General features: G+C 44.3%; 3 protein-coding genes across 11 annotated transcripts; 2 read left to right on the top strand and 1 right to left on the bottom strand.

Moving 5' to 3' along the window:
- The first annotated feature begins 24,098 nt into the window (after positions 1–24,098).
- LOC109900629 (5-hydroxytryptamine receptor 1B) lies at positions 24,099–28,389 on the top strand. The gene has a single exon (XM_020496332.2). The coding sequence runs from the start codon at positions 24,562–24,564 to the stop codon at positions 25,723–25,725; it is 1,164 nt and encodes a 387-aa protein (XP_020351921.1). The 5' UTR covers positions 24,099–24,561; the 3' UTR covers positions 25,726–28,389.
- Positions 28,390–93,123: 64,734 nt separating this feature from the next.
- On the top strand, positions 93,124–133,559 carry LOC109900627 (interphotoreceptor matrix proteoglycan 1). Of its 5 annotated transcripts, XR_004211883.1 has the most exons (18): positions 99,840–100,861; positions 105,648–105,890; positions 108,241–108,407; positions 108,944–108,978; positions 111,419–111,468; positions 111,619–111,731; positions 113,954–114,103; positions 115,278–115,336; positions 116,142–116,162; positions 116,984–117,162; positions 117,243–117,304; positions 117,399–118,905; positions 119,607–120,589; positions 127,600–127,819; positions 129,313–129,523; positions 131,817–131,899; positions 132,528–132,624; positions 132,717–133,044. XR_004211883.1 is itself a non-coding variant. In XM_031837016.1 (17 exons), exons 2-16 carry the CDS (start codon positions 105,713–105,715, stop codon positions 131,857–131,859), a joined length of 3,978 nt encoding a protein of 1,325 aa, XP_031692876.1. In that variant the 5' UTR covers positions 93,124–93,169; positions 105,648–105,712; the 3' UTR covers positions 131,860–131,899; positions 132,528–133,044. The 5 variants fall into 5 exon arrangements, 3 of the variants coding, with proteins under 3 accessions (XP_031692876.1, XP_031692874.1, XP_031692875.1); XM_031837016.1 differs by lacking the exon at positions 99,840–100,861 and adding an exon at positions 93,124–93,169 and having other exon boundaries at positions 132,528–133,044; XM_031837014.1 differs by having other exon boundaries at positions 132,528–133,044.
- LOC109900628 (unconventional myosin-VI) lies at positions 133,197–287,504 on the bottom strand. Of its 5 annotated transcripts, none has more exons than XM_031837018.1 (36): positions 287,365–287,504; positions 250,764–250,884; positions 227,547–227,616; positions 227,188–227,261; positions 226,341–226,470; positions 223,881–223,986; positions 221,738–221,793; positions 221,549–221,646; positions 221,059–221,223; positions 219,244–219,324; positions 208,204–208,384; positions 205,740–205,884; positions 193,953–194,110; positions 191,881–191,972; positions 191,147–191,219; positions 188,362–188,489; positions 188,095–188,190; positions 187,616–187,786; positions 183,326–183,364; positions 172,053–172,146; positions 166,328–166,458; positions 166,105–166,182; positions 164,649–164,778; positions 163,811–163,901; positions 163,348–163,498; positions 160,493–160,701; positions 158,820–158,898; positions 152,728–152,888; positions 152,542–152,583; positions 152,058–152,096; positions 150,846–150,884; positions 148,988–149,094; positions 144,016–144,156; positions 143,062–143,088; positions 135,764–135,982; positions 133,197–135,622 (listed from the first exon to the last, which is right to left on the bottom strand). In XM_031837018.1, exons 2-36 carry the CDS (start codon positions 250,878–250,880, stop codon positions 135,423–135,425), a joined length of 3,918 nt encoding a protein of 1,305 aa, XP_031692878.1. In that variant the 5' UTR covers positions 250,881–250,884; positions 287,365–287,504; the 3' UTR covers positions 133,197–135,422. The 5 variants fall into 5 exon arrangements, with proteins under 5 accessions (XP_031692878.1, XP_031692877.1, XP_031692880.1 ...); XM_031837017.1 differs by having other exon boundaries at positions 287,369–287,504; XM_031837020.1 differs by lacking the exon at positions 150,846–150,884 and having other exon boundaries at positions 287,369–287,504.
- Positions 287,505–288,358: the final 854 nt, after the last annotated feature.

The following is a 288,358-nucleotide window of genomic DNA, read 5'->3' as shown; positions in this document are numbered from 1 at the left end:
CTGTACAATGTGCTCTAGCCAGCAATATGACTGGATCTGGGGTAATTTCCCAGGGGGGGTTAATTTGAATGAATCAACTTTAAATTAAATGAGGGGTAAAAATAGAAAATCACACAGCACTGGTGGATCCCACTACTTCCACGCCCACAATCGCAAATGACATCAACAAGCCCCAGTAGCAGCAGCAGCTATTACGCTAATTACAGGATGGAGCTGGAAATCATTTCAACAACTCCTACGGTATCTGCGATGACTCCATCTCCAAAAAGAATTCCCAGCAGCAGTGACACTCCTCCGGCATACAGCGTATTCTAGCGTCACCTAGAATCTACTGTAACAGGACATAACTATGAGGCCCCCTCCATCTCCCCTCTCCCTCTCCAAAAAAGAATACTCAGTAGTGACACTCCTACTGCATACAGCGTATTCTAGCGCCACCTAGAATCTACTGTAACAGGACAGAACTATGAGGCCCCCTCCATCTCCCCTCCTCCCTCTCCAAAAAAGAATACTCAGTAGTGACACTCCTGCTGAAACAACATAAAGCCTACTCTAACATTATCGCTATGTGGCCACTAGAACGGCCTTATAACAGACTGGCACAAAACTATCTGGCATATGTGCACAGTGAGGTCAAGGAAGATGTTTGCATCGTAACGGTGCAGCAACAAAACTGTTAGCAATGACTAAAACCATTACCCTTCCTCAGCCAATCAAACAAACTGTGAGCTTTTGGTCCTCAGCTCATGGTCCTCCTGGAGTCAGAAGTTTTTTTGACTCAATGAAGGAATGTAGTCAGAAATGCTGATGAATGTCTTGCTCGAGCTATGTATGCAACTGGTTCACCTCTGATGCTCACAGGCAATGTGTATTGGAAGAGATATCTGAATGTTCTGAATGTTCTTCGCCCAGCATACACCCCTCCAACCAGACATACTTTATCTTCTAATTTGCTGGATGCAGAGTTCAGAGTTTGAGTGAAGGTCAAGCAAATCATAGAGAAAGCAGACTGTTTTGAAATCAACTCTGATGGGTGGTCAAATGTTCGTGGGCAAGGAATAATTAACTACATCATCTCCACCCCTCAACCAGCGTTCTACAAGGGCACAGACACAAGGGACAACAGACACACCGATCTCTACATTGCAGATGATCTGAAGGCAGTCATCAATGACCTTGGACCACAGAAGGTATCTGCACTGGTAACAGACAATGCTGCGAACATAAAAGCTGCTTGGTCTAAAGTGGAGGAATGCTCATGCATTGAATCTGCTCCTCATGCATTGATTCTGCTCCTCAAGGACATCATGGCACTGAAACAATGGATACACTCTACAAGAGAGCCAAGGAAATGATTAGGTATGTGAAGGGTCATCAAGTTATAGCAGCAATCTACCTCACCAAAGAAAGTGAGAAGAATAAGAGCACCACATTGAAGCTGCCCAGCAACACCCGTCGGGGTGGTGTTGTCATCATGTTTGACAATCTCCTGGAGGGGAAGGAGTCTCTCCAAGAAATGGCCATTTCACAGTCTGCCGATATGGACAGCCACATCAAGAGGATTCTCCTGGATGATGTATTTTGGAAGAGAGTGGTAAGCAGCCTGAAACTCCTGAAACCTATAGCAGTAGCCATTGCGCGGATTGAGGGAGACAATACCATCCTGTCTGATGTTCAGACTCTGCTCCCAGATGTAAGAGAAGACATCCGTACTGCCCTGCCCACTTCACTGTTGCTACAAGCAGAGGAAACTGCAGTTCTGAAACACATCAAAAAGCGTGACTTCTGCCTGAAGCCCATACACACCACAGCGTACATGTTGGTCCCTAACTGTAGTATGCTGGCAAGAGCATCCTGTCTGGTGCAGAAATCAACTAGGCCTATGGTGCATTCACTACCATGTCTTGCCACCTTGGCCTGGATGAGGGCAAGGTTCTTGGCAGTCTGGCGAAGTACACTTCCAAGCAAGGGCTTTGGGATGGAGATGCAATATGGCAGTCGTACCAACATATCACATCAGCCACCTGGTGGAAGGGACTTTGTGGATCTGAGGCTCTTTCCCGTGTTGCCTCCATCATCCTCCAAATCCCACCAACATCAGCCGCCTCAGAGCGCAACTGGTCCTTGTTTGGGAACACACACCAAAGCATGCAACAAGCTGACCAATACAAGGGTTGAAAGATTGGTTTCCACCTGGGAAAATTTTTGGCTTTTTGAGCCTGACAACGAGCCATCCTCAACATGGTTGGAAAGTGATAGTGAAGATGAGGCCTCAGAGTCTGATGTTCAAGAGGTGGACATTGAGGAGGTCCAGGGAGAAGACACGGAAGCCTGAGATGGAAGCCTAGACTATCATTGTATGTTGAAAACATTTTTGGGAGATGCGATGGATCATTGGGGATAATTCACTATTCCCTTTATTTTGTTGTTCAGTGAAATCATCCCATGTGAAGAGTCAACTCATTTAACTAAAGTTCAAAACGTAACTAAATAGTTTTTTTGTGTATTTCTATTGGAAGGATTTAATCATTTGCAATTATGTCTACTTATGATAAGGTAAAAGGTATATGCTTCTGTCTCCATATGATATGGTAAATATATCCAATATATCCAAAAACATCTACATTTAAATGGTATTAGTTTTTTCCAACTGCTTACACACAAAATCTTTTCATGTCACACGATTTTTGAAACCTCTCACTCAAAGTTCTAAACTACACACCAAGTATCCAAAACCATAAGCTATTTCTCAGCCTTTGACTCAGTTGGCAATTGCATAAAACACTTTTTTCAAAACACTACACACAATTCTCTACCGAAAACACAAAAATCTAACAGGAAGTGACTTGCTTTCCTTTTCCAAACACAACCAATAAAAATGCTACACTTATTTACCAGGTCACACACACACTCCTCACATGTGCAAACACTAAATAGCTTAACTGATCACTAACCAATCACTGCTTTACTGTAGTATAGGCCTATAAATAGGTCAAAGGTCAGATGACCTGTTCTGAACAATGGATGCCAACAATGGACAGAGAGCAAGAGGAGTATGAGGGAGAGGAAGAGGACTAGGGCAAAGAAGAGAAGGAAGGAGAGCCATCTCTGATGAGATTAGGGCAAAACTTGTTGATCATGTGATCAACCACGGTTTGACCATGAGAGAGGCTGGACTGAGAGTCCAGCCCAATTTGAGTCAATTTACAGTGGCGTCCATAATTCGAACCTTCAGAAATGAGAACAGGTATGCAACTATCTAATGACTATTTTAGCATTACAGTAATGTACTGTAAAATACGTATGACTGCATAGTGTTGCATAAACATTTGTAACTCTAAGCCATCCATTTACTGCACTGCATTGAATGAATGAGGTTGGTTATCATGCTGTACTACATGTTTTTGTACATTGTTTACAGTTCCTATGCTGAACACATACTGTGTTTGAATTCTGTACAGAGTGGAAAGGCAAAGACATCATGGAGGATGAGGACGCTTGTTTACAGATGTACAAGAGACTGCAATTATAAATATGGTCTATGTGGGGACATAGAGGTTGCCTCTGTCCAAGCTTGGATACGCCATGCCAGGAGATACTTCCCTCAATGTTTGGCAAGAGAAAAGGTATCCTGTGATGTGGACAAGGTATTGTGGCCAGACTCAGGCCGCAGAAGAGATGAAGCGTAGCTTAGCACTGGTGATTCCCCCTCCCTACCAATTCCTGGACTGACCCCCCGGGACCCCACACACACAAATTGTGTTCTGTACTGTTTTCTAAAGAATACACTTTTGGTTTACATATGTTTATGGTTTTGTTGTATGCTACTGTATACAGCAGTAATGTTTGGCCTAATAAATATTTTCTGTTTCTACATTGCATTGGTGTTTACAGTGTACTTGTTACCCCTCTCAGCAGATTACTTTCACTGTAGAACATTGTATTGAAATGTAGATATAAGCCTATGAAAGACCAAAGAGCTTTAGATTTAGAACAACAGTGTTTACATGGTATATCCAAAAATATACTATTATGAAAGCAGTGTTTGCCATTTGATACAAATGCTTCATTCTGACATGTGTTTATGGCATTTTGAATGCAGTGTTACATTTTGAAGGAGGCATTTTGCATTTTGTGTGTGCGGTTTTGGGAATTGTGTGTAGAGTTTTGAAAACTTGTGTAAGCAGTTGGAAAAAACTGTAATCTTCATTTAGAAAGGGACAACACGCCCTTCACAACTAAACTGTGACAGCCTTTATTCAAGCCTGTTGACACTAAGGTGATTGTCTGTCCCCTCAGAAGCTAATAAGTATTGGTAATGCCAGTCAACGCATGAGTCATTACACACAGCGGGTGGGGTGCTGTTTAAAATGCCAGGCCTGTTCCCCCATTTCATATCTCATATCACACTTGTTCTCCATGCACTTCACTTCCTCCTACAATATCACCAGTCTGGGAGGAGTTATACATTGCCGTTACGTTAAAATAGAAAAATGTATTATCTTATAAACGTACATGAAGAATGAATATCAGAAGCACTCTACCAACCTCACCATTCTCCCCTCAATATCCCAGTGGGACAAATTATGGCTGTCTATAAACTGTGTGTGGATCATTAGATTTTAGTGTCATGGGTCAAAGCAAAGGCCATTTCATCAGTTATAGCTCCGGTGGGCTTTGAATGAAGGTTAACAGCTGGCGATATAAGCACCTATAAACTTCAATGCCACTTGATGACCTTCATTTCTTTCCGAGGGTCATGAATTTATCGATCTCAGGTCAACTTGACATTACATTTAGTCATGCGAAGATCTTACACATTGAGATTAAAATGAGAACAATATAGGTATACAGTTTTAGAATTAAGAAATAAGGCACGAGGGGGTGCGGTATATAACAAGGCTAACTACACCGCTCGCGTCACGTGCGCAAGAGTTGCAAAATAAATGTAGAAATCTACGTTATTCAGTTAATGCGCGCGCCAATGAGCATCTGCGTTGCACTGCAAGTCCTGCCTCTCCCATCTCCTCATTGGTTTATAGAAGCCAAATTGCTAGAGATGGCGCCGACAGAGATGGCCGCCTCACTTCGCGTTCTCAGGAAAATATGCAGTATTTTGTTTGTATTATTTCTTACATTGTTTACCCCAGGAAATCTTAAGTTTTATTACATAGAGCCGGGAGGAACTATTGGATATAAGAGCGTCAACTTACCAACATTATGACCAGGAATACGACTTTCCCGAAGCGGATCCTCTGTTTGGTCCACCACCCAGGACAATGGATTGGATCCCAGCCGGCGACCCAAAACGGCGCCGCAGGAGGGGCAGAAGAAGTGGTCTTCTGGTCAGGCTCCGTAGACGGGCACATCGCGCACCGCTCCCGAGTTCACTACTCGCCAATCTCCAGTCTCTTGACAACAAGATAGACGAAATCCGGGCAAGGGTTGCCTTCCCGAGATACAGAGATTGTAACGTTCTTTGTTTCATGGAAACGTGGCTCACTCGAGACACGCTATTGGAGTCGGTACAGCCACCTGGTATCTTCACGCATCGCACCGACAGAAACAAACATCTCTCTGGTAAGAAGGGCGGGGGGGGGGGGTATGCCTTATGAGCTACGAGACGTGGTGTGATCATAACAACATATAGGAACTCAAGTCCCTTTGCTCACCTGACCTAGAATTCCTTACAACCAAAGAATTCTCTTCGATTACAATCACAGCTGTATAAACCCCCTCCTCCCCCAAGTGCATTGGTGATGTTGTACCCACAGCAACTATAAAACCTTCCCCAACCAGAAACCGTGGATTGATGGCAGCATTCATGCAAAACTGAAAGCGCGAACCACTGCTTTTAATCAGGGCAAGGCGAACGGAAACATGACTGAATACAAACAGTGTAGCTATTCCCTCCGCAAGGCAATCAAACAAGCTAAGCGTCAGTATAGAGACAAAGTAGATTCGCAATTCAATGGCTCAGACACGAGAGGTATGTGGCAGGGTCTACAGTCAATCACGGACTACAAAAAGAAAACTAGCCCGTCGCGGGCCACAATGTCCTGCTCCCAGACAAACTAAACAACTTATTTGCTTGCTTTGAGGACAATATAGTGACAACGACACAGCCCACTACCAAAACCTAAGCGGCTCTCCTTCACCGCAGCCAACGTGAGTAAAGCATTTAGACGTGTTAACCCTCGCAAGGTTGCCGGCCCAGACGGCATCCCTAGCCGTGTCCTCAGAGCATGCGCAGACCAACTGGCTTGTGTGTTTACGGACATATTCAATCAATCCTTATCCTAGTCTGCTGTTCCCACATGACTCAAGAGGGCCACCATTGTTCCAGTTCCCAAGAACTGGGTCTCGACTCCGCCTTGTGCAACTGGGTCCTGGACTTCCTGACTGGCCGCCCCCAGGTGGTGAGGATAGGAAACAACATCTCCACCCCGCTGATCCTCAACACTGGGGCCCCACAAGGGTGCGTTCTCAGCCCTCTCCTGTACTCCAATGACTGCATAGCCATGCATGCCTCCAACTCAATCATCAAGTTTGCAGACGACACTACAGTGGTAGGCTTGATTACCAACAACGACAAGACGGCCTACAGGGAGGTGGTGAGGCCCTCGGAGTGTGGTGTCAGGTTAAAACCTCACACTCAAGTCAACAAAACAAAGGAGCTGATCGTGGACTTCAGGAAACAGCAGAGGGAGCACCCCCCTATCCACATCGACAAGACAGTAGTGGAGAAGGTGGAAAGTTCCTCGGCGTACACATCACGGACAAACTGAAATGGTCCACCCACACAGACAGCGTGGTGAAGAAGGAGCAACAGTGCCTCTTCAATCTCAGGAGGCTGAAGAAATTCGGCTTGTCACCAAAAACACTCAAACTTTTACAGATGCACAATCGAGAGCATCCTGTCAGGCTGTATCACCGCTCCGCCCACAACCGTAAGGCTCTCCAGAGGGTAGTGAGGTATGCACAGCGCATCACCGGGTGGTAACTACCTGCCCTCCTGGACACCTACACCACCCGATGTCACAGGAAGGCCAAAAAGATCATCAAGGACAACAATCACCCGAGCCACTACCTGTTCACCCCGCTATCATCCAGAAGGCAAGGTCAGTTCAGGTGCATCAAAGCTGGGACGGAGAGACTGAAAAACAGCTTCTAATCTCAAGGCCAACAGACTGTTAAACAGCCATCACTAACATCGAGTCAGTATGTTGGCAGCAGCCACTCAATCTCTAGCCACTTTAATAATTAAGAATTTGATGTAATAAATGTATCACTAGTCACTTTAAACTATGCCACTTTATATAATGTTTACATACCCTACACTACTCATCTCATATGTATATAATGTACTCTATACCATCTACTGCATCTTGCCTATGCCGTTCGGCCATCGCTCATCCATATTTATTTTTATGTACATATTCTTATTCATTCCTTTCCATTCCTTTTGTGTGTATAAGGTAGTTGTTGTGAAATAGTTAGATATTACTGCATGGTCGGAACTAGAAGCACAAGCATTTCGCTACACTCACATTAACATCCGCTAACCATGTGTATGTGACAAATAAATGTTTATTTGAGCAGGTACCCACGTGCTATCTCCTCATTGGTTATACCCACAAGGGTGACTGAAAGACTAACGAGGTCAGTGGCAGTAATGCACCTAATTTATGAAAGTTGCCAATCGCATTATAAAGTCAAGAGAAGAAAAAGCCTGGAAGGAGGAGAGATGACTAGAAACGATTCGGTTGACCGTTTAATGTGTGGATTAATTGTCGGAGTAGAGGACCTTGTGCATTTCAGGTAAAATAACAACTCAATGTTAATATCCCAGGACAAATTAGCTAGCAACAGCAAGCTAGCTAAATAGGACAAATTAGCTAGCAAGTGCCAGCTAAATTGCTATACATGTTTAATGCTTATCGACCTGTCCCCAAATTAATATAATTGGTTCAGAGTTTGTTTTGATATTTTAACCTGCGTGTCGTGATCGCGTTTGGTTTGGGGGGACAAAATACATTTATGCACGATGGCGCACGCGCGCAGCCGGTTTGGGTTCCGTGTAAGGGCTGTTCTTAGGCACGACGCAAAGCGAAGTGCATGGACACAGACCTTAGCCGTGGTATATTGGCCATGTATCACAAACCCCAGAGGTGCCTTATTGCTATTATAAACTGGTTACCAACGTAATTAGAGCAGTAAAAATACATGTTTTGTCATACGCGTGGTATACGGTCTGATATACCACGGCTGTCAGCCAATCAGCAGTCAGGGCTCGAACCACCCAGTTTATAATGTAAGAATGATGCATTTCAAACACCTACACACATATCACACTATAAAAGTTATTCTCATGAATTCACTACGATAAGCTGTGCACTATGTTCTCTTACCCTGTTGAGCTGGTCATTGCATAATAGCATCTCAGTGAGCTCTTTCAGGGCATCTTCCATGTGTGCCACAAACTTCAGGGAGTGCTGTCTGTGGGAGAGCCAGTGGTCCACTGCCTGAGCTGCCACTAGGGACACCGCAGGAGCAGTGAGTGAGGGGGCAGGGTCCTGGCATCCCTACTAGCTGCCACCACACAGGACAGCAGCTGGCACACTGAGTCTTCCACCACCAACCTGTCCCCATCTCCATCCCTGTCCAGGCTGAGCCCTCCAGCCTCTGCTCCCATCACCTCCACCTCCCACCTCTCCCATCCTGTTCAGCCAACATAGGCATTGGAGGAACTGCATACAGAGCAGCATGGCCTTTCCCCGAGGGCCTAACTCACACAGACTGGAGAATGGTATCTGGGGAGCCATGGTGGTGACAGGTGGGAAGGCTGCCTGGGCACTGGGTGGTTCTGCAGAGTCTTGAGTGGGTTGCAGTGTCTGTTTTTTCTGTCCCACAGCCAGAGTCCATGTCTGAGTTGAGCTGATATTTCAACGAGTCTGGGCCCACAAGGTCCTGAGAGAGCCCATGAAACCATCGCCTGCAGGTTGCACCAAGACAGACAGACATGAGCTTATTAGGATCACCATTCACATCTCATTGTCAGCCTCATTATATTCTGTGACACTGAATGAAGCATTGTATCTAAAACATTGCTGTTTTCACCCAATTAGCTATGTTATTAAACCTCATTCAATCATGTCTCTCTCACCTTTATAGCAATCCACTGTCACCTTGTGTAATTTCATATAGCCGCATTCTTAAATGTGTTTTGCACATCAAAGGACGATGGGCCTTGTTTCCAAAGCAACCTTGTGTGTCCATAACCTCATTAATGAGCTAGATGCATTAGCAACAATGCCCTTCAGTTCAATAATACACCCGGCTAATAGATAGACTCTGAAAACAGCAGCTTGTCCACTCCTCACATAGACATTGTAATCCAATTACCATCCATGCCAGACATGCAGAGCAGTCCTTTACTAACTGACAATGAGCTACATTTAATGAGCATGAATTAGGCTGTTCATCAATTGAACAAAATAATAAACTGGAGGGAGGCTATTTACCGTGGCAGTACAAAGCTGTAGAGCCACTGTGGCTCTGGGCATCTCCAGCAGCTCTAAAGTACAATGGGCCTACTGTATTGTATATGTGATTGACCAATCTTGGTGACCCATTTTTAAATATTCTGAGGTGTACTATGAGTCACACTTGGGGGAGAGGGGGTTAGCTAGCAGGGGGAGGGGATGGATGAAAGAGACCCACCAGCACCTGCTCCACTGGTGTTCTTCGGCTTTGAAAGCATCTGGGTGAGTAGGAGCTCTTGTCGCAGTCTAAGCATTTCCTCCTGGTTGCCCTGGGCAAAGATTTTCATAACCAAACCAAGATAGACCACGGTCTGTCGTTTCCAATGGGAACAAATGAGCCATAGTGGGCAGAGCACGCAAGGAGGGGGGCTGAGCGAAGCACGATCAAGCTAGATCCTGTTGGTGCGTTCTAGCATCATCTGCATATTTACGTTAGGGAACGCCTACCCTGTGAAATGTGCAATACCTACATTTAGCCTTTGCACCCCTTCTAAACAACTTTTTCAAAAGGGTAAAGTGTACAAACATCAATCCACTCTGTTCATAACAGATTCTAGTTTTGGGAACAGAAAACTGTATTGAGATCAAATGTTTAATCTATGAGAAAATGTGCAGAATGTTGGCCAATATCTATCTCGTTCCAATCTCCTTACTGCTCGCCAGTGGGCTTTCTCAATTAAATTCAATAGACTTCATTGACATGGCAAGTTAAATTACTTACATTATCAAAGTATACATATAACAAAAATGGTGGGGCCAACAGCAATAATAATAGTAGTAAACGCCAAGCGAATGCTTCACATTTATACATCCAGTGAAATATCAGTCTCATTGTTCTATACGTGCCCTGGGCTTTGGTTTTCCAGGCCTCATCCTGATCAAATGTTCTGCGTGCTGTCGACCACTTCTCCTGGAAGATTTACTCTTTATTAGGACAACAGCTTCTGCGTGTTGAGCTTTCCGATCACCCCATTCCGCAATGTCTATGCCTGAAAGCAACCGAAAACAATTATCTTGTCAAAGTAGCTATGTTATGTTGTTCTGTTACCTAGCTAGCTATCTCCTAATCATGTTCACTACTAGACACGTCCCCCTACACTAACTAGCTCAATTAGCCTGGGCCCCAGAGGGGGGACGAGATTATTAGCCATCTTTGACGAAAAAGCTAGCAACTGTTAGCACAAGGTTTGCAAGAAGCCGGCTACTAGCCCAGCAATGTCTCGAAATATTGCTGCACAACCCTGGAAATTGTAAATAAACCTTGGTTAAAACAAACAAACGAGTCATGCTACAAACTACCACTAGCTAACCAAACGTTAGCTTGCTCACCATCGGTAACGTTAGCAGGAGGACTTTACTCCATTTTGTGATCCATCAAGCCGAGTTCATCACCCGATGAGGTGGAATACCGCAACGGTCATTTTAGCTAGCTAACGTTAACCATGTCATGCTGAAAATATCAGATATTGACACCTGGACTGTCGGTTTGTATAGGAGCACATTAGCTGGCTAGATAGTTCATTGGTAGTTGGTTAGCCTCTCGCGCATGATGATCGCAGTCAATCGTTTCAGAGCGTGCACACATGTTATTGATCTTAACTGCAATCGTTTTCACTACTGAACATATCCACTACTTCAAAAATATTTATTTTAGCTGTTCATGCCATAATTTGGACTTGGTATTTTACCAAATAGAGCTATCTTCTATATACCACCCCTACCTTGTCACAACACAACTGATTGGTTTAAACACATTAAGAAGGAAAGAAATTCCACAAATGAACTTTTGAAAAGGCACACCTGTTAATTGAAATGAATTTCAGGTGACTACCTCATGAAGCTGGTGGAGAGAATGCCAAGAGTGTGTAAATATGTCATCCAGGTAAAGGGGGGCTACTTTGAAGAATCTCAAATATAACAAATATTTTGGTTACTACATGATTCCATATGTGTTATTGCATAGTTGGGATGTCTTCTGTATTATTCTACAATGTAGAAAATAGTCAAATAAAGAAAAACCCTTGAATGACTAGGTGTTTCCAAACTTTTGACTGGTACTTGTATATATACAAAAGTATGTGGACACGCCTTAAAATTAGTGGATTAGTTTATTTCAGCCACACCGGTTGCTGACAGGTGTATAAAATCGAGCACACAACTATCTCCATAGACAAACATTGGCAGTACAATGGCCTTAGTGAAGAGCTCAGTGACTTTTAACATATCACCGTCATAGGATGCCACCTTTCCAAGTCAGTTCGTCAAATTTCTGCAGCGGTAAACTGTAAGCGCTTTTTATTGTGAAGTGGAAACGCATAGGAGCAACAACAGCTCAGCCACGAAGTGGTAGGACCCACAAGCTGACAGAATGGGACTGCCGAGTGCTGAAGCACACAGCAAGTAAAACTCGTTGCAACACTCCCTATCGAGTTCCAAACTTCCTCTGGAAGCAACGTCAGCACAATAACTGTTAGTCTGGAGCTTCATGAAATGGGTTTTCATGGCCGAGCAGCCGCACACAACCCTAAGATGCGCAATGCCAAGCGTTGGTTGGAGTGGTGTAAAGCTTGCCGCCATTGGACTCTGGAGCAGTGGAAACACATTCTCTGGAACGATGAATCACGCTTCACCATCTGGCAGTCCAACGGACATATCTGGGTTTGGTGGATGCCAGGAAAATGCATAGTGCCAACGGTAAAGTTTGTTGGAGGAGGAATAAGGGTCTGGGGCTGTTTTTCATTGTTCGGCCTAGGCCCCTTAGTTCCAGTGAAGGGAAATCTTAATGCTACACTATACAATGACATTATAGACGTTTGGGGAAAGGCCCTTTCCTGTTTCAGTATGACAATGCCCCTGTGCACAAAGCGAGGAACAAACAGAAATGGTATGTCGAGATCGGAGTGGAAGAACTTGACTGGCCTGCACAGAGCCCTGACCTCAATCCCATCAAACACCTTTGGGATGAATTAGAACATCATCTGCGAGCCAGGCCTAACTGCCCAACAGTGCCCGGCCTCACTAATGCTCTTGTGGCTGAATGGAAGCATGTACCGCAGCAATGTTCCAACATCTAGTGGAAAGCCTTCCCAGAAGAGTGGAGGCTGTTATAGCAACAAAGTGGGGACCAATTCCAAATTAATGTTGCATATGTCTTATAGTCCTTCTCATCACTTATTATTATTATTATTATGATTACAAATATAAGATTATCATTCCCACAATGGTGCTTGTTTAGTAAAGTTAGATCAAAGCTGAATCAATGTCTTGCAAGATCACATAACAGTTCATTAGTATTTTATAGAGCAGAACCGAATAGCATAGCAGGCCTATAACATTACTGTTACACCAAAAACACCACATTTTTTATGAGATTTTAGGATGGTTAGCTGAAGCTGAATAGTCAAAAAATATATATAATAAGCCAAAACTCCACTATGCAGGATATATGCTTTGATTAAAACAAAATACAAGAAAGGCTAATATCATCTGCTCTAACTCGCTAACGAAACAGTAATTCAACAAGATCGAAATGCATAGGCTATTCCCATGACACTGATTGAGATCAATCAAATTATTGGCATGCAGATGCAGTTTCACCGGTAAAACGTGAAGAATTATCATTCCCGATGGACATTGATGATGGCCTATTTTGAAATGAGGTATGCCTAACTTGGTGTCAGAGGGTATTAAAATAGAACATGTTCTTGAGACAATATGTGTGGGCATAGGCAGACGTTACATTTGGAGGATACATTTTATGCACATTTTATAACAGGAATATCCAACTCTGTTCATGGAGAGCTACCATTCTGTAGGTTTTGCATTCCAATCCTAATCTAGCGCACCTGATTCCGATAATTATCTGGTTTATAAGATGAATTGGGTTAGTTACAACTGTGGAGTGAAACCCTGCAGGATGGTAACACTCCAGGAACAGGGTTGATGGGCTCTTCAATAGGCTACATCTGTTGGTACACATTTTTGCCGCTACCTCATATAAAAAAAGAACACTACACTGCAAGTGAGATCTGCGGTAGGTCTGTAGCCTTGGTGTCATGTGCTGCTTGTGGTCCCGCTGGCTTCATCCATCTGAGCAGAAGCCAAAATAAAACTGTCCCGTTCTCATTATGAACAGGGTAAATAAAGGATCTTGAATGACGGCACCATGGACCACTCCCCTGTTCACTCCGAGACTTAGTGCCACTATTTTGATCTGCGCTGACCATGTTTTAACATTCTCCATTTACAGCGCATTCGGAAAGTATTCAGACCCCTTGACTTTTTCCACATTTTGTTACGTTACAGACTTATTCTAAAATGTATTCTATTGTTTTTCCCCCTTCATCAATCTATAAACAATACCCCATAATCACAAAGCAAAAACAGGTTTTTAGAAATGTTTGCTAATTTATTACATATAAAAAACAGAAATATGACATTTACATAAGTATTCAGACCCTTGACTGAGTACTTTGTTGAAGCACCTTTGGCAGTGATTACAGCCTTGAGTTTTCTTGAATATGACACTACAAGCTCGGCACACCTGTATTTGGGGATTTAAAAAAAATATATATTTAACCTTTATTTAACCAGGTAGGCTAGTTGAGAACAAGTTCTCATTTGCAACTGCGACCTGGCCAAGATAAAGCATAGCAGTGTGAACAGACAACACAGAGTTACACATGGAGTAAACAATTAACAAGTCAATAACACAGTAGAAAAAAAAGGGGAGTCTATATACATTGTGTGCAAAAGGCATGAGGAGGTAGGCGAATAATTACAATTTTGCAGATTAACACTGGAGTGATAAATGATCAGATGGTCATGTACAGGTAAAGATATTGGTGTGCAAAAGAGCAGAAAAGTAAATAAATAAAAACAGTATGGGGATGAGGAAGGTAAAAATGGGTGGGCTATTTACCGATAGACTATGTACAGCTGCAGCGATCGGTTAGCTGCTCAGATAGCAGATGTTTGAAGTTGGTGAGGGAGATAAAAGTCTCCAACTTCAGCGATTTTTGAAATTCGTTCCAGTCACAGGCAGCAGAGAACTGGAACGAAAGGCGGCCAAATGAGGTGTTGGCTTTAGGGATGATCAGTGAGATACACCTGCTGGAGCGCGTGCTACGGATGGGTGTTGCCATCGTGACCAGTGAACTGAGATAAGGCGGAGCTTTACCTAGCATGGACTTGTAGATGACCTGGAGCCAGTGGGTCTGGCGACGAATATGTAGCGAGGGCCAGCCGACTAGAGCATACAAGTCGCAGTGGTGGGTGGTATAAGGTGCTTTAGTGACAAAACGGATGGCACTGTGATAAACTGCATCCAGTTTGCTGAGTAGAGTGTTGGAAGCAATTTTGTAGATGACATCGCCGAAGTCGAGGATCGGTAGGATAGTCAGTTTTACTAGGGTAAGTTTGGCGGCGTGAGTGAAGGAGGCTTTGTTGCGGAATAGAAAGCCGACTCTTGACTTGATTTTCGATTGGATGAGTCTGGAAGGAGAGTTAACAGTCTAGCCAGACACCTCAAATCAAATCAAATCAAATCAAATGTTATTTGTCACATACACATGGTTAGCAGATGTTAATGCGAGTGTAGCGAAATGCTTGTGCTTCTAGTTCCGACAATGCAGTAATAACGAACAAGTAATCTAACTAACAATTCCAAAAAAACTACTGTCTTATACACAGTGTAAGGGGATAAAGAATATGTACATAAGGATATATGAATGAGTGATGGTACAGAGCAGCATAGGCAAGATACAGTAGATGATATCGAGTACAGTATATACATATGAGATGAGTATGTAAACAAAGTGGCATAGTTAAAGTGGCTAGTGATACATGTATTACATAAGGATGCAGTCGATGATATAGAGTACAGTATATACGTATGCATATGAGATGAATAATGTAACATTATAGTATATAAGGTAGCATTGTTTAAAGTGGCTAGTGATATATTTACATCATTTCCCATCAATTCCCATTATTAAAGTGGCTGGAGTTGAGTCAGTGTCATTGACAGTGTGTTGGCAGCAGCCACTCAATGTTAGTGGTGGCTGTTTAACAGTCTGATGGCCTTGAGATAGAAGCTGTCGATCCCAGCTTTGATGCACCTGTACTGACCTCGCCTTCTGGATGATAGCGGGGTGAACAGGCAGTGGCTCGCTCGGGTGGTTGATGTCCTTGATGATCTTTATGGCCTTCCTGTAGCATCGGATGGTGTAGGTGTCCTGGAGGGCAGGTAGTTTGCCCCCGGTGATGCGTTGTGCAGACCTCACTACCCTCTGGAGAGCCTTACGGTTGAGGGCGGTGCAGTTGCCATACCAGGCGGTGATACAGCCCGCCAGGATGCTCTCGATTGTGCATCTGTAGAAGTTTGTGAGTGCTTTTGGTGACAAGTCGAATTTCTTCAGCCTCCTGAGGTTGAAGAGGCGCTGCTGCGCCTTCTTCACGATGCTGTCTGTGTGAGTGGACCAATTCAGTTTGTCTGTGATGTGTATGCCGAGGAACTTAAAACTTGCTACCCTCTCCACTACTGTTCCATCGATGTGGATAGGGGGGTGTTCCCTCTGCCGTTTCCTGAAGTTCACAATCATCTCCTTAGTTTTGTTGACGTTGAGTGTGAGGTTATTTTCCTGACACCACACTCCGAGGGCCCTCACCTCCTCCCTGTAGGCCGTCTCGTCGTTGCCCCATCCACCGCTGTCCCCTGGACACTGATCACTTGGCTACATAGCTGATGCATGCTGGACTGTCCATTAATCACGGTACTCCATTCTGCTTGTTTATGTTTTATCTGTCGGCCCCAGCCTCACTCAGTCTCTGTGTGTAGTTAATCCGACCTTCCCTGCCTAGTCAACGCCATTTTACCTGCTGTTGTTGTGCTAGCTGATTAGCTGTTGTTGTCTCACCTACTGTTTTAGCTACTGTTTTAGCTAGCTCTCCCAATTCAACACCTGTGATTACTGTATGCCTCGCTGTATGTCTCTCTCAAATGTCAACATGCCTTGTATACTGTTGTTCAGGTTAGTTATCATTGTTTTAGTTTACAATGGAGCCCCTAGTTCCACCCTTCATACCCCTGATACCTCCTTTGTCCCACCTCCCACACATGTGGTGACCTCACCCATTACAACCAGCATGTCCAGTGATACAACCTCTCTCATCATCACCCAGTGCCTGGGCTTACCTCCGCTGTACCCGCACCCCACCATACCCCTGTCTACGCATTATGCCCTGAATATATTCTACCATGCCCAGAAATCTGCTCCCTTTATTCTCTGTCCCCAACGCTCTAGGCGACCAGTTTTGATAGCCTTTAGCCGCACCCTCATTCTACTCCTCCTCTGTTCCGCGGGTGATGTGGAGGTAAACCCAGGCCCTGCATGTCCCCAGGCACCCTCATTTGTTGACTTCTGTAATCGAAAAAGCCTTGGTTTCATGCATGTCAACATCAGAAGCCTCCTCCCTAAGTTTGTTTTACTCATTGCTTTAGCAAACTCTGCTAACCCTGATGTCCTTGGCGTGTCTGAATCCTGGCTCAGGAAGGCCACCAAAAATTTGGAGATTTCCATACCCAACTATAACATTTTCCGTCAAGATAGAACTGCCAAAGGGGGAGGAGTTGCAGTCTACTGCAGAGATAGCCTGCAAAGTCATACTTTCCAGGTCCATACCCAAACAGTTCGAACTACTAATTTTGAAAATTACTCTCTCCAGAAATAAGTCTCTCACTGTTGCCACCTGCTACCGACCCCCCTCAGCTCCCAGCTGTGCCCTGGACACCATTTGTGAATTGATCGCCCCCCATCTAGCTTCAGAGTTTGTTCTGTTAGGTGACCTAAACTGGGATATGCTTAACACATCTAAGCTAGATGCCCTCAATCTCACACAAATCATCAAGGAACCCACCAGGTACAACCCTAAATCTGTAAACAAGGGCACCCTCATAGACGTCATCCTGACCAACTGGCCCTCCAAATACACCTCCGCTGTCTTCAACCAGGATCTCAGCGATCACTGCCTCATTGCCTGTATCCGCTATGGAGCCACAGTCAAACGACCACCCCTCATCACTGTCAAACGCTCCCTAAAACACTTCTGTGAGCAGGCCTTTCTAATCGACCTGGCCCGGGTATCCTGGAAGGACATTGACCTCATCCCGTCAGTTGAGGATGCCTGGTCATTCTTTAAAAGTAACTTCCTCACCATTTTAGATAAGCATGCTCCGTTCAAAAAATGCAGAACTAAGAACAGATATAGCCCTTGGTTCACTCCAGACCTGACTGCCCTCGACCAGCACAAAAACATCCTGTGGCGGACTGCAATAGCATCGAATAGTCCCCGCGATATGCAACTGTTCAGGGAAGTCAGGAACCAATACACGCACGTCCGTCAGGAAAGCTAAGGCCAGCTTCTTCAGGCAGAAATTTGCATCCTGTAGCTCCAACTCCAAAAAGTTCTGGGACACTGTGAAGTCCATGGAGAACAAGACAACCTCCTCCCAGCTGCCCACTGCACTGAGGCTAGGTAACACGGTCACCACCGATAAATCCATGATTATCGAAAACTTCAACAAGCATTTCTCAACGGCTGGCCATGCCTTCCCGCCTGGCTACTCCAACCTCGGCCAACAGCTCCGCCCCCCCCGCAGCTACTCGCCCAAGCCTCTCCAGGTTCTCCTTTACCCAAATCCAGATAGCAGATGTTCTGAAAGAGCTGCAAAACCTGGACCCGTACAAATCAGCTGGGCTTGACAAACTGGACCCTCTATTTCTCAAACTATCCGCTGCCATTGTCGCAACCCCTATTACCAGCCTGTTCAACCTCTCTTTCATATCGTCTGAGATCCCCAAGGATTGGAAAGCTGCCGCAGTCATCCCCCTCTTCAAAGGGGGAGACACCCTGGACCCAAACTGTTACAGACCTATATCCATCCTGCCCTGCCTATCTAAGGTCTTCGAAAGCCAAGTCAACAAACAGGTCACTGAACATCTCGAATCCCACCGTACCTTCTCCGCTGTGCAATCTGGTTTCCGAGCCGGTCACGGGTGCACCTCAGCCACGCTCAAGGTACTAAACGATATCATAACCGCCATCGATAAAAGACAGTACTGTGCAGCCGTCTTCATCGACCTTGCCAAGGCTTTCGACTCTGTCAATCACCATATTCTTATCGGCAGACTCAGTAGCCTCGGTTTTTCAGATGACTGCCTTGCCTGGTTCACCAATTACTTTGCAGACAGAGTTCAGTGTGTCAAATCGGAGGGCATGCTGTCCGGTCCTCTGGCAGTCTCTATGGGGGTGCCACAGGGTTCAATCCTCGGGCCGACTCTTTTCTCTGTATATATCAATGATGTTGCTCTTGCTGCGGGCGATTCCCTGATCCACCTCTACGCAGACGACACCATTCTATATACTTTCGGCCCGTCCTTGCACACTGTGCTATCTAACCTCCAAACGAGCTTCAATGCCATACAACACTCCTTCCGTGGCCTCCAACTGCTCTTAAATGCTAGTAAAACCAAATGCATGCTTTTCAACCGTTCGCTGCCTGCACCCGCACGCCTGACCAGCATCACCACCCTGGATGGTTCCGACCTTGAATATGTGGACATCTATAATGTCCACATCTATAAGTACCTAGGTAGACTGGCTAGTATTATCCAGGTAAAAAAAAACTGTCTGGCTGTGCAGAAGGTAAAAGGTAAAAGCCGCTAGCAGTGGCTAACAATGACTAAATAGCTTGTAGCTAGTTAGCTGGTTAGCTTCTGGAGGTTCTTGAGTGTGTTATAAAAATTTAAAATAATAGCGATTCTGTATCACATTGGGTGAGGCAGGTTACCGGAAGGTATAAACGAATTAAAAATCGAAAAGAGATTGAAAGTAAATATGGGTCCAGTGAGTGGTTGGGACGTGGCGATTCAGACGGTTAGCAGGCCTGTGCTAACAAGCTAACAGTTAGTAGGCCGGGGCTAAACAAGGTAGCAGTTAGCGGACCGAGGCTAAACAAGCTAGCAGTTCGCAGGCCGAATTAGCAAGCAAGGAGATAGCAAGGGCTAGAAAGTTAGCCTTTGGGGGACGTCGCGATGGGGTGAGTCTGTTTATGCCTCTTCATGCGGTGACATCGATAGGCTGGTCGTGGGTCCGGATATTGTAGCCCAGGTGTATGCTTCGGTGGTAGCACAGGAGCTCAGGGTGGAAACGCTAGCCAGGAGTAATCATCCGGGGTTGCTGTTAGCTAGTTAGCTTGTTGTGAAGATCCAGCTGAAAATGATCCGTTTGCGGTGGGAATCCGGGGATAAAAAAATTATAGGTCCGTTATGCTCTGGTTAGAGTCGCGTTGTTCGAACTGGCGAGAGCTTTCCGAGCTAAAGGTTAGCTGATGACCGGTTAGCTGAAGACCGCTAGCAATGGTTTGCTGATAGCTGGTAGTTAGCTGGCTAGCTTCAGTTGAGGGGGGTTCCGGATCCGAAGTAAATATAAATACTTTAGGAAAAAAAAGCAGATCCGCGCTACATTGGGTGAGGCGGGTTACGTGAGAGTATTTAGAAGTTGAGATTTAGCAAAATGTTTTAAAAGATATGCGAAGAAAAATATGTAAAAAAACGATATATACAAGGGACACGACACGACAAGACGTCTGACTGCTACGCCATCTTGGATTCTCCCATTCTTCTCTGCAGATTCTCTCAAGCTCTGTCAGGTCTCTCCATTTTCAGGTCTCTACAGAGATGTTCGATTGGGTTCAAGTCTAGGCTCTGGCTGGGCCGCTCAAGGACATTCAGAAACTTGTCCCGAAGCCACTCCTGCGTTGTCTTCGCTGTGTGCTTAGGATTGTTGTCCTGTTGGAAGGTGAACCTTCACCCCAGTCTGAGATCCTGAGTGTTCTGGAGCAGGTTTTCAACAAGGATCTCGCTGTACTTTGCTCTGTTCATATTTCCCTAGATTCTGACTAGTCACCCAGTCCCTGCCTCTGAAAAACATTCCCACTGCATGATGCTGCCACCACCATGCTTCACTATAGGGATAGTGCCAGGTTTTCTCCAGATGTGAAGCTTGGCATTCAGGCCAAATAGTTCAATCTTGATTTCATCTGACCAGAGAATCTAGTTTCTCAGGGTTCGAGTTCTTTAGGTGCCTTTTGGCAAACTCCAAATGGGCTGTCATGTGCCTTTTACTGAGGAGGGGCTTCCGTCTGGCCACTCTACCATAAAGGCCTGATTGGTGGCGTGCTGCAGAGATGGTTGTCCTTCTGGAAGGTTCTCCCATCTCCACAGAGGAGCTCTGTCAGAATCACCATCGGGTTTTTGGTCACCTCCCTGACCAAGGCCCTTCTCCCACGATTGCTCAGTTTGGCCTGGTGGCCAGCTCTAGGAAAGTGTTGGTGGTTCCAAACTCTTTTCATTTAAGAATTATGGAGGCCACTGTGTTCTTGGGGACCTTCAATGCTGCAGAATGTTTTTGGTACCCTTCCCCAGATCTGTGCCTTGACACAATCCAGTCTCGGAGCTCTACGGACAATTCCTTTGATGTCATGGCTTGGTTTTTGCTCTGACCTGCATTGTTAACCGTGAGGCGTGTACCTTTCCACATAAGGTCCAATCAATTGAATTTACCACAGGTGGACTCCAATCAAGTTGTAGAAATGTCTCAAGGATGATCAATGGAAACAGGATGCACCTGAGCTCAATGTTGAGTCTCATTAGCAAAGGGTCTGAATACTCATGTGAATAAGGTATTTCTGTTTTGAATTTTTAATAACTTTGCAAAAATGTATAAAAAACAGTTTTCACTTCATTATTATGGGGTATTGTGTGTAGATCGCTGAGGATTTGGTTAATTTAATCCATTTTTGAATAAGGCTGTAATGTAACAAAATGTGGAAAAAGTCAAGCGGTCTGAATAGTTTCCGAATGCACTGTATATACATTTTGTCATAGCCTACACTTGGATTAGCCTACACTGTAATTCATTAAACTGCACTGGGTTATTTTACTGCACCAGCATTGCAATCCAATGCATGCACGATTTCTGCAATAAACCGAGATATATTTGGGCGCTGTACATTTTTGGGGTCTGTGCTACAGAAAGCTATATCGGTCTTCTAATACAGGACTAGTAAAGGCTCAGTGCACTACTTTTGTGAAATGTTGTTTTTTAATAAATAAAAAAATCTGATTTTCAAGGGGTGCTGCACCACCCTGAGAACTCCTTCTTCCCCCTGCTATCCTCAAGGCCATCTCTTGACTCACAGTGACAAAGGTGTGACAAAGGAAAGCAGCAAGGACGCTGTCACTATCATACCAGCCATGATGGAACAAGACCTTGGCCAGCGTCAGATAGACCTACAGTCAAAAACCTTAACATATTAAACAACTGATCAAAGAAGGCCTTCTCAGTTACAACAGAGAGTGGGGAGAAGTTGTGTCCCAGTCATAAAATGTATTAAGAGTCTAAATTGAGCTGATTAAAGAAACGCATTGATTTGACAACATGAATTAACCCATGATATTCAGGATTCTCTTCATAAAGAAACGATTTTCAGAACGGTCGTGTTTCTAGCATCCAATCTACGTTCAATAAATAGGCTAGTTATGATAAACATCCTCCATTGATGACATTTAATAGGTTTACACATGATTATGCCTATTAATTCCATATGTGAAGATGCTAGTGATAATCTACTAGGTCAATCCCCACTCGGCACACAGACGTTCAATGTCCACTTCTGATTTATATTTGGTTGAGTTGTCAACTAATGTGAATTCAATGTGAAATCAACAAACAATTTCACCATGTCATTAGATTTAGGTTAAAGGTTGTGTGAAAAAATGCAAAATTCCCTTAATTTTATGACTTTTTGCATATCCAATCAGTTTTCCACATTGATTCAACTTCATCATGTTGCGTTATTTTGTTGAAATTATGTGGAAACGTTGATTCAACCAGTTTTTGCCCAATGGGTCATGATTAGAATTTAAACTTGCCTCCCTGATGCTGATGCAAATTCCACAAGATTGCAGAAAGTGTGTCTTTCAATGGAAATCCAATAAGAAACTGCTTGACCTCATTTCTCTCACAAACAGATTATGATGATTATTATCTATTCTCTAAAGCTTGACTCTGTGCAACACCTGGGTGGGGAAATAGAATGAACACCAAATCAAATTTGATTGAAAATGACTGCCTAATAAAGATTCATAATGCCCCACCTAAAATTGAAGTTTAAGAAGAGTGAAGGTAGAAAATGGAGCTAGACATAAAATCTCCACATGATAGGCTATAGAGACTTATTGGCTTCAACTTCTTTACTCGAAAGGGAACCAAAAATGTTTCAATATGCAGTCCACAATTGATTTCCTCTATTATAGAGTGACTTGAGGGATTGTGAGGATGTAACTAATTTGAATGTTAAGAGATTGGCTTCCCTTTATATTTGCACCAACATATTAATAATTTACAAAAAGTTAATCACGAAGTTCACAAAACCCATCTCAGTCTCAACTCTCAATTTTCAACATGTGGAGATAAAAAAAAGACAGGCTATATATGCCATACAAAAATACAGGCTATATATGCCATACAAAAATACAGGCTATATATGCCATACAAAAATACAGGCTATATATGCCATACAAAAATACAGGCTATATATGCCATACAAAAAGACAGGCTATATATGCCATACAAAAAGACAGGCTATATATGCCATACAAAAAGACAGGCAGACACGTGATTGATTTTGTTCTTTACCATCTGCTCAAGAAAAAATCGGCTAGCAGCTGAATCTAATTGATCATCCCTGGGCTATGCCATTGTGGTTTTAGATTGATTCAGCATATACATAGGCCTGCACCTACAGCATGAACTTTGGAGCCCTGCAGGTCTGACTGGAGCACTGTAATAATTTGTCCAGTGGCTCCCTAAAGGCCTAAAGCAGTAGGCTATAGTGCAGAGAGGTTGCCACATTGTCATTAATTTATACAGCCTGCAACGTCTGTATGTTTGATTTCTTGAGAGAACAGAGCACAACCAGTATTCTATAATCTAAATACACTATAATAATATCACCAACAACATGATAAGCAGAATAATCACAAGTCGTGACTTGACTTTTGTTAATAAACGAATGACATAAGAAACGTTAAAGAGGAGCTGGCTGTGGACTCCCGGAGTGGAGCTATCCAAGGTTCTCAGTTTTCTGGCGTTGCACTGTTATCCCAATGTTATGTGGCCGAGTGCATTGTAAATGTAAGTTTTATTTTTGAAGATGTTAGTTAGGCCTATTGCAGATATCCTACCATAACAATATATGCATGTCATATAGTTTTCCTTGCTATGATACTAAACCCAAGGGCATTAAGACCTGGAGGATGAAACCACTTGATCAGCCTGGAGAGAGAGAGAGAGAGATAGAGGGGGAGAGGGGGGGGGGGGGGGGGGGTGCAATCGATGATATCTGTAGGGTTCTGACAGCGCGTGCGTTCTCTATAAAACCAAGTGTGAAGCCTCGCCCGAGCCCAACTTCTGAAGCGCAGCAGATCCAACACAGTGCCTTGGAGAGCAGATGAACAGACTCAAAGAACAACGAATAAAGATCACAAACTAATATAGATCATTATCTTTCCTTTTGATTAATGATACTGTGATACATAATTCGTTTAATTGTTGAATTGTGCAAACTAACGACAATCAGTATTGGATATAATGGAACTGCTCTTCTCATATTTACATTTAATTGAAAAGCTGAATATACAACCAACAATAAAGTAAATAAATGGGAAGTCAAGACAATAAGGATATTTCAAGAAGAAGGGTTCACATTTTCTTCCTGTGGTTGTTGGATAATCAACGTGCCACTGATGGACACCGATGGGGATTGAGCTGCGTTTAACCAGGAAAAGATGAAAAGAAATGCAACGTTTACGTTGGTTAAGCAGTCCTAGTGCTCCCTTTTTGAAGGGTTTTCTTCAACGCTCGATGACATCTGTCAAAAAAGTGTCGAGGAATGGAGCGCGCCAGTCAGTTGAAGCCAATGTCTTTTATTTATGGAGAGTTCTGGAATATGTCAACCAATGATACCAATGTCAATTTAACGACACGAGGAGAGGAGGAGAAGGATAGTTTGACTTTTCAAGCTGGTTTAGCAGTTACATTATCCCTAATAACTTTTGCAACAACATTATCAAATGCATTTGTTATTGCTACTATTTATCAATCCAGAAAACTGCACACGCCTGCAAACTTACTGATAGCATCGCTCGCCCTGACAGACCTTCTGGTGTCCGTATTGGTGATGCCAATCAGCGCGCTATACACGGTGAGTCAAACATGGACTTTGGGCCAAGTTATGTGCGACATATGGTTGTCTTCAGACATAACGTGTTGTACCGCATCCATTCTTCATCTGTGTATAATTGCGCTGGACCGTTACTGGGCAATAACAGACGCGGTTGAGTACACCAAGAAGCGCACATCAGCGCGCGCCGCGGGGATGATCGCCACTGCCTGGGTGATTGCCATCTCTATCTCACTACCGCCCTTCTTCTGGCGTCAGGTGAAAGCGGAGGAAGTTACCACTTGCAATGTGAACACTGATCACATTTTCTACACAATTTATTCCACTTTTGGAGCCTTCTATATTCCCACGCTGTTACTCATAGCCCTTTACGGTAGGATCTACGTGGAAGCCCGAAAGAGGATCTTGAAACAGTCGTCTAATAATAAACCGGGGAAAAGACTCACCTCTGCCCATTTGATAACAAACTCGCCAGGTACAAACTCTGTGGCATCAACAGTCTCTCTAAATTACGGGACGAACGAAGCCTCTTCTTGTGAAGCTAATAGCTCACATGCCAATGTGAACTATGTGAAAGTCACTGTATCCGACGCCCTCCTGGAGAAGAAGAGGATCTCAGCTGCCAGGGAAAGAAAGGCGACTAAAACTTTAGGGATCATTCTCGGAGCTTACATCATATGCTGGCTACCGTTTTTCATTTACACCTTAGTGGTTTCAGTCTGTGCGTCATGTTTCTATCCAGAATTATTTGACATATTTACTTGGTTGGGTTACCTTAACTCTTTAATAAACCCAATCATATACACCATGTCCAATGAGGATTTCAAAAAGGCTTTCCACAAACTAATACGCTTCAGATATTGCAGGTCCTGAAAATAGGCTACCAGACATAAAAGGCTGCCAATACCACTACATTTTGTTCAGCTATGTCAAACTGCACCTCGCCAATAATTGCAAAATGTTAACTCTCCGTCATCATCAACCTGTAAACATGTGCAGTATTGTATCTTGCATGCTTTCGAAACGCCTAGCAAAATTATTATTTTAATTACATTATATCTTTCATAGTCATACAGTACATGGCCTGCAGGCTTATTCTGTAAACTTGATTATTTAGCAAAACCAGAATGTATTGATCTATCACTGCTAGCGACATTATTATAATAATTATATTATAGCCTACTTCACAGGCATGCAGTACATGGCCTGCAGTCATATTCTGGAAACGTGATTATTTTGCAAAACAAGAATGTATTGATATGTCACTGCCATTATTGAACAATCTATAAAGAAATCATAGGCTATAATCTCTGCTGCCTTCATTATGATTGGCAGTCATGAGATTACAACCCACCCTATACAATTCGTATTCCAACCTAAATCAACATTTTGATAAGGACTTTTCCCATTATATCAAAGGTTAATATTAAGGAGTATGTGTTGGAAATCGGTAGACTTTGTAGTGGGACCAGCAAGGCTTGATTTAACGTTTAATATTTAAACATGCATGGAAAGCCTGCTGTGTGACCAACGCTGTATGACACATAGAGTTACTGTAGGCTAACTGGTATGAGGAAATTATAAGCACAAGATTCTGAGATTCTGCCCCCCCCTAGACAAAAAATATAGAGTTTGTCCCAATAAGATATCCTTTCTTCTGAAGTGTACACTTGTTCACTACCTCCCACAACTCTAAAATCATTGGACTGTTGGAGGCATGGGCTAGTCGGATTCAATCATTCCAGCATATTTCTTATACCAGTACTTTCCTTTCTTATACCCAGGAATTTCCCAGCATACTTTGAGAGGAAGGAGATCAAATTGGGACACAGTCTACAGAGATCTTTTCTGTTCCATTTCTTATATGTTTTCTATTGGTTCGACTCCTTAATGAGATCAGTATGAAGTTTATGATAAAAGAACATCCCTAATTTCATCTCATAGTCAATGTAAATAATCGTTACTCTATTACTTTATTGTGGGTAATGTTGTTTACTTCAGACTGGACTATAAGCTGACCTCTTGTTGTTAAACAAGCCTCAATCAATGTATTTATATATGTATGCATTGTAATATATATGTATGTATGTATGTGTGTACGTATGTGTGTAAATGTATTTATTTATGTCATTTTCATTATATTTTGCTATGGAGCTGCTTAAATTGCCTGCGGGTGTTCACTCTGCCACCTGATTATGGGCATTAGCCTACAGAATACTGTTGGTAGAATTATACAAATCAAACTCAAATATGACAGACAACTAACACATTTCTTCACCTACAGTACCATTACTCATATTGATCATGTTTCACAGATGTCTCAGCATGCTTGCCCTTTATATTCCACGCAAGACTGCATGTGTTAAGTGCAAGATCAAATAGCAGAATTAACAGAGATAATAAGCTGTTAAAAAGCCATTCAAATTTGATTGGTAAATTTAACTTTTTGAGGAATCCAACCACTGTAAACTACAGAGATGCAATCGTAACAGCCAAGAAGATAAACGACTCAAAACAGCTACACACAGAGATACCATCTTGATCGACAGTACTTGCTCTATAATGGCAAACTATGTTCATGAGGTACTACTGTATACTATTGCAGTATTCATGTAATGGAAATTCTATACCGAACAAAAGTATAAATGCAACATGCAACAATTTCCACGATTTGACTGACTTACAGTTCATATAAGGACATCAGTCAATTGAAATACATTAATTAGGCCCTATTCTATGTAAATCACATAACTGGGCAGGGGCGCAGGCATGGATGGGCCTGGGTGGGCATAGGCCCACCCACTTGGGAGCCAGGCCCACTCACTGGGGAGCCAGGCCCAGCTAATCAGAATTAGTTTTTCGCCACAAAAGGGCTTTATTACAGACAGAAATACTCCGTGGTACTGGCGTGGTTACACACGGTCTGCAGTTGTGAGACCGGTTGAACGGATTGCCAAATTCTCTAAAATGACGTTGGAGCTGGTTTATGATAGAGAAATTAACATTCTGTTCTCTGGCTACAGCTCTGGTGGACATTTTTACAGTCAGCATGCCAATTGCACGCACCATCAAAACTTGAGACATCTGTGGCATTGTGTTGTGTGATAAAACTGCACATTTTAGAGTGGCCTTTTATTGACCCCAGCACAAGGTGCAGCGGTGTAATGATCATGTTGTTTAATCAGCGTCTTAATATGCCACACCTGTCAGGTGGATGGATTATCTTGGCAAAGGAGAAATGCTCACTAACAGGGATGTAAACAAATGTGTGCATAACATGTTAGAGAAATAAGCTTTTTGTGCGTATGGAACATTTCTGGGATCTTTTATTTCAGATTATGAAACATGGGACCAACACTTTACATGTTGCGTTTTTATTTTTGTTCATTATATTTCATCCAAATTAGCTACTGCTGTACAGTAAAACTTATCTGCTCATAAGGAATGCACAGCTTTTGCCTTGATCCTGTGGGTAAAGGTCTATCCCAGTGGAATACAAATCACTGCTGCTGTTGTGAAATACAATAAATAAAAAGATAAATGGAATCTAAGGGTACGGCCATTTTCCTTGGAGAAAACAAGATGGTAGAAGGGTAATAATGAGTTCGCACTTCAAACAGATGGAAGTGCAATTAAAAAGCTAACATTATTAGACAACAGAAGGTTATAATTCAGAACAGACTGTGTTACAAATTGTGATTCGGGTCAATTGCTATATTCCAGCCAAAAGGTTGTAGAGGTGTGATATTGTTAAATCATGATGTGGAAATAGTTAAAACATTTGTTTGTTGTATCATTTTCTCATCATTGTGGAGAGGAGATAAAGCCATGCTCTGAATGAAAATACATTTGAAGGGCTAGTAGAGTGTGTTATGGCATATGTCAGGTGTGAACATTGAACAGGAATTTTGTCAGAATGCTACTGAGTTAATAATCGAACACGACTTTAAAGACCATTTGAATTATTGAACATCACTGTGGAAAATGCTTCCGAGAGCAAGAGAAATGTAATGAGGCTCATTATCAGTGGTGCTTTTAAAGTATTTCCATTTCTCATTCCTTCGAGGCACTTCTCAGTGTTGCAAATCTTACTTAGTATAGGCTATTATTATTTCATGTGAAATTCAGAGACCGGATGTGTGGATGATGGTGTGGCTTATTGTTTTGGCAGAAGACGCCCACTGTGTATGCAAGAATTAACAGATGCTGTGGGCACCTTCTAAATGTACCCATTTAGAATCACACTGGGATTATAGAGGCAGGGTGTCTTTTGTACTTCAGATTCAGTTGACTCGTACTGTGCTATCATGTGAAAAATGTGCATGGGTGGCAGGTAGCCTACCGGTTAAGAGTGTTGGCCAATAATTGAAAGGTCATTGGTTTGAATCCCAGAGCCGAATCCCATGAGTAAGGCACTTAACCCTAATTGCTCCAGTATTGCAGTCAATAATGGCTGATCCTTGGCCGTGAGATATGATATCCAAAAAACAAATTTCCAATTCACATGCATATAATACACACTTCTAGGACAAATGTAAGCACAGACCTAATTATTATTATGAAGGAGGGATGGACTTGTGACATAATTTTTAGATCTATAAAATAAGCAGATAATCAATTTCAGGCTCCTAATGAATCAAGGCCTGATTCCCAGCCCAAAGGCTAGAGTCCAGTGGACTAACTGACTGACTGATTGACTGGCTGGCTGACTGGCTGACTCATAATAACTGACGGAGTGATTTGCTATCTGACTCACTGACTGATGACTGACCAATGGACTGACTGAATGATGACTGACTGAACAATTAACTGACTGACTGACTGACTGACTAATTGGCTGACTGACTGACTGGTTGTCTGACTGCTGTTTAATCATTCCTGTATTACATGACACCTTCGCCTGCAGTCCCCACACTCAGAATCCTATTTTCTGCCTTTGTACTGAGCTCTATGCTCTCTCCTAAGCGATGCGTGCTGGCAGTGATCTAACCTGAATACTATACCGCCTGTGTTGTCCAAAGCTTCTATTTTAGCTGTTGGTCTGTAAATAAGCTGTTATTATGCATGCACAGTATCTACAAAATCCCACTTGGCCTGCTCATGGGAGCGTATGTTATAGAGACATCATTATAGACATCACTTTATAACCCCCCCCCCCCCAAAAGACTCACATACATACATACACAGTGGAGGCTCCACAGAGGAGGAAGGGGTGGACCATCCTCCTCAGTGAATTAGATAAAACTACACAAAATATATTCACTTAATTGACCACCAAATAATTGATGAAAACACACTGTTTTGCAATAAAGGTCAGTAGCCTTAGTAGCCTCTAGCTTCTGTCCTCCTCTGGGTACATTGACTTCAATCCAAAACTAGGAGGCTCATGGTTCTCACCCCCTTCAATAGACTTACACAGTAATTATGACAACTTCTGGAGGACATCCGCCAACCTATCAGAGCTCCTGAACTGACATGTTGTGCACCCAATCAAAGGACCAGAGAATTAATCTAGTACTGAAAGCATAAGCCACACCTAGCTAGGACTGCAGTGCATACAATGTGGTGAGTAGTTGACTCAAAGAGAGGGAAAGACAATAGTTGAAAAGTTTTGAACAAATTCATTTGTTCAAAATTAAGGAGAAGAGAGAGAGAGAGAGAGAGCTAGCTGTATTTGACTGTATTTAAAACATTTAAAAACGTTCACTTCGCTAACAAATGCAACTAGCTAGTTTAGCTTACTCAAACACCTGGCTCAAACAGAGAGGGTTAGCTAGCTGGCTATGACTATCCAACAATGGAACTCTTCCAAGTCAAGTTAAGCTTTTGGATTTATAAATGTATTGCCACCGGGCCTGCCGGTGTAACTGCTAAGTTGCTTTCTGACTGTACACAGTCTGCATGATTGTAGCGCGTCTATTACGCTTTAGTTCTAGTAGTTCTAGTTGTCTATGATATGACAACGATGTAGGCTGTGTGTTGCGATTAGCGGTCATGATATGAAGGTTTGGCTTGAAAAGGTTTTTCACCTGCTCACAGACAGCTGATGTGTTGTGCACTGAATTCCACAAGCGAAGGGAAAAGGTGAGAGGAGGAGAGCGCTTATATAGTTGCAAAAGGAATATTATATACTATGAGCAAAGTGATCATACTGTTTTTATGTGGCTGCTATGAAAGTGAACTGTTTGCGTGTGATCAGGGGTGTATTCATTCCACCGAATCTGTTGAAAAAACGTTTCATAAACGGAAGCAAACAGAACGAAACGAGAATAAACATACCTGAATTTGTCCAATAGAAACTCTCATTTGCAACTGTTGGACTAATGATTACACCCTAGATCAGCTAGATGCAGGCAACAGCGTGCAAGGCAGTATTGAATGTGTCGCTGTCTGCCACCTTGATTACTCAAAATTCTCTTGGCCTGTGCACCTACGTTGTACACTTCCATTCATAGGCTAGGTTGTAGCGACCTCATGATGGGTACAGGGAAAATTTGAATATCACTTAGTAGCATAAACCTACCGATGTTACATTGAGCTGGATTTGATACCAGCAACCCTCCAGTTGCCAGAGCATTTCCAGACAGATTTTTCCCTTCAGATCTGGGATTCGAACTGGCAACCCTCCAGTTGCTGGCTCCCCTCTCTAAACACTAGGCTACCTGCTGACCCATAGCTTGTATCTCATATAATTTATAAGTCAGAGGGGAAAAGGGAAGCTCAGCATTTATATTTATTTTTACTTCTGTCATGTGAATTTAGAGTAGCTAAGCTATTCCTCCTTTGAGGATAATTACAAAGCAAAAGAAACACATTTTAATGTTTCCCATGGTGGCGTGTAATGAGAAAATGTATTGAGATATTGAAGGTTTCTGATCTAAAGTTGATATCAACAGGGTGAGATGAATCGAGACGAATTGCTGGTTGCATACTGTATTTGATCTGAAGTTGATATGAAGAGGGTGAAATTAGTTGCTGCTCCAGATTCGAACCCTGCCAGGAAGCTATCAGTCTCTGCCTTTAGTGCCTACTGACCCTGCATTGCCTGCAAATGACTCAGTTCAGCGAGCTGTGATAGGGGTGAATGGTTGCTTGAGGGGTGTAGTTTCCAGCTCTGTAGCTCGCTGATTGAATGGTAGGGAGACTGCCTCCACATCAAACAAACAACCCAGCTAGGCCGAAATAATTTTGGAGAGCTCACCGATTCAAATCGCCTTTTAGTCACTGCCAAGATAGAGAGAGACACTGACAAAAAACAGAACATGTCCAACTGAGAAAACTCACAAACTTTCAGTGAGACTTTTCAGATTGAAGTAACTTTGATGTTGAGGATCATCTACAGTAGGATCCATCGAGTGAGGGAAATAGGCCTGCTGCTATCTAAACTGCCCTGTTTGTCAAGAACAAATAAATGACAGACACACTGCAACAGACACACTGACTAAGTGACTGATGAAACTTGCATGCCACAGTAGATTAAGATGTGAAAATGGCTTGATGTACTGTAGCTACTTTACGTGTGTTAACACGTCCCACTCCATAATATCCTCCACAATTACATAACTCCTCCATTCATCTGTCACAGCAGATTATTTTGTAAGAAATGGACCAGTAATCTCAGTGGTGTTATGATTTATCTAGCCCACATGCCGAGCCTCTTCTGCTGCAGTGACAGCTACGAGCTAGCCGTCAAACCAAGTTAATGACTCCAGTCACAAGAGCCCATCTATCATGTGTGATGAGCTCTGTCTCTTCAGCTCCGCTGTCATCCAGCACTCAGTGGCTGTAGGAGATCTTCTTTATCCTTTCCCCTCCTGCCTAGTGGCATTGGGATGCTCGGGTCAGCAGAGTCATGCTAACTCCACTTAGACTAGTGGTCACCAACCTTTGCTGAGTCAAGATCACTTTGAGCCAAAATGCAAGCAGAGATCTACCGCTCAGATCTTTTAAAAACATTACTTAAAAAACATAAGCCTATGCAACATTAAAACTTCTTATGGCTGCAGGGGAAGTATTGAGTAGCTTGGATGAAAGGTGCCCAGAGGTGCCCAGAGTAAACTGCCTGCTCCTCAGTCCCAGTTGCTAATATATGCATAGTATTATTGGTATTGGATAGAAAACACTCTGAAGTTTCTAAAACTGTTTGAATTATATATGTGAGTATAACAGAACTCACATGGCAGACAAAAACCTGAGAAGAAATCCAAACAGGAAGTGGGAAATCTGAGGTTGGTCGATTTTCAAACCAGCCCCTATTGAATACACAGTGGAATATTGGCTATGTTGCACTTTCTAAGGCTTCCACTAGATGTCAACCATCTTTAGAAACATTTTGAGGATTCTACTGTGAAGGGGGGCTGAATGAGAGGGGAATGAGTCAGAGGTCTGCCAGCAGTCACATGCTGGTCACGCATTTCACATGAGAGGAAGCTCTCGCTCCTTTGCTTTTCTGAAGACAAAGGAATTCTCCGGTTGGAAAATTATTGAAGGTTTATGTTTAAAACATCCTAAAGATTGATTCCATACATCGTTTGACATGTGTCTACGGACAGTAACGGAACTCTTTGACATTTCGTCTGCAACTAGGGAACGCGCTTCATGACTTTGGATTTGTTAACCAAACGTGCTAACAAAAGTAGCTCTTTGGACATAAATGATGGACATTATCGAACAAATCAAACATTTAATGTAGAACTGGGATTCCTGGGAGTGCATTCTGATGAAGATCATCAAAGGTAAGTGAATATTTATAATGTTATTTCTGATTTCTGTTGACTCCAACATGGCGGATATCTCTATTTGTTTTCTGAGCACCGTTCTCAGATTATTGCATGGTTTGCTTTTTCCGTAAAGCTTTTTTGAAATCTGACACAGCGGTTGCATTAAGGAGAAGTGTATCTATATTTCCATGTCTAACAATTGTATTTTCATCGACATTTATAATGAGTATTTCTGTAAAATGATGTGGCTCTCTGCAATATCACTGGATGTTTTTGGAACTAGTGAACATAACTCGCCAATGTATACTGAGATTTTTTTATATAAATATGCACTTGATCGAACAAAACATACATGTATTGTGTAACATGAAGTCCTATGAGTGTCATCTGATTAAGATCATCAAAGGTTAGTGAATCATTTTATCTCTACTTGTGCTTTTTGTGACTCCTCTCTTTGGCTGGAAAAATTGCTGAATTTTTCTGTGATTTGGCGGTGACCTAACATAATCATTTGTGGTGCTTTCACTGTAAAGCCTATTTGAAATCGGACACTGTGGTGGGATTAACAACAAGATTACCTTTACAATGGTATAAAATACATGTATATTTGAGGAATTTTAATTATGAGATTTCTGTTGTTTGAATTTGGTGCTCTGCACTTTCACTGGCTGTTGTCATATCAATCCCATTAACGGGATTGCAGCCCTAAGAAGTTTTAACCATTGAAAAACAGTGCTGTAGCAATGAGGTTTCTGAAGTAGGCTATAGGCAAAATACATTATCACTGTATATTGGCTATCCTTGAACTGCCTTGCCAATGTTGTTATTCTCAGAACATTTTTAAATCATATTTAAAAAATATATAGGTTCAGTGCCATGCATCCCGTTTGCAAAAAGGCACTAAAGTAATACTGTAATACACTTTGTCTTGAATACAAAGTGTTTGGAGCAAATCCATTTCAACACATTACTGAGTACCACTCTCAATATTTTCAAGCATAGTGGTGGCTACATCATGTTATGGGTATGTTTGTCATCATTAAGTTCTAAAGGATAAAAAATAAACGGAATGGAGCTAAGCACAGGCAAAATCCTAGTAGAAAACCTGCTTCAGTCTGCTTTCCACCAGATACTGCGAGATGAATTCACCTTTCAGTAGGACAATAACTTAAAACACAAGGCCAAATCTACACTGGAGTTTCTTACCAAGAAGACAGTGAATGTTCCTGAGTGGCCTGGTTACAGAAAAATCTATGGCAAGACTTGAAAATGGTTGTCTAGCAATGATCAACAACCAATTTGAAAGAGTTTGAAGAATTTTAAAAATAATAATGGGCAAATGTTACACAATCCAAGTGTGGAAATCTTTGGAGACTTACCCAGAAATACAGCTGTGATCACTGCCAAAAGTGCTTCTACAAAGTATTGACTCAGGGGTGTGAATACTTATGTCAATGTAATTTTCAATAAATTAGCAAACATTTCTAAAAACATGTTTTGACTTTGTGATTATGGGGTATTGTGCATATATTTTGAATTCAGGCTGTAACACAACAAAATGAGGAATAGGTCAAGGGGTATGAATAAGTTCTGAAGGCACTGTATATAATCACACTGGTAATAGATCATTTGATTTATTACTTGTGAGGCACAGCTGAGTGAGCATAATCATTAGCTTTTTTTACTGGACTGATGGCCTGCATCTGATGGTCAGTCTGAGGGGAGGGAGCAGCTGTGAGGTTGCCTCTCAACCTGACTCACGTCCATTAGCTCTACCTCCCTCCACTGAGAAAAGGGGACACAGACTTCCAGCTGAGGGAGAAACTCAAGTCGCCCTGCATTATTTCTGACTCATGCACCAATTCATGTTGTTACTCCTAGGACCAGAGAAAGTGAAATATTCCTTGATATTAAAAAAGACACGGTGAGCAGCAACATGTGAAGACGCGTTTTCTTTGTGCTCCTCTCCAGGGCGAACAATTGACTATTAATATTTCACAACACAATTAGAAATCAAATACAATTCACAAATCTGGCAATTTTTTCCTGACATTTTTGTTATTTTCATCGTAAAATGTCGAAACAACAACGGTCATGAGTCACAAAAGAGCAGGCCTTTATTAAAGCCTTAGGCTCACCGGATACTGACACGGACTCTGACCCCCTCGACCTAGCCAAGGAAATGGTGGCTATCATTAAGTCTGAACAGACCGTGCCAGCTAAGGTGGAGTCACTATCCACTGACCTACCTGCACAAATAGCCACTCTTGTCAACACAAAGACTGCGTTATAGAAGACCTGGCGAAACAGGAAACCCGTCTGAATAGCCTGGAGGGAGCCACAAATACTTACTCCGACAAAGTGGTGTCACTGGAATAGCAAGTCACCCCGCTATCATCAGATGTCGTCAAACTTATTAGTAAGGTCGAGGACCTTAAGAACAGGCAGCGCTGGGGGAACGGTCACATTTTTGGCATGAGGGAGGGACTCTAGACGATAGATTTCGGCCTACCCTGTTCATAGTTAAACTGCTACAGAAAATCCTAGGCCCCGATTACGCCCCTACCCTTGACCATGCGCACAGAAGCTTACAGTCCGCACCGAAGAATGGGAAGCGGCCCAGACCCATTGTAGTCAAATTCCACTACCTTCAGGAGAAAGATAATGTCTTCCGTAAGGTATCACGAGAAGCTACCATCACCCACGATGGCCAGAAGAGTCACATTTACCCGGGCTACATGGCGGGAGTCATGAAGAAGACGTCAACCTTCAACGAGGTGAGGGGGCTCCTACATCGCTGCCGAGACACCAAGTTCGGCATTCTCTACCCAGCAGTGCTGAAGATAAGACATTCGTGGACCCAACCAGGGTCAAAGAATAAGTGGTCGCACACCTACAGTACATCCACAGGAGGACAGGCGGTATACGACTAACTAGCCATTGTAGGCCTGTACTCTGCCCCTGACCCTACACTAGCCATTCTACCGCGACTAAGAACCAACTAGTGAACCCCTCTCTTGATTAGAAACGTGCCTACACTCTGCTGACAAAAAGGACAATTATTCTTCAAGCAACTTAATGTTATGAACAATGATGGTATGTATAGGAGCAGAACATACACCTCCTTTTTTTATATATATGTTTTATTATCCTTCAAATATGCATATTGCATAAGATACATTGGAGAACTGAGGTGGTTCCCTCCAGAATCCCTTCCCTAGGTGTAAACTTGAACATGTTCACCCTGGATAGGGCTCTACTGAGGTTCAGTTTAACATGGTAGTATCTTGCTCTGGTCTAGGAGAGGTAGATGCAACATTCCAACAGGGGTAAGGCCAGCATAGGGGTCCAAGGTTTTCTGGGTATTTCATTTTTTTTAGCTGTTTTTTGGTTTTCCTATTATTTTATTATTCTGACCTTTCAGCACACCATGTGATTGTACTAACATTTATTTCTAATTACTATGACTATGCCTAATTTACATACTCAATGCCCCACTTGCTTTATCAGCTAGAACTTAAAAGATTCTTAAGATTCGGTGTCCCGCTAGCGGGACAACTTCCGGTGAAACTGGATGGCGCGCAATTCAAATAAATAATCATAAATATGATGGATTTTAAACATTTATGTACATAAGTGTATTATATCGGCTGAAAGCTTAAATTCTTGTTAATCTAACTGCACTGTCTGATTTACAGTGGCTATTACAGCGAAAACATGCCATGCAATTGTTTGAGGACGGCGCCCCACATCAAAATTGTTTTCCACCGGCACAGGTTTCATACATTCACATATAATAAGGAAATATTCACTTACTTTTTGAAAATCTTCCTCTGATTTGTCATCCAAAGGGTCCCAGCTATAACATGTAGTGTCGTTTTGTTAGATAAAATCCTTCTTTATATCCCAAAAAAGTCTGTTTAGTTGGGGCCATCGATTTGAGTAATCCACTCGTTCAACTTGCAGAGAAATGAATCCGAAAATCTACCCCTAAACTTTGTTTCAACAAGTCAAAATACGTTTCTATTTACTCCTCAGTTACCCTAAAATGTAATCAAATTATAATATTTATATTGGAAAGATGTATGTTCAATAGGAAACTGATTTTAGCAGGTGCGTAATGTCTTCATGACGCGCGCAAACCCGAATTTCCAAGACTGTGTCCTTCTACTAAAACTGATATTTCTTATTTGTTTTTGAAGTTACAAGCCTGAAACCTTGAACATAGACTGCTGACACCCTGTGGAAACCATAGGAATTGTATCCAGGGAGCTAATTTTCAATATGACCTTTCTCTTGCATTTCTAAGAGGATGGTTGGTCTCTCTCCTAAAAAAAATCTGTTTGGTTTTTCTTTGGATTTTCTCCTACTATATCGATTGTGTTATATTCTCCTACATTATTTTAACATTTCTACAAACTTCAAAGTTTTTTCTTTCCAATGGTACCAATTATATGCATATCCTGGCTTCAGGGCCTGAGCTACAGGCAGTTTACTTTGGGCACATCATTCAGACAGGAAGTGGAGAAAAAAGGGGCCTATCCCTATTACTTTAAAGGAATTAACCATGTAGTTAAGCGTAGCCGACTGTATGCTCATCTTAAGTCTTTAAGTCTGGACATTGTTTTTCTCCAAAAGACCCATCTCCTGTCCAGCGACCATGATAAACTAAAGAGAGGATGGGTCAACCAAATATTTTACTCCAACTTTGTTACTAAGGCCAGAGGGGCAGCCATCATTATCAGAAAAGGCACCCCGTTTGTCTCCTCCAAAGTAATTTCAGATACTAATGGCAGATATGTTATATTGATGGTGAAATTGTTTAGGACACAGGTTGTTCTGGCTAACCTCTATGGTTCTAATTGGGATGACACAATTTTTTTCTCTCACCTCAATGCAACACTTCCTGACCTCAACTCTCATCATTTAATATTGGGCAGAGATTTCAATCGTGTATTACTTCCAAGTCTAGTCAGATCCAGACTGAAGCCCAACAATGTAATTTCAAAGTCAGGTGCAGTAATCAACTAATTTCTAGAATCATATAATTTGTTTGATCCATGGAGGAGGAGGAATCCCACTGCTAAACAGTACTCCTTTTTTTATCCAGTATCCACCGCTCATACTCTAGGATTTACTTTTTCCTGCTGGACAATATAATTCTTCCTTTTGTAACTTATAGCCAATATCACAGCATCATTATCTCAGACTATAGCCCTGTCCAGCTAGATATCCGCTTTCCGGACAGTACTGTGTCACAACACATGTGGCGACTTGACCCACTACTATTATCCTGTAGTGCCTTTAAAAAATACATATCATCTCTCATTGATGTCTTTTTACAGATCAACTGCACCCCTGATGTGTCTCACTCTACTGTGTGGGAGTCGCTAAAAGCATATCTAAGGTGCCAAAATATTTCATACACAGCGCATGACAACAAACAACAGTGAACTGAACGCTTATTGGAGCTATCTCAACTCATTCTAGAAGTGGACAACAGATATGCCTCTTCTCCAACTCCTGAACTCTACAAAGAGAGACTGCTACACCAATCGGAATTTGACTAGCTTTCTACTAAACAAACGGAGCAGCTTCTGTTTAAGTCGAGGCAGATATTTTATGAACACGGAGAGAAAGCTGGCAAGTTGTTATTTCATCAGCTTCGGCAATCAGCTGTGTCATGACGTTGGCCTGGGGGTAGATTTATGACAGTCATAAATACCTCTTCACCCCTTTTTCCTCTCCCCTTTCCTCTTTCCTTTCCTCTGATGTGACATTTGAAAACTCATTGGTTAACATAGAGATTCTGGGAACATCAGAAGGTGGGGGGAAATTAACTATATTCTGGTAATCCGACCAATTGAACATATGCGGTGGTACTTGATGAATATGATGTCAGTTCGGTTGTCATCTGAGACATTCTCATCAATGACAGGATGACATAAACTCTACAGTGGAAAGTCTGCACATTGTAGTTATCGGATTCACATGGAATTGTTGTTCAATTTAAATGTTTGAATATGAAATTAATGGTAAAGAGATTAAATTTAATTTTAGCTTACAAATGAGAGATTTGGGTTTTCATAAGGTTAGGGCTCTGCTCCATCAGTGGCCTGCCCCTGTGAAGAGACATGGGTTATAAAACTTATGAAACACATGCTTCTCGCTCCACTATATAAAGCCTTGACGAAAATGTAACCTCCTGTTCCAAGTACGTGAGGTCTGCAGCATCTGCGTTAAAGGGCAAATAACTATCTGTTCCGAGGATGTTAGGATGACGATCCGATATCTGAATGGTTCAGATGTCAACTACAGAACAAAGCCAACCTCAGCGTGAGCTTTGGTTGCAAATGGTATGTACTTTGAACTCTTGTTCACTACAGAAGTGATACCTCCTAGCCGTTGAGTTAGCAACAGCAGCTGCAAACGTGGGCTAGGAAAGAACAGACAGAGTATCCCGTCTACCAAACAACGACGTACAACATATCCAATTTACCAACAGAAACATTCTTCAAAGGACACAGCCTTTCATCTACCACCAACCTTCCGAAGCGCAACTCAGAGTAAATATTTATTGCATTTTCCTTTTCCAAATGGGCAGTAATTTAGAATGCATAAGATACTGTATTTATGATATAGACATCGCTTCTCCCTTTGTTCCTCAGTCTTCCCGCTCTTTCACTCAAACCAATCCCCCTTTTATTTGTGTAACCTGCTGTCATATCTGTTCCGCCCGCCAGGAACGTTTTCCTTTATGATGTAATTTGTAATCAAGGTATGATTCTTTCGGTGTATATGTAATTCTGTGTGAAGTTAGGTATTTAGTAAATAAATAATTAAACCCAATTTTGTATTGCTGATTCAACTTCGTGAAGATAACCAAGAATTTACAACTTTCAGATGAGACTGAAATAAGGTGATGATTAATATTGACTGCTATTGATGTAAAATATTACTAGGTCCGGCATAGCCAAAGAGACGACAGCTGTTAGCAGCACCATACCTGAAATCTGTGTAACAGCTGATTTAACTTCTACCAATTCAAAGAAATCAACAATCAATTTAAGCAATTCTACTCTGCTCTTTACTTGTCAAAGGCTCTTCCTGACACATCTCATATGCATGCATTTCTAGACAATCTGGAACAAATGTCTCAATTCGGATGAACAAACTAACATGGATGCCTCAATAAGTGATGAGGAAGTTATTCTGGCAATCCAGTCCATGCAGAGTGGTAAAGGTCCTGGGCCTGATGGCTTCCCTATTGAATTTTATAAAGCATTCTCCTCCAAACTATCCCCTATCCTTAGATCAATGTACAATGAAATCTTTTCTAATTAGAAACTGCCCCAGACACTTACCCAGGCGACTATTTCGGTTTTGCTTAAAAAGGACAATAATCCCCAAGACTGTGGCTCATACCGCTCTATAAGCTTCTTGTGCTCTGATTATAAAATTGTCACTAAGTGATGCCTAATATAATTAACTCAAATCAAATCAAATTGTATTTGTCACATGCGCCGAATACAACAGGTGTAGGTAGACCTAGACTTACTTGCAAGCCATTAACCAACAATGCAGTTTTAAGAAAAATACCTAAATAACAAATAAAAGTAGCAAATGATTAAAGAGCAGCAGTAATATAAGGTTATATACAGGGGGTACTGGTACAGAGTCAATGTGCGGGGGCACCGGTTAGTTGAGGTAATTAACTCTGATTTATCTCAAGTAGGCAATCTTTCTATAATATGAGCAGGTTATTTAATGTTCTCTATTCTGCCCACTCGACTTAACAGCCAGAGGTCGTCATCTCTCTTGATGCTGAGAAGGCTTCCGACCGGGTTGAGTGAGAATATCTATTTACAGTACTAGAGAGATTTTGGTTTGGCCCATCATTCCTTTCCTGGATTAAGATTTTTTACTCATCCCCAGGGCCTTCTGTTCGCACCAACAATGTTACCTCCAGCTACTTCCCTCTCCATAGAGGGGCCAGGCAGACTTGTTGTTTATCCCCTTTCCAAATGAATATGGCTATTGAACCTCTTGCTATTGCCCTGCGGGCGGAGGAGAGGATTCAGGGAATACTAAGGGGCGACATAACTCACAAAGTGTCCTTGTATGCAGACAATCTTCTTTTACACATCTCTAACTCTGTGGAGTATATACCCTATCTCTTGGACATGCTACAAGGTTTTGGGACATTCTCTGGTTATAAGTTAAACCTAACAAAAAGTGTGCTGCTCCCCATGAATCAGTTAGCAGAAGGTATTGGGTATGCCAATTTCCCATTTAAGGTGGAGCATCAGGTCTTTACATAATTGAGGATAAAGGTCACACGCTCATTTAAGGCTTTCTTTAAACATAACTTCAAAACAGTCCTGAAGAGCACTAAGCAGGATTTCATAAGGTGGTCGTCTCTTCCCATTTCATTAGCAGGCCGCATTAACTCTGTTAAGATAACTGTACTACCTAGGTTTTTGTACTTATTCCAAATGATTCAAAGTCGATGCTCAAACAACTGGAGAACTGCTTTCCAACTTCATTTGGAATAAGTCAAATCCACGAATGAGAAAGGTACAGTACCAGTCAAAAGTTTGGACACACCTAGTCATACAATGGTTTTTCTTTATTTTTACTATTTTCTACATATGGCATCATGTAGTAATCAAAAAGTACCCAAATGAAACGTCCTATTTCTCAGGCCCAGAATCTAGAATATGCATATAATTGTCAAATTATGATAGAAAACACTCTAAAGTTTCCAAAACTGTCAAAATATTGTCTGTGAGTATAACAGAACTGATAATGCAGGCGAAAACCTGAGGAAAATCCACCAGGAAGTGCTGTTTGTCCTGAAACCTCCCTGTTCCATTGCATGCCATCCCTCCATTTAAAGGGATATTAACCAGATTCATTTCTCTATGGCTTCCATATGGTGTGAACAGTCTTTAGACATAGTTTCATGTTTTTATTCTGAAAAATGAGCGAGAACTATGACATCGCGCGTCAGTGGATTGCTGGGTGCCAGCAGAGTTTTGCATGCGCAACAGCTTCGAGCAGACATTTTCTCTCTCTCTCCTATTGAAAAAGCTACAGTCCGGTTGAAATATTATTGATTATTTATTATAAAAACAACCTACGGATTGATTATAAAAAACGTTTGACATGTTTCTACGAACTTTACGGATTTCATGATTTCATGAAAATTAAATATTTTTTGTAAATTAATTTGAGTTTGGCGCTCTGCAATTTAGCGGATGTTGACGAAAATGATCCCGCTAACGGGATGGGTGCGCCAAGAAGTTAAACAAATCTAAATATATTTTATATTTGAGACTCTTCAAAGTAGCTAGCCTTTGCCTTTGATCACAACTTTGCACACTCTTGCATTCTCTCAACAGCTTCATGAAGTAGTCACCTGGAATGCATTTCAATTAACAGGTGTTCCTTGTTAAAAGTTCATTTGTGGAATTTCTTTCCTTCTTAATGCGTTTGAGCCAATCAGTTGTGTTGTGACATGGTAGGGCTGTTATACAAAAGATAGCCCTATTTGGTAAAAGTCCATATCAAATAAGCAAAGAAAAATGACATTACATCATTACTTTAAGACATGAAGGTCAGTCAATCTGGAACATTTCAAGAACTTTGAACATTTCTTCAAGTGCAGTTGCAAAAACCACCAAGCACTACGATGAAACTGGCTTTCATGAAGACCGCCACAGGAAAGGAAGACCCAGAGTTACCTCTGCTGCAGAGGATAAGGTCATTAGAGTTACCAGACTCCAGAAATTGCAGTCCAAATAAATGCTTCACAGAGTTCAAGTAACAGACACATCTCAACATCAACCGTTCAGAGGAGACTACATGAATCAGGTGTTTGTGGTCAAATTGCTTCAAAGAAACCACTACTAAAGCACACCAATAATAATAAGAGACTTCCTTGGGCCAAGGAACATGAGCAATGGACATTAGACTGGTGGAAATATGTCCTTTGGTCTGATGAGTCCAAATTTGAGATTTTTGATTACAACCGCCGTGTCTTTGTGAGACGCAGAGTAGGTGAACAGATGATTTCCGCATGTGTGGTTCCCACCGTGAAGCATGGAGGAGGTGTGATGGTGTGGGGGTGCTTTGCTGGTGACACTATCAGTGATTTATTTAGAATTCAAGGCACACTTAACCAGCATGGCTACCACAGCATTCTGCAGCAATACGCCATCCCATCTGGTTTGCGCTTAGTGGGTCTATAATTTGTTTTTCAACAGGACAATGACCGAAAACACCTCCAGGCACATCAACTGACCTCACCCCAATTGATATGGTTTGGGATGAGTTGGACCACAGAGTGAAGGAAAAGCAGTCAAAAAGTGCTCAGCATATGTGGGAACTCCTTCAAGACTGTTAGAAAAGCATTCCAGGTGAAGCTGGTTGAGAGAATGCTAAGCGTGTGCAAAGCTGTCATCAAGGCAAAGGATGGCTACTTTGAAGAATCTTAAATATAAAATATATTTAGATTTGTTTAACACTTTTTTGGTTACTACATGATTCCATATGTGTTATTTCATAGTATTGATGTCTTCACTATTATTCTGCAATGTAGAAAATAGTCAAAATAAAGAAAAACCCATGAATGAATAGGTGTGTCCAAACTTTTGACCTGTACTGTCTATCTAGAGAGATCTAAGCTCGCTGGCGGGCTGGGCCTTCCCCATTTTTTACACTACTACTGGTCAACAAATATTTCTAAATGTCTTTATTGGGTTTCTGCATTTGAAAACAAGGATGGTCCAGCCTGGGCCATCATGGAGTTACAGTCAAGCCATCCTACTTCTCCTGTCTCGCTTCTGTGCTCCCCACTGCCCATGAACCTTGGCACCCATGTTTTGAATCCCTATTGTCAACAACTCCCTTAAAATCTGGTCCCAATTCTGAAATCACTTTAGCCTTAAACAAGCAAGCAGCTTCTCTCCATGAACATTTAATCATCTCTACCCAGCGTCGCAGATTGACACAACATTCCAGTTCTGGCATAGGAACGGTCTGGTGTTTTTTTGTGACCAATTTGTTGATAACACATTCGTCTCATTCTATACTCTGAGGGTTCACCATGATATTACCAATACCCACTTTTTTTAGGTACCTGCAAACTCGCAGCTTTATTAAAAAACATTTCCCTTAATTTCCACTCGAGCCCGCTAAGTGTCCTGTTGAGAGGTTCTTAGATCTTAACCCACATCTGAAGCATACAATCTTCAGATTATACAATATATGTCACGCCTAGAGTGTTGGACTAGTAACCAAAATGTTGCAAGTTTGAATCCCCTAGCTGACAAGGTACAAATCTGTCCTTCTGCATTTGAACAAGGCAGTTAACCAACTGTTCCTAGGCTGTCATTGAAAATAAGAATTTGTTCTTAACTGACTTGCCTAGTTAAATTTTAGGTAAAAAACATGTTTTTATCTTGTCACAATCTCCAGATTATACAATATAATACGGAATATTAATCCTGTCACACCCTGATCTGTTTCACCTGTCCTTGTTATTGTCTCCACCCCCTCCAGGTGTCGCTTGTTATCCCTAGTATATTTATCCCTGTGTTTCCTTTCTCTCTGTGCCAGTTTGTCTTGTATGTCCAAGCCTACCTGTGGTTTTTTCCCATTTTCCTGCTTTGCCTTTTCTCCTTTTTCTAGTTCTCCCGGTTTTGACCCTTGCCTGTTCTGGACTCTGTACCTGCCTGCCTGACCATTCTGCCTGCCCTGACCTTGAGCCTGCCTGACACTCTGTACCTCCTGAACTCTAACCTTATGGTTATGACCTTTTGCATGTCCATGACCATGCTCTTGCCTATTCCCTTTGGATTTATTAAACATCTTAAACTCCAACCATCTGCCTCCTGTGTCTGCATTTGGGTCTCGCCTAGTGTCATGATAAATCCGCCTTCCTTAGCAAATACAAAATCTGCATGCGAGCAAGACATGGGTGGCCAGCTACCCGAGGACATATGGCAACATAGTATTGCTCGTATACACACCTCATCATTTTGCATAAGGCATGGGCTAATTCAGTTCAAAGCTTTGCACCGTCTCCATTACTCAAATGGAGACAAATTGGCAAAAATATATCCAAATGTTGACCCCAAGTGTTTGAGATGCCACCAGAGTCCAACGACTGTGGGACACACATTTTGGTCATGCCAATCTTTGAATGGCTTCTCATATGTTTAATACAACTATTAGCCCCAACCCGTTCACTAACATTTTGTTGTACTTCCCCTAGATTAGAACGTTACCATGCATCAGGCGAATGCGATAGCATTTACCTCGCTGCTAGCTCACCGCCTTGTCCTCTTTCACCGGAAGTCTGCAAAGCCGCCTTCCTTTGTGCAGTGGGTTAAGGAGGTGATGTCATCTCTGCTTCAGGAGAAGGTTAGGTACCCTGTGCATGGGTCCCGACAAAAGTTCAACTTAACCTGGTCCCCATTCATACAATATGTGGAGAGCCTGTCTTTTACTTAGTGTAACTTGTATATTTTGGTAAGCATTCATGTTTGTTCTAGTGGCCATATATTGTGCTGATAAGACTCAACTATAATTATGATACCGACTTTTATTTAATTTAACTTTTTCCATTGTTTTTGTTTCTATTACTGTTTGTTTTTGTCCTATTTAATTTACTTTTTTAAATGTACTTTTTTGATATCCTTCTATGATGCCTTGGTTTGTGGGTGGCAGGGAGGGAGGGATTGGATGGGAGGGATGGGTGGGTGGATGGATAGGGGTTTGGGTTGTACTGTTTTGCTGTTCTCATATCTGAAAATCTATAAAGTAAAAAAAAAAAGAACAAAAGACACAAGCCACTAATAATAACAACGCAAGCTTATCGGATCACTTTGCTTTAGTCATTCATTTCAGCTGCAGCACTGGTTGTAGTGTGAGTGGAAGTAAGGAGAACACAAATTTTATGGCTTATAAATGTGTTGAACAAAGTGTTGACAGTGCTGAATAACAACTTAGGCCTAAACATGACACTGTGGACACTATGTTAACAACCCTCCAGGCAAGCTTCAATGCCATACAACTCTCTTTCCGTGGCCTCCAATTGCTCTTAAATACAAGTAAAACTAAATGCATGCTCTTCAACCAATCGCTGCCTGCACCTGCCTGCCTGTCCAACATCACTACTCTGGACGGCTCTGACTTAGAATACGTGGACAACTACAAATACCTAGGTGTCTGGTTAGACTGTAAACTCTCCTTCCAGACCCACATCAAACATCTCCAATCCAAAGTTAAATCTAGAATTGGCTTCCTATTTCGCAACAAAGCATCCTTCACTCATGCTGCCAAACATACCCTTGTAAAACTGACCATCCTACCAATCCTCGACTTCGGCGATGTCATTTACAAAATAGACTCCAATACCCTACTCAACAAATTGGATGCAGTGCAATCCATTTTGTCACCAAAGCCCCATATACTACCCACCACAGCGAACTGTGGCTGGCCCTCGCTTCATACTCGTCGCCAAACCCACTGGCTCCATGTCATCTACAAGACCCTGCTAGGTAAAGTCCCCCCTTATCTCAGCTCGCTGGTCACCATAGCATCACCCACCTGTAGCACGCGCTCCAGCAGGTATATCTCTCTACTCACCCCCAAAACCAATTCTTTCTTTGGCCGCCTCTCCTTCCAGTTCTCTGCTGCCAATGACTGGAACGAACTACAAAAATCTCTGAAACTGGAAACACTTATCTCCCTCACTAGCTTTAAGCACCAACTGTCAGAGCAGCTCACAGATTACTGCACCTGTACATAGCCCACCTATAATTTAGCCCAAACAACTACCTCTTTCCCTACTGTATTTATTTTATTTATTTATTTTGCTCCTTTGCACCCCATTATTTTTATTTCTACTTTGCACATTCTTCCACTGCAAATCTACCATTCCAGTGTTGCTATATTGTATTTACTTTGCCACCATGGCCTTTTTTTTGCCTTTACCTCCCTTATCTCACCTCATTTGCTCACATCGTATATAGACTTGTTTATACTGTATTATTGTCTGTATGTTTGTTTTACTCCATGTGTAACTCTGTGCTGTTGTATGTGTCGAACTGCTTTGCTTTATCTTGGCCAGGTCACAATTGTAAATGAGAACTTGTTCTCAACTTGCCTACCTGGTTAAATAAAGGTGAAATAAAAATAAATAAATAAAAATGACCTTTCTCATAAAAACAGCAGCTCTTTGCTCTATTCATTGAGTCTCTCTCTAGTCATGGTTTTAAAAGTTTAGAAATGTCACAGTATTTTGCTTTGCTTTTGAGGCTCTTTTTTACAGTCTATGGCTTGAGGAAACTGTGCAGACATGGTGATATGAGCTATTTTATTGGCTAGCAGTTATAGGTGCATTTGATTTGCTCTCTGAGCCTGCAGGGTAGGTGGAGTTCTACCTTCAGTAACATGAAATGGGAAGAAAATGGGAACACTTTGTCTTCCTAGCGCTAGGGCTGCTGAATCAAGTGCACCTACCTCTAACAGCTCTAAACAAATTAAAATAATAGGAACGCAATGCTTTATTGTTGGGTTTTTTGAGATGGGCAGCCAGCTAAGCATACTTGGGTTTTTTACAGAAATTTTTGGTGATCAACCAGTAGATCACGATTGCCCGGTTGGTGACCACTAACATAGATCATCAGCTCCACTCTGCTATAGTAGGTTAGCCTATATCAACATCCATAGCAACACACCACCTCAACAGTCTATTTATTTACACAACATGTTTGTTTACCATACAGCAGCGTTTCCCCCCCAACACATCAAAAGTTTATTTGCAGCTCTACATAGACAACCATAAGAACCAGGGAAATAACCATCTGACAGAGCAACAACACCTGCCCACTCTGCCGCTCCATCTTGGGCTCTGACTCACCACACAGGTGCACTGCTGGCTCACAGCACACAGAAGCTCTCCTCTCACCACTCAAGTGTTTCTCTGACACTGCTGCGCTGTATTGTGGACTGGGCTATTTTCTGCCACAGCACAAACAATAGTGTTCTGATGAAGCCAGGGAGGGGGCGCCTGAAGGGAGGTGGACGAGGAGGGGATGAGGTAGAGAGAGTGTGTTGGGCTGGCAGGATGCTGAGTGGATTTCTCTCCTCAGATCCCCACGCCTGCTTTGTCTTAGAAGGGCCCCCGGGTTGTACTGAGACCCTGGCCAGCAGCGTCGTGTTGATCCATCTGGCAAACAGCCCAAAGCCCCTTATATATCTGGCTCCACCACTCAGCATTCTGTGTGTGTGTGTCCTAAATTGCACCCTATTCCTTATTACAGTGTACTTCTTTTGACCAAACCCTGGTCAAAAGAAGTGCACTGTAATAGAAATCAGGGTTCCATTTGGAACACAGACTCTCTCTGTCCCACACTGCCTCTCTGATGCATGGATCAGCTAGAAGTGGCTGCCAACTCCCCACATTCCCATCCGGCCAAAACCCCCATAATTTCTCACAATTTATGAGGACTGTTTAAAAGTACTGATGGGAGTGCTGTAATGCCATTAAAGGGATGAATCCCCAGATGTAAAAGGCTTAATGGAGCCTGTTCTGTTATAGAGTTGACAAAAGGAAAAAAAGCCGGTTCGGGCCGAGTGTACAAGCAAGGCCAATGTGATGGTTTATTTACATCCTGCAGCATATTATTTCATGCTTATTCCCAGATATGCCAGGCAGAAGTGTAGAGTAGCTGGCTAGATGGTACCATGATATAGGGACATGGGTTGCATCCCAATAGTACCCTATTCTGTATACCATGCACTACTTTGGACCCAAGGCCTATGGGGCCTGGTCAGGACTCTATAGGCCTAGTGAAAAGGAGTATATTATATTGGGAAAAGAGTGCCATTTGGGACACAGACATTGCCCTTGGGTGATCATAGAGTTCATGACCTCTATTTAAGTCTTATGTGCATAGCCTGAGTCTGACTTAAATGTGACAGGCCTCAATGACGAGGAACTCAATCTCTACTGAATACATTAGGCCTTGGTTCAACTGGAAACTAAAACCCATTTGCCTATATGTTCATATTGCTCAATGCAACAACACACACAAGAGAACATAACCCATAACAGTATCCAAAATGATTGTCACGGTCGTCGTACGGAGGAGATGTGAATACATACTTTTTAATGAAGACGAAGAACCCTTAACAAACTATACAAAAACAACAAACGTGACGCTAAATAATACTAATGCAGGCACATAGACATAGACAATAACCCACGAAATACCCAAAGAAGATGGCTGCCTAAATATGGTTCCCAATTAGAGACAACGATAAACAGCTGCATCTAATTGAGAACCAATCTAGGCAACCATAGACATACATAAACACCTAGATAGTAAACGACCCCATAAACCTACAAAACCCCTAGACAGTACAACAAAACACATACATCACCCATGTTACACCCTGACCTAACCAAAACAATAAAGAAAACAAAGAATACTAAGGTCAGGGCGTGACATTGATAGAGTTAGCATTACTTATACCATGGCATGGCTTGAAGGACTTTCCAGAGCGTGCATTATTTAAGCGGGTGTTTGGAGGATATATTGGCACGGGTGTTGTTAGGCCCGAGATGAAGTTGAGGACCGGCAAACCGTGCTAATATATCCTCCAAACACCAGCTTCGAGGGCATGATCACTTTTATACAACGGGTTACCAACATATTCAAATAATGATTGACATATTTTCATTTAAAATGTTATTTTGATGAATTTATTCAATCTATTAAATCCCTCCACAAGATATAATCCCAACACAAATCTAGGGGTTGCTACTCAAGCCGGCTGGTAGTTCGTTCTATCGGTTCGGTTGCTAGAGACACGACCCAGTTGTTCAGTCTTTTTGTTCTGTATATCGACGTGATCCAGTCATTTGTTCTAAATGTTCCATTGCCATACTAGCTGGCAACGTTCTTATCCCTTGCTTGCTAGTTAGCCAACTACAGCTAATTTACAGTCATTTACTTGGATACACCCATAACAATGTGGTGCGATTTTGCCTCTTGGTATAGAAAATGTGCTCACTCGTCAGGACACTGTTGTTCAGAGGAGCAAGCCAACAACACAGCCAACACAATCTCTTCAAACTGAAGCTGGAAAGACTGCACGTCTTTTAGTTTTACCTAGCTGCACTTCGTTTTGTTTGACCTTTTTTCAATTTACATTTCTTTGTATATATCCATAACAATTATGCCAGCTGATTCATGATTTTGACTCCTGACAGTTCATTACTATGGGACAGCTGGAGTATTGAAACAATGTTGCAAATGTCGGAAAGACAGACAGCAAGGTTTATACAAATCTCCGCTGTTGAAAACTAAATATGTGTCACACTTTGACCATTATTTGAGCTGTTTGTTTCTATGTTTTGTTTGGTCAGGGTGTGATATGAGTGGGCATTCTATGTTGCATGTCTAGTTAGTCTGTTTCTATGTGTTTTGGCCTGATATGGTTCTCAATCAGTGGCAGGTGTTTGTCCTTGTCTCTGATTGGGAACCATATTTAGGTAGCCTGTTTTGTATTGTGGTTTGTGGGTTATTGTCTACGTGATGTTGCATGTTTGCACAGAGTATTGATAACGGTCCCGGTCGTCTTATTATTTTGTATAGTTTGTTCAGTGTACTTCGTGTTTTTCGTCATCCATTAAAATATGCATTCACACCACGCTGCGCTTTGGTCTACTCCATATGACGATCATGACAGACTAACCCACCAACCATGGACCAAGCAGTGTGGTAATGGCCAGCAGCAGCAGCAGCAAACACAAGACTCCTGGACTTGGGAGGAGATTATGGACGGTAAAGGACCCTGGGCACCACCAGTGGAATATCGCCGTCCCAAGGCAGAGCTGGAGGCAGCGAAGCCAGAGAGGCGCTGGTATGAGGAGGCAGCACGGCAGCGCGGCTGGAGGCCCGAGAGTCAGCCCCAAACATTTCTTGTGTGGGGCACACTGGGAGTGTGGCGAAGTCAGGTAGGAGACCTGCGCCAACTCCCCGTGCTTACCGGAGAGCGAGAGTGACCGGGCAGGCCCCATGTTATGCGGTGGAGCGCACAGTCTCCCCAGTGCGTGTGCATAGCCCGGTGCGGTACATTCCAGCTCCTCGTATAGGCCGGGCTAGAGTGGGCATCAAGCCAGGTGCCATGAAGCCGGCTTTACGCATCTGGTCTCCAGTGCGTCTCCTCGGGCCGGCGTACATGGTACCAGCCTTAGGCATGGTGTCCCCGGTTCGCCAGCACAGCCCAGTGCGGGCTATTCCACCTCGCCGCACTGGCCTGGCTACCGGGAGCATTCAACCAGGTAAGGTTGGGCAGGCTAGGTGCTCAAGAGCTCCAGTGCGCCTGCACGGTCCGTTCTATCCAGTGCCACCTCCACGCACCAGCCTTCCGGTGGCAGTCCCCCGCACCAGGCTGTCTCTCCGTCTCATCCCTACAGGTGCTCCCACCTGTCCAGCGCTGCCAGAGCCTTCCTCCTGCCCAGCGCTGCTAGAGCCCCCCGTCTGTCCTGAGCCGCCAGAGCCCCCCGTCTGTCCTGAGCCGCCAGAGCCGCCCGTCTGTCCTGAGCCGCCAGAGCCGCCCGTCTGTCCTGAGCCGCCAGAGCCGCCCGTCTGTCCTGAGCCGCCAGAGCCGCCCGTCTGTCCTGAGCCGCCAGAGCCGCCCGCCTGTCCTTGAAGAGGGAAATGACTATGGTGGAGTGGGGTCCACGTCCCGCGCCAGAGCCACCACCGCGGCCAGATGCCCACCCAGACCCTCCCCTATAGGTTTAGGTTTTGTGGCCGGAGTCCGCACCTTAGGGGGGGTACTGTCACACTCGGATCATTATTTGAGTTGTTTGTGTTTATGTTTTGTTTGGTCAGGGTGTGATATGAGTGGGCATTCTATGTTGCATGTCTAGTTAGTCTGTTTCTATGTGTTTTGGCCTGCCAATCAGTGGCAGGTATTTGTCGTTGTCTCTGATTGGGAACCATATTTAGGTAGCCTGTTTTGTATTGTGGTTCGTGGGTTATTGTCTACGTGATGTTGCATGTTTGCACAGAGTATTGATAGCGGTCACGTTCGTCTTATTATTTTGTATAGTTTGTTCAGTGTGCTTCATTAAAATATGCATTCACACCACGCTGCGCTTTGGTCTCCCCTTTACGACGATCGTGACACTATGACTTTGTTGTTGTAGTCCTGTGTTATTATGCAATTATTAATGTCCATGTTTAGTTAATTAAATCGGAACTCATCAATTGTGATCATGGTCACAGCTCTTGCCAGTGGCGAATTTAGCATGTAAATCTTGGTTTGGAAAAGTGCACACTTTTTTTATATGCCTGCCAGCAAAGCCACTACAACACACTAAACAATACATTCATTGCACTATAAAGGTGACAAACAGTGCCCACAAACTGTTAGGGCCTACATAAAGCTGTCCCTACAGCACCGCTTTCTTTTCAGAACCATGGAGGGAATCCTTACCACCGCTACACCTGGCTATCAGCGAAGCCTTGCCTGGCAGCAAAACAGTTAATTTAGCCTCATTTACTGGCTTTTTAAAAACATAGCTGATGTGGCTGACTTGCTTCAACAAATGTGGTTTCTACTGACAATTGAGATGTACAAAGTCTGGCATAAGGGAAAGACGAGCACATAAGAAGCAATCCAAAATTTTGATTAAGACATTAATGACCGAGCTAGGACGGACCTAGTTGATATAACTATTTGTTCAGCACTTTTAACATGTACAGCGACAGAATTCAGAACATGGGCTGTTTTTACAGTATTCTTCCTGGTCAAAAAGTCAGAACCGTAGGATAAATAAAGGGGGCCTATAAGCAGACAATGAAAGCGCTTACAATGTTCAATGATTACATTTCTCTAAAACAGGTTATAGGATACATGTGCACCCTCAAGTCAGAACAGTAGGCTAAGTTATGAGGGGGAAAGGGACCAAAAGTATTCATTCACAGAAGTATTCAGACCCTTTGCTATGAGACCCTTTGCTATTGATCCTCCTTGAGATGTTTCTCCAACTTGATTGGAGTCCACCTGTGGTAAATTCAATTGATTGGACATGATTTGGAAAGGCACACACCTGTCTATATAAGGTCCCACAGCTGACAGTGCATGCCAGAGCAAAAACCAAGCCATGAGGTCGAAGGAATTGTCCACATATCTCTGAGACAGTATTGTTGCTAGCTAAGATTTTGAAAGTATCATGTTGACATGATCAGTCCAATCAAAGCTACGGTAGATATAACCTGATTTGACAGTATGGGGTATTGAATGTAGATTGAGGGAAAAAACAATTTAGTCAATTTTAGAATATGGCTGTAACATAACAACATTTTGGAGCTACCTTACTCAATAAAGCAAAAAATAGACCATGTTTGTATGAGGCTTCATTACCCAATTTTTTATTTTTTTTACATTGTTTGCAAACTGATATGTGACACGTATTAATACCAAAATAACATGCCAAACAGGTACAAAAAAATGAAAAATGTTTTTATCTTTGTAAATATTTTTTTAGCTAAACAGGTTGCCACTGGCTCTATCGTAAATGTATCATTCGCCACATTTAACGTCAGTTTAATTGTGGACTTTTCCCTGAAATTAAATGTTGGCGTGTGCAGTAGCAGTGGTGGAAAAAGTACCCAAATGTCATACTTGAGTAAAAGTATAGATACCTTTGATAGAAAGTTACTCAAGTAAAAGTGAAAGTGACCCAGTAAAATACTACTTGAGTAAAAGTCTAAAAGTGTTTGGTTCTAAATATACTTAAGCATCAAAAGTAAAAGTGTAAGTATAAATCATTTCAAATTTCTTATATTAATCAAAGCAGGCGGCACCATTTTCTTGTTTTAAAAATGTACGGATAGCCAGGGGCATGCTCCAACACTCAAACAATGAATTGTGATTAGTGAGTCCGCCAGAACAGAGGCAGTAGGGATGACCATGGATTATCTTCATAAGTGTGTGAAATTGAATATTTTCCTGTCCTGCTAAGCATTGAAAATGTAATGAGGGCCTCCCGGGTGGCACAGTAGATATGGGCGCTGTACTACCAGAGACTCTGGGTTCGCGCCCAGGCTCGCGACCGGAAGGTCCGTGGGGCAACGCACAATTGGCCTAGCGTTGTCCAGGTTAGGGAGGGGTTGGCCGGTAAGGATATCTTTGTCTCATCGCGCACCAGCGACTCCTGTGGCGGGCCAGTCGCAGTGCGTGCTAACCAAGGTTGCCAGGTGCAAGGTGTTTCCTCTGACACATTGGTGCGGCTGGCTTCCGGGTTGGATGCGAACTGTGTTAAGAAGCAGTGCGGCTTGGTTGGGTTGTGTATCGGAGGACGCGTGACTTTCAACCTTCGTCTCTCCCGAGCCCATACGGGAGTTGTAGCGATGAGACAAGATAGTAGCTACTAACAATTGGATACCACAAAATTGGGGAGAAAAAGGGGGTACATTTAATTTTTTTTAAATAAATTGTACTTTTGGGTGTCAAGGAAAATGTAGGGAGTAAAAAGTACATTATTTTTGTTAGGAATGTAGTGAAGTAAAAGTAAAAGCATTCAAAAATATGAATAAAAAGTACAGATACCCCAAAAAATGCCTTAACTGGTACTTTAAAATATTTCAACATAAGTTCTTTACGCACCTGGCGATAAGGGGCTATAGGCTACCTACATATACAGTTGAAGTCAGAAGTTTACATACACCTTAGCCAAATACATTTAAACTAAGTTTCTCACAATTCCTGACATTTAATCAGAGCAAAAATAACCTGCTTTAGGTCAGTTAGGATCAACACTTTATTTTAAGAACATGAAATGTCAGAATAATAGTAGAGAGAATTATTTCTTTCTTTCAGCTTTTATTTCTTTCATCACACTCCCAGTGGGTCAGAAGTTTACATACACTCAATTAGTATTTGGTAGCATTGCCTTTAAATTGTTTAGCCTTCCACAAGCTTCCCACAATAAATTGGGGGAATTTTGGCCCATTCTTCTTACAGAGCTGGTGTAACTGAGTCAGGTTTGTAGGCCTCCTTGCTCGCACATGCTTTTTCAGTTCTGCCCGAAAATTTTCTATTGAATTGAGGTCAGGGCTTTGTGACGGCCACTCCAATACCTTGACAAGTATGCTTGGGGTCATTGTCCATTTGGAAGACCCATTTGCGACCAAGCTTTAACTTCCTGACTGATGTCTTGAGATGTTGCTTCAATAAATCCACATAATTTTCCTACCTCATGATGCCATCTATTTTGTGAAGTGCACCAGTCTCTCCTGCAGCAAAGCTCCCCCAGAACATGATGCTGCCAAACCCCGTGCTTCACGGTTGGGATGGTGTTCTTCAGCTTGCAAGCCTCCCAATTTTTCCTCCAAACATAACGATGGTCATTATGGCCAAACAATTATATTTTTGTTTCATCAGACCAGAGGACATTTATCCAAAAAGTACGATCTTTGTACGAACCGTAGTCTGGCTTTTTTATGGCGGTTTTGGAGCAGTGGCTTCTTCCTTGCTAAGCAGCATTTCAGGTTATGTCGATATAATACTTGTTTTACTGTGGATATAGATACTTTTGTACATATTTCCTCCAGCATCTTCACAAGGTCCTTTGCTGTTGTTCTGGGATTGATTTGCACTTTTCGCACCAAAGTATGTTCATCTCTAGGAGACAGAACGCGTCTCCTTCCTGAGCAGTATGACGGCTGCGTGGTCCCATGGTGTTCATACTTGCGTTCTATTGTTTGTACAGATGAACTTGGTACCTCCAGGAAATTGGAAATTGCGCCCAAGGATGAACCAGACTTGTGGAGGTCTACAATTTGTTTTCTGAGGTCTTGGCTGATTTCTTTTGATTTTCCCATGATGTCAAGCAAAGAGGCACTGAGTTTGCAGGTAGGCCTTGAAATACCTCCACAGGTACACCTCAAATTGACTCAAATTATGTCAATTAGCCTATCAGAAGCTTCTAATGCCATGACATCATTTGCTGGAATTTTCCAAGCTGTTTAAAGGCACAGTCAACTTAGTGTATGTGAACTTCTGACCCACTGGAATTGTGATACAGTGAATTATAAGTGAAATAATCTGTCTTTAAAGAATTGTTGGAAAATGACTTGTGTCATGCACAAAGTAGATGTCCTAACCGACTTGCCAATACTATAGTTTGTTAACAAGAAATTTGTGGAGTGGTTGAAAAACGAGTTTTAATGACTCCAACTTAAGTGTATGTAAACTTCCGACTGTAGCTCAGCAAACCATGGCAAAGTTGAATTGCAATTATAAACCCAGATTTTATTCAGTAGCCTATACCTATTGAAATAACAAGTCAATCTTGCAAATAGGCCATTTATAACGATTTGTGGTCTTAAGATCTGGCACATAATAATGGCAAAATTCTTTGAAGTGTTTCTTGCACAGAGATTTCGAGATCCTCTGTCCAACTTTCATCACTCAAACTCTCCTGTAAGATTTATCTATAGTTATGCACATGCACAAGGGGGATTTATTTACAATTATAAACTGGGTGGTTGAGCCCTGAATGCTGATGGGTTGAAATCCATGATATATCAGACGTGTACCACAGGAATGACAAAAACAATAGCAATAAGGCACCCCAGAAGTTTGTGGTATATGATCAATATACCACGGCTAAGGGCTATGTCCTAAGAACAGCCCTTAGCCGTGATATATTGGCCATATAACACACCTCTTCAAGCCGTATTGCTTAATCATAGCAGTCAAAACCACTTAAGGATCGGATCCTTTTTTTCAATTTTCACCTAAAATGACATACCCAAATCTAACTGCCTGTAGCTCAGGACCTGAAGCAAGGATATGCATATTCTTGATACCATTTGAAAGGAAACACTTTGAAGTTTGTGGAAATGTGAAATTCATGTAGGAGAATATAACAAATTAGATCGAGCATTAGCTAATACAAAGAAAAAAACAGGTAGGTCTTTTTTCGTTCCATCATCTTTAAAATGCAAGAGAAAGGACATTATCTGACTTAGGATTCTAGGCGCAATTTAAATGTTGGCTGCTAGATGGCAGCAGTGTATCTGCAACGTTTTAGACTGATACAATGAACCATTGCATATCTGTTCAAAATGTTGTATCAAGACTGCCCAAATGTGCCCAATTGGTTTCTTAATACATTTTCAAGTGCATAATTGTGCACTCTCCTCATGGTATTATTTCACTGTAATAGCTACTGTAAATTGGACAGTGCAGTTAGATTAACAAGAATTTAAGCTTTCTGCCCATATCAGATATGTCTATGTCCTGGTAAATCTTCTTGTTACTTACAATGTCATGCTAATCACATTAGTGCACATTAGCTCAACCATCCTTAGGGTGGGACACCGATATGTAGAGATCCATAAGACAATATCCATTGATGGAAAATTATCTGGAGAGTTTAATAAGGGCGATTTATGTTTTCTCTTGTGACAGATTCTTAAACTTAAAATAATTAATATTTTGATGGAAAAACAAATTTAGCTTCTTAGACCATGTCATAAAAAATGACATCGATAATTCCTCCTCAATTTTCTCAATAACGTTATGAAAAAAGGTTTTATTGGATAAATGTGGCAACTCCTCTCCGCTAAATGTTTTTAGTAGAGTGGATGTTAAACACATTTCTACCTGCAAATGAACACATTTATAGCGGTAAATGTGCTATATTATAGCCATGGTATAAAAGGGACAATCAACATGGGGCTCTATGCGTTCTCCGGAAAATAATGCAACTCGGTGGAAGGTCAGTTCCACTCCACTTGCATGTCGCGGAACACACCTTCCAAGTTGTTCATTATTTTCCAGAGAATGCATAGCCCCTCATTGATTATCCTTTACATAAGATCAACAAAGGCTGACAGTATGGAGAGGTAATACACTTTGAAACACAAGTTTCATAACAACATGAAATCAAATCAAATCAAATTGTATTGGTCACATACACATATTTAGCAGATGTTATTGCAGGTGTAGCGAAATGCTTGTCGCAAAGTTGCTGGGGAGCTAGAAGCAGAGCTGCCATGTCTGTCGGCACCACCTTACTAAACAATACAAGTAATACTTGTATTGAATTGAGCAGTGGCATGGAATACAATTTTACCTGCCAAATCATGTGTCAGTTTTAACAGGTTGTGATTAAGTCTAATCTAATGTATTCTCTTCACACTTTTCAAAAGAGTGTTTAGTTTTATTATGACTGCTTTCAACCTGTTTGCTGAAACTGTGTCCATACAGTACTGAGCAAGACTCAAGGTCACATTGTATCATAGAGTACTGTACACACTCAAAGATGAATATTACAAAACTATCTCATTTGAATTACCAGACACTTTCTCGATCTGAAATATCATCTCATTCTGTCTGGAAAGTAGCTGAATTTGGCCTTTGCTATTATGCTGCCCATGGTGAAATTCAAACGTGCTTCCCTGACCTCAACATTTGATGGAGCTTAAATAACTGTGACAGATGTTCAGTCTTGACATTTACTCAGACAACGACTGAAAATAATATGAGAATACAAAAAAGTTAAAGAATGTTCCTACATGGGCCATTTCTCTCATGTACAGTACATCTCTGTATCCACATTATATGATTGTCTCTCCATTTTGTAGTCTTTCCACTTTAAAGATCATAGTTGCACATCTACATAGGGACTTTGAACGGGATTAACCGCTTGCCTTGAGCTAAAAGTATTTGTGAAATGTTCTTTCCAATCATCTCACCAAGCTGTTATACACTCCTAGAAAAAAGGTGCTATCTAGAACCTAAAAGTGTTTTCCAACTGCATCTATAGGAGAACACTTTGAATGACCATTTTTAGTTCCAGGTAGAACCCTTTTGGTTGCAGGTAGAACCCTTGTGGGTTGCATGTATAACCCTTTCCACAGAGGGTTCTACCTGGAACCAAAAAGGGTTCTCCTATGAGGACTGCCAATGAACCCTATTGGGACACTTTTTTTCTAAGCGTGTATGTAGGGAGGGAGATTTTTTTTGAGATGTACAGTAATAATTTTCTTACTTTGAGAAATGAATGTCTCATGGATGGTTCATGAATGCTCCGGAGTGGCAACAGCCCAGTATTTCACAGCTGTTGGCTTGGAATAAAGATTGGATCCATCGACCTAAATGGCACTGTATTCCCTTTGAAGTGCACTATTTAGGAATAGGGTGCCATTTGGGATGCACACAGTGTGTTCTGGCTGCTTTCTTCCTTATCTATTCTACTGCTTCACTCAGGAGGACTGTTGGCTTTGATTGTGCTGTGCTAGAGATTCTGGACATGAATGTCAAGATACAGCAGGAAGCATCTTGTTGAGACCATGTGGTGAAGCAGATTTTCCCCAGACATATTTGTACAGTATACAGTCAGGTCTAAAATTATTGACACCCTTGATAAAGATGTGCAAAAAAGACTGTATTACATAAATAATACAAATACTGACCTATATTGTATGCTCCAAAAAATAGGGACATTATATACTTTTATAAAAATACCATCGCTCCGTGAAAGGGATTTTGTTTAAAAAGTAACAAACAAATTCAAAAAGATAGGTGTCAAAATTATTGGCACCCCTGTTTCAATACTCTGGCAGACTCCCTTTGCAAGGAGAACGGCACTGGAGAACACATTGGGAGGGATCTTAGACCATTCCTCCATCCAGAATATTTCCAGACCCTTGATATCCTTCGGTCTGTGCTTATAGACTGCCCTCTTCAATTAAACCACAGGCTTTCAAAGGGGTTCAAGTCCGGAGACTGAGATGGCCATTGTAAAATGTTGATTTTGTGGTTAATTAACATTTTGGGGGAATTTTGATATGTGCTTGGGGTTATTATCTTGCTAGAAGATCCACTTGCGGCCAAGTTTCAGCTTCCTGACAGAGGCAACCTGGTCTTTGGCTAAAATGTTCATGATGCCGTTGACCTTAACAATGGCCCCAGGACCAGTGGAAGCAAAACAGCCCCATAACATCATCAAAGAAGTAATTTTTTGCACATGCATCCTTCTTTTTTTTTTTCATTTCTTTTTTTTTCACCTTTATTTAACCAGGTAGGCTAGTTGAGAACAAGTTCTCATTTGCAACTGCGACCTGGCCAAGATAAAGCATAGCAGTGTGAGCATACAACAAAGAGTTACACATGGAGTAAACAATTAACAAGTCAATAACACAGTAGAAAACAAAGGGGGGGTCTATATACAATGTGTGCAAAAGGCATGAGGAGGTAGGCAAATAATTACAATTTTGCAGATTAACACTGGAGTGATAAATGATCAGATGGTCATGTACAGGTAGAGATATTGGTGTGCAGAAGAGCAGAAAAGTAAATAAATAAAAACAGTATGGGGATGAGGTAGGTGAAAAGGGTGGGCTATTTACCAATAGACTATGTACAGCTGCAGCGATCGGTTAGCTGCTCAGATAGCTGATGTTTGAAGTTGGTGAGGGAGATAAAAGTCTCCAACTTCAGCGATTTTTGCAATTCGTTCCAGTCACAGGCAGCAGAGTACTGGAACAAAAGGCGGCCAAATGAGGTGTTGGCTTTAGGGATGATCAGTGAGATACACCTGCTGGAGCGCGTGCTACGGATGGGTGTTGCCATCGTGACCAGTGAGCTGAGATAAGGCGGAGCTTTACCTAGCATAGACTTGTAGATGACCTGGAGCCAGTGGGTCTGGCGACGAATATGTAGCGAGGGCCAGCCGACTAGAGCATACAAGTCGCAGTGGTGGGTGGTATAAGGTGCTTTAGTGACAAAACGGATGGCACTGTGATAGACTGCATCCAGTTTGCTGAGTAGAGTGTTGGAAGCCATTTTGTAGATGACATCGCCGAAGTCGAGGATCGGTAGGATAGTCAGTTTTACTAGGGTAAGCTTGGCGGCTTGAGTGAAGGAGGCTTTGTTGCGGAATAGAAAGCCGACTCTTGATTTGATTTTCGATTGGAGATGTTTGATATGAGTCTGGAAGGAGAGTTTGCAGTCTAGCCAGACACCTAGGTACTTATAGACGTCCACATATTCTAGGTCGGAACCATCCAGGGTGGTGATGCTAGTCGGGCATGCAGGTGCAGGCAGCGACCGGTTGAAAAGCATGCATTTGGTTTTACTAGCGTTTAAGAGCAGTTGGAGGCCACGGAAGGAGTGTTGTATGGCATTGAAGCTTGTTTGGAGGTTAGATAGCACAGTGTCCAAAGACTGGTGTGCATGGCCAAAGAGCTCTATTTTCATTTCATTGGACCATAGCACGGTTCCAATCCAAATGCCAATGCTGTTTAGCGTTTGTTGGTTTCTCTCTTCCAAATAGCCTACTGGCACGGAGATGGCATTTAATTGTAGATTTTGAGACTTGGTGACCTGAAGATGTGACCAAGTTTTGTAATTCTCCAACTTTGGCCCTTTAATTTTTTTTGCCTCCTGAACCATCTTCCTCACTGTGCGTGGGGACAAGATATACTTGCGTCCAATACCAGGAAAGTTTTCCACTGTTCCATTGGTTTTAAACATCTTAATTGATGCCCTAATAGTGGTTAATGGTATATTTCATTTTTAAGCAATTTTTTGGGTTCCTATTGTCTGATTTATGAAGGTCAACCACCATTGGTCTCTTTTCTTTTTGAGCTCTTTGCCTTTTCCCATGGTGAAGGATGACAACGGGATTTTACATGCCTGTTACTTCATTTTTATACTTAATTGAACACCATTTCCACCACCATACTAGGGTGGCTAATGCGTTGTGTACAGCGTTCAGCTAATCAGGTTGCACTAGTCTGTTGTTTCGCCCTGCTGTAGGGGTCTGGCTTTAGAACAATTGTTTTACTATAAAATTATATAATTAGACAATTTTTTGTGTGCATACAATATAGCTCAGTATTAAATTTGTTTTATTTCATATTGCTCATTTTTATCAAGGGTACCAATAATTTTGGACCTGACAGTATTTTATCAAATACTTGCTCAATCATACACGTACAGAGAATTGTTGTGCAAAAGACAAAGCGTTTATAATCATCTTACTTTTAATGCTATTTATACCTGTTGTTTAACATGAGCACTGTATCTCCCCACATGAATTACTTTTCTTTGACGGATCACAGTTTGACATGAATTAGTTTTAGTACCCCTATTATAGATTAATGCATAGTGTTCTGTGATATAGCCTAGAAGGCACATTTTGACTCATGAAGGAGGCTCTTAAGAATAAATTAAAAAACATTGCCTCTTGTTGGCTCTCACAATGTAGGCTAAATGGTCTGATGAGCCTTTTGAGACCATCAGACCAGCATAGGAGAAAAGGATAATTAAACATTCAGTTGGCTCATCACGTCTCAGAAATATGTGTTTATGCTATGGGGACTCGTGAATTGACAACATAATTATAAGTGTTTTCATGTGGAGAAGCATCAATGATCCATTAACGTGAAGTCACAAGTCACGACTGCCTAATGACAAACAACCAGTATGTTAATTACTCTCTCTGCGGATGGCTAAGTGGAAAGATTAAACAACTTTTAAATGATACAGTGCCTTCAGAAAGTATTCACACCCCTTTACTATTTACACATTTTGTTGTGTTACAGTCTGAATTTAAAATTGATTAAATTGAGATTTTGTGTAACTGGTTTACAAAATATCCCATAATGTCAAAAGTGGATTTTTTGTTTATATTTAAAACATTTACAAAGGCTGAAATGTCTTGAGTCAATATAATTATTCAAAATTTTTGTTATGGCAAGTCTAAATAAGTTCAGGAGTAAAAATGTGCTTAACAAGTCACAATAAGTTGCATGGACTCACTCTGTGTGCAATAATAGTGTGTAACATGATTTTTGAATGACTACCTCATCTATGTACCACAAATATACAATTATCTGTAAGGTCCCTCAGTCGAGCAGTGAATTTTGAAGACAGATTCAACCACAAAGACCAGGGAGGTTTTCCAATGCCTCGTAAAGAAGGCCATCTAAGGTAGGTAAAAAAAGTAGACATTGAATATCCCTTTGATCATGGTGAAGTTATTAATTACACTTTACATGGTGTATCAATACACCATGTCACTACAAAGATACAGGCGTCCTTCCTAACTTAGTTGCCGGATAGGAAGGAAACCTCTCAATGATTTCACCATGAGGCCAATGGTGACTTTAAAAACAGTTACAGAGATCAATGACTGTCATAGGAGAAAACTGAGGATGGATCAACAACATTGTAGTTACTCCACATTACTAACCTAAATGTCAGAGTGAAAAGAAGGAGTCTGTACAGAATAAAAACATTCTAAAACATGCATCCTGCTTACAACAAGGCACTAAAAACTGCACAAAATGTGGCAAAGAGATGAACATTATGTCCTGAATACAAAAGGTTATGTTTCGGGCAAATCCAACACAATACATTACCGAGTAACACTCTACGTATTTTCAAGCATGATTGTGGCTGAATCATGTCATGGGTATGTTTGTCATCAGCAAAGACTAGGAAGTTTTCTAAGGATAAAAAGCACTGGCAAAATCCTAGAGGAAAATCCGGTTCAGTTTGCTTTGCAACAGATACTGGGAGACAAATTCACCTTTAAGCAGGACTATATGTCACAATCGTCGTATGAATAATTGGACCAAGGCGCAGCGTGAGTAGAGTTCCACATTTTAATGATAGTGAGACTTCCAAAACAACAAACACATAACAATCGTGAAATACGTAGCACACATAGGCACTCACACAAAACAATATCCCACATCGGAGGTGGGAAAAAGGACACACTAAGTATGATCCCCAATTAGAGGTAACGATCATCAGCTGCCTCCAATTGGGAACCATACACACACACCAACATAGAAATATAATACCTAGAAACGTCCCTAGTCACGCCCTGACCTAAAACACCATAGAGAACCCCGAGGGCTTTCTATGGTCAGGGCGTGATACTATAACCTAAAACACAAGTTGATTACCAAGACTGCTGGTGATTCTCTGATCCACCTCTACGCAGACGACACCATTCTGTATACTTCTGGCCCTTCTTTGGACACTGTGTTAACAAACCTTCAGACGAGCTTCAATGCCATACAATACTCTTTCTATCGCCTCCAACTGCTCTTAATTGCAAGTAAAACTAAATGTATGCTCTTCAACCGATTGCTGCCCGCAACCGCCAGCCCGTCTAGCATCACTACACTGGATGGTTCTAACTTAGAATATGTGGACAACTACAAATACCTAGATGTCTGGTTAGACTGTAAACTCTCCTTTCAGACTCACATTAAGCATCTCCAATCCAAAATGAATTATCAACAAACCATCCTTCACTCATGCCGCCAAACATACCATTGTAAAACTGATTAACCTACCGATCCTTGACTTTGGCGATTTCATTTACAAAATTTACAAACCTGGTCAAGAACTACAGGAAACATATGATCTCTGTAATTGCAAACACAGGTTTCTGTACCAAATATTAAGTTCTGCTTTTCTGATGTATCAAATACTTATGTCATGCAATAAAATGCAAATTAATTACTTAAAAATCATACAATGTGATTTTCTGGATTTTTGTTTTAGATTCCGTCTCTCACGGTTGAAGTGTACCTATGATAAAGATTACAGACCTCTACATACTTTGTAAGTGGGAAAACCTGAAAAATCGGCAGTGTATCAAATACTTGTTCTCCCCACTGTATGTAAATGACATGTTTTCACTTTGTCATTATGGGGTATTTTTTCTAGATGGGTGAGATTTTTATTTTATTTAATGCAATTTGAATTCAGGCTGTAACACAGAAAAATGTGGAATAAGTCAAGGGGTAAAAATACTGTACTTTCTGAAGGCACTGTAAATAGATAGCTAATTCATTTTAATCGAGACTGGTATTTGAAGAAAAAACATTCCCTATTTTGCTGGGTGGATGTAAGACAGGGCAGTACCCTACTGCCAGAAACAGCCATAGGAATTAGTTACCTCTAACATACTAACTTTGAAGTGGAAATCTGCAGTCGCTTCATCCATTTGGACTTATTAATTAATTAAATGTACCCATTGATTCATGAAGAATATAGCTTATGAGCTTAGTTCAACTGTCGTACCCCAATCAAACCCAAAATATAAGCTTGTTTCAATCCAACGTTTGTAAACAAAGTAAATGTAAACTAACACTATATATCCTCAAAACATAGTTCAAACTATTCCTACCTCCATTATTATGTCTATGAATTTGAGAGTGGTTACATTTCTCCAGCCCTATCCCTCAGCTTTTTACAGAAACCGGGGTGGGGAGACGATTTGTTATTGTTTCAACTGCCGATTGCCGCTTTAATGAGCACTCGGGTTTTTATGGGACTTCATGGATATTTATGCTTTCTAATAGTTTCTTTCAAATGGTCTTTTTTGCCTACAGCCAATAACTAAGGATATTATTGCTTTTATAGTTTAGTTGTCAATGTATAGGCTATAGCATACCAGCTCCCACAGACTCCAAAACAATCTCTACACAATATTATAGTTGTAGGGAAGCCTGATGAAGATAATTTAGAGTTGTGAGTGCAATTATTTTCTTTATAATAAAATATATATATGTTGTCTAAAAAAATCTATTTCCCTTGAGGCTGTAGATATACCATGTAAGCTTTCACAGACTCCAAAACTATCTGTACACAAAGTAAACAATTTACAGTTGTGAATGCTACACTATATTTGTTAAAAATGTATTATTTGTCTGAAAACATACACACAAGCATTCAAATACTAGGGTTCATTATTTGTTTTTATAAACTTGTAGTTACATGTTTGATACATTTAGCCACATGATAATGTTGTTCATCTCTCTGTGTCATCCATATTGCCTATTAATCTGTTAGCCTATCTGTCTATGTATGTGTGGTCGTCCTGAGCATGACTCAATGACGTACTGTACATGTACATTGTGCCCTAGTCACACTGGCCTGCTGGGTGATGTACGTGACATGGTTTTGTGTGAAAATGGCTTGGCCTCATTTTAATCAGCCTCTGCTGCTTGTGGTCCTATATGGCTCAGTTGATGGAGCAGGGTTATGGGTTTAATTCCGGCGGCCACCCATATGTAAAATGTATGCACGCATGACTGTAAGTTGCTTTGGATAATAGCATCTTCTAAATAGCATACATTATTATATAATGTGTCAAAGAGCTACAAGTGCACTGCTTCTGACCAGGGTCCATATAGCTCTGTTCAAAAGTAGTGAACTATATGGGGAATAGGGTGCAAATTGGGATGCAGACACGGTCTTTCTTCCACAAGTGTCTCAGCTGATATCCTGCTATGGCTACTGTCCACTGCAGTCTAGAGGAGACTGTGATGAATAGAGCAGCCAGGCCATGTATCATTGTTTAGCCTGTGCCTGTGTTTTAATGAGCAATGACATGCTCTACAACTCCACATAAAAGCTCTTCAACTACTGGCTAATGGTGTGCTGTGTTCGACTGAGGCCTCTGACACAGGCTGGAATTGGTTTGTTATTGTGCTGACTTGCTCTGTCATTGTCAGATGCCTATGTATTACTGCAGGACAGTTGTGGACGGCTTATGTTCAGGGGACAGTAAACCAATATGTTCAGGGGACAGTTGAAACAATATGTTCAGGGGACAGTAAACCAATATGTTCAGGGGACAGTAAACCAATATGTTCAGGGGACAGTAAACCAATATGTTCAGGGGACAGTAAACCAATATGTTCAGGGGACAGTTGAAACAATATGTTCAGGGGACAGTAAACCAATATTTTCAGGGGACAGTAAACCAATATGTTCAGGGGACAGTTGAAACAATATGTTCAGGGGACAGTAAACCAACATGTTCAGGGGACAGTAAACCAATATGTTCAGGGGACAATAAACCAATATGTTCAGGGGACAGTAAACAAATATGTTCAGGGGACAGTTGAAACAATATGTTCAGGGGACAGTAAACCAATATTTTCAGGGGACAGTAAACCAATATGTTCAGGGGACAGTTGAAACAATATGTTCAGGGGACAGTAAACCAATATATTCAGGGGACAGTTGAAACAATATGTTCAGGGGACAGTTGAAACAATATGTTCAGGGGACAGTAAACCAATATGTTCAGGGGACAGTAAACCAATATGTTCAGGGGACAGTAAACCAATATGTTCAGGGGACAGTTGAAACAATATGTTCAGGGGACAGTAAACCAATATGTATCCTAATTTTGTAATTTGGATGAAGTATCCCTTCAAATGTCTAAAGAGCTAATTTACAACAAAAAAATGTTTTACAGTTTCCATTATTCATCATCATTATATTAAGAAAAGAAAAAACACTCATGCCAAAAATATCAAAAACTCTGCTGCCCTGTATATGTTTAACATTGAACCCTCTCTTAGTCCTTGCCCTTGGGTGAAACAGAGCTGAAGCTTTATTCGCATAGGTGGAACAGTGGTTCGATGTTACTGTGTTAAGGTCAAAAGAGCAGGAGCAGTCTTCTATATTTCATTGCTATTGACAGATTTGTGTCTATTTATTTTTATTTAAGAGCACTCTTATTACAGTGTTTAATATGAATTGACATAATAATTCTTAATATTTTTGAGAAATGTCAAATTAGATTCCTGTCAGTATTATTTTGGCAAAGTGGGTAGGGTTATATCCTGACCCGGTTGGCCCTGTCCGTGGGTATCGTCGGACAGGGCCAACCCTGTCTCAGTCTCCAGTTTCTATGCTGCAATAGTCTATGTGCCGGGGGGCTACGGTCAGTCTTTCATATCTGTTGTAATTCTCCTGTTCTATCTGATGTCCTGTGTGAATTTATATGCTCCCTCTAATTCTCTCTCTCTCTCCCGCTCTCCCTCCCCTCCCAGAGGACCTGAGCCCTAGGATCATGCCTCAGGACTACCTGGCCTGATGACTCCTGGCTGTCCCCAGTCCACCTGGTCGTGCTGCTGCTCCAGTTTCAGCTGTTCTGCCTGCGGCTAGGGAACCCTGACCTGTTCACCGGACGTACTACCTTGTCCCAGACCTGCTGTTTTCGACTCTCTCGCATCTGCTGTCTCGGCCTCTGAATGCTCGGATATAAAAAGCCAACTGACATTTACTGCTGAGGTACTGACCTGTTACGCCCTCCACAACCATTGATTATTATTTCACCCTGCTGGTCATCTATGAACATTTGAAAATCTTGATCTACAATCTAGCCTCAAATGGCCATGTACCTTTATAATCTCCACCCGGCACAGCCAGAAGAGGACTGGCCACCCATCAGAGCCTGGTTCCTCTCTAGGTTTCTTCCTAGGTTCCTACCTTTCTAGGGAGTTTTTCCTAGCCACCGTGCTACTACATCTGCATTGCTTGCTGTTTGGGGTTTTAGGCTGGGTTTCTGTGTAGCACTTTGTGACATCTGCCGATGTAAAAAGGGCTTTATAAATATATTTGATTGATTGACTGACATTTGCAAAGGGAAGGGGCCTGACTACATATTTAGTTTTTTCTGATCAGTGTTCTACATCTACAACATTAAGACATTGAGCTATGGCTATATAAACTAATCTGTCTTTCAATGTAATACGAGTACAGAAGCAACCCACCATGTCATCTTTAGTTGTGTGTTTTGCTAAATATGATTTATGACTGTGAAATCCTTTTTGAATACCAAATATTGAAATCATAGCATTCAAATTCCTCATATTGGAGGTGAAAGGCAAGTGTTTGATTGAAACTGATACATTGGGGTTATGAGACAAGACCATAGATTGGATCTAACAAATAGACTAACCAATGCTCTCTCATGACATCAATGGGTTCCTACCTTGATGATTCTGCATGTCCTCTGGCTTTTTCACAAGGTCACCAATCTCACAATGTCTCTTCAAGTTATTCTGTTTCTGTTTAATGCTAATTATGTTAGCTTCATTCAGCTGAAACTGAATCATTCATAACCCCAAATGCAGTATGTCTTCAAATGGTGAGGGATAATGTAGCCCTTTCCTGCAGTCAAATGACCTAGTGGCCTCATGGGTGGAATGCTATTAATATTTTTCATAATTTCATAATTATTAAACATTATTTAAAAAATCTGCAGAAAATCTGGTGTTTCAATGTCTAATGGTTTTGTTGTATTTGAGTCTGTGATGTATGTAAAGTGTAATATTGGAATGCAAACTCTTAATGGAATACATTTCAACTCTATATCTGACATGGTACAAGTGTATACTTTTGTTTCAAAGTAAATGTGTTTAAGAGTACCAAGAAACACTCTGTGTGACCCTGATTTAGCCCACTGCAGTAAAAGGTTAACTGCATTAAATGCTCCTTGTCTGAGCTGTACAATCTCATCAGTGCTCATTATGATAGTGAAATCAAATCAAATCAAATTTTATGTGCCGAATACAACAGGTGTAGTAGACCTTACCGTGAAATGCTTACTTACAAGCCCTTAACCAACAATAAAGTTTTAAGAAAATACCTAAAAAAAGGAAGAGATAAAAGGAACAAATAATTCAAATAAAATAACAATAACAAGGCTATATACAGGGGGTACCGGTACAGAGTCAATGTGTGGGGGCACCGGTGTTGAGGTAATATGTACATGTAGGTGGGAGTTATTATAGTGACTATGCATAGATGATAACAACAGAGAGTAGCAGCAGCGCAGAAGAGGGAGGGGGGGGGGCAATGCAAATAGGCTGGGTAGCCATTTGATTAGATGTTCAGGAGTCTTATGGCTTGGGGGTAGAAACTGTTTAGAAGCCTCTTGGAACTAGACTTGGCGCTCTGGTACTGCTTGCCATGCGGTAGCAGAGAGAACAGTCTATGACTAGGGTGGCTGGAGTCTTTGACAATTTTCCGGGCCTTCCTCTGACACCGCCTGGTATAGAGGTCCTGGATGGCAGGAAGCTTGGCCCCAGTGATGTACTGGGCCGTACGCACTACCCTCTATAGTGCCTTGCAGTCGGAGGCCGAGCAGTTGCTATACCAGGCAGTGAGGAAACCCGTCAGGATGATCTCGATGGAGCAGCTATAAAGCCTTTCGAGGATCTGAAGACCCATGTCAAATCTTTTCAGTCTCCTGATGGGAAATAGGTTTTGTCGTGCCCTCTTCACGACTGTCTTGGTGTGCTTGGACCATGTTAGTTTGTTGGGGATGTGGACGCCAAGGAACTTGAAGCTCTCAACCTGCTCCACTACAGCCCCATCGATGAGAATGGGGCGTGCTCCGTCCTCCTTTTCTTGTAGTCCACAATCATCTCCTTTGTCTTGAACACGTTGAGGGAGAGGTTGTTGTCCTTGCACCACATGGTCAGGTCTCTGACCTCTTCCCTATAGGCTGTCTTGTCATTGTCAGTGATCAGGCCTACCACTGTTGTGTCATCGGCAAACTTAATGATGGTGTTTGAGCCATGACCAGCCTTTTAAAGCACGTGATTGCTACAGGTCGGTAGTCATTTAGGCAGGTAACCTTAGTGTTCTTGGGCAGAAGGACTATGGTGGTCAGCTTGAAACAAGTTGGTATTACAGACTCAGACAGGGAGAGGTTGAAAATGTCAGTGAAGACACTTTCCAGTTGGTCAGCGCATGCTCGGAGTACACGTCCTGGTAATCCGTCTGGTCCTGCAGCCTTGTGAATGTTGACCTGTTTAAAGGTCTTACTCACATCACCTGCAGAGAGCGTGATCACACAGTCGTCCGGAACAGCTGATGCTCTCATGCATGTTTCAGTGTTACTTGCCTCAAAGCGAGCATAGATGTTATTTAGCTCGTCTGGTAGGCTCGTGTCACTGGGCAGCTCTCGGCTGTGCTTCCCTTTGTAGTCTGTAATAGTTTGCAAGCCCTGACACATCTAACGAGTGTCGGAGCCGGTGTAGTACGATTCGATCTTAGTCCTGTATTGACGCTTTGGCTGTTTGATGGTTCGTCGGAGGGAATAGCGGGATTTCTTATAAGCTTCCGGGTTAGAGTCCCACTGCTTGAAAGCAGCAGCTCTACCCTTTAGCTCAGTGCGAATGTTGCCTGTAATCCATGGCTTCTGGTTGGTGTTTGTACTTACAGTCACTGTGGGGACGTCGTCATTGATGCACATATTGATGAAGCCAGTGACTGTGATGTACTCATCAATGCGATCATAGAACATATTCCAGTCTGTGCTAGCAAAACAGTTATGCAGTTTAGCATCTGCTTCATCTGATCACTTTTTTTATGGACCGTGTCACTGGTGCTTCCTGTTAAAATTTTTGCTTGTAAGCAGGAATCAGGAGGACAGAATTAGGGTAAAATTTGCCAAACGGAGGGCGAGGGAGAGCTTTGTATGTCTCTGTGTGTGGAGTTTTTATCCCTCTGGTTGCACATTTAACATGCTGATATGAGGTAAAACTGATTTAAGTTTCCCTGCATTAAAGTCCCCGGCCACTAGGAGCTCCGCCTCTGGATGTGCGTTTTCCTGTTTGCTTATGGTGGTATACAGCTCATTGAGTGCAGACTTAGTGAAATCTTAGATTATTAAATAAATGTATCAATATTTCAGATCGGTCCTTCTCCTCTGGCATACAGATAGATGAAGTAGGGATACCAAACACCCATTAGTACTGCAAAATGAGTTCTTGCATCTCTGACTGACAGTGAAAGTCAAACTTGACGAGGCCCAAAGAATACGAAAGTCCACTTTGATCATGGCTTATTTTTGAGAGCTCCCATTTGGTAAATTAGATTATTATCCTTGAAATGTCTCAATGTGATCATCAGATTGATTTCTTTATCTTATTTCTGACTTGATGTTGTTGTTTAGGCCTACGCCAGGTGCTCACTGAAAACAGCTTTGTTGCCACGGGTGATGTTTGTTCAGTGATACTTCTGCCTTACCTCCTTTAACCTTAGATTATACATGTGTTTTATGGGCTAGTAACCAAGTCAATAAGTGTATGCAGCCACTTTTATAAACATGGAAATAATGCAATGCTTGAAAATAATTTGGTTTGCAAAACAATACGTTCCTACAGCGATTTCTATCATATTTTTGAAGTTTGAGCTGCAGTTTTCTACATCATTCACCTCTGAAATGTGCTGGTTATGCATGACAATGACCTGTGTAACTGCTTCATGGCATGAACATCTAGCGGATTTCCCAGGATGACTAGCTTTAGGTACGGAAAACCTCTGGCTTTCCAGAAGATTCTAAGATAAAATAACAGGAAACAAAAATGCGTTGGGTTGGTTGTTTGGTTATCAACATGCTCCTTTTCCATCAATAAGGTGCTGTGGCAGGACTAAAAAAACTAAACAAGGAGAAAGTCCGACAATTAGGAAGAGGACTTGAGGTGCCTGTGCCCTCCTCAGCAGACAGACTGACGAAACAGTCTCACCACCACTAGTACAATGCAGTGGTTTTATGATTGGCAGTCTGGACAGTCTGGGATGACTGTCTACACCCTTGGCCAATGTTGTGATGAGTTGGAAAGGACAAAAAGAGTTTACCTGGCAGAGACTTCAACAAAGAGGTCAGAAAATACTGAGAGGGATTTTGAAAATAAATGTGAGTTAATCTATTTTGTTGGAGAACGCACAGCTGATTGTATGTGAAAGCAATTTGCAAGAGAAACATAGTGGTGGGGGCTTAAAGTGTTTTGTTTATAGCCTACTACTTTGCGATTGGTGTGTTGAAAAGACTGGAACGGTTGACTGCAGCCCTTGATCTGCAGACATGTCCTGAACAGCCAAGTAGTAGTCTGGCCTTTGAGATCGTTCTGTATGGTTAGTTTGTCCTCTAACACTTTTTAAAGTTGTGCAATAGGCTAGTTGTGGGCCAGCAATTTTTTTGGTGATGTGAAAGGCCTAAAGGATCCCATTGATTTACATTTTAGTCATCTAGCAGACACTTATCCAGAGCAATTTACAGGAGTAATTAGGATTAAGTGCCTTGCTCAAGGGTACATTGGCAGATTTTTCACCAGTAGGTGGCTCGGGGATTCAAACCAGTAAATTTTCAGTTGCTGGTTCAACGCTTTTAACTGTCAGGCTACCTGCCACAATATGAAGTGTACCCTCTCTTTTCCCTGTCATAATTTAAAACATCATCTCACTGTATTATTTTATTGCATCCCTACTAGAGAGGCTGCTACACCGTCTCCTCTCTATAGTTGCCAAACAAAGTTTCAAGCACTGTCTCACTTTAAAAGTTGAGAGTTTTGGATGAAGGGTTTTGGGCCGCATTGAGTAGTATAGGTCACAGAAGATACAAACAATACAGATACTAAATGCCATGCAGAATACATTAGGATTTATTTTCTGGCGGGGGAAAAGAAAAGAAAGGAAACAAAGCTTTGATCTCACCTCACTCCAAATCCAGAGAGCTTCCAGAATTGGCGGCCGTCCAGTTACCAAGGACACTACAAAGCCTTATGACTTATCGCATAATGGAATTTATTCAAATGTCTACCACTGACAACAATCTGAAGAATCTGCACTGTTGACTTCTGCACTCCATTTAATAACCAAATCATTTACTACAGTGAAATATGTTGTGTTTATGCTGTGCACAGACAGAGAGGCGAAGGCACAACTACCGCATGTAAAACCATTTGATCATGATTGCCATAGGACTTTCATAGTACTTTAGGAATAGTTTGAACTCACTAAAGAGTGGACAAAAAGGCAGGTGCTTGGGCAAAGACCAGAATAAAGTACAGATGAAGGATCTTAATTTGATCACTCTTTTGTTGCTTCAAATTTTCTCACACAGCAGGAAATACAAACTTGTAGTGTATTTGAATCTTCAAGGTGCAATATGCAGAAATTCCTCCACAATTTCCTGGTTGCTAAAATTCTAATTGCTAGCCTAATTTCAGATGATGTGACAAAACAAGCAGTTTAGAGAATCATTGTACCATCTAAACCGCTATGAAATATATTTTCAATAACCAAAAATATTGTATTTTCAGCTGTTTGAAGCCAGTTTTCCAAACCCGAAAGTAAAAGGCGCAAAAACAAAACTTAAGAACAGGAAGCATAGAAATAGTGCACATAGAACAGATCTACAGCTTCTTAGACTTGCTTTCAATGAGATTTTTTACATATTTCAGCTTTTAAAAGGCTTCTAAAGTTTGTAATTTCCACTTAGAAAATTATAACTCGATTTGCCCTAACAAAAAATGCATCAACCCTCACAAAAATATCCATTATTTATAATCCACATACAGTAGCAATACACATTTCCTGTTGCTGTGCAATTATTTTCCGTCTGTAACAAACTCACTCAAATTAAGATCCTAGGCCAGTTTTGGGGTTAGTGTGTAGGGGTTAGGGTTACCCCTATAGTACACAGGAGGCTGCTGAGGGGAGGACAGCTCATAATAATGTCTAGAACGGAGCAAATGGAATAGCATCAAACACATTGAAACCATGTGTTTGATATATTTAATACCATTCCACTTATTCCGTTCCAGCCATTTCCACATGCCCGTCCTCCCCCATTAATGTGCCACCAACCTCCTGTGCTATATTAGCCTTCTTTTCAGAACCCAGTGGAGCAGCGATTACTCTCCTCGACAGCTTAAAAGTGCTAGAGATGGATCATGGAGACCAGCAGCAGTCCCATCCCTCTCCCCCATGATCATAGCAGTCACTGGTGTAGTTATTTATGCTTGGAGAGCTGCTCCGATTGTGCTGCAGTAAGAGACACAGCCAATCTCAGGTTGAGTCCCAAATGGCACCCTATTCCCTTTTTGTGAAAAAGTAGTGGACTGCACTATAGAGAATAGGGTGCCATTTGGGACACAGGCTCAGTGTCCTCCTTACAACATTATCACCTGCACTTGGTAGATTCCTCCAAGCCTCTCTGGCACTGTCTTGTCTTGTGCCTTTACTTTAACACACAGAGGGTATACTGTAGTACTGTAAGGGTGTAATGTGTATAAATGGGATGTAGGCTAACAACATGACAAATAAGACAAGACAGCTTTGACTCTGAGGGACGATTTCCCGGATACAGGTTAAGCAAAATCCTGGACTAAAACCCTATTTCAATTAAAAGTGTCCATTGAGCATCCTTTTAAGACCAGGACTAGGCATAATATGTGTCCGGAAAACTGAACCTGAGAATTATGAATGTATTTTTTAAATGCTGGAACCTATGGATACTACACCTTTCACTCAAAGATAAATCCCAAACCAGTGATATGGCAAACAAAGTTTTACAGTGTTCCTCTCTCTCTTTCAAACATTTTATTTGAGATTTTCCATACAGATAAAACCAACAATAAAAGCAATCAACATATACAAAATACATACACAAAATGACTGAGACAAAACAAAAAAACACAGCAATATCCAGGTATAGGTGAATTAGAAAATGTCACTGTATTCAACAGTTCTCTATTTTTGTTATTCCATGATAAATAAATAAAGCGTATTTAAATGTCATATAATCATTTGTTGATGTATATATCCCTTTTCCACCCCTCTCCCTATTCCCCGCACAAACAAATTATTATAAGTATCGAATTCCAATGGTACAAACAGCAACACCCAGTTGCTTGGTGGGTTATGGATTGGCAATCCCCTTCAACAAAATATTCTGATACTCTTCTCCTATAAACTGAACTACAGGGCTCCAGATATGGAAAACCTCCTGAAGTTTCCCCTGGAGGAATGGAGTAAATGCAATGGTATCAAACACATGTTTTGGAAACCATTCCATTCACTCCATTCCAGCCATTATTATGAGCCGTCCTCCACTGGTCTAGACCCAGAATGCAGAAACAAACTGGAATCTCACTCCAGTACTTTACTTGGTCAGTAATGACAGTCTGACTCAGCTTTTGAGTTTACAAGTCTCTGTCTCAAGGTCTATTCGATCTATTGACCTTCATAACTTCAGAATGGCAGCAAGTTTTTATCAGAAGTTGGACTATATGTGAGTGTAACAGATGTGAATTGGCTAGCTAGTTAGCGGTGGTGCGCGCTAATAGCGTTTCAATCGGTGACCGAGACCTTGAAGTAGTTGTGGCGTAGTTGTGGCGTTTGTGGCGAGATGGTTAACGATGCTTCGAGGGTGGCTGTTGTCTATGTGTGCAGAGGGTCCCTGGTTCGGGGCGAGGAGAGGGACGGAAGCTATACGGTTACATGGCAAACATATACAAATAATTTCAGGGTTTTGAATATACATACATGTTTATCTTGAAAAGAAATGACCCTATTAAATAGTCATGTGTGCTGGTGCACTACTTCATTGACTTCTGAGAGTGTTGGGGTAACAGTGGTCTATTAGTATTTCAGACATACCGTAGCTAGCAGCATCAAGTCACATTTGCGCTTTTGTAACCGGACTTTAAATTATGCAGCACTGTTCTTTGGAAGTTGAAATAGCTGCTATAGCAACATTATATTATGAGGAATCCAATAGGGAAACAGCTGTGAAAGCAAACAAGGTTCACAGACAATGCCATTCAAACGTGTTAACCCTCACAAGCCTGCTGGCCCAGATGACATCCCTTGTCTCTCCCTCAGAGTATGTGCAGACCAGCTAGCTGATGTGTTTTCGTACATTTTCAATCACCACGTCACCTCTCCAATTCGTCTACCTCCCTGACAGATCCACGGATGACCCAATCTCCATTGTACTACACACTGCCCTTACCCAGGGCTGCTGAGGTCCCCCGAGTGGTGCAGCAGTCTAAGGCACTGCATCTCAATGCAAGAAGTGTCACTACAGTCCCTGGTTCAAATCCAGTCTGTATCACATCCGGCTGTGATTTGGAGTCCCATAAGGCGGCACACAATTGTCCCAGGTTTGGCTGGGTTAGACTGCCATTGTAAATAATGGCAGTCTGACTTTACTGACTTGCCTGGTTAAATAAATAAAATACACACCTGCACAAAAGGAATGCATATGTGAGGATGCTGTTCAATGACTACAGCTCCTCCTTCAATATCATAGTGCCCTCTAAGCTCACCACAAAGCTCAAGGCCCTGGGACTGAACTCCTCCCTATGCAACTGGGTCCTGGATTTCCTGACGGGCTGCCTCCAGGTTGTGAAGGTAGGAAATATCCCCTCCTTCACACTGATCCTCAACACGTGGGGCCCGTACGGGTGCCTCCTCAATCCCCTCCTGTATTCCCATGACTGCGTGGCCTCACACAGTTCCAACTCCATCATTAAGTTCGGCCTAGAGAGAGGAGGTAGGCACTCTTGACGGCGTGGTGCCAGGTAAACAACCCGTCCCCCTACATCAGGAAAACAAAGGAGCTAATTGTGGGCTTCAGGAGGAACCAGGCTGGGCATGCCCCCATCTTCCTCAACAGGGACGCCGGGGAGATGGTCAAAAACGTACAATTCCTTGGTGTACACATCTCAGAGGAGCTGAAGTGGTCAAACCACACAGACACTGTGGTGAAGAAGGCACGACAGCGACTCTTCAACTTCAGGATGCTGAAAAAGCGTGGCCTGTCCCCGAGGGCCCTCAAAGTTTTCTACAGGAGCACAATCGAGAGCATACTGTCAGGCTGCATCACAGCTTGGTACGGCAACTACACCGCCGCTGACCGTAAGGTGCTACAGAGGGTGGTACGCTCAGCCGAACGCACCATTGGGCGCACACTGCCTGCCCTCCAGGACACTGTCACATTCTGACCTTAGTTCTTTTATTATGTCTTTGTTTTAGTATGGTCAAGGGCGTGAGTTGGGTGGGTTGTCTATGTTCCTTTTTCTATGTTTTGGGATTTCTGTGTTTAGCCTGGTATGGTTCTCAATCAGAGGCAGCTGTTTATCGTTGTCCCTGATTGAGAACCATATTTAGGTAGCCTGGTTTCACTTTTGAGTTGTGGGTGATTATTTTCCGTGTTAGTGTTTGTTACCACACAGGACCGTTTTGTTTGTTTCACTTTGTTATTTTGTATTTTTGTAGTGTTCAGTTTGTCTTATTAAAATGGACACTTACCACACTGCAAATTGGGCCGATCTCTCTTACTCCTCACCAGAAGAAAACAACGAACGTTACAGAATCTCCCACCACCAAAGGACCAAGCAGCGTGGTAATGGGCAGCAGCAGCAGCAGAGATCTCAGGACTCCTGGACATGGGAGGAGATCCTGGACGGCAAAGGACCCTGGGCACAGGCTGGAGAATATCGCCGCCCCAAGGCTGAGCTGGAGGCAGCGAAAGCTGAAAGGCGGCGGTATGAGGAGGCAGCACGGCAGCGCGGCTGGAAGCCCGAGAGGCAGCCTCAAAAATGTATTGAGTGGGGCACACGGGGAGTGTGGCGAAGTCAGGTAGGAGACCTGCGCCAACTCCCCGTGCTTACCGTGGAGAGAGAGGGACCGGGCAGGCACCGTGTTATGCCATGAGGCGCACGGTGTCCCCGGTGCGCAGGCATAGCCCGGTGCGATACATAGCAGCGCCTTGTATCGGCCGGGCTAGAGTGGGCATCGAGCCAGGTGCCATGAAGCCGGCTCAGGGCATCTTGTCTCCAGTGCGTCTCCTCGGGCCGGGGTACATGGCACCAGCCCTACGCATGGTGTCCCCGGTTCGCCAGCACAGCCCAGTGCGGGCTATTCCACCTCGCCGCACTGGCCTGGCTACGGGGAGCATTCAACCAGGTAAGGTTGGGCAGGCTCGGTGCTTCACGGTCCGGTCTATCCGGTGCCACCTCCACGCACCAGCCCTCCGGTGGCAGCTCCCCGCACCAGGCTGTCTCTCCATCTCCTTCCTACAGGTGCTCCTGCCTGTCCAGTGCTACCAGAGTCTTCCTCCTGCCCAGCGCTGTTAGAGTATACCGTCTATCCTGAGCTGCCAGAGTCTCCGGTCTGTCCAGAGCTGCCAGAGCCGTCTGTCAGCCAGGAGCTGCCAGAGTCGCCAGTCAGTCAGGAGCTGCCAGAGCCGTCCGTCAGCCAGGAGCTGCCAGAATCGCCTGTCACGCCAGCGCTGCCAGATTCGCCCTTCACTCCGGAGCTGCCGGAGTCTCCCGCCTGTCCGGTGCTGCCGGAATCCCTCGCCTGTCCGGTGCTTTCGGAATCTCCAGTCCATTCGGGACCAGTGGCCTGGGTCCCCAGTCCGAGGTCGCGGCGAGTGTCACCGCGTTATAGAGGCCACGGAGGCGGGTAAAGAGGTGGAGAAGGACTATGGTGGAGTGGGGTCCACGTTCCGCGCCAGAGCCGCCACCGCGGACAGACACCCACCCAGACCCTCCCCTATAGGTTTAGGTTTTGTGGCCAGAGTCCGCACCTTTGGGGGGGAGGGACGGTTTAGTTTGTTTCACTTTGTTATTTTGTATTTTTGTCGTGTTCAGTTTGTCTTACTAAAATGGACACTTACCACACTGCAAATTGTTCTGATCTCTCTTACTCCTCATCAGAGGAAGACGACGAACGTTACAGACACCTACAACACCAGGTGATCAGGGATCTCAGACACCCAAGCCACACTTCCATCACTGAGATGCATCCCATACACTTTTCTTGACCTGCACTGTTGGAGCTTAAGAACTGCACTGTACCCTGCAATTACATATGTGACCCTGTGCACTAATAAACTCTAAACTATACTTATTTTCTGAGTAAAGGGGTTATCATCCATATTCCCATATAACCCTTCCTTTCCCCACCAGTCTATAATGAAACTGGCATTGAATAAATTGACAGAGGACACATTTATTTTGACTCATCCCATTCAGTTTCTTCCCAGAAATGAGGCGCCAACGGTTTGCAACTCTTGACACTGCGCTGATCTTTTGATAATTCACTTTATTGAAGATAATTTTAGATGTTTTTTGGCACCTCTGTTCAGAGAAATAAAACTTGCCCCAAAAATTGTTATTATTCTCAACTTAGCTATCTTTGGCATTGATAATGGAAAACTGAAGTGGAGTGAGATTAGACACAGTGTTGTGATTTTCCCCTTCATTTTCACATTTTCTACATTGCCACTCTTTATGGCTCAACCCTAGCTAGCTGTTTACACTATAATTGTGCTAATTAATACATCTATCAATCAAATCACCCAATTTCCATATCCATTAGAATACTGACACACTTCAATTCTAGCATATTGCTCTAATATCTGCTATGATAGCTGTGGCTCAGTCACTCACTTCACATACTGCAGCAGTGTAATCATTATGAGGACCGACCATCTCCCAGTGTATGTATTCAGGCTGGCCTGTGTGTGTCTCTGACTCTGAGTAGCAATATTGACAGGGACATAGGCCAGTGCTCCCATCCTGCAGACAGACAATGTTGAGCTGATCTGGGTCACATAGGACTGTACTCACATCTGTCAGCATGACTGTGAAAGACGGCGTGCAACCACCTCCGCCCACCATGTTGACTAGAAACCACCCAGAAGAACTCATTCACACACATACAATTCTGTGTTTTGGAAAAACTTTGGAAAAAATACTTACATCCGTCAAGAACTTGGAGAGACTCCTTGTACTCGTGCACTGAACATTCTCGGCAGTATGCCTAACTTCTTAAATCAATCTAATTCCAGAGACTCTGACCTAGTATGACCTTTTGATGTTGAGTCAGTAAAATATCCCATCATAAGGTCAGCTGTTCGAAGGATCAGGATCAGGTCTTTCATGGTAAGTTAAGTCTAAGTTACAGCCTATTACACAAGTATTCAGACCCACAGGCAATACTGTACATGGACACATCAATCCCTGTTGTGTCATTAGGAAGGACATTGTATGCTCAATTCAATTACTTTGATTAGCATGTCTTATTTGCTATTGGTGTAATTAGTATGTCCGTATTCATTTATGTCGAAGTGATTTTTTGCATTTAACCCATTGATAAAGACAAGACTTCTAAGGATGTGTATAAAATGTCAGATGATTTGCATTGGGTTTGTTGAAATGTGTTTATCCATATTCACCCCTCTATGGAATACAGTCATCTCCTCGGCCCAGCACTCTGTATTCAAGTACATGCAATGAAGTATTTTAGGCAGAATGGGAAACAGTGTGTGGGAATTACTCATTCTTAAAAAAACTTCAGCGCTAGACACTATTTGGGTTGTTCTTCCAATCTCCCTACATAATTATGAGAGGTGCACCATAGCGCTATTTTTTGTATTTTCAAGCCGGGAGAGTTCAACCAGTGTCATTGGTTGATTGAGCCTGCTGTCTGATCTAAAAATGAATTGAGTCATGTTTTGCAGCAATTATTGCAGCATTTGTGTTTCGCCGATTCCACGATCACACTAGCAGCGAGTAGATATGGTTGTCCTTGTTCAATATAGCCATTGGACTTGTCTCAACGATGTTCCTGTCTGCCACGGCATTGCAAGATATCTTGGTTTACTAATTTTCCCTGGCTTTGTACAGCCTGACGGGAGCCCTACTTCCTTGTTCCAACACTTGAACGCAGGCTTTTCAAAACGGGGTACTAGTTTCTACAGGTTCACAGGGAGCTATATTACCCTGCACTGTCTGTCTGAGATGGCTAGAGAAATAATTACAATGGCTGCTTCTGATGATTCCTCTTTCCAAGAAGAGCTTAGGCAATGGCAGCTGGTCTGGCAGAACTTCATAAGCTCCATGACAGCAACTCAGTGAAGTCTTTTCCTGTTCCCAGTCAGATGATGTTGAGCTTGAGCTAGTTCCCGGCTGAAAACTTTCTTCCAATGGGTCTACAGGATCTGCACTACTAAAGCTAGTGTCAAGGTCAGCAGCAGGAGTAGTCTGTAGGACACACAGGGGTCAGTGATTAGCCAACATCTTACTACTCTGTCCCCATCGATACACACTCAAACAAGGTACTTTACACCTTGTTTGAGTGTGTATCGATTGTGTCAATAGACCATGTTGACTAACCTTCACACACACAATACCCACCCCCAACAGACACCAGTCAGTCATCCACACCATCCCCTCCTTACTAAGAACTTCAAGCTTTGCATAAACAATCAACTAAGCCTCCATAATTCAGAGAAGTACAGTAGAAGTTGTAGCCTACTTATAAACACACCAACATTTTTTTTCTCCTTTATTTAACCAGGTAGGCTAGTTGAGAACAAGTTCTCATTTGCAACTGCGACCTGGCCAAGATAAAGCAAAGCAGTTCGACACATAAAACAACACAGAGTTACACATGGAATAAACAAACATACAATCAATAATACAGTAGAAAGTCTATATACAGTGAGTGCAAATGAGGTAAGATAAGGCAACAAAACACGGATGATGTTTATACCTAGCTCCAGCATATGTATTTTTTCTCATCCTGGATTCATTGAACGATTTAGCAAATGTGACTGATACTAGTTCCTGGTGCTGAGTTTGGTGTTGATGCCGCTGCAGATGTTGATGGGATCAGACTTTGTAAATACAATGCATAGGCCAGTCATGTTAGCCTCTGCAGTAGTTAGTTAATGTAGCTAGCTAACAGTTTGATACGGTCAGGTAGGCTGTAGCTAACGTAACCCAAGGTAGCTAAAGTTAGCTTGTAAAGTTACAAATCAAATCACCAGATAGCAGCTGGCTAATTACATTGATTTCCTTTTGAATGTCTAGCCAGTGTATTATGAAAGTTAACTAGCTAGATTTTGGTTTAGATAAACAAATGTAGTTTTCTAGCTAGTTAGCTAGCTAAGTAAGTTACATTACATCTGCCCGCCTTCTTAGTAAGGTAACTGATGAAAAGTTACAACAGCAGCCTGTGCTTTCTTGTAGTTTGCACATCCAGGTACTGAGTTGTCCACGCAAAAAAAAAAAAATATTCGCAAGATGATGTTCTATAAACGACTGGATGGTCCAGTGAGTAACATTAGCTACCTGTTGACACCCATTCTCAAACGGATTGACTTCAACAAGGGTGGTACCAAGCCCTGAATTCGCTATGAATTGTGGAAATTGTGGTTTGCTTACACCAACGAAATGTAGATGTCCCATTTCTACCAGCGAGATGCAGAAATGCTCCTATTTGCGAAATCGGGGAAATTATTGATTATTATGACACATATTATATGTTAATAACATATTAGTGGACATATACAGTGAAAGAGCAGCGGTGAAATTTCCCTTTAAGTAGCAGTACTAACTCGCTAATGGACCTATGGGTGGGCCTTGCAAATACTGTCCTGTGCAGAACACGGTGTCTGTAGTACAGAACATTTCTCCTAACATTTTTAGGACAGAATTGTGCTGCACAGGTGGCTTGCCTAAATGTTTCTGGATTAAGATGAGAGAACTTGGGTCCTCAGAGTGAGGTGCTCTTGTGCTGAAGAACTTCAAAAGGTAAAGAAATGAGAGTGATTTCTAATGAAATGGTTGTGGTCTGGTTCGTTGATTCAGGCCAGGCTTTAGCACCTCTGACATACCCACAGCGCCTTCAGTGCGTTATCAAACAGAATATGTCATCCTCCACATCATTAAACGCATTCCATGTTTCCTCCAATCCTCATCTTTTCTTCCGACAGAATAAATACAATTATCCAAATAAAATCAAAATGCCAAATTGAGCCTCCACAATACCATATATTTTACGTTGTATTTTGAGGCTAAGTTGTTGTTGAGGAGAGGTGGTTTTGACGGAGCCCAGGAGGGTGCCTGTCTGGATGCTTCGATCAATAACAGCAGGGCCTGGAGACAGATTAAGGATGCTGGAATAGTTTACACTCAGTTACCATTGTCAATCATCATGAAGCAGTTTTAATACCTAGACTGAAACTTATGCTTAAATACTTTAAATGTATATGTCAAATGTGGTCAAAACGTTTTGTTGTATACTGTATCAATCTGTAAAATTCATATTCTTATATATGTATTATACTAAGTAACCATACTATAGGCTATGTCAAATCAGTTGCATCTCTTAAACACAGTCATTATCTGTCTGTCCAGTTGCAGTGGCATCTCCCAAACACAGTCATTATCTGTCTGTCCAGTTGCAGTGGCATCTCTTAAACACAGTCATTATCTGTCTGTCCAGTTGCAGTGGCATCTCTTAAACACAGTCATTATCTGTCTGTCCAGTTGCAGTGGCATCTCTTAAACACAGTCATTATCTGTCTGTCCAGTTGCAGTGGCATCTCTTAAACACAGTCATTATCTGTCTGTCCAGTTGCAGTGGCATCTCCCAAACACAGGCATTATCTGTCTGTCCAGTTGCAGTGGCATCTCTTAAACACAGTCATTATCTGTCTGTCCAGTTGCAGTGGCATCTCCCAAACACAGGCATTATCTGTCTGTCCAGTTGCAGTGGCATCTCTTAAACACAGTCATTATCTGTCTGTCCAGTTGCAGTGGCATCTCCCAAACACAGGCATTATCTGTCTGTCCAGTTGCATCTCTTAAACACAGTCATTATCTGTCTGTCCAGTTGCAGTGGCATCTCCCAAACACAGTCATTATCTGTCTGTCCAGTTGCAGTGGTATTTCCCTCTGTAATATATAGATGTACTTAGGATGAACCATATCTTGCTGACAGTGCTAGACAAATGGCCTTCGTTTCTCCTGTCCATAGTGTTAATTTCTAATGATAAACTGCCTGAGGTCATGCACAATATAAACTGCAGCATTGCTGCGTTGACACACAATATATCTGATCTGAAGCATTTCATCAACCCAGGTGAAGGGAGAGGTACAGCACAGACAGCCAGGGGACATCTGGTTTCTCTCCATGGTGTTTCTGCTGTGAGAAATATAGCAGCTCGTTGATGTGTGATGTGCGATGTGTCATCAGGTGTGGACAATGACACTCATACCCCTCAAACCCATTAAATACTCTAATGCCAGCCGTTACTGTGACATACTGTGAAAACACATGATGAAACAGTGTGAGTGACAGGGCTGAATGGGAAGATACCAAGAGTTTCATTTTGCCATCTGCATTTGCATAGAAACAGTATGCAATCATGAATCACTTATTGTAGCTTTGCCCCTATTCACTATTACAGTATATAACACAAACTATATATACCATTGCCTCTACAGCCGGGGTGATCTTCTCAGTGTTAAGCGATTTCCACTAGATAGCAAAGCCACAAAGTCAAAATTGTCTATATCGCAAAAATTGTCTATATTGTAAAAATGTGTTGTTGTTGCTTTTTGGTCTTAATTTAAGGTTAGGGTTATGCATAAGGTTAGCAGTGTGGTTAAGGTTAGGGTTTAAGTTTAAAATCACATTTTAAGAAGATAAATTGTAGAAATGTGGGGTTTAGGACTTTGTGGCTGTGGTAACTAGCGACGACCGCGCTAAAATGAGTAAGAGTAAGTCTTCAGAAAGTCAGTGGGTCCATTATAACAGGGTAGTGAGAGAGAAGCTAACAGCACTACTAGAGAAAGTTTACATTTTTTGGGGGACAGAGGTGGTAGGATGTTCTGACTGAAATCATTTGGGTGAATATGAGCATTGTGTTTCCTCTTGAAGTATAGTCATTTTATAAAAATCATACTGAAAAAAAAATATGAGGCCTTCAGAAATACACTATATGACACCCCTTCAAATGAGTGGACCTGTTGCTGACTGGCGAATAAAATTAATCACACCGCCATGCAATCTCCATAGACAAACGTTGTCAGTAGTATGGCCTTAATGAAGAGCTCAGTGACTTTCAACGTGGCACAGTCATAGGATGCCACCTTTCCAACAAGTCAGCTCATCAAATTTTTGCCCTGCCCCGGTCAACTGTAAGGGATGTTATTATGAAGTGGAAACGTATAGCAACAACGGCTCAGCCATGAAGTTGTAGGCCACACAAGCTCACAGAATAGACCACAGAATGATGAAACATTCCAGACTAATTTCAAACATCTCCAACCCCAAATCCAATCTAGAATCGGCTTCTTATTTCGCAACTAAGACTCCTTCACTCACGCCACCAAACTTACCCTAGTAAAACTGACTATCCTACCGATATTCGACTTCGGCGATGTCATCTACAAAATAGCTTCCAATACTCTACTCAAATTGGATGCAGTCTATCACAGTGCCATCCGTTTTGTTACCAAAGCGCCTTATACCACCCACCATTGCGATCTGTATGCTCTAGTCGGCTGGCCCTCGCTACATATTCGTTGCCAGACCCACTGGCTCCAGGTCATCTACAAGTCTATGCTAGGTAAAGCTCTGCCTTATCTCAGCTCACTGGTCACGATAACAACACCCACCCGTAGCACTCTCTCTAGCAGGTATATCTCACTGGTCATCCCCAAAGCCAACACCTAATTTGGCCGCCTTTTCTTCCAGTTCTCTGCTGCCAGTGACTGGAACGAATTGCAAAAATCGCTGAAGCTGGAGACTTACATTTCCCTCACTAACTTTAAACATCAGCTATCTGAACAGCTAACCGATCGCTGCAGCTGTACATAGTCCATCTGTAAATAGCCCACCCAATCTACCTACCTCATCCCCATATTGTTTTTATTGACTTTGCTGCTCTTTTGCACACCAGTATCACTACTTACACACCATCATCTGATCATCATCTGCCCATCTATCACTCCATCTGCTAAATTGTAATTACTTTGCTACTATGGCCTATTTATTGCCATACCTCCTCATGCCATTTGCACACACTGTATATAGACTTTTTTGTTCTATTGTGTTGACTGTACGCTTGTTTATTCCATGTAACTCTGTGTTGTTGTTTCTGTCGCACTGCTTTGCTTTATCTTGGCCAGGTCGCAGTTGTAAATGACAACTTGTTCTCAACTGATCCTACCTGGTTAAATAAAGGTGTTCTCAACTAGCCTACCTGGTTAAATAAAGGTGTTCTCAACTAGCCTACCTGGTTAAATAAAGGTGTTCTCAACTAGCCTACCTGGTTAAATAAAGGTGTTCTCAACTAGCCTACCTGGTTAAATAAAGGGGTTCTCAACTAGCCTACCTGGTTAAATAAAGGTGTTCTCAACTAGCCTACCTGGTTAAATAAAGGTGTTCTCAACTAGCCTACCTGGTTAAATAAAGGTGAAATAAAAAATATAAAAAATAAACGTAGTGCGTAAAAATCATCTGTCCTCGGTTGCAATACTTACTACCGAGTTCCAAACTGCTTCTGCACAAGAGGCAGCACAATAACTGTTCGTTGGGAGCTTCATGAAATGGGTTTCCATGGCCGAGCAGCTGCACACAAGCCTAAGATTCACTGTGCACAATGCCAAGCGTCGGCTGGAGTGGTCTGAAGCTTGTCACTAGCAGTCTGACGGACGAATCTGGGTTTGGCGGATGCCAGGAGAACGCTATACTGAATACATAATGCCAACTGTAACGTTTGGTGGAGGATCTGACTTATGCTCGTGGCTGAATGAAAGCAAGTCAATGTTCCAACATCTAGTGGAAAGCCTTCCCAGAAGAGTGGAGGCTGTTAAAGCAACAAAGGGGGGACCAACTCCATATGAATGCCCATGATTTTGGAATGAGATGTTCGACGAGCAGGCTCCTTTTGGCCATGTACTGTACCTCTTCGCCGGGATGGTAATGAGTAAATTTACACACACACACACACACACACACACACACACACACACACACACACACACACACACACACACACACACACACACTCTGGCATGCTGAGATGTTCAAAGGATAGCCTAAGTTTTGGAACAAGATTATAGATACTAAGTTTGTCAGATCTGTGTCTGCAAAACCCACAGGCATTGCCATTTTTTTAATTTAACCTTTATTTAACTAGGCAAGCCAGTTAGGAACAAATTCTTATTTTGAATGATTACCTACCAGGGAACAGTGGGTTAACTGCCTTGTTCAGGGGCAGAATAACAGATGTGTAACTTGTCAGCTCAGGGATTCGATTCAACAACCTTTCGGTTATGGGCCCAACGCTCTAACCACTAGGCTACCTGCCGCCCCAGAGGTCAATAGTCCCGAGGCAGTACTGAAAGTGCCTTGAGAGGATTAACACAAGTTCAATTTGGTTTGTTCAAGTTCAACTTGAACCAATAGAACACCACAGACCATACCCGAATGATTTGCTCCCCTGTCCTTCAAGGGCAAGAGGAGTATTTCCTCTGAGCTGAAGTACCTGATGTTGGATTTGCAATGTAAACGTAATGTTACAGCAAACTTAAATTCTGTTACAGAGGCTGCTTTAAAATTATATGCAAGAGCTCCTCCAGGAGATTAGAGCAACACCCTTCAGCATACTGTAACACAGGGTTTCCCCAAATCCTGTGACCCAACTGCTTACACACAAAATCTTTTCATATCACACGATTTTTGAAACCTCTCACTCAAAGTGCAAAACTACACACCAAATATCCCAAAACATAAGCTATTTCTCAGCCTTTGACTCAGTTGTCAATTGCATAAAACACTTTTTTCAAAACACTACACACAATTCTCTACCGAAAACACAAAAATCTAACAGGAAGTGACTTGCTTTCCTTTTCCAAACACAACCAATCAAAATGCTACACTTATTCACCAGGTCACACACACACTCCTCACATGTGCAAACACTAATATCTTAACTGATCACTAACCAATCACTGCTTTACTGTAGTATAGGCCTATAAATAGGTCAAAGGTCAGATTACCTGTTTTGAACAATGGATGCCAACAATGGACAGAGAACAAGAGGAGGAGGAGGGAGAGGAAGAGGAAGAAGAGGGCAAAGAAGAGAAGGAAGGAGAGCCATCTCTGATGAGATTAGGGCAACACTTGTTGATCATGTGATCACCCTGAGATTTAGAGTCCAGCCCAATTTGAGTCGATTTAAAGTGGTGTCCATAATTCGAACCTTCAGAAATGAGAACAGGTATGCAACTATCTGTTGACTATTTTAGCATTACAGTAATGTACTGTAAAATACATATGACTGCATAGTATTGAATAAACATTTGTAACTCTAAGCCATCCATTTACTGCACTGCATTGAATGAATTAAGTTGGTTATCATGCTATACTACCTTTTTTTGTACATTGTTTACAGTTCCTATGCTGAACACATACTGTGTTGGAATTCTGTACAGAGTGGAAAGGCAAAGACATCATGGAGGATGAGGACGCTTGTTTACAGATGTACAAGAGACTGCAATTATAAATATTGTTTTGGCCAACAATGCAATTAGGATTCAAGCGATAAGAGAGCATATCTTGAATAATGACACCATATTTAACAACATCAATGCTGTAAGCCTGTCGACCATACAACGCATCCTCCAACGGCACAGAGTGATGATGAAACAACTTTACAAGGTGCCATTTGAGAGAAACTCTGACAGAGTCAAGAATATGCGACATGACTTTGTAGAGGTATGTATGCAACACTACTTCCAGTACTTCAGACATACCATATTTACTCATCTGTTTATCCTTTTGTATGTTACAGAGAGTATTGGAGCTGGGTGCCCATGTAATTTGCCATTAATTTATTTAGGTGGATGAGGTTGGCTTCAACCTCACCAAAACCAGGCGCAGCGGAAGAAATGTAATAGGACAGAGGGCAATTACCAATGTCCCTGGACAGCGTGGGGGTAATATGACTATGTGTGCTGCCACCACTCAAAACGGGGTCCTCCATCACAATGCCACACTGGGTTCGTACAACACCGGCCATATGCTCACTTTTCTGGATGTAATTTACACAATGCTTGTCCCTGATCCAGATCAGGAGCCTGCTAGATTTGTGGTTTTATGGGACAATGTTAGTTTTCACCGGGCTGTTCTGGTCCAAAACTGGTTTGCCACCCATCCAAAATTTGTAGTTTTGTACCTACCCCAATATTCACCTTTTCTAAATCCCATAGAGGAATTCTTCTCAGCCTGGCGCTGGAAAGTGTATGATCGCCAACCCTATGCCCGCATGCTGCTTCTCCAGACAATGGAGGACGCATGTGGGGACATAGAGGTTGCCTCTGTCCAAGGTTGGATACGCCATGCTAGGAGATACTTTCCTTGATGTTTGGCAAGAGAAAACATATCTTGTGATGTGGACGAAGTATTGTGGCCAGACCCAGGCCGGAGAAGAGATTCCCGGACTGCCCCCTCGGGACCCCACACACACAATTGTGTTCTTTACTGTATTCTAAAGAATATACTTTTGGTTTACATATGTTTATGGTTTTGTTGTATGCTACTGTATACAACAGTAATGTTTGGCCTAATAAATATTATCTGTTTCTACATTGCATTGGTGTTTACAGTGTACTTGTTACCCCTCTCAGCAGATTACTTTCACTGTAGAACATTGTATTGAAATGTAGATATAAGCCTATGAAAGACCAAAGAGCTTTAGATTTAGAACAACAGTGTTTACATGGTATATCCAAAAATATACTATTATGAAAGCAGTGTTTGCCATTTGATGCAAATGCTTCATTCTGACATGTGTTTATGGCATTTTGAATGCAGTGTTACATTTTGAAGGAGATGTGAGGCATTTTGCATTTTGTGTGCAGTTTTGGGAATTGTGTATAGAGTTTTGAAAAAAGGAGACAGTTTTGAAAACGTGTGTAAGCAGTTGGAATAAAACTGTAACACTCCACATCAGACTCAAATGATCAAAGCTTGATGATTAGTTAATTATTTGAATGAGTGGTGTAGAGGAAAAAAACTAAACGTGCACCACTTGCGGTCCTGAGGACTGGTTTTGGGAAACCCTGTGTTAGAGTATAATCTGTAGGGTGTTGCTCTAAGCTCCTGCAGGAGCTCTTGCTTTCAGACTGATAAGGATTTGTACTCTACCAATCTACCAATGATAGGCCTATGTACCCTTACTCCAACAAATCCTTCTAAATCCCTTTATGATTATCCCATTAAGAAACAAGTATAATGCTTATTCATTCAGAATATGACTCTAAGTCTTAAGGAAACGCTCAACCAATCAAATGACTGTAAAGCAGCCTCTGTAACAGCATTGAAGTTTGCTTCTTGGCAAAGCCCTCGGGCAACATGGTTAGCCCCAGGCTGTGTAGACACTGATGAGATGCTAACTCATAATGGTGGGGTTAACAGGGGGCAAACCCAACAGAGGACAGACCACTCTGCCCTGATCATCCATGACAATGATTATGCATACATACAGATTTTTGTCTTTCTTGCATCCTCTACTGATCTCATTACAAAAATGTTCAACTTCATATTCATCATCTCCAGCACCACCCCAACATGAACATTATGTGAAAATGGCACATTTCTGTTTTGTACTAAAAAAGATAGAGGAAGATAAGTGACATCATCAACCAAGTATTTTTTATCCTGTATCTGATACATGATTTATTTTAGATAATTATTTTCGGACGGTACGTTGGTGGAGCACCAATTTTAACCAATTATGAGTAGGCATGGCTTACTAATTGCCTGCTCATAATTGGTTAAAATCAGGGCTTGCGACCAACAAAGTACAATTTCAACTGTCCCAAACTGAATTTGAATAATCCCAAAATGAAATACTTAAAAGAAAATGTTTTGATATGCCAACATGGGTCTAGGTCATTTGCAGTGTTTTTAAAGTAATTGGTGTATTTCTGAGACAGATACAGACAGTTTATTACATCAACTTAAATTGTTAAGAAAAAAACCTTTTGCATCTTAAATAAAACAGAGTAACATCCATTACATTATTTATTAATTGAACATGCTTGCCACATTTAAACTGGGTGGTTCGAGCCCTGAATGCTGATTGGGTGACAGCCATGGGATATCAGACTGTATACCATGGGTATGACAAAAAAACATGTATTTTTACTGCTCTAATTACGTTGGTAACCAGTTTATAATAGCAATAAGGCATGAGGGGATGTGGTATATGGCCAATATACCACGGCTAAGGGATGTTCTTATGCACAACACAATGCGGAGTGCCTGGACACATCCCTTAGCCATGGTATATTGGTCATATACCACACACCCTCGTTGCTTATAAAACCTCTTAAGGTATAGGGGGCAGCATTTTCACTTTTGGATAAATAGCATGCCCAATTTCAACTTCCTGCTACTCATGCCAGGAATATTAGATATGCATATTATTAGTAGATGCGGATAGAAAACACTCTGACGTTTCTAAAACTGTTTGAATCATGTCTGTGAGTATAACAGAACTTATGTTGCAGGCAAAACCCCGAGGACTAACTGTTCAGAATGTATTTATTTTTTTGCCTCTGACTGTTCCCTGACTTGTCTTTGCCAAGGGATATTTCATAGGAACCTGTTTTCAGTTCCTACCACTTCCACTGGATGTCACCAGTCTTTGGAATTTGGTTGAGGTTTTTTAATTTGTGCAACGAAGAAGAAGCACATCCTGGAACAACGTTACACTATTGAGAGTTGCGCAATACGTAAAAAGGAGCATGGTTTGTTTACTTGCTGACACAGATAGCACCGTCTACAATTTGATCGATTATTAACGTTTAAAAATACCTAAAGTTGTATTACAAAAGTAGTTTGAAATATTTTGGCAAAGTTTATAGGCAACTTTTGAAATGTTTTGTAGTGACGTTGCGTTTTTTGGCAGCTGTTTTTTTCTGGATCAAACGAGTCAAATAAATGGACAGTTGGATATATATGGACGGAATTAATCGAACAAAAGGACCAATTGCGATGTTTATGGGACATATTGGAGTGCCAACAAAAGAAGCTCGTCAAAGGTAATGCATGTTTTATATTTTATTTCAGCGTTTTGTGTAGTGCCTGCAGGGTTGAAATATGCTACCCTCTTTGTTGACATTGTGCTATCATCAGATAATAGCTTCTTATGCTTTCTCCGAAAAGATTCACAACGAGTGTAGCTTTAATTGAGTATCTTACATGTGTGATTTAATGAATGATTGATTTTATATCATTATTTGAATTTGCCGCGCTGCATTTTCCCTGTTTTTCCCCCCAAGTGGGACGCAAGCATCCCCTATATACCATAAGAATTAAGTATAAAATATACAGTGCATTCAGAAAGTATTCAGACCCCTTGACTTTTTCCATATGTTGTTACGTTAGCCTTTTTATCCCTCACCAATCTACATACAATACCCTATAATGACAAAGCAAAAACAATTTTTTTGAAATGTTTTCAAATTTATTACAAATAAAAAACAGATATCACATTTACATAAGTCTTCAGACCCTTTACTCAGTACTTTGTTGAAGTACCTTTGGCAGCGATTACAGCCTCAAGTCAAGTTTCTCCCATTCTTCTCTGCAGATCCTGTCAAGCTCTATCCGGTTGAATGGGAAGCGTTGCTGCATAGCTATTTTCAGGTCTCTCCAGAGATGTTTGATCGGGTTCAAATCCGGGCTCTGGCTGGGCCACTCATGACATTCAGAGACTTGTCCCAATGCCACTCCTGTGTTGTCCTGTTTGAAGGTGAACCTTCTCCCCAGTCTGAGGTCCTGAGCTCTCTGGGGCAGGTTTTCATTAAGGATCTCTGTGTACTTTGCTCTGTTCATCTTTCCCTCTAGCCTCCCAAAACATCCCCACAGCATGATGCTGCCACCACCATGCCTCACCGTAGGGATGGTGCCAGGTTTCCTCCAGACGTGACGCTTGGCATTCAGGTCAAAGAGTTCAATCTTGGTTTCATCGGTCCAAATAATTATGTTTCTCAGGGTCTGAGGGTGCCTTTTGGCAAACCAAGCAGGCTGTGATGTGCATTTTACTGAGGAGTGGCTTCCATACGGCCCTCTACCATAAAGGCCTGATTGCTCAATTTGGCCGGGCAGCCATCTCTAGCAAGAGTCTTGGTGGTTCCAGACTTCTTCCATTTAAGAATGATGGAGGCCGCTGTGTTCTTGGGGACCTTCAATGCTGCAGAATTTGTATGGTACCCTTCCCCAGATCTGTGTCTAGACACAATAAGTTATAGAAACATCTCAAGGACGATCAATGGAAACAGGATACACCTGAGCTCAATTTCGAGTCTCATAGCAAAGGATCTGAATAGTTAAAAATGTCTAAAAAAACATTTTGGTATGGGGTAATTATGGGGTATTGTGTGTAGATTGCTGAGATTAGATGAGACTGTGGTGTATTTAAAATGGTTGCAAATAGCCAATGGGATTTGTATGCAGTGTTTGAGTTATTTAAATGAACAAATGACAATGGGGTTTCCGTTCTTCCATTGAAGTGATTGGATTAGGAGATTGAAGGGCGGTAAAAATTCAATGATGTATGGGAGAGTTGGGTTGAAGACACTGTAGAGAGTAGTCGACTGCAATGTGTTAAGGAGAACGTTAAATAAATCTGTTCCGTTTATTGTAAGAACACTTCGGAGTCTTCGGTAAAAGAACCCAGCATCTTAGGATGCAATAGAGACAAAAAATGTCTTGAGTCACTCGAGTCGTGTTTGTGCCTGTGAGATTGAGTCTGACTAGTATCCACGTTGCTTCTCTTCCCTAGCAGTTGCAACTAAAACATTGAAAAACAATCTAGCTTGTGTTCAAAACAATGTAAATAGCCAAGGAACATAAGGACAATGTCTCACTTCAGTAGACTTTCATTTCAAGTAAATTAAACAAACTTTTGTGCCAAAAATGTAATCTGTCACTCAGCTCTTCCATGTGCTCACGCACAGCCCCCAGCCAGGCAGTGCTGCAGCTTGAGGCAGAAATGTTTTTTCACATTACAGTGTGCATTCATTTCAGATCAGGGAGATACAACCATATTCTCTAGAACACCATAGTAGCTAGCCATAGTGTACAGACAATGCAAATACCACAACTCCCAGCACATGAAACCTCAGCTCCGGGCTGGTGGACCCGGCAGACAGTCAAATGTGTATTCTATCAGGCCTATTTGCCCAACATTAGAATGATATTCTAATATTTGACATTTCCATAGCCTAAATCATGACATACTGTATGTGATGCCTAGTCAGCCATATCATTGTTTGAAACCTGGATGTTTTTCTCCATAGCCTATCATACCTTGCTTTTAATAGCCCACAATCCAACCATGGAAAAAAAGCAAATATTTCCTGATATTTCATTAAAACCAGCATTTCTTTTTCTACTGTCCAAAGGCAGTAAATCACAATCCTATTGTTGCATTTACAGATATTCCCTCTTCCTAAGGTTCTCCGTTAGGCTGTATATCCATCTCTGTCGCATTATAAAAATGCTTGCATCAGGTGCGTGTTTGAGAGTGGTGTTCTCCCGTAATATATATTTTTTAAATTGACACATATGGCCGAGACGACTGCGCAGTGTGAATTATTCATAGCTGATAACTTTTAAGCTAAATGTTGTGTTGTGTAAATGTTGTGTCCTCATCTTTGTGTTTAAACATTTTAGTATGGAACTGTTGTAATGCATTTTATATTTCTCTGGCCTATTATCCAGCAACTGTCCCAGCATCTGTTTTAAAACTTCCCAGACATATATCTTATACTCCCCGGGACAACAGGAAGGCCTTAATTTCGAGGCCTGGTAAAAATCACATGGTGCACATCAATGATGTCTTTGAAAACACTTATCTCCCTCTTCTTTTCTATTACAAAACATAGAAACGTGCCTTTTTGACATGTTGATGTTGGGGCAGTGCTGGGGATGATGAATATGAAGTTGAAACATTTAGAAATGTCCCTTTAAGCAATAGGAATGATTTGGTTCTGGTAAAAAAAAAAAAAAATATTTGGCTTCTAGAATTTAGATGAATTTAAATCTTAAATATAAGCAGCTTTAGGTATCAGAGGTCTTCTCAGTCGAGCTCCATCACTTGAAGAGGCGCAACAGCGCCTCTTCAACCTCAGGAGGCTGAAGGAATTTGTCACCGTCCGCAACTACAGGGTTCTCTAGAGGGTGGGTGGTCAGCCCAACACATCACTAGGGGCACACCGCCTGCTCTCCAGGACATCTACAGCACCCGGTGTCACAGGAAGGCCAAGAAGATGATCAAGGACCTCAGCCACCCGAGACATGGCCTGTTCACCCCGCTCCATCTAGAAGACGGAGTAAGTACAGGTATATGAAACTGGGACAGAGAGACTGATAAACAGATTTTATCTCAAGGCCGTCAGACTGTTAAATAGTAACCACTAGCCGGCCTACAACCAGTAACCTGCCCTGAACCTTAGTCACTGTTACTACCACCCGGAACTCTACCCTGCACATTAGAGACTGCTGCACTGTAAGTGCTGATATTGTGAAGTGGAAATGTCTATGAGCAACAACGGCTCAGCCACGAAGTGGTAGACCACACAAGCTCACAGAACGAGACCGCAGCAAAGTTCCAACGTCTAGTGGAAAGCCTTCCCAGAGGAGTGGAGGCTATTATAGCAGCAAAGGGGGGGGGGGGGGGGCAATTGTTTTGTATTGCTAGGTATTAATGCACTTTTGGAGCTAGAAACACAAGTAATTTGCTGCACCTGCGATAACATCTGCAAATCTGTGTACAGGACCACACAAATCTGTGTAAACTTTGATTTGATTTTTAAACGGGTCTTTCCACTGATTCGGTGCCTTTTGAGATGTGTAATTTGGTCCCACAAAAAGTTTTATTTCACCTAATTTTAGCATTTGTCATAAGGAGCACATATTCAACTTAATAAAAAAACATATTTTCCCATCTCAAGAGATTAAATCCAAAAGATGGCTATGGTAAGTTCCTGTAAAATGCCAAATAAAGTAACAGGATTGATGATTTATTCTTAAATCAACCATGAATCCCCTTGTGACAGGGGAAATGGAAGCTTGTTGTGTGCAACAGGGAGTGGCAATTGAATGCAAGATTCACACAACTGTAATTGCCAAAACATTTCTAGCCTGTCTATCTGTGGGTAACAGGTGACTTGTTATACTCGACCCGTCCAGTTTTCCACCACAAAACATTAGAAAATGTACAAATAATTTACACTATGATTTGACTATTAGATGTTCAATAGGCAGGCAGACTAGTGGTTAGAGCGTTGGGCCAGTAACCAACAGGTTGCTGCATTGAATCCCTGAGCTGACAAGGTAAAAATCTGTCGTTCTGCCCCTGAATAAGGCAGTTAACCCACTGTTCCCCGGTAGGTCGTCATTGTAAACAATAATTTGTTCTTAACTGACTTTCCTAGTTAAATAAAGGTTCAAATAAAAAATGTACCTTTTTGGGGAAAAAAAATGTTTTTAAAGGAATAGTTTCACCATATTAAGTTAAGTTCACGTAGCAGGGCTGACCTTAAAAAGAGTGACAGACGTAAATTAAACTAATCACAAATAAATAATTATCTTTAGAAATGACTGTCAAAACTACAAAATAACTAAGGCTTTAAAATAATGGTAAAACTGGGAGACATTTTTGGATTAAGTGTGTTTTTTATGGAGGGACATGTCAAAATGCTTAATATTTTGCACTAATGCAAAATATTTTTAATATAAAAAACAGATTTAATGAATTCGCCATGTGGTCCATACTAAAGTGCACTTCATTTAATATAACAGGTTTTTAAAATTCAAAATTTGTGCACAATTTATAAATAAAATATCGAAGAGATGCAAAAGGCACTCTTTTCGTGGAGCAACACAAATGTCAAATTGTGGAGGGAGTCTAGGAAATAGGTGGTTACAGGAGCGCTAAATAGAACCTAAATGCTACAACTCACAATATTGAACCACACACACACAATTGTGGAATCATTGTATTCATTCATTCAGTCAGTCAGTCAGTCATTAATTTCAAAATTCTTCAGACCAACGAGCATAAACTGTGCCTTCTACTGGATGCCATTTTGAATGGCATATACAGTGGGGAGAAGTATTTGATACACTACCGATTTTGCAGGTTTTCCTACTTACAAAGCATGTAGAGGTCTGTAATTTTTGATCATAGGTACACTTCAACTGTGAGAGACGGAATCTAAAACAAAAATCCAGAAAATCACATTGTATGATTTTTAAGTAATTAATTAGCATTTTATTGCATGGCATAAATATTTGATCACCTACCAACCAGTAAGAATTCCGGCTCTCACAGACCTGTTAGTTTTTCTTTAAGAAGCCCTCCTGTTCTCCACTCATTACCTGTATTAACTTCACCTGTTTGAACTCGTTGCCTGTATAAAAGACACCTGTCCACACACTCAATCAGACTCAAACCTCTCCACAATGGCCAAGACCAGAGAGCTGTGTTATGACATCAGGGATAAAATTGTAGACCTGCACAAGGCTGGGATGGGCTACAGGACAATAGGCAAGCAGCTTGGTGAGAAGGCAACAACTGTTGGTGCAATTATTAGAAAATGGAAGAAGTTCAAGATGACGGTCAATCACCCTCGGTTTGGGGCTCCATGCAAGATCTCACCTCGTGGAGCATCAATGATCATGAGGAAGGTGAGCGATCAGCCCAGAACTACAGGGCAGGACCTGGTCAATGACCTGAAGAGAGCTGGGACCACAGTCTCAAAGAAAACCATTGGTAACACACTATGTCGTCATGGATTAAAATTCTGCAGCGCACGCAAGGTCCCCCTGCTCAAGCCAGCACATGTCCAGGCCCGTCTGAAGTTTGCCAATGACCATCTGGATCCAGAGGAGGAATGGGAGAAGGTCATGTGGTCTGATGAGACAAAAATAGAGCTTTTTGGTCTAAACTCCACTCGCCGTGTTTGGAGGAAAAAGAAGGATGAGTACAACCGTGAAGCATGGAGGTGGAAACATCATTCTTTGGGGATGCTTTTCTGCAAAGGGGACAGGACGACTGCACCGTATTGAGGGGAGGATGGATGGGGCCATGTATCACGAGATCTTGGCCAACAACCTCCTTCCCACAGTAAGAGCATTGAAGATGGGTCGTGGCTGGGTCTTCCAGCATGACAATGACCCGAAACACACAGCCAGGGCAACTAAGGAGTGGCTCCGTAAGAAGCATTTCAAGGTCCTGGAGTGGCCTAACCAGTCTCCAGACCTGAACCCAATAGAAAATCTTTGGAGGGAGCTGAAAGTCCGTATTGCCCAGCGACAGCCCCGAAACCTGAAGGATCTGGAGAAGGTCTGTATGGAGGAGTGGGCCAAAATCCATGCTGCAGTGTGTGCAAACCTGGTCAAGAACTACAGAAAACGTATGATCTCTGTAATTGTAAACAAAGGTTTCTGTACCAAATATTAAGTTCTGCTTTTCTGATGTATCAAATACTTATGTCATGCAATAAAATGCAAATTAATTACTTAAAAATCATACAATGTGATTTTCTGGATTTTAGATTCTGTCTCTCACAGTTGAAGTGTACCTATGATCAAAATTACAGACCTCTACATGCTTTGTAAGTAGGAAAACCTGCAAAATCGGCAGTGTATCTGTATATACAGTAATTTGGTCAGTGACATAAATAACTACTTGCAACTTTCCTCCAGTCATCTGAATCAAACAGATCACAGTTCATAGGTACTCATCCCGAGAGGGCTTTATAGCGGCAAGAACGCAAATAAAACACCAATTACAGCGGCTGTTGGCAACCCTCCTGCTTTCTGACAGTAGTGCAGGTGGCAATCCACTGCTAAAGCACCCAATTTAAACCCCTAGAGGAGACACAACACCGTCTGGCGTACTATACAGTAATACCCACAGAGGAACAAAGTGCATTGTCTTGTGGAGGATTTAATAAAAGCTGCTATGGTTTAGGTACCAAGTAAGCTAAGAGATCAGTAAAGATCTGGGTGACATAGTGGGATGAGGAGGTTGGAGGGTGGGCAGTCTCAGGTGAAGTTGGGAGTCGGAGTGGAGGATGAGGTGGGCAGGAGTACCAGGGGGTGGCAGGCAGAGATGACTCACAGGTCCCTGGTTGACCACCCTTAGCAGGATGCATCTGTTTTTCAGGGATTCAGCTACTGTAATTTAACCTTGCTTCCTTTTCCGCTAAAAGGCGGATGTGGGAACTCCACTGAGGTGTTTCTTCTAACCCTGCTACGTTAGGTTACTGGTTGACAGATGCTCCCACAAAGAAAGCCCCTAACAGGATGACGCTGGCGCTGTAGGGCCCATGGGGTAAAGACGGATTATGTCTGAGCAGTAGATTATTCCCGAAACAGCACCTGCTTCTTTTACCCTGACACTCTTCGAGCGCATCCACACAGCCAAGTTGGACCAGGAGAGCTCGCCTAGTTCCATGCCATGTCTGTCAGATGCCACCCTTGAATTCTCACCATCAGCGGGGAAACCAAGTCAAAGCCTTAGCCTATATGACCAGCCTCCTCTAATCGACCCCCAGATATTTAGTGATCCTAAGGACTGTGTTAGCATTCATGGGCACCACATGAGATAAAAAATAAGCCCAGGTGCAGAGTTTATACTGGTTTCAATATGCCTTGGAAATATGGATTCTTTGTTCTTACACTATTCATCTTCACTCTCCAAGCCACAGGAATTAAAGGTAAGCTTCAAGCTCCTTCTAGTTCAGGGAGCCATAAACCTTCAAATCTGAAGGGGACTATGCTAAGCCTGTTTTTATAGGATCTTGCTGCTTTAGATATAAAATGTTACAGCATTCATACAGCAGGTTGAACAATTTCAGTTCCAAAGAAAATATTATTTTACAGTATGCACAATGTGTGTTTAGAACTTTTCAACTGCAGTCTGCAAGATTCCGTTAAGGGTAATTGGGTTGAACCAAGCTTCAGAATGATCGAAAATTCACTTTTCTATCTTTACTACTGCTACCTTTGAAGCTCTGGTGTGTAGGCCTACTGATTACGCTAACTTCTGATTTATCTCAGGAGCCACTGCACCTTGTAATGAGTGAATATGTCGGGCAGGAGCCCAGCATATGGCGGAGAATATGGCGGGCAGGATGGGATTAAATCATAAAAATATTTTTTTGTAATTTCGGGGATAATTTGTCCTAACCTTAACTTAATTCACCTAACCTGCTATGTGAATTATCCTAACCTGCTACAAAAAGTAAATTCTGTTCATAGCTTTCACAGGAGGTTGGTGGCATCTTAATTGGGGAGGACGGGCTTGTGGTAAAGGCTGGAGTGGAATTAGTGGAATGGTATCAAATACATACATGCCATTTGCTACATTCTGGCCATTTTTATGAGCCATCCTATGAGCCACAGATGAACTCTGGACCTCTGTCAGAGTGACCGTCACCTCCCTGACCAAGGCCCTTCTCCCCCGATTGCTCAGTTTGGCCGGGCGGCCAACTCTTGGAAGAGTCTTGGTGGTTCCAAACTTCTTCCATTTAAGAATGATGGAGTCCACTGTGTTCTTGGCTATCTTCATTGCTGCAGACAATTGTTGATACCCTTCCCCTTATCTGTGCCTCGACACAACCCTGTCTCAGAGCTCTACAGACAATTCCTTTGAGCTCATGGCTTCGTTTTTTGTGTGTGTGTGTGCCTTTCCAAATCGTCCAATCAATTGAATTTACCACAGATGGACTCCAATCAAATTGTAGAAACATCTCAAGGATGATCAATGGACAAGATGCACCTGAGCTCAATTTCGAGTCTCATAGCAAAAGGTCTGAATACGTAAAAAAGATACCTATGTTTTTAATGTTTAATAAATTTGCAACATTTCTTAAAATGAGTTTTCGCTTTGTCATCATGCAGTATTGTGTGTAGATTGATAAGGATAAACATTTTTTTTAATCCATTTTAGAATAAGGTAATATAACGAAATGTGGAAAAGGGAAAGGTGTCTGAATGCCTCCCCGAATGTACTACCATATAGTCCTCAACCAGGATGACAGCATGTTGCTAATGGTGGCATAACAACAGGTTATGGGCCTATAGGGCTGCAGAATCTCTTATGCAGTATCTCCTATACAGTACCTACCATGCTGACGCTGATGAGCTTTCCCAGGAGAGTGATCTCCTTGCATTTGTCACAACCTCCTTCAACTTGTTTGAACTTTTGGCATGGGTTCATCCCTCATTGATGGTGTCAGACTCGTTGTAGTTTCACACAAGCTGGCAATAACTTGGTGACGTGAAAATGACTTGGAAGACACAACTGGCTAGAGATAAACAAAGGGTCAGATTGAATGGCTAGTTAAATAAATGTAGCTACAGTTGAAGGAATGCCTGTTCGCTATAGTTTGATTGTGCAGTGATCGTGGTTCTATTCGACTCATTAAGTAGGCAAATAGGTTGTGGATCATGGCATTACCCATAACTTGATATCTACACAAACTGGCTACTATTGTTGGTTGTTATAAACAGGTTTTCTTGTAGGATTAAATAAACGCACAGAACGAAACACTGTTTCAAGGTCTTTGAGAATTGCTCAAGCTGTAAATATTCACGGTAGGACAAAAGCAATGAATTAAATGTAATTTCAGATGTGCACCCCATGCACCAAGAATTATTTTCAGAATCATTTTGATCCTCATGGATCCTCTTTTTCTGTATATGGCATGCAAATGTATTGACATCTAAATTAGGACTATGGTGGTCTCTGTTTCCTTGGTGACAAGTATACATCTGAAAAGGTCATGTTCCTTCATGGTTATATGATGTAGGATCTTAATTTGAACTAGTTTACTACAGCTGGAGAATGATCTTGCAGCAACAGGAAATGTGATTATAATGTGGATTACAGTTAATGTGTAACAATGTGCGCTAAGAAGCAGGAAGCAAGTTCAGGGAGTGAGTGCTTAAATAAATAAACAGAACATAATACAAAATAAGAAACTCAAACAGCACACATACATGAAACAGAAACAATAACGCCTGGGGAAGGAATCAAAGGGAGAGACATATATAAGGTAGGAAATCAGGGAAGTGATAGAGTCCAGGTGAGGCTGATGATGCGCAGGTGCAAGTAACGATGGTGACAGGTGTGCGTCATAACGAGCAGCCTGGTGACCTAGAGGCCAGAGAGGGAGCACACGTGACAAATAGACATCTTTGTAGGGGTTGATACATTTTTCGGAAATAAAAATCAAGTCTGTGGTCAAAGGCACTGCATTGCAGTGCTAGCTGTGCCACCAGAGACTCTGTGTTCGAGCCCAGGCTCTGTCGCAGCCGGCCGCGACCGGGAGGTCCATAGGGCGACGCACAATTGGCCTAGCATCGTCCGGGTTAGGGAGAGTTTGACCGGTAGGGATATCCTTGTCTCATCGCGCACTAGCGACTCCTGTGGCAGGCCGGGCACAGTGCACGCTAACCAGGTCGCCAGGTGCACAGTGTTTCCTCCGACACATTGTTGCGGCTGGCTTCCGGGTTGGATGCGCGCTGTACTTCTTATGACTGCAGGGGCAGTATTGAGTAGCTTGGATGAAAGGTGCCCAGAGATGCCCAGAGTAAACGACCTGCTCCTCAGTCCCAGTTGCTAATATATGCATATTATTATTTGTATTGGATAGAAAACACTCTGAAGTTTCTAAAACTGTTTGAATGATGTCTGTGAGTATAACATAACTCATATGGCAGGCAAAAACCTTAGAAGAAATCCAAACAGGAAGTGGGAAATCTGAGGGTGGTCGATTTTCAACCCAGCCCCTATTGAATACCCAGTGGGATATTGGTTATGTTGCACTTCCTAAGGCTTCCACTAGATGTCAACCGTCTTTAGAAACTTGTTTGAGGATTCTACTGTGAAGTGGGACCGAATGAGAGTGGAATGAGTAAGGTCTGCCATGAGCTGACCATGCACGTTCACAAGACAATGGAATTCTCCAGTTGGAACATTATTGACGTTTTATGTTAAAAACACCCTAAAGATTGATTCCATACATCGTTTGATATGTTCTACGGACAGAAACAGACATTTTTGACATTTCGTCTGCAACTAGGGAATGCGCTTCATGACTTTGGATTTGTTTACCAAACGTGCTAACAAAAGTAGCTCTTTGAACATAAGTGATGGACATTATCGAACTAAATCAAATCTTTAATGTGGAACTGGGATTCCTGGGAGTGCATTCTGATGAAGATCATCAAAGGTAAGGGAATAGTTATAATGCTATTTATGAATAATGTTGACTACCCAATATGGCGGATATCTTTTTGGCTGCTTTGTTGTCTGAAAGCTGTACTCAGATTATTGCATGGTTTGCTTTTTCCGTAAAGTAAAAAAAAAATCTGACACAGCGGTTGCAGTAAGGAGAAGTGTATCTATATTTCCATGTCTAACAGTTGTATTTTCATCGACATTTATAATGAGTATTTCTGTAAAATTATGTGGCTCTCTGCAATATCACCTGATGTTTTTGGAACTAGTGAACGTAATGCGCCAATGTATACTGAGATTTCTTTTTACATAAATATGCACTTTATTGTGTAACATGAAGTCCTATGAGTGTCATCTGATGAAGATCATCAAAGGTTAGTGATTCATTTTATCTCTATTTGTGCTTTTTGTGACTCCTCTTTGGCTGGAAAAATGGCAGAATTTTTCTGTGACTTGGTGGTGACCTAACATAATCGTTTGTGGTGCTTTCACTGTAAAGCCTATTTGAAATTGGACACTTTGGTGGGATTAACAACAAGATTACCTTTCAAATGCTTTAAAATACATGTATGTTTGAGGAATTTTAATGATAAGATTTCTGTTGTTTGAATTTGGCGCTCTGCACTTTCACTGGCTGTTGTCATATCGATCCCGGTAAAGGGATTGCAGCCCTTTACCGGGCTCGTCTGTCCCGAGCCCGTACGAGACTGTAGTGATGAGACAAGATAGTAACTACTAACAATTGAATACCACGAAATTGGGGAGAAAAAGGGGGTATAATAAAAATAAAAAATCAGGTCTGAAATTTCAAAGTGGAAATTACAGACTTTATAAGCATTTTTAACCCTCAAATACATTACACATTTTAAAATGACTGCGTTGCAGGAAAGTTCTCCATCAACAGAGTGATCCAATTAAGATCCTACACCTGTAAACATCACTGTCTGCTGATAAGTGGTTTGAATGATGGCTGTCCTGAATTTCCCTCCCACCACTACAGTAGAATGCTCATCTCGCACAGCTGAGAGATCATTCAAAACAAGTAATTCTGTTACAAATGGAAGCCAGAGACATTCATATTTGTATGCATTGATAGAATTCAATGACACACTGTAATATATTTCAGAATAGCCATGAGGGAAAAAGTGGCTTTTCAACATAGGCTTTTCAAACATGATACAGTACACTATACAATTTGACACATCTTGAAGATATCATGGTTTCAATGTCTTTTTCCTTTTATCATGTTTTTGCAGAGAGGAATAATCGGGGCTCTTGGCAGAGTGGAGTTATCGGGACAGAAACAGAAGCCATCAATTCCATGCACTTGGCTGAACTTTTGAGAACGACCAAACAAAACTCTAATGTCAGAATGATATTTGACCTAGAAAAGCATCGTACAAAGAGGTCAGCGGTCTTTCACTCTGGAGTGCGAGTCTGTCCTCAGGAGACCATCAATGAGGTCATCGCCAGCCATCAAGCCTACTACAAGCTCAGAGGTATAGGCCTCCCATTAATTATAGTTAATCAATTGCTGTTCTGTTGGCTATTTCAGTGTCACATGTTCAGTATCTAGGTCTTCTGCCCTCGACAGAGGTCATGAGGTGAGGGCTCGCCTGGGGCATGGCATCCATAGCCTCTACTCAAACGAAATAGTGAAAATTGTGCTGTGCACCAGTTAGAAATGTTTAAATACACTATATATACAAAAGCATGTGGACACCCCTTCAAATGAGTGGATTCGGTTATTTCAGCCACACCCGTTGCTGACAGGTGTATGCAATCTTCATAGACAAACATTGGCAGTAGAATGGCCTTACTGAAGAGCTCAGTGACTTTCAACATGGCACCGTCATAGGATGCCACCTTTTCCAGCAAGTCAGTTCGTCAAATTTCTGCCTTGCTAGAGTTGCCCCGGTAAACTGTAAGTGCTGTTATTGTGAAGGGGAAATGTCTAGGAGCAACAACGGCTCAGCCACGAAGTGGTAGGCCACACAAGCTCACAGAACGGGACCGGCAATTGCTGGAGCATGTAGCGAGTAAAAATCGTCTGTCCTCGGTTGCAACACTCACTACAGATTTCCAAATTGCTTCTGGAAGCAACGTCAGCACAATAACTTTTCGTCGGGAGGTTCATGAATACAAGCCTAAGATCGCCATGTGCAATGCCAAGTGTCGAATGGAGTGGTGTAAAGCTTGCCGCCATTGGACTTTGGTGCAGTGGAAACACATTCTCTGGAGTGATGAATCACTCTTCACCATCTGGCAGTCCACGGATAAATCTGGGTTTGATGGATGCCAGGTGAACGCTACCTGCCCAAATGCATATTGCCAAACTGTAAAGTTTGGCTGAGGAGGAATAATGGTCTGGGGCTGTTTTTCATGGTTCGGGCTAGGCTCCCTAGTTCCAGTGAAGGGAAATCTTAACGCTATGACATTCTAGATGATTCTGTGATTCTAACTTTGTGGCAACAGTTTGGGGAAGGCCCTTTCCTGTTTCAACATGACAATACCCCTGTGCACAAAGCAAGGTCCATACAGAAATGGTTTGTCATGATCGCTGTGGAAGAACTTGACTGGCCTGCACAGAGCCCTGACCTCAACCCCATCAAACACTTTTGGGATGAATTGGAGCGACAACTGCGAGCCAGGCCTAATCGCCCAACATCAGTGCCCGACCTCACTAATGCACTTGTGGCTGAATGAATGCAAGTACCCGCAGCAATGTTCCAACATCTAGTGGAAAGCCTTTCCAGAAGAGTGGAGGCTGTTATTACAGCAAAGGTGGGACCAACTCCACATTAATGCCCATGATTTTGGAATGAGATGTTCGTCGAGCTGCTGTTCATATACTTATGGTCATGTAGTGTAAGTATAGAATGTGGACCATTGAAGTAGCCATAGCAGTACCTATGACTTATCCAGGTGTGCACCAGTGGGAAGCAGGTGTTGAGTATAGAGTCTAGGCAGCGAAGAGAATTTAAGACAGTGCAGCAGAATAACACGTCATCCAGAGTCCCTTTGATTAAAGAGGTAGGAAGAAATATCATGAAACATTTTCCCCACAGGTTTTGTAAAAAATATTAAAGATCAAACTTTCACCTTTTCATCAGAACATTATTCTACAACATACACTCTTGTCGTGTTTAAAGTCTCAAAATGGGTTGATTGAAGGATGAGAACAAACTGAATGATGGCAGCAATAGTCTTGAATTAATTTCAACATTGCTGCACATTTTATTTGTAAATCAATGCAGATGCACTTAGATTATTCTGCTAATTACCCATTATCACATTTTGTTTATTTTATTTTGAAGGAGTAGAGTGTCACATTGCGTAACTGATGGTTCTACATGGAACCCAAAAGTGTTCTGCTTAGAACCAAAAAGGGGTTCTAACAGTAAATTAAAAGGGTTCTCCTATGGGGACAGACAAAGAAAAAAGGGTTCCAAAAGGTTTCTAAGCGTGTAGGGAGGAAGTGTGTGCCTGGGTACGTGACTGAATGAAGTTGTTTGTCATGAGAATCATCCATGTCTTCGCTTGGAAAGTGAAGCCAGCAATTATGTCTCTACTATTGAAACCTTAAGTATCTGAAAATAATTTGCTGGATTTTAGAGTTATTTGTACTTTGAGACAACGCCATCACCCCGTGATGAGGTCTTGGTGTATGTCCCAAATGGCACCCTATTCCCTTTATAGTGCACTACTTTTGACCAGGGCCAATAGGGTATTGAACTATATAGGGAATAGAGTGCTATTTGGGACCTACGCTCAGACTTGATGTGGATCTGTATCTATTGTGCTGAGGATCTTTCATTCTAACTGGAACACCGTTCTGTCTTTGGTCAGTTTGTCAGGAGGCTGTGTGGGAGGCCTTCCGGATCTTCTTTGACCGGATCCCTGGATCTACAGAATATACAGCCTGGGTTCACACATGTCAACATGAGTCTCTGTGCCTCTCTGACCTGGCCAGTAACTTCAGCAACTCAGAGGAGCACATGAGTATGGTGTACAGGGTGAGGAACCAACGACACAACTCCCTTTAATGTGTCATAACTGTGAGACCAATAATTGCTTACATTATTTGAATGAACATGTGCACGTTTTTATGTTGGGGGAGGGATAAAAATGTATTTTTAAATGCCAATGGGTGAATTTATGATATCATGTGAAATCCATTTATTTCTGCAGATTTTCCTCAAGAAACAATAGCTATAGGGAAAGCAGTTGTTGATTACGTTTCTTTCCCCTCTATTCAAACCTGTTGACATTTAATTATTACATATCAGTCTCTTGAGGGGAGGAAAAAAATATCCACATTATATTGCTCCCATTAAAACACAAAACAGCACCCATCAATCTGGTCTAGTCAGTTTGGTTATTTTACATTCCTATGAGGGTATAACATGCATATACTGTACATTTACAGACAGCACTCCCAAGTGCATGTTTCAGTGGTACCTTACATTCTACACAGTTTTGAAGTGTTATGTTATTGGTTTGAATTGATGTGTGTGTGATTCATGTTATGATTGTGATTCTGCTCTCACAGAGGATGAACCTGGGAGATGAGAGGCAGCCGACTGGGTAAGGATTAGAGACAGTACCTTATGCAGCCTGCTGTCTGCTGATAGTTGTCTAGGAGCACTGCTTTCTCACACACGGTGCAGGCCTCTTGAGTCAGGCTTTGTAGTTGACCTGCCACATAATGCCCTCTCTCTAAGTGTATAATGGCTGGTATGGACACTCAATGGTAGAGTGGCTCTTGAGATATGAAGGAATCAGTCACACATCTTAGACACTGAACATGCATGATCGCAATTGTTACTGAAATGATGATAATAAAGTCAGGCGAGATGGTACATGAATAGTAAATTAACAAGAAATTAAACTAACTTATGCAGTTCTTTATTAGAATATGTCAAGCTGACATTGATTGTAACTAGGCAGCAGCAGCCACTGAGAAAGTCATAGGTCAAGACATTAGTACTTAATTCTAAGTTGTTAAATACCTATAAATTACCATCTCACATCACAGAATTTCCATCAAGTATGTCCAGAGGTAGTTACAATATATAAAATCCTCCTAGGTATACTGTACATGCACTCTTCCATATTCTACTGCTGGTTGATAGGCAGTCTAATCTTAGACAGGTGGAGAGCTTGGGCATTGCCATGGTATTGATCTTGTAAAGTAATTAGAGGATACAGTGCCTTTGGAAAGTATTCAATCCCCTTGACTTTTTCCACATTGTTACTTTACAGCCTTATTCTAAAATGGATTAAATTGTTCAATCTACACACAATAACCTATAATGACATAGTAAAAACAAGTTTAGTAATTTTTGCAAATTTATTAAAAATAAACTGAAATATTCCATTTGCATAAGTATTCAGACCCTTTACTCAGTACTTTTTGAAGCAACTTTGGCAGTGATTACAGCATTCTTAGGTATGATGCTACAAGCTTGGCACACCTGTATTTGGGGAGTTTCTCCCATTCTCTGCAGATCCTCTCATGCTCTGTCAGGTAGGATGCGGAGTGTTGCAGCACAGCTATTTTCAGATGTCTCCAGAGTTGTTCGATCGGCTCAAGTCCGGGCTGTGGCTGGGCCACTCAAGAACATTCAGAGACTTGTCCCAAAGCCACTCCTGCGTTGTCTTGGCTGTGTGCTTAGGGTCTTTGTCCTGTTGGAAGGTGAACTCTTGCCCTAGGCTGAGGGACTGACCGCTCTGTAGCAGGTTTTCATCAAGGATCTCTCTACTTTGCTCTATTTACCTTTGCCTCGATCCTGACTAGTCTCCCGGTCCCTGCCACTGAAAAACATCCCCACAGCATGATGCTGCTACCACCATGCTTCACCGTAGGGATGGTGGCAGGTTTCCTCCAGACATGACACTTGCCATTCAGGCCAAAGAGTTCAATCTTGGTTTCATCAGACCAGAGAATCATGTTTCTCAGGGTCCGAGAGTCCTTTAGGTGCCTTTTGTCAAACTCCAAGCGGGTTGTCATGCGCCTTTTACTGAGTGGCTTCCGACTGGCCACCCGACCATTAAGGCCTGATTGGTGGAGTGCTGCAGAGATGGTTGTCCTTTTCGAAGGTTCTCCCATCTCCACAGAGGAACTCTGGAGCTCTGTCAGAGTGACCATCCGGTTCATGGTCACCTCCCTGACCAAGGCCCTTCTAACCCGATTGCTCAGTTTGCCTGGATGGCCAGCTCTAGGAAGAGTCTTGGTGGTTCCAAACCTCTTCCATTTAAGAATGATGGAGGCCACTGTGTTCTTGTGCACCTTCAATGTTGCAGAAATGCTTTGGTACCCTTCCTCAGATCTGTGCCTCGACACAATCCTGTCACGGAGCTCTATGGACAATTCCTTCAACCCCATGCCTTGGTTTATGCTCTGACATGCACTGTCAACTGTGGGACCTTATATAGATAGATGTGTGCCTTTCCAAATTATGCTCAATCAATTGAATTTACCACAGGTGGACTCCAATAAAGTTGTCGAAAGATCTCAAGGATGATCAATGGAAGAGGATGCACCTGAGCTTTATTTCAAGTCTCATAGCAAAGGGGCTGAATACTTATGTAAATAAGGTATTTCTGTTTTTAATTTGGAATAAATTAGCAAACATTTCTAAAAACCTGTTTTCACTTTTTCATCATGGGGTATTGTGTGTGGATTGCTGAGTAGTTAAAAAAAATCTATTTTAGAATAAGGCTGTAACATAACAAAATGTGAAAAAAATCAAGGGTTCTGAATACTTTCCAATGGCACTGTATGTGCGTGTTTTCAAGTGCTGTTTTTTTTACAAACCATTAGCTTTATCATTCAATGCTGGGCTAATGTGGAACCATTTTTTTATTTAAAAACAAAAAAAGTTTTATCTTGCATTTTTTGTTGCAGGCCTTTTTGTTATACATAAACATAACAAATATTCTCATCAGGTACAAACCTGAAAACATACCCTACATATTATTTTTCATAGTTACTTATGTGTATTTTCTTCTCTTTCACCTGCAGAATGGTAGCAGCCACAACCACAGCAGCACCGGAGGTCGCTGATATAACAGGTATGGCAAGACACTGTACCAAGCTGTAGCTGTGTCAAGACGCTGTGTCAAGACGCTGTGTCAACATATGTCAAGCAATTGAATCAAGATGCACATGCCAATGGTGAATGAAATCTAATACACAGTATGAAATTGTAATGAACCGTTAAGGTCCAGAGGAGGCCCAGACTGCAACACCAGAACCACCTGCTCCTGTAACCGGCATTGCCAGCGTCCCTGATGCTCCCGAGGTTACAGTTGAAGTAGAAACTGTGGAGGAGGAGGTAAACAACATTTATTTCAGTCTAGCTGTTTAGCTCGCTAACAGCTTGCAGACTGAAATTAAAGTTGACAGAAATATTGCTTGTTGTTGCTCAGTCCAGCTGTTGTCTTGTTCCTCTCAGACAGAGACAGTGAGCTGATAGCATTTAGCCATATGGTCTAGCACTACACCTCTTATCAAATACAGGTGACTGCCAACATCATGCAAACACTTGAGTAAATGATGGATACAAAGTATATTGAAAGCAGGTGCTTCCACACAGGTGTGGTTCTTGAGTTAATAAAGCAATTAACACCCCGTCATGCTTAGGGTCATGTATAAAAATGCTTGGCAGGCCAATATTTTGTCTACCATGGCTATGCAGCTATAGGATGACAATGCTCCTACTCACAGGGCAAGAGTGGTCACTGAATTGTTTGATGAGCATGTAAACCATATTCCATGGCTCAATCACCAGATCTCAACCCAAATACGTATGGGAGATTCTGGAGCGGCTCCTGAGACAGCATTTCCACCATCATCAACAAAATACCAAATTATGGAATTTCTTATGGAATAATGGTGTCGCATCCCTCCAGTATAGTTACAGACACTTGGAGAATCTATGCCAAGGTACCAAGGTTCTCAAATGACTGCCTCGCCTGGTTCACCAACTACTTCTCAGACAGAGTTCAGTGTGTCAAATCGGAGGGCCTGTTGTCCGGACCTCTGGCGGTCTCATATGGGGGTGCCACAGGGTTCAATTCTCGGGCCTCTGATTTTCTTCTCTCTTTTTTTCAACTCTTTTCTCTGTATACGTCACTAATGTCGCTCTTGCTGCTGGTGATTCTCTGATCCACCTCTACGCAGACGACACCATTCTGTATGCTTCTGGCCCTTCTTTGGACACTGTTAACTAACCTCCAGATGAGCTTCAACCGATCGCTACCAGCATATGCCCGCCATCAAGCATCACTACTCTGAACGGTTCTGACTTAGAATATGTGGCTAACTACAAATACCTAGGTGTCTGGTAGGACTGTAAACTCTCCTTCCAGACTCACATTAAGCATCTCCAATCCAAAATTAAATCTAAAATCGGCTTCCTATTTCGCAACAAAGCATCCTTCACTCATACCCTCGTAAAACTGACCATCCTACCAATCCTTCACTTCGGCGATGTCATTTACAAAATAGCCTCCAATACTCTACTCAGCAAATTGGATGCAGTCGATCAGAGTGCCATCCGTTTGGTCACCAAAGCCCCATATGCGAACTGTATGCTCTTGTTGGCTGGCCCTCGCTTCATATTCGTCGCCAAACCCACTGGCATCTATATGTCTTTGCTAGGAAAAGCCCTGCCTTACCTCAGCTCACTGGTCACCATAGCAGCACCCACCCGTAGCACGTGCTCCAGCAGGTATATTTCATTGGTCACCCCCAAAGCCAATTCCTACTTTGGCCACCTTTCCTTCCAGTTCTCTGCTGCCAATGACTGGAACGAATTGCGAAAAAATCACTGAAGTTGGAGACTCCTATCTCCCTCACTAACTTTAAGCACCAGCTGTCAGAGCAGATCACTGCACCTGTACATAGCTCATCTGTAAATAGCCCATCCAACTACCTCATCCCCATACTGTTATTTATTTTATTTTTTTTGCTCCTTTGCACCCCAGTATCTCCACTTACACATTCATCTTCTGCACTTCTATCACTCCAGTGTTTAATTGCTAAATTGTAATTATTTCGCCACTATGGCCTATTTATTGCCTTACCTCTCTTATCTTACCTCATTTGCACACACTGTAAATAGTCTTTTTTTCTATTATGTTATTGACTGTATGTTTGTTTATTCAATGTGTACCCCTGTGTTGTTTGTGTTGCACTGCTTTGCTTTTTCTTGGCCAGGTCACAGTTGTAAATGAGAACTTGTTCTCAACTAGCCTACCTGGGTAAATAAAGGTGAAATAAAATAAATAAATAAAATTGAAGATGTTCTGGCTCGTGGTGGTCCAACGCCCTATTACACTATGTTGGTGTTTCCTTTATTTTGTCAGTTACCTGTACAGTTACCGGGTCCTATTCATTAGGGCAAAACGTAGCATGATGTTTTGCAATGGAAAATGAAAACCAGTGATTTCTTATTGGACAAGTTCAGGTTGTCCCTCCATGTTTTCAATCTTTTTTCTTTTCTTTTGGTGCTTGGTGCCTAATGAATATGACCATGTTGTCTTCTGTTTGTAGGACTCTGAGCTGCCCAATGTTGTCCCAGAGCAGCCTGTGGAGGCGATAGTGGAGTTCAGCATTGACCTCGTGGACCCAGGCTACAAGGAACTACTGGACGACCCTGACTCCCCCCAATATGTTGACCTCTCTCATCACCTGCAAGACCAGGTGAGATTATAATATAGCCTGGTCCCAGATCTGTTTTTGTTTTTGCCAACTACATTGCTGTCATTGTCAAGCCAAAAGGCATGAACTTTTGTGACAAGGTGTTGTTGGCATGATGGCCTACAGACTGACACCCAGGCTAGCTGACATACTGCACAGTAGAGACGAGAGATATGGGAGCTCTGTAGTCTGTACCACCATTTTACCACCAGTAAAATGTTATTGATGATTTTAAGTCCCTAAGACCAATGATATATACGTTTTGATTCCCTTTAGGTACAGTTTATTCCGTGTCAGTTTATTGAGTGTTTTTTAATAGGTTTTTAATGTAGGCACAGAGCCTCAAACAACATTACCCAATGAAAATAAAGGCATGATCTTATCAGTGTAACACAGTCAACTGTCGGATGCAGGCGCCTGATGCTGCACGGTGTGTTGTGTGACATGTTACTACAAGTGGTACTGTCCTCATGGGTTGTGGCCCTCTGAGGGGGTTCATGGTAAAGATGATTATATAATGCCACAGGACCATGAGCCAGAGGCAGATAAAGCAGATTAGTGAGTTCCACTTGGACTGTCGGTGCTGGATTCTCAACCTGACTAGACCAAGGCTCAGTCCCGATTCTCCACCCTTCTCCCAAAGTATGCAATTGCACATTCTCAATGGTAGAGATTCCCTCCAGCCAATGCTTGCACCAATCCCATGCTTTTAAATCCATGACAGTGAAGGTGCAAGTGCACATTTTTGGAAAAGGGTGGAGAATAGGGACGTAGCCCAAAGCTCTGCCAACCGTTTTACTCTTTGTGAGAAAATACAACTGATTAATTTCACATAATGATCCAACTCAAGTGCTCTAGAGGCTAGTTCACACATACTGTATTGAGCTTTATTGGAGATGGAGTCCTTCATTGGATTTCCCCCAATGGACTCTCAAAGCTCCATAAGAGATGATTATGTCATAAGTGTGTGCTAAATGTGATTAACTAAAGATAGAGCTCAATGAATTGAAGTGTCTCATTCATACATTCCTCTGCACTGATTTACAGTACTAGGGAATATGATCAGATTACATTATGTAACTAGTAACATTTATTTGTCTTATTATTAATGGGACTGCTATATGGACTGGAGAGAAATGCCATCATATGTGATTCTGTAAGCTTTATTTTCCCACAGATGCTCCATGTTTTTGACAAACTCCCAGGATTTAAAGATATCAATGTTTTGGGAATCAGGTAAGTCTGTGGCAGACATGAATAATCACATCTGGTGCCTTCGTGCTTAATACTGACGTTTTGGTGAGCAAATTAAATGGCAATAGATTAGGTGAGACAGATGAAAGACTGGCTGGGAACCCTGCCAGTAGGGATCAATCCACAGCCTCTCATTGCACTGAGAAATTCCTCTGAGACTCAATTTATTTAATCGGACCTTCTTAACAAAGTGTTGATTTGGCATGGACACGGATTCATTTGAAAACAAAACTAGCTCATTCCCACCTAGGTGAAATTCAGTCAAATTCTAGGAACAGAAAATATTTGAGTGCCATCCAAGCCATTCTGTCATGTTACAGGCTGTGCTCTTGGCTATGCTGACTGTAGTAAGAACTGAATACTTGTCATTAGTGTGACTCACATGCATGCCAAAAATATATACCTTTCCTTTCCTGTGTGTTAACACTGAAGGTTATTATATCTTTACATTCAAATGCAAAAGTATACATGTCAAGCACAGGTGGCTGGTGAGGGGAGGATGGCTCATAATAATGGCTGGAATGGAGTGAACGGAATGGCATCAAACACATGGAAACCACGTGTTTGTGTCTTATACCATTCAACAATTCTATCCCAGTCATTACTATGAGCCTGTCCTCCTCTATTAAGGTGCCACCAGCTGCCTGTGGTGTCAAGAGAAAAACACCCTGTGATGTCATGACACATGACCAGCAATGAATGATGATCTATTTCCTTGTAGATGGCATGTCATTATGTCACATACTAACGGCACACATACTATTTTCTTCCCCTGTCCAAATCCTAGCGAGACCCAGGAGAGTGACGGGTAATTGAATTACTGTAATGAGAGCCATCTTGAGTGGTAGCTGCTGTTTCCCTCTGTGTGCTTGTCCCTGTCCGTCTGCTTCTCCTCTCAGTGTTAATCTGGATCTAACACAGGTCCCAAGGAGAGAGGGATCACATGACCTAAACAAACACCAACTTGGCAATTACTCAGCTCAAAGTGCAGCCATGGTGTGTCAATACATCAACCAGGGACACAGTTGAGGAATGAGGACCCAAATCAGCTGAAACTAGGCCTACATTTGATATCCCTTCTGTGCTTCTTTAAATCTTTCTGAAAGGGTGTTAATGCTCCTGTCTTATTCATTTTAGGATGGAAGGAAATTAAGCAGTGCAATAAAACCCCTGTGTGAATAGAATCATTGCCGAGTTGCTCCCTTCCCTAATTTGCAGGGCCCATTGTGGCCAGTGCTGTCACAGGCAATAACATCCTCAAGCCTGCTCCACTAATCTGATAAATGATTCACAACTAATTCGACTTTTGTCTGTGTCTTCACTATTTACAAAAACAAAATGGAAAGAAATCCACCATTGATGGTATCATTACTATTCTAATCAAAATCCCATTTAACTAATCTGTTTGTCCTCCAGCTTCTCTATGTCAAAGCTGCATATTGAATACATTTTTGATAGTGTCTATAAAATCAGCAATTTTTGACTCTCCAAATGTTAAACCTGACAGAGGATTGCTGTGTTTTTAGTTTATGTAGTTAAATCCTTATAGTTTTTCTAGATCTGTATAATGCAGTACATCACCAAGAGCTACTATTTTCTGCTCTCATACAATATATTCTTATTTTTCAGACCTGGAGCAGTGACAGTGCACTATTCCCTGGTCTTTGAGACAATTTCAACAGAAGTTTCAGAGGATGACACAGGGACTCCAGTGTCAGCTGTGCCCAGCCTGCGGGAAAGGGTGGCCAACGCTTTAAGTGAAGAGGCCTCTCTACCAGTGGATCTACAGTCATTAAACTTTGAACCAGGTAACCAAATCCCTGTGAATAAGTTATGTTATATTTCTTAAAGACATGATTTTGCATCGTTTTTGTACATCTTTCCACAGTAAAAGTGATTCCATTAACTACAACACCTATTGAGGAAGCTGTTGAGGAAGTGATTGAGTATGTAAGTACTGGCATTTTAATCTAAACTACCTAAGGTGAAATACCAAACCTTGGAAATATGCATCAACATGCTTTTTTGTCTTTTCCATCAACAGTCCAGTACGACATCAATCCACAACGACCTGGAAATAGCCATAGATGAGCCAGAGATTGCTGGGGAGAAGCCTCGTCTGGATGTTCCACTCGGCCCTGTGGAAAAGAAAAATGCCCTTGTCACCCTCCTGGACTCTACAGACATTCCAGATGAAGAAGAAGAAAAAGCCCCACCAGAGAGGGGTGATGTGCCTTACATCTACGAAGATGTTGATGAAAGTGATTTTAAAGCAACAGCTGAACCAGAGGAAGAGGTGCCATTTATCACACACATGATTGAAACCATCCATGCCATTGATGAGGGAACTGGTGAGCTTGTCAGAGACTATTTCCCAACCCCTCCTGCTGAGGACTCTGCTGCTGAGCCCAGCGTTCCAGAGGAATACCCTGAGCCACCTTTTGGCAATTTAGTTCCTACTAATGGGTACCCTGTCTTACCCCCTGAGGATATGGATATTACCTCCGTTCCTGAAATAGAAAGTATAGAAACTGATGCTCCAGCTGAACTCCCTCCTAACTTGATATCAGAGGAGAAGGCTGTTGTTGAGGAGGAGGCAGAGCATACTCCAACCCCTCAGATTCTGCTCACCACAGCCACTGAAGAAGAGCTGTCTGACCCTGGATTACCTGTAACGACTCTCTCAGCCATCACAGATCAGCCTACTACTGAAGCAATAGAGGACCTTGAAGTTGAGGAGAATCTTATTCCGATTGAAGAGGAAGAAGTTGAGGAACCAGAACCTGAGGAAGAGGTAGTTGAGCTATCGGGACCTGAAGCAGAGGTAGTTGAGCTATCGGGACCTGAGGAAGGGGTAGTTGAGGTTTCGGGACCTGAGGAAGGGGTAGTTGAGGTTTCGGAACCTGAGAAAGGGGTAGTTGAGGTCTCGGAACCTGAGGAAGAGGTAGTTGAGCTATCGGGACCTGAGGAAGAAGTAGTTGAGCTATCGGGACCTGAGGAAGGGGTAGTTGAGCTATCGGGACCTGAGGAAGGGGTAGTTGAGGTTTTGGAACCTGAGAAAGGGGTAGTTGAGGTCTCAGAACCTGAGGAAGGGGTAGTTGAGGTCTCGGAACCTGAGGAAGGGGTAGTTGAGGTCTCAGAACCTGAGGAAGGGGTAGTTGAGGTCTCGGAACCAGAGAAAGGGGTAGTTAAGGAACCGGAACCTGAGGAAGAGGTAGTTGATGTACCAGAACCTGAAGAAGAGGTAGTTGAGGAACCAGAACCCGAGGAAGGGGTAGTTGAGGAACCAGAACATGAGGAAGAGGTATTTGAGGAACCAGAACCTGAGGAAGATGTTAATGAACCACCAGCAGAAGAAATTAAAATCATCCAACCTCTGGAATCTGTAGAGGACACTCTCTTTGGAGAGGAAACTTATCCTGTTGAAGAGGACAATATTGTGCCAATAGAAGACCAGTCATCTGAGGAGGACATGGAGGAACTATTGCCTGAATACCCTGGATATGAGGACATCTACCCTGACGAAGTTGTTGATACTGTGGACCAATCAGGTGAGCAATGCAGGTTATTAAAGCTGTTCTAGCCCTGTAAAGGACTACAAAACGCAGAGACAATTAAACATTTAAAGTAATACATTTTGTTGATAGAGGTGTGCAGGTGCATTACAGCTAATTATTAGAGTCCGGCCCAGAGAGGAGATATATTAATGTTCTATATTTGGACTGAGTGCTGTGCTGCGTGATGATGAAAGAACAGTAATGTGGTGTTCATCATTTCGTACGCGGTCAATAAAAGGCTTTTGATAATTCATTTGTTACATTTTAATAATTTAGCAGACACTCTCCTCCAGAGCACTTAAAGTAGCAAGTGCATGCATTTTCATACCTAAGTATTGTTCCCCCGTGGGAATCCACCCCACAAACCTGGCATTGCAGTGCAATGCTCTACCAACTGAGCCACACGGGACTTACCAATTACCAATGGTTACACCGCTGAGGGATACTGTACTTTATCAAACAATGCAGATAGATTTTTTTAAATAAAATAAATGTGAAGAAATATTATTCACAGCAGGGCCCTGCAAAAGGTCTAGCCTGAAACGGTTTAATCCCTGCAGCCATATAGGTAATGAATCTGCATATTCAGTATAAATTAGGATTATTTACTGGACAGTTGGAAGGCATTTGCAGTATGGGTAAAACTCACTTGTGATGGTTTGTGACTTATTGAAATATTATCTCCTGTTTCAAAGATCATTCACCAGAGGTCAGTGAAGTGGAAGAGGCTGCATTGCCAGAGGTCAGTGAAGTGGAAGAGGCTGCATTGCCAGAGGTCAGTGAAGTGGAAGAGGCTGCATTGCCAGAGGTCAGTGAAGTGGAAGAGGCTGCATTGCCAGAGGACAGTGAAGAGGAAGAGGCTGCATTGCCAGAGGTCAGTGAAGTGGAAGAGGCTGCATTGCCAGAGGTCAGTGAAGTGGAAGAGGCTGCATTGCCAGGGGACAGTGAAGTAGAATTGGCTCCATTGTCAGAGGTCAATGAAGTGGAATTGGCTCCATTGCCAGGGGACAGTGAAGTGGAATTGGCTCCATTGCCAGGGGTCAGTGAAGTGGAATTGGCTCCATTGCCAGGGGTCAGTGAAGTGGAATTGGCTCCATTGCCAGGGGACAGTGAAGTGGAATTGGCTCCATTGCCAGGGGTCAGTGAAGTGGAATTGGCTCCATTGCCAGGGGACAGTACAGTGGAGATAGCAATGACAGCAGAACCAATCCCAGACTCTTCACCAACACCACCTGCAGAATCTGGCACTGTGCCTGAGGTAGATGAAACAGAGTCAGCTTCAGAGTTACAACCTACGGAGGAGGATGCCGAGGAGCCTGAGGTGGTTGTTATCGATGAAGAGGAGGCTGAAGAGGAGGTCATAGATGTCTCGGAACCTGAGGATGAGAGCGTGCAAGACCTTGCAGACAATTTTGACCAAATGGACCTGGTGAGCACCGAGGCCATTGACCTTCCAGATGCCAGTGGATACCCATTGGCTCCCGAGGAGCACCCCTTTGAGACCACAGCGTCTCCACCACTGAGATACCTGACCACGCCCTCCATGACCACGGCCAGTAAAGGAAGGGAGCTGGTAGTGTTCTTCAGTCTACGGGTCACCAACATGAGGTTCTCAGATGATCTCTTCAACAAGAGCTCTTCAGAATACAGATCCCTGGAGAACACCTTTGTGGAGCTGGTGAGTGAGAATGAAATATGTTCATAAAGAGATGAGTGACAGCATTTATTTGTTGCGCTACAGCAGGCTACTGAACCCAATGTCATAAGATTAAAACAGGATACTGCCCACCCAAGCGAGGGAAGAAAGATTATAGGAAGTAGCCTTGGTTCTTATTACTAGGCAATGCTGTGTAAGCCCATATACATTGACTTATCACTGACAAATGACATAGAAAGGAGAAACTGCTTTACACCGATTTACAGTCTGTATTTCACAAGATGGAAAAACGTGTATTGTGTTGCCTATTTCAGAAGGACATTAGATGGAGGTGGTTATTACAACCTGGTTGATAACTAGCTAACATTTTCTTAAGGAATTTGCATCACAGTCTGTTTGTTATTTAAAGGTCCAATGCAGCCATTTTATCTCAATATCAAGTCATTTCTGTGTAACAATTAAGTACATTACTGTGAAAAGAAACACAAACAGCTTCGCAACAATGAGCAATTTCTTAGTTTGGATCTCTCTTTCTTATTGGTCTATTATACAATTTACCAGGCATACCAAAACTCCAACCCACCAAAACAGGCTGAAATTTCAGGCAGTCTTTTCAAACAGCTCTTACACTAAAAGGGCATTATCATAATTTTCAATCTACAGTATTATTCCAACTTTATTGTGTGGAATTATATACAAAACACATGAATATCACATTTTTGACTGCACTGGGCCTTTAAGTGATTAGATTGAATCATTTAGATTAATGTACTGCACTCTAACTAATGGCTCTTAGCTTAATTAATGCTGAAAACTGCCTGACCTGCGCTGGAACAAAACTGACATACTGTAGCTTCAATTCAGCTGGTTTTAATGGACTATTTTTGAGTGACATCCTATTCAAAGCCCAGTGTTATGCATGATTCCTTTGTCTTCTGACTAAACTGACATGCCTGCTTCAACATTGACTTAAATTAGCAATAAGTCATAAGATGGTAGATTCAGCTTTCAGAATAACGTACATTGAAATGATATAGCTGATGGGTATGTTGTTTGTGACAGTATAGGCCTGGTTAACCTTTCTTCACCTTTCTACTGAGCTTGATGATTGGTTGTACTGTATCATCAACAGGTGATTTAGATTTACTTATGCACATAAGTAGATTCATTTGTCTTACATCCACGCTGGAACAAATACAATGTTCCCCTCAGTGTACAGAGCGATGACTTAGTTAACAGCTAATAAGCTGAAGAAGATGAGGGATGTGCCATGTTGAGAACAGAACACTTTCACACTGCTCTAGTTCCTTTTGATGTGATAAGATGGGAGGGAGGGGGAGAGCGAGATAATCTTATTTTAGATTTTTTGTTTGTTGTTGCTGTCACTATGTCATTGGCCCAATAGCCTCGCCACTAAACGCATGCTGCTAACCCCTCAGACTCTCCACGTGTGCAGAATCCAACGGAATAGCCTGTTTGGGCTCATATCAGGATTCAAAATGACACTATTTGTAAATTGAAGGGCCAGGGGCCAGACTCTCTATCCCTGTTTATTCCTGGTTCTAACATGCGTCCTTTGTCCTAATCTTGTCTACAATCTGATTGTGCCCACATTTTTAGACAGGTGTAGACAATTAAAAGACACATTGATCTGATCCTCCTGACCACCTCTGAAGGTAGTCAGGCACGCATTGAATCTGGATAGCTTACAAGTGTAGACGGATCTGGACGGTGAAACAATTTTAAATCATAATTAATCCACCCTCTAAAATCATTGACAGGTGGCACCATTGCCTTATGACATCAATATGTGTCAAAATAAATCTTATTTTGAAAGAATATCTGTCAAATAACTTACATACAGGGAGGGATCAGGAAATCTAGTCACAATGAGAACACAGAGGATGGATAAGAGACACATTGTCATACCAAGTGTAGACGCATGCCTGGAAATGTGGGCACAATCAGAACGTGAACAAGATCAGGACACAGGACATATTAGAACCAGGTACAGTGGGTATAGAAGGTCACCAACCCCTTTCAAAATGTTCACCTTCTGTTGCCTTACAGCCTGAAATGAAAACACAAAATCAGACTTTTTCCAGGTCAAAGAGACTACATACATACATCTATCTATGCCTGCACTCTCCTTTATCATTATTCACAATGAGCTGGTATGTTCACTAGGATATTGTGTGTTACTGTGTGTCAAATTTGATCAAATTAAATCAAATTTGATGGGTTTTTCCATTTCAGGCTGTAAGGCAACAAAATGTGAACATTTGGAAAGGGGGTGGTGACTTTCTATACCCACTGGACAAATGAAGCTTCTGAGAAGTTAATGGATTTGAAATACCAGCTCATTGTGAATAATGATAAAGGAGAGTGCAGGCATAGATAGATGTATGTATGTAGTCTCTTTGGCACAGAGTAACCCTTAATATAGTACTTCCTGTTCTATTTGAGCTACAATACAAATCGGTGTTCTACTTTACTGGAGCAATAGGGCTTCACAGTGGCGGTATCATAATACCCATAAAACGGGTGGTCCCACAGGGGATTTAAGAAAGACTTCAAATAAGGGCTGTGTTTTGTGAAGGCTTACTCTGACATGACGTTTTGATAACCATGTAAAGGTGACTTTTATCAATATATTAGACTATTTACTCAGATTTCAAAAATGCTAATCAGCATCAAGGTAGACCTCATGCAAAACTACAAATCCCTATCAGCTCCTGCACATCATCTATAGCTGACACCTTTGCAAAACCGGTATTGTGTCATTGTCGAATAACAGTGAAGACATCAAAACTATGAAATAACACATGGAATCATGTCATAAGCAAAAAATAGTGTTAAACAAATATATTTTATATCTGAGATTCTTCAAAGTAGCCACCCTTTGCTTTGATGACAGCTTTGCACACTTGGCATTCTCTCAACCAGATTCATGAGGTAGTCACCTGGAATGCATTTCAATTAACAGGACTGCCTTGTTAATAGCTGATTGGTGGGATTTCTTTCTTTCCTTAATTCATTTGAGAAAATCAGTTGTGTTGTGACAAGGTAGGGTGGTATACAGAAGATATTTGGTAAAAGACCAAGTCCATGTTATGGCAAGAACAGCTTATATAAGCAAAGAGAAACGACAGTCCATCATTACATTAAGACACGAAGGTCAGTCAATGCGGGATATTTCAAGAACTTGTAAAGTTTTTTCCATTGCAGTTTCAAAAACCATCAAGTACTATGATGAAACTGGCTCTCATGAGGATCACCACAGGAAAGGAAGGACCGGAGTTACTTCTGCTGCAGAGGATAAGTTCATTTGAGTTACCAGCCTTAGAAATTGCAGTCCAGGTAAATGCTTCACAGAGTACAAGTAACAGACACATCTCAACATCAACTGTTCAAAGTTGACTGTGTGAATCAGGCCTTACTGCAAAGAAACCACTACTAAAGGACACCAATAAGAAGAGACTTGCTTGGTCCAAGAAAGATAAGCAATGGACATTAGACCAGTGGAACTCTGTCCTTTGGTCTGATGAGTCCAAATGTGGCATTTTTGGTTCCAACCTCCGTGTCATTGAAAGACGCAGAGTAGGTGAACGGATTATCTCTGCATGTGTGTTTCCCCCCATGAAGCATGAAGCATGAAGAAGGAGGTGTGATGGTGTGGGGGTGCTTTGCTGATTATACTGTCTGTGATTTATTTAGAATTCCAGGCACACTTAACCAGCATGGCTACCACAGCATTCTGCAGCGATACGCCATGCCATCTGGTTTGAGCTTACTCCCACTATCATTAGTTTTTTGTCAGGACATCTCCAGTCTGTAAGGGCAATTCGACCAAGAAGGAGAGTGATGGAGTGCTGCATCAGATGACCTGGCCTCCACAATCACCCAACCTCAACCCAATTGAGATGGTTTGTGGTGAGTTGGACCGCAGTGAGAAGGAAAAGCAGCCAACAAGTGCTCAGCATGTGTGGGAACTCCTTCAAGACTGTTGGAAAAGCATTCCAGGTGAAGCTGGTTGAGAGAATGCCAAGAATATGCAAATCTGTCAAGGCAAAGGGTGGCTGCTTTGAAGAATCTCAAATATAAAATATATTGTGTCGAGGCTCAGGTCTGGGGAAGGGTACCAAAACATTTCTGCAGCATTGAAGGTCCCCAAGAACACAGTGGCCTCCATCATTATTAAAAAATCAAGTTTGGGCTCACCAAGACTCTTCCTAGAGCTGGCCACCTAGACAAACTGACCAATCGGGGGGGAAGGGCCTTGGTCAGGGAGGTGACCAAGAACCCAATGGTCACCTTGACAGAGCTCCAGAGTTCCTCTGTGGAGATTGGAGAACCTTCCAGAAGGACAAGCATCTCTGCAGCCCTCCACCAATCAGGCTTGTATGGTAGAGTGGCCAGATGGAAGCCACTTTTCAGTAAAAGGCACATGCGAACCTGCTTGAAATTTGTCAAAAGGCACCTAAAGGACATGAGAAACACGATTCTATGGTCCGATGAAACCAAGATTGAACTCTTTGGCCTGATTGCCAAGCGTCACCTCTGGAGGAAACCTGGCACCATCCCTACAGTGAAGCATGGTGGTAGCAGCATCATTCTGTGGGGATGTTTTTCAGCGGCAGGGACTGTGAGACTAGTCAGGATTAAGTGAAAGATGAACAGAGCAAAGTACAGAGAGATCCTTGATGAAAACCTGCTCCAGAGCGCTCAAGACCTCTGACTGGGATGAAGGTTCACCTTCCAACAGGACAACGACCCTAAGCGCACAGCCAAGACAATGCAAGAGTAGGTTTGGGACAAGTTTCTGAATGTCCTTGAGTGGCCCGGCCAGAGCCCAGACTTGAACCCGATCTAACATCTCTGTAGAGACCTGAAAATAGCTGTGCAGCGATACTCCCCTATCCAACCTGACAGCGCTTGAGGGGATCTGCAGAGAAGAATGGGAGAAACTCCCCAAATACAGGTGTGCCAAGCTTGTAGTGTCATACCCAAGAATACTGGAGGCTGTAATCGCAGACAAAATGTGCTTCAACAAGGTACTGAGTAAAGGGTCTGAATAGTTATGTCAATGTGATACTTCAGTTGTTGTTTTTATATAAATGTGCAAAAAGGTCTAAAACCCTGTTTTTCCCTTGTCATTATGGGGTATTGTGAATCGATTGCTGACCCCGTGGGGTCAAAATGATCACAAGAACGGTGAGCAAAAATCCCAGAACCACACGGGGGGACCTAGTGAATGACCTGCAGAGAGCTGGGACCAAAGTAACAAAGCCTACCATCAGTAACACACTACGCCGCCAGAGACTCAAATCCTGCAGTGCCAGACGTGTCCCCCTGCTTAAGCTAGTACATGTCCAGGCCCGTCTGAAGTTTGCTAGAGGGCATTTGGAGGATCCAGAAGAAGATTGGGAGAATGTCATATGGTCAGATGAAACCAAAATAGAACTTTTTGGTAAAAACTCAACTCGTCATGTTTGGAGGACAAAAAATGCTGAGTTGCATCCAAAGAACACCATACCTACTGTGAAGCATGGGGGTGGAAACATCATGCTTTGGGGCTGTTTTTCTGCAAAGGGACCAGGACGACAGATCCGTGTAAAGGAAAGAATGAATGGGGCCATGCATCGTGAGATTTTGAGTGAAAACCTCCTTCCATCAGCAAGGGAATTGAAGATGAAACGTGGCTGGGTCTTTCAGCATGACAATGATCCCAAACACACCGCCCGGGCAACGAAGGAGTGGCTTCGTGAGAAGCATTTTAAGGTCCTGGAGTGGCCTAGCCAGTCTCCAGATCTCAACCCCGTAGAAAATCTTCGGAGGGAGTTGAAAGTCCGTGTTGCCCAGCAACAGCCCAAAAACATCACTGCTCTAGAGGAGATCTGTATGGAGGAATGGGCCAAAATACCAGCAACAGTGTGTGAAAACCTTGTGAAGACTTACAGAAAACATTTGACCTCTGTCATTGCCAACAAAGGGTATATATCAAAGTATTGAGATACACTTTTGTTATTGACCAAATACTTATTTTCCACCATAATTTGCAAATAAATTCATAAAAAATCATACAATGTGATTTTCTGGATTTTTTTTCTCATTTTGTCTGTCATAGTTGAAGTGTACGATGAAAATTACAGGCCTCTCTAAGTGGGAGAACTTGCACAATTGGCCTCTCTAAGTGGGAGAACTTGCACAATTGGTGGCTGACTAAATACTTTTTTGTCCCACTGTATATACATACCCATTGATTCTTGAATATAACTTATAAATGCCTGATCAGCTTAGTTCTATTGGTTTACCCCATCAGAACCCCAAATATATGCTTGTTTTACTCTGTTTAAAACAATGTACATATAAACAGACACTTAATGGCCTAAAATATGGTTAAAACAATAATTTTGATATCATGGATGGTCAGTCCTTGCATCCATAGCTCTGTCTATGAATTTGAGAGTGGTTACATTTCTTCAGGCCCATCCCTCAGCTTTTTACCAAAACAGAGGTAGGGTGCCCCTTTTGTTATTGTTTCAAAGACTCTATAAGGGTTTCTTCAACTCAGCGGAAAGGTACTGGCTGAGACCTGGTAATATTATATTAGCACTTTCATTCATCACTTTGAATAAATGGGACCCCGCCACACCAGGTGCAAGTGGAGGATTTGAGTGTCAGTGCAATGTCACTCTACAATAGTGTATAAAAGCCTCTGGTTTAGTGGGTAGAACTCTTTCAACTACTGCACGGTAATTACAGACAGTGGTTAAATGTCATTGTTATTAGAAAGTCATCTAAATAAAGTGAAAGTGAATCATCTCTCACCATGCTTAAGACGACAAAGTAAAACACATTGGAAACAGAACAATTTTTTAAATCAATTGTTGCTGAATTTCCTCTTTACTTCAGTTTGCTCCTCCATTCATGCACATTGGCTGGAGAGCAAGTTAGTGTCAGTGTTCCCTTTGGATTCTAATGGATTAGTCTGAACACTTGATAGTCACTTTTTTCTCTACTCTGTCCAGCTGCTGCCTTACCTGCAGTCCAATCTAACGGGATTCAAGAAGCTGGAGATTCTCAACTTCAGGAACGGCAGCGTTGTGGTCAACAGCAAGATGAAGTTCTCCAAGTCAGTTCCATACAACGTGACCCAGGCCGTCCACTGTGTCCTAGAAGACTTCTGCAATGCTGCTGCCATAAGCCTCAACATTGAGATTGACAGTCACTCTCTGGACATAGAGCCGGGTATGAGATGAGATCCTGGCTTTGTCCCAAATGGCACCCTAGTCCCTATATAGTGCACTATTTTTTGACCAGAACCCTATGTGGTCATTTTTAAAGGTGACATTTACAGAATATGAAATACATAATGTATACAGTAGTAAGTCGAATCAAAACATGGAGAATACTACAGCAATAAAGAATAAAACACTAATGTAGACGATAAGTTGGTAGAGAGCAGGGGCGTGCGTCATGCACCCCGAAAATATAAGGGGGCACAAAGCATGTGAGGGTGGCTGGGGGGCAAGCGGCTGTCTGTCTGGAAACCACTTTTCCCTGCAATCTAGAGCTATAATCATTATGCTTAATTCTATGTCAAATATATATATTTTTTCTGCAAATCTAAAAATGTGCTTGAGCTGTCTGTATCCTCCTAACTGGTGTTAATTTATATTTTTAAGAAACAAAATATGCTTCTCTGCATCTCTGCTAAAATCTGGGTAAAACATTGAAAGGAATGTGAGTTTTACTCAGTACATTTAGTAATTGCTTGCTTTTCTACAGTCTACCAACCTTGCCAGAATGCATGCCAGCTAAGATAGTTAGATTAGCTAGCTACTCTAACTTGATTGATAGCCTGAAATGTCTTGGTACAGTAGCTAGTTATGAGGTTGGTAACCTATCACACCTCCAAAACGACCACTGCCTTGCTAAAGAAGCTGAGGGTAAAGGTGATGGACTGGCCAAGCATGTCTCCAGACCTAAACCCTATTGAGCATCTGTGGGGCATCCTAAAATGGAAGGTGGAGGAGTGCAAGGTCTCTAACATCCACCAGCTCCGTGATGTTGTCATGGAGGAGTGGAAGAGGACTCCAGTGGCAACCTGTGAAGCTCTGGTGAACTCCATGCCCAAAAGGGTTAAGGCAGTGCTGGAAAATGATGGTGGCCACACAAAATATTGACACTTTGGGCCCAATTTGGACATTTTCACTTAGGTGTGTACTCAATTTGTTGCAAGCGGTTTAGGCATTAATGGCTGTGTGTTGAGTTATTTTGAGGGGACAGCAAATTTACACTGTTATACAAGCTGTACACTCACTACTTTACATTGTAGCAAAGTGTAATTTCTTCAGTGTTGTCACATGAAAGGATATACTCAAATATTTGCAAAAATGTGAGGGGTGTACTCACTTATATATATATATAGAGAGAGAGAGAGTATATCACACACACAGGACAGATCTGAGATCTGCCCCTGTGCCCCCTATGGGTGTAAAATCCATCTAATGTTATGGTTTGTCTGTACCATCAATATTCGACTTTTCACTAGCTAATGTGCTAAACCTTAAAATGAAATGCAGAGAAGAAGCCGAGGAGGACCTACCTCATTAAAATCAATCGAATCAATCGAGAGAAAGAGGTTCATTAAAAAGGGGGAGAAGACAGCTTCACAGCTACTTTGATATTTAATGAATACTGATCTTACCATTTCCCCGTTCTTCATTATTTTTTAACAGCTGATCAAGCAGATCCCTGTAAGTTCTTGGCGTGCAACGACTTCTCTCGCTGTGTGGTGAACCGCTGGTCTCGGGAGGCCGAGTGTCTGTGTGACCCGGGCTACATTACGTTGGACGGTTTGCCCTGTCAGAGTATCTGTGTCCTGCAGCCTGACTACTGCCAAAACGGGGGTCAGTGTGAGATAGTGCCTGGGCATGGAGCCACTTGCAGGTACCTTAGCGTAACCAAATCCAAATAAAGTAAACATTGTGCCATGATTCTGTATATCCAGATTTCTATTAAGCCATTCATTGTTACTACGATGTATGAATTATAATATCCATTGCCATCACTTGTTGTTTCTCTCACCTGTTAGAGTTCAACTTGATGTTGTTCTCTTTGTTGATGTTGTCTACTTAAAGTGTTGAGAAGAAAGCAACACAACATGACATTCTAATGCCACATGCAACACACGTACACAAACACACACTTTCATGAACTGTAGTGTTCATAATGTGCTCTAACCCAGTGTCTTTGACCTCTTTAGATGTCCTGTAGGTAATGTCTGGCACTTTAACGGGGAGCGCTGCACTGAGCTGGTGGCCGTGCCAGTAGACCCCCTCCTTTTCATAAGCTGCTTTGTGGGCTTCCTGTCCTTTGTTTATGCCGTGATAGCTCTCATGATATTCATGTACACACAATGTAGACGGACCAGAGAGACAGTGACTTTGGCGTAAGCAAAAGTCTTTTCTTCACTGTGTTGATTTGTACGGTACATGTATTTAGCTGTACTATATGTATTCTTCTTTCAACACTTACTATATACATTCTAGTAAGAGATAACGTCCCCATTTTGCTTTTAGAGCTGAGAGCTGCACTGGTACTGTAGAATTAATACTAGTGGACTTGAGGTTTTCGGAACAGAGTGACTTTCTCTCGATGTTATAAGCTCCCAGCTTGCAGTCACAGACTTCCAGACAGTATTGTGCTGACTCTCTGTAACCTAGAGAGAAAATGTCTCCATAATGTCATTTTTCGCTTAACATAATTTTGATTATACCCAATTTAACATACTCCTCTCAGCTACAGAGGTAAAAGGGACATCTTTAGAAATCATCACCACTTAAATCTTGGTTCTTATTAAAAAATGAACATCTTCAAAGGTAATCATTATGCCTTTTATATGCGTAAAGATGAATTTCTGTATGGGCCAACTAAATATGTTTCGCTTCAGTAAAGACCATATGACAAGAATCTGAAACTTCCAAATCTCCTTCACTAACTATACATACACTATACACATACTATACTAACTACACTAACACTTAACTAATCCCACTACAGCAGTGGTATTCATAGTCTGGGTCACGGAGGAGCTGCATTGGGGTCGTCAAAATTACTATACATATATTTTTAGGAACAAAAATTAAGAGAACAGATTATTGTATGGGACAATATACAAACGTTTATGAGAAAGCTAATTTAAAAAATTGATAAATATTTTAGTTTAAAAAAAAAGTTGTCATTTTGATACATGAAAATGCAATGAATTGAAGGTTATTTGTTATTTAAGGTTGTGCGGGGTCGCGAGAAATTCTTGGGGAAAAAACAGGGTCCCAGCTGAAAATATTTGAATACACTGCCCTCCAGTATATGTAAATACTCCAACAAAGTGTTCAAGCAAAGGTTAAAGTGTCAGTGGCTTTAGGTCCCTCTCTGATCCGGTTAGTTCCATGTGTAATTATGCGAGCATTGGGGGGCTTCACCCCACCAGGAACCAGTCAACACACCCACACAGACCTGGATTTGACATCTCCTATTAACACAGTGTGCGCATCCCAAATGGCATCCTATTCCCTATGTAGTGCATTACAATTGACCAGGGCCCGTAGGGCAGGGACAAAATAGTGCCCTGCGGTGTATATAGGGAATAGGGTGCCATTTGGGACACAAACAGACCCTAACACAGTAATCCAGCCCCTAGATCAGACAGCACCACAAACAGTCAGAAATAACAACCGTCTATGAAAATCTAAAGGTTAATACATTATCTAGCTTTCTCAGTCTATGAAAACTCAAAGGTTAATACCATACAGGGTGCTGCTGACATTATCTACCTTTCAGTAATCTTATTGTAAATAGTTTAAGATTTCTCAGGGAAATCTATTCCAGTAAACAATATAGGTCTACAATCGCGTAAGATTCTAAAATAGTTTAAATATCTGACTATTAGATAGTTAATGTCAGTCCATTGGTCTGTGAGCAAAGTGGAGGAACAGTAGTTTTGCCAAAAAAGGATAATGCATCTGCACCATAGTGAACTCAGTGTCCTTCCATTGTGACAATCTCACAGGTCTATACAGTGACCTAATGACTGTCTTCTTTACAGAAAAACCTCTTGTCGTGTTTCACCCCATGTGATTTTTGCCCCTTGGGATAATATATAGTTGCAATTGTTTTCTTGTTCGCTCATTTGTTTGTTATTTTTGTCTCAATAACCTTTTTCATGTTTTTTTGTTGGTAGATACCCAGACAAGTATACAAGTCTTCCCGGCATGACAAGTTAATAAAATCGAGGGTTGAATGACATCAACACTATGTACTGGGGTAAGGACTTGTTTGTTTATTTGCTTTTAAAAATCTTTATTTGACCTTCATTTCGGACCCAGTCATGCCACATTATCGAAACAAGTAAGCAAATCAAACCATGACATCATATAATTATCATTCAAATAAATTGGTCCATGATCTTTCCACTAGTTTACGGGTGGCACTCAAATTGGTTTAGTCGAGTGTATTTCCACAAGACTGTAAGCCACAGACAGACACACCTCACACAGACAAACCAAAGCTCCCAAAGGGAACGCTTAGTCCATGTTATTCACCTCTTGATGGAGGAGAGACAGATTGGCAAGCCTGTGGTTGCTTTCCAAATGCAGGCTTTGAAATTAGTCTCGCCTTCTTTGAGCCTCTTTCCGGGTCAGTCATTTTGCTGTTGAGGAACTGGGTCAAATGTAATGAATTAAGGGTTAAATTTAAACAAACAGAATCTAACATGGCTGACTTTCATTCCAAAGATCATACAATATAAAGTATCAGACTTGGGTTTCTACACTATGCCAGTTTAATGAATGCTTGACAAAGTGGAACTACCTTAGCCTGCATACACTGTACACTCCCTTTGGCAAATACGAACAAAGGTAACACTGGCATCTGTGTTTCTCCTCTGTTTTAGACATGGCGACTGCAGAAGACAGCGGTTGGATCACTGCAGAAGACAGCGGTTGGATCACTGCAGAAGACAGCCTTTGGATCACTGCAGAAGCAACAAAGTACCGTTTATAAAGGATATTTAATAGCTGATGCAGTTAACAGACTGTTGTGACTGCAGAAAGACATTGATCTGCGGTCTTCTGATTGACAGGCAGACACAACCCCTTCATCTCATCTTTCCAAAGCCTGTGTTTCACCTGAAAGGATACTCCCCAAACTGTGGACGACAAACAGATGTGATCATTTCGCTGCATTTATCAAGTTGCAAAGGCACCCCAGGACAGCAAACTGCTTTTATACATAATGTGCTGACAATGTAGTAGCACTTAAAAAAATAAAATAAAAATGCCAGAAGAAAAGTGATGTTTTCCTCATGAGGTATGTATGTTGCAATGGAGTATAGTTAATATCACATACTGTACACCTGTCTCTGTATTGGTTTAATATTGATAATTGTATAAAGTCCATCTGTTTCCTCAGTGTCGTCAAACATCTGTTCTGTACACATCAGGGAAATGAACTACTCACTGTCTTCAATAGGGCTTTTTTAACTGTGTGTATTTTTGCTGCTGTACCATTACCATGTGGAGGAATAGAGTGATGTCAAACACGAGGGCCAAAAGCAGTTGAGTGAAGCATGAAATGCGTTTATTTCAGTTAGAGATCAGCATTGGAAAAGGCAGTATCTGAGGAATGATTGCTATGCGTGTTGTGAGATACAGAGCATATGGAAGCCAGTCAGTCATTTGTTGTACATTACAAGCGATATTCAAGGAGACCCCACACTACAGTAGTAAACTCTGCTGTTTGTCAGAAATACATACTTCGGGCTAAACTGAAGACATGCTTTAGACACGAGCATGAGTGGATAGATTTCAAACAACCACAACGTCGCCTTTCGCTTGTGCAGAGTGTCTAAGGGAATGAGAAGAAACTCAAGACTAACAGCCTTACCTGAAGAGAGTAGTTCTAGTCTCACAAGATTGTCATGTACTGTGTGTTTGAGAGTCTGTCCTCCTTGTAGTGTTGTGTGTGTAAATTATTGCTTCATCATTTGTTTATTTTAAGAAACATGAGTCATGTGACCAAACCCTTTATAGCAGGGGTGTTAAACTCATTCCATGGAGGGCTGAGTGTCTGCAGGTTTTTGTTTTTTCCTTTCAATTAAGACCTACAGTAGACAACTAGGTGAAGGGAGGTCCTTACTAATTAGTGACCTTAATTCATTAATCAAATACGAGGGTGGAGCAAAAACCCGCAGACACATGGCCCTCTGTGGAATGATTTTGACACATGCTTTAGAGTATCTTAGAGTAGAAATATTTATTTAGAAAATAAATGTGTACATTCCTGTGTAGAAACATTAGACTCTCTATCATACACGTAGAACATTCTGTATGTATGTGTCTATTGGAATATCTAGTAGAGAGAAGAATAGTTGACTATATTTTATATGAGCTTGAATGAAGTTGGGGTCAAGAAGACATCAACACGATTTCACTATTCAGTTTTTGTCCCATACACACATTTGGTCCGACATCGTAGAGTATCTCAAGAATTGTATTATTCACTTCTCATAATTAAGTTTGATTCATTCATTATTTTTCTTTTTGTTTCAATATTTGGAATAGGCATTGTTTCATGTGTAGAACATGAAACAATTTCAACCATGTGGCTTTAGTAATGAATGGTTGGGGAATGTAAAAAGGAAATATTTCTTTACCTTTCATTAGCAAACCTAAATCACACATATGAAGAATAAAACAAACCGCTCCTAACCAAACAGTAAGGACTGAAGGAACAAATCAACAAACCCATATTACATTCAGTCTGAAAGCCAGAGGTAAAAACTTATTACAGTATTATCAAATATTATAATTAGAAATGAATGTGAATTTATGTGCAGTTACTAAAAAATATCCTTAGAGAAGAACCTGACGCTCAAGTATAACTGCCTCACATGAGAAAACAGAGTTGCAACCTAGCCCATTTCTACCCCAACCTAGCCCATTTCTACCCCAACCTAGCCCATTTCTACCCCAACCTAGCCCATTTCTACCCCAACCTAGCCCATTTCTACCCCTCTCTTGTGCAAGTATTGTCCTATAATTACTACATGAAAATAAACAGCAAGTATCGGTTTGAGTGAAATGATCAACAAGCTGTTAAGACTGCAGAGACAAAATGTTGACTTCCTTTTAAATCACAAAGACATAATATTAAACAACAATTTAATACTCAAAACTTATTTGGAGGCAGCTCTGAAACACTTCCTACTTTCAGCAAATTACCCTGTTAAAGTAGTTTTAATAAGGCCTCGTAGTTAAAGTAGTTTTAATAAGGCCTCGTAGTTAAAGTAGTTTTAATAAGGCCTCGTAGTTAAAGTAGCAGGAATATTAAAAGGAAAACATCCATATTTGCTCGAGAAACAAAACTAGATGTAATAATTAGTCACTGTCCGATTCCTCTGCATAGGTTCACTGCAAATTCCCCCGCACCCACCAAGAAATAATACATCAAGACAATTGAAAGCAGCCAAGACCAACAACATGAACAAAAGAAAATAGACAATTAACAAAAAGTGGTTAATTTATGACTTGCCCCCAGTCAAAACATGGTAGAGTAGGCTTGAATACCCACTGTGTTAGGTACAGTAGCTTAGTGCATTCTTCCCTTTGCTGTAGTGAGAGAAAGGCCTGTGGTTTAAGACAGGGGGCTTTAGCTCCAGGGTGAAGTTTCCCAGAGTACAGATCTAGGATCAGCTTCCCGTCCCCCAATCCTAACCTTAACCTTTAGGTGGGGAAAATGCTAAACTGACCCACGATCAGCGACTAGGGGCAAATTCACCCAACACCCTTTACTTGAGGAGGGTCTTCAGCATGGCTGTGGCGTAGGTGGGGCGGGCCTGTTGTTTCTCGATGGCTCTCCGGAGGTACTGGATGCCCCCGCAGCGCTCCCAGATCTCCTCAAACTGCCGGGGCAGGATCTCAGCTCCCCTCTTCCTTGTCAAGCCTGTCTCCTCCAGGCTCAGCTCACACATCTCCATGTCGTCTTTCCCTAGAGACACAGACCGCAAAAAATAGAGCATCGTGCCTGTGAGGCAGTAAGACTATAAATCGTACAGATAAATGAGCGTGCATACGCACACACGAGAGAGAGAATATCGCCTATACTATGAGTTCTGTTTCACTGACTGACCTGCCACCAGCAGGATGGGCTGCTTGTCCGGGTGCAGCTCCATCTGCCTTGCGATCCAGGGCCCATCAAAGTGGGCGTACCACCAACCCTTCTTTTTGTTCTGTGGGTCCTTGTACTGGTCCCCGGGCCGGATGAAGGGGATGCGGAAGTAGCGCTGCTGCCTGTTCATGGCCACCTCATGTTGCCTGGCTGGGATGGGCGGGGCTGAGTTTGCCTGGGCTGTTGGGGGAGGGGCTAGTTAGACTAATGACGCTTGTTGATTGGAATGGGAAGGAACAATAGCCTAACCAATAGGGGTGGGGTAGAAACAGGAACCAATATGAATGGTAAAAGAAACCAATAGACTGGGAAGTAACAGGAACCAATAGGGATGCAGGGAGTGTGATGTTGCTCGAGCTAGGGAGGAGGGATCAGCACTAGCAGTAGATCACAGAGCTACTGATCAAAGGGGGAGTAAATCAGAGCGACAAGCAGCATGTCAGGTGTTTGTTAAAGAGTTTGAACGCTCGTATCAAAACATAAAGAGCATTGATTTGCATATTCTCTACAAAGTGGAGCGTAAATAAATGAGGGATAGTGATTGAAGGGGGTGGATGGGTGGGAGGCTCTATGGATAAAAGGACCAGAGAAAGATATTGGTAGAGTAGCCTCAGCCCTGTTGATAGGCGTGGTACAGCAGTGTTTCTCAACCCCAGTCCTCTGGTACCCCTCAACAGCACACATTTTTGTTGTACCTCAATTTCCACTCATTGAGGGATTGATTTAAACCTGGGACACCAGGTGGGTGCAATTCATTATCAGGTAGAACAGAAAACCATCAGGCTCCGGACCTCATAGGGCAGGGCTTCCCAAACGCGGTCCTTGGGTTTTTTGCAATACAGCTGATTAAAATAATGAACTAATCTTCAAGCTTTAATAATGTGAATTAGTTGTGTAACGTTAGGGCAAAATCCAAAACGTGCACCCCTTGCGGTGCCGAGGACTTGGGGTCGCTTTAAAAAATTATGAAGTTGAAATAAACTATAAGATGGTGCAAAAGTCATGTAAGGAAAATATATAGAGAATGAATAACATTAGAGAGTACCCCTGCTCGGGGGTGTCCAATCAAATTGCAGATTTTGGACCAATGGGTAAATAATCTGTTAATTGTATAGATACTCCTCTAAGAAAGCCAATGGTTCAAACTTCATGTCAAAAGTTATTGGAGTTTTTACCCTTGCAGGATGGTCAACATTAGGGTGACTAAATCAATGGAGGCCAGAGAAGATAAGTGGTAATAAAAATAAAAGAAAAACCAGGAAAATAGCATCGCGTCAGCTAGGCTGGATGCTGTGAGAGAATTAAGCAAACTGACAGGCTCAACGTTGAACTCATCCTTTTCCTTGTTGAATCAGGAGAACATAAAACAATACAAAGGTAAGAGAGATTTTGAGACATGACGTGTAGTATTTTCATATTTTTGTGTTTGTTTTTCATATTAATGCAAAATGCCTGTTCTTTTTAGAAGATTTCTCACAAAAACAAGCGTACCACTGTGAAATGTCAACGGAGAACAGAGCTTTTTCAAAGAAATTTACATTCACTTCAGTTCCTGTCACGTTAATTTGTCTTTTTGTTACCCGTAGAAACAACTTTGCAGACCACCACATGTAAAATCCACAAGTCGCTGTCGCAGCCTTATTCTAAAATGGATTCAATTGTTTTTTTTCCCGGCTCATCAATCTTATGCACAATACCCCATAATGACAAAGCAAAAACTGTGTTTTAGACATTTTTGAGAATGTACACTACCGTTCAAAAGTTTGGGGTCACTTAGAAATGTACTTGTTTTTGAAAGATTTTTTTGGTCCATTAAAATAACATCAAATTGATCAGAAATACAGTGTAGACATTGTTAATGTTGTAAATGACTATTGTAGCTGGAAATGGCAGATTTTTAATGGAATATCTACAGAGGCCCATTATCAATTATGTTAGCACAGCTGACAACTATTGTACTGATTAAAGAAGCAATAAAACTGGCCTTCTTTAGTCTAGTTGTGTATCTGGAGCATCAGCATTTGTGGGTTCAATTACAGGCTCAAAATGTCCACAAACTTTCTTCTGAAACTCGTCAGTCTTATTCTTGTTCGGAGAAATGAAGGCTATTCCATGCGAGAAATTGCCAAGAAACTGAAGATCTCATACAACGCTGTGTACTACTCCGTTCACAGAATAGCACAAACGGTCTCGAACCAGAATAGAAAGAGGAGTGGGAGGCCCCGGTGCACAACTGAGTAAGAGGACAAGTACATTAGTGTCTAGTTTGAGAAACAGATGCCTCGCAAGTCCTCAACTGGCAGCTTCATTAAATCGTATCCGCAAAACACCAGTCTCAACATCAACAGTGAAGAGGCGACTCCGGGATGCTGGCCTTGTAGGCAGAGTTCCTCTGTCCAGTGTCTGTGTTCTTTTGCCCATCTTAATCTTTTATTTTTATTGGCCAGTCTGAGATATGGCTTTTTCTTTGCAACTCTGCCTAGAAGGCCAGCATCCCGGGGTCACCTCAGCAGGTTGACGTGTTATGCTGTCACACTTCCATAAACACGAAGAGACGGAGACCTGCAGTGTCTCAAATGGCACCCTATTCTCTATGGGCCCCGGTCAAAAGTAGTGCACTATATAACATGCTGACTAGACCGGGCGCAACATGCGCATGTGGATTTTGTCCACCCACACCAGACGCGATCAGGACACGCAGGTTGAAATATCAAAACGAACTCTGAACTATATTAATTTGGGGACAGAAAAGCATTAAACATTTATGACCATTTTGCTTGCTAGCTTGCTGTTGCTAGCCAATTCATCCTGGGATATAAACATTGGGTTGTTATTATTACCAGAAACGCGCAAGGTCCTCTACTCTGACAATTAATCCACAGACAAAAGGGTAAACAGGCCTCCCGAGTGGCACAGTGGTCCAAGGCACTGGCAGTGACCGGGAGACCCATGGGGTGGCGCACAATTTGCCCAGCTTCGTTCGGATTAGGGGAGGTTCTTGTCCCGTCGCGCACTAGCGACTCCTGTGTCGGGCCAAGCGCAAGGCAAGCTGACACGATCCCCAGGTGAACAGTGTTTCCTCCGACACATTGATGTGGCTGGCTTCCGGGTCAAGCGGGCGTTGTGTCAAGAAGCAGTGCGGCTTGGCTGGGTTTCGGAGGATGCACCGCCTTCGACCTTCGCCTCTACCGAGTCCGTACGGGATTTGCAGCAATGGGACAAGACTGTAACTACCAATTGGGGAGAAAATAATAATAAAAAATAAAAAAGAGGAGTAAACAGAGTTTGTTTCTAGTAATCTCTCCTCCTTCAGGCTTCTTCTTTGGACTTTATATGGAGGTTGGCAACCAACTTTAAGGTGCATTGCCACCACCAACTGGACTGGAGTGTAGACCTTAGTTCATCTTTCAATCACCCACGTTGGGTATATGCTCCTAAAAACCAATGAGGAAATGGCACGTGGGTATATTCTCCGAAAAACCATTAAAAACCAATGAGGAGATGGGAGAGGGGAACTTGCAGCGCTTCAAGTGTCAAGTTCTATTTTAGCGCCTGGCTACAGAGATGCTCGCTGACGTGCGGGAGAAGTGTGGATGCAATGATTGAATAACATGCATGTGTACATTTATTTTGCAACGCGAGCAGTGTGGTCAGCATGTGAGGAATAAGGTGTCATTTGGGACGTGCCCACACATTCATCCCAAACACAATTTAGCCTGATTGCCTGAGCACTTTTAGCTCCCATTGTCAGCGTAGCCACATCACATTTGCATCAGCATCAATAACACCAGCCATTTAGGCACTTTGAAATCTCTTTGTACACATCCTCATTCTCGATCAGCTTACGTTAGATGTTTGACTACACTGTGTCTCGTACAATATCCAATATCCCCCAATATCCTCCTACCTTAATAATCTTCGAAGAATGCCAGGTGTACTTAGTTGACACTCCCTTAATAATCTTCAAGGTGCACTGACTGTAGTAGACACCCCCTTAATAATCTTCAAGGTGCACTTACTGTAGTTGACACCCCCCTTAATAATCTTCAAGGTGCACTTACTGTAGTAGACACCCCCCTTAATAATCTTCAAGGTGCACTTACTGTAGTTGACACCCCCTTAATAATCTTCAAGGTGCACTTACTGTAGTTGACACCCCCTTAATAATCTTCAAGGTGCACTTACTGTAGTTGACACCCCCCTTAATAATCTTCAAGGTGCACTTACTGTAGTTGACACCCCCCTTAATAATCTTCAAGGTGCACTTACTGTAGTTGACACCGCCCTTAATAATCTTCAAGGTGCACTTACTGTAGTTGACACCCCCTTAATAATCTTCAAGGTGCACTTACTGTAGTTGACACCCCCCTTAATAATCTTCAAGGTGCACTTACTGTAGTTGACACCCCCCTTAATAATCTTCAAGGTGCACTTACTGTAGTTGACACTCCCCTTAATCATCTTCAAGGTGCACTTACTGTAGTTGACACCCCCCTTAATAATCTTCAAGGTTCACTTACTGTAGTAGACACCCCCTTAATAATCTTCAAGGTGCACTTACTGTAGTTGACACCCCCCTTAATAATCTTCAAGGTGCACTTACTGTAGTTGACACCCCCTTAATAATCTTCAAGGTGCACTTACTGTAGTTGACCACCCCCCTTAATAATCTTCAAGGTGCACTTACTGTAGTTGACACCCCCCTTAATAATCTTCAAGGTGCACTTACTGTAGTAGACACCCCCTTAATAATCTTCAAGGTGCACTTACTGTAGTTGACACCGCCCTTAATAATCTTCAAGGTGCACTTACTGTAGTTGACACCCCCTTAATAATCTTCAAGGTGCACTTACTGTAGTTGACACCCCCCTTAATAATCTTCAAGGTGCACTTACTGTAGTTGACACCCCCCTTAATAATCTTCAAGGTGCACTTACTGTAGTTGACACCCCCCTTAATCATCTTCAAGGTGCACTTACTGTAGTTGACACCCCCCTTAATAATCTTCAAGGTTCACTTACTGTAGTAGACACCCCCTTAATAATCTTCAAGGTGCACTTACTGTAGTTGACACCCCCCTTAATAATCTTCAAGGTGCACTTACTGTAGTTGACACCCCCTTAATAATCTTCAAGGTGTACTTACTGTAGTTGACACCCCCCTTAATAATCTTCAAGGTGCACTTACTGTAGTTGACACCCCCCTTAATAATCTTCAAGGTGCACTTACTGTAGTTGACACCCCCCTTAATAATCTTCAAGGTGCACTTACTGTAGTTGACACCCCCCTTAATAATCTTCAAGGTGCACTTACTGTAGTTGACACCCCCCTTAACAATCTTCAAGGTGCACTTACTGTAGTTGACACCCCCCTTAATAATCTTCAAGGTGCACTTACTGTAGTAGACACCCCCTTAATAATCTTCAAGGTGCACTTACTGTAGTTGACACCCCCCTTAATAATCTTCAAGGTGCACTTACTGTAGTTGACACCCCCCTTAATAATCTTCAAGGTGCACTTACTGTAGTAGACACCCCCTTAATAATCTTCAAGGTGCACTTACTGTAGTTGACACCCCCCTTAATAATCTTCAAGGTGCACTTACTGTAGTTGACACCCCCTTAATAATCTTCAAGGTGCACTTACTGTAGTTGACACCCCCCTTAATAATCTTCAAGGTGCACTTACTGTAGTTGACACCCCCCTTAATAATCTTCAAGGTGCACTTACTGTAGTAGACACCCCCTTAATAATCTTCAAGGTGCACTTACTGTAGTTGACACCCCCCTTAATAATCTTCAAGGTGCACTTACTGTAGTTGACACCCCCCTTAATAATCTTCAAGGTGCACTTACTGTAGTTGACACCCCCCTTAATAATCTTCAAGGTGCACTTACTGTAGTTGACACCCCCCTTAGTAATCTTCAAGGTGCACTTACTGTAGTTGACACCCCCCTTAATAATCTTCAAGGTGCACTTACTGTAGTAGACACCCCCTTAATAATCTTCAAGGTGCACTTACTGTAGTTGACACCCCCCTTAATAATCTTCAAGGTGCACTTACTGTAGTTGACACCCCCTTAATAATCTTCAAGGTGCACTTACTGTAGTTGACACCCCCCTTAATAATCTTCAAGGTGCACTTACTGTAGTTGACACCCCCCTTAATAATCTTCAAGGTGCACTTACTGTAGTAGACACCCACTTAATAATCTTCAAGGTGCACTTACTGTAGTTGACACCCCCCTTAATAATCTTCAAGGTGCACTTACTGTAGTTGACACCCCCTTAATAATCTTCAAGGTGCACTTACTGTAGTTGACACCCCCCTTAATAATCTTCAAGGTGCACTTACTGTAGTTGACACCCCCCTTAATAATCTTCGAGGTGCACTTACTGTAGTTGACACCCCCCTTAATAATCTTCAAGGTGCACTTACTGTAGTAGACACCCCCTTAATAATCTTCAAGGTGCACTTACTGTAGTAGACACCCCCTTAATAATCTTCAAGGTGCACTTACTGTAGTTGACACCCCCCTTAATAATCTTCAAGGTGCACTTACTGTAGTTGACACCCCCCTTAATAATCTTCAAGGTGCACTTACTGTAGTTGACACCCCCTTAATAATCTTCAAGGTGCACTTACTGTAGTAGACACCCCCTTAATAATTTTCAAGGTGCACTTACTGTAGTTGACACCCCCCTTAATAATCTTCAAGGTGCACTTACTGTAGTTGACACCCCCCTTAATAATCTTCAAGGTGCACTTACTGTAGTAGACACCCCCTTAATAATCTTCAAGGTGCACTTACTGTAGTTGACACCCCCCTTAATAATCTTCAAGGTGCACTTACTGTAGTTGACACCCCCCTTAATAATCTTCAAAGAATGGCAGGTGCACTTAGTTGACAACCTCTTAATAACCTTATTCTGTCCCAGGAATAAAATAACATGCAATCTAAAGACGTTTCATTTTTTTTTTAAGAAACCAGTTGCTCTATGATTCCTTACACCATCACCAAGTTTGCATCCCAAATGGCACCCTATTTCCTATATAGTGCACTACTGTTGACCAGAGCCTTATGGGTCCTTGACCAGAGCCTTATGGGTACTGGTAAAAAGTAGTGCACTACAAGGAAATAGGGTGCATCCCAAAACAGAAAGTAAACCCCTTCCACACACCCTCCGTTTCCCCATGGTTAATAGATGGGTTAGGGGCTGAGGTTAGTGATGCTGCTACATCGTGGAGAACCACTTACGTGCTTGTCTCACACGAGGTGCGAGATCTGAAAGTAAACATGCCAGGTTAAACTTACAAACATCACATGCAGTATGGCACAGGTATGAAACCAACAACATGCAAGACAAGATCATGGAATGACAAATGGATTTCCTATGAATACATTTTTGAGCCTATCACAACATCATAGATGTTAGGGGAAGAAGAAACCATTATATATAATGACAGAGTCATTACCACATCTTTACATGTGTTTACGGTAGCCAGGACCGGCCTAAATGGATGACACCATAGGCATGGAAGAACGGGGAGGGTCATTCCACTGTATATGGTCATTCACAAGCAAAATCATTAGATTGTAGGCTATATTATGCTAGGACCCTGAAAATATGAGCTCTCCTCAGCCTCTGGCTTGTTATTGTGTCAGAGAGCAGGTAGAGGTATAGCTGGTACTGTGCTGTGTATGCCCACTAAGTGAGAGGTGGGGGCTGGGCATAGCTACAGACCCTATAATTATACATGATGATTCTGTTTGTAATTCTATGGGGGCTGGGTATGTGGTCCAATCAGTAGTCTAACAGACTAAAATAAAGTGTGTCTGCACTCTGTCACACGGGGGGAAAAATAGCTCTTTGTCGTCATGGTGACTGCTCATGGAAATGAAGCAGAACCAGGAGCAAGACAGCACAGGTTTCTATGGAGAACAATGAGAAGAGGTCAGGCTGGAGGAAGAGAGCAGCCACCACCAGGATGTGTCCCAAATGGCACCCTATCCACTAGTATCAGTACTATATTAGAATACTCAATAGGGGGCTAAAGCTCTAACCGAGACAGTCTCTTTGGGTCTGCCTCCTCTAGGGTATTGGGAGCAGAATAAAAATGGATGTTTTTCGATTCAAGCCTATCAAATAATTGAAAAAGACACCTACAGTGATGTTGTACTGTATAACACTGTCTGAAATATCGCCCTTACCATAGTCAGTGACTGATTTGGGGGCCCTCTGCTCTGTGACGCCGGGGTTGTTGCCACGCTTCTTGTTCTTTGACTTCCAGGCGTGGTAGACCTTCAGCCGGCGGTGGAACTCTTCTCGGCAGGCAGCCAGCAACTCAATGTCTGCAGGTTGAGAGAGATAAAAAAGAGAGAGAATGGGAGAGAGGGTAGAGAAAAAGAAAAGGAAGAGAGAGAAGAAAGGGAGGGAGAAATATGAGAGCATAGCAGGTACTGAAGTATACCAGAACACTAGAACCCCCATGGTCAGAGCTACACACAGACAGACGGACTGAGGGACTGCCAACAGACAGACGGATGGACTGCCAACAGACAGACGGACTGCCAACAGACGGACAGGGCGGGACTGTCAACGGACGGACGGACGGACTGCCAACAGACGGATTGACTGCCAACAGATGGACGGACGGATGGAGGAACTGCCAACAGACGGACGGACGGATGGAGGAACTGCCAACAGACGGACGGCGGGACTTCCAACAGACGGGCGGACGGAGGGACTGCCAACAGACGGACGGCCAACGGATGGACGGATTGCCAACAGACGGATGGACTGCCAACAGACGGACGGACTGCCAACAGACGGACGGACTGACTGCCAACAGGAGGACGGACGGAGGGACGGACTGCCAACAGACGGACGGACTGCCAACAGACGGACGGATGGAGGGACTGCCAACGGATGGACGGAGGGACTGCCAACAGACGGACGGACGGACTGCCAACAGACAGACGGTCGGACTGCCAACGGACGGGCGGACTGCCAACAGACGGACGGACGGACTGCCAACAGACGGCAGGACTGCCAACAGACGGCAGGACTGCCAACAGACGGACGGACGGCGGGACTGCCAACAGATGGATGGATGGCGGGACTGCCAACAGACGGACGGAGGGACTGCCAACAGACGGATAGACGGCCAACGGACAGATGGACTGCCAATAGATGGGCGGATGGCCTGCCAACGGACGGACGGACTGACAACAGACGTACGGACTGCCAACGGACGGACAGTCGGACTGCCAACAGACGGATTGACTGCCAACAGATGGACGGACGGATGGAGGGACTGCCAACGGATGGACGGAGGGACTGCCAACAGACGGACGGACTGCCAACAGATGGACGGACGGACTGCCAACGGACGGGCGGACTGCCAACAGACGGACGGACGGAGGGACTGCCAACAGAAGGACGGCCAACGGATGGATGGATTGCCAACAGACGGAGGGACTGCCAACAGACGGACGGATGGACTGCCAACAGACGGACTGACTGCCAACAGGCGGACGGACGGACTGCCAACAGACAGACGGCCAACGGATGGACGGACTGCCAACAGACGGACGGACTGCCAACAGACGGACGGATGGAGGGACTGCCAACGGATGGACGGAGGGACTGCCAACAGACGGACGGACTGCCAACAGACAGACGGTCGGACTGCCAACGGACGGGCGGACTGCCAACAGACGGAGGGACTGCCAACAGACGGACGGACTGCCAACAGACGGACGGACTGCCAACAGGCGGTCGGACGGAGGGACGGACTGCCAACAGACGGACGGCCAACGGATGGACGGACTGCCAACAGACGGAGGGACTGCCAACAGATGGACGGAGGGACTGCCAACAGACGGACGGACGGACTGCCAACAGACGGACGGACAGAGGGACTGCCAACAGACGGCAGGACTGCCAACAGACGGACGGCGGGACTGCCAACAGACGGACGGAGGGACTGCCAACAGACGGATAGACGGCCAACGGACAGACGGACTGCCAATAGATGGGCGGATGGCCTGCCAACGGACGGACGGACTGCCAACAGACGTACGGACTGCCAACAGACGGACGGTCGGACTGCCAACAGACGGATTGACTGCCAACAGACAGACGGTCGGACTGCCAACGGACGGGCGAACTGCCAACAGATGGACGGACTGCCAACAGACAGACGGTCGGACTGCCAACGGACGGACGGGCGTACGGACTGCCAACAGACGTACGGACTGCCAACGGACGGACGGTCGGACTGCCAACAGACGGATTGACTGCCAACAGATGGACGGACGGATGGAGGGACGGATTGACTGCCAACGGACGGACGGACTGCCAACGGACGGACGGTCGGTCTGCCAACGGACGGACGGTCGGACTGCCAACGGACGGACGGTCGGACTGCCAACAGACGGATTGACGGAGGGACTGCCAACAGACGGACAGACGGATGGAGGAACTGCCAACAGACGGACGGCGGGACTTCTAACAGACAGACGGACGGAGGGACTGCCAACAGACGGACGGCCAACGGATGGACGGATTGCCAATAGACGGATTGACGGAGGGACTGCCAACAGACGGACAGACGGATGGCGGGACTGCCAACAGACGGACGGACTGCCAACAGACGGACGGACTGCCAACAGACGGACGGACTGCCAACAGACGGACGGACTGCCAACAGACGGACGGACTGCCAACAGACGGACGGACTGCCAACAGACGGACGGACTGCCAACAGACGGACGGACTGCCAACAGACGGACGGACTGCCAACAGACGGACGGACTGCCAACAGACAGACTGACTACCAACAGACGTACGGACGGGCGGACTGCCAACAGATGTACGGAGAGGCGGACTGCCAACAGACGTATGGAGGGGCGGACTGCCAACAGACGTATGGAGGGGCGGACTGCCAACAGACGGACGGGCGGACTGCCAACAGACAGACGGACGGACTGCCAACAGACAGACGGACGGACAGACTGCCAACAGACAGACGGAAGGACAGACTGCCAACAGACAGACGGCCGGACAGACTGCCAACAGACAGACGGCCGGCCGGACTGCCAACAGACAGACGGACAGGCGGACTGCCAACAGACAGACGGACGGGTGGACTGCCAACAGACGTACGGACGGGCGGACTGCCAACAGATGTACCGAGAGGCGGACTGCCAACAGACGTATGGAGGGGCGGACTGCCAACAGACGTATGGAGGGGCGGACTGCCAACAGACGTATGGAGGGGCGGACTGCCAACAGACAGACGGACGGACAGACTGCCAACAGACAGACGGCCGGACAGACTGCCAACAGACAGACTGCCAACAGACAGACGGCCGGCCGGACTGCCAACAGACAGACGGCCGGCCGGACTGCCAGCAGACAGACGGACAGGCGGACTGCCAACAGACAGACGGACTGCCAACAGACAGACGGCCGGACTGCCAACAGACAGCCGGCCGGACTGCCAACAGACAGACGGCCGGCCGGACTGCCAACAGACAGACGGACTGCCAACAGACAGACGGACTGCCAACAGACAGACGGACTGCCAACAGACAGACGGACGGGCGGACTGCCAACAGACGTACGGACGGGCGGACTGCAAACAGATGTACGGAGAGGCGGACTGCCAACAGACGTATGGAGGGGCGGACTGCCAACAGACAGACGGACGGGCGGACTGCCAACAGACGTACGGACGGGCGGACTGCCAACAGACAGACGGACGTACAGACTGCCAACAGACAGACGGACGGACAGACTGCCAACAGACAGATGGCCGGACAGACTGCCAACAGACAGATGGCCGGACAGACTGCCAACAGACAGACGGCCGGCCGGACTGCCAACAGACAGACGGCCAGGCGGACTGCCAACAGACAGACGGACGGGCGGACTGCCAACAGACAGACGGCCGGACTGCCAACAGACAGACGGCCGGCCGGACTGCCAACAGACAGACGGACGGGCGGACTGCCAACAGACAGACGGACGGGCGGACTGCCAACAGACAGACGGACGGACAGACTGCCAACAGACAGACGGACGGACAGACTGACATACGGACTGCCAACAGATAGACGGCCGGCCGGACTGCCAACAGACAGACGGGCGGACAACAGACAGACGGAAGGGCGGACTGCCAACAGACAGACGGACGGACAGACTGCTAACAGACAGACGGACTGCCAACAGACAGATGGACGGACTGCCAACAGACAGATGGACGGACTGCCAACAGACAGACGGGCGGACAACAGACAGACGGATGGGCGGACTGCCAACAGACAAGACAGACGGACGGACTGCCAACAGACAGATGGACGGAGGACTACCAACAGAAAGAAGTCTGAGACATACTACTTGAAGATTTTCATTACTTTAATAACAATTTAAAAGTCATAAAAGAAGAAAGACGAGACAGCATTATGAGTTTCATTGTCAATCTATGTCTTCATGAAATTCTAAAACAATTGCTGCTAGGATTAAAATGCATTTAACTTGTCAATCAGCATACTGGCTGAAGTCCCGGAGTGAAATATGGTGTGAAATTAGATGGTTAATACCTGCTAAGTGCCTTGCTAAAGTTGAGTGCACAAATATGGCTTCCTATCCTCCAGATAAATGAGTCATTTCACTGTCAAAATGTCTTCCTGCAATGTGCATACTACTTAACATCAGGATGCCTGATCGTTTGGAAGGAAAACTAAGATGTTTTACTTTCAATACAGATGGGTCTGCAGCCCCAGATACCTATTGTTGGGCATATTTGACACATACGACACAGAGCTTGGGGAGCTGCCAATCAGTCTACGTCCCAAATGAAACCCTATTCCCTACATAGTGCACTACGTTTGAACACTGGTACCATACTGTTCTACCAAATGATAGAACATGATCAACATGTAAAATGAAGTGATCAAATAATAAGGTGGGTATTAATAAAATAAACATAGAGCAAGTAAAAGCTGTAAAATCGTAGCTCACTTTTAACCCTTTTAAGTTTGAAGCAAAACAGGCTCAGAGAACTGACAGTTCAATATGACATGAGGATCGTTAAGAGCAATATCACAGCAAAATGTCAGAGTCAAGTTTCTTAATGATTTTCAACCACATGTTTGGCATGGCTGACTTTCTTACCACAGGATGTGTTGATGGCGTCCCTCAGCTCGGCGTATTTCCACTTGCTGAGCTCGTACTTCTTGGTGCCAGCAGCAGCAGCTTTGGTAGCCTGAACCTGTGGGCCTCTGGCAACACAGACACATCCAGGACAGTGGGGTTACAACCAGCACAGTGGGGTTACCACCAGGACAGTGGGGTTACAGTCAGCACAGTGGGGTTACAACCAGGACAGTGGGGTTACAACCAGCACAGTGGGGTTACAACCAAAACAAGAGCAGTATACAGTGGCGGCTCCGGGGTGAGGTTTTCCCTGGGTACAGATCTAGGTGGTCACTAGCTGGCACCGTCACAAAGCCGTTAAACCTAACCACACTGCACACCCTAATGCCTAACACTAACTTAAAGACAATTTTGATTTTGCAGCTGGCCTATCTAGCAAAAACGACTCAGTTCTGCCTCCATGGCAAGATTCATGACAATAAACGTCAAACTGCAACTATTAGTGGGAAAAACGCTAAACTGACTTAAGATCACTGTCTAGAGGAAATTTCACCCTACTCCACAGTAGAGCAAAATTGACACGATCCACAAGGAAAGAGATTTCAAAGGTCATCATTTGGGAGCAGGCTGATAAGGGGGATAATGTAGAGTTGGTCAGCTGCACTGTACCAGAGAAATTCAACAACCCCACAGCAGTAACACAGCCTATTCAAAACCCAAAACCCGTTCCAACTGGAGTTGGAACGGTGCATAGGAGCAGGTTTCTGTAGCGTGAGGCAGCTTGTTGGTCACGGAACTGGTCCAGTGCTGCATTATTTGGACCGGCCATTGTAAGGGAGGGTTTCCCAGACAAAGATTAAAGACTTAACCTCTCTCCAGGAAACTGGTCCTATGTGTACTTCTCTCCAACTGTTTGTTGCTGGTCTGTTCTGCCGTCACCTCCACCACAGTGCTGCTGACTGCTGACAGGGCTGATTAAGTCCTGGCTGGGATTTGCCACTTTTAGAACACTGACTCTCTAGATCTGAGGCTGGAGTTAGGGGGCGGACCCTGGGCCACCTGAGGCCATCCACGCCATAATCCTATTGACTGACTGAGCAATTGGAGCAGTTGGTGGCTATTCCAGGGACACACTTGGAGCAGTTGGTGGCTATTCCAGGAACACACTTGGAGCAGTTGGTGGCTGTTCCAGGGACCCCTGAAGCACGCTGTTCCATTAACCTAGGGCTAGAGGGCCGGTCACCTTCTGCCACCACTTCCTGTGGCCGGCGCGAGGCTTGAGCCAATTAGTACACAAACAAAGTGACAGTAGTGCCTACTGGGTGTGGCCTCCGGGTCAAACGTCACTCATTCAGTCATTCTGATGGCGCGAGGCTGGCCCCATGGCATCAGCTAACAGGGATCCAATAAAGAACAGCTGCTCTACTACAGTGTGATACTAGTGGCCAGGAATCAGGAAAAGGGTGACTTATATGTGTGACTAACTATAATAGTTAGAACCAACATATGACACGGACCCGTTGTAGACTGAGTCTCGCCATTATTTACTTACCGCTATTTGAAATAAAAGCTAGCTAAAAGTAAGTTATTGTTTGAGATCTAACAACTTAAAAAGATTTGAAAACCAATCATTAATTTGCATGGTGGCGAGCCCCCCATTGTGTAGGAATTCTCAACAATGATTAATGGTTAATTGTGTGGAATTATGCAGAATTACACCTAATTAAGGCGATGAATCTCTATTAAGACGATTAGTATTTATTCACACATCATATACTTCTGTTGATCATGCCGTTTCTATCCATTGAGTTTAAAGTGATTGTGAAGATTTTTTGAGATGTCATTCATGGAACTTAAAGTAAGGATCTCTACCCACCTAGACAGAAGCTCAGACATTTCCTTGGCCATTTCCTCCCTAAAAGGACATGATGAGCCCAGCACAATAACAGTTAGAACCACGGAGAACTTTCAATACCATCCAACTGTCACACGTGTACAATGATTGCAGTTCTAAGATGGCACACAGAGGAAGACGACGTGTAGAGAGAGAACGCTTATGCTTTACAGGTGGCGTGACACACAGAGGCTGATCTGTCAGTGTGTGTGTGTGTGTGTGTGTGTAATCGTGTCTGTGTAGTGTGTGTGTGATCTTTTCAGCATGAGGCTGTAAAAACAGCCCAGAACTCCTTCCTGCTGTTCTGTGGAGGAAGATGTTACATAATTACAAGAGCTTCTCTTCCTGATTGGGACACTATCAATGTGATGCACACTGAGACAACGTGCACATTCTAATATCTACACTCTGCCTAGATCCTCTGGAATTGTCCTTCATAGTGATCTCTTATTACCTGACGAGAGAGCACATTTCCGAGAAATTGATCAAGGGCTTAAAAAAAAGGGAAATGGACCATACGGCAAATCCATTAGGACCCTTCAAAACACCACTTCAGAGAGTGTCATACAGGTGAGTGCACAGCAGAATGTATCTGATTCACAATGTGACACATCCATTAGGACCCTTCAAAACACCACTTCAGAGAGTGTCATACAGGTGAGTGCACAGCAGAATGTATCTGATTCACAATGTGACACATCCATTAGGACCCTTCAAAACACCACTTCAGAGAGTGTCATACAGGTGAGTGCACAGCAGAATGTATCTGATTCACAATGTGACACATCCATTAGGACCCTTCAAAACACCACTTCAGAGAGTGTCATACAGGTGCGCGCACAGCAGAATGTATCTGATTCACAATGTGACACATCCATTAAACACATGTTAGTGAGTTGGTTCGGTTTAGGGGCTGTGGAGAGCTGAGGTCTAGTTACCAGATGCTAGTTTCGGTGCTACTGCGTACATCAGAATTGATTAGTAATATCAAGATAATGGCCAGCGCAGTCAGCTTAGCCGTTGCTTTTCCACAATGCATTCTTTTCAGCATCAATATTTAATCAAAATAAAAGCATGCATCAAAAATGATAGAAAGTGTGATATTCTATGTGTACCACTACTGAATAAAATAAAGTGCCAGAGTGCTGAAGGTGTGTTTAAACATAGTGAAGGAGGTGTTTAAAAGTAACCTACATGGACATGCTCTTGAGCTTTTGAGATCCACCAGCTCCACTGCAACAAGAGAATGGTGAGGATTACAAGGAGCTCTGACACTGTACACAATACAGGAGCCAATCAGGAACTGGAAGAAAAGGTAATTCCCTTTCCTCTCTTACTTTGATTGGTTAAAGGATAGATCATTCCTCTGACATTAATTAGAAAATAAAGGAAAATGATTGACATTCAAAGTGATTCAGTCATGTCTGAGAATCTAATTCTGCGGTCAAATTCCTTGTACATGTAAATAAAGGTGATTCTGATTCGGGAGGTGGATTATGAGATTGTTTAAATATCAGAATAGTCCAATCATCCATCGATCAATGGCTGTGCTTGCTTGATAGAGTTAAGGTTGGTTGGTTGACTTAAAAGATTGCTACATTATGCAGTGCAGTTATGGTTCAGTGGTCAGGTTTATGTTGGACTGGGGAGCTTAAAGGGTTGAATCTTGGTGTCTTACGTAGCTCTCTCTGGGGAGGATGGACCACCTGAGGTGCCGTTACTGGGAGAAGAGAAGAAGAGAAGAGATTGGTTACGCGGGATTAAAGATATATTTCCGTCTCTCCAAAATCTACATCCAGTCCCATCTCTGCTTTACATCAGAGGGGTAGAGACAGTGTATGGAGGTATGTTAGTGAGCTATTACCTGCGCAGGCCTGCGTCATTCTGGGTGTCCTCTGGGATGAGTTCAGCCTCGCTCTGGGCGATCCTCATGGCCAGCTCCCTGTCGCGCCTCTCCTGCTCCAGGATGTTCTGACGCGCCGCCGCCTCCTCCCGCTCAGCCTCCAGCTGAACATCCATCTCTGCCTGCAGAGAGACGGCATGTTTGAATATATGTGCACGCACACACACACGCGCACACACACGCGCACACACATGCGCACACACATGCATGCACACACACACAAATCCGTACATCACAGACAATCCCAATACCACCAAGTGAGTGGTTCCTTACTCCCCATAATAAGGGATGCCGGGCAGCTGGGGGTTTGGACGGACCCAGTAATATGATTGGATTGTCCTGCCTGCACCATGTCCACTCATAAGTCATTCATAAGTCATTCATAAGTCATTCTCTTCCCAGCCCCAGCCAGAATCATGAAGGGTACCAGAAACAGGGAAAAGCTGTCAGATCAAAAGCATTGAGATATAACATAGGCCTAACATTTTCCAGTGCTCTCAAAATAGCAGCCCATCCCTGCAGGTTCGGTGTGTCTCCAGGTTCAGAAAATTGGATGATACTCCGTTTGGCACCTTCTTCAGTCCCTTTCACAGCTTCCTCACACTCACACTCTCTTTGGGTCACCCACAGTAACACAAAGGACAAGAATAGGAGAAATATAAGCACCTGTGTGTCTCTCTGTGTTTCCCGCTCTCTCTCTAAGTCCAACATTCTCTCTCTGTCGGTCTTTGTCGGTCTCGCAATTTAAATTCAAGGGCCTTTATTGGCATGGTTTACATTGCCAAAGCAAGTGAAATGGATAAACAAAGTGAACAGTAAATATTACACCCATACAAGTTCCCAAAGAATAAAGACATTTCAAATGACATATTAGGTCTATATACAGTGTTGTAATGATATGCAAGTACAAAAGGGAAAATAAATAAACAAATATGGGTTGTATTTACAATGGTGTTTGATCTTCACTGGTTGCCCTTTTCTTGTGGCAACAGGTCACAAATCCTGCTGCTGTGATAGCACACTGTGGTATTTCACCCAGTGCCACCCACACTGTGGTATTTCACCCAGTGCCACCCACACTGTGGTATTTCAACCAGTGCCACCCACACTGTGGTATTTCACCCAGTGCCACCCACACTGTGGTATTTCACCCAGTGCCACCCACACTGTGGTATTTCACCCAGTGCCACCCACACTGTGGTATTTCACCCAGTGCCATCCACACTGTGGTATTTCACCCAGTGCCACCCACACTGTGGTATTTCACCCAGTGCCACCCACACTGTGGTATTTCACCCAGTGCCACCCACACTGTGGTATTTCACCCAGTGCCACCCACACTGTGGTATTTCACCCAGTGCCACCCACACTGTGGTATTTCACTCAGTGCCACCCACACTGTGGTATTTCACTCTGTGCCACCCACACGGTGGTATTTCACCCAGTGCCACCCACACTGTGGTATTTCACCCAGTGCCACCCACACTGTGGTATTTCACCCAGTGCCACCCATACTGTGGTATTTCACCCAGTGCCACCCACACTGTGGTATTTCACTCAGTGCCACCCACACTGTGGTATTTCACTCGGTGCCACCCACACTGTGGTATTTCACCCAGTGCCACCCACACTGTGGTATTTCACCCAGTGGTATTTCACCCAGTTCATCAAAATTCGATTTGTTTTTCGAATTCATTGTGGGTCTGTGCAATCTGAGGGAAATATGTATCTTTAATATAGTCATACATTGGGCAGGAGGTTAGGAAGTGCAGCTCAGTTTCCACCTAATTTTGTGGGCAGCGTGCACATAGTCTGTCTTCTCCTGAGAGCCAGGTCTGCCTACGGCGGCCTTTCTCAATAGCAAGGCTATGCTCACTGAGTCTGCACATAGTCAACGTTTTCCTTAATTTTGTGTCAGTCACAGTGGTCAGGTATTCCGCCAATGTGTACTTTCTGTTTGGGAGATTGGGAGAATGTCATATGGTCAGATGAAACCAAAATATAACTTTTTGGTAAAAACTCAACTCGTCGTGTTTGGAGGACAAAGAATGCTGAGTTGCACCCAAAGAACACCATACCTACTGTGAAGTATGGGGGTGGAAACATCATGCTTTGGGGCTGTTTTTCTGCAAAGGGACCAGGACGACTGATCCGTGTAAAGGAAAGAATGAATGGGGCCATGCATTGTGAGATTTTGAGTGAAAACCTCCTTCCATCAGCAAGGGCATTGAAGATGAAAAGTGGCTGGGTCTTTCAGCATGACAACGATCCCAAACACACTGCCCGAGCAACAAAGGAGTGGCTTCGTAAGAAGCATTTCAAGGTCCTGGAGTGGCCTAGCCAGTCTCCAGATCTCAACCCCATAGAAAATCTTTGGAGGGAGTTGAAAGTCCGTGTTGCCCAGCAACAGCCCCAAAACATCACTGCTCTAGAGGAGATCTGCATGGAGGAATGGGCCAAAATACCAGCAACAGTGTGTGAAAACCTTGTGAAGACTTACAGAAAACGTTTGACCTCTGTCATTGCCAACAAAGGGTATGTAATAAAGTATTGAGATCAACTTTTGTTATTGACCAAATACTTATTTTCCATCATCATTTTCAAATAAATTAATAAAAAACTCTACAATGTGATTTTCTGGATTTTTCTCATTTTGTCTGTCATAGTTGAAGTGTACCTATGATGAAAATTACAGGCCTCTCTCATCTTTTTAAGTGGGAGCACTTGCACAATTGGTGGCTGACTAAATACTTTTTTGCCCCAATGCATTTATTTTCTTTAGGTTAACTATCAGAGCACAGATCGGTTAGAACCAGTGCTGCTGCTGTAATCGCTCCTTAGTGGGAGACAGCAGCACCAGGTCATCTGCGTACAGCAGTCTCTCTGTGTGTGGGTGTGCGTGCCTCTCATACAGATGTGGAGAAGGAGACTGTGTGAGACAGGGCCTGATTAGACACCTTACACATGTACTAATGAGCCTTTCTTCTGCCTGTGGGTCACTCAGCGAGCGTTCGCCGTAGTCTGCTGGAGCTGGCCACCATCCAGGGGCTCAATTGAGAAAGCAGTCTACTAACACCTCAGATTTAGGGAACAAGCAGCCTACTAACACCTCAGAGTCAGGGAACAAGCAGTCTACTAACACCTCAGAGTTAGGGAACAAGCAGTCTACTAACACCTCAGAGTCAGGGAACAAGCAGTCTACTAACAACTCAGATTTAGGGAACAAGCAGTCTACTAACACCTCAGAGTCAGGGAACAAGCAGTCTACTAACACCTCAGATTTAGGGAACAAGCAGTCTACTAACACCTCAGAGTTAGGGAACAAGCAGTCTACTAACACCTCAGAGTTAGGGAACAAGCAGTCTACTAACACCTCAGAGTCAGGGAACAAGCAGTCTACTAACACCTCAGAGTCAGGGAACAAGCAGTCTACTAACACCTCAGAGTCAGGGAACAAGCAGTCTACTAACACCTCAGAGTTAGGGAACAAGCAGTCTACTAACACCTCAGAGTCAGGGAACAAGCAGTCTACTAACACCTCAGAGTCAGGGAACAAGCAGTCTACTAACACCTCAGAGTCAAAGAACAAGCAGTCTACTAACACCTCAGAGTCAGGGAACAAGCAGTCTACTAACACCTCAGAGTCAGGGAACAAGCAGTCTACTAACACCTCAGAGTCAGGGAACAAGCAGTCTACTAACACCTCAGAGTCAGGGAACAAGCAGTCTACTAACACCTCAGAGTCAGGGAACAAGCAGTCTACTAACACCTCAGAGTCAGGGAACAAGCAGTCTACTAACACCTCAGAGTCAGGGAACAAGCAGTCTACTAACACCTCAGAGTCAGGGAACAAGCAGTCTACTAACACCTCAGAGTCAGGGAACAAGCAGTCTACTAACACCTCAGAGTCAGGGAACAAGCAGTCTACTAACACCTCAGAGTCAGGGAACAAGCAGTCTACTAACACCTCAGAGTTAGGGAACAAGCAGTCTACTAACACCTCAGAGTCAGGGAACAAGCAGTCTACTAACACCTCAGAGTTAGGGAACAAGCAGTCTACTAACACCTCAGAGTCAGGGAACAAGCAGTCTACTAACACCTCAGAGTTAGGGAACAAGCAGTCTACTAACACCTCAGAGTCAGGGAACAAGCAGTCTACTAACACCTCAGAGTTAGGGAACAAGCAGTCTACTAACACCTCAGAGTCAGGGAACAAGCAGTCTACTAACACCTCAGAGTTAGGGAACAAGCAGTCTACTAACACCTCAGAGTCAGGGAACAAGCAGTCTACTAACACCTCAGAGTCAGGGAACAAGCAGTCTACTAACACCTCAGAGTCAGGGAACAAGCAGTCTACTAACACCTCAGAGTCAGGGAACAAGCAGTCTACTAACACCTCAGAGTCAGGGAACAAGCAGTCTACTAACACCTCAGAGTTAGGGAACAAGCAGTCTACTAACACCTCAGAGTCAGGGAACAAGCAGTCTACTAACACCTCAGAGTCAGGGAACAAGCAGTCTACTAACACCTCAGAGTCAGGGAACAAGCAGTCTACTAACACCTCAGAGTCAGGGAACAAGCAGTCTACTAACACCTCAGAGTCAGGGAACAAGCAGTCTACTAACACCTCAGAGTCAGGGAACAAGCAGTCTACTAACACCTCAGAGTCAGGGAACAAGCAGTCTACTAACACCTCAGAGTCAGGGAACAAGCAGTCTACTAACACCTCAGAGTCAGGGAACAAGCAGTCTACTAACACCTCAGAGTCAGGGAACAAGCAGTCTACTAACACCTCAGAGTCAGGGAACAAGCAGTCTACTAACACCTCAGAGTCAGGGAACAAGCAGTCTACTAACACCTCAGAGTCAGGAAACAAGCAGTCTACTAACACCTCAGAGTCAGGGAACAAGCAGTCTACTAACACCTCAGAGTTAGGGAACAAGCAGTCTACTAACACCTCAGAGTCAGGGAACAAGCAGTCTACTAACACCTCAGAGTTAGGGAACAAGCAGTCTACTAACACCTCAGAGTCAGGGAACAAGCAGTCTACTAACACCTCAGAGTTAGGGAACAAGCAGTCTACTAACACCTCAGAGTCAGGGAACAAGCAGTCTACTAACACCTCAGAGTCAGGGAACAAGCAGTCTACTAACACCTCAGAGTCAGGGAACAAGCAGTCTACTAACACCTCAGAGTTAGGGAACAAGCAGTCTACTAACACCTCAGAGTCAGGGAACAAGCAGTCTACTAACACCTCAGAGTCAGGGAACAAGCAGTCTACTAACACTTCAGAGTCAGGAAACAGGGGCAGTGTTGAAAAGAAGATCTTACTTTAAAAAAAATTGAGTTCAGAGAACAACCTACGAAACTCATTTTGGAAGAAAAGTTCCCTTGAAGGCATTTGTGGAAAAGAAAAACTAATAACTCTGAAGTTAGAGGAAGTTTGATGTTGTTTTTTCCTCCCAAAACTCAAACATCTGCAGTGCATGTCATGAATATTTACACCAACGCATGCACAGAAGCCCAATATGATGGTGAATCTAAAGAGTAAAAAGGCTGTTTGAAAAGCACCGAGCCTTCCCCGGGCTCAGGGTGGGCACAAGGCAAGACACTTTGATCTTAGGAAGCAGCTTTCAGCATTAAACGCCTGTAGCTGACCTGGGGTCAGATCTCTGGGGGTTATCGGAGCTTTCCCTCTCCAATTGGACAACATGGGGAGCCAGACAAACAGTATATTACCCTCAGATGTCTTATCTCCACAGAACTGGAGTGACTGGGAGTATGGTCAGTCGGCCAGTGAGAGTGAGAGAGATGGAGCGAGACAGAGACAGAACGAGAGATAAAGAGATGGCGAGAGAGAGAAAGAGATGGAGAGGCCGGTGGTGGGGAAAGAACAACACAGATGTTTGACTGAGCTCTCCTGCCAGAGAACATTGAGAAGTAGAGCAGGGGAAGTGGAGCATTGTACTAAAGCCAGATTGTTAACTCCTTCCGCCCTGCGGCAGACAGTGACCAGGAGAAACCAACAGTGGAAGAAGAAAACTGTCACTAACCTGAAGCTTCCTCTCCTCTTTCTCTCTCTGCTTCCGCTCCTCTTCTTCGTGTTTCCGCTTCTGCTCCATCTCCACTTTCCTGAGGAAGAGTAAGAAAGGCTATTAATGTCTGGTGTCACTGCGATATAAAGATCCTAACCAATACTGTATAAAGTTTGGACTTCCTAATCAATACTGTACCATAAGTAATGGAAAGAGCTTCTACTGTACAGCCGCTCCTCTGTACAGCTGCTCCTCCATCTCAAGGCCAATCAATACTTTATCCATCCTACTACAGACTTGAGGGAAAACCAGTTTTACCAACGGCCCCAATAAATAACTATCCATCCAGTTAGGATGCTGCTACAGATCTGCAGTAAACAGTCGCATCAATTCATTGGCCCAAATAAATCATCCCTACAGTGACATGCTAGAGGTCTCCCTGTGCCTCAAAGTGTTATATGGGTTTTGACTGACAGCCGTTCTGAACTTGAGCACAGCTCACGACAACAAGTTGCCCCCATCACTCCCCTTAATTGGGCAATTTTCTTGTTGTCTGAGTGAGGGAAAATCTGTAAATTAAGATGACTTGATGTAATTTGAAAGATGTGATGTTGAGGATTATAATAAATACTGATTTGATGTCATACAAGCCAGACACCTGTGAGTCCAAATGTGCACTTCACATTTCTAAATCATAAAAACCATGTCATATACAGTGTCAACATTTATGATGCACAGTTACAAGATGACATGTCGTCATATCCTGGGTTGTTCTGAACAGAATGATCTTGTTCATTTATTGTGAAGAGAATTTGCCGGACCTGAATCCACTCATGAGTCCTTTCTATGCGCACCAAAATGATGATCTGTTTCTCTGAATTGCCCAGTGAAAGCCTAACACTTTATAATTTAGCTAGTCCTATTGGCAAAAGAACAAGCTTTCAAATTATGCCCACCTGACCCAGATTGCAATTTTATAATGGACTGTTTTTGGATTGCATACACAACAGTAATTGTGTGATGGCGGGGATGCAGGGTTCAAACTAAACAACTACAAGTGTGCTTGCTCTAGTTCCTCAACGGCACAGCTAGGAGAGCTCAATAAGTACCTGTTGAAGACTGAGTCATAGGAGTGCATTGAAATAGCTTAGGAACTGTGTACACTAGGTGTGTGGCCACACCAGTTAGTCCTCTCACTTAAACCGTTGTAATTATTTTTAGTCTTATGTTGAAACTGCCCCGCAATTTCCAGGAACAGTCTTAACATGTTACTGAATGCATCCAGAGTATTTCCAGATTTCTTTATCAACAAATGTGGAGAAAAGCACAGTAAATGTAAACTGCACATAAAACCCTAATGTTTGGATTCAGTCTTGTGTCAGGTGAAACGTTGTGTTCTAACCTTTGGTCTAATCAGTTCCCCATTATCTCTAAACTGTTCCCTTTCAATTGCTACCATAGCTATGCATATGCTTTTCATATTTATTTAGTAAAGAAAAGAAGATTTAGCCCTATCCATATAGGTCAATTTCCACGAGTGTAAATTATTAAATTAGGAGCTAGTGACTTGCGATGGACCATCGGTTGGGTCTTACAGGTTTTACATACACCAATAAAAAGAGGGTCAGGACACGAGGCATGACTAATGTGTCGGAGCACCTCGGCTCTCTCTCTTCATCTCCCCAACTCACAGACGCCTGTCCTCTTTGTCCTGCTTGCGGCGCTGCTCCTCCTCCTCCCTCCTCTTCTTCTCTCTCGCCATCTCCTCCTGGATCTTCTTCAGTCGCTCCTTCTCCTCCTCCTCCTTCTTCTTGTTCTGCATGGCCGTCAGCAGCTCCTCTGACCTGGTGACCAGGGCCTGGTACTCATGGTCCATGTCAATGCGGGTCATTGCTGTGGTCTGAGGGGAGAGGAGAGTAGAATCCCTTAAAGAAGGATCCAGCCAAAACGCAGGGCTGGCTTCATTCATTCATTCAATAAAGACTAAGCAAAGACGAACACTTCATTTATTTCACTTTTGTTTTGCATTTAATTCGTTATATGTGTCAAGCCCCTAAATCAAACACAAACAAATGCATGTTGTATATAATTAGGCACGCCTCTTCATTCTTTTGTATGAAATTGCACAAACTGCAAACATACGTTGGGCTAGCACCTCACTCTGGAGCCAGCACCCGTGCGAGGGGAAGGGACTGGTTTGGGATTCAGCAAGTGTCTACTTGCAGCAAACAGAAATACAAACAAATGCCTTCCTGGAACATAAAGACACACGCCGCCTCACCATATTGGTCTTGATGGTCCAGGAAGTTCCTATTTCTGTTTGCTGCCGTCTCCTAACCTGAGCACTCACACATTCATCCCAATCAGAACCCTACATTTGTGACTGCTGGCATCTACAGAGCTTCCACACAGACAGTGGCATAGGATCGAATTAGAGGCAAATGTGTTATGTGCAAATGTGTTACAGCAACACACTCTTCTGCTGATGAATATTCATATGCATCTGGGGTCAAATTAACCTTTTATCAGAATGCCTTATTCTGAGTCTGATGTGTTCTAACATCTCCCCAGGACAAAATGCACGATCTGTTTTCAGAACCCAAACAGACGTTCAATTACATTTTGTCTACCATATCAGACTCTGAACTCACACTTAGCAAGCACTTAACGGTAGCTTGTGTGGCTTAGTCGGTAGTGAATGGCTTTGCAATGCTATGGTCATTGGTTCGATTTCCACTGGGGACACCCATAAGAAAATGTATGCACTCACTGTTGTAAGACGCTTTGGATAAAAGTGTCTGCTAAATGGCATATGACAAGTGTTTCTTATGTAGCACATTGACTCTGAACTCACACTTAGTTCCATCTTAAAGGCCCGCTACTCTCCGCTCTCTGAAGGCCCGCTACTCTCCTCTCTCTAAAGGCCCGCTACTCTCCGCTCTCTAAAGGCCCGCTACTCTCCGCTCTCTAAAGGCCCGCTACTCTCCGCTCTCTAAAGGCCCGCTACTCTCCGCTCTCTAAAGGCCCGCTACTCTCCGCTCTCTAAAGGCCCGCTACTCTCCGCTCTCTAAAGGCCCGCTACTCTCCGCTCTCTAAAGGCCCGCTACTCTCCGCTCTCTAAAGGCCCGCTACTCTCCGCTCTCTAAAGGCCCGCTACTCTCCGCTCTCTAAAGGCCCGCTACTCTCCGCTCTCTAAAGGCCCGCTACTCTCCGCTTTCTAAAGGCCCGCTACTCTCCGCTCTCTAAAGGCCCGCTACTCTCCGCTCTCTAAAGGCCCGCTACTCTCCGCTCTCTAAAGGCCCGCTACACTCCGCTCTCTAAAGGCCCGCTACTCTCCGCTCTCTAAAGGCCCGCTACTCTCCGCTCTCTAAAGGCCCGCTACTCTCCGCTCTCTAAAGGCCCGCTACTCTCCGCTCTCTAAAGGCCCGCTACTCTCCGCTCTCTAAAGGCCCGCTACTCTCCACTCTCTAAAGGCCCGCTACTCTCCGCTCTCTAAAGGCCCGCTACTCTCTGCTCTCTAAAGGCCCGCTACTCTCTGCTCTCTAAAGGCCCGCTACTCTCCAGTCTCCGCTACTCTTTTGCAAAAATGCAAAAGGTAATATACACGGCACTCCGAGACAAGATGCTTATCATCTCAAAATGCAGAACAGAACCCTATTAAATCCAGCCGCCATCCACAACGATTAAAAATATCTCCTAGCTTCTAAATAAGCCACGATGCCATCGGGTAGAGAGAGAGAGGGCCAGATCCAGATATATAGTACCACAGCCAAAACATCATCAGGTTCGGGAAATAAATGACAAACCCTGAATCTTGAGAGAAAATGTGAAAACTAACTCAAGGGAGTCAAAGCGACCCTCATTTAAAAGGCTTAGTACCCCAGAGGTTCCCCAAAATCCATAGTTTGACTAAACCAGCCGTAATTACACACCATCTGGCTGGCTGAAGCCTCCTATTAGATAAAGATTCCCTCCATCAACCATCACTAAATATTTCACCCTGGGATAAATTCAACATTGTTTTCTGAATGTCAATACGTCAGTGTGCGTGTAGAATCCTCTCAATGTCAAAGACATAAGATGTGTCTCAAACAACACCCTATTCCCCATATAATGCACTACTTTTAGCCAGGGCCCATCAAAAGAAGTGCACTATAATAGGGCGCCACAAGGGACACATCTCGTGTCTGACATTGATCGGATTCTACACACACACTGGCGTATTGACATTCAGAAAACAATGTTGAATTTGGAGAACTAATGAATTATTAAATATGGAGGGGAGAAGAGAACACGACATGTCACCGCCCATGTCATACACTTTGATTCTATACACATGCTGGCGTATTGATATTCAGAAAACAATGTTGAACATGGAGAAATAATGAAATAAAGTGTTTCACCAAACTATCTTGACAAAATATTACTTTTTGTACTCATAGAAGTCAGGCAAGAGTAAAAAAAGGGAGGGATTGTATAGAAGTTTGACTTAGGAGCATAGAACTAGGAGAGGTTGCAGAACGGAAGGCTGGCACTATTCTCACACCTTGATTTTGAGCATGGTTGTGTTGATGGCATCTTCCAGCCCCTGAATCTGCATGCTCATCTCCTGCTTCCCCTCCTTCAGGCCGGCGATCACCTCGTTGAACTTATCCATCCTGTTCTTCAGGTTACGCACCTTCACCAGCCCATCGATCCTGTACCCCAACGCACGCACACGCACACACACACACACTTAGTCACTTGGGTTTAAACTTGAAACATTACAGAGACACATGGTACCCCCCTCCCACTGCCCACAAGGCTCTGTTGTTTATCACTACAGATCTCCTGGAGCTTTACAGAGGTAATAAGACAGAGTCATGCGGTTTACCAGCCGGTACCAATGAGACTGTCTCCGTGGCGATGCAGCCATGATGTGCTAAGCAGCCTGGCACCACTGAGCTGTGAAAGTGCTGTATAACGAGAAGGAAGGGAGGGAGGGAGAGGAGGGATAAGAGGACACCTACCGCGGCTTGTGCTTCCTCCTGCACAGCCACATGCGTACCGTCTTCTGCATCTTGATGCAGGCACTGGCACGGTAGAGCATCTTATTCCTCACTGTGGGAGAGAGAGAGACCGAGAGACAATAAGACTGACAGCCCAGACACTCACAGACTTGCAGGGACTGGCACAGTAACTCCACAGCCGTGGTGGTAATTCACACAGAGAGAGCAGACGGTATGGAAATGTTGCCTCAGTGAGTGACTGTGACCCAAATGGCACCATATTTCCTATACAGTGCACTACTTCAAAAGTGCATAGTGAAAGGAGTGCACTATGTCAGGAATAGGATACCATTAGGGACACAGCCCTCTAAGATTGGAGGTGTATACTGGGCAGGTAATAGATCATATCTGGAGGGTAACAGGCTGAGGTGAACTGTCTGCCAACAGGGCACGCAGCACACTAGAGTAATGGAGGAAAAAGCTATATCTTGGTCCAGGATGAAGAGGTCCACAATGACTGTTTTCAGAGTTTAATGAGGCAGTCTGAATATATCAGAGGATATCTCCACACAAAACAGATGGCCAGAGCCAGTTAGTTAGCGTTTTATGATCAGAATTGGATCGGAGCAATTAGTGCCATCACTTTAAACTATTTGTCTTCTTGAACATGACAGGGCTCGTGTTCACAAAGAATCTCAGGGTAGGAGTGCTGATCTAGGATCAGGTCCCCCCGTCTATATAATTTATTAATTATGACCTAAATGGGAAAACTGACACTAGATCAGCAATCCTACTCAGACGCTTTGTGAATACGGGCCCTGGTGTATAATGATGTGGAAGGTAGCAGGATGTTACTCACGTTTGATGACAGAGAGGGAACACCACTGGACCTTCTTCCAGCGGCTGCAGATGAGCCACTGGTTGACCTTCTTCACCAGCTCCGCCAGGTGGTCTGGGTCCGACTTCATGATCTGATCAAACTCCTTAAACTGAGGGGAGGATGGATGGAGAAAGAAGGGATGAGAGATTGATGGAGAAATGAGAGAAAATAATTAGGAGATGGACCAAAGAGAAGGATGAAGAGAGTAGAATGGATGAATGGAGGAATGAGAGAGGGATGAAGAGAGAAGGATAGAGAGATGAGATACAGGAATGGAGAGAGGAGAATGGGGAGAGATGAGAGAGAGAGAGGATAATTGGGAGAGGAGAATGGGGAGAGAGGAGAGAGAGAGAGGAGAATGGGGAGAGAGGAGAGAGAGAGGAGAATGGGGAGAGATGAGAGAGAGAGGAGAGAGAGAGAGAGGAGAATGGGGAGAGATATGAGAGAGAGAGAGGTGAGAGAGGAGAATGAGGAGAGAGATGAGAGAGAGGTGAGAGAGGAGAATGGGGAGAGATGAGAGAGAGAGGTGAGAGAGTTGAGAGAGAGGTGAGAGAGGAGAATAAGGAGAGAGAGGTGAGAGAGGAGAATGAGGAGAGAGAGGTGAGAGAGGAGAATGGGGAGAGATGAGAGAGAGGTGAATGAGGGAGAGATGAGAGAGAGGAGAATGAGGGAGAGATGAGAGAGAGGTGAATGAGGGAGAGATGAGAGAGAGGTGAGAGAGGAGAATGAGGAGAGAGATGAGAGAGAGGAGAATGAGGGAGAGATGAGAGAGAGGTGAGAGAGGAGAATGAGGAGAGAGAGGAGAATGAGGGAGAGATGAGAGAGAGGTGAGAGAGGAGAATGAGGAGAGCGATGAGAGAGAGGAGAATGAGGAGAGATATGAGAGAGAGAAGAATGAGGAGAGAGATGTGAGAGAAGAGTGGAGGAATGAGAGAGAAGGATGAAGAGAGAGAGAGAACATAGAGCAGCCATAGACACTAAAATAGCCATCAGTATGCTGATGTTCCCTCAGGGAAGGTGAAAACGGAGATTACAATAACAGCAGCAAAGTACCTGTCTTGTCGTGGTCAACAGAGGGTAGTATATTCATTTATTCATAAGCACAAAACTACTCAGCTACAAAATCAAAGTTACACCTGCCCCACACAGCAATCACCTCTGACTGAGTCCAATTAAGCCACAACAGACATTTTTACAATAGGGCTCCAAACCGCACATTTAACAAATTGAATAACTTATCTGTTACATTAATGAATACCCCATGTGTTAGCTCGACATGGTTTATTATCTAAATCCCTTTCCCCTGCAGAGCTCCCCTCGCTCGCAGCCAAATGCGGATTCCTTTGAAGTCCATTCAGTCAGGGGAACATTGTAATGCTGAGAGCCAGTGCAGAGCAACAGAGCATAACAGAGATATATTTCATGAAGTTATCACCTTCCCAGGTCTGAAGAACACTCTGGTCAGCCCAAACTTGTAATCATTCTCGTTGAGTCCCAGCGCTTTGAATAAAGCCTGCAGCACAAACAAACATTTCATTGTCAATACATGTCATATGAACATGACAAACTGGCTTTGTGGTGTATTGGATGGTACAGTGATAAGAAGATGAGCCCAGAGCAGGGCCAGTGTGTGTGTGTGTGGTCCATGGGGCACTGACCTTGCAGAAGAGTCTTGGGTCCAGGCGAGTCAGCTTGGCAGGCATGTACTGCTTGTACATGTTGTAGAGCTCATGGAATGGCGCTCTGGAGGGGAAGCCTCCCTGCATCAGGTCCAGCACGGACACCATTCCTACAGAGACACTTTAGTGAACTAGTCACAAAAATATATACAGGTAGGAGCAGATCATCCTACTATATTAAAGCAGGTCGAATGCTGCAACACATTTTGACCAATCAGGTCTTCCTCCGGAAGCGTTAGTCTACCTGCCATTAAGGGGCCTTTTGTCAACTGACTTTCTCTCACATGGAGACAGACCGGGTCATCCCAGTCCTATGAGACAACTCAATAACGCATTTTCTGCACAGTCAGTGGTTAACTTTAAGACACATTTCTCAATGACTGTCTATGCACGACTACTTCCCATGTTTCTTCCAAATACATCAAACTAACTTCTGCTGACTCGTCCACCACCCACCCAATATAGTTTAGGCATAATTTGATCTTAAGCTTAGAGAGATGGAGCAACACAGTCTCTCCATGTCTCTGAGCCACATGAGTGTAGATGAAAATGAAGGTATCTCCAATGATACAGAAGAAAAGCGAGTCAAATTTAATATGCAAATTGAACAGGAGAATGGGAAATTGAATTAGCGTCGCAGCCTTTAGTTTGAAGGTCTGAGAAAGAGAAATGTTCAGAAAACAGTCAAGAAGAACAGCAAGCAGATACTCAGATGCTATACAGTATCTCTCCTCCGACTGTAATTGTGTGCCAATTTGTGGAGAGAAAAGTGCTGTGAGTTCTCAGTAAATGTATGTAAATCACTCTGGTCATTTTGCATTTGATCGTTTTTGTTCTGCAGCGACAAGATCGTTTTGTAATAACTGCAGCATTGGTGGGCAGAATAAAACCCCACATCTCCACACTCATTTCTCCCTGTGTCACTGTGTGTAATACATTTATAAACATATTCATCATTTACTGGATTAGCATTTTCCAGACGCTCAAAGAGCTTTGCATAGTAAGGTGGTGAAACTTCACCTCATCCACCACCAATGTAGAGCAACATCGTATCCCAAGTTACACCCTATCCCCTTTATAGTGCACTACCTTTGACCAGAGCTGAGCATTAACCAACATTTTTGTTTTTTAAACAACTAATTGACCAATGTCGGTTCAATTATTTGAATTGCATTTTGTTAACTCAATGCACACATTGCGCAGTTTCTCTTGAGGTAAATCAGATCAAGCCCAAACAGTGCGATGTAGTAGGGAGTTGCAGTTTCCAACAGGCCAATATTCTACATAGTTTAGTCCAGAAAATATGGTCATGAACTAAAATGACCATAGTCCATTGCGCTCCTACTTGTCCGGTCTGTGTGTTTCTTTTGGCTTGCTACATTAGGTTAGTGTGGGGCAGACACTGAGAGAAGAGACAAAATAACGTGTAATGGAAAGGGATACAGTGCCTTGTAAAAGTATTCCTCCCCCTTGGAGTTTTTCCTATTTTGTTGCATTACAACCTGTAATTTAAATGGATTTTTACTTGGATTTCATGTAATGGACATACAGTCGTGGCCAAAAGTTTTGAGAGTGACACAAATGTAAATTTTCAAAGTCTGCTGCCTCAGTTTGTATGATGGCAATTTGCATATACTCCAGAATGTTATGAAGAGTGATCAGATGAATTGCAATTAATTGCAAAGTCCCTCTTTGCCATGCAAATGAACTGAATCCCCCCCAAAACATTTCCACTGCATTTCAGCGCTGCCACAAAAGGACCAGCTAACATCATATCAGTGATTCTCTCATTAACACAGGTGTGAGTCTTGACGAGGACATGGCTGGAGATCACTCTGTCATGCTGATTGAGTTTGAATAACAGACTGGAAGCTTCAAAAGGAGGGTGGTGCTTGGAATCATTGTTCTTCTTCTGTCAGGCATGGTTACCTGCAAGGAAACACGTGCCGTCATCATTGCTTTGCACAAAAAGGGCTTCACAGGCAAGGATATTGCTGCCAGTAAAATTGCACCTAAAACAACCATTTATCAGATCATCAAGAACTTCAAGGAGAGCGGTGCAATTGTTGTGAAGAAGGCTTCAGGGCACCCAAGAAAGTCCAGCAAGTGCCAGGACCGTCTCCTAAAGTTGATTCAGCTGCGGGATCGGGGCACCACCAGTACAGAGCTTGCTCAGGAATGGCAGCAGGCAGGTGTGAGTGCATCTGCACGCACAGTGAGGCGAAGACTTTTGGAGGATGTCCTGGTGTCAAGAAGGGCAGCAAAGAACCCTCTTCTATCCAGGAAAAACATCAGGGACAAACTGATATTCTGCAAAAGGTACAGGGATTGAACTGCTGAGAACTGGGGTAAAGTCATTTTCTCTGATGAATCCCCTTTCCGATTGTTTGGGGCATCCGGAAAAAAGCTTGTCCGGAGAAGACAAGGTGAGCGCTACCATCAGTCCTGTGTCATGCCAACAGTAAAGCATCCTGAGACCATTCATGTGTGGGGTTGCTTCTCAGCCAAGGGAGTGGGCTCACTCACAATTTTGCCTAAGGACAAAATTGGACAGCCAAGAATAAAGAATGGTACCAACACACCCTCCAAGAGCAACTTCTCCCAACCATCCAGGAACAGTTTGGTGACGAACAATGCCTTTTCCAGCATGATGGAGCACCTTGCCATAAGGCAAAAGTGATAACTAAGTGGCTCGCGGAACAAAACATTGATATTTTGGGTCCATGGCCAGGAAACTCCCCAGACCTTACTCCCATTGAGAAATTGTGGTCAATCCTCAAGAGGCGGGTGGACAAACAAAAACCCACAAATTTTGACAAACTCCAAGCATTGATTATGCAAGAATGGGCTGCCATCAGTCAGGATATGGCCCAAAAGATAATTTACAGAATGCCAGGGCAGATTGCAGGTCTTGAAAAAGAAGTGTCAACACTGCAAATATTGACTCTTTGCATCAACTTCAAAATGGAAAGAATATGGCACCACAACAAACCTGCCAAGAGAGGGCCGCCCACCAAAACTCAAGGACCAGGCAAGGAGGGCATTAATCAGAGGCAACAAAGAGACCAAAGATAACCCTGAAGGAGCTGCAAAAATCCACAGCGGAGATTGGAGTATCTGTCCATAAGACCACTTTAAGCTGTACACTCCACAGAGCTGCGCTTTACGGAAGAGTTGCCAGAGAAAAGCCATTGCTTAAAGAAAAAATAAGCAAACATATTCGGTGTTCGCCAAAAGGCATGTGGGAGACTCCCCAAACATATGGAAGAAGAGACTAAAACTCTTCTTTAGCTTTTTCCTATCAAGGAAAACGCTATGTCTGGCGCAAACTCAACACCTCTCATATCCCAGAGAACCCCATTCCCACAGTGAAGCAGCATCATGCTGTGGGGATGTTTTTCAATCGGCAGGGACTGAGAAACTGGTCAGAATTGAAGGAATGATGGATGGAGCTAAATACAGGGAAATTCTTGAGGGAAACCTGTTTGTCTATTTCAGACTGGGACCGAGGTTCACCTTCCAGCATGACAATGACCCTAAGCATACTGCTAAAGCAACACTCGAGTGGTTTAAGGGGAAAGATTTAAATGTCTTGGAATGGCCTAGTCAAAGCCCAGACATCAATCCAATTGAGAATCTGTGGTATGACTTAAAGATTGCTGTACACCAGCGGAACCCATCCAACTTGAAGGAGCTGGAGCAGTTTTGCCTTGAAGAATGGGCAAAAATCCCAGTGGCTAGATGTGCCGAGCTTATAGAGACATACCCCAAGAGACGTTCTTGTAATTACTGCAAAAGGTGGCTCGACAAAGTTTTGACTTTGGGGGGATGAATAGTTATGCACGCTCAAGTATTCCGTTTTTTTGTCTTATTTCTTGTTTGTTTCACAAGAAAAAATATTTTGCATCTTCAAAGTAGTAGGCATGTTATGTAAATCAAACGATACAAACCCCCCCAAAAATCCATTTTAATTCCAGGTTGAAGGCAACAAAATTGTAAAAATGCCAAGGGGGGGTTGAATACTAACGCAAGCCACTGTAAAGAGCATTTGCTTCGCGAGGGATCTCTAACTGATAATAGATGATGTAAGTGATTAATAATTGGTATTGAGCAGTTAGAAAAGTGTGCCTTATTTCATTTGAGGAACTAATAAAATAGTGATTTTGTCAGACAGCATAGGCAGCAGCTCTATACAGATGAGATGGTGACTTATAATGAAATTTAAAAAATGTAATATACACCAATAAAATATTTTATCAAAGTAAAGTAATGTAAATAAATGATGGTTAAGTACAATGGGCAGTCAACACCATCATGGGATGTTTTTTTCTGTGTTACAGCATTCAACCCACATAATGCATAGTGCATTTAATGTAAAAAAAATCTAAAACGAAAACTGTAATTATTTCTTGATAATCAAAACAGAAACACTCAGCACTAACTACGGCCCATAGGGAATATGGTGCAAAGTTGATTAGCCCCTTTCTTTAGGCCTACAGTGCATTCGGAAAGTATTCAGACCGTGACTTTTTCCACAATTTGTTACGTTACAGCCTTATTCTAAAATGTTCCTCAAACTACACACAAATACCCCAAAATGATTGGAGTCCACCTGTGGTAAATTAAATTGATTGGACATGATTTGGAAAGGCACACATCTGTCTATATAAGGTCCCACAGTTGACAGTGCATGTCAGAGCAAAAAACAAGCTATGAGGTTGAAGGAATTGTCCGTAGAGCTCAGAGACAGGATTGTGTTGAGGCACAGATCTGGGGAAGGGTACTAAAACATTTCTGCAGCATTGAAGGTCCCCAAGAACACAGTGGCCTCCATAATTCTTAAATGGAAGAAGTTTGGAACCACCAAGACTCTTCCTAGAGCTGGCCGCCCGGTCAAACTCAGAAATCGGGGGAGAAGGGCCTTGGTCAGGGAGGTGACCAAGAACGCGATGGTCACTCTGACAGAGCTCTAGAGTTCCTCTGTGGAGATGGGAGAACCTTCCAAAAGGACAACGATCTCTGCAGCACTACACCAATCAGGCCGTCATGGTAGAGTGGCCAGACGGAAGCCACTTAGTAAAAGGCACGATAGCCTTTGACGAAAGGCACCTAAAGGACTCAGACCATGAGAAACAAGATTCTCTGGTCTGATGAAGCCAAGAATGAACTCTTTGGCATGAATGCCAAGCGTCATATCTGGAAAAAACCTGGCACCATCCCTACGGTGAAGCAAGGTGGTGGCACCATCATGTTGTGGGGATGTTTTTCAGCAGCAGGGACTGGGAGTCTAGTCAGGATCGAGGGAAAGATGAACGGAGCAAAGTACAGAAAGATCCTTGATTAAAAACCTGCTCCAGAGCGCTCAGAACCTCAGACTGGGGTGAAGGTTTACCTTCCAACAGGACAACGACACCAAGCGCACAGCAAAGACAACACTGGAGTGGCTTTGGGACAAGTCTCTGAATGTCTCGAGGCTGTATTTGCTGCCAAAAGTGCTTCAACAAAGTACTGAGTAAAGGGTCTGAATACATATGTAAACATGATATATATATATATATATATATATATATATTTTTTATACATTTGCAAATCTGTTTTTGCTTTTTGTGTACACTATGTATGTGTACATTGACGAGGGGGAAAAAAACAATTTAATCCATTTTAGAATAAGTCTGTAATGTAACAATGCACTGTATATACTGACCTGAGCACTGCAACTGAGAGAGGATCTGGGCCCCTTCAAACTGGTGGCTGACCATCTTCAGATTGGGCTTGATACAACGGATGAAACTGGAGCCCTGGGAGGAAGGGAGAAGAGGCTGTTAGCCATAGATATCCTATTAAATTGAAGTGTTCTATATGTAATTTCATGTTGTTAGCCCTGACAGCAGCCACACTGAAGATGGCCACAGAGTACCTCTTTGGTGATCCAGATCTAAATTGGTTGGACATTGGCTTGAACATTATGGACTGACAAAATAAAAATGTTCACTGGAAGATTGATAAAATGATGGATGTGTCACTGCAACCTTAAAAGGTCCTCAACGATATCACCATTGCCCTTGATTCTAAGCAATACTGTGCTGCTATTTTTATTGACTTGGCCAAAGCTTTTGATACGGTAGACCATTCCATTCTTGTGGGATGGCTAAGGATTATTGGTGTATCTGAGGGGTCTTTGGCCTGGTTTGCTAACTACCTCTTTCAAAGAGTGCAGTGTATAAAGTCAGAAAATCTGCTGTGTCAGCCACTGCCTGTCACCAAGGGAGTACCCCAAGGCTCACTCCTAGGCCCACGCTCTTCTCAATTTACATCAACAACATAGCTCAGGCAGTAGGAAGCATTCTCATCCACTTATATGCAAACGATAGTCTTATACTCAGCTGGCCCCTCCCCGGAATTTGTGTTAAATTCTCGACAACAAAGCTTTCTTAGTGTCCAACAAGCTTTCTCTACCATTAACCTTGTTCTGAACACCTCCAAACCAAAGGTCATGTGGTTAGGTAAGAAGAATGCCCCTCCTCCCACAGGTGTTATTACTACCTCTGAGGGTTTAAAGTACTTGGGAGTATGGCTTGATGGTGCACTGTCCTTCTCTCCGCACATATCAAAGTTGCAGTCTAAAGTTAAATCTAGACTTGGTTTACTCCATCGTAATCGCTCCTCTTTCACCCCAGCTGCTAAACTAACCCTGATTCAGATAACCACCCTACCCATGCTAGATTAAGGAAACATAATTTATAGATCGACAGGTAAGGGTTTTCTCAAGCGGCTAGATGCACTCTATACTCCTCTGTAAACTGGTTCTCTCTGTATACCCATCGCAAGACCCACTGGTTGATGCTTATTTATAAAACCCTCTTAGGCCTCAATCCCCCTTTTGAGATATCTACTGCATCCCTCATCCTCCATATAAAACAACCGTTCTGCCAGTCACATTCTGTTAAAGGTCCCCAAAGCACACGCATACCTGGGTTGCTCCTATTTTCAGTTCGATGCAGCTAGCGACTGGAACGAACTACAATAAACACTCAAACTGGACAGTTTAATCTCAATCTCTTCATTCAAAGACGCAATTATGGACACACTTACTGACAGTTGTGGCTGCTTTGTGTGATGTATTGTTGTCTCTACCTTCTTGACCTTTGTGCTGTTGACTGTGCCCAATAATGTTTGTACCATGTTTTGTGCTGCTACCATGTTGTGTTGCTACCATGCTATGTTGTGGTCTTATGTCTCTCTTTATGTAGTGTTGTCTCTGTTGTTGTGATGTGTGTTTTGTCCTATATTTATATTGTATTTTTGAAATATTTTTTAAAATCCCAGGCCCCCATCCCTGCAGCAGGCCTTTTGGTAGGCCGTCACTGTAAATAAGAATTTGTTCTCAACTGACTTGCCTAGTTCAATAAAAATAAAAAATAAAATAAATATACACGTTTTTTGTGTAATTTTCCCCCCTTTTCCTCCCCAATTTCGTGATTATGATCTTGTCTCATCGCTGCAACTCCCCAACGGTTCCGGGAGAGGCAAAGGTCGAGCCATGCATCCTCCGAAACATGACCTGCCAAATAGAGGTTGACCGATTATGATTTTTCAACACCGATACCGATTATTGGAGGACCAAAAAAGCAGATACCGATTAATCGTCCGATTTAAAAATGTTTTTGTAATAATGACAATTACAACAATACAGAATGAACACTTATTTCAACATCATATAATACATAAATAAAATCTATTTAGCCTCAAATAAATAATGAAACATGTTCAATTTGGTTTAAATATTGCAAAAACAAAGTGTTGGAGAAGAAAGTAAAAGTGCAATATGTGCCATGTAAGAAACCTAACGTTAAAGTTCCTTGCTCAGAACATGAGAACATATGAAAGCTGGTGGTTCCTTTTAACACGAGTCTTCAATATTTCCAGGTCAGAAGTTTTAGGTTGTAGTTATTATAGGAATTATAGGACTATTTCTCTCTATACCATTTGTATTTCATTAACCTTTGACTATTGGATGTTCTTATAGGCACTTTAGTATTGCCAGTGTAACAGTATAGCTTCTGTCCCTCTCCTCACTCCTACCTGGGCTCGAACCAGGAACACATTGACAGCAGCCACCCTCGACCTAGCGTTACCCATCGCTCCCACAAAAGCCGCGGGAGAGGAACACCCACTCCAAGTCTCAGAGCGAGTGACGTTTGAAACGCTATTAGCGCGCATCCGCTAACTAGCTAGTCATTTCACATCGGTTACACCAGCCTAATCTCGGGAGTTGATAGGCTTGAAGTCATAAACAGCAGAGTTGCTGGCAAAACGCACAAAAGTGCTGTTTGAATGAATGCTTATGAGCCTGCTGCTGCCTACCATCGCTAAGTCAGACTGCTCTATCAAATCATAGACTTAATTATAACATAATAACACATAGGTCATTAATATGGTCGAATCCGGAAACTATCATCTGAACTATTCTTTCAGTGAAATCCAGAACCGTTCCGTGTTTTATCTAACAGGTGGCATCCATAAGTCTAAATATTCCTGTTATATTGCACAACCTTCAATGTTATGTGATTATTACGTAAAATTCAAATTAGGCGGCCCAAACTGTTGCATATACACTGACTCTGCGTGCAATGAATGCAAGAGAAGTGACACAATTTCACCTGGTTAATATTGCCTGCTAACCTGGATTTCTTTTAGCTAAATATGCAGGTTTAAAAATATTTACTTCTGTTTATTGATTTTAAGAAAGGCATTGATGTTTATGGTTAGGTACACATTGCAGCAACGATACTCAACGCATCGATTATATGCAACGCAGGACACGCTAGATAAACTAGTAATATCATCAACCATGTGTAGTTAACTAGTGATTATGATTGATTGATTGTTAGTTATAAGATAAGTTTAATGCTAGCTAGCAACTTACCTTGGCTTACTCAATTCGCGTAACAGGCAGCCTCCTCGTGGAGTGCAATGTAATCAGGTGGTTAGAGTGTTGGACTAGTTAACTGTAAGGTTGCAAGATTGAAACCTCCGAGCTGACAAGGTAAAAATCTGTCGAGGCAGTTAACCCACCGTTCCTATGCCGTCACTGAAAATAAGAATGTGTTTCTTAACTTTTTAGGGATAAGGCAACATTTTCACTTTGGATGAATAGCATGCCCAGAGTGAAATGCCTCCTGCTCTGTCCCAGATGCTAATATATGCATATCATTATTACCATTAGATAGAAAACACTCTGACGTTTCAAAAACTGTTTGAATGATGTCTGTGAGTATAACAGAACTCATATGGCAGGCGAAAACCTGAGAAAATTCCAACCAGGAAGTGGGGAATCTGAGGTTTGTTGTTTTTCAAAGCTTGGCCTATCAAATACAGTGTCTATGGGGTCAAATTGCACTTCCTAAGGCTTCCACTAGATGACAACCGTCTTTGTTTGAGGCTTCTACTGTAAAGGAGGGGCTCATAAGGGCTCTTTGAGTCAGTGGTCTGGCAGAGTGTCACAGGCTTGTGACGCGCGGTCACGAGAGAGTTAGCTCTCGTTCCATGGCTTTTCTACAGACAATGGAATTCTCCGGTTGGAACTTTATTGAACATTTATGATAAAAACATCCTAAAGATTTATTCTATACAATGTTTGATATGTTTCTACGACCAGTAATCTAACTTTTTGGAATTTTCGTCCGACCTTTATCGCTGGAAGTTGCACTCGCGTTTCGATTTGTTTACCAAACGCCCTAACAAAAGGAGGTATATGGACATAAATGATGAACTTTACCGAACAAATCAAACATTTATTGTAGAACTGGGATTCTTGGGAGTGCATTCTGATGAAGATCATCAAAGGTAAGTTAATATTTATAATGCTATTTCTGACTAATGTTGACTGTGCAACATGGCGGATATTTATTTTGGCTGGTTTGGGCTCTGAGCTCCGTACTAAGATTATTGCATGGTTTGCTTTTTCCGTAAAGGTTTTTTGAAATCTGACACAGGGGTTGCATTAAATTGATCGCCCCCCATCTAGCTTCAGAGTTCGTTCTGTTAGATGACCTAAACTGGGATATGATTAACACCCCGGCAGTCCTACAATCTAAGCTAGATGCCCTCAATCTCACACAAATCATCAAGGAACCCACCAGGTACAACCCTAAATCCGTAAACATGGGCACCCTCATAGACATTATCCTGACCAACTTGCCCTCCAAATACACCTCCGCTGTTTTCAATCAGGATGTCAGCGATCACTGCCTGATTGCCTGTATCCACTATGGGTCCGCAGTCAAACGACCACCCCTCATCACTGTCAAACGCTCCCTAAATCACTTCTGCAAGCAGGCCTTTCTAATCAACCTGGCCCGGGTATCCTGGAAGGATATTGCCCTCATCAGTCGAGGATGCCTGGTCATTCCTTAAAAGTAATTTCCTCACCATCTTAGATAAGCATGATCCGTTCAGTACTAAGAACAGATATAGCCCTTGGTTCACTCCAGACCTGCCTGCCCTTGACCAGTACAAACACATCCTGTGGCGGACTGCAATAGCATTGAATAGTCCCCACGATATGCAACTGTTCAGGGAAGTCAGGAACCAATACACGCAGTCAGTCAGGAAAGCAAAGGCTAGCCTTTTCAAACAAAAATTCACATCCTGTAGCTCTAACTCCCAAAAGTTTTGGGACACTAAAGTCCATGGAGAACAAGAGCACCTCCTCCCGGCTGCCCACAGCACTGAGGCTAGATAACACGGTCACCACTGATAAATCCATGATAATCTAAAATTTCAATAAGCATTTCTCAATGGCTGGCCATGCCTTCCTCCTGGCTACTCCAACCCCAGCAAACAGTTCCGCCTACCCCGCAGCTACTCGCCCAAGCCTCCCCAGCTTCTCCTTCACCCAAATCCAGACAGCAGATGTTCTGAAAGAGCTGCAAAACCTGGACTCGTACAAATCAGCTGGGCTAGACAATCTGAACCCTCTCTTTCTAAAACTATCCACCGCCATTGTTGCAACCACTATTTCCAGCCTGTTCAACCTCGCTTTTGTATCGTCCAAGATCCCTAAAAATTGGAAAGCTGACGCGGTTATCCCCCTCTTCAAAGGGGGTGACACCCTAGACACAAACTGTTACAGACCTATATCCATCCTGCCCTGCCTATCTAAAGTCTTCGAAAGCCAAGTTAATAAACAGATCACTGACCATTTCGAATCCCTCCGTAACTTCTCAGCTGTGCAATCCGGCTTCCGAGCCGGTCACGGGTGCAGCCACGCTCAAGGTACTAAACGATATCATAACCGCCATCGATAAAAGACAGTACTGTGCAGCCGTCCTGGCCAAGGCTTTCGACTCTGTCAATCACCGTATTCTTATCGGCAGACTCAATAATAATGTGTTCTTCCTCATCTCTCTCCTTCCCACTGTTCCTCCTTCCATTCTGTCTCTCCATCCTTTCCCTAACCCCCATCACGCCTTGGTTTTTCTAATGACTGCCTCGCCTGGTGCACCAACTACTTAACAGACAGAGTTCAGTGTGTAAAATCGGAGGGCCTGTTGTCCGGACCTCTGGCAGTCTCTATGGGGGTACCACAGGGTTCAATTCTCGGGCCGACTCTTTACTCTGTACACATCAATGATGTCGCTCTTGCTGCGGGCGATTCCCTGATCCACCTCTACCATTCTGTATACTTCTGGCCCTTCCTTGGACACTGTGCTAACTAACCTCCAAACAAGCTTCAATGCCATACAACACTCCTTCCGTGGCCTCCAACTGCTCTTAAATGCTAGTAAAACCAAATGCATGCTTTTCAACCGTTCGCCCTTTGAAGAGGGGGTTAACCGCGGCAGCTTTCACAATCAAATGTAGACCGCATTATCTACCAAGAGAATTCTCTTCGATAATAATCACAGCCGTATATATCCCCCCCCCCCCCCCCCCCCCCCAAGCAGACACATCGATGGCTCTGAACTAACTTTATTTGACTCTTTGCAAACTGGAATCCATTTATCCGGAGGCTGCATTCATTGTAGCTGGGGATTTTAACAAGGCTAATCTGAAAACAAGACTCCCTAAATTTTATCAGCATATCGATTGCGCAACCAGGGGTGGAAAAACCTTGGATCATTGTTACGCATATAAGGCCCTGCACCGCCCTCCTTTCGGAAAAGCTGACCACAACTCCATTTTGTTGATCCCTGCCTACAGACAGAAACTAAAACAAGAGGTTCCCACGCTGGTCCGACCAAGCTGACTCCACACTCCAAGACTGCTTCCATCACGTGGACTGGGATATGTTTCGTATTGCGTCAGATAACAATATTGACGAATACGCTGATTCGGTGTGCGAGTTCTTTAGAACGTGCGTTGAAGATGTCGTTCCCATAGCAACGATTAAAACATTCCCTAACCAGAAACCGTGGATTGATGGCAGCATTCGCGTGAAACTGAAAGCGCGAACTACTGCTTTTAATCAGGGCAAGGTGACTGGTAACATGACTGAATACAAACAGTGCAGCTATTCCCTCCGCAAGGCTATCAAACAAGCTAAGCGTCAGTACAGAGACAAAGTAGAATCTCAATTTAACGGCTCAGACACAAGAGGCATGTGGCAGGGTCTACAGTCAATCACGGACTACAAGAAGAAATCCAGCCCAGTCACGGACCAGGATGTCTTGCTCCCAGGCAGACTAAATAACATTTTTGCCCGCTTTGAGGACAATACAGTGCCACTGACACGGCCTGCAACGAAAACATGCGGACTCTCCTTCACTGCAGCCGAGGTGAGTAAGACATTTAAATGTGTTAACCCTCGCAAGGCTGCAGGCCCAGACGGCATCCCCAGCCGCGCCCTCAGAGCATGCGCAGACCAGCTGGACGGTGTGTTTACGGACATATTCAATCAATCCCTGTACCAGTCTGCTGTTCCCACATGCTTCAAGAGGGCCACCATTGTTCCTGTTCCCAAGAAAGCTAAGGTAACTGAGCTAAACGACTACCGCCCCGTAGCACTCACTTCCGTCATCATGAAGTGCTTTGAGAGACTAGTCAAGGACCATATCACCTCCACCCTACCTGACACCCTAGACCCACTCCAATTTGCTTACCGCCCAAATAGATCCACAGACGATGCAATCTCAACCACACTGCACACTGCCCTAACCCATCTGGACAAGAGGAATACCTATGTGAGAATGCTGTTCATCGACTACAGCTCGGCATTCAACACCATAGTGCCCTCCAAGCTCGTCATCAAGCTCGAGACCCTGGGTCTCGACCCCGCCCTGTGCAACTGGGTACTGGACTTCCTGACGGGCCGCCCCCAGGTGGTGAGGGTAGGCAACAACATCTCCACCCCGCTGATCCTCAACACTGGGGCCCCACAAGGGTGCGTTCTGAGCCCTCTCCTGTACTCCCTGTTCACCCACGACTGCGTGGCCACGCACGCCTCCAACTCAATCATCAAGTTTGCGGACGACACAACAGTGGTAGGCTTGATTACCAACAACGACGAGATGGCCTACAGGGAGGAGGTGAGGGCCCTCGGAGTGTGGTGTCAGGAAAATAACCTCACACTCAACGTCAACAAAACTAAGGAGATGATTGTGGACTTCAGGAAACAGCAGAGGGAACACCCCCCTATCCACATCGATGGAACAGTAGTGGAGAGGGTAGCAAGTTTTAAGTTCTTCGGCATACACATCACAGACAAACTGAATTGGTCCACTCACACAGACAGCATCGTGAAGAAGGCGCAGCAGCGCCTCTTCAACCTCAGGAGGATGAAGAAATTCGGCTTGTCACCAAAAGCACTCACAAACTTCTACAGATGCACAATCGAGAGCATCCTGGCGGGCTGTATCACCGCCTGGTACGGCAACTGCTCCGCCCACAACCGTAAGGCTCTCCAGAGGGTAGTGAGGTCTGCACAACGCATCACCGGGGGCAAACTACCTGCCCTCCAGGACACCTACACCACCCGATGTTACAGGAAGGCCATAAAGATCATCAAGGACATCAACCACCCGAGCCACTGCCTGTTCACCCCGCTATCATCCAGAAGGCGAGGTCAGTACAGGTGCATCAAAGCTGGGACCGAGAGACTGAAAAACAGCTTCTATCTCAAGGCCATCAGACTGTTAAACAGCCACCACTAACATTGAGTGGCTGCTGCCAACACACTGACACAACTCCAGCCACTTTAATAATGGGAATTGATGGGAAATGATGTAAATATATCACTAGCCACTTTAAACAATGCTACCTTATATAATGTTACTTACCCTACATTATTCATCTCATATGCATACGTATATACTGTACTCTATATCATCGACTGCATCCTTATGTAATGTATCACTAGCCACTTTAACTATGCCACTTTGTTTAACTACTCATCTCATATGTATATACTGTACTCGATACCATCTACTGTATCTTGCCTATGCTGCTCTGTACCATCACTCATTCATATATCCTTATGTACATATTCTTTATCCCCTTACACTGTGTATAAGACAGTAGTTTTGGAATTGTTAGTTAGATTACTTGTTGGTTATTACTGCATTGTCGGAACTAGAAGCACAAGCATTTCGCTACACTCGCATCAACATCTGCTAACCATGTGTATGTGACAAATAAAATTTGATTTGATTTGCCCGCACCCGCCAGCCCGACTAGAATCACCACCCTGAACGGTTCCGACCTAGAATATGTGGACAACTATTAATACCTAGGTGTCTGCTTAGACTGTAAACTATATTTCCAGACTCACATTAAACATCTCCAATCAAAAATCAAATCTAGAATCGGCTTTCTATTTCGCAACAAAGCCTCCTTCACTCACGCCGCCAAACATACCCTAGTAAAACTGACTATCCTACCGATCCTCGACTTCGGCGATGTCATCTACAAAATAGCTTCCAACACTCTACTCAGCAAACTGGATGCAGTCTATCACAGTGCCATCCATTTTGTTACCAAAGCACCATACACCACCCACCACTGTGACCTGTATGCTCTAGTCGACTGTCCCTCGCTACATATTCATCGCCAGACCCACTGGCTCCAGGTCATCTATAAGTTTATGCTAGGTAAAGCTACGCCTTATCTCAGTTCACTGGTCACGATAACAACACCCACCCGTAGCACACGTTCCAGCAGGTATATCACACTGATCATCCCCAAAGCCAACACCTCATTTGGCCGCCTTTCCTTCCAGTTCTCTGCTGCCAGTGACTGGAACGAATTGCAAAAATCGTTGAAGTTGGAGAGTTATTTCCCTCACCGACTTTAAACATCAACTATCTGAGCAGCAGCTGTACATAGTCCATCTGTAAATAGCCCACCCAATCTACCTACCTCATCCCCATACTGTTTTTATTTATTTACTTTTCACATCATCTGCTCATTTATCACTCTAGTGTTAATCTGCTAAATTGTAACTATTCGCTCCTATGGCCTATTTATTGCCTACCTCCTCATGCCTTTTGCACACTGTATATAGACTTTCTTTTTTCTACTGTGTCATTGATTTGTTTATTGTGTTACGGGCTTGTTTATTGTTTACTCCCTAATAAGTCCATGTGTTGTTGTCTGCTTCACACTGCTTTGCTTTATCTTGGCCAGGTCGCAGTTGCAAATGAGAACTTGTTCTCAACTAGCCTACCTGGTAAAAATAAAGGTGAAAAAAATAAATAATAATTCAATTAAGGAGAAGTATATCTAAAGTTCCATGCATAACAGTTGTATTTTCATCAACATTTATAATGAGTATTTCTGTAAATTGATGTGGCTCTCTGCAAAATCACTGCATGTTTTGGAAGCAAAACATTACTGAACATAACACACCAATGTAAAATGAGATTTTTTAATATAAATATGCACTTTATCGAACAAAACATACATGTATTCTGTAACATGAAGTCCTATGAGTGTCATCTGATGAAGATCATCAAAGGTTAGTGATTCATTTTATCTCTATTTGTGCTTTTTGTGACTCCTCTCTTTGGCTGGAAAAATGGCTGGGGTTTTCTGTGACTTGGTGGTGACCTAACATAAACGTTTGTGGAGCTTTCGCTGTAAAGCATTTTTGAAATCAGACACCGTGGCTGGATTAATGAGAATGGTATCTTTAAAATGGTGCCTAATACTTGTATGTTTGATAAATTTGATTTATGAGCTTTGGCGCCCTGCAATCTCATAGGCTGTTGGCGAGGGTTCACAGACAGGTTAATGTTTCTTATAAAAACAAGAAATTTGGCAGTCGTCTTTCCTCAACTCTTAGCTAAGAGAGACTGGCATGCATAGTATTAATATTAGCCCTCTGATTAAAATGAAGAGCAAGACGTCTTTCTTTGCAGCACTTGACCATATGACTGGACAATAATCAAGATAAGATAAAACTAGAGCCTGCAGGACTTGCTTTGTGGAGTGAGAAATCAGAGCATCTCTTTATTACGGACAGACCTCTCCCCATCTTCACAACCATTGAATCTATGTTTTTACCATAACAGTTTACAATCTCAGGGCAGTTTACAATTTATTGGGCAAAACAATCTAAAACACAACCAAAACAAACTACAAATTGTTCAAACAAGTTTGTAGTCACAAGCTTGATGTAGTCATTGCGTGCTAGGAATATGAGACCAAATACTAAACTTTTGACTACTTTAATACAATATAAGTGAAGTGAAAACTTCTTCAAATGGTGTGACTACATACATAAAATGCTTTCATTTCTAAACAATAAAGCAGATATGTGTGAAAATACCCTCAAATAAAAGGTGACATTCTGTACTGATGCAACATATAAAACATGTAATCTCAGATCCATAGAGTCACATGTACACATGTTATCCTAACTATCAAAATAAATGGCGAGGTGAGTGTATATTATATGACAACTGATCTCAGTTCAAGTTAGATGACCTATGTGTGGGGTAAAGTAGTAAATTGTTGAGCACTGTAGTAAATACTAACCGTGCAGCGAAGCTTCTCCAGTAGAATGTTCAGCTGGGTCTGTTGAGGTAAAAGAAAACCTTTGTTCAGTGATACAGACCAACTCCACAGACCTGTCTAGTTCAACACAGCATGAACACATGCTTATTAAAGGGTACTTGCTCCCTCTCTGCCTCCAGCGCTCCTGTCCATCACTCAAAGCAGCTACTTAAGCAACAGTACAGCTGCGACAGACACACATTCATGGTTAAAGCACATTGAAACGAAAGACAAAGACATTTTGTTTTAATGTATCATGCAAACAGGCCTAAATACAACACTGATAGGACCACAGGAACTGAGGGACAGACAGATGGATGCATGGTAGCCAACTAACTGGACACTGTGATGACAGAAAGATGGATGCATGGTAGCCAACTAACTGGACACAGATGACAGACAGATGGATGCATGGTAGCCAACTAACTGGACACTGAGATGACAGACAGATGGATGCATGGTAGCCAACTAACTGGACACTGTGAGATGACAGAAAGATGGATGCATGGTAGCCAACTAACTGGACACAGATGACAGACAGATGGATGCATGGTAGCCAACTAACTGGACACTGTGAGATGACAGAAAGATGGATGCATGGTTGCCAACTAACTGGACACTGTGAGATGACAGAAAGATGGATGCATGGTTGCCAACTAACTGGACACTAAGATGACAGACAGATGGATGCATGGTAGCCAACTAACTGGACACTGTGAGATGACAGAAAGATGGATGCATGGTTGCCAACTAACTGGACACTGTGAGATGACAGAAAGATGGATGCATGGTAGCCAACTAACTGAGATGACAGACAGATAACCGCTTGTTGGCCCCTCTGTCACTGATCTAGAGCTCTGGTTGCAAAACCCCTGGAACCTTCCCAAAATGTCCCGGTTTTCCAGAAATCCCAGTTGGAATTCCCTAATAAGTCCAGGAATTGTCCATACCGGCATTTCTGGAAAATCTGTGAAGTTACCGTCATTTTGCAACCTTAATCTGCAGAGAGTTGTGTTTAACAGACAGACTGCTCTAGGGACCACCCCTGGGATATTAATATTTATAAACCCAGCAGGATATCTCAAATAAACAGCTGATAACGCTCTCTATCTCACCTTGTAACTCTCAGAACAGACAGGTACAAAACGCTGAATCACTGATTAGGCCTTAGTCAAGCTCTAAGCCTTCTGATCTACAGCATATCACTTTCTACAGTAACTACCTTATTAACAGTAGCTGCCTGGCAGGCAGTCCTATTCGGTGCAACTGCCAACTGGCATGTACACTGGTCAATAAGTATCGGAATAATTTTATTATGGAATCATAAGAAGATAATGGGATTGTAGGGACAATTGCTCGGTGGACATTGATCCTGTCATTGAAAATGTATCTGATACTATATGCTATGGTATCTCACTGCAAACTACACAACATTGCAAACTCTTCATACTACACTCCTGATAATGATATGAATAACATCTCAATTGATTGGAATTGGAAGCTGCCGACATCAAGATGTCATTAGCAAGTGTTGCAGTGATGCAGGAAACAAACGGCGATTAACAGGGAGACAGCACAGAACCAGGACTGGGGAGGTAGCGGACAGGGAAGGGGGTGACTGGAGGCATGTAGCTGGAGAACAGCAGGGTGTTGCCTGCATTATTCACTGATGCATTGTGGGATTCATAGCACACAACGGAACAGGACAATTTACCTTACTCCCCTGACTGATTCTGATTTGAAACGCTATATGTATCTACTTTTCCTGTCTGTATTTCTCCCTCTCGCTACACACCTTTTGGACTTTAAATCACAGCTATGATTTTATTTATTTTTTATTTCACCTTTATTTAACCAGGTAGGCTAGTTGAGAACAAGTTCTCATTTACAACTGCGACCTGGCCAAGATAAAGCAAAGCAGTGCGACACAAACAACAGAGTTATACATGGTATAAACAAACATCCAGTCAATAACACAATAGAGAAAAAGTCTATGTACAGTGTGTGCAAATAAGGTAAGATAAGGGAGGAAAGGCAATAAATAGGCCATAGTGGCGAAATAATTACAATTTAGCCATTCAAATACGAGTGATAGATGTGCAGAAGATGAATGTGCAAAGGAGCAAAAAAAAAAATATTAACAGTATGGGGATGAGGTAGTTGGATAGGCTATTTACAGATGGGCTATGTACAGGTGCAGTGATCTGTGAGCTGCTCTGACAGCTGGTGCTTAAAGTTAGTGAGGGAGATATGAGTCTCCAGCTTCAGTGATTTTTGCAATTTGTTCCAGTCATTGGCAGGAGGGAACTGGAAGGAAAGGCAGCCAAAGGAGGAATTGGCTTTGGGGGTGACCAGTGAAATATACCTGCTGGAGCGGGTGCTGCTATGGTGACCAGTGAGCTGAGATAAGGCGGGGCTTCACCTAGCAAAGACTTATAGATGACCTGGGCCAGTGGGTTTGGCGATGAATATGAAGCGAGGGCCAGCCAACGAGAGCAAACAGGTCGCAGTGGTCGCATATGGGGCTTTGGTGACAAAATGGATGGCACTGTGATAGACTGCATCCAATTTGCTGAGTAGAGTGTTGGAGGCTATTTTGTAAATTACATCGCCGAAGTCAAGGATCTCGGCAGGATAGTCAGTTCTACGAGGGTATGTTTGGCAGCATGAGTGTTGCGAAATAGGAAGCTGAATCTAGATTTAATTTTGGATTGGAGATGCTTAATGTGAGTGTGGAAGGAGAGTTTTCAGTCTAACCAGACACCTAGGTATTTGTAGTTGTCCACATAATCTAAGTCAGAACCGTCCAGAGTAGTCATGCTGGACGGGCGGGCAGGTGCGAGCAGCGATCGGTTGAAGAGCATGCATTTAGTTTTACTTGCATTTAAGAGCAGTTGGAGGACACGGAAGGAGAGTTGTATGGCATTGAAGCTCGTCTGGAGGTTAGTTAACATGGTGTCCAAAGAAGGGCTAGCAGTATACAGAATGGTGTTGTCTGCATAGAGGTGGATCAGAGAATCACCAGCAGCAAGAGCGACATCATTGATGTATACAGAGAAAAGAGTCGGCCCGAGAATTGAACCCTGAGAATTGAACCCCCATAGAGACTGCCAGAGGTCCGGACAACAGGCCCTCCGATTTGACACATTAGAACTCTGTCTGAGAAGTAGTTGGTGAACCAGGCGAGGCAGTCATTTGAGAAACCAAGGGGTGATGGGGGGTAGGGAAAGGATGGAGAGACAGAATGGAAGGAGGAACAGTGGGAAGGAGAGAGATGAGGAAGAACACATGAACAGAATGTAGAAACAAAATGAACTCTGGAAACTAAACCAGAGGAAGATTAAATCAAAACACATTATGCAACCCTGAAAAATAAGCTGCATTCAAATCCTCTAAAATTGTATGTATGTAACTTTTTGTAACTATTGTACTGCTTATTAACATGAATGAATATTGAACCCCTAACGCTCCTCTGATTTCACTTACAACAGACACAGCATCTTAACACATCTTACAGGATCACAGTATAGAGTAAGAAAGTATCACAGTTATGACTATAAAGTAACAAAATAGCCTTGATGCTACTGTTTTGCATATAAAATACAAGATAAAAGTAACAAACATGAACACACCTGCTATGGCTGTTAAAGGCCCAGTGCAGTCAAAAACTTGATTTTCTTATGCTTCATTAACAGTATATATATATATATATATATATATGAGGTTGTAATAATACTGTAAATTGTGAAAATTATGATAATACCCTTTTAATGTAAGTGCTGTCTGAAAAGACAGCCTGAAATATTTGCCTGTTTTGGTGGGATGGAGTTTTGGCCAGCCTGGTGACATAACCAGGTGGTAAACTAGTTAATAGACCAATAAGAAAAACCTCTATGCCAATAACAGCTAGTTTTACACTCCTCACTCAGACCACACCCAGACAGTCATAGCAAAATTATTTATTGAGAAATTGCCCTTTGCTTTTAGATTTAAAAAATTGAAAACCCATCACAGTAAGGTACTTTAATTGTTACCCAGAAATGATTTGATGTTGAGATAAAAACATCTAGACTGGACCTTTAAAATTGACATTTATACCCATTCCGCCTCAGTATTCCATGGCTGCATCAATGGCACCCTATGCCCTATGGGTCCTGGTCAAAAGTAGCACACTTAATAGATAATAGTGTCCCATTTGGGATCCCTACCATGTTGAGCAGCACATTAATAAAGTGTGGAAGTAAAAGGCAGTAGATTAAAATTCGTCCTCACCTTGAATTTGTTGCCTACGCTGATGAAGCTGAGCTTGCCGGCCTTCTGTTTCGAGTCCTTGGTGTTGTTGGAGTTCTCAAAGAGCTCCCGGATAAACCGGTCCTTAGACTCACTCACTAGGCACTCCAGGGACATGTGCAGTGCATCATTGTTCTTCTCCACAAACTTGGTCTGCAATTCAGAGAAAATGTAGAACCTTGAAGATGCAGAAGCACACCCAGTTCAGAAAAATTCTACTCTGGTTGGAAGATAAGTGGGGCACTTGTGATAAAAAAATAAAGTGAATTCCACATGCTGGGTTTTGTGCAGGTTTCAAAGAGGAGGAGAATGTTTGGTTGAAGATGCTGCAGTATAGGCCTACCACAAGGACATAGGGGATTACTTAAACAAACCGAAGTCTGATCATATAAAAAGGAGTAATATTGATGTTTTCTAGCCTTCAGACATCCTGCGGTGTCATTTTGTGAACATAAATGTACCGTCTCATAGCACACAGCTCCTGCAAAGTGTCTGACGATGAATCCCTCGTCATCCCTCACATTCCTGTGAACTTGCAGCTTTGATTTCCGGGGCACCTGAGGAACACATTTCACGCTATCCATTTTAAATAAGTGAAAAAAATACAACCACAGAGACTTATTCCAATGGCTTAACAAACCCACGACTGACATTACGGACGATAAAACACACACAACCTATAAGTACACAGAGAAAGGACATGAATCCTGGTTAAAGTAAGAACTCACGGTCAGTCGGAAGTGGTTCTTGTGTTTGTTGTGTACGGTCTCTGCAAAGTGCTGGTCACTGGGCTGAGGTAGACGGTTCTCTTCATCCAGGATGTCCAGGATGCCCACCAGCTTGGCCTCCACGAGGTCTGTAGACAGACACAGCGGTCAGGAGTCAGGGGTCAAGAGATCCCAAAATGACTGTAACCAATAAGTCAGTGTAGCCTTAGAGCTATCCTAGCCTGTTGCTTCACGTATTTCATTAGGGGTTTAGTCTTTATATAGTCCAGGGCCACTGACGGTGTAAGATATCCAATTACACTAGGGAAGGGTGGTGTACCTGTCAAAAACCAATTTAAGGTGTAATAAAATAATGAAAATGTTTCAGTTCAGAATAGTCTGACCTTGACCTACACAGACCACTTTGCACGAGAGAACAACGGCTCATTAAGACATGACTGAATGACACATCCATAGTTAGAGCTGCAGTGACTCACTCTTTCCATAGGTTAGGAGAGAGAGAGAGAGAGAGAGAGAGAGAGAGAGCAGGTGTTTAATGCATAGAAAAGTCAGTAAAAAAAAAGAAATTGGGATGGAAAAATATTGGTAGATTTTCAAGTGATTGCATAGCCAATATACTGTGTAAATGGGGTCAGATTGCACTTCCAAAGGCTTCCACTAGATGTCAAAAGTCTTTAGAACCTTGTTTCAGGCTTCTATTGTGAAAGGGGAGCGAATAAGAGCTGTTTGAACCAGTGGTCTGGCTGAAAGCCTTGAGTTTTGTCACACGCACGGCCATGAGCGCGAGCTCCATTCCCTTTCATTTCTAAAGCCAAAGGAATTGTCCGGTTGGAATATTATTGAAGATTTATGATAAAAACATCTTAAAGATTGATTCTATACATAGTTTGACATGATTCTACAAACTGTAATGGAACTTTTTTGTGCCCGGACTAAAACGCGTGACTAAACGCGTGAACAAAAAGGGGGTATTTGGACATAAAGATGAACTTTATCGAACAAAACAAACATTTATTGGAACGAACATTTATTGGACACCTGGGAGTGCCATCAGATGAAGATCATCAAAGGTAAGTGATTCATTTGAATGCTATTTCTGACTTGTGACACCTCTCCTTGGTTGGAAAATGGATGTATGGTTTTCTGTGGCTAGGCGCTGACCTAACATAATCGCATGGTGTGTTTTTGTTGTAAAGCCTTTTTGAAATCTGACACAGTGGTTGCATTAAGGAGAAGTTTATCTTTAATCGCATGTATAACACTTGTATCTTAGATCAATGTTTACAATGAGTATTTCTGTAATTTGACGTGGCTCTCTGCACTTTCACCAGATGTTTGTTTGAGACAATACATTTTTTAACATAACGCACCAATTTCAAATGAGGTTTTTGGACATAAAGATGAACTTTATCGAACAAAACACACATTTATTGTCTAACATGGAGTCCTGGGAGTGCCATCCGGTGAACATCATCAAAGGTTAGTGATTAATGTTAATGCTATTTTTGTCTTTTGTGACACCTCTCCTTGGTTGGAAAATGGCTGTATGGTTCTCTGTGGCTAGGCGTTGACCTAACATAATCGCATGGTGTTCTTTTGCTGCAAAGCCTTTTTGGAATCAGACACTGTGTCTGGATTAATAAGAAGTTTATCTTTAAAATGGTGTGTAATACTTGTATGTTGGAGGAATATTAATTATGAGATTTCTGTTGTTTGAATTTGGCGCCCTGCAGTGTCACTGGATATTGGTCAGGTGGGACGCTACCGTCCCATCCCACTGGTGCCAGACAGGTTAAAGAACGAACAATCACCTAAATCAATGATGCATTCAGAGGTATTTTTGTCCCCTTTGATTCTGATATAATGTATGAGTCACTCAGATAGCATAAGCTATGGCAAGATGTATAGAATTTCAGGAAATTAACTTTAAAACTGCTCAAAAAATACCTCCAACCCATGACTAAATGTGTAGAATTGCAGGAAGTTAGCTTTAAATGGCAACATTCTCCAACAGCGGCCAATAGGACGGCCTCTAAGATTTTCCATCTGTGACGGCGACCGCGCCCTTGACCACGCCCACTGCCACACCAAAGTGGTCCAGAAGAAACCCTAGAATGGAGCTTCTCACTGCCTATTTCCTCTTATGTGTCTTGGTTTAAACAACAGGTTGCTCAAACAGAGTGTGTTTGACACATACAAGCTCAAAGCTGCATATTCTTGGGATTTCTCGCCACAACGCCACAGGCGACCTATTACAGTATAATTACAATAGACCGTCCCTTAGACTTTTTTCCTCTGCCAATCCAGGAGAATATATAATCTCTCATACACAGCAATGCACAGTAATTTGGGGGGAGGAAGAGACCCCATTCCGCCGAGCCAGGCCCCATTCTGCCGAGCCAGGCCCCATTCTCCCCGTCATATCCATTCCTCTCTCTGGCATCCTGCCACCATACAACACCCATATCTCAAACAGAGGAGAAAGTAAGTTTTGGTGTGCTTTGAAACAAAATACATCTACCTCCCATCAACAGGCTTTCTTTCAGTTGACCATGTAATATACCTCAGGGTCAAGGCTCTGGGTCAGCGCTCAAGAGTTGAACTTCTCTCAGAGAAAAAAGCTGTTTCAGCTTCCCACGCAGAGACAGATCTCTAGTCAGAAGAACATGGAATGGCAACACATTGATAAAACAGGGGGAAAACACTGGAAACTAGGTGGAGGATACTGTACGTAGGCTAATCCTCTGAAATGATGTGCATGAAATGGTATTAAGATTAGACAAACCTATGCAGTCCTGATTGTCGACATACCGGACCTCGTTCACTCCAAGGCCCTCCTTCTGATACAGCTCTTGTTCCTAGAATTTGAAACAGAACCGTTCCAATAACAAACATTTATAATGACCTTCAGAACGACATTCAGAATATAATTGAATATGGTTTATTATACAAGATAGTTCTCTACTATAATGAGGCCAAAGACTCCAATGTATTCAAATAAATCCGTCAAGAGTTGCCTTTCTATCTATTGTGCAATAACACATTACTTTACCAAGGTCTCTGACTAGGGTTGCAAAGTTTACGGGAATGTTCAATAAATTCCCTGGTTTCCCCAAATCCCGGTTGGAGGATTCCTGAAATCAGGAAGGAATAAGCAGGAAATCCAGAATCATCCAAAGAGGATTTCTGGAAAAACAATTTTGCAACATCATCTCTGACAAATATAACTGAATCCAAATGTCAAGGTTTCCTTCTGCTTGTTGCAAACACCTGGGCTCATTCTCAGTTAATCTTTTCTCGATTTCTTGCATCCTCTCTTCTCGCCTCCTTCTCAAAACGCATTGGACAAGGTCTGATCGGAGGGACCCATGGACATTCCCTTCAAATAAGGAGGCGAGGAGATGCTAGGAATCGCAGAAAGACAACTTGAAGTTGAGCCCTGGTTGGACAACTGGGATGTCAGTTAAGGAGGCAGGGACATTGGGGTGAACACACACAGACCTTGGAAGAAGCACTCACCTCTTTCAGAATGCGCTCGTTGAAGAACTGCTGCAGCTTCTCATTACAGTAGTTGATGCAGAACTGCTCAAAGCTGTTGTGCTCAAAGTACTCTGGAAGAGAGACATCAGGAAACGAAAACACATTTAAAAAACCAAGCACTTTAGCCGTAAACCACCACTGTCTCTGACTAATGGACTCTTGCAATTATATGCAATGTGTGGTTCATGTTATGTTCTGTATAATGTTGTCTCGTGGGGAAATGTCTGTTGTTGTTGAAGTTGTTTTATGGACAATTAGGCTGTAAAACCATTTCCCCCCTGAGGGATAATAAAGTGTGCTACTACTATCATATCATATGGCATCGTGCATCACATCCATAGAACACATATGCCCAGTGCCTTCAGAAAGTATTCACACCCCCTGACTATTTCCACATGTGTTACAGCCTGAATTTAAAATGGATTGAATTGAGATTTTCTGTCACTGGCCTACACACAATACCCCCATAATATCAAAGTGGTATTGTTTCTTTTTTTAAATGAAACGCTGAAATTTCCTAAGTCAATAAGTATTCAACCCCTTTGTTATGGCAAGCCTAAATAAGTTCAAGAGTTAAAATATGTGTTACAAGTCACATAATAAGTTCCATGGACCTAAGAGAATATAGCATGGCAGCAACACATGAAAACACAGCATGCATGGTAGCAGCACAACATGACAACAGCACAAAACACGGTACAAACAAGACAACAGCACAAAGGCCAAGAAGGTAGAGACAATACATCTCGCAAAGCAGCCACAACTATCAGTAAGAGTGTCCATGATTGAGTCTTTGAATGAAGAGATGGAGATAAAACGGTCCAGTTTGAGTGTTTGTTGCAGCTCGTTTTGAATGAATGCCTCATCTCTGTACCCCACACATACAATTATCTGTAGGGTCCCTCAGATGAGCAGAACATTTCAAAACACAGATTCAACCACAAAGACCAGGTAGGTTTTCCAATGCCTTGCAAACAAGGGCAACTATTGGTAGATGGGTAAAAAAAAAGCTGACAAAAAAGCTAAATATCCCTTTGAGCATGGTGAAGTTATTCATTACACTTTGGATGGTGTATCAATACACCCAGTCAATACAAAGATACAGGTGTTCTTCCTAACTTGCCGGAGAGGAAAGATACAGCTCAGGGACTTCACCATGAGGCCAATGGTGACTTTAAAGCAGTTACACAGTTTAATGGCTGTGATAGGAGAAAACTGAGGATGGATCAATAACATTGTAGTTGCTCCACAATACTAACCTAATTGACAGAGGAAAGATGGAAGCATGTACAGAAAACAAATATTCCAAAACATGCATCCTATTTGCATTAAGGCACTAAAGTAATACTGCTAAAACTTATGTGCCAAAGCAATTCACTTTCTGTCCTGAATACAAATTGGGGCAAATCCAACTCAACACATTACAGAGTACCACTCTGAATATTTTCAAGCATAGTGGTGGCTGCATCATGTTATGGGTATGCTTGTAATCGTTCAGGGCTGCTTGTAATCATTAAAGACTGAGGAGTTTTTCAGGATGAAAAATAAACGGAATCCTAGAGGAAAATCTGGTTCACTCTACTTTCCAACAGACTCTGAGATTAATTCCCCTTTCAGCAGAACAATAACCTGAAACAGAAGGCCAAATCTACACTGGAGTTGCTTACCAAAAATACTGAATTTTCCAGAGTTACAGTTTTGACTTAAATCTGCTTGAAAATCTATGGCAAAACCTGAAAATAGTTGTCTAAAAGAAAGACTTGCAGCTGTAATCATTGGCAAAGGTGCTTCAACAAAGTATTGACTCAGGGGTGTGAATACTTACGTAAATCAGATATTTCTGAAAACCTTTTTTAAATACATTTGCAACCATTTCTAAAAACAAACTTCGCAATTATGGGGTATTAAGTGTAGATGGGTGAGATGTATTTACATTTTTTTTTAAATAAATGTTGAATTCAGGCTGTAACACAACAAAATATGGAATAAGTCAAGAGGTATGAATACTTTCTGAAAGCACTGTACATAGGGCACATAGAAGGGGTACAGACCGAAGCCTGCGATATCCAGAACCCCGATGAAGTTGGCAGAAGACTGGAAGGGGAAGCACTGGTTGACCCTGGTGACCACGTGGTCAAACAGCCGGCTGTACACAGCCTTGGCCAGGGCGTCCCGTGCGTTGTTTGCCTGCTCCACTTTCAGTGGCACTCTGGAGGGAGAGAGAGGGGGGAGAGAGGGAGAGCAAGAGCGAGAATGAGCACATCACTGAACTGAAATTAATAATCTTGACTTTTCTGTAAGCAAAGCACATTTCTGTGAATAACATACAATGAAGTATATCTGATCTAAATTGAATTAATCGCATGAGGGGACATTGGATTTGTCAACAGCAAATAAACATACAGCCACAACGTATAAACCTGAGCACTGGTGGCTGGTGAAAGAAGTAGCCCACAACTCAAAGACGACAGAGTCACTCACTAATCCCATCCATTCACCACCGTGGGTTTGCATAACTGTTCAGGGGCCTGCTCGGTTTCCCAAGAGGATAATTTCATTATTGATATCTTGGGAGAAAAGAGAGACTGTAATATGATAAGGAGCCATAACAATGACAGAAGGTATAAGCATCATAGCTCTGTGTAGGTATTACAACTGCCTGGGAGCTCTGACTGCAGTCAAGTATGCAGCTCAATAATTACAGGCCATAGAGAGAGGGCTAAGAATGAAGAGGAATGGAAAAAACATACAATATGAATACCCCGTGGACTTAAAGTTTCTCACCAAGCTTTACATCTGCCCTTTTCTTTACAAACAGCATTGTCATGCACTCTATGCATGACAGAAAATAACTCATTCTCTATCTGTGGCACTTAGCAGTTCTCTGAGTACTTCATGTCTATGTCCAAGTCTCTCTCTCTCTATATATATATATACATATACACTGCTCCAAAAAATAAAGGGAACACTTAAACAACACAATGTAACTCCAAGTTAGTCACACTTCTGTGAAATCAAACTGTCCACTTAGGAAGCAACAATGATTGACAATAAATTTCACATGCTGTTGTGCAAATGGAATAGACAACAGGTGGAAATTATAGGCAATTAGCAAGACACCCCCAATAAAGGAGTGGTTCGCAGGTGGGGACCACAGACCACTTCTCAGTTCCTATGCTTCCTGGCTGATGTTTTGGTCACTTTTGAATGCTGGTGGTGCTTTCACTCTAGTGGTAGCATGAGACGGAGTCTACAACCCACACAAGTGGCTCAGGTAGTGCAGCTCATCCAGGATGGCACATCAATGCGAGCTGTGGCAAGAAGGTTTGCTGTGTCTGTCAGCGTCGTGTCCAGAGCATGGAGGCGCTACCAGGAGACAGGCCAGTACATCAGGAGACGTGGAGGAGGCCGTAGGAGGGCAACAACCCAGCAGCAGGACCGCTACCTCCGCCTTTGTGCAAGGAGGAGCAGGAGGAGCACTGCCAGAGGCCACAAATGTGCATGTGTCTGCTCAAACGGTCAGAAACAGACTCCATGAGGGTGGTATGAGGGCCCGACGTCCACAGGTGGGGGTTGTGCTTACAGCCCAACACCGTGCAGGACGTTTGGCATTTGCCAGAGAACACCAAGATTGGCAAATTCGCCACTGGCGCCCTGTGCTGTGCACAGATGAAAGCAGGTTCACACTGAGCACATGTGACAGTCTGGAGAACGTTCTGCTGCCTGCAACATCCTCCAGCATGACCGGTTTGGCGGTGGGTCAGTCATGGTGTGGGGTGGCATTTCTTTGGGGGGCCGCACAGCCCTCCATGTGCTCGCCAGAGGTAGCCTGACTGCCATTAGGTACCGAGATGAGATCCTCAGACCCCTTGTGAGACCATATGCTGGTGCGGTTGGCCCTGGGTTCCTCCTAATGCAAGACAATGCTAGACCTCATGTGGCTGGAGTGTGTCAGCAGTTCCTGCAAGAGGAAGACATTGATGCTATGGACTGGCCCACCCGTTCCCCAGACCTGAATCCAATTGAGCACATCTGGGACATTATGTCTCGCTCCATCCACCAACGCCACGTTGCACCACAGACTGTCCAGGAGTTGGCAGCTGCTTTAGTCCAGGTCTGGGAGGAGATCCCTCAGGAGACCATCCGCCACCTCATCAGGAGCATGCCCAGGCGTTGTAGGGAGGTCATACTGAGCCTCATTTTGACTTGTTTTAAGGACATTACATCAAAGTTGGATCAGCCTGTAGTGTGGTTTTCCACTTTCATTTTGAGTGTGACTCCAAATTCAGACCTCCATGGGTCGATAAATTTGATTTCCATTGATAATTTTTGTGTGATTTTGTTGTCAGCACATTCAACTGTAAAGAAAAAAAAAGTATTTAATAAGAATATTTCATTCATTCAGATCTAGGATGTGTTATTTTAGTGTTCCCTTTATTTTTTTGAGCAGTATATATATATATATATATATATATATATATATATATATATATATATATATATATATATATATATATATACAGTGCCTTGCGAAAGTATTCGGCCCCCTTGAACTTTGCGACCTTTTGCCACATTTCAGGCTTCAAACATAAAAATATAAAACTGTATTTTTTTGTGAAGAATCAACAACAAGTGGGACACAGTCATGAAGTGGAACGACATTTATTGGATATTTCTAACTTTTTTAACAAATCAAAAACTGAAAAATTGGGTGTGCAAAATTATTCAGACCCTTTACTTTCAGTGCAGCAAACTCTCTCCAGAAGTTCAGTGATGATCTCTGAATGATCCAATGTTGACCTAAATGACTAATGATGATAAATACAATCCACCTGTGTGTAATCAAGTCTCCATATAAATGCACCTGCACTGTGATAGTCTCAGAGGTCCGTTAAAAGCGCAGAGAGCATCATGAAGAACAAGGAACACACCAGGCAGGTCCGAGATACTGTTGTGAAGAAGTTTAAAGCCGGATTTGGATACAAAAAGATTTCCCAAGCTTTAAACATCCCAAGGAGCACTGTGCAAGCGATAATATTGAAATGGAAGGAGTATCAGACCACTGCAAATCTACCAAGACCTGGCCGTCCCTCTAAACTTTCAGCTCATACAAGGAGAAGACTGATCAGAGATGCAGCCAAGAGGCCCATGATCACTCTGGATGAACTGCAGAGATCTACAGCTGAGGTGGGAGACTCTGTCCATAGTACAACAATCAGTCGTATATTGCACAAATCTGGCCTTTATGGAAGAGTGGCAAGAAGAAAGCCATTTCTTAAAGATATCCATAAAAAGTGTTGTTTAAAGTTTGCCACAAGCCACCTGGGAGACACACCAAACATGTGGAAGAAGGTGCTCTGGTCAGATGAAACCAAAATTGAACTTTTTGGCAACAATGCAAAACGTTATGTTTGGCGTAAAAGCAACACAGCTCATCACCCTGAACACACACCATCCCACTGTCAAACATGGTGGTGGCAGCATCATGGTTTGGGCCTGCTTTTCTTCAACAGGGACAGGGAAGATGGTTAAAATTGATGGGAAGATGGATGGAGCCAAATACAGGACCATTCTGGAAGAAACCCTGATGGAGTCTGCAAAAGACCTGAGACTGGGACGGAGATTTGTCTTCCAACAAGACAATGATCCAAAACATAAAGCAAAATCTACAATGGAATGGTTCAAAAATAAACATATCCAGGTGTTAGAATGGCCAAGTCAAAGTCCAGACCTGAATCCAATCGAGAATCTGTGGAAAGAACTGAAAACTGCTGTTCACAAATGCTCTCCATCCAACCTCACTGAGCTTGAGCTATTTTGCAAGGAGGAATGGGAAAACATTTCAGTCTCTCGATGTGCAAAACTGATAGAGACATACCCCAAGCGACTTACAGCTGTAATCGTAGCAAAAGGTGGCGCTACAAAGTATTAACTTAAGGGGGCTGAATAATTTTGAATCCAATTGAGCACATCTGGGACATTATGTCTCGCTCCATCCACCAATTTTTTCAGTTTTTGATTTGTTAAAAAAGTTTGAAACATCCAATAAATGTCGTTCCACTTCATGATTGTGTCCCACTTGTTGTTGATTCTTCACAAAAAAATACAGTTTTATATCTTTATGTTTGAAGCCTGAAATGTGGCAAAAGGTCGCAAAGTTCAAGGGGGCCGAATACTTTCGCAAGGCACTGTATATATATATATATATATCTCCTGTCCCCCCCCCCCCCCCCCCCCCCATGCACCTCCCTTCAGCACTGGCTGATGTGTTGAGACGATAGCCACATCCCACAAGATAAGGACTCTCCATGATAACCTAATCCATGATGACCCCATTCTCACCCCACCTCCCCAACTCATTTTACACCCTTAGACCCCCAGTGCTCAGTACACACCTGGCCTCGCTCTTTCGCTCTACCACACCGCATGTTTAATTCATTATCCCCTTACTTCTTCCAGCCAGTGAGAAGAGCCCATAGCCCCCAGTTAAAACATTTGAATACAAAGGTTAAGTCTTGGCCTCTCATTTAAAAACCAAGAGGTTTGCCATCGCACTAACAGTAGCGGTGATGCGTATACCCCCTATGAAGCCCACATGCTCTATGAGCTCCATAACATACTCTCCGGCACCATGTTCTCAGATGTAATCAGGAAGTTGAGAAGCTCACATCTCATTAAATTAGCTTTAAATGAGTCTGTGTAGTGAACATGTAAATGGGTTTGCTGAGAGAGTGGAAGACTGTACCCCTGCCCTCGCTGAACTACCGAGTCCGTCACAGAACTCACCATGGTGGGGTAAACACGATTAACGTCCCTCTCTCCCACTCTCGGCCTCGCAAATATAAACACCTTAAAGCTAGTCCCCAAACAAACTAACATTTAGCAAGCTACGGCTTTCCCCCTTACATAAGTAATAAAAATAGACCCGCTATAGTGGTGTACCCGCAGACAGAGAGACGTTTGAAATCCACACCAACCCTTTATAAAACACTTACTGCAACTATACTCACACATTGCTATTGTTGCTATTAATTAAACAGAAGATTATTTACATTTTGGTCATTCAGCAGACACTCTTATCCAGAGTGATTTACAGTACTGAATGCATACCTTTATGTACTAGCCCCCCGTGGGAATCGAACCCACAACCCTGGCGCTGCAAGCGCCATGCTCTAACTACTAAGCTACACGGGACCACAAAGTACTGTACACCACTAACTCATTGTTTATTATTATGCCCTCTTAATGAAACGTGAGAGCTCTCCCTCTCACCACAGCATGCATATAGACCTTGGCCCTGGTCAAAAGTAGTGCACTATATGTAGGAAACAGGGTGTCATTTAGGACGCACTCATAAAGGCACAGCCAGGCCCATATAAACCAGCACTTCAAGCACAAGTACTGTGTAAAAGTGTCTCTCGCTCCACAGATAAAACAACAGACAAACATTAGTGTGGGAGGGTAATTGCAGGTAGCGAGTGGCTTGGCATTCAGGTTGGCGAGCCGAGGGAGTGCCAAGCTGCCCGTACAACAATCACAGTCAGGCATTAGAAAGACTGAGCCACGGCTAAATTACATGCAAGGCCTTGGCGTAGATAGAGATAGGGACTGTTTCCGAAATGGCACCCTATTTCCTATAGTGCTCTGTCGAATGTAGTGCACTATACAGGGCAGGGATCATCAACTAGATTCAGTCGCGTGCAGATGTTTTCTTGAGCATATGGTCAGGGGGCCGGAACATAATTACATAATTTGTAGACTGCAAATTGACCACAAGACGATTTAACAGACCGCCCAAAAATATATAATATTTGACTAAAATATGACTTATCTCTTGCGCAAATAGCCTACAACTGTGTCTGTCCGGAGCTCACTGGAGCAGAAACTCTAAAGGTCCAGAATACGTTTGCCAGCATGAGCTTTGGGCCATGACCAGTTCATAGAGTTTCAAGTTGATGGCAGACAGACCATGCATAGCCAATGTGATTTACAGGATATATATATATTTTTAAATCAGGATATTTTCTTCATTTTTTGGCTTCATGTAGGCTATTTTTTACATATTGGCAATGTCAATATAAGTTATTTATAGATTTGTATAATTTTCATTTTGAAATCATTTTGATTAACTGCATGACGTTGATTTTGAGACATGAAGACTTTATTATAACTGAAATGGAACTGTACCATGAAAATGTGCATATGAAAACCATCAGCAGAGGAATCCTCAGCAGGCAGATCAGTAGGGAACGGTACGATAACATGGCACTCCAAATGGAAAAAGGTTGGTGACCGCTGGTGTAGCCTATTACTGGCAACTTCAGGAGCTTAGAATCTGCCAAGGCCAGCAGAAGCCGGCAGCAGGAGGGACACACACACACACACACACACACACACACACACACACACACACACACACACACACACACACACACTTCTTTCTTTCTTCTGGTTAGGCTATATTGAACTCTGGCTCCCTCTTTAGTAATGTGTCTTCATTTTTAAATCGCAGTGCTTAAAGCATCAGACAAGTTCAGTAGCCTACATATAGTTGATTTTATTCAAAACATAGGTTGTGTCTATATATTGAAAAATAAACACTTAAAAATGTCAACCATTCGATTGGTCGGGGACAGCCCTATGGGAAGCCCTGATATAATGAATAGGGTTCCATTTGGGATGCATACAGGGACTAGGAGAGTCTTGGAGGAGGGCAAATGTTGTCTTTTATTCCCTCCATCACTTTGAAGACTTCAGAGCTGTCCATTCCCACAGCAACATGACCGTATTGTTTCCCAGACCGCCCAAAGACGGAGACGGTGCAGCCAGCTGGTTTCTCCACGCATCGCGCCGACAGAAACAAACATCTTTCTGGTAAGAAGAGGGGCGGGGCGTATGCTTTATGGTTAACGGGACGTGGTGTGGCCAAAACAACATACAGGAACTCAAGTCCTTCTGTTCACCTGATTTAGAATTCCTCACAATCAAATGTAGACCGCATTATCTACCAAGGGAATTCTCTTTGATTATAATCACAGCCGATATATTCCCCCCCAAGCAGACACATCGATGGCTCTGAACGAACTTTATTTGACTCTTTGCAAACTAGAATCCATATATCCGGAGGCTGCATTCATTGTAGCTGGGGATTTTAACAAGGCTATTCTGAAAACAAGACTCCCTAAATTTTATCAGCATATCGATTGCGCAACCAGGGTGGGAAAAACCTTGGATCATTGCTATTCCAACTTCCGCGACGCATATAAGGCCCTGCCCCGCCCTCCTTTCGGAAAAGCTGACCACGACTCCATTTTGTTGATCCCTGCCTACAGACAGAAACTAAAACAAGAAGCTCCCGCGCTGAGTTCTGTCCAACGCTGGTCCGACCAATGTGATTCCACACTCCAAGACTGCTTCCATCACGTGGACTGGGATATGTTCCGTATTGCGTCAGACGACAACATTGACGAATACGCTGATTCGGTGTGCGAGTTCATTAGAACATACGTTGAAGATGTCGTTCCCATAGCAACGATTAAAACATTCCCAAACCAGAAACCGTGGATTGATGGCAGCATTCGCGTGAAACTGAAAGCGCGAACCACTGCTTTTAATCAGGGTAAGGTGACTGGAAACATGACCGAATACAAACAGTGTAACTATTCCCTCCGCAAGGCAATCAAACAAGCTAAGCGTCAGTATAGAGACAAAGTAGAATATCAATTCAACGGCTCAGACACAAGAGGTATGTGGCAGGGTCTACAGTCAATCACGGATTACAAAAAGAAAACCAGCACCGTCACGCACCAGGATGTCTTGCTCCCAGGCAGACTAAATAACTTTTTTGTCCGCTTTGAGGACAATACAGTGCCACTGACACTGCCCGCAACTAAAACATGCGGACTCTCCTTCACTGCAGCCGACGTGAGGAAAACATTTAAACGTGTCAACCCTCGCAAGGCTGCAGGCCCAGACGGCATACCCAGCCGCGCCCTCAGAGCATGCGCAGACCAGCTGGCTGGTGTGTTTACGGACATATTCGATCAATCCCTATCCCAGTCTGTTGTTCCCACATGCTTCAAGAGGGCCACCATTGTTCCTGTTCCCAAGAAAGCTAAGGTAACTGAGCTAAACGACTACTGCCCCGTAGCACTCACTTCCATCATCATGAAGTGCTTTGAGAGACTAGTCAAGGACCATATCACCTCCACCCTACCTGACACCCTAGACCCACTCCAATTTGCTTACCGCCCAAATAGGTCCACAGACGATGCAATCTCAACCACACTGCACACTGCCCTAACCCATCTGGACAAGAGGAATACCTATGTGAGAATGCTGTTCATCGACTACAGCTCGGCATTTAACACCATAGTGCCCTCCAAGCTCGTCATCAAGCTCGAGACCCTGGGTCTCGACCCCGCCCTGTGCAACTGGGTACTGGACTTCCTGACGGGCCGCCCCCAGGTGGTGAGGGTAGGCAACAACATCTCCACCCCGCTGATCCTCAACACTGGGGCCCCACAAGGGTGCGTTCTGAGCCCTCTCCTGTACTCCCTGTTCACCCACGACTGCGTGGCCACGCACGCCTCCAACTCAATCATCAAGTTTGCGGACGACACAACAGTGGTAGGCTTGATTACCAACAACGACGAGACGGCCTACAGGGAGGAGGTGAGGGCCCTCGGAGTGTGGTGTCAGGAAAATAACCTCACACTCAACGTCAACAAAACTAAGGAGATGATTGTGGACTTCAGGAAACAGCAGAGGGAACACCCCCCTATCCACATCATTGGAACAGTAGTGGAGAGGGTAGTAAGTTTTAAGTTCCTCGGCGGACACATCACAGACAAACTGAATTGGTCCACCCACACAGACAGCATCGTGAAGAAGGCGCAGCAGCGCCTCTTCAACCTCAGGAGGCTGAAGAAATTCGGCTTGTCACCAAAAGCACTCACAAACTTCTACAGATGCACAATCGAGAGCATCCTGTCGGGCTGTATCACCGCCTGGTACGGCAACTGCTCCGCCCACAACCGTAAGGCTCTCCAGAGGGTAGTGAGGTCTGCACAATGCATCACCGGGGGCAAACTACCTGCCCTCCAGGACACCTACACCACCCGATGTCACAGGAAGGCCATAAAGATCATCAAGGACAGCAACCACCCGAGCCACTGCCTGTTCACCCCGCTATCATCCAGAAGGCAAGGTCAGTACAGGTGCATCAAAGCTGGGACCGAGAGACTGAAAAACAGCTTCTATCTCAAGGCCATCAGACTGTTAAACAGCCACCACTAACATTGAGTGGCTGCTGCCAACACACTGACTCAACTCCAGCCACTTAAATAATGGGAATTGATGTCAAATATATCACTAGCCACTTTAAACAATGCTACCTAATATAATGTTTACATACCCTACATTATTCATCTCATATGTATACGTATATACTGTACTCTATATCATCTACTGCATCCTTATGTAATACATGTATCACTAGCCACTTTAACTATGCCACTTTGTTTACATACTCATCTCATATGTATATACTGCACTCAATACCATCTACTGTATCTTGCCTATGCCGCTCTGTACCATCACTCATTCATATATCTTTATGTACATATTCTTTATCCCCTTACACTTGTGTCTATAAGGTAGTAGTTTTGGAATTGTTAGCTAGATTACTTGTTGGTTATTACTGCATTGTCGGAACTAGAAGCACAAGCATTTCGCTACACTCGCACTAACATCTGCTAACCATGTGTATGTGACAAATACAATTGGATTTGATTTTGATTTGATCTGATTTGTTTCCCACAGCAACATGACCGTATTGTTTCCCACAGCAACATGACCGTATTGTTTCCCACAGCAACATGACCGTATTGTTTCCCACAGCAACATGACCGTATTGTTTCCCACAGCAACATGACCGTATTGTTTCCCACAGCAACATGACCGTATTGTTTCCCACAGCAACATGACCGTATTGTTTCCCACAGCAACATGACCGTATTGTTTCCCACAGCAACATGACCGTATTGTTTCCCACAGCAACATGACTGTATTGTTTCCCACAGCAACATGACCGTATTGTTTCCCACAGCAACATGACCGTATTGTTTCCCACAGCAACATGACCGTATTGTTTCCCACAGCAACATGACCATATTGTTTCCCACAGCAACATGACCGTATTTTTCCCACAGCAACATGACCGTATTGTTTCCCACAGCAACATGACCGTATTATTTCCCACAGCAACATGACCGTATTGTTTCCCACAGCAACATGACCGTATTGTTTCCCACAGCAACATGACCATATTGATTCTTCTCTGCATGTAATACTGCGATTCTCTCTCCTCTCCACTGCTCAGCCCTACCTCTACCAATGTGTTCTATCATCAACAGGAAAAGTATGGTAGGATGCATGCTTGGCTGCTGCTGGCTGATGCTGCGGTGTGTGACAGAATGGCGCTCCTATTTTTAACTCTCAGCACAATACCCACTGGGAGTGATGTCGGTCGGTCGGTCGGTCGGTCGGACACACACACACACACACACACACACACACACACACACACACACACACACACACACACACACACACACACACACACACACACACACTTAGGTTGGAGTCATTAAAACTCATTTTTCAACAACTCGACAAATGTTTTGTCAACAAACTATAGTTTTGGCAAGTCGGTTAGGACATCTACTTCGTGCATGACATGTCATTTTTCCTACAATTGTTTACAGACAGATTAATTCACTGTATCACATTTCCAGTGGGTTAGAAGTTTACATACACTAAGTTGACTGTGCCTTTAAACAGCTTGGAAAATTCCAGAAAATGATGTCATGGCTTTATAAGTTTCTGTTAGGCTAATTGACATCATTTGAGTCAATTGGAGGTGTACTTCTGGATGTATTTCTTAGAGTCCTATCTTCTAACTCAGTGCCTCTTTGCTTGACATCATGGGAAAGACCTCAGAAAAATAATTGTAGACCAGTAAAACAAGTCCTATATCGACATAACCTGAAAGGCCGCTCAGCAAGGAAGAAGCCATAAAACCGCCATAAAAAAGCCAGACTACGGTTTGCAACTGCACATGGGGAAAAGATTGTACTTTTTGGAGAAATGTCCTCTGGTCTGATGAAACAAAAATAGAACCGTTTGGCCATAATGACCATCGTTATGTTTGGAGGACATCAGTCAGGAAGTTAAAGCTTGGTCGCAAATGGGTCTTCCAAATGGAGAATGACCCCAAGCATACTTCTAAAGCTGTGGCAAAATGGCCTAAGGACAACCAAGTCAAGGTATTGGAGTGGCCATCACAAAGCCCTGACCTCAATCCTATAGAAAATTTGTGGGCAGAACTGAAAAAGCGTGTGCGAGCAAGGAGGCCTACAAACCTGACTCAAGTACACCAGCTCTGTCAGGAGGAATGGACCAAAAATTCACCCAATTTATTGTGGGAAGCTTGTGGAAGGCTACCTGAAATGTTTGACCCAAGTTAAACAATTTAAAGGCAATGCTACCAAATCGTAATTGAGTGTATGTAAACTTCTGACCCACTGGGAATGTGATGAAAGAAATAAAAGCTGAAATACATAATTCTCTCTACTATTATTCTGACATTTCACATTCTTAAAATAAAGTGGTGATCCTAACTGACATAGGACAGGGAATATTTACTAGGATTAGATGTCAGGAATTGTGAAAAACTGAGTTTAAATGCATTTGGCTAAGGTGTATGTAAACTTCTGACTTCAAATGTAGATGCACTGTGCATTTCACAACTTTTGACCAGGGCTATGGTGACTTACTTGATAACTGTTCCTTTGGCGCCCCCTGCTGTGGTGAGCATGACCCTGGACGTGAGGCTGACACTCAGGTCCTGCTCTCCCAGACCCAGCAGCTCAGCACAGTACTCCACCGTCTGGCTTGACTGGTTCTTTATAGTGCAGCCACCTGGTGGGACAGACATACAGAACGGTAACGTTATGAGTCATTTAGTAATGTTGTTAGTAACATTGTGAGGACAATTTTTATGGGGGGGGGGGGGGCTGAAAGCCACTACGTACAAGTTTTACTCGGATGTTAAAAATAAATGGCTTATTCCCATATAAATTTGATCTTCCTCTGGGTTGTGTGGAACAGCATGTGTAATGTGGAGTCAGTGAGAAGAGGAGAGCCCAAGACATTCACACCGTAATGCATCAGCCCTGACAAATGAGAGAATACTAACTTGCTCTAACAATACAAATATACAAGATGATTCTGTAAGAGATTACCGCAGAGGACTACAAAGAGTGACATTCACAAAGAAGACACATGATAATCTTTTCATCAGTTACTCTGATGGCTTTGTATTAATAATGAATGAAGGGGAGGAGAATGACTAGTCCGCAGTGTCCTTGGTGTATGTAGTGGCTCCTTAATAGTGAATAAAAGCCCTTTCACAGACTACAACAATGCCGCTTTTCCACTGAGACCCCCACACCAGTGTGCCGCCAGTGTTTTATGTTAACGTGAGCTCTAGTGTTGTGGTGTTTCCATCAGGAGCGTGGCACTAAAGATTTGTGGTGAGCAGAATCAGCAACCTCTGCATCATTCAAGACTGTTGCTTTGTGTGAAGGTGTTAAAGTTCACTGTTTGACATTGTTATGTAAATGTCAGCTGAAAAGTACCCAGGGAGTAGCTTCCAAGTTCGCCGGAGCCATGGCTCAGTGAGACACGGGGTGCCGGCCCTTGTAGATGGAAACAAAAGTCTTAGCCTTTTGGGTAAAACACTGGTGTAAATTGTAAATGGAAATGCGGCACAAGAGGCCACATGGGCCTTTTGAAGGAAGATGAAGATTAAAGTAAATCGATCACAGAGCAGAGTGTTCTGGCGGACCACAGCAAAATGGCACCTGCTGCCCGGACACAAGGACAATTTCTTTAGTGGGTACAGTGCTTTGCAAAAGTATTCATCCCCCTTGGCTGTTATCCTATTTTGTTGCATTACAACCTGTAATTTAAATAGATTTTTATTTGGATTTCATGTAATGGACAGACACAAAATAGTCCAAATTGGTGAAATGAAATGGAAAAAAGAACTTGTTTCAAAAAATTAGAAATATATACAAATGGAAAAGTGGTGCGTGCATATGTATTCACCCCCTTTGCTATGAAGCCCCTAAATAAGACCTGGTGCAACCTTCAGAAGTCACATATTTAGTTAAATAAAGTCCACCTGTGTGCAATCTAAGTGTCACATGATCTGTCACATGATCTCAGTATATATATACACACACATCTGTTCTGAAAGGCCCCAGAGTCTGCAACACCACTAAGCAAGGGGTACCACCAAGCAAGGGGTACCACCAAGCAAGCGGCACCATGAAGACCAAGGAGCTCTCCAAACAGGTCAGGGACAAAGTTGTGGAGAAGTATAGATCAGGGTTGGGTTATAAAAAGAAAAACCTGAAACTTTGAACATCCCACGGAGCACTATTAAATCCATTATTAAAAAATTGAAAGAATATGGCACCACAACAAACCTGCCAAGAGAGGGCCGCCCACCAAAACTCACAGACCAGGCAAGGAGGGCATTAATCAGAGAGGCAAAAAGAGACCAAAGATAACCCTGAAGGAGCTGCAAAGCTCCACAGCGGAGATTGGAGTAGCTGTCCATAAGACCACTTTAAGCCGTACACTCCACAGAGCTGGGCTTTAAGGAAGAGTGGTCGGAAAAAAGCCATTGCTTTAAGAAAAAAATAAGCAAACATGTTTGGTGTTCGCCAAAAGGCATGTGGGAGACTCCCAAAACATATGAAGAAGGTACTCTGATCAGATGAGACTAAAATTGAGCATCATGCTGTGGGGATGTTTCTCCATCGGCAGGGGATGGACGTCTGTCCGTCCGTCCCCTGCCGATGGAAAAACATCCCCACAGCATGATGCTGCCACCAACTTCACGTGGAGATGGGGTTCTCGGGGTGATGAGAGGTGTTGGGTTTGCGCCAGACATAGCGTTTTCCTTGATGTCCAAAAAGCTCAATTTTAGTCTCATCTGATCAGAGTACGTTCTTCATATGTTTTGGGACATACATACATACATACATACATACATACATACATACATACATACATACATACACATACACATACACACACATACACACACATACACACACACACAGAGAGAGAGAGACTTGGCTCACTTGATATGGAAACGATATTGAACAGTGAGTGTGAGAGAAAGAAAGAAAGAGTCAGACAGAGACCGACTGTCACCCTGCTTACCTGATGTGCTGCCTGCCTCCTCAAAGTCGATGTTGCCCAAGTGCAGCACCCCGGCCACCACCCTGAACAGGTCCAGCTTCTCCATATCATCCAGGCCGATCTTCTTCATGGCCCCACACATCCTGTTGAAGTCCCCCTGGTCGTCCAGCAGAGGGTCCTTCAGGGGCCCAGCCTTCAGGTGCTGAGGAACCATAGTGGGGAGAGGACAGGTCAGTGGTCACCCTCACCTGGGGCCACCCTGGCTGTGTTAGGAACAGGAAGACCAATTATTTTGATCAATCAGTTCATCTCTAAAAAAAGATCTGATGTGAAAAGACCTGATGTGATTGGCCAAAAGACCAATTAGTGGAAAACATATCAGAATTGGGCTGCCTGTGTGAATGCAGCCCCTCTCTCTATAACCTTAACCCTTCAGGAGCCCAGCATTTCAGGTGCTAATAGACCATGGGGAGCAGATGGGTCAGTGACTAGGGTTACACGCTCTTCACAGAAGGTGTACTGTCTCAAAGATTGGTGGCTTAAAGTAAACTGTGTCAAGGCTGTGTCTTAACATCAATAAAATAACCTCTCTAATTACCCATAAAGTAAAAATAACATCTGTCTCCGTCACTGAGGTTTTCTTTGACTTGGTGAAAGTGTTTGTTTGGATCTGAGCGGAGGCATGGGCTGCTATTTCACATGTAACATTGTGACTTCAAGCTATAATGCAATTTTTTTGTACAGAATTAGCACAATAAACCTGCATGAAAGCTGAGGTACATCACATCTCCAACTAGCTGCAGTAGGAAGAGAAGCAGGGATAGTACGTTGGATCACACACCTGGAAAAACAACCACACAAGAAGAATGTCACAGTACCATGGCATGCTGGTATAGAAATGACCACATACTGTAGCTTCTAACACCAGACTAGAATGCCAGATAAATGGCATTAGGTTTCCTAAACTGAAACAACAAACAATTAAATGTCTGAATAAGACCCATCTCTCTACATGCAATTTTAGATTCTTTAACTTATTTCAACTGAAGGTGGATGCACTCGTTTATTTGTTTAAACTAAGGCAATTCATCTTTTTCTGCACACCATAAAGTACAGAGCAAAATTGCCTTGTAAACAACAACCATAAGTTATGGTGATTTAGGGAGGTGGGTGTAGAGGAGCAGTTTGTTCTTCTCTATAGAGACATCTATAACCTAAAGCAGGGTTCCCCAACCGGCCTTATTTGGCCCGCAGGTAGTTTTATATGCCTACCCCAAGTTTTCTTTGACAAAAAATGTAATTCTAACACATATGGAATCATGTAGTAACCAAAAAACTGTTAAACAAATCAAAAGTAGCCATGATAGTAGCCTTGATGACAGCTTTGCACACGCTTGGCAATCTCTCAACCAGCTTCATGAGGAATGCTTTTCCAACAGTCTTGATGGAGTTCCCACATATGCTGAGCATTTGTTGGCTGCTTTTCCTTCACACTGCGGTCCAACTCAAACCATCTCAATTGAGTTGAGGTCGGGTGATTGTGGAGGCCAGGTCATCTGATGCAGCACTCCAATACCCTCCGTCTTGGTCAAATAGCCCTTACACAGCCTGGAAGTGTGTTTTGGATCATTGTCCTGTGGAAAAACAAATGATAGTCCCACTAAGCGCAAACTAGCCATGCTGGTTAAGTGTGCCTTAAATTCTAAATAAAATCACTGAGTGTCACCAGCAAAGCACCCCCACACCTCCTCCGCCATGCTTCACGGTGGGAACCACACATGCAGTGATCATCCGTTCACCTACCCTGTGTCTCACAAAGACATGACAGTTGGAACCAAAAATCTCAAATTTGGACTCATCAGACCAGAGGACAGATTTCCACCGGTCTTATGTCCATTGCTCGTGTTTCTCAGCCCAAGCAAGTCTCTTCTTCTTACTGGTGTCTGTTTCAGTGGTTTCTTTGCAGCAACTCGACCATGAAGGCCTGATTCACGCAGTCTCCTTGATGTTGACATGTGTCTGTTAATTGAACTCTGTGAAGCATTTAGGCTGGTAACTCTAATTAACTTATCTTCTGCAGCAGAGGTAACTCTGGGTCTTCCTTTCCTGTGGCGGTCCTCATGAGAGCCAGTTTCATCATAGCCCTGGATGGGTTTTTTTGCGACTGCACTTGAAGAAACTTTCAAAGTTCTCTTTGCACTATTCTTGCTATAATATGAACTTGGTATTTTACCAAATAGGGCTATATTCTGTATACCCTCCCTACCTTGTCACAACACAACTGATTGGCTTAAAAGCATTAAGAAGGAAATAAATAAAAAATGTACAAGGCACACCTGTTTATTGAAATGCATTCCAGGTGACTACCTCATGAAGCTGGTTGAGAGAATGCCAAGAATGTACAAAGCTGTCATCAAGTCAAAGGGTGCCTACTTTGAAGAATCTCAAAATAATATATATTTTGACTTGTTTAACACTTTTTGGTTACTACTCTACATGATTCCATATGTGTTATTTCAATGTGTTGATGTGTTCACTATTATTCTATAATGTAAAACAAGTTTAAAAAAAAGAAAAACCCTTGAATGAGTAGGTGTGTCTAAACTTTTGACTGGTACAGTATGTATGTATGTATGTATGTGTATATGTATATAACATACAGTTGAAGTCGGAAGTTTACATAAACCTTAGCAAAATACATTTAAACAAGGTTTTTCACAATTCCTGACATTTAATCAGAGTATATATTCCGTTTTAGGTCAGTTAGGAGCACCACTTTATTTTAAGAATGTGAAATGTCCGAATAATAGTAGAGAGAATAATTTATTTCAGCTTTATTTCTTTCATCACATTTGCAGTGGGTCAGAAGTTTACATACACTCAATTCGTATTTGGTAGCATTGTCATTAAATTGTTTAACTTGGGTCAAACATTTCGGGTAGCCTTCTAAAATAAATTGGGTAAACTTTGGCCCATTCGTCCTGACAGAGCTGGTGTAACTGAGTCAGGTTTGTAGGCCTCCTTGCTTGCACACGCTTTTTCAGTTCTGCCCTCACATTTTCTATGGGATTGAGGTCAGGGCTTTGTGACGGCCACTCCGATACCTTGACTTTGTTGTCCTTAAGCCATTTTTCCACAACTTTGGAAGTATGCTTGGGGTCATTGTCCATTTGGAAGTCCCATTTGCGACCAAGCTTTAACTTCCTGACTGATGTCTTGAGATGTTGTTTCAATATATTCACATACTTTTCCTCCCTCATGATGCCATCTATTTTGTGAAGTGCACCAGTCTCTCCTGCAGCAAAGCACCTCCACAACATGATGCTGCCACCCCCGTGCTTCACGGTTGGGATGGTGTTCTTCAGCTTCCTCCAAACTTAACAATGGTCATTATGGCCAAACAGTTCTATTTTTGTTTCATCAGACCAGAGGACATTTCTCCAAAAAGTACGATCTTTGTACCCATGTGCAGTTGCATAGCATAGTCTGGCTTTTTTATGGCAATTTTGGAGCAGTGGCTTCTTACTTGCTGAGCGGTCTTTCAGGTTATGTTGATATAGGACTCATTTACTGTGAATATAGATACTTTTGTACCGGTTTTCTCCAGCATCTTCACAAGGTCCTTTGCTGTTGTTCTGGGATTGATTTGCACTTTTCGCACCAAAGTACGTTCATCTCTAGGAGATGGAACACGTCTCCTTCCTGAGCAGTATGACGGCTGCATGGTCCCATGTTGTATATACTTGCGTACTATTGTTTGTACAGATGGACTTGGTACCTTCAGGCATGTGGAAATTGCTCCCAAGGATGAACCAGACTTGTGGATGTCTACAAAATGTTTTCTGAGGTCTCAGTTGATATCTTTTGATTTTGCCATGATGTCAAGCAAAGAGGCACTGAGTTAGAAGGTAGGCCTTGAAATACATCCACAAGTACACCTCAAATGATGTCAATTAGCCTAACAGAAACTTCTAAAGCCATGACATAAATTTCTGGAATTTTCCAAGCTGTTTAAAGGCACAGTCAACTTAGTGGATGTACATTTCTGATCCACTGGAATTATGAGTAAAGTAAAGTAATTTGTCAGTAAACATTTTTTTTTTTTAATACCTGTGTCATGCACAAAGTAGAGGTCCTAACCGACTTGCCAAAACTATAGTTTGTTAACAAGAAATTTGTGGAGCGGTTGAAAAACAAGTTTTAATGACTCCCACCTAAGTGTATGTAAACTTCCGACTTCAACTGTATATATGTCTCACACATATATACATATACACAAACTCAGCAAAAAAATAAAATGTCCTCTCACTGTCAACTGTGTTTATTTTCAGCAAACATGTGTAAATATTTGTATGAACATAAGATTCAACAACTGAGACATAAACTGAACAAGTTTAGAGAAAGTGACTAAGAGAAATGGAATAATGTGTCCCTGAACAAAGGGAAAGTAACAGTCAGTATCTGGTGTGGCCACCAGCTGCATTAAGAAAGCAGTGCATCTCCTCCTCAAGGACTGCACTAAATTTACCAGTTCCCAAACATGTCTGGGGGGAATGGCCCTAGCCCTCACCCTCAGATCCAGGTCCCAGATGTGCTCAATGGGATTGAGATCCGGGCTCTTCGCTGGCCATGGCAGAACACTGACATTCCTGTCTTGCAGGAAATCAGATGTGATGTTCCGATCCTGTGCAGGTGTTATTACACGTGGTCTGCCACTGCGAGGACGATCAGCTGTCCGTCCTGCTTCCCCGGAGCACTGTCTTAGGAGTCTCACAGTACGGACATTTCAATTTATTGCCCTGACCACATCTGCAGTCCTCATGCCTCCTTGCAGCATGCCTAAGGCACGTTCACACAGATGAGCAGGGACCCTGGGCATCTTTCTTTTGGTGTTTTTCAGAGTCAGTAGAAAGGCCTTTTTAGTGTCCTAAGAATTTCATAACTGTGACCTTAATTGCCTACCGTCTGTAAGCTGTTAGTGTCTTAATGACCGTTCCACAAGTGCATGTTCATTACACACACACACTTACCTCAAGTTCTGTTAAACCATTGTACTGTGACATTCTGGTGGACACAAAAGATTTTGTAATTTTGACCACAAGCCATAAACTACAGAGCAAAACCACATCATGCATTTAGAGAAAGCATGCAACCCCACAACACTCAGCACTGATGTGAACCCTGAGACAAAAAATATCTTCCCAAAATTCACATCATAATAAAATCTAAAAGAAGTAGTCCTGATCACAGCACCAAATCCATAAATCACCTGATTGTCCTGAATTGTATAGAGAAGCAATGTAAAGAGACATATAATCAACACAAGGGACAGGGGACATGGTATGGAACAATGTATGGGCAAGGATTACAAAATTCTGGCAATTTTCCAGGATTTCTGGAAACTGAAATCTGGATTTCTGGGAAAGTTACCAGAGTTTTGCCACCCTGGTACGAGCTTATATGCACTGGCAATAGGCATGAATGCCTTATTCATCATTTTATCACCACACGATGCTCTCCAAAAGGCCAAACACAGCATTTATCATGAGCAGGTGATTCCTGAGATCAAAAGGCATGATCCTCCATCACCATATAATAAGATCCATGGCTCTCAGGAGCCGGCATTGTCCAGCTGTGAACCTTGAAAGAGGGTCAATGCAACACCTAGCTGTACTGTACCCACCACCTAAAAGCAACACCTAGCTGTACTGTACCTACCACCTAAAAGCAACACCTAGCTGTACTGTACCTACCACCTAAAAGCAACACCTAGCTTTACTGTACCTACCACCTAAAAGCAACACCTAGTTGTACTGTACCCACCACCTAAAAGCAACACCTAGCTGTACTGTACCCACCACCTAAAAGCAACACCTAGCTGTACTGTACCTACCACCTAAAAGCAACACCTAGCTGTACTGTACCCACCACCTAAAAGCAACACTTAGCTGTACTGTACCTACCACCTAAAAGCAACACCTAGCTGTACTGTACCTACCACCTAAAGCTTCACCTGAATATAATCTGCTTAGGTTAAACATACACTGTAAACTCAACCCAACAAGTACTCAGAATCTCTTCACTTACTTGCTAGTTTTAACAATAGAAAGATAATTACTGATATTTCTATGCGTTTAACCTAAACGGTACTATTACCTTTACTAAAAAAACGTTATCTGACTAAAAATGTCCATACTCAGAGAGACACTTCTTCTGATGTCCCCAACTAGCCTACACAGAACAAATGAATCATCACTGTCCCTCAAGAGGAGAGAAAAAGAGGCATAGTGTTGTCCAGGTCATTTCTTCATAACAATTCATTACGGTGAGTTCTGGAGGGGTGCCATACACACAGCTGCAATATTGGAGTACTTACAGCTGTATGCATAATTAATCAAAGGGAGAAGGCAAAGGAAGGAAGTCATTTCATTGGGAGGATAAAGAATTCTCATTGATGTGGTACATTAGATCTATCCATACGGTCATGTCAGTGGCTCCTTTCCTAATTCAAATGTTTGCTGCTTATCTGCATCACATCTCAGAGAACAATTTTTCAAGAGGTAAAATACAAAAGGTTTTAATCTGACCAGAATGAAAATAAAACTTTTAGGCTACTTGTGGGAATTTAAAAACTTTTAAAGTAAAACATGTCTCTACTAGAAGCCACTGCATCAGCAGACCAAGACAAAACAACACTCCTCCTTTGACTGAGCAATCCATTAAGTAAAAGTAAAAGCCACTGAGACAGATACAGGGAGCAAGGTGGGGGTAGAGAAGTACATTCTGTTCACTCTCTCCGCAGACAGAGTCGTGCCTAAGTGCATTTCCAATTAGTTCAAGAGATGAGAAACTGTCTGTCATTAGATAGCAAAGGGAATCCTGGCCAAAAACTACAGATAAGAGAGAGTGTTTCCGTCTGTGATTTTCATGGATATTGGAATACATAGAGTAGTGAAGATGCAATTCAACCAATATATAATGTGCACGAGGAAAGAAAGTGGATAGGGGGTTGAGAGAGCTGGAGAGATATGGAGAGTGGGGGGCTTGAGAGAGAGAGAGGGATGGAGAGTGAGGGGGTTGAGAGAGAGATGGAGAGTGAGGGGGGTTGAGAGAGAGAGAGAGAGATGGAGAGTGGGGGGGTTGAGAGAGAGATGGAGAGTGGGGGGGTTGAGAGAGAGATGGAAAGTGAGGGGGTTGAGAGAGATGGAGAGTTAGGGGGTTGAGAGATGGAGAGAGATGGAGAGTGGGGGGCTTGAGAGAGAGAGGGATGGAGAGAGGGGGTTGAGAGAGAGATGGAGAGTGAGGGGGTTGAGAGAGAGAGAGAGAGAGATGGAGAGTGGGGGGCTTGAGAGAGAGAGAGGGATGGAGAGTGAGGGGGTTGAGAGAGAGATGGAGAGTGAGGGGGTTGAGAGAGAGAGAGATGGAGAGTGGGGGGCTTGAGAGAGAGAGAGGGATGGAGAGTGAGGGGGTTGAGAGAGAGATGGAGAGTGAGGGGGTTGAGAGAGAGATGGAGAGTGAGGGGGTTGAGAGAGAGAGAGAGATGGAGAGTGCGGGGCTTGAGAGAGAGAGAGGGATGGAGAGTGAGGGGGTTGAGTGAGAGAGAGAGATGGAGAGTGGGGGGGTTGAGAGAGATGGAGAGTGGGGGGCTTGAGAGAGAGAAAGGGATGGAGAGTGGGGGGCTTGAGAGAGAGAGAGAGAGGGATGGAGAGTGAGGGGGTTGAGAGAGAGAGAGGGATGGAGAGTGAGGGGGTTGAGAGAGAGAGAGGGATGGAGAGTGAGGGGGTTGAGAGAGAGAGAGAGGAGAGTGGGGGGCTTGAGAGAGAGAGAGAGGGATGGAGAGTGGGGGGCTTGAGAGAGAGAGGGATAGAGAGGGAGGGGGTTGAGAGAGAGATGGAGAGTGAGAGGGTTGAGAAAGAGAGAGAGATGGAGAGTGGGGGGCTTGAGAGAGAGAGGGATGGAGAGTGAGGGGGTTGAGAGAGAGATGGAGAGTGGGGGGGTTGAGAGAGAGAGAGAGAGAGAGAGATGGAGAGTGGGGGGGTTGAGAGAGAGAGAGAGATGGAGAGTGGGGGGGTTGAGAGAGAGATGGAAAGTGAGGGGGTTGAGAGAGATGGATAGTTAGGGGGTTGAGAGATGGAGAGAGATGGAGAGTGGGGGGCTTGAGAGAGAGAGGGTGGAGAGTGAGGGGGTTGAGAGAGAGATGGAGAGTGAGGGGGTTGAGAGAGAGAGAGAGAGAGAGAGATGGAGAGTGGGGGGGGGTTGAGAGAGAGAGAGGGATGGAGAGTGAGGGGGTTGAGAGAGAGATGGAGAGTGAGGGGGTTGAGAGAGAGAGAGGGAGATGGAGAGTGGGGGGCTTGAGAGAGAGATGGAAAGTGAGGGGGTGTTGAAAGAGATGGAGAGTTAGGGGGTTGAGAGAGAGAGAGAGAGAGGAGATGGAGAGTGGGGGGTTGAGAGAGAGAGAGGGATGGAGAGTGAGGGGGTTGAGAGAGAGATGGAGAGTGAGGGGGTTGAGAGAGAGAGAGAGAGATGGAGAGTGGGGGGGTTGAGAGAGAGATGGAAAGTGAGGGGGTTGAGAGAGATGGAGAGTGGGGGGGTTGAGAGATGGAGAGAGATGGAGAGTGGGGGGCTTGAGAGAGAGAGGGATGGAGAGTGAGGGGGTTGAGAGAGAGATGGAGAGTGAGGGGGTTGAGAGAGAGAGAGAGAGAGAGAGAGAGAGAGAGAGAGAGAGAGAGAGAGAGAGAGAGATGGAGAGTGGGGGGGTTGAGAGAGAGAGAGGGATGGAGAGTGAGGGGGTTGAGAGAGAGATGGAGAGTGAGGGGGTTGAGAGAGAGAGAGAGAGAGAGAGAGAGAGAGAGATGGAGAGTGGGGGGCTTGAGAGAGAGAGAGGGATGGAGAGTGAGGGGGTTGAGAGAGAGTTGGAGAGTGAGGGGGTTGAGAGAGAAAGAGAGATGGAGAGTGGGGGGGTTGAGAGAGATGGAGAGTGGGGGGCTTGAGAGAGAGAGGGGATGGAGAGTGAGGGGGTTGAGAGAGAGATGGAGAGTGGGGGGGTTGAGAGAGATGGAGAGTGGGGGGCTTGAGAGAGAGAGAGATGGAGAGTGGGGGGGTTGAGAGGGATGGAGAGTGAGGGGGTTGAGAGAGAGATGGAGAGTGAGGGGGTTGAGAGAGAGATGGAGAGTTAGGGGGTTGAGAGATGGAGAGAGATGGAGAGTGGGGGGCTTGAGAGAGAGAGAGGGATGGAGAGTGGGGGGCTTGAGAGAGAGAGAGGGATGGAGAGTGAGGGGGTTGAGAGAGAGAGAGGGATGGAGAGTGAGGGGGTTGAGAGAGAGAGAGAGATGGAGAGTGGGGGGCTTGAGAGAGAGAGAGAGAGAGAGAGAGGGATGGAGAGTGGGGGGCTTGAGAGAGAGAGGGATAGAGAGGGAGGGGGTTGAGAGAGAGATGGAGAGTGAGAGGGTTGAGAAAGAGAGAGAGATGGAGAGTGGGGGGCTTGAGAGAGAGATGGAGGGATGGAGAGTGGGGGGCTTGAGAGAGAGAGGGATAGAGAGGGAGGGGGTTGAGAGAGAGATGGAGAGTGAGAGGGTTGAGAAAGAGAGAGAGATAGAGAGTGGGGGGCTTGAGAGAGAGAGAGGGATGGAGAGTGAGGGGGTTGAGAGAGAGATGGAGAGTGAGGGGGTTGAGAGAGAGAGAGAGAGAGAGATGGAAAGTGAGGGGGTTGAGAGAGATGGAGAGTTAGGGGGTTGAGAGATGGAGAGAGATGGAGAGTGGGGGGCTTGAGAGAGAGAGGGATGGAGAGTGAGGGGGTTGAGAGAGAGATGGAGAGTGAGGGGGTTGAGAGAGAGAGAGAGATGGAGAGTGGGGGGGTTGAGAGAGAGAGAGGGATGGAGAGTGGGGGGGTTGAGAGAGAGAGAGGGATGGAGAGTGAGGGGGTTGAGAGAGAGATGGAGAGTGAGGGGTTGAGAGAGAGAGAGAGAGATGGAGAGTGGGGGGCTTGAGAGAGAGAGAGAGGGATGGAGAGTGAGGGGGTTGAGAGAGAGATGGAGAGTGAGGGGGTTGAGAGAGAGAGAGATGGAGAGTGGGGGGGTTGAGAGAGATGGAGAGTGGGGGGCTTGAGAGAGAGAGGGGGATGGAGAGTGAGGGGGTTGAGAGAGAGATGGAGAGTGAGGGGGTTGAGAGAGAGAGAGAGTGGGGGGGCTTGAGAGAGATGGAGAGTGGGGGGCTTGAGAGAGAGAGAGATGGAGAGTGGGGGGTTGAGAGGGATGGAGAGTGAGGGGGTTGAGAGAGAGATGGAGAGTGAGGGGGTTGCGAGAGAGATGGAGAGTGAGAGATGGAGAGTGGGGGGCTTGAGAGAGAGAGAGAGGGATGGAGAGTGGGGGGCTTGAGAGAGAGAGGGATAGAGAGGGAGGGGGTTGAGAGAGAGAGATGGAGAGTGAGAGGGTTGAGAAAGAGAGAGAGATGGAGAGTGGGGGGCTTGAGAGAGAAATGGAGAGTTAGGGGGTTGAGAGATGGAGAGAGATGGAGAGTGGGGGGCTTGAGAGAGAGAGAGGGATGGAGAGTGGGGGGCTTGAGAGAGAGAGAGGGATGGAGAGTGAGGGGGTTGAGAGAGAGAGAGGGATGGAGAGTGAGGGGGTTGACAGAGAGAGAGAGAGAGAGAGAGATGGAGAGTGGGGGGCTTGAGAGAGAGAGAGAGGGATGGAGAGTGGGGGGCTTGAGAGAGAGAGGGATAGAGATGGAGGGGGTTGAGAGAGAGATGGAGAGTGAGAGGGTTGAGAAAGAGAGAGAGATGGAGAGTGGGGGGCTTGAGAGAGAGATGGAGAGTGGGGGGCTTGAGAGAGAGATGGAGAGTGAGGAGGTTGAGAGAGAGATGGAGAGTGAGGGGGTTGAGAGAGAGATGGAGAGTGAGGGGGTTGAGAGAGAGATGGAGAGTGAGGAGGTTGAGAGAGAGATGGAGAGTGGGGGGCTTGAGAGAGAGATGGAGAGTGAGGAGGTTGAGAGAGAGATGGAGAGTGAGGAGGTTGAGAGAGAGATGGAGAGTGAGGGGGTTGAGAGAGATTAAGATATGTACCGTACCTCTGGACTCTTGCGGTTCTGAAGGATCTGTTTGTCCGTGTCCTTGTTTGCAAAGAAGCGAGTGCAGCCTCTGTTCAAATACTGCAACATAAACAAGAATCAGTAAACAGCAGCAGATTTCATGGATCAATATACCGCAGTATGACAGTTTTAACAATACCTAAAATATCTATTGAATATCCCATCAACGCTGGTCCAGGATGGTTTAACATGATCGTCAACACATCGGACACCATGCATGACCAGATGCAATATGGCAAACTTGATGACTTTTGAAAGTCAAAGTAATATATCCACATCACTGTCTCTGTGTGGACTCAAATACTGATTTTTTGTTTCTTGAGTCTTGAGGATTCACCATTGTTCACAGCAAAGAGTTTATATTTGGCACAAAAGACATTTCTCCCTCTCTGTAATTGCTTTTGTGCGACTTTTAATGACTTCTCAGTAGCCTGCTCTCTTCCTGCCTGTCACGAGAGATACGGCCTGATGGTGAGTGCGACGACAACTTCCCAGGTGGGTAGGAGAGAAAAACAAAACAGAATCCGGTGGCTTATCTTGTTTGTACGAGAGGAGTATTCTCAGCTGAAACTGAACAAAGGTTTTCATTACAGAGATAGGCCTTTGGGAGGATTCTGTATCTCTCTCCCTCCCCACCTCATTTTTTGTTTCCAGATCAGCAGAAAACAAGTTGAAAACGGATGAGACCATTAGAGGAAGGTAGCTCGGTCAGGTAGAAGTGCCTTGCCTACTGCCCAGAAGAATGCCTTCACTGGAGAGATAGAAATAAGAGGCACGGCCACACAGTACACACATTTATGAAAATATGAGAGGGGAGATGTAGCCTACCGCTGAAATGATATATGCGTCAGCATTGACGTTTGACTTAGTTAATCCTATCTTTTCACTGGCACTTCCTTCCTGTCTAGCTGCTCAAACCCATTTTCAATTCGGGATCCATTAGATGCAAATCTGTACTGGGTGTGAAAGAGAAGACACTTGACTTATATGGGTGCTGTTGTTAATTCTATATTCTAATCTGCACCTCTCGCAAGATGCGCCTGAGCCCTTGTAAAATGTCTGCCGAGAGCCAGGATCTCCAAAGGTCAATAGTAATGTCCAAGTGGAATTGGATATCAGCAGAAATGTCACTGCCATTAACCATGCATCACCCCATTTGTTTATCTCCATTACAGTGGACGATATTGCTGTCAAGAAGTGGAGTCAAAGCACCTCATCTTCCTGAGGCTGAGCGGGACCAGAAACTGAAAGAGACTGAGGCTAAGCGGGACCAGACAGGGAAGTTTAAAAGAGGGACTCAATAGTGGACAGAGCAGGGGGAGAGTTTTTACAACTTAGCTAAAAACCTGCCAGCTAACGATAACAGAACAGGCTTTCCTTAAAGTACAATGAGATGGATAGTTTTATTTGTGTTGATACCAAGAAAAGAAACGATGGCTGAGTGTGCCATCTAGTGGTCTCCGAGCCACGGAGCAACATTAACAATTCATGCAAATGTCTATCATGACTTGACATTTTTATAGCAGCATTTTATCTTTAAGCTGAAACACCAAAAGGTGTGAGCCTCCTTAATAATTAATGATGCACTGCGATAATCAGAGGAGCTTCTCTGCCCCCCGTTGCAGAGACAGCAGAGACTGCATAGGACAGCGCAGTGTCCTTAGAATGACGAGACAAGGCTATACCTTTTTCGACTGAGACGAACCAAGCCGAGCAATACAGCGCCAGCCTGGTTACGTATCCACTCTGGAGGGACAAGACAGGGAACAAGGCTGGCCCGTAGGCCACACTCACCCTGAAGGTGTCTGGTGATTCCAGGTGGAACTTGGTCCTGATGTCCTCGGAGGCTCCAGCACACAGCCGGTAGAAGATGTGGTAGTTCCTCTCCTCCTGGCTCTGCTGGCAGATCCTGGATTTCTCCAGCAGGTAGTGGGACACGAAGCCTCCCACCACAGTATTCTAAGTGACACAACAACACATGTTCAATTAGCATCAGAAATGGGTTCAAATACTACTTTAAATAATGTTCAATATTTAAAGATGCAGTCTGGGCTCTTAATAAGCAATCATACATTTATAAAATATATTATACAAATAGCTTTTAAATATTTTTACTGGTACAATGGAACAAACACAAGTCTCAAAACTAATCTCCACCCATCTGGCACTCGAGGCTAGCCAAAGCAGACACAAAGTATTTTAAAGATTTGTCAAATCACTATTTTGGTGTTGTTGTCTGATGATTTCATTGATAGTGAATTATTATGCAGTGGTGCTGCTGCACCTTTTCGTTGAAGTGGATCTCTACAAACTTCCCAAAGCGACTACTGTTGTTATTCCTGACAGTTTTAGCGTTTCCAAAAGCTTCTAGCAGGGGATTGGCTGTGGGATTGATGAAGAAGAAAAGCAATTAAAACACTAATCCATACTGTGGTATGAGGTCATGCTGCTGGGAAGTGAAATTAATATTTACCTTCAACTATTCTCTCATCAATATCTTGACCTGTTCCATAGGATGTTGTCAAGTATCTAAAGCGCAGAAAGAAATAATCAGAGTTAAATGGGAAGTTTACATTTTTACATATGGCCTTATTTTCACTCTGTTGTAGTTGATCCCACAAACAATTTTTATTTTATATTTAGTTTCGTTAGAGGTTGTTATATACACACACACACACACACACACACACACACACACACACACACACACACACACACACACACACACACACACACACACACACACACACACACACACACACACACACACACACACATACATACATACATACATACATACATACATACATACATACATACATACATACATACATACATACATACATACATACATACATACATACATACATACATACATTACATACATACATACATACATACATACATACATACATACATACATACATACATTACATACATACATACATACATACATTACATACATACATACATACATACATTACATACATACATAGAGTTGAAGTAGGAAGTTTACATACTCTTAGGTTTGAGTCATTAAAACAAATTTTTCAACCACTCCACAAATTTCTTGTTATTAACAAACTAAGTCGGTTAGGGCATCTACTTTGTGCATGACACAAGTCATTTTTCCTACAATTATTTCACAGTATCACAATTTCAGTGGGTCAGAAGTTTACATACACTAAGTTAACTGTGCCATTAAACAGCTTGGAAAATTCCAGAAAATTATGTCATGGCTTTAGAAGCTTCTGATAGACTAATTGACATCATTTGAGTCAATCGGGTGGTGTACCTGTGGTTGTATTTCAAGGCCTACCTTCAAACTCAGTGCCTCTTTGCTTGACATCATGGGAAAATCAAAAGAAATCAGCCAAGACCTCAGAAAGTGTTGTAGACCAGTAAAACGAGTCCTATATCGACATAACCTGAAAGGCTGCTCAGCAAGGAAGAAAGCACTACTCCAAAACCGCCATAAAAAAGCCAGACTACGGTTTGCAACTGCACATGGGGACAAAGATCGTACCTTTTGGAGAAATGTCCTCTGGTCTGATGAAACAAAAATAGAACTGTTTGGACAGAATGACCATCGTTATGTTTGGAGGGAAAAGGGGGAGGCTTGCAAGCCGAAGAACACTATCCCAACCGTGAAGCGCGGGGATGGTAGCATCATGTTGTGGGGGTGCTTTGCTGCAGGAGGGACTGGTGCACTTCCAAAATAGATGGCATCATGAGGAAGGAAAATTATGTGGATATATTGAAGCAACATCTCAAGACATCAGTCAGGAAGTTAAAGCTTGGTCGCAAATGGGTCTTCCAAATGGACAATGACCCAAAGCATACTTCCAAAGTCATGGCAAAATGGCTTAAGGACAACAAAGTCAAGGTATTGGAGTTGCCATCACAAAGCCCTGACCTCAATCCTATAGAAAATTTGTGGGTAGAACTGAAAAAGCATGTGCGAGTAAGGAGGCCTACAAACCTCACTCAAGTACACCAGCTCTGTCAGGAGGAATGGGCCAAAAATTCACACAACTTATTGTGGGAAGCTTGTGGAAGGCTACCCGAAATGTTGGACCCAAGTCAAACATTTTAAAGGCAATGCTACCAAATACTAATTGAGTGTATGTAAACTTCTGACCCACTGGGAATGTGATGAAAGAAATAAAAGCTGAAATAAATCACTCTCTCTATTATTATTCTGACATTTCACATTCTTAAAATAAAGTGGTGATCCTAAGACAGGGAATTTTAGCTAGTTTAAATGTATTTGGCTAAGGTGTATGTAAACTTCCAACTTCAACTGTATATATAAAAAACAGTTCTAGGGATCAACTACAATCATATAGAGTGAAAATATGTCTACAGGTAAACATTTGTGAGCTTCCCCTTTAAATGTCAGTACTCTCAGAATATACTTATTTTACATGAACCATTAGAAACAGCCTGCCAGATCAGACTGGGTCTGTGTCCCAAATGGTACCCTAATCCTTATATAGTGCACTACTTTTGACTAGCCCTGGTAAAACATAAAACAATGCAGTACATAAGGATTGGGGTGCCATTTGGGACACATTCTGTGTGTTGACGATACACAGGGAATGTCATGACTTTACCGGAGGACAAACTTGGTGTTCTCAGTCTTCCCGGCACCAGACTCCCCAGACACGATGATGGACTGGCTCATCTTCAGCACCCTCATGTCCCTGTAGGCCTTGTCAGCTGACACACAGACATCCAGACAGTTGTTTATAATTTGTTAACCCTCTCCTTTTCCTCAGTGATACAAAATGTATCTCAATGGGATCATAAATTAAGCCTATGTTTGCATTAGACATGCAAACTGTACATTGAATGCTCCTTGTACTTCTAAATCACATGCTAGATGACAGTATTCATTGTTAACCATTTACCTCAGTGACATACAACTTCTCTGAATGAGATCCTCAAGATGATGTTTGCATTAGCAAAGTCACACTGCACAATGAATGCTCACTGTTAATAGGCAGGGTTGGGTAGGTTACTTTCTAAATGTAATCCGTTACAGTTACTAGTTACCTGTCCAAAATTATAATCAGTAACTTCACTTGTGGATTACCCAAACTCAGTAACGTAATCTGATTACATTTCATTACTTTTTAAAGATTACTTTCCCCTTAAGAGGCATTAGAAGAAGACAAAAATGTATATGCTACCAATTGAACGACTTCTATTGCAGGATAAATAATGTTAAAGTTCACATATCTGGCCATATATGGATGTTGTATGTTACTTTATGGGTTGGTTATGTAGGCTTCTTCTAACCCATCGCTTTCTACTACATTTAATACAATTAAATGATATCTTTACATTAAAAACCAAAGTCTATAAGAATTCCAGTCATTCAAATAAATGATCTTGATCTTCAAGAATAGGACTTGGAAAAATGGAAGTGTAAGTTTAGCCAAATTGTTTTACCTGAGCACGACCCCAAAACTAAGGACTTATTAACCAGCCCTACTCTGTTGTTTATGATTGTGTTGTCATGGAGGACTGATTGGGCTCATTGATTAGAGTTGAAAAATAAATACTGGTCTCATGGAATGGCATTCTTTGAGCACTACTGAAAGTGCTATTGATGTGAAAAAGGAATGCCATATGCTGCATTTGCTATAGGCCTATTGTTTCAATAACAAAATGTTTCAATAACAACATGGCTGCCTCGCCTTTTTGGGGGGAAAAAGCTGAGGGATGAGCCTCGAAAAATGTAACCGCTCAAATTAATAGACAGAGATATGGATGCAAAGACTGACCATCCATGATATCAAAATGATTGTTTTAACCATGTTATGAGGCTATACAGTGTTTGTTTACATTTATTTTGTTTACAAATGTTGGGGTAAAACAAGCTTATATTTTGGGTTCTCATGGAGTGTGACAGTTGAACTAAAATCATCAGGCATTTATAAGTTATATTCTTCAACAATCAATGGATGTATATATCATTTATAAGTCCAAAAATGGATGTAGCATCTACAGATTGCTCCATTAAGTCTATCAAAAGTGTGCGAGTTTGAGAATGTGTCCATCAGGCCAATGGATTTTTTACATTTTATATCAGCATGAATTAGACTGAGTAATAGAAGCCAGACTTGGGATGGGATCCGCACTATGCAGTTGTTGCAAGAGCGCATTTTCACAGGCTGTCCACTGGTTTCGAAAATAATGATTGATAGGCAACTTAAACTTCTTGAATTCAACCATTATTGGGCTCAAATACACATTTGTGAACAGTCAGCGACAACAACCAAAATCTGTAAGGTGCAAATAGCTAAATGAGAGAGCAGCAGTGTGATTTACATCAATGCGCTATGTAGATATCAACAATAAGTGATATCTCTATCGCCGTAGACTACACCACTGCGGTCATCCTTATCTCCGAGCGTTTATTCAAGTTGGATAGTCGCACCATTGGAAGACACAGCTTGGACTGTAGCCTAAAAAAGTCCATTCCTGCTCTTGTCCCGCGATCCATCAAACACATTTGGTGTGTTGTCATAGGGGTCTCTGACCTCTGGTCACACTCGCTCAGGTGGAACACATTTGTGCCTTTTTTCAATGCTGATTTGAATGTCATTGAGAAAACAGAGAAGTGTCAAATATTTTTTTTGTAAACATCCTTTCTGAATGTAAAAGTAATCCTCGAAGTAATCATCTACTTTTTCAAAAGCATTTGTAATCTGATTACAATATTTTTGCTGGTAACATAACGGATTACAGTTAGTTTTTTTGCAATCCCTTACATGTAATGGCTCAGATTACATGTAATCCGTTACTCCCCAACCCTGTTAATAGGTAGCTAAATCACATTGGTAAGCAAAATGACTATAGACTGCCCTCTGGTGGGCAGATGTGAAAGCGTAGCACATTGTCAGCCCAAAAGTGGCAGGGACTTTGTGTCTAAGTCCCGAATGGCACCCTATTCTCTACATAGCACACTACTTTTGACCTATATAGTGCCCATAGAGCGTCGATCAAAAGTAATGCACTATACAGGGAATAGAGTGCCATTTGGAACCTTCCTTCCCAGTTCTCACCAATAGCGTAGACGTGGGGCGGAAGGGTGCCCAGGGACCTCCCATGGTACTGTTTAATGGTCTCGGGAGCATAGAGCTTTGGGATGTCATAGTAGGGGTTCACTGCTATCAGGATATTAGCTACAAACGTCTGGGAGAAAAACAAAGAGAAGTCAGAAATACTCTAGTACACATATAGGAATCTGCTTTAGTGGGATGCTGTACATTTGTGTTGATATGACACCCAGTTTTTTCTCAGTGACCTAAGAAAACACTTGAGTCCCATCACTGCTAAAAGGAATTGTCACTTCATAGGACAAAGCAGGCAGTTTCTCACTGCAACCACTAGATGCCACCTGTTGGAAAACAAGTGTCCCACCGGTCTCCTCTCCACACCTGCTGGCATTCACGTCCCCCTGCCTGCCCCCTGTCACATCAGAGGACCTAATTAAGTTCAGTGGGGAACAGGATAGCACTCCCTGGCTCTGTTCTGCTCCCTGGCTGATTATAGAGGTCACCTGAGCCTGGGGTAGACACAGGGGCCAGCAGGGAGAGTGACAACAAGAGCTAGCTGTGTGTGTGTGCCACTGTAACTGGCCTACCTCCCAGCAAACACCTGACACAGCCCTGAGTGACAATGACAAGCCCATCACGCCTGTCACACTGGGAAGCAGGGAGGGAGGGGACCCACCACAACACATACAGTAGGCACAGAGAGACTGAAGTGACAGGGCTTTAGCATGATAATGAGTGGGTGTTCTATTGAACTCACCCCTGCTGGTTCAACCTGTGGCCTGTTCACCATTGCGCAGACCAGATTGATGAGGAAGACAGCAGGATATAGCTATGTCTGTTATAAAGTACTTACATAAATTCTGTCTTTACTATACCGCACACGGACGTTGTTCAAGAGTGTGGCTTCATTCAAGTACATTAAAGAACCTGAAAAACAACCGATCTGAAGTAAGTTAAGCCAGACTAATCACAACTGTCAAAAGAAGAGGATGGATCAAAATGAAAAACACATAAGAACTTAATGGCACAAAATGACATTCCTCAATCCTCAGGGGAATCATTTGCATCGGGCAACAGTTTCAGGGTTGTAATTTAGTTAATAACTTCATATAGTGCTGTAAAAACACTTTGGTGTCAGTTAGGGTAGCTCTATGAGATGGTGAGAAACAAAAACCTTGTGGAGACTGAAGCCTTTTGGTAAAACAAACTCACAGTTGTCTTCCACATGTTTGTTGACATCATCCTCAGCCGGAAACACTTGGTTGATCTGGGCCGTAAAGCTCTGAAAAAACAAGATGGAGGAGACAGATGATCAACTAGTCTTTTGTACTTTTAGCATGCCACTATGCTGACACTAGGCTGTTCTCTTTGTTGAAGAGTGGGCAACTACATCAAGTTCACGTGGCTTAGAACATTAAACAATACCCAAAGGAGAGAGAAAGGAGAACATTTTAATCCTTAGGTATATTTGGATTCCAATCAATCTGCTTGCTTTTAATGATATAAATCAGGAGTCTTTTCCAAGTCTGTCAATGTGTTATTTTTGCACTCCCAATGAGCTACTACAAATACTGACTGTTCAGATGCCATTGCTGGCGGGGCCTGGCTCCAGGGCCTGGCGTACGCAGCAGTAAGTGACAAATCAGGGTACAATTGATTATTTGGAGAGAGGCAGAAACAGGATCTGGGATCTAGCTAGAGAGGTGTTGGCTGGCTGCAAGCTCTTCCAGCCCATGGTCGTTAGTCAGCACCTCCACTGCAGAGTACAGCCACCGTGCCATATTCACTAGAGTTATCAGCACACATGCATGGCCCAGGAAAAACAATACAGCTAGACAAGTGCTGTGAGCCTGGAGCTAGTCTGGCGTTAGTAGGGTGTGTGTGTTTGTTACTTGTAGCACGTGTTTAGGGTAAACACATCTGGTGAACACTATGGGTTATTTCAGAATCCTAAAAGCATCTCAAAGCACATCGCGATTTCAAGTAAGCGTGACTCAGTGTGTGATAGAACACCAAAGAGTTAGTCTGACTGATGAGATTTACTAGTCCCTCCCTCTCTCTCCACCCCTCCCTTTTCTCTCTCTCTCTCCAACCCTCCCTTCTCTCTCTCCACCCCTCCCTCCTCTCCCTCCCTCCCTCTCTCTCTCCACCCCTCTCTCTCTCCACCCCTCCCTCCCTCTCTCTCTCTCCACCCCTCCCTCTCCACCCCATCCCTCCACCCCTCCCTCTCCACCCCCTCTCTACCCACCCCTCCCTCTCTACCCACCCCTCCCTCTCTCTCCACCCCTCCCTTCTTTCTCTCTCCACCCCTCCCTCCCTCTCTCTCTCTCCACCCCCTCTCTCCACCCCCCCCCTCTCCACCCCTCCCTCTCCACCCCTCCCTCTCCACCCCCTATCTACCCACCCCTCCCTCCCTCTCTCTCCAACCCTCCCTTCTTTCTCCCTCCACCCTCCCTCCCTCCCCCTCTACCCACCCACCCCTCCCTCCCTCTCTCTACCCTCTCCACCCCTCCCTCTACCCACCCCTCCCTCCCCCTCTCTCTACCTCTCCCTCCCGCTCTACCCACCCCTCTCTCCCTCCCTCCCTCCCCACCCCTCTCTCCCTCCCTCCCTCTACCCACCCCTCCCTCGCTCCCTCCCTCCTTCTCTACCCACCCCTCACTCCCTCCCTCTCTACCCACCCACCCACCCCTCCCTCTCTCTCTACCCACCCCTCCCTCCCTCCCTCTCCACTCCCCATTAAGTCCCAGAGAGCTTGAAAGAAAACACGGTCACATGCTGCTGATTTGTCACAAAAACAAACTGTGTTAAAAGTCCAAACTAAGGGGGGCAGCTAAGTCCCTCCTGTGGGCCATGGGGCCCTGTCGTTTGCTCTCAGCACCCTCCCTTGGGCCATGTGGCCCTGTCGTTTGCTCTCAGCTCCCTCCCTTGGGCCATGGGGCCCTGTCGTTTGCTCTCAGCTCCCTCCTGTGGGCCATGGGGTCCTGTCGTTTGCGCTCAGCTCCCTCCTGTGGGCCATGGGGCCCTGTCGTTTGCTCTCAGCTCCCTCCCTTGGGCCATGGGGCCCTGTCGTTTGCTCTCAGCTCCCTCCTGTGGGCCATGGGGCCCTGTCGTTTGCTCTCAGCTCCCTCCTGTGGGCCATGGGGCCCTGTCGTTTGCTCTCAGCTCCATCCTGTGGGCCATGGGGCCCTGTTGGCCCCAGCTCCCCCATGTGGACCATGGGGCCCTGTTGTTTGCTCTCAGCCCCCTCCTGTGGGCCATGGGGCCCTGTCGTTTGCTCTCAGCTCCCTCCCTTGGGCCATGTGGCCCTGTCGTTTGCTCTCAGCTCCCTCCTGTGGGCCATGGGGCCCTGTCGTTTGCTCTCAGCTCCCTCCTGTGGGCCATGGGGTCCTGTCGTTTGCGCTCAGCTCCCTCCTGTGGGCCATGGGGCCCTGTCGTTTGCTCTCAGCTCCCTCCCTTGGGCCATGGGGCCCTGTCGTTTGCTCTCAGCTCCCTCCTGTGGGCCATGGGGCCCTGTCGTTTGCTCTCAGCTCCCTCCTGTGGGCCATGGGGCCCTGTCGTTTGCTCTCAGCTCCCTCCTGTGGGCCATGGGGCCCTGTTGGCCCCAGCTCCCCCATGTGGACCATGGGGCCCTGACGTTTGCTCTCAGCTCCCTCCTGTGGGCCATGGGGCCCTGTCGTTTGCTCTCAGCTCCATCCTGTGGGCCATGGGGCCCTGTTGGCCCCAGCTCCCCCATGTGGACCATGGGGCCCTGTCGTTTGCTCTCAGCCCCCTCCTGTGGGCCATGGGGCCCTGTCGTTTGCTCTCAGCTCCCTCCCTTGGGCCATGGGGCCCTGTCGTTTGCTCTCAGCTCCCTCCTGTGGGCCATGGCGCCCTGTCGTTTGCTCTCAGCTCCCTCCTGTGGGCCATGGGGCCCTGTCGTTTGCTCTCAACTCCCTCCTGTGGGCCATGGGGCCCTGTTGGCCCCAGCTCCCCCATGTGGACCATGGGGCCCTGTCGTTTTCTCTCAGCTCCCTCCTGTGGGCCATGGGGCCCTGTCGTTTGCTCTCAGCTCCCTCCTGTGGGCCATGGGGCCCTGTTGGCCCCAGCTCCCCCATGTGGACCATGGGGCCCTGTCGTTTGCTCTCAGCCCCCTCCTGTGGGCCATGGGGCCCTGTCGTTTGCTCTCAGCTCCCTCCCGTGGGCCATGGGGCCCTGTCGTTTGCTCTCAGCTCCCTCCTGTGGGCCATGGGGCCCTGTCGTTTGCTCTCAGCTCCCTCCTGTGGGCCATGGGGCCCTGTCGTTTGTTCTCAGCTCCCTCCCTTGGGCCATGGGGCCCTGTCATTTGCTCTCAGCTCCCTCCTGTGGGCCATGGGGCCCTGTCGTTTGCTCTCAGCTCCCTCCTGTGGGCCATGGGGCCCTGTCGTTTGCTCTCAGCTCCCTCCTGTGGGCCATGGGGCCCTGTCGTTTGTTCTCAGCTCCCTCCCTTGGGCCATGGGGCCCTGTCATTTGCTCTCAGCTCCCTCCTGTGGGCCATGGGGCCCTGTCATTTGCTCTCAGCCCCCTCCTGTGGGCCATGCGGCCCGGTTGGCCTCAGCCCCCTCCTGTGGGCCATGGGGCGCGGTCGGCCTCAGCCCCCTCCTGTGGGCCATGGGGCCCGGTCGGCCTCAGCCCCCTCCTGTGGGCCATGGGGCCCGGTCGGCCTCAGCCTCCTCCTGTGGGCCATGGGGCCCTGTCGTTTGCTCTCAACTCCCTCCTGTGGGCCATGGGGCCCTGTCGTTTGCTCTCAGCTCCCTCCTGTGGGCCATGGGGCCCTGTTGGCCCCAGCTCCCCCATGTGGACCATGGGGCCCTGTCGTTTGCTCTCAGCCCCCTCCTGTGGGCCATGGGGCCCTGTCGTTTGCTCTCAGCTCCCTCCCTTGGGCCATGTTGCCCTGTCGTTTGCTCTCAGCTCCCTCCTGTGGGCCATGGGGCCCTGTCGTTTGCTCTCAGCTCCCTCCTGTGGGCCATGGGGCCCTGTCGTTTGTTCTCAGCTCCCTCCCTTGGGCCATGGGGCCCTGTCATTTGCTCTCAGCTCCCTCCTGTGGGCCATGGGGCCCTGTCATTTGCTCTCAGCCCCCTCCTGTGGGCCATGCGGCCCGGTTGGCCTCAGCCCCCTCCTGTGGGCCATGGGGCGCGGTCGGCCTCAGCCCCCTCCTGTGGGCCATGGGGCCCGGTCGGCCTCAGCCCCCTCCTGTGGGCCATGGGGCCCGGTCGGCCTCAGCCTCCTCCTGTGGGCCATGGGGCCCTGTCGTTTGCTCTCAACTCCCTCCTGTGGGCCATGGGGCCCTGTCGTTTGCTCTCAGCTCCCTCCTGTGGGCCATGGGGCCCTGTTGGCCCCAGCTCCCCCATGTGGACCATGGGGCCCTGTCGTTTGCTCTCAGCCCCCTCCTGTGGGCCATGGGGCCCTGTCGTTTGCTCTCAGCTCCCTCCCTTGGGCCATGTTGCCCTGTCGTTTGCTCTCAGCTCCCTCCTGTGGGCCATGGGGCCCTGTCGTTTGCTCTCAGCTCCCTCCTGTGGGCCATGGGGCCCTGTCATTTGCTCTCAGCTCCCTCCTGTGGGCCATGGGGCCCTGTCGTTTGCTCTCAGCTCCATCCTGTGGGCCATGGGGCCCTGTTGGCCCCAGCTCCCCCATGTGGACCATGGGGCCCTGTCGTTTGCTCTCAGCCCCCTCCTGTGGGCCATGGGGCCCTGTCGTTTGCTCTCAGCTCCCTCCCTTGGGCCATGGGGCCCTGTCGTTTGCTCTCAGCTCCCTCCTGTGGGCCATGGCGCCCTGTCGTTTGCTCTCAGCTCCCTCCTGTGGGCCATGGGGCCCTGTCGTTTGCTCTCAACTCCCTCCTGTGGGCCATGGGGCCCTGTTGGCCCCAGCTCCCCCCTGTGGACCATGGGGCCCTGTCGTTTGCTCTCAGCTCCCTCCTGTGGGCCATGGGGCCCTGTCGTTTGCTCTCAGCTCCATCCTGTGGGCCATGGGGCCCTGTTGGCCCCAGCTCCCCCATGTGGACCATGGGGCCCTGTCGTTTGCTCTCAGCCCCCTCCTGTGGGCCATGGGGCCCTGTCGTTTGCTCTCAGCTCCCTCCCGTGGGCCATGGGGCCCTGTCGTTTGCTCTCAGCTCCCTCCTGTGGGCCATGGGGCCCTGTCGTTTGCTCTCAGCTCCCTCCTGTGGGCCATGGGGCCCTGTCGTTTGCTCTCAGCTCCCTCCCTTGGGCCATGGGGCCCTGTCATTTGCTCTCAGCTCCCTCCTGTGGGCCATGGGGCCCTGTCATTTGCTCTCAGCCCCCTCCTGTGGGCCATGCGGCCCGGTTGGCCTCAGCCCCCTCCTGTGGGCCATGGGGCGCGGTCGGCCTCAGCCCCCTCCTGTGGGCCATGGGGCCCGGTCGGCCTCAGCCCCCTCCTGTGGGCCATGGGGCCTGGTCGGCCTCAGCCTCCTCCTGTGGGCCATGGGGCCCTGTCGTTTGCTCTCAGCTCCCTCCTGTGGGCCATGGGGCCCTGTCGTTTGCTCTCAGCTCCCTCCTGTGGGCCATGGGGCCCTGTTGGCCCCAGCTCCCCCATGTGGACCATGGGGCCCTGTCGTTTGCTCTCAGCCCCCTCCTGTGGGCCATGGGGCCCTGTCGTTTGCTCTCAGCTCCCTCCCTTGGGCCATGTTGCCCTGTAATTTGCTCTCAGCTCCCTCCTGTGGGCCATGGGGCCCTGTCGTTTGCTCTCAGCTCCCTCCTGTGGGCCATGGGGCCCTGTCATTTGCTCTCAGCTCCCTCCTGTGGGCCATGGGGCCCTGTCGTTTGCTCTCAGCTCCCTCCTGTGGGCCATGGGGCCCGGTCGGCCTCAGCCTCCTCCTGTGGGCCATGGGGCCCTGTCGTTTGCTCTCAACTCCCTCCTGTGGGCCATGGGGCCCTGTCGTTTGCTCTCAGCTCCCTCCTGTGGGCCATGGGGCCCTGTTGGCCCCAGCTCCCCCATGTGGACCATGGGGCCCTGTCGTTTGCTCTCAGCCCCCTCCTGTGGGCCATGGGGCCCTGTCGTTTGCTCTCAGCTCCCTCCCTTGGGCCATGTTGCCCTGTCGTTTGCTCTCAGCTCCCTCCTGTGGGCCATGGGGCCCTGTCGTTTGCTCTCAGCTCCCTCCTGTGGGCCATGGGGCCCTGTCATTTGCTCTCAGCTCCCTCCTGTGGGCCATGGGGCCCTGTCGTTTGCTCTCAGCTCCATCCTGTGGGCCATGGGGCCCTGTTGGCCCCAGCTCCCCCATGTGGACCATGGGGCCCTGTCGTTTGCTCTCAGCCCCCTCCTGTGGGCCATGGGGCCCTGTCGTTTGCTCTCAGCTCCCTCCCTTGGGCCATGGGGCCCTGTCGTTTGCTCTCAGCTCCCTCCTGTGGGCCATGGCGCCCTGTCGTTTGCTCTCAGCTCCCTCCTGTGGGCCATGGGGCCCTGTCGTTTGCTCTCAACTCCCTCCTGTGGGCCATGGGGCCCTGTTGGCCCCAGCTCCCCCCTGTGGACCATGGGGCCCTGTCGTTTGCTCTCAGCTCCCTCCTGTGGGCCATGGGGCCCTGTCGTTTGCTCTCAGCTCCATCCTGTGGGCCATGGGGCCCTGTTGGCCCCAGCTCCCCCATGTGGACCATGGGGCCCTGTCGTTTGCTCTCAGCCCCCTCCTGTGGGCCATGGGGCCCTGTCGTTTGCTCTCAGCTCCCTCCCGTGGGCCATGGGGCCCTGTCGTTTGCTCTCAGCTCCCTCCTGTGGGCCATGGGGCCCTGTCGTTTGCTCTCAGCTCCCTCCTGTGGGCCATGGGGCCCTGTCGTTTGCTCTCAGCTCCCTCCCTTGGGCCATGGGGCCCTGTCATTTGCTCTCAGCTCCCTCCTGTGGGCCATGGGGCCCTGTCATTTGCTCTCAGCCCCCTCCTGTGGGCCATGCGGCCCGGTTGGCCTCAGCCCCCTCCTGTGGGCCATGGGGCGCGGTCGGCCTCAGCCCCCTCCTGTGGGCCATGGGGCCCGGTCGGCCTCAGCCCCCTCCTGTGGGCCATGGGGCCTGGTCGGCCTCAGCCTCCTCCTGTGGGCCATGGGGCCCTGTCGTTTGCTCTCAGCTCCCTCCTGTGGGCCATGGGGCCCTGTCGTTTGCTCTCAGCTCCCTCCTGTGGGCCATGGGGCCCTGTTGGCCCCAGCTCCCCCATGTGGACCATGGGGCCCTGTCGTTTGCTCTCAGCCCCCTCCTGTGGGCCATGGGGCCCTGTCGTTTGCTCTCAGCTCCCTCCCTTGGGCCATGTTGCCCTGTAATTTGCTCTCAGCTCCCTCCTGTGGGCCATGGGGCCCTGTCGTTTGCTCTCAGCTCCCTCCTGTGGGCCATGGGGCCCTGTCATTTGCTCTCAGCTCCCTCCTGTGGGCCATGGGGCCCTGTCGTTTGCTCTCAGCTCCCTCCCTTGGGCCATGGGGCCCTGTCGTTTGCTCTCAGCTCCCTCCTGTGGGCCATGGGGCCCTGTCGTTTGCTCTCAGCTCCCTCCTGTGGGCCATGGGGCCCTGTCGTTTGCTCTCAGCTCCCTCCTGTGGGCCATGGGGCCCTGTCGTTTGCTCTCAGCTCCCTCCTGTGGGCCATGGGGCCCTGTTGGCCCCAGCTCCCCCATGTGGACCATGGGGCCCTGTCGTTTGCTCTCAGCCCCCTCCTGTGGGCCATGGGGCCCTGTCGTTTGCTCTCAGCTCCCTCCCTTGGGCCATGTTGCCCTGTAATTTGCTCTCAGCTCCCTCCTGTGGGCCATGGGGCCCTGTCGTTTGCTCTCAGCTCCCTCCTGTGGGCCATGGGGCCCTGTCATTTGCTCTCAGCTCCCTCCTGTGGGCCATGGGGCCCTGTCGTTTGCTCTCAGCTCCCTCCCTTGGGCCATGGGGCCCTGTCGTTTGCTCTCAGCTCCCTCCTGTGGGCCATGGGGCCCTGTCGTTTGCTCTCAGCTCCCTCCTGTGGGCCATGGGGCCCTGTCGTTTGCTCTCAGCTCCCTCCTGTGGGCCATGGGGCCCTGTCGTTTGCTCTCAGCTCCCTCCTGTGGGCCATGGGGCCCTGTTGGCCCCAGCTCCCCCATGTGGACCATGGGGCCCTGACGTTTGCTCTCAGCTCCCTCCTGTGGGCCATGGGGCCCTGTCGTTTGCTCTCAGCTCCATCCTGTGGGCCATGGGGCCCTGTTGGCCCCAGCTCCCCCATGTGGACCATGGGGCCCTGTCGTTTGCTCTCAGCCCCCTCCTGTGGGCCATGGGGCCCTGTCGTTTGCTCTCAGCTCCCTCCCTTGGGCCATGGGGCCCTGTCGTTTGCTCTCAACTCCCTCCTGTGGGCCATGGCGCCCTGTCGTTTGCTCTCAGCTCCCTCCTGTGGGCCATGGGGCCCTGTCGTTTGCTCTCAACTCCCTCCTGTGGACCATGGGGCCCTGTCGTTTGCTCTCAGCTCCCTCCTGTGGGCCATGGGGCCCTGTCGTTTGCTCTCAGCTCCCTCCTGTGGGCCATGGGGCCCTGTCGTTTGCTCTCAGCTCCCTCCTGTGGGCCATGGGGCCCTGTTGGCCCCAGCTCCCCCATGTGGACCATGGGGCCCTGACGTTTGCTCTCAGCTCCCTCCTGTGGGCCATGGGGCCCTGTCGTTTGCTCTCAGCTCCATCCTGTGGGCCATGGGGCCCTGTTGGCCCCAGCTCCCCCATGTGGACCATGGGGCCCTGTCGTTTGCTCTCAGCCCCCTCCTGTGGGCCATGGGGCCCTGTCGTTTGCTCTCAGCTCCCTCCCTTGGGCCATGGGGCCCTGTCGTTTGCTCTCAACTCCCTCCTGTGGGCCATGGCGCCCTGTCGTTTGCTCTCAGCTCCCTCCTGTGGGCCATGGGGCCCTGTCGTTTGCTCTCAACTCCCTCCTGTGGACCATGGGGCCCTGTCGTTTGCTCTCAGCTCCCTCCTGTGGGCCATGGGGCCCTGTCGTTTGCTCTCAGCTCCATCCTGTGGGCCATGGGGCCCTGTTGGCCCCAGCTCCCCCATGTGGACCATGGGGCCCTGTCGTTTGCTCTCAGCCCCCTCCTGTGGGCCATGGGGCCCTGTCGTTTGCTCTCAGCTCCCTCCCTTGGGCCATGTGGCCCTGTCGTTTGCTCTCAGCTCCCTCCCGTGGGCCATGGGGCCCTGTCGTTTGCTCTCAGCTCCCTCCTGTGGGCCATGGGGCCCTGTCGTTTGCTCTCAGCTCCCTCCTGTGGGCCATGGGGCCCTGTCGTTTGCTCTCAGCTCCCTCCTGTGGGCCATGGGGCCCTGTCGTTTGCTCTCAGCTCCATCCTGTGGGCCATGGGGCCCTGTTGGCCCCAGCTCCCCCATGTGGACCATGGGGCCCTGTCGTTTGCTCTCAGCCCCCTCCTGTGGGCCATGGGGCCCTGTCGTTTGCTCTCAGCTCCCTCCCTTGGGCCATGGGGCCCTGTCGTTTGCTCTCAACTCCCTCCTGTGGGCCATGGCGCCCTGTCGTTTGCTCTCAGCTCCCTCCTGTGGGCCATGGGGCCCTGTCGTTTGCTCTCAACTCCCTCCTGTGGACCATGGGGCCCTGTCGTTTGCTCTCAGCTCCCTCCTGTGGGCCATGGGGCCCTGTCGTTTGCTCTCAGCTCCATCCTGTGGGCCATGGGGCCCTGTTGGCCCCAGCTCCCCCATGTGGACCATGGGGCCCTGTCGTTTGCTCTCAGCCCCCTCCTGTGGGCCATGGGGCCCTGTCGTTTGCTCTCAGCTCCCTCCCTTGGGCCATGTGGCCCTGTCGTTTGCTCTCAGCTCCCTCCCGTGGGCCATGGGGCCCTGTCGTTTGCTCTCAGCTCCCTCCTGTGGGCCATGGGGCCCTGTCGTTTGCTCTCAGCTCCCTCCCTTGGGCCATGGGGCCCTGTCATTTGCTCTCAGCTCCCTCCTGTGGGCCATGGGGCCCTGTCGTTTGCTCTCAGCTCCCTCCCTCGGGCCATGTGGCCCTGACGTTTGCTCTCAGCTCCCTCCCGTGGGCCATGGGGCCCTGTCGTTTGCTCTCAGCTCCCTCCTGTGGGCCATGGGGCCCTGTCGTTTGCTCTCAGCCCCCTCCTGTGGGCCATGGGGCCCTGTCGTTTGCTCTCAGCCCCCTCCTGTGGGCCATGGGGCCCTGACGTTTGCTCTCAGCTCCCTCCCTTGGGCCATGTGGCCCTGTCGTTTGCTCTCAGCTCCCTCCTGTGGGCCATGGGGCCCTGTCGTTTGCTCTCAACTCCCTCCTGTGGACCATGGGGCCCTGTCGTTTGCTCTCAGCTCCCTCCTGTGGGCCACGGGGCCCTGTCGTTTGCTCTCAGCTCCCTCCTGTGGGCCATGGGGCCCTGTCGTTTGCTCTCAGCTCCCTCCTGTGGGCCATGGGGCCCTGTTGGCCCCAGCTCCCCCATGTGGACCATGGGGCCCTGACGTTTGCTCTCAGCTCCCTCCTGTGGGCCATGGGGCCCTGTCGTTTGCTCTCAGCTCCATCCTGTGGGCCATGGGGCCCTGTTGGCCCCAGCTCCCCCATGTGGACCATGGGGCCCTGTCGTTTGCTCTCAGCCCCCTCCTGTGGGCCATGGGGCCCTGTCGTTTGCTCTCAGCTCCCTCCCTTGGGCCATGGGGCCCTGTCGTTTGCTCTCAACTCCCTCCTGTGGGCCATGGCGCCCTGTCGTTTGCTCTCAGCTCCCTCCTGTGGGCCATGGGGCCCTGTCGTTTGCTCTCAACTCCCTCCTGTGGGCCATGGGGCCCTGTCGTTTGCTCTCAGCTCCATCCTGTGGGCCATGGGGCCCTGTTGGCCCCAGCTCCCCCATGTGGACCATGGGGCCCTGTCGTTTGCTCTCAGCCCCCTCCTGTGGGCCATGGGGCCCTGTCGTTTGCTCTCAGCTCCCTCCCTTGGGCCATGTGGCCCTGTCGTTTGCTCTCAGCTCCCTCCCGTGGGCCATGGGGCCCTGTCGTTTGCTCTCAGCTCCCTCCCTTGGGCCATGGGGCCCTGTCGTTTGCTCTCAGCTCCCTCCTGTGGGCCATGGGGCCCTGTCGTTTGCTCTCAGCTCCCTCCTGTGGGCCATGGGGCCCTGTCGTTTGCTCTCAACTCCCTCCTGTGGACCATGGGGCCCTGTCGTTTGCTCTCAGCTCCCTCCTGTGGGCCATGGGGCCCTGTCGTTTGCTCTCAGCTCCATCCTGTGGGCCATGGGGCCCTGTTGGCCCCAGCTCCCCCATGTGGACCATGGGGCCCTGTCGTTTGCTCTCAGCCCCCTCCTGTGGGCCATGGGGCCCTGTCGTTTGCTCTCAGCTCCCTCCTGTGGGCCATGTGGCCCTGTCGTTTGCTCTCAGCTCCCTCCCGTGGGCCATGGGGCCCTGTCGTTTGCTCTCAGCTCCCTCCTGTGGGCCATGGGGCCCTGTCGTTTGCTCTCAGCTCCCTCCTGTGGGCCATGGGGCCCTGTCGTTTGCTCTCAGCTCCCTCCTGTGGGCCATGGGGCCCTGTCGTTTGCTCTCAGCTCCCTCCTGTGGGCCATGGGGCCCTGTCGTTTGCTCTCAGCTCCATCCTGTGGGCCATGGGGCCCTGTTGGCCCCAGCTCCCCCATGTGGACCATGGGGCCCTGTCGTTTGTTCTCAGCCCCCTCCTGTGGGCCATGGGGCCCTGTCGTTTGCTCTCAGCTCCCTCCCTTGGGCCATGTGGCCCTGTCGTTTGCTCTCAGCTCCCTCCCGTGGGCCATGGGGCCCTTTCGTTTGCTCTCAGCTCCCTCCCTTGGGCCATGGGGCCCTGTCGTTTGCTCTCAGCTCCCTCCTGTGGGCCATGGGGCCCTGTCGTTTGCTCTCAGCTCCCTCCTGTGGGCCATGGGGCCCTGTCGTTTGCTCTCAACTCCCTCCTGTGGACCATGGGGCCCTGTCGTTTGCTCTCAGCTCCCTCCTGTGGACCATGGGGCCCTGTCGTTTGCTCTCAGCCCCCTCCTGTGGGCCATGGGGCCCTGTCGTTTGCTCTCAGCTCCCTCCCTTGGGCCATGTGGCCCTGTCGTTTGCTCTCAGCTCCCTCCCGTGGGCCATGGGGCCCTGTCATTTGCTCTCAGCTCCCTCCTGTGGGCCATGGGGCCCTGTCGTTTGCTCTCAGCTCCCTCCTGTGGGCCATGGGGCCCTGTCGTTTGCTCTCAGCTCCCTCCTGTGGGCCATGGGGCCCTGTCGTTTGCTCTCAGCTCCATCCTGTGGGCCATGGGGCCCTGTTGGCCCCAGCTCCCCCATGTGGACCATGGGGCCCTGTCGTTTGCTCTCAGCCCCCTCCTGTGGGCCATGGGGCCCTGTCGTTTGCTCTCAGCTCCCTCCCTTGGGCCATGTGGCCCTGTCGTTTGCTCTCAGCTCCCTCCCGTGGGCCATGGGGCCCTGTCGTTTGCTCTCAGCTCCCTCCTGTGGGCCATGGGGCCCTGTCGTTTGCTCTCAGCTCCCTCCTGTGGGCCATGGGGCCCTGTCGTTTGCTCTCAGCTCCCTCCTGTGGGCCATGGGGCCCTGTCGTTTGCTCTCAGCTCCATCCTGTGGGCCATGGGGCCCTGTTGGCCCCAGCTCCCCCATGTGGACCATGGGGCCCTGTCGTTTGCTCTCAGCCCCCTCCTGTGGGCCATGGGGCCCTGTCGTTTGCTCTCAGCTCCCTCCCTTGGGCCATGGGGCCCTGTCGTTTGCTCTCAACTCCCTCCTGTGGGCCATGGCGCCCTGTCGTTTGCTCTCAGCTCCCTCCTGTGGGCCATGGGGCCCTGTCGTTTGCTCTCAGCTCCCTCCTGTGGGCCATGGGGCCCTGTCGTTTGCTCTCAGCTCCCTCCTGTGGGCCATGGGGCCCTGTCGTTTGCTCTCAGCTCCATCCTGTGGGCCATGGGGCCCTGTTGGCCCCAGCTCCCCCATGTGGACCATGGGGCCCTGTCGTTTGCTCTCAGCCCCCTCCTGTGGGCCATGGGGCCCTGTCGTTTGCTCTCAGCTCCCTCCCTTGGGCCATGTGGCCCTGTCGTTTGCTCTCAGCTCCCTCCCGTGGGCCATGGGGCCCTGTCGTTTGCTCTCAGCTCCCTCCTGTGGGCCATGGGGCCCTGTCGTTTGCTCTCAGCTCCCTCCTGTGGGCCATGGGGCCCTGTCGTTTGCTCTCAGCTCCCTCCTGTGGGCCATGGGGCCCTGTCGTTTGCTCTCAGCTCCATCCTGTGGGCCATGGGGCCCTGTTGGCCCCAGCTCCCCCATGTGGACCATGGGGCCCTGTCGTTTGCTCTCAGCCCCCTCCTGTGGGCCATGGGGCCCTGTCGTTTGCTCTCAGCTCCCTCCCTTGGGCCATGGGGCCCTGTCGTTTGCTCTCAACTCCCTCCTGTGGGCCATGGCGCCCTGTCGTTTGCTCTCAGCTCCCTCCTGTGGGCCATGGGGCCCTGTCGTTTGCTCTCAACTCCCTCCTGTGGACCATGGGGCCCTGTCGTTTGCTCTCAGCTCCCTCCTGTGGGCTATGGGGCCCTGTCGTTTGCTCTCAGCTCCATCCTGTGGGCCATGGGGCCCTGTTGGCCCCAGCTCCCCCATGTGGACCATGGGGCCCTGTCGTTTGCTCTCAGCCCCCTCCTGTGGGCCATGGGGCCCTGTCGTTTGCTCTCAGCTCCCTCCCTTGGGCCATGTGGCCCTGTCGTTTGCTCTCAGCTCCCTCCCGTGGGCCATGGGGCCCTGTTGGCCCCAGCTCCCCCATGTGGACCATGGGGCCCTGACGTTTGCTCTCAGCTCCCTCCTGTGGGCCATGGGGCCCTGTCGTTTGCTCTCAACTCCCTCCTGTGGACCATGGGGCCCTGTCGTTTGCTCTCAGCCCCCTCCTGTGGGCCATGGGGCCCTGTCGTTTGCTCTCAGCTCCCTCCTGTGGGCCATGGGGCCCTGTCGTTTGCTCTCAGCTCCCTCCTGTGGGCCATGGGGCCCTGTTGGCCCCAGCTCCCCCATGTGGACCATGGGGCCCTGACGTTTGCTCTCAGCTCCCTCCTGTGGGCCATGGGGCCCTGTCGTTTGCTCTCAGCTCCATCCTGTGGGCCATGGGGCCCTGTTGGCCCCAGCTCCCCCATGTGGACCATGGGGCCCTGTCGTTTGCTCTCAGCCCCCTCCTGTGGGCCATGGGGCCCTGTCGTTTGCTCTCAGCTCCCTCCCTTGGGCCATGGGGCCCTGTCGTTTGCTCTCAACTCCCTCCTGTGGGCCATGGCGCCCTGTCGTTTGCTCTCAGCTCCCTCCTGTGGGCCATGGGGCCCTGTCGTTTGCTCTCAACTCCCTCCTGTGGGCCATGGGGCCCTGTCGTTTGCTCTCAGCTCCATCCTGTGGGCCATGGGGCCCTGTTGGCCCCAGCTCCCCCATGTGGACCATGGGGCCCTGTCGTTTGCTCTCAGCCCCCTCCTGTGGGCCATGGGGCCCTGTCGTTTGCTCTCAGCTCCCTCCCTTGGGCCATGTGGCCCTGTCGTTTGCTCTCAGCTCCCTCCCGTGGGCCATGGGGCCCTGTCGTTTGCTCTCAGCTCCCTCCCTTGGGCCATGGGGCCCTGTCGTTTGCTCTCAGCTCCCTCCTGTGGGCCATGGGGCCCTGTCGTTTGCTCTCAGCTCCCTCCTGTGGGCCATGGGGCCCTGTCGTTTGCTCTCAACTCCCTCCTGTGGACCATGGGGCCCTGTCGTTTGCTCTCAGCTCCCTCCTGTGGGCCATGGGGCCCTGTCGTTTGCTCTCAGCTCCATCCTGTGGGCCATGGGGCCCTGTTGGCCCCAGCTCCCCCATGTGGACCATGGGGCCCTGTCGTTTGCTCTCAGCCCCCTCCTGTGGGCCATGGGGCCCTGTCGTTTGCTCTCAGCTCCCTCCTGTGGGCCATGTGGCCCTGTCGTTTGCTCTCAGCTCCCTCCCGTGGGCCATGGGGCCCTGTCGTTTGCTCTCAGCTCCCTCCTGTGGGCCATGGGGCCCTGTCGTTTGCTCTCAGCTCCCTCCTGTGGGCCATGGGGCCCTGTCGTTTGCTCTCAGCTCCCTCCTGTGGGCCATGGGGCCCTGTCGTTTGCTCTCAGCTCCCTCCTGTGGGCCATGGGGCCCTGTCGTTTGCTCTCAGCTCCATCCTGTGGGCCATGGGGCCCTGTTGGCCCCAGCTCCCCCATGTGGACCATGGGGCCCTGTCGTTTGTTCTCAGCCCCCTCCTGTGGGCCATGGGGCCCTGTCGTTTGCTCTCAGCTCCCTCCCTTGGGCCATGTGGCCCTGTCGTTTGCTCTCAGCTCCCTCCCGTGGGCCATGGGGCCCTTTCGTTTGCTCTCAGCTCCCTCCCTTGGGCCATGGGGCCCTGTCGTTTGCTCTCAGCTCCCTCCTGTGGGCCATGGGGCCCTGTCGTTTGCTCTCAGCTCCCTCCTGTGGGCCATGGGGCCCTGTCGTTTGCTCTCAACTCCCTCCTGTGGACCATGGGGCCCTGTCGTTTGCTCTCAGCTCCCTCCTGTGGACCATGGGGCCCTGTCGTTTGCTCTCAGCCCCCTCCTGTGGGCCATGGGGCCCTGTCGTTTGCTCTCAGCTCCCTCCCTTGGGCCATGTGGCCCTGTCGTTTGCTCTCAGCTCCCTCCCGTGGGCCATGGGGCCCTGTCATTTGCTCTCAGCTCCCTCCTGTGGGCCATGGGGCCCTGTCGTTTGCTCTCAGCTCCCTCCTGTGGGCCATGGGGCCCTGTCGTTTGCTCTCAGCTCCCTCCTGTGGGCCATGGGGCCCTGTCGTTTGCTCTCAGCTCCATCCTGTGGGCCATGGGGCCCTGTTGGCCCCAGCTCCCCCATGTGGACCATGGGGCCCTGTCGTTTGCTCTCAGCCCCCTCCTGTGGGCCATGGGGCCCTGTCGTTTGCTCTCAGCTCCCTCCCTTGGGCCATGTGGCCCTGTCGTTTGCTCTCAGCTCCCTCCCGTGGGCCATGGGGCCCTGTCGTTTGCTCTCAGCTCCCTCCTGTGGGCCATGGGGCCCTGTCGTTTGCTCTCAGCTCCCTCCTGTGGGCCATGGGGCCCTGTCGTTTGCTCTCAGCTCCCTCCTGTGGGCCATGGGGCCCTGTCGTTTGCTCTCAGCTCCATCCTGTGGGCCATGGGGCCCTGTTGGCCCCAGCTCCCCCATGTGGACCATGGGGCCCTGTCGTTTGCTCTCAGCCCCCTCCTGTGGGCCATGGGGCCCTGTCGTTTGCTCTCAGCTCCCTCCCTTGGGCCATGGGGCCCTGTCGTTTGCTCTCAACTCCCTCCTGTGGGCCATGGCGCCCTGTCGTTTGCTCTCAGCTCCCTCCTGTGGGCCATGGGGCCCTGTCGTTTGCTCTCAACTCCCTCCTGTGGACCATGGGGCCCTGTCGTTTGCTCTCAGCTCCCTCCTGTGGGCTATGGGGCCCTGTCGTTTGCTCTCAGCTCCATCCTGTGGGCCATGGGGCCCTGTTGGCCCCAGCTCCCCCATGTGGACCATGGGGCCCTGTCGTTTGCTCTCAGCCCCCTCCTGTGGGCCATGGGGCCCTGTCGTTTGCTCTCAGCTCCCTCCCTTGGGCCATGTGGCCCTGTCGTTTGCTCTCAGCTCCCTCCCGTGGGCCATGGGGCCCTGTCGTTTGCTCTCAGCTCCCTCCTGTGGGCCATGGGGCCCTGTCGTTTGCTCTCAGCTCCCTCCTGTGGGCCATGGGGCCCTGTCGTTTGCTCTCAGCTCCCTCCCTTGGGCCATGGGGCCCTGTCATTTGCTCTCAGCTCCCTCCTGTGGGCCATGGGGCCCTGTCATTTGCTCTCAGCCCCCTCCTGTGGGCCATGCGGCCCGGTTGGCCTCAGCCCCCTCCTGTGGGCCATGGGGCCCTGTCGTTTGCTCTCAGCTCCCTCCCTTGGGCCGCGTGGCCCTGTCGTTTGCTCTCAGCTCCCTCCCGTGGGCCATGGGGCCCTGTCGTTTGCTCTCAGCTCCCTCCTGTGGGCCATGGGGCCCTGTCGTTTGCTCTCAGCTCCCTCCTGTGGGCCATGGGGCCCTGTCGTTTGCTCTCAGCCCCCTCCTGTGGGCCATGGGGCCCTGACGTTTGCTCTCAGCTCCCTCCCTTGGGCCATGTGGCCCTGTCGTTTGCTCTCAGCTCCCTCCTGTGGGCCATGGGGCCCTGTCGTTTGCTCTCAACTCCCTCCTGTGGACCATGGGGCCCTGTCGTTTGCTCTCAGCTCCCTCCTGTGGGCCATGGGGCCCTGTCGTTTGCTCTCAGCTCCCTCCTGTGGGCCATGGGGCCCTGTCGTTTGCTCTCAGCTCCCTCCTGTGGGCCATGGGGCCCTGTCGTTTGCTCTCAGCTCCCTCCTGTGGGCCATGGGGCCCTGTCGTTTGCTCTCAGCTCCCTCCTGTGGGCCATGGGGCCCTGACGTTTGCTCTCAGCTCCCTCCTGTGGGCCATGGGGCCCTGTCGTTTGCTCTCAGCTCCATCCTGTGGGCCATGGGGCCCTGTTGGCCCCAGCTCCCCCATGTGGACCATGGGGCCCTGTCGTTTGCTCTCAGCTCCCTCCTGTGGGCCATGGGGCCCTGTCGTTTGCTCTCAGCTCCCTCCATTGGGCCATGGGGCCCTGTCATTTGCTCTCAGCTCCCTCCTGTGGGCCATGGGGCCCTGTCATTTGCTCTCAGCCCCCTCCTGTGGGCCATGCGGCCCGGTTGGCCTCAGCCCCCTCCTGTGGGCCATGGGGCTAGGTCGGCCTCAGCCCCCTCCTGTGGGCCATGGGGCCCGGTCGGCCTCAGCCCCCTCCTGTGGGCCAAGGGGCCCGGACGGCCTCAGCCCCCTCCTGTGGGCCATGGGGCCCGGTCGGCCTCAGCTCCCTCCTGTGGGCCATAGTGCCCGGTTGGCCTCTGCTGGGCCAGCAATTTAGTCCGTGTCTCAAATGGCACTCTTGTCCATCGGCCTATTCCATTGAAAGTATTAACACTATATAGGGAATAGGTTGCTATTTGGGATGCGGCCTTAGTCTCTCCAAATAAAGAGGCACAGCAAGAGGGATTTAAAATCTCCAAGGTTGAAGAAGCCAATGTGACATACAGTCAGTTCATTCTTTCCTGCAATGGGCCCAGACTGGCAGGATTTTATAGCACTGAGCCATGTGAGGTGACTGAAGTTTGGAGGAGCGGGAGAGGGAGAGAAGGAAGGGGAGGAGGATGACGCAATGCCCCATGAATTTAAACACGTCCCTCCCCCCTCGGTCTCTTGCTCTTTCACCGACACCAAGGCAGAGTGAAACAGTCCAGAAACTGTCAGTGTCCCAAATGGCACCCTATTCACTTTATAGTGCAATATTTTCAACCAGGACTCACAGGACTCCGTTCTAAAGTAGTGTACTGTATAGGGAATATGGAGCCATTGGGGACGCAGGCCAAGTCAGGAACACATTACTTAATGCTGTGGGCCACAGAGTCCGCCATTGTGGCTAAAGCTGTGAGTATGCGAGTACGTGGTGCCATGCACTGAGCAACGCCTCTCTCCTGAAGTCCCCCTACAGGGGTCTACCAGGCTGCGTATGCCGCTGCTGCTCTGAGTGGGTCGGGTGACAAGGGAGCTCACCGTACACTGGCACAAACTGGCTGCCACTGGACAGAACACACATTGTGCCCCTCAGACTCCGTGTTAAGGCCCAGAACTGGCCATAACGGCCGGAGAATGGACACATCCGTTACGCGCACGCACACACGCACACAGCTTCCTTCATAATAAAGGATCTGACGGAGTCCCATACTTTATGGGCCGGATGGAAACACACTAAGTGAACAGATTGTTTGAGGACGACGTTCAGCTGATGACAGAGCCACACAAGGAAGCATGAGTTACCATAGAAACTGGGTTTGGCTAACATCAAAAACTTTGTGTAACACATGATCTAGCCTAGTGAAAAAGTGAATTAGCAGTTACTGGTGGCTTCTATGGGAAAGCCTACTTGATCTCAGATACTGGGGCTTCATTTTGTACCAGTGTCGGAAGTTACCCTCTGTCGGGTATCCAGTATAGGGCGCCCGCTGCAGCTTTTCTAGAAAGAGAGCTACTTCAAAAAAATTAAACACGTCGCAAGCTACAATTATTTTTTTCTATCTTTTAAATAGGCACATTCTTCTCTTCTCTCCCCCTGGGTCCTAATTGTACAAGAGAAAGTAGTCTGTCAACATACTTGGTAAAAGAATGCTTAATAAACAACTCTAAGGGGGACCTTTAAAAAATGACCCCCCTCCAAAAAATTGTGTGTAATATTTGCCTAAATGATGTTCTGAGTTTTATATTCCTGGTTTTAGATTTATTTTAGTTTTTCACTCTTAAAATTACAATTGTTCACAAAGAAACAAAGACAATTATTTTTAGGTCTCAAAGAAAACTAACAGATTTAGATTTTTTTGTATAATTCACTTTAATTGTGCATCTGGCTGGTCTAGTGATGGTTCTGTACTGTTGCTGCTCATTTCATGGCGAAGTTTGCAAATAACAAATAATAGAAAGAAATTATATACAGTGCATTCAGAAAGTTTTCAGACCTCTTGACCTTTTCCATATTTTGTTACATTACAGCCTTATTCTAAAATGGATTAAATTGATGGGGGGAAACAATCTACACACAATACCCAATAACGACAAAGCAAAAACACATTTTTTGAAAATGTATCAAATGTATAATAAATAAAAAACAGAAAAGTCACATTTACATAAGTATTCAGACCCTTTACTCAGTACTTTGTTGAAGCACCTTTGGCAGCGATTACAGCCTCAAGTATTCTTAGGTATAACGCTACAAGCTTGGCACATTTGGTGAGTTTCTCCCATTCTTCTCTGCATATCCTCTTAAGCTCTATCAGATTGGATGGAGAGCTTTGCTGCACAGATATTTTCAGGTCTCTCCAGAGATGTTCGATCGGGTTCACGTTCGGGCTCTGGCTGGGCCACTCAGAGATTCAATGACTTGTCCCGAAGCCACTCCTGCATTGTCTTGCCGTTGTCTTTGCCTCGATCCTGTCTATTGTCCCTGTCCCTGCTGCTGAAAAACATCCCCACAGCATGATGCTGCCACTACCATGCTTCACCGTAGAGATGATGCTAGGTTTCCTCCAGACGTGACGCTTGGCATTCAGGCCAAATAGTTCAATCTTGGTTTCATCAGACCAGAGAATCTTGTTTCTCATGGTCTGAGAGTCTTTCGGTGCCTTTTGGCAAACTCCAAGCTGGCTGTCATGTGCCTTTTACTGAGAAGCGGCTTCCGTCTGGCCACTCTACCATAAAGGCCTGATTGGTGGAGTGCTGCAGAAATGGTTGTTCTTCTGGAAGATTCTCCCCATCTCAACAGAGGAACTCTACAGCTCTGTCAGAGTGACCATCGGGTACTTGGTCACCTCCCTGACCAAGGCCCTTCTCCCCCGACCACCAGCTCTTGGTTGTTCCAAACTTCTTCCATTTATGAATGGAGGCAAATGTGTTCTTGGGGGTCTTCAATGGTGCAGACATGTTTTGGTACCCTTCCCCTGATCTATGTCTTGACACAATCCTGTTACGGAGCTCTACGGACAATTCCTTCGACCTCATGGCTTGGTTTTTGCTCTGACATGCACTGTCAACTGTGGGACCTTATATAGACAGGCGTGTGCCTTTCCAAATCATGTACAATTAATCAAGTTGTAGAAACAATGGAAACAGGATGCACCTGAGCTTAATTACCAGTCTCTGAATACTGAATACTTAAACTACTGTTCAAAAGTTTGGGGTCAGTTAGAAAGGTCCTTGTTTTTGAAAGAAAAGCACATTATTTTTTGTCCATTAACCCCTATTGGCCATTGAAAGGGATATCAACCAGATTCCTTTTTCTACGTATTCCCTAAGGGGTCTACAGCCTTTAGACGTAGTTTCACGCCTTTATGTTGAAGAATGAGCGTAAACGACTATATTGCGTAAGTGGCCAGCTGAGGGCTCTCAGAGTGATTCTTGCGTAAAAGACAGAGGTAGTCATTTTTCCTCTCGCTCCTACGGAAAAGCCAATTGTCCCGGTTGATATATTATCTAATAGATATTTGAAAAACACCTCGAGGATTGATTATAAAAACGTTTGCCATGTTTCTGTCGATATTATGGATATAATTTAGAATTATTTTCTGTGTTGTCTTGACCACTATTTCCGGTGGATTTCTCAACATAACGTGACCAACAAACGGAGGTATTTTGGGTATAAAAATCATCTTTATGGAACAAAAGGAACATTTGCTGTCAAACTGGGAGTCTCGTCAGTGAAAACATCCGAAGATCATCAAAGGTAAACGGTTAATTTGATTGCTTTTCTGATTTTCGTGACCAAGCTTCCTGCTGCTAGCTGGACATAATGCTATGCTAGGCTATCGATAAACTTACACAAACGCTTGTCTTGCTTTCGCTGTAAAGCATAATTTCAAAATCTGAGATGACAGGGTGATTAACAAAAGGCTAAGCTAAGTTTCTCTATATTTCACTTGTGATTTCATGAATATGAATATTTTCTAGTAATATTTTTTGACCGTTGCGCTATGCTAATTAGTGTAGTTGATGACAATTCTCCCAGATCCGGGATGGGTAGTTCCAAGAGGTTTAAAATAACCTAAAATTGATCAAATACAGTTGTTATTGTCGGCCTCAGCCCCCTCCTGTGGGCCATGGGGCCCGGTTGGCCTCAGCTCCCTCCTGTGCGCCATAGTGCCCCGTTGGCCTCTGCTGGGCCAGCAATTTAGTCCGTGTCTCAAATGGCACTCTTGTCCATCACCCTATTCCATATGTAGAGCACTACTTTTGAAGTATTAACACTATATAGGGAATATGTTGCTATTTGGGATGCGGCCTTAGTCTCTCCAAATAAAGAGGCATAGCAAGAGGGATTTAAAATCTCCAAGGTTGAAGAAGCCAAGGTGACATATACCTTAGCCCAGCAGAAGCCAAGGTGACCGTAGATTGCTTTGTAGGTTTCTATTTTTAGTTTGGTCAGGGTGTGATGTGGGTGGGTATTCTATGTTATAGGTCTAGGTTTACTTTTTCTTTGGCCTGGTATGGTTCTCAATCAGAGGCAGCTGTCTATCGTTGTCTCTGATTGAGAGCCATACTTAGGTAGCCTTTTTTCCCATTTTGTGTTGTGGGTGATTATTTTCTGGTTAGTGTTTGTTGCACATGTCAGAACTGTTGGGTTATGGTTTTGTTTTTGTTCATGTATTCATTCTGGATTAAAAGTATTATGGATACGTACCACACTGCACTTTGGACTTCCTCTCCTTCCACCAATGAAAATCGTTACAGTAAATGACTATTGTAGCTAGAAACAGCTGATTTTTTAAATGGAATATCTACATAGGCGTACAGAGGCCCATTATCAGCAACCATCACTCCTGTGTTCCAATGGTACATTATTAGCTAATCCAAGTTTATAATTTTAAAAGGCTAATTGATCATTAGAAAACCCTATTGCAATTATATTAGCACAGCTGAAAACTGTTGTGCTGATTGAAGAAGCAATAAAACTGACCTTCTTTAGACTAGGTGAGTATCTGGAGCATCAGCATTTGTGGGTTCGATTACAGGCTCAAAATGGCCAGAAACAAAGACCTTCCTTCTGAAACTCGTCAGTCTATTCTTGTTCTGAGAAATGAAGGCTATTCCATGAGATAAATTGCCAAGAAAATGAAGATCTTGTACAACACTGTGTACTACTCCCATCACAGAACAGCACAAACTGGCACTAACCATAATAGAAAGAGTGGGAGGCCCCAGTGCACAATTGAGCAAGAAGACAAGTACATTAGTGTGTCTAGTTTGAGAAACAGACGCCTCAAGTCCACAACTGGCAGCTTCATTAAATAGTATCCGCAAAACACCCGTCTCAACTTCAACAGTGAAGAGGCGACTCCGGGAAGCTGGCATTCTAAGCAGAGTTCCTCTGTCCAGTGTCTGTGTTGTTTTGCCCACCTTAATCTTCTATTTTTATTGGCTAGTCTGAGATATGGCTTTTTCTTTGCAACTCTGCCTAGAAGGCCAGCATCGGGGTCGCCTATTCACTGTTGAGACGGGTGTTTTGCGGGTACTCATCTGTTTCTCAAACTAGACACTAATGTACTTGTCCTCTTGCTCAGTTGTGCACCGAGGCCTCCCACTCCTCTTTCTATTGTGGTTAGAGCCAGTCTAAATCTAGTTGGTGATCCCTGATCTGCAGGGTACCATAGCCCTCAAACGTAGCCCTCAAACGCAACTCTGGTCCTCGAAAACCAGTTCCACTGCTTTTTTCATTGTTCCCCCTCTAATCAGGGACTGATTTAGGTTGGAATGAATGATTAGGTAGAACAGTAAACCCTCAGGTTCCGGACTTCGTAGGGTAAGAGTTGAGCACCCTTGATCTATAGGGTACCATTTAAAAACTGCAAGAGTTAGTTTTTAGAATAGATGTTTCACTGGTGGCCTCCACACCACACCATTATGTCAATTCTCTGGGTGGAAAATATTACAGTGATCATGGACATCTATTTTTGAACATGCGTGTGTGATCACCCACCTTTTGCCCCTGTTTCAGCGGCTCGATGGTCAAACTGTCTGCTCCTATGTCCACTATGGTCCCCAGCTGGAACCCATCTCCTGGGTGGGGCGCCCACACCGGCTTCCCATCCTCCATGGCACTACAAGACAAGAGGACAGACACAGGGGGCCATTAGAGGCTGGTTCCTTTCCTAAAGCCATCAAAACAGTTATCACATTTAATTCACACTTTAAAAAAAATCCTTTATCCCCAAGGGGCAATTAGCCTACAAAGTTATTACAAAATGTACAGGCTAGCACTACACATACGAAGACAATAGATCAAGCAAAACTGTGTATGGAATGGCTAATACTCACTCCCAGTATGCTTTAAAATTGAATAGCCTATATTTCTAAATCCTATTTTCAAGGTGTTTGCTTAATTTCACTGGCACTAGACTTATACCCAAATGGCACCCTATTCCCTTTATAGTGAACTACTTTTGCCCAGGGCATTTGGGGTGCACACTAATTGTAGAGTATTTGTAGCCTACCCTAAGCAGATGAGCAGCACACCAACAGATTCAGGTTAAACACATTCTCCTGGGCCTTGCTGTGGCCAGGTCTCCAATAATCATGTTGTTGAGTCCAACCACCAGCTGATCCTGTTACTGTGGTGTGATTACAATACAGTAGAATGAGCAGCCTAACAGCCCCTCAGGGAAATCTGCAGCCACCCCAGGCTGTTGTGTTGTGATCCATAAAAAACACATAGCCTAAAGGGATGACAGACAGGCCACAAACTATTTCAATGTGTAGGCCTAAGTCTGGGCCAAAACAACTCTGACGTAAGACCCCATAGAGCAGCGTTTCCAAAACTCGGTCCTGGGGACCCCAAGGGAAGCATGTTTAGTTGTTTTGCCCTAGAACTAAACAATATTTTGTTCTTGGTTGATACCGTAAGAAAGCCCAAGTCAGCTATACCTGCGCCAAACCTCTGCTACTTGTCCATCCTATAGCTTGTTCTCCATCTTCTTTTGAAATAGTGAGCCAACATGATTTCAGCACTTTTATTTCCCTGACTGATCAAAACTAGCTTTCTCATGCTCTCTTGTTTCTCTGTATCAGACATATAGTGAGCAATATGTTAGGAACATTAAATCGGAATATAAATCGCAGTATCAAATCGCAATACATATCGTATCGGCACCTAAGTATTGGGATAATATCGTTACTTAAGGAGCAATTCTCAGCAGTAACATTAGTGGCACACTGGAGCCGGATGCCCACATTTAAGTTTCTCCAATTCAGAGTTTGTTCCAGATAGGGGTCTGTTGACCGAGAATTGAGTTTGTCCAGGTCCCAGGACCTTAGGGTGTCCAGACTCCTAGACCTTAGTGCTGCTTTTGACACCATCGATCACCACATTCTTTTGGAAAGATTGGAAACCCAAATTGGTCTACACGGAGTTAACCAGTTCTTCTAACCCAGTTCTGGCCTGGGTTAGATCTTATCTGTCGGAAAGATATCAGTTTGTCTCTGTGGATGGTTTGTCCTCTGACAAATCAACTGTAAGTTTCAGTGTTCCTCAAGGCTTTGTTTTAGGACCACTATTGTTTAGTTTGAGTTTGAGTTTATTTTTATTTTTACAGGGACAGTGCACATTAATCAACATTTCAGTAAAAGTGCCGGTTTTAGCCAGCCGGCTAATTTTCAACCGCAGTCCCTGGGCAGGTTATTAAAAACAATTACAATATAGACAATAGCAACATAGAACAAGCAAGACATAGCAACATAGGACAAGCAAGACATAGCATACAGACAGAGCATCATAGGACAAGCAAGACGTAGCATACAGACAGAGCAACATAAAACAAAAAGCAGCAAGACAAAATTCATAAAAGCAACAAAGTGTTTTCACACCTCACAAGCTACAGACAACATGGAGAGCGGCAACACACAGCTAGGGACCATGTTCACAAATCTGATTGACCTTTAGCCATGTCTTCAAGCATTTTGTGAAAGTGTGATATGTGGTGCAGTTATGTGTGTCTGATGGCAGTGTATTCCAGACATGGGAAGCTCTCACAGAGAATGCAGATTTACTAAAGGTGCTTTTCCTTAGGGGAACTATACAGTCACCTCTCATGGCAGACCTTGTGGATCTGCTGCCATATGTCTGGGTTTTCTGTTTAACAAAAATATTGAGTGGAGGGGGAGCCAGGCCATTGAGGATCTTGAATACAAGACATGCGTCGGTGTATTGCACAAGATTTTCCCAACTCAAGAGCTCATGCTTTCTAAGGATGTGACAATGATGATGGCTATTGGGCTTCCTATCAAGCACTTTGAGAGCCTGTTTGTAGACAGACTGAATAGGATTTAATGTTGTACAGCAAGCTTGGGCCCAACTAGTCAAGCAGTATGTTAAGTGGGGGAGTATCATAGATTTGAAGTACAGTTTTGCTACCTCTGTAGTCAAACAATTTCGTATAAATCGGAAATTAGCTAGGTTGAATTTGGTTATTTGAATTACCTTTTTCACATGCTTTTTAAAAGAGAGGTTGGAATCAAGTATGATGCCAAGGTACTTAAAATCGGATACCACCTGGAGCTTCTCCCCTGACACATAGACATCTGGCTCAGTAGCATCTGTTGCCCTCTTTGTGAAGAACATGCAAACAGTTTTTTTCACATTGAGATGCAAACACGAGTCACTGAGCCACTTTGTAACCTGGACCATTACAGTAGTGAGTTCTTGTGCAGCTTGTTGTTTGCTCTTTGCATGCACATATATCACTGTATCATCTGTATACATTTGAACTTCAGACCCAGTACAGACAGAAGGCAGATCATTAATGTACAGGCTGAACAGGAGGGGCCCCAGTATTGACCCTTGGGGCACGCCCACATCATAGCTACGAGTGGGCGACAGCTCATTGCTCACTCTGACACACTGAGTTCTGCCTTCAAGGTATGATTTCATCCATCTCAAGGCATCAGGGGAAAAGTTGAACTTGGAGCGGCAACACAATTTTGTGATGAGAATCTCATGGTTAACAGTATCAAAAGCCTTCCTTAGGTCCAGAAACACAGCCCCAACAGCACCCCCTTTGTCCATCTTGGACTTCACATTTTCCAGAAGAAAGCAGTTGGCTGTTTCTGTGGAGTGTTTCGCTCTGAAGCCAAATTGCATGGAGTGTAATGTGAAGGGGCTGTTGTTGAGGTGGGCAATCAGTTGTTCTGCTACACACTTTTCAACAACCTTTGACACCACAGGTAGTATACTAATGGGCCTGTAGTTACTCACGTCAGCAGGGTCACCTGATTTAAAGATGGCCGTTATTATGGCCGACTTCCATACCCTTGGAAACACACCGAGACCAATAGATGTGTTGGTGACCTTAGTAATGGGGCCAATGAGTGACTCTTTGTAGTTTTTAAGAAAGGTAGAGTCCATCCCAAACACATCTTTGGCTTTAGAGTTCTTTAGTGAGCTAATCACCTTGTTCACCATTGACTCAGAAACCTCCCTTATGATGAAGACAGGTTGAGTGTCATTCACTAGCACTGAGCCCAAGAAACAAGTGGAGGGGTTCTGTGTCAGTACCCTGACAGAGTCAATAAAGTAGGAATTGAAGGCTATTGCTATTTCGACTGCATCCTGTGTTAGACTATATATTTTACCTCTTGGGGATGTCATTCGAAAACATAAATGTTAACTTTCACATTAAAATACAGGTGCCACTGACACAAATAACTATGCTAAAATGAAAAGCAAACAAACTCAATGAGAGAAATGTCAGACTAAGCCTAGTTTGTTCAGCATCTCCACAGGGGTTTTCCCTCTTGTGAAACAATGGAATAGCTAGGGCCTGATCAACTTGGCACTGACAATGAGCCTTAGTCCAGAATTGACAAACGAATAGGCCTGGTTGTGTTTAGCTGCTTTCACATCTAAGGGGTGTGCTGATCCTATTAACCTACTAAAAAGGGTGAGATCATAAATAATAATGGAACATATTTTCTTGTTATAAGCAGAGGAACACTAGTAAAGCCAACCAAATGATGTCTAGGCCTATTCACAATGTTACTGGCCACAACAACAAATGATACAACTAGCCTACATGGGTGCTTGCCTGCAATCTTAAAGTTATTTTTGTCTGGTAATCAAAGTGGAACAAACTTCCTTAAGCTGGAGAGTTTTGAATGTGGACCGTCAATCATAATAACCTCTATAACAATTCAGCACTGTGCCAAGAGCTGACTGGTTCTTTGCTTTTCACATCATCCTAAAATAAGTTAAATTCAATAATACCCAAAATATCACATCATCCATTCAAACACGGAACTCTCCATGCCTCAGCAGCATAGAAGGCTCTAACTAGGATTCCAGGAATGTCCCTTTATTCAATCAGGTGTAGCAAAGCATAGGTCAAAGGTTGCTAGTAACTTATTGGCTGGGCTGTAAAAATCACCTGCCAATGTAAGTACCACACATCACATCCTCATTCTGAAGTGTAATTCCATCTGAATATACTATCAAATCAAAGTTTATTGGTCACGTACACAGACTTGCAGATGTTATTGCAGGTGCAGCGAAATGCTTGTGTTTCTAGTTCCAACAGTGCAGTAATACAAAAAAATACACACATGATCCAAAAAGTACAAATTAAGAAATTTCAGAACGAGCAACGTCAGAGAGCATTAGTGAGGTCAGGCACTGATGCTGGCCGATTAGGCTTGGCTCTGTGGTAGTGAAACTCATGCAAAACTCATGACTCCAATATTAGCAGGCAGTGTTTAGACTGTCCACTTTGAAGTGCTAAGACAGAATGGCTATATAAGGAATGGAACATATATGAACAGGGCCTGCTACCATTATAACCTATACAGCTGTCAGATGTGGGCGTTAACAAGCAAGAACTGAGATGGAAAGATAATGGTGGAGAAAGGTCAAGAGGAGTTATTTTCGTATAGAGGGAGGGGATTCTATACGTAATGCCCAGATGGGAGAACTATAAGGCAAATAGGAGTTGTTCATGTACATACAAGGAGTATGTGCAATGTAAAGACGGGAAAAACTAGAACATCAGAACTCTGTAATTAGAGAATTTTGTCTTTTCCATGGAAGGGCTCGGCTCTGTTACATTTGTAATAAAGTCTAAATTGAATTCACAAGTTCCGGTATCTGTGCAAATATTTGACTCAAGATTTTCCACAACAGCTCGCGGTCGGCGTTCCAATTCATCCCAAAGGTGTTCGATGGGGTTGAGGTTAGGACTGTGCAGGCCAGTCAAGTTCTTCAACACATCTCAACAAACCATTTCTGCATGGACCTCGCTTTGTGCATGGGGACATTGTCATGCTGAATTCATCACTCCAGAGAATGCGTTTCCACTCCTCCAGAGTCCAATGGTGGCGAGCTTTACACCACTCCAGCCGAAGCTTGGCATTGCGCATGGTGATCTTAGGCTTGTGTGCGGCTGCTCGGCCATGGAAACCTATTTCATGAAGCTACTGACGAACAGTTTTTGTGCTGACGTTGCTTCCAGAAGCAGTTTGGAACTCTGTAGTGAGTGTTGCAACCGAGGACAGACGATCTTTATGTGCTACGTCACTCGGCGGTCCCGTTCTATGAGCTTCTGTGGCCCACCATATCACGGCATGAAAGTTGTTGCTCCTAGACGTTTCTACTTCACAATAACAGTACTTACAGTTGACCCGAGGAGCTCTAGCGGGGCATAAATTTGACGAACTCACTTGTTGGAAAGGTGGCATCCTATGACGGTGCTACATTGAATGTCACTGAGCTCTTAAGTAAGGCCAGTCTACTGCCAATGTTTGTCTATGGAGATTGCATGGCAGTGGAACATTTTTGACACCTTGTAGAGTCCATGCACTAACAAATTGAGGCTGTTCTGAGGGCAAAAGGGGTTCAACTCAATATCAGGAAGGTGTTCTTAATGTTTTGTACACTCAGAATATAATGGTGTGTATAGACAGTATGAACGCTATATGAATAGAAAAGGTGTGTAACGCAGTAGTTATACTGTATTTGATGAGTCATGACTAGAATACAGTGTATACATGTGAAGTGATCAAACAGTATGAACATTATTAAAAGTGACCAGTGTTTAATGACTATGTACATAGGGCAGCAGTCTCTAAGATGCAGGATAGAGTACCGGGTGGTAGCCAGCTACTAACGGTGACTAAGGTTCAGGGCAGGGTACTGGGCGGAGGTCGCTAGTGGTGACTAGGAGGCCGGCGGAGGCTGGCTAGCAGTTAGTGGTGACTGTTTACTTGGTATTCTCTATTATCTGTCCATAATATCTCGCTACACCTGGCCAATAACGGTACGGCACATGGCTACCGTCACTCTGACCAGTCTCTATTGAGGAGTGGGAAGTATTCCCAATACTAAGACACGTGACATCAGCACTGATGATGCAGGATTATTTGAATTAGTGTGTCAAAGCATCATTCCTGAAAACACATCAGGATCAGTGGAGGCTGCTGAGGGGAGAACGGCTCATAATAATGTCTGGAACGGAGCCAAATTATATGGCATCAAACCATGTGTTTGACATATTTGATGCCACTCCTCCCCAATTAAGGTGCCACCAACCTCCTGTGGATCAGGATATGAGGTCAATACTCAAAATCCCTCCTGGCTTCCTGATGACACGTTCACGGGTCGCTTATCAGATTAACCCAGTTAAATATTACTTTAGGATATTTCCATTCCGTCATTCAAGGTGTGGTGGTGGTCTTAGTTCAGTAGAAACTGAATGCAATCCAGTTTGCATTTCAAGATGACTAGAATAACTACTATTACTAGGCCATAAGTAAATATTTGGATGCAAACAAACGGTGTGCCCACCCACAATTAAAGCAGTAGCCTACTCTATTCACATTATCCAAATGTGTTACTAGAACTGCCTTGGCGAGCCATGTAGAGCAGAACAAAGAGTGGTAAGACCGATCGTGAAAACCACCCACAGCAGCCAACACTCTGCATCTGAACATCTGACAGTGTAGCTTCAACTCAAATCCCATTTTATCTGTCACATACACATACAGTGGGGCAAAAAACTATTTAGTCAGCCACCAATTGTGCTAGTTCTCCCACTTAAAAAGATGAGAGAGGCCTGTAATTTTCATCATAGGTACACTTCAACTATGACAGACAAAATGAGAAAAAAAATCGAGAAAATCACATCAGTGATGTGTATGGCGAGGGACTTGAAGCTTCCACCTTCTCCATTGCGGCCCCGTCGATGTGGATAGGGGCGTGCTCCCTCTGCAGTTTCCTGAAGTCCACCATCAAATCAAATTGTATTAGTCACATGCGCTGAATACAACAGGTGTAGACCTTACAGTGAAATGCTTACTTACGAGCCCCCAACCGACAGTGCAGTTTAAAAAAAAATAAGGATAAGAATAAGAGATAAAAGTAACAAGAGGAGCAGTAAAAAATAACATTATATACAGGGGGGTGCCGGTACAGAGTCAATGTGGAGGCTATATACAGGGGGGTGCCGGTACAGAGTCAATGTGGAGGCTATATACAGGGGGGTGCCGGTACAGAGTCAATGTGGAGGCTATATACAGGGGGGTGCCGGTACAGAGTCAATGTGGAGGCTATATACAGGGGGGTGCCGGTACAGAGTCAATGTGGAGGCTATATACAGGGGGGTGCCGGTACAGAGTCAATGTGGAGGCTATATACAGGGGGGTGCCGGTACAGAGTCAATGTGGAGGCTATATACAGGGGGGTGCCGGTACAGAGTCAATGTGGAGGCTATATACAGGGGGGTGCCGGTACAGAGTCAATGTGGAGGCTATATACAGGGGGGTGCCGGTACAGAGTCAATGTGGAGGCTATATACAGGGGGGTGCCGGTACAGAGTCAATGTGGAGGCTATATACAGGGGGGTGCCGGTACAGAGTCAATGTGGAGGCTATATACAGGGGGTACCGGTACAGAGTCAATGTGGAGGCTATATACAGGGGGGTGCCGGTACAGAGTCAATGTGGAGGCTATATACAGGGGGGTGCCGGTACAGAGTCAATGTGGAGGCTATATACAGGGGGGTGCCGGTACAGAGTCAATGTGGAGGCTATATACAGGGGGGTGCCGGTACAGAGTCAATGTGCGGAGGAACCGGTTAATTGAGGTAGTATGTACATGTAGGTAGAGTTAATTAATGTGACTATGCATAGATGACAACAGAGAGTGGTAGTGGTGTGGAGAGGGGCTTCACACCACTGCCACAATCAGCTCCTTTGTTTTGTTGAAGTTGAGTGAGAAGTTATTTTCCTGGCACCACTCTCCCAGGGTCATCACCTCCTCCCTGTAGGCTGTCTCGTCATTGTTGGTAATCAGGCCTACTAATATTGTGTCATCTGCAAACTTGATGATTGAATTGTAAGCGTGCGTGGCCACGCAGTCATGGGTGAACAGGGAGTACAAGGAGTGGGCTGAGCACACACCCTTGTGTTGCCCCTATGTTGAGGATCAGCGAAGTGGAGGTGTTGTTTTCTACCTTCACCCCCTGGGGGCGACCCGTCAGGAAATCCAGGACCCAGTTGCACAGGGCGGGGTTTGGACTCAGGGCCCCGAGCTTAATGGTGAGCTTGGAGGGTATGCTGAGCTATAGTCAATGAACAGCATTCTTACATAGGTATTCCCATTGTTCAGATGGGATAGGGCAGTGTGCAGTGCGATGGCGATAGCATCATCTGTGGATCTATTGGGGCGGTAAGCAAATTGAAGTGGATCTAGGGTGTCAGGTAAGGTAGAGGTGATATGATCCTTAACTAGCCTCTCAATGACTTCATGATGACGTGGGGCAATAGTAATTTAGTTCAGTTACCTTTGGTTTCTTGGGTCGAGGTACAATGGTGGACATCTTGACGCAAGTGGGGACAGCAGACTGGGATAGGGAGAGATTGAATATGTCCGTAAACACCCCACCCAGCTGGTCTGCGTACACTCTGATGACGCCGCTATGGATGCCGTCTGGGCCGGCAGCCTTGCGAGGGTTAACACGCTTAAATGTCTTACTCACGTCGGCCACGGAGAAGGAGTCCTTGGTAGCGGGCCGCGTCGGTGGCACTGTGCTATCCTCAAAGCAGGTGAAGAAGGTGTTTAGCTTGTCCAGAAGTAAGATGGTGTCCGCCGACGTGGCTGGTTTTCCCATTGTAGTCCGTGATGGTCTGTAGACCCTGCCACATACGTCTGGTGTCTGAGCCGTTGAATTGCGACTCCACTTTGTTTCTGTACTGACACTTTGCCTGTTTGATTGCCTTATGGCAGGAATAACTACACTGTTTGTATTCAACCATATTCACAGTCACCTTGCCATGGTTAAATAAGGAGGTTCGCACTTTCAGTTTAGTGTAAATTCTCCCATCTATCCACGGTTTCTGGTTTGGGTAGGTTTTAATAGTCAGAGGTTACAACATCTCCTATACACTTCCTGATGAACTCAGTCACCGCATCCATGTATTTTTCGATGTTATTCTCTGAGGCTACCTGGAACATAGCCCAGTCCTCATGATCTTGAAGCATGGATTCCGATTGGTCAGACCAACGTTGAATAGACCTTAACAGAAAGTACCCGTGCTGAGTTTGTGCCTAAAGGAAGGGAGGAGCAAAATGGAGTCATGATCAGGGAGGGCGGGGCATTTCAAAAAGTTGAGTAGTAGTGGTCTAATGTTTTCCCAGCGCGAGAACTACAGTCAATGTGTTGGTAGAACTTCAGTAGTGTTTTCCTCAGATTTCCTTTGCTAAAATCGCCAGCTACAATAAATGCAGCCTCAGGATATGTGGTTTCCAGTTTGCATCCAGTGTAGTTCTTTGAGGGCCACCGTGGTATTGGCTTGAGGGGGACAATACACAGTTGTGACTATATCCGAAGATAATTCTCTTCGGAGGTAATATGGTTGGCATTTGATTGTGAGGTATTCTAGGTCGGGTGAACAAAAGGACTTGAGTTTCTGTATGTTATGACAATCACACCATGAGTAGCTAATCATGAAACAAATACCCCCGCCTTTCCTCTTCCCTGGAGAGTTCTTTATTCCTGTCTGCGCGATGTACTGAGAACCCAGCTTGTTGTATGGACGGGGACAGTATATCCCGAGAGAGGCATGTTTCAGTGAAACAGTATGTTACAATCCCTGATGTCGCTGTGGAAGGAGATCCTCCCCTGAGCTCATCTACTTTATTATCCAGAGACTGAACATTAGCAAGTAATATACTCGAAGTGGTGGATGGTGTGCACAACACCTGAGTCGGACTAGAAATCTATTCCGAATGCCTCTTCTCCGGCTGCAGTGTTTTGGAGCAGCCTCTGGATGAAGTTAAATTGCACTGGTGGGTACAAACAAAGGATCCAATTCAGGAAAGTCGTATTCCTGGTCGTAATGATGGTGAGTTACTTCTGCTCTGACATCCAAAAGTTATTTCCAGCTGTATGTAATAAAAAATAATTTTAAAAACAAGGCAAATAATGTAAGAAATAACACACACAAAAAAAATACTGCAAAGTTTCTTAGGAGCTAGAAGCAGAGCTGCCTTATATCTTACTATAGAATTATTGAAGGTTCACCGTTCATCGAAAAGGCCTGAAAATACACGTATGCCCAAGTGTTCACAAACAGAATTGCTGTCTCATTCTAGCTAGTAGCCTAAGTCATAATAGCAAAGATCTGTATTTGTCAGAGAGTCCCTATACAGGGCTACCTGGCATACAGAATGCATGCTGATTATCATATCAAATATCCATTAGTGTGTAAAACTAAAGACAGAGATGCTAATTGAACAGATTTCACATATGGCTTGCCTACCGTTCCTTCCTCCTGATAACTCAGGGAGGGCACAGTAAGCACAGTGATAGAAGCCATCTGACTCTTTGCATCCCAAATGGAACCCTATTCCCTATATAGCGCATAATATTTTGACCAGAGCCCAATAGCCCTATACAGAAAATATATGGTGGTTTATATGATGGTAATACAGTAATAAAGAATCACGCCTGATCATGCGATTACCACATGCCATTCTGGAGAGAGTAGGCTCGGAGTTGCTACTTCTCTTGATCCAGGCAATCAACTCAAAGATTGCCACTTTTGAGGTACTTTAGGTGTGCCAGTCAATCTTCACAACTCACACTATTGCTCAATAACTAATGTAGGCACTATGGCACATCTGATATAGTTTGAGCAATGTGCATTTGAAGGAAATGTGCTTCCAATCACTGGGCAGAGGAAAGGGCACATACATTTGTTTGATTGGCCTTGTGACAAGGGCCATAATCCCAAATGGCACCCTATTCTCTATGTAGTGTACTGTATAGGGAATAGGATCCCATTTAGGACTCAGCCAATGTCCTGCTGTGATGTATTGCTACTGTACATGGTAACTCCAGCTCAGTGCCCAGCCAGATGCCTGGGAAACATAGAAGCCATTTTCACCGGAAAGGGATTTTTTTTGCGCGATGTGCTGGCTGAGCACACCTGGCCTTTACAACGCTGCGTAACAAGGAGGTATTTGCTTAATAGCTCACGTACCACATCTTTTGCAATTTACATATGCAAAGAAATTTGACTATGAAGACATCAAGGCTCGTCGTTTGTTCTGACATGCAGCAGAACTTGAGCAATTCACAATGCTTTGTTTGTTACCATTTTTGTAGTTTTTTATTTCACCTTTATTTAACCAGGTAGGCCAGTTGAGAACAAGTTATAATTTACAACTGCGACCTGGCCAAGATAAAGCAAAGCAGTGCGACAAAATCAACAACACAGAGTTACACATGGGATAAACAAACGTACAGTCAATCTATGATGTAGTGTGTGCAAATGTAGCAGAATTAGGGAGGTAAGGCAATAAATAATTACAATTTAGCATTAACACTGGAGTGATAGATGTGCAGGTGATGATATGCAAGTAAGAGATACTGGGGTGCAAAAGTAAATAACATATGGGTACTCCATGAATACAACATAGAAAGCATGGAACATAGTGGGACCTGGGAAGGGTTGATTTGTTGTTCCTTGAATGGAACATAGTGGTACCTGGGAAGTGTGATTTGTTGTTCCTTGAATGGAACATAGTGGGACCTGGGAAGGGTTGATTTGTTGTTCCTTGAATGGAACATAGTGGGACCTGGGAAGGGTTGATTTGTTGTTTGTTTAATGGAACATAGTGGGACCTTGGAAGGGTTGACTTGTTGTTCCTTGAATGGAACATAGTGGGGACCTGGGAAGGGTTGATTTGTTGTTCCTTGAATGGAACATAGTGGGACCTGGGAAGGGTTGATTTGTTGTTCCTTGAATGGAACATAGTGGGACCTGGGAAGGGTTGATTTGTTGTTCCTTGAATGGAACATAGTGGGACCTAGGAAGGGTTGATTTGTTGTTTGTTTACCTTAGGGAGTAGCCAATCTAAAAGTATTGTACAGCAGCAACAACATGGACTACTTGATGCAGAGCTAAAGCTAACCCAGCATAACCAACCAGTTGCATCAGAGAGTGTAGTGTAGTGTGATTGGGGATCATGGTGCCAGCTGCCCCAGAGTGAGTCTCTTTCTAAATGTATTTTTTCTCTCTCACTCTACATTCTGACAAACTGCTGAAGGGAAATATGGGAAGAGGACAGCTTAGGGAGGACGACACGAAGGCCAAGGGGTGGGAGTGTCTATGTGTGGTGACTGGGAGGGTCAGGATATTTCAGCGAAGACAGTAAACCAAATGTTATTAATATGGATGTTCAGACCAATAGCAGCTGCTGGTTTAAGTGTATTGGATGTTTCTGAAGAGGATTAGGAGAGAAAGGCAGACTGTATCCTACCTATTCTAAAGAAAGCCACTGCTTCCCCAGCAGAGGATGTCAAATCAAAATAGTTGAGAGGCCGCGTTTAAATGGGTTGTGAGTTATGCATGTTGATCCCCCTCCTCGCTCTGCCACGGCTGGGACAAACAGAGGATTGTAATAGCGGTGTCGGGACTGTCTGCCACACACTGACAGCTCACTGTCATAGTAAAGGAAAGTCTCGTGGCGAAGAGTGAAACAAAACCTTGTGATATGTTTAGAAACAATGGGCCCAGAGGCAGCAATGAAGAAGAACTAAACTCCAAATAGCTGAGCCTTGAAAGCCTTTTGAATCTGCTTCAGTCCCTTTCAAGTGCTATGACAGTCAGCATTTTTAGCTTATGCTTAGTTCTATAAATATAGCATATTAACAGAATTAACTAGCATTTCCTGTCCCTCATCCTGTCTACTCATAATGACAGATTATCATGCAAATATTCAAAAATCTGCATGAAGAAAATATGTACATTGTCCCCCCCCCAAAAAATAAAAAAAATCACAAAAAATCAGTACGTGATGACCTAGCCCACACAAAACACACTTTTTTATGTACCAAATAAAAATACAAAATTCAATGTGATTCCATCATATTTTCAACTCTAAATCGATAGTTTTGTCACAAAAACTGTTGTGTTAAATAACAAATGTGCCTAGTCTGGTCTTGACACCTGCACTCTAACCAACAGCTGGCAGATACAGTGCAGATAGGCTGTGAGGGTAGGCTAGTTTGCATGAGATTATTATGGATAACAGCAAAAATATTTATATTTGTCAAATGGCAGTCAAGCATCGATCATGTCACCAGAATAAGACCCTTGATACTTATTGGAAAGTAGCATCGTTACTGTTCACTTTCACCACCCCGTGAAGTTCATCATAATTTATTTAATCTGTAGCCTAATAAACGGAATGGTTTCCTGAATCATCGTCGTCGTTGATGAAGGACCACACACCATATCATACCGTAACTTCAAGATTACTTCGATATGATGGTTATTATATCAATATTTACGCATAAAGGCATTTCCACCACCATCTCTCGCATAATTAATTTTAGACACAAAAAGATTACACCATGTCAAACGAACAAATTCCCTGTTGGCATTCATAAAATTGTACCGAAGTGTCCTGTTTTAACCATAGCTGTAGTGATTTTATACGGTATGACTTTGGATGGTGGTTATTTATAGAACATCTGATAAGTAATAACTACAGCCTGCAAAATGTAATGAGTGACCTTAAAGTGGGAGGGGCATACTCCACAGACTAGTACTGTAGTGTACTTTAAGTAAGTAGTACCTGCATCATGGAGTCAGAATCAGTTGGAGTTAGTTTGTCGAGACATGACTTGTGTCCCAGAGAGAGACTGACTATAAGATTATGGCTTCCCTGCCCTGAAGGGTGTGTCAGTTAGGCCTAGGATATGGTCTGTACACCACAATTGTAACTGTCAGTTTTGCGAGTGAGGATTATCCTACTACAAGCTTATTGATTTAAGTTAAGTTAACACCTTACGGACACGTTATAAATATGTATTGCCATTCAATTTTCACTGTCGTACTCACACAACAGATTTTCATTTTTCTCCTCAGTCAGGGTTGCATCATAGAAATAGAATGAGTAGAATGGGATTGGAACCTCTGACATCACAATTTGACTGGTATACTCATTCTAACTCTAGGGTCCTGTGATGGTGACTCTGTGATGGTTTCTGCCATAGAGGGGGTTCCTGACTACAGGTCAGAAATAGGGCCTTCATCCATGCCCTGTTAACTGGAGCTGACAGAGGCTCAGCAGGAGTAGGTTTCTGATCCTGGTGCCAGCCAGTCTGGTCTAGGAAGGTAAAGCCTACTAGGGTCGTGTTAGTGTGCAGTGGCCACCAGATGTGAGTAAACGGTTTAAAAGACAGGAGGTAGCCAACAACAGCACCTGAACATGGCCTGTATGACTGCTCATGTTTTCCATTCAACAACATTTCTCCAGTTTGTGTGCCAGGTGGGTGAATGTGACCCAGTATGTGACTATACAAAAGCTGAGGGATCACTCTCCTGCAGCCAAGTCTTGCCCAAACTAGGAGTAAAAGGATCAGCAGATTACCAGCTTGTTGCTATTGAAGTGGACAGGAATCCCTTCCCTTCTGTTCCTAGAGACTCCATTGTGTAAACTCCCTCCCAGTTCAGTGAACTTGGTTTTGATGAGGTCGGCAGACGCAGTGAATCCAAAGTATAACTTCAACCTACAACCCTGTTACACAGCTTAAAGATTGACAAGAATCCTCTTCTTCAAGTCGAAGTCGAATGCCAATAAACTGTTTTCAGAGGGACTCTGCCACTTAAGATAAACATAGGACAAATTCTACAGGTCCTGTGGCAAACTAGGCATATGTATCACATCGATTCCTTCCTATAGGCCTTATTCCTATTTCATACTGTTGTTTATACAGTTGAAGTCGGAAGTTTACATACACTTAGGTTGGAATCATTAAAACTCGTTTTTCAACTACTTCACAAATTTCTTGTTAACAAACTATAGTTTTGGCAAGTCGGTTAGGACATCTACTTTGTGCATGACAAGTAATTTTTCCAACGATTGTTCACAGACAGATTATTTCACTGTATCACAATTCCAGTGGGTCAGAAGTTTACATACACTAAGTTGACTGCGCCTTTAAACAGCCAGGAAAATTCCAGAAAATGTCATGGCTTTAGAAGCTTCTGATAGGCTAATTGACATAATTTGAGTCAATTGGAGGTGTACCTGTGGATGTATTTCAAGGCCTACCTTCAAACTCAGTACCACTTTGCTTGACATCATGGGAAAATCAAAAGAAATCAGCCAAGCCCTCAGAAAAATAATTGTAGACCTCCACAAGTTTGGTTCATCCTTGGGAGCAAGGATAGAATATATGAAGGCCGAACTGAAAAAGTGTGTGCGAGCAACAAGGCCTACAAACCTGACTCAGTTACACCAGCTCTGTCAGGAGGAATGTGGGAAGCTTGTGGAAGGCTACCCGAAACGTTTGACCCAAGTTAAACAATTTAAAGGCAATGCTACCAAATACTAATTGAATGTATGTAAACTTCTGACCCAGTGGGAATGTGATGAAAGAAATAAAATATTAAATAAATCACTCTCTCTACTATTATTCTGACATTTCACATTTTTTAAATAAAGTGGTGATCCTAACTGACCTAAGACAGGGAATTTTTACTAGGATTAAATATCAGGAATTGTGAAAAACTGAGTTTAAATGTATTTGGCTAAGGTGTATGTAAACTTCCGATTTCAACTGTAAGTGCAGTGCATACGCAACATTGATTATCATCCTAATTTAATTTATCTTTAAACCACAAAAAATTGTAGCTCCTAATGAATTGAAAACCATTTCAGGCTAAGCATAGAGAAGGTCACGTGTTCTCAAACTAGGATCCGTGGAGGTACTGCAGGTGGTCCGATCTCTCTCACTCACACACACACACATACACACTCAAGGGTTTATCTGTATATATTTTTTTAACTATTTTCTACATTGCAGAATAATAGTGAAGACATCAAAACTATGAAATAACACATATGGAATCATATAGAAATAAAAAAAGAAGTGTTAAACAAGTCAAAATATATGTTATATATTTTAGATTATTCAAAGTAGCCAACCTTTGTCTTTATGACAGCTTTGCACACTCTTGGCATTCTCTCAACCAGCTTCACCTGGAATGATTTTCCAACAGTCTTGAAGGAGTTCCCACATACGCTGAGCAGTGGTGGCTGCTTTTCCTTCACTCTGCGGTTCAACTCATCCCAAACTGGGTTGAGGTCGGGTGATTGTGGAGGACAGGTCACTGATGCAGCACTCCATCACTCTCCTTCTTGGTCAAATAGCCATTACACAGCCTGAAGGTGTGTTGGGTCATTGTCCTGTTGCAAAACAAATGATAGTCCCACTAAGCGCAAATCAGATGGGATGGCATGTCGCTGCAGAATGCGGTTGTAGCCATGCCAGTTAAGTGTGCCTTGAATTCTGAAAAAAGCAACAGCAACGCACCCCCACACCATCACACCACACATGCAGAGATAATATGTTCCCCTACTCTGAGTCTCACAAAGATACAGTGGTTGGAACCAAAAATCTAAAATTTGTACTCATCAGACCAAAGGACAGAGTAGCACCGTTCTAATGTCCATTGCTCGTGTTTCTTGGCCCAAGCAAGTATTTTCTTCTTATTGGTGTCCTTTAGTAGTGGTTTCTTTGCAGCAGTTCAACCATGAGGGCCTGATTCACGCAGTCTCCTCTGAACAGTTTATGTTGAGATGTGTCTGTTACTTGAACTCTGTGAAGAATTTATTTGGGGTGCAATCTGAGGCTGGTAACTCTAATGAACTTATCCTCTGCAGCAGAGGTAACTCCGGGTCATCCTTTCCTGTGGCGGTCCTCATGAGAGCCAGTTTCATCATAGCGCTTGATGGTTTTTGCAACTGCAACTGAAGATACTTTCAAAGTTCTTGAAATGTTCCGGATTGACTGACCTTCATGTCTTAAAGTAATGATGGACTGATGTTTCTCTTAGCTTATTTGAGCAATTATTGCCATAATATGGACTTGGTCTTTTACCAAATAGGGCTATCTTCTGTATACCACCCTACCTTGTCACAACACAACTGATTGGCTCAAACGCATTAAGGAAAGAAATTCCACAAATTCCCTTTTAACAAGGCACACCTGTGAATTGAAATGCATTCCAGATTTCTATCATATGAAGGTGGTTGAGAGAATGCAAAGAGTGTGTAAAGCTGTCATCAAGGCAAAGGGTGGCTTCTTTGAAGAATCTCAAAATGTAAATATATTTTGATTTGTTAAATACTTTTTTTGGTTACTACATGATTCCATAGTTGTGATGTCTTCAATATTATTCCACAATGTAGAAAATTGTAAAAAAAAATATGAAAAACCCTTGAATGAGTAGGTGTGTCCAAACTGTTAACTGGTACTGTGTGTATATATATATATTTTTAATTGATTTTTTTATCATGTTTTATATATATATATATAAAACATGACAAAAAAATCAATATATATATATATACACACACACACAAGTATTACCAACAACAAAAGATTTTACACATTTTGGCCAAGGGATACATGGAATAGGTTTAGAGGGTGTAATACAATTCAATGTAATATTATTAATCTACAATTTCTGTTCTTCACCCTGGGCAACATGGCCCTGGGAGGCTCACATGGAGATTGACATCTGCAGTATTTTCCACTTAATAATACTTCTTGTATCCCCCCCAAAAATATATATTTTTGGTACACACACTGCCTATAGAAAGTGGCCCCTAGATTTCTTTACATTTTATTGTTACAAATTGGGATTAAATTGATTGAATTATCTTTTTTTGACAACAATATACACCAAACACTAATGTCAAATTGGAATATATATTTTTATTCGATAAGTATTCACCCGAGTCAATAAACGTTACAAACACCTTTGGCAGCGATTACAGCTGTGAGTCTTCTTAGGTAAGTCTCATAAGAGCTGTGCACACCTGTATTGTGCAATATTTGCCCATTATTCTTTTCAAAAGTCTTCAAGCACTGTCAAGATGTTGGGGATCATGGCTAGACAGCAATTTTCAAGTCTTGACGTAAATTTTCAAGCATATTTATGTCAAAACTGTACTTGGCCACTCAGGGACATTCACTGTCTTTTTGATAAGCAACTCCCGTGTAGATTTGGCTTTGTGTTGTAGGTTATTCTCCTGCTGAAAGCTGAATCCCTCTCCCTGTGTCTGGTGTAAAGCAGACTTAAGCAGGTTTTCCTTTTGGATTTTGCCTGTGCTTAGCTCCATCCCGTTTCTTTTCATCCTGAAAAACTCCCTAGTCTTTGCCAATGTCAAGCATATCCATAATATGATGCAGCCACCACCATGCTTGAAAATAAAGAGGCAGTTAAGTTACTCAGTGATGTGTGGTGTTGGATTTGCCCCAAACGTAAAGCCTTGCATTTAGGCCAAAAAGTGTATTCCTTTGCAGTGTTTTTCAGCAGTATTACTTTAGTGTCTTGTGGCATGTTTTGGAATATTTTGTGGTAATTATTGTGGAGTCACTACAATGTTGTTGATCCATACTCAGTTCTCCCATCACAGCCATTGAACTGTCACCAATGGACTCATGGGGACTTCCCTAAAAAGTTTCCTTCCTGTCCTGCAGTTCAAAAGGATGACTGCATAATTGATGTGTCTGGTTGGTTTAATACATCATCCACAGCATAATTATTAACTTGACTACGCTTAAAGATATCATCAATATATTGATTTGCTGTTACCCATCTACCAATCACTGCCCTTCTTTATGAGGCTTTCGAAAAGCTACGTGGTTTTTGTAGTTGAATTTGTGCTTGAATTTGTTTTGACTGAGGGAGAGGTAGTCATTAATTTTTTGACTGAGGGACCTTAAATATGTTGTATGTATGGGGGGGGACAGAGGAAGAGGTAGTCATTCAAACATCATGTCAGCCTTAATAGGGACCCGTTTCAGAAAGCTGGGCGTATGACGGACGTCACTACTTCACAGGAGGCATTTGCATCAAAAATGCATTTTTTGTTGTTGTTGCAATAATGCCTTCTTGAACATGTGAACTTTGATGTGCCTTAATAACAAAACGTGTACGTCATCTGTAATACGAAGAAAATTGTTAAAATTACAAGCCTAGTTGATTTAGCCACGGAAAAGGACTGGAACCTAATCATGATTGGCTGAGATAATGGATGGGCATGCCGAGAGATCAGTTTTGAATGGTCTGCCATACCTCAGGTTTCTGTCGATAATACAAGCTGCTCAGTATGTAGATCATCCTTGCTATGTGGTATTTTTTATTTTTTATTTAAAGACAGCCTTGGAGAACTGCAAAAGTGTTGCTACTGCTCTCAACAATACTGCAGCCCCGGCTGGCTGGCTAGCTAGCTATGTGTATGATCTATGCAGTACACAGGAGGCTGCTGAGGGGAGGACAGCTCATAATAATGGCCGGAATGATAAAATTTTATAATTATTTTCTTTCAGCATCAGCACAGCTGGTTTGACGACTAGAGGATGGTATGCTGCTGGTGGAAAGCTATGGCTGGCAACATCACCTGACTCCGTACTTCAGACCGCTGCCAGCAATTCAGGTAAATCTAATTCTATTGCATTGCATGAGTTTATTCTTATTATCTAAACTTGGGAGGTGAATTTATGTTATTTAAAGTTGTAATACCCTATATTTTTTGTCAATTTTTCTGTTTTACAGCTTAAAAAAATTCTAACTGTTGTACATAACACCGAAAAGAGATGGGGGGGGGTCACCTATTATTTCACACAAAGAGTCCATATCATTTATTATGTGATGTGTTAAGCCAAATATTACTTCTGAACTCATTTAGACTTGTCTAGACAAAGGGGGTTAATAGTTATTGAATTTTTATTCATTTAAAACATTTGTAGAATTGTATTTTCCCTTTGACAGAGAATTTGGGGTAGATCAATCCCACTTTGAAACACAATAAAATGTGAAAATAAAGTTCAAAGGGGTATAGACTTTCTTATAGGCACTGTAAATGCGCTGTAATTTAAGCTTAAAAAAATAAAAATAAAGAGTTCTGACTCATGGCATTTCATTTTTAAAATTGCAGGAAATGTGCTTGAAAACAACAACATTCTCCCCAATGCCAAGTGTGCCTTTAAGATGTTCCTTCCCAGGGCATGAGACCTGTTTTTTCAGGCCATGCACTACCGAAGTCATAGTAAAACTCCTTGTATGCTATGTTATTTCCCTGGAGTTATGAGGGATCCCAGATGAATTTGCTATCACAACAGGGTCCCCGGACCCAAATTGTTGAGAACCCCTGGACTAGGGGATTTGCTGATCACTGCACTGCATTGTCTACTGTCTAGCCTAAGCCTACTATGTTTATGATTGTGAATGTTTTAACCATTTATTTGTCATAACATTATCCATGTGTGGTTGTATTGTGTTTAAAATGGTGAAATAAATCTAACAAGTCAAACTGACAAAAGGCAGGGCAGCTTCCAGGTCACACATTCTTATCTGTAATTAAAGTATCAGTAAGACAATGAAAAGGACCTTAACATGTTACTCTTCAGTGCAAATTCACTTTGAATGTATCCAACCTTATGGTACCAGAGCTTCCAGGAGCATTCAAACTCCTCCAGCAAGAGGCCTAAACCTTTTCAGGTTCACATTGAGTTCACATTCTGTTGTATTTTATTTCCAATCATGCTACTCATGAGTCGTGCACTACTTTGGCTGGGGATTGCCAGAGACCTCTCGATATGATATTATCACGACACTGACAGTGCCTTTGCACCCCTTGACTTATTCCACTTTGTTGTGTTACAGCCTGAATTCAAAATGGACAACAAAAAGATACACCCAACTAAACACAACACCCCATACTGGACAAAGTGAAAACAAGTTTTTATAAATAGTATCAAATTTATTGAAAATTAAATACAGAAATACATAATTTACATAAGTATTCACACTCCTGATTCAATACATTACAATCACCTTTGGCAGAGATTAGGCTACAGCTGTGAGTCTTTCTGGGTAAGTCTAAGTGCTTTGCACACCGGGATTGTACAATATTTGCACATTATTCTTTTTAAAAAGTATTCTAACTCTGTCAAGTTGGTTGTTGATCATTGCTAGACAGCCATTTAAGTAAATTTAAATCAACATTTTAAACTAGGCCACTCATGAACGTTCAACGTTGTCTTGGTAATCAACTGTTCAACTGTTGTCTTGGTAAGTGTATATTTGGTCTTGTGTTTTAGGTTATTGTCCTGCTGAAAAGTGAATGTCTCCCAGTGTCTGTTGGAAAGTAGAGAGAACCAGATTTTCCTCTAGGAAAAGCATACCCATAACATGATGCAGCCACCACCATGCTTGAAGATATGAAGAGTGGTACTCAGTGATGTGTTGGATTTGCCCCAAACATAACGCTTTATAAAGTTCTTTACTTTTCCAATTTTTTTTGCAGTTTTACTTTAGTGCTTTATTGCAAATAGGATGCATGTTTTGAATACTTTATTCTGTACAGGCATCTTCTTTTCACGCCATCATTTAAGTCATTATTGTGGATTCACTACAATGTTGTTGATCCATCCTCAGTTCTATCACAGCCATGAAACTCTGTAACTGTTTTAAAGTCACCATTGGGCTCATTGTGAAATCCCTGAGCAGTTTCCTTCCTATCCGGCAACTGAGTTAGGAAGGACGCCTGTAATCTTTGTAGTGACTTGGTATATTAATATACCATCCAAAGTGTAATTCAGAACGTCACCATGGTCAAAGGGAGTTTTAATGTTAGCTTTTTTTTATTTCAGCCATCTATCAATATGTGCCCATCTTTGCAAGGCATTGGAAAAACCTCCCTGGTCTTTCTGGTTGAATTGGTGTTTAAATCATTTTACACTGCGTGTACAAAACATTAAGGATACCATCCTGATATTGAGTTGCACCCCTCCTTTATGACCACAGTACAGCTTCAATTTGTTGGAGCATGGACTTTACAAGGTGTCGAAAGCGTTCCACAGGGATGCTGGCCCATGTTGACTGCAATGCTTCCCACAGCTGTGTCAAGTTGGCTGGATGTCCTTTGGATGGTGGACCCTTCTTGATACACAAGGGAAATTGTTGAGCGTGAACAACCCAGCAACGTTGCAGCTCTTGACACACATTTAAACCAGTGCGCCTGGCATCTACTACCATACCCTGTCCAAATGCACTTAAATCGCTTGTCTTGCCCATTCATCCTCTGAATGTCACACATACACAATCCATGTCTCAGTTGTCTCAAGGCTTAAAAATACATGAAGAACCTGTCTCCTCCTCTTTATCTACACTGATTGAAGTGGATGTAACAGGTGACATCAATAAGAGATCCTAGCTATCACCTGGTCAGTCTGCCATGGAAAGAGCAGGTGTTCTTAATGTTTTGAACATCTCAGTGTGTGTGAGGTACAGAGATCTGGTTGTCATTTAAAAAAAAAAATTAAACACTATTACACACAGAGTGAGTCCATGCAACTTATTATGTGACATGTTGAGCACATTTTTACTCCTGAACGCATTTAGGCTTGCCATAACAAAGGAGTTGAATACTTATTGATTCAACACATTTCAGCTCCTCATTTTTTATTAATTTGTACACATTTCTAAAAACATAACTCATCTGACATTATGGGGTATTGTGTGTAGGCCAGTGACACAAAATCTAAATGTAAATCAAAAACAACAAAGTCAAGGGGTGTGAATACTTTCTGAAGGAACTGTAGGTGCCGGTAAGATATACTTTGTGATTGTCCTGATTCTATATGTATTGCGATTCGATACTGTGATTTTATTGCGATTTAATGTTCCAAAACATATTGCTCACTATATATATATATATATATATATATCTACTGCAGAGAAACAAGAGAGAGGATGAAATTTTTTGTTTTGATCAGTCATGGAAATGTGCTGAAAACATGTTGGCTCACTATTTAAAAAAGAAGATGGAGAAGAAGCTATAGGATGAACAATATGAGTTAATACCTAATAATAATAACAATAATAATGAAAAATAAATCATATTTTAACAAATCTATACTTTTAGTCAAAGGTATAATATTGTCTAAAATAATATTACGATATGTAACTGTATCAATCCCCCCCATCACTATGAGCTATCATCATCACATTGGCATAAATCTTAGCCTATCTTCCATTGACATTTCCACCATTTAGGCCTACTCAAAAGTTTGAGCAAATCGCATGGATCTCAACTAAGGATTCCACAAACTGAAAAGGAACCTTTACTAGGACCCAGTCTGTCCTTTGTCAACTAAACCCTAAGACAACATCCCCCTACGGCCAGTCCCTCGAGTGCTACACAGACAGCCGAAATCTCGCTCCCACAATCTTCTCTTTTCAGGCGTACAGTAATCTCTCTGCTGTGTGATGTCATCCCTATACAGATACACCACTGATTATTCAATGCGCACATACCACACAAATGGCAACCTATTCCATTTGTAGTGCAATACTTTTGACCAGGGCCCATAGGGTAGCGCACTATATTAGGGAATAGGGTACCATTTGGGACTCAAGAGAGACACTCCACAGCCACCAGACAATGAATAGAGAGGAAGCCTCGGTGGTGTCACGGTATGAAGACACTCAGATAGCAAGTGAGAGACACTGAAAACCAGGAGTTCCCATTTCCCAAGAGCCCATCCATCTTATCTAGCCAACGAGAACATGGAAAACACTTTGAGACAATGACTGGAGCCAAATGGAACTGGCAGGAAAACAGTGGTGGCCTCTCTCACACAGCTAGCTTGGGCCACAACATTAGGCCCAAGCAGACACACACACACTCAGAGTCCCAAATGGCACCCTATTCCCTATATAGTGTACAAAACTGTGGGCCCTGGTCAAAAGTAGTGCACTACAGTATGTAGGGAATAGGGTGCCATTTGGTATCCAGCCAGAGTCTGGAGGCCCCAAGCTGCTTATCCCACTGTGTCTCTTAAAAGCACTAGTTAAGTTTCAGCATCGGTACAGGAGGAATAGCAACACAGGGGAGACGCAAGATTAGTAAAAGCTATACATGATCCATGGCCATAGAGTATAGAATAACTGTCTTCAAAGTAATGACTCGGGACGTCGGGTTTGAAATGAAAGCTTCTTTTAGTAATACTACTTGTTCACATTAACAACTTCAGATTCTACAAAACTATAAAAGAAAGTTGCTAGCGAAGGTCAGGATAATCACTTGTACTTGTACTTGTACGTGTTTTCTCTACTTCCTGTCGCAAGGCATTCTGGAACTTGCAGTCAAAAGCGTAATCAAATACGAACCAATACAACAAAAATATATGTAGTTCTCTAAATCTCCAACACACAAATTCTAATACAATTATATATGTAAACAACTCTAAAGAAAATATCTTTAGATCTAGCTCAATGAATCAACTTAAACATTAACTCTGTAACCCATTAAAGTTACAACATCCTCCCCCCAATGAACAACTGTGTTCATCTAAATCTCTAGGCAGTATATCAACTGAATAGGTCTCCTCAACAAAGTCCCTGAAGCAGTACGAACTGAACATGACCTAACTAGGCCGTCTCGGCCTATCTTTCCTAGTTTCCAGGTTTGTCTGGGTGTATTATCTTGCATAATCCTCTCCTTGAGATGAATCTTTAGAGCTAACAGGAATGTCTCTGTTGACTGATCTGAGACCAGTTCCAAATGCACTGCTCTGGTTACAGCACAAGTGAACAGTGCAATGTATGACTTCTTTACAGAACCATTTTCTTTCACATAGAGGGGTCCTGCAAAATCCACATCTGTGACTTTGAATGGTGGGGATTCAGTTATTCTGTGTTTTGGTAAAGGCGCAGTGACCTGCTGTCCGGCCCTTGCCTTGAATCTCTTGCACACTATACATCTTGCCACTGTGCTCTTGACTAGCACGCAAAAGTATCCAGTATCGCTCTCTGATTTGTACTAGAGTGTTTCTTGCTCCAGAATGCATGACCTTCTCATGGTGGTACTCTATCAGCATTTCTGAGTATCTGTACTTGTTGGCCAGAAACCATGGGTGCTGCTCTCCGAATGTGAAGTTGGACTGTTGCAGTCTTCCTCCTACACCGAGTAGTTTGTATTCATCCAAGAACGGTTTCAGTTCTCTGATTTTACAGTCATTGTTTAGGCTTTTTCCTGCCTTCAGTAGTTTGATCTCCTGTCCGAAACTCGGTTGTTGTGTTACCTTGATCCAGTACTTTTCTGCATCGAACAGTTCATCAGCAGTCAGTTCACCTTGCATCTTTGTTTGTACGAGCATAGGCTATTAATCTCTTTATCCAGGCGGTGACTCTGAACACTCTTTTCAGTTTGCTGTGCCTTTCAAGCTCCAACACAGGTTCAGTGATGTCTGTGCTGTTTGCTGAGAGTTGTACAGTAACCTGGCGACTGGACTTGAGTTCTATATTTACCTCTTCTAGAACCTTGTTATCATCAGTCTCCTCGGACTGATTGGGTGATGTCAGAATTCTGGGTCCATTCCACCATAGCTGGCTCTGTGTCATGTTTTCGAACAGTGTGTCTTCTTGTAGGGATGCCGGCTGGATTAGTTTTCCCTTCAATATGTGACCATGACTCTGAATTTCTTAACTGAGCTGCAAATCCAATGCAGCATGATCATCAAGTCTGTCCACATTTTGATCTGTTTTTCTTCCATTTTTTGTGTGGTCATCAGGTTGTTTGCTAGTCTTGCTCCAATCACAGCTCCCATGAGCTCCAGGCATGGCAGAGACATTTTCTTAAGTGGGGCTACCCTGGACTTGGATGCGACTAGACTTGTTGTTTCCCTGGATTGTGATTCACCTTGCAAGTAAGCTACTGCACTGTAAGCCCTTTCACTTGCATCACAGAACACGTGTAATTTCAGGGTGTGGCTGTTCCGTGGCCGCATGTCTATTCTGTACCACCTTGGTATGGCGAGCTGGTGTAACTGGGGTAGTTCTGAACACCACTGTTGCCATTGTCATGTCAGATCAGGTGGTAATTCTTTGTCCCAGCTGAGTCTCCTCTCCCACATTTCCTGGAACATGCACTTGATCCTGATGGTGAAAACCTTCAGCACTACTTGTGTTTCTAGCATCAACGGGTGGTCAGTTGTCGTACTCTCCTCCCATTTTGTTTTCAGTTCAGGAGAGTTGGTCATCCACTTGCAGAGGTCCATGCCTGCAATCGACAGCATTCGCGTATCAGTTGTTGTCACAAGGTAAGCCTCTTCAACATTGCGTGAACTTGCAATGAAGTCATCTACAACTTCTGGTTGTTATGTTTTATATTGTTTCAGGTGCTTCCTGATTGTAGCTTCCAGCAAGAATGGACTTGGGGAAGCTCCAAATACCACTCTTTTCATCCTCAGCACACGCAGCTCCTCTTCATTTTCTCCCCTTGATGGGCCTGTGAGCCACAGGAATCTCACATCGTCTCAGTCTCTCTCTGCTAGAGATATCTGCAGGAAAAACTTATTGATGTCTGCCATGAATGCGATCTCATGTAGTCTGAACTTTATCAGAACGCTGAGCAGATCCGGATTCAGGTTCGGTCCTGTGAGTAGACAGTCATTGAGCGATGGACAGACATCTTCATGGGATGAGGCATCAAACACCACTCTTAGTTTTGTCGTCACCTTATCTCCTCAGAGTACTGCATGGTGAGGTAAGTAGTATTTTACGTTGTCTGCACTTGATGCGTTGTCCTTGGGCACGTCCTCTTCCATATCCTGTTGTAAGTAGTCTTCTACTACTTCATTGTATCTGCTGTACAACGTCACATCCTTCTTCAGTCTTTTCTTCAGACCTTCAAACCGTTTCTTGGCGATTCTATAGTTGTCTTGCAGTTCTGGCATTTCTCGTTTCCATGGCAACTCCACGTGGTATCGTCCATCATTGAAGGTGGTTGTTTTCTCGAACCTCTGTAGAGCCTAGTTTTCCTCTGGTTTCTGTGTTTTCTCGCTTACAAAACCCAGAGACTCAAGCTCCCAGAATGCATGCAGTTGTTTGGAGACTAGTGTGTCTTCATCAAGTGGGATGAACATGCATGTTGCCTCTGCGACACTTGACATGGACACTGGTCCCTGCACCAACCATCGAACGGTGCTCTCTAAAGCAACCAGTGTATCCGTCAGTCGCTCCACTCTGCCTGATACTATCTGCCAGTAGTAGTCTGCTCCTATCAGGACAGAGAGTTCAGGATCAGTGTCATCTCCTGGAAAGTCTGCAAGCTGAAGTCCCCTTCCATTGAGCTCATGTTCAATCTGTTCACCAGAAACCTTCATCACAGCTGTGCACACTTGTGGGGTTTCAATTGCCTCTATACCTATTCTCTGCTGTTTGCTCAGACATTCTCCAAGACGACTTTCACTGTGTTGAGTTGGGATATTGCTGGAGCAGAGGAGCCAAACGTGTGAAGAGTGAGTGCCTCTTGTCTGATTACTGGTAGCTTCAAGCCCTTCACAAGGTTTTCATGTATGAAGTTTCTCTTGACTGCCTCCATCTAGTAAGCAACGAGCTATCTTCCTGCCCGATGGGCCTTCTACCCATGCCTTTGCCGTTTGTAGCAACACAGTGTTCTGTCCATCTGGTTTCATCTTCACTGAATGGGGAATAACTGAGGAAACAGCAGCATCTGCAGATACAGTAGGGGATGCACCTCACTCCTCTTTCCTGGACACACAGCAATGTGATGTCTGCTTCCACATGACACATCTTTGACTTTTCAGAATTTTGCTATGCGTTTCTGTCCTAAACATATAAAGCATCTTCCCATTTTCTTTAGTTTCTCTTTGCGTGTGGTCTGCACTGTCACAGAATAGACCGTTTTCTTCCTTCTGGCTGGCTGTGTGCAGTGCCACAGCAGATGGCATGTTGGGTCTTTTTGTTTTCATTTCATTGGAGGAGCATGACTTGTTCCATGGTTTGCTCTCTTTCTGTTGGTTGCATGATCTTGTCATTTGTAGTGCTCTCTCCCTGCTCTGAACCTCCTTCTGTAGGAAACTGACGATCTCAGCCACTTTCCATTCATCATCTACTCCCCTCTGACGACTATAGTCAAGAGCTATGTCCTCTGGATTCATCTGCAGTAAGATTGGGCATAAGACACTGTAATAGGTTTCTGACACTACACCCAGTGATTCCAAGCTCCTAATCTGAATTTCACATTCATCATATAGCTGCCTCAATGCATTTAGGTCAGAGGATTTCTTCACAGGAGTGATATTCAGCAGCTTTGACATGTGAGCACTAATCACAAGATCTTTCCTTCCAAATCTGCTCTTGAGCAGAGCGATTGCATCATCATAGTTACTGTCTGTTAATTAACCTGTTAGACGTTCAGCTAGCATCCGGTGAAATTGCAGAGCGCGAAATTCTAATTAAATTATTAGAAATATTTAACTTTCATAAAATCACAAGTGCAATACACCAAAATTAAGTTCAACCTCTTCTTAATCCAGGCACCTTGTCAGATTTTAAAAAGGCTTTACGGCGAAAGCAAACCATGTGATTATCTGAGGACAGCACCTCACCGTACAAACACATGAAAATCATATTTCAACCAAGCAGGTGCGACACGAAAGTCAGAAATAATGATATAATTCATGCCTTACCTTTGAAGATCTTCTTCTGTTGGCACTCCAATATGTCCCAGAAACAATCACAAATGGTCCTTTTGTTCGATAAACTCCTTTTTATATCCCCAAAATGTCCATTTATTTGGCGTGTTTGATTCAGAAAAACACCGGTTCCAACTCGCCCAACATGACTACAAATTATCTAATAAGTTACCTGTAAACTTGGTCCAAACATTTCAAACAACTTTCCTTATCCATCTTTGGGTATCCTAAAACGTAAATAATCAATAAAATTTAAGAGGGAATATACTGGGTTCAATAGTGGATAAAATCAACGTGGAGCGCATGACCTGGAGAGCGGACCAAACAAAAGAGTACACTTGGCTTGACACTCATTCTGAACAGCCGTACTTCTTAATTTCTCAATGGAAAAACATCAACCAATTTCTAAAGACTGTTGACGTCTAGTGGAAGCCATAGGAACTGCAACCAGGTGCCTCATAAATCTAGTTCCCCATAGAAAAACAATAGAAAACACAGTCACCTCAAACAATTATATTCCCCGCTTTCGTCTCGTTCTTTCTGCTTCATGCCGACGTTCCTCCTCAGCCAATTCAGCCGCTTCATCCCTACAATCTTCGTCGCAGCTCATACTTTTCCTGGGTTTCGGCACCAAAATATAGAATAACTATCTTCAAAGTAATGACTTGGGAAGTCGGGTTTGAAATGAAAGCTTCTTTTAGTAATACTACTTGTTCATGTTACATTTAACAACTTTATATTCTACAAAACTATAAAAGAAAGTTGCTAGCGAAAGTCAGGATAATCACTTATCACTTGTACATAACTGGCGCGTTCTTTCTCTATTTCCTGTCGCAAGGCATTCTAGAACTTGCAGTCAAACGCGTAATCCAATACGAACAATACAACAAAAATATATATGTAGTTCTCCCAATCTCCAGCACACAAATTCTAATACAATTACATATGTAAACAACTCAAGAAAATATCTTTAGATACAGCTCAATGAATTAACTTAAACATTAACTCTGTAACCCATTAAAGTTACCACATAGAGACAGTGAATTATTGATGCTGCAGTTAAATTCTGATTAAGAAAATAACAGTGAATGCTGAATGCTCATCCCATGGGTGAGTCAAAATGTCCCACTATTCCATCTATAGAACAGAGAACTATAATGTTTCTGTGTATAAAAATTGCCAACAGAAAACAAAAGAAACAGACTGTAGTCTATAATATTTCCTTTTATGTCATAGGGTTGGGAGTAGGGAGAGTGCTGGTTTAATATGGGTCAAAGTTTCCCTTAATAAAGCTGCCTAATGAGCAACCAGGGTTGGGCTTGGCCAAGGCAATAATAGAGAATAAATAATTGCATATATTACAAATGGAACCTCCTCATGCTTCAGTCACCAGCAAATCCTTTATCTGGACTCATAGCTTAGAGCACTAGATGACTGCAGACAGAGTGAAAATAATGTCAATATTTCTACTCCAATACAGAGAAGCAAATAACTGATATTGATTGAATAGGCCTCGGTCTAGCCTGTGTGTCATCTGTATGAAGGCCTATTCAGACTTCGGCACTGGTATAAAAATATTCATTGTTGTGGAAACAACTATCAAACTGATACTGAATCAAGCTAACTCCCCAAATATTATCTAACCCTATCAGTAATAACAAATCACATACTGGTACTGTAACTGTAGTATGTGCACTGTAGACTAAACCACCTAAACTAAATGTCCTTAGAGCAATAGTACAGATTTTATAGAACCCTGACCTGTTCACCGGACGTGCTACTTTGTCCTGGACCTGCTGTTTTCAACTCTCTCGCTCTCTCTCTCTACCGCACCTGCTGTCTCGAACTCTGAATGGTCAGCTATGACAAGCCAACTGACATGTACTCCTGAGGTGCAGACCTGTTGCACCCTCTACAACCACTGTGATTATTATTTGTCCCTGCTGGTCATCTTTGAACGTTTGAACATTTTGGCCATGTTGTGTTACAATCTCCACCCGGCACAGCCACAAGAGGCCACACCTCAGAGCCTGTACTCTCTGTTTCCTCCTAGGTTCCTGACTTTCTAGGGAGTTTTTCCTAGCCACCGTGCTTCTACATCTGCATTGCTTGCTGATTGGGCTTTTAGGCTGGGTTTCTGTATAGCACTTTGTGACATAAACGGATGTAAAAAGGGCTTTATAAATAAACGTGATATCTATTACGGAGTGAGAGAGCATAACTCCATTCCTTAAGGAGGCCTTGGGTTGAGTTTCCAAAGGTTAGAAACACCTGATCTATAGTTCTGGCACCAGGGACGACATATGTTACTAAGGATACACTGACTACCTGCCTTAAAGATGGGCTGGGTTCATTTGCATCTATGTCGCTGGCTAAATCACTTAAGGCATGAAGTTATGCAATCAGGCCAAGTTCACAGCGGAGACATGGAGGGAGAAAAAGGTATGAATAAACTGAAGATTCGAGCCCACTCGCAAAACTCAGCAGTGTGATGTGATAAAAGACCCATGCCAAGGAGGTCTGTCATAGACAGTAGAGGCTCAGTCAGTACAGAGGCTCACCTCAGCCATTTGGTCTGAAAAGGGAAGAAATAAAACCTTCCATGACGGTGTCATCCTTCATATCAGATCAATAGAAACAGCTCATGGCACATCATTTCCACTACATAGCCTACCTACTATAGAACCTGGTTTGTTGTTCTGTGTGCTAATAACAAAATGAGAGATAAATAGAAAACTACTAGCCTTTTACAGCCAAAGCTCACACCTCCATTGCTCTCCCATTTACAACCCTGATCCTACACAACAAAGCTGGTTTGGGGGGGTTTTGAATAGAGGTCGACCGATTAATTAGGGCCAATTTCAAGTTTTCATAACAATTGGTAATCAGCCTTTTTGGACGCAGATTATGGCCGATTACATTGCAATCCACAAGGAGACTGTGTGGCAGGCTGACCACCTGTTACGGCAGGCTGACCACCTGTTACGGCAGGCTGACCACCTGTTACGGCAGGCTGACCACCTGTTACGGCAGGCTGACCCCCTGTTAAGCAAGTGCAGTATCAAAAGGACCTTGTGGCTGCAAGGAGCCAAGGTAAGTTGCTTGCTAGCATTAAACTTATCTTATAAAAAACTATCTTCACATAATCACTAGTTAATTACATATGGCTGATGATATTACTAGGTTAACTAGCTTGTCCTGTGTTGCATATAATCAAAGCAGTGCCTGTTCATTTATCATCGAATCACAGCCTATTTCACCTTTGCCAAACGGGTGATGATTTAACTAAAGCACAATCGCGGGGAAAAAAAGCACAATCGTTGCACAAATGTACCTAATCATAAACGCCTTCCTTAAAATCAATGATTTGATTTAAAATCAATGATTCAAACATATGAAAGCTGGTGATTCGATGATAAATTAAATAGTTGACGCATCAATTCCTACAATAACTACAACCTAAAACTTAACTGGGAATATTGAAGACTCACGTTAAAAGGAACCACCAGCTTTCATATGTTCTCATGTTCTGAGCAAGGAACGTAAACGTTAGCTTTTTTTACATGACACAAATACAGACAGCTGATGTTCTGAAAGAACTGCAAAATCTGGATCCCTCTCTTTCTTAAATGATCTGCCAAAATTGTTGCAACCCCTATTACTAGCCTATTCAACCTCTCTTTCGCATCGTCTGAGATCCCCAAACACTGGAAAGCTGCCGATGTCAACCCCCTCTTTAAAGGGGGTGACACTCTAGACCCAAACTATTATAGACATATATCCATCCTGCCCTACCTTTCTAAAATCTTCGAAAGCCAAGTTCACCGACCATTTCGAATCCCCCCGTACCTTCTGCACTATGCAATATGGTTTCCGAGCTGGTCATGGGTGCACCTCAGCCACGCTCAAGGTCCTAAACGGTATCATAACCGCCATCGATAAAAGACAGTACTGTGCAGCAGTCTTCATTGACCTGGCAAAGGCTTTTGACTCAGTCAATCACCGCATTCTTATCGGCAGACTCAATAGCCTTGGCTTCTCAAATGACTGCCTCGCCTGGTTCACCAACTACTTAACAGAGTTCAGTGTGTCAAATCGGAGGGCCTGTTGTCCGGACCTCTGGCAGCCTCTATGGGAGTGCCACAGGGTTCAATTCCTTGGGCCGACTCTTTTCTCTGTATATATCAATGATGTCGCTATTGCTGCTGGTGATTCTCGGATCCATCTCTACGCAGACGACACCATTCTGTATACATCTGACCCTTCTTTGGACACTGTGCTAACAAACCTCCAAACGAGCTTCAATGCCATACAACACTTCCGTGGCCTCCAACTGCTTATAAATGCTAGTAAAACTAAGTGCGTGCTCTTCAACTGATTGCTGTCTGCACCCTCGCGCTCGACTAGCATCACTACTCTGGACGGTTCTGACTTAGAATATATGGACAACTAAAAATACCTAGGTGTCTGATTAGACTGTAACCTCTCCTTCCAGACTCACATTAAGCATCTCCAATCCAAAATTAAATCTATAATCGGCTTCCTATTTCACAACAAAGCCTCCTTCACTCATGCCGCCAAACATACCCTTGTAAAACTGACTATCCTACCGATCCTCACTACATATCCGTCGCCAAACCCAGGTCATCTATAAGTCTTTGCTAGGTAAAGCCCTGCCTTATCTCAGCTCACTGGTCACCATAGCAACACCCCCCCATAGCACGCACTCCAGCAGGTATATTGCACTGGTCACCCCCAAAGCCAACACTTCCTTTGGCCGCCTTTCCTTCCAGTTCTCTGCTGCCAATGACTGGAATGAATTGCAAAAATCACGGAAGCTGGAGACTTATATCTCCCTCTAGTTTTAAGCATCAGCTGTCTGAGCAGCTTACCGATCACTGTACCTGTACACAGCCAATCTGTAAATAGCACACCCAACTACCTCATCCCCATATTATTACTTACCCTCTTGCACCCCGGTATCTCTACTTGCACATCATCAACTGCACATCTATCACTCCAGTATTAATGCTAAAATTGTAATTATTTCACCTCTAGGGCCTATTTATTGCCTACCTCCCAACTCTTCTACTTTTGCACAAACTGTACATAGATTTGTTTTTCATTTATTTTGTGTTATTGACTGTACGTTTGTTTATGTGTAACTCTGTGTTGTTGTTTTTGTCACACTGCTTTGCTTTATCTTGGCCAGGTTGCAGTTGTAAATGAACACTTGTTCTCAACAGGCCTACCTGGTTAAAAAAAGGTGAAATTAAAAAAATATAAAACATATTGCACTTTTACTTTCTTCTCCAACACTGTGTTTTTGCATTATTTAAACCAAATTTAACACGTTTCATTATTTATTTGAGATTAAATTGATTTAATTTATGTATTATATTAAGTTCAAATAAGTGTTAATTGATCATTCAGTATTGTTGTAATTGGCATTATTACAAATATATATATATAAAAAATTAAAATAGGCATCTGCTTTTTTTGGTTCTCCAATAATCGGTATCGTCGTTGAAAAATCATAGTTGGTCGACCTCTAGTTTTGAATGTGTGTGAATATACAACAAGAGTCAGAGGTGTCAGATGCAGCACCTGGGGGAGCAGAGTCTGGGTAGCCTACACACCACATACAGTGTAAGGTGACACTCCTCAGTCCTCATCACACTGAACAGAGACTTTAGTCTTCTCACTGGGGCATGACTAAATCAGCTCACATTCCACTAATTACAAAAGGCACACGGATGAGCCAATGAGGTCTGGATGGAATCCACCATATAGTATCATACCCCTCAGAAACACGATATCAGCAGTCCCCATTCCGTCATCACTGGCACCCACATACACACTGTGGTGGTTAGGCAACCTATTCCCAATTTAGTGCATTCCCCATAGGGCCCCTGGTCAATAGTAGTGTACTATTTAAGAAATAGGCTGCCATTTGGGAGTTAACCAGTGTCTGATGAAAGGGTTACGATAACCCTGGTCCCATGGTGTGGGATGCTGTTTTACCATCAAGACACTGAGGGCAGCAGTCAAATAAGAAACCAGTGAGATTGCACTTTACAGCTTTAAAACCTTGTGTTTTATAGTGTACGTACAGAGTCATTGAATCCAAAAGGCCTTTTATATAATTGTATTGCTGCTGCACATCAATAATGGTCCAATAATATGGAGGAATTTGCATTGTTAAAGCTGGACCCACAGTGGTTATAACAGAAAAGGGGATATTTAGCCTGCTGTATCCTACAAGCAATAGCTATACACTGGGTAAAAGTAGACCTTTCCAGTGGTCTTCAAATGTCTTTTAAGAAAGGTGAAACCGGCAGTGCATGAGCCAGGTAGTAAAGTGAATATTTCCTGAAAGGACTTTGAACGCCCTCAACTTTTACTAGCAGGATGTCAACACAGGTGCAACGCTTCTGTCACAAAGAGCAGCAACACTGTGACTGATAGCAATTCACACTCTCATAAAAATAAAACAGGTATGGAAATGACCAAAGATCAAAGTCCCTCAAAAAACTGAGACAAACCATTTCCTGTTGGCAACGTCTGCAGACAGTGGGACCAATGGAAAAATGGTGAACTTGGCACCTCTAGTTCTTTCCATCAATTGTCTGTCTGGTCTGTCAGACACAGAACAGCATAGCCTATTGCACACACTGAATTCTCATGTAACCATGTAACATTTTTGATTTAGGACATTACTCATCTGAGAACACAGGCATGAGTTATTGCAATCCATAAAGAGAGCACACGTACCTGTGTGTCTATATGAAAACTCCTGTTTGTTTTTTTAAGCATTGTGTAGGCTAGATGCAGGCCCATGCTTCAATTGGTTGCTCAGTTGAATCTCTTGCCACACACAACAGGTACTGCCTATGTGTGTGGGTGAGAAGAAAACGAACGAGCTACAAAACCGGAACACTTCGGTCAGGACACAAGGGTTCCATCAATCCTCATGCAATTGCGTTGAGGGTGCATAATTGTTAGAATTATATTATAATGGAACCATTCGTCGGAACGGTTATAAAAACAACCGACTGGAATCGCATTATCTGATCTGATGTACGCAGCAGTGCATGCTCTGCAGCTGGGAAATGACAACTCTAGAACGGTGTAATGAACCTTCAGTGATACCCACACACTGTTCTGTCTCGGAGCGTGTCAAATATCGAATTGACCAGCTAAATGTTGAACTCATTGGAAACCGGTAACGTTTTCTAAAAGGGAGTATTTCTTTGAGCGAAAATCGGAACAAAAGTCTACATTCCAGGATGCTGTGTTTACGGTTTTCCCGAAGGAAGAATACATGTGATGGCAATCGTCTCCTGCGTTGACAGCCTCCATTGGCATCAATGTAGCCTGCTAATGTTAGCCAACCAGCTAGCAAAGATAACTCCCGTGTACAACTAGCTACCACTATTTAAAAAGCTTTCAACAATTGCATTGAATTTAGTTAGTAAGGGGGGAAAAAATGCTCGCTGACATTACCTACCTCGTATCCTCTTCAACCAGTGCAGCCCGACACTTGTTTATAAAAGTGAAAGTTTCCCCAATAGACTGCTGGGTGTAGATCCAACCTCCGATCTCCCCTTCCTGCAGCAACCTCCGACTCGCTCACAAGTCCAAGGAATTGGTCATGACGTCACTTGACACTACAGGACAGTTGTACACATTTAGATTATATGTATCCAATTATCTTTTCAAACGGTCTACGCAGCCATGTGGTTCAATAGCCACTTAGCAAGACTTATTTCTAAGCAATTATGCCACTACAGGGTTCTGAAAAATGCAGACCAAGTTTCCAGACAACTTGGGCATCATACATGTTTGAGTGACCCAGTAACATTAAAGTCCCCTCCCCTAAAGAAGTCACCCAATACCAGATTGAAAGCTGATAGCTGCAGGGTGAGTGCATCACATTAGAGAATCACCTGAGAGGAGGCCAGAGCTACATCTGCTTCATGTTTCTGTACACAGACAATGGTGCCTCCTAATGTGTGCATTCTGCCCTGAGAACATGTTGGCTCCTCACTGGTGAGTCCCTATAATATCTCTGTTCTCCTGAAGTGTGCGCATAAATTAAAACCATAGGATTGCAGAAGCATGGGCTATTGGGAGCTTCCACCATGTTTCTTATACCACTCATTTCAAGGACAAGGGAAGTGAACAAGACAAGTGCTTACTTTGGGAGGAAAGACGAAGAACAAATATATCACACTCCACACCTGGTGAGGTGGGCAAGTGCATTGGCCACCTTGCATCATGTACATATGAAAGGCAATTTCAGGTTGTGCTGGAGGAAATGTTTGTCTATTCACCAGCCAACTTGGGCCAGCCCTCATGAAAAACAAGGCTAGCTGTGCAAACACCATCATAGGCCTATCCTCCATGGAAACTATGATGACTGGTTGTGTGGCAGAATGGGTTTGGATGCACTTGACATTTCAGGGGACAATAGATACTGTCCGTCACATCACAGAGG

Source organism: Oncorhynchus kisutch, linkage group LG12, assembly GCF_002021735.2.
Source record: "Oncorhynchus kisutch isolate 150728-3 linkage group LG12, Okis_V2, whole genome shotgun sequence".
NCBI classification, from domain to species: domain Eukaryota; kingdom Metazoa; phylum Chordata; class Actinopteri; order Salmoniformes; family Salmonidae; genus Oncorhynchus; species Oncorhynchus kisutch.
The sequence above is the reverse complement of the archived record's forward strand: the minus strand, read 5'-3'. Positions and strand labels throughout refer to the sequence as shown.

What these genes read in the sequence shown, in the direction of transcription:
- LOC109900629 (XM_020496332.2), top strand. Translation starts at nt 24,562, where the DNA reads ATGGAGCGCGCCAGTCAGTTGAAGCCAATGTCTTTTATTTATGGAGAG.
- LOC109900627 (XM_031837014.1), top strand. Translation starts at nt 100,792, where the DNA reads ATGCCTTGGAAATATGGATTCTTTGTTCTTACACTATTCATCTTCACT. An exon ending in ACATGAGTATGGTGTACAGG is followed by an intron (nt 108,408 to 108,943) that starts GTGAGGAACCAA and finishes CTGCTCTCACAG; the next exon opens with AGGATGAACCTGGGAGATGA. An exon ending in TGATACTGTGGACCAATCAG is followed by an intron (nt 118,906 to 119,606) that starts GTGAGCAATGCA and finishes CCTGTTTCAAAG; the next exon opens with ATCATTCACCAGAGGTCAGT.
- LOC109900628 (XM_031837018.1), bottom strand. Translation starts at nt 250,880, where the DNA reads ATGGAGGATGGGAAGCCGGTGTGGGCGCCCCACCCAGGAGATGGGTTC. An exon ending in ACGAGCGCATTCTGAAAGAG is followed by an intron (nt 191,220 to 191,880) that starts GTGAGTGCTTCT and finishes TTCAAATTCTAG; the next exon opens with GAACAAGAGCTGTATCAGAA. An exon ending in ACCTCGTGTGAGACAAGCAC is followed by an intron (nt 135,983 to 143,061) that starts GTAAGTGGTTCT and finishes CTCCCCCAACAG; the next exon opens with CCCAGGCAAACTCAGCCCCG.